Source organism: Xenopus laevis, chromosome 5S, assembly GCF_017654675.1.
Source record: "Xenopus laevis strain J_2021 chromosome 5S, Xenopus_laevis_v10.1, whole genome shotgun sequence".
Classification (NCBI taxonomy): Eukaryota; Metazoa; Chordata; class Amphibia; order Anura; family Pipidae; genus Xenopus; species Xenopus laevis.
The window spans coordinates 13,179,238-13,467,595 of NC_054380.1; the positions used below are offsets into that span (position 1 = coordinate 13,179,238).

General features: G+C 40.8%; 4 protein-coding genes across 10 annotated transcripts; 2 read left to right on the forward strand and 2 right to left on the reverse strand.

Annotated features, from left to right (window-relative positions):
- Window positions 1-8,476: 8,476 nt before the first annotated feature.
- brox.S (BRO1 domain and CAAX motif containing S homeolog) lies at window positions 8,477-39,294 on the reverse strand. Of its 2 annotated transcripts, none has more exons than XM_018264968.2 (13): window positions 39,238-39,294; window positions 26,247-26,381; window positions 25,637-25,743; window positions 25,458-25,554; window positions 23,571-23,666; window positions 22,074-22,146; window positions 18,497-18,602; window positions 15,680-15,769; window positions 15,026-15,111; window positions 14,808-14,889; window positions 13,259-13,409; window positions 11,615-11,774; window positions 8,477-8,697 (listed from the first exon to the last, which is right to left on the reverse strand). In XM_018264968.2, the coding sequence occupies exons 2-13, from the start codon at window positions 26,345-26,347 to the stop codon at window positions 8,611-8,613; spliced, it is 1,236 nt and encodes a 411-aa protein (XP_018120457.1). In that variant the 5' UTR covers window positions 26,348-26,381; window positions 39,238-39,294; the 3' UTR covers window positions 8,477-8,610. The 2 variants fall into 2 exon arrangements, with proteins under 2 accessions (XP_018120457.1, XP_018120456.1); XM_018264967.2 differs by lacking the exon at window positions 39,238-39,294 and adding an exon at window positions 38,917-39,205.
- A 154-nt stretch (window positions 39,295-39,448) lies between these two features.
- On the forward strand, window positions 39,449-65,612 carry aida.S (axin interactor, dorsalization associated S homeolog). Of its 2 annotated transcripts, XM_018264281.2 has the most exons (11): window positions 39,449-39,737; window positions 45,174-45,243; window positions 52,482-52,535; window positions 53,903-53,957; window positions 55,339-55,402; window positions 55,545-55,651; window positions 57,792-57,803; window positions 59,145-59,267; window positions 60,556-60,678; window positions 62,461-62,578; window positions 64,512-65,082. In XM_018264281.2, the coding sequence occupies exons 1-11, from the start codon at window positions 39,631-39,633 to the stop codon at window positions 64,606-64,608; spliced, it is 930 nt and encodes a 309-aa protein (XP_018119770.1). In that variant the 5' UTR covers window positions 39,449-39,630; the 3' UTR covers window positions 64,609-65,082. The 2 variants fall into 2 exon arrangements, with proteins under 2 accessions (XP_018119770.1, XP_041420177.1); XM_041564243.1 differs by lacking the exon at window positions 57,792-57,803 and having other exon boundaries at window positions 64,512-65,612.
- Window positions 65,613-71,585: 5,973 nt separating this feature from the next.
- On the reverse strand, window positions 71,586-129,371 carry LOC108717701 (transport and Golgi organization protein 1 homolog). 2 transcript variants are annotated; one of them, XM_018264969.2, is made up of 29 exons: window positions 129,140-129,371; window positions 125,882-126,015; window positions 122,803-122,889; window positions 117,109-120,607; window positions 113,862-114,113; window positions 112,654-112,784; window positions 100,511-100,642; window positions 96,489-96,510; window positions 95,240-95,328; window positions 95,074-95,151; window positions 93,399-93,509; window positions 92,508-92,579; window positions 91,493-91,597; window positions 90,770-90,892; window positions 89,662-89,776; window positions 89,221-89,276; window positions 87,915-88,005; window positions 86,572-86,710; window positions 85,888-85,989; window positions 85,290-85,350; window positions 83,633-83,668; window positions 82,990-83,057; window positions 82,808-82,905; window positions 81,814-81,951; window positions 81,026-81,094; window positions 79,970-80,037; window positions 79,030-79,101; window positions 74,217-74,373; window positions 71,586-72,765 (listed from the first exon to the last, which is right to left on the reverse strand). In XM_018264969.2, the coding sequence occupies exons 1-29, from the start codon at window positions 129,258-129,260 to the stop codon at window positions 72,035-72,037; spliced, it is 6,957 nt and encodes a 2,318-aa protein (XP_018120458.1). In that variant the 5' UTR covers window positions 129,261-129,371; the 3' UTR covers window positions 71,586-72,034. The 2 variants fall into 2 exon arrangements, with proteins under 2 accessions (XP_018120458.1, XP_018120459.1); XM_018264970.2 differs by lacking the exon at window positions 79,030-79,101.
- Window positions 129,372-154,187: 24,816 nt separating this feature from the next.
- hhipl2.S (HHIP-like 2 S homeolog) lies at window positions 154,188-185,214 on the forward strand. Of its 4 annotated transcripts, none has more exons than XM_018264221.1 (10): window positions 154,188-154,600; window positions 169,377-170,029; window positions 170,503-170,646; window positions 171,644-171,975; window positions 176,133-176,259; window positions 178,667-178,812; window positions 179,812-179,893; window positions 182,425-182,507; window positions 183,078-183,193; window positions 183,260-185,214. In XM_018264221.1, exons 1-10 carry the CDS (start codon window positions 154,223-154,225, stop codon window positions 184,229-184,231), a joined length of 3,033 nt encoding a protein of 1,010 aa, XP_018119710.1. In that variant the 5' UTR covers window positions 154,188-154,222; the 3' UTR covers window positions 184,232-185,214.
- Window positions 185,215-288,358: the final 103,144 nt, after the last annotated feature.

Consider the following 288,358-nt stretch of genomic DNA (forward strand, 5'->3'; position numbering starts at 1 on the left):
AGTGTGCCTACAGGCACACTCATAATCCCTTTCTCCAGTGATTTTACTGGCATGTCTGGGGTTAATCTGCTCACAGAGCTGTGTGCAAAACGATGTGTGATTGGATGATGAGAGAGGAAGAGACAGCTCTCTATATGGTCACTAAGGGTAGGACTACATGGATTTACCATTAGGTAAGTGAATGCATTGTCGCATGGTGTCGCATTGATCCGATGCGACACAACTGTCGAATGCAAACGCTGCACGCTGCATCTGCATCCGACAATCGTGTCGCGTCGGATCAACGCCGCAACTTCATCCGACATTTCCATTACTTACCTTATTTCCGTTGCATGCGATTTGACGCCGGCGTTTTGTTGCAGCACATCAGATCGCGTCGAAAACGTCCATGAGGTCCTACCCTTACTGTCCCCTTATTATTATTGATCAGAATTTCCAAATTTATGGCTGAGTCAGGCTGTGCAGCTTTCTAAGGCTCCATTTATAACGCGGGTAAGATACATAGTGAATAAAGTACCCCCTTTTGTAAAATATAAGGATATTATAAGTTACCGAGGAGTTTCTTGACCATATAAAAGTACGAGGCCGAAGGCCGAGTGTTTTTATACAGGTCATGGAACTCCGAGGTAACTTCTAATATCCTCATATTTTGCAGCAGGGGTGCTTTATTTATTATAATACACAAGTTTCAGTGAGTCATGTGACAGAAATGACATCAGAACTCACCGTTTATAACTGATGACATCAGAACTCACCGTTTATAAGGATATAATTTACAAGATATTCATGGCTTTTGTGTATTATATATTAATATATTTCATGGAAGTAAAAGGTAGCGCAGGTATAATATTGAATAAATATTGCCTTTTTTTTAATGGTGATTTGTCTGTGTAATTACTATTATTCTAGTTCTTAGGGCATATGGGCGGGGGGTTAAGTCCCAACTCTTGCATATATCATTTCAATTGGTCTGTTTGTGGACACCCCAACCCATTTAATCCAATATCATTGCCATTATTGTTTGTTGGTATCTAGACCCCCCTTGAGAAATGTTGTTGTTAATTATAGCGCAGGTTTAACTCCTGTGTTTGCAGAGCTGATAAGAAAGCGGAGATCCGGATAATAAAGATGTAGGAATGCAGTCAGTCTGGACGGGGCGCAGCATCAGGTGCTCTGTGGCTTTTACCATTTCATCACGTGTTCTGCGACTTCACAAATGCAACATAAAAATCACTGCTCATTAATAATCCGAAAACAGCACTGCCGGTTATTGGTGTTTTTTTAAAAAAATAATTGACATTATGTATATGGCATATTCTGCAGAGCTGTACAGAGGGTAAACATCATTCCTATCAGTCCCTGTCCCAGTGGAGCTTACAGTCTAAAGTCCCTGTCACACTCACACTGGGGACAGTTTTATCTGCAACCTGTGCAGCTGCCTGTATGTTTTTGAAATCCATGAAGACAGGGGGGCACAACACACTAAATTGCTTCCCGTGCTGCAGACTTTATCCATTGGTCTGGCCCCTTCCCAAACCAGCCATTCTACATTCATTAAAGCAACAGTGCTCTGGGCGGGAGCAAGGAGAGTTGCACTGAAGGCTTCATTCTGATTGGCTGCAACTGCTGTGACTGACAGTTCTTCCTCTTCATAAGGAAGTGCTAGAGATGTTACCAGACCCCCAGGTAACATCCCCTCAGTCTATATGAGGCTACTGCAGGTGAGGTTACACTCTTTACAGCTGGTTAGATAGAAAATATCACACTGCCAATGTTATGTATTGTAACAGTTGGAATGTTCCAATGGGACTTCTGTCATAGTCATCATCATCATCATCATTTTTTGAAAATGCAGATCTAATGCAGGACCTGCCTCCCGCTGTGCCTTGTTGTGCTTCGATGAGCAGGAGAGAGTTTAGAAACCTGCATTTTAGAGCAAAGGAAGAGGATGAGGATGATGAAGACTATACTGAAGACTATACTGATGCTCTAGATACTGATGCTCTAGTCCTCTAGATCAGTGATCCCCAACCAGTGACTCGTAAGTAACATGCTACTAACCAACCCATTGGATGTTGCTCCCAGTGACCTAAAAGCAGGTGCTTATTTTTTAATTCCTGGCTTGAAGTGAAGTTCTTGTTGCAATAAAACCCAGGCATAATGCCAAATAGAGCCTCCCGTAGGCTGCCAGTCTGCATAGGGCTACTAAATGGCCATAGCAGCACTTATTTTGAACCACCCAGGAACATTGTTCTTTCTTGCGTTGCTCCCTAACTCTTTCCATCTGAATTAGCTCATGGGTACAAAAGGTTGGGGACCCCTGCTCTAGATGATTGTCTTTGTCCATTATCAGGTGCTTCTAAGATATCTTGTAGGGCAGTGGCTTGAGAAGAGTTTGGAGCTCAAGGTGGTCTAAGGTAGGGTTGACTGCCCTGGGTCCTGTTCAACATGGGGCCCCACAGAGTTGTAGATATAGGTAGAATAATGGGGAGACCAGATAAAGCAGAGCAAGATGAAGACCGTAGGGCAGGATGGTGACGTTAACGTTTTATACAAGGGCTGCCCAACCCGTAGCCTATCCACTGCTGTAGAAATACATCTCCCAGTGTCCACTGACAGAAGAATAATGGAGACAAATAAGGAGCACAAAGTCCCTCTTTGTTCATAAGAAACAGCCAATCCTACAAATTGACCGTCATCATGACAGCCGATAAGCCTCCATCCTGAAATGACCTCCACCCAATACTCCGCGCCAACTCAGGATTAGCAGACCCTTGATTTTAGCATCTGCCACTTACAATTAGGCCTTTGGCATTGGCAGGTGTTTTCTTATTGGCCAGAGGGAAGAATTCAGAGAAGCCAATAGTCTGCCTGAAGTGTGGTCTATGTGTCATGTGATTGGTGGGTCTCGGAGTTCATGTGATAGCCATCTTGGAATTGGGCAGGACTCTTCTTTCAGGGAGATGGTGCCATACTCAAAGCTTTGGGTCGGTAGAAGCTGTTTTTCAGCCTGGACATCAGCAATTTCAGGGATATCTTGCCCATCTTCATCGCTGATGTCCTGCAAGGGGAAATAAAGGACCTGGAGGGCTAAACTGGGCAGAACCTACTCATCAGGTCTAGAGACACCAATCAGATCACACAGGGGTCCCTGCAGAAATAAATAACAGCCGACAGACAATGTCTGTGTGAACAGGATTAGTTATCAAAAATGAGAAAGCTCAGCAAGACAAAGTAAAGGAAATTCCCAGCAGATAAAAAAACATGAAAATTCGATACATTTATTAAAGGGGTGGTTACCTTTAAGTTAACTTTTAATTTGTTATAGAATGTCTAATTCTAAGCAACATCTCAGTTGGTCTTTGTTATTTATTTGTTCTAGCTTTTTAATTAATGCTTTTTTCTTACCAGCTTTTAACTGACCCCATCTAAAAAAAAAACAAGTGCCCTGATATCACTCCAACTTGCAGTACAGCAGTAAAGAGTGACTGAAGTTTATCAGAGCACAAGTCACATGACTGGGGGCAGCTGGGAAACAGACAATATGTCTAGCCCCATGTCGTTGTTGGGATTTTTTTTGCTAGTTCTACTTTGAGCAGTAATGTATTTCTTTTTTTTTTATATCCAGAACGCTTGGGACATGGGGTCTTCTGGATAACAGATCTTTTTGTAATTTGGATCTCCATACTTTAATATACTTAGAAAAAAATAAACATGAAGTAAACCCAATTGGTTGATTTTGCTTCCAATATGGAAAAAAAAAAGAGATCTTCTGTAAGGCTACAAATGTATTGTTATTGTTACTTTTTATTGCTCATCTTTCTATCCAGCTCCTCTCCTATTCATATTCCAGTCTCTTATTCAAATCAATGCATGGTTGCTATGGTAATTTAAACCCTAGCAACCAGATTGCTGAAATTGCAAAAACCACAAATAATAAAAAAGTGAAAGCAAATTGCGCCGAACGCAGGTTGGGACGCAGCATGTTGCATTTTTCCTGCGTTCGGCGCTTACATGCGTCTGTGCGAGTACAGCCACATTGAAAAGAATTTAGCGTGTCTACTCCTGCGCTCCCCTGCGGTTGAACGCATAAAACCGGAACGCATGGGAGCGCAGCTTCAAACGCCCATGAGTTACACTTCGTTTGTGCAGCATTTATGCATAATTTGGAGCTGCCATGTTGCTTGCATCACTTGAAGCAGCCTTCTTAGACAGCTACAGAGCAAGATCATTAATGAATAATTCTGAAACCGAAGTTATTTATAGAGCATTCATAGCTGACTTTCCTGAGCTGTAACTCTCCTTATAATTAGATTGGGTGATTTATTCTGGCGGTGCTCCTCTGCTGAGTGACTAGGGCTTAAAGGGATACTGTCATGGAAAAAATTTTTTTTTCCAAATGAACCAGTTAATAGTGCTGTTCCAGCAGAATTCTGCACTGAAATCCATTTCTCAAAAGAGCAAACAGATTTTTTTATATTTAATTTTAAAATCTGACATGGGGCTAGACATTTTGTCAATTTCCCAGCTGCCCCAAGTCATGTGACATGTGCCTGCACTTTAGGAGAGAAATGCTTTCTGGCAGGCTGCTGTTTTTCCTTCTCAATGTAACTGAATGTGTCTCAGTGGGACATGGGTTTTTACTATTCAATGTTGTTCTTCGATCTACCAGGCAGCTGTTATCTTGTGTTAGGGAGCTGTTATCTGGTTACCTTCCCATTGTTCTTTTGTTTGGCTGCTGGGGGGGAGGGAGGGGGTGATATCACTCCAACTTGCAGTACAGCAGTAAAGAGTGATTGAAGTTTATCAGAGCACAAGTCACATGACTTGGGGCAGCTGGGAAATTGACAATATGTCTAGCCCCATGTCAGATTTCAAAATTGAATATAAAAAAATCTGTTTGCTCTTTTGAGAAATGGATTTCAGTGCAGAATTATCCTGGAGCAGCACTATTAACTGATTAATCTTGAAAAAATTTTTTTTTCCCATGACAGTATCCCTTTAACTTCATGGCCCCAGGCAGGAAATCATTCTTTAGACCCCTCCACCCTTGGGGGTGCAGCCATTGTCCCCCTATTCCTGTATAGTTATAGCACTGCATATTGGGGCTCCTTTTCCCATGATGCAATGAGATTATTTGGGGCTGCATGTATGTGTGATCTGCACATAATTACACAAATAAAAACCAATTGCAGAATGTCTCAGAATATCACTTTTTACATCATACTAAAAGTTAATTTAAAGGTGAACAATCCCTTTATCAAGTGAACTGAGAGAAGCTGGATCTACAATTGTCACTGCAGTTGGTCCGTAGCCAAGAGACAATTTAAAGGGGCACAAATACACGAGACAACATGCTGGTATATTAAAGATAGGGTTTAATAGCAACTCATTTAAAAATATACATCACGTTTGTTATAATCTTTCAACAATTTTATATATTGCTGTTATTATGTTATCATCCAGGAGTGTGCCCGGAGAGCTTACAGTCTAGATAACCGTAACATATCTGGCCAATATCATTGTTCAGTGTATATTGTACAGTCCCCAATGCACATTTTATATTCCTTTTCTTATAAATGTAGGGGTTTGGGTTGCTGTGCCCCTTTATCCTGACATTGCATTACATTACACTTGCCAATTGATTGTCTTGGCTAAATCCACAGAAGAGCCAATTGGCTTCTGACCTTACTAGTCACAAAGGGGTTAACCTTCAGGGCAGAGACACAGGGTCAGATTCAGGGAGATTAGTCGCCCGGCAACAAATCTCCTCTTCGTCGGGGCGACTTATCTCCCTGAACTGCCTTCCCATTGGCTAGAATGTAAATCGCCGGCGGGAAGGCACTCGGAGCGCTTTGTTTTCCGAAGTCGCCCAAAGTTTCTTGGTGAGGCAACTTCGGACTTCGGAAAACGAAGCGATCAGAGTGCCTTCCCGCCGGTGATTTACATTCTAGCCGACGGGAAGGCAGATCAGGGAGATTAGTCGCCCCCAAGAAGAGGAGATTTGTTGCCGGGCGACTAATCTCCCCAATACTCCACGTGTGTCTCTGCCCTTATATGGTGCAAAGCTACAGCACGTGACAAATAGCCCATGTTCTTGAATATAAGACAAAGTGGGTTAAGCAAGTCCTCGATGTTCAGTGAAAACATCTACAATGCAACCTGTTATCCAGTATGCTTGGGACCTGTTTTTTTTTTCCAGATAACGGATCTTTCCATAATTTGGATCTTTATGCCTTAAGTCTACTAGAAAATCATTTAAACATGAAATAAACCCAAAAGGCTGGTTTTGCTTTCAATAAGGATTAATTATATCTTAGTTGGGCTCAAGTACAAGCTACTGTTTTATTATTATGGAGCAAAAGGAAATCATTTTTATAAATTAAAGATTAGTTAGATAAAATGGAGTCTATGAGAGACGGCCTGTCCGTAATTCAGAGCTTTCTGGTTAACGGGTTTGCGGAAAATGGATCCCATACCAGTACATTTTAAGTTATGTTTTAAACATACCCCCCCCCCTAAAAAAAACAAACAAAACCCTATTACTTTGACCTTCTGCACCATCTTAGAAACCAGGGGTGCAAATACAGGAATGGGACTGGTTATCCAGACTGCTCAGGACCTGGGTTTTTCCTGGATAAGGGATCTTTCCATAATTTGGCTCACCGTACATTAAATCTACTTACAAGTAATTTTAACATGAAATAAACCAAATAGGGTTGTTTTGCCTCCATCAATTATATCGTAATTGGGAATCAAATACAGTGTACTGTTTTATCATAGAGAAAAAGGAAATCATTTTTAAATATGTGAACTATTTGATGAAAATTGGCTCTATGGAAGATGGCCTTCCCATAATTCAGAGCTTTCTGGATAACAGGTTTCTGGATAACATATCCCATAACCCTACTTCCATAACTCACCTTCCATTAGAAAAATACATAGGGAAATAGCGTTCTCTTCTGCCTTTAACCTCCCATATTCCAGGGTAAAACAGTAAAAATCATGATGAATGTATCAGAGCCATTTAGTAGAATAAGCCAGATTTATTATTATTATTTAGAGCGGCAAAGAGTTAAAAGAGCCTAAACGCAAGAGTAGGTCATGCGAGTACATACGATGGCGCCTAAAATCTAAGACACCTACATACAGAGCAAGAGATATTGAGCGCATTCCGTAGAGAAGTGCTATAAACCTATAAAGCTCTCATTCTGCTGTCTACGGGCACAATACACTGATTTAAAAGGAGCAAATACAATGGCGGGAGTTTGTTTCTGAGAGACTAGGATTGTTGTAAAGCTATGGCATTAAAGGGGAACTATCGCGAAAATTAAAATTTAATATAAGCTTTGTCATACTGAAGTAAGAAACTTTCTAAATACAATCAATTAAACATTCTGCATCGCTTCTGAAATAATCAAGTTTATGTTCACTATCCCTCTCTCAGCATCTGTTTCTCTTCATTTTCTCTTCATGCAGCAGTTGGGTGTCAGATATTCATTGACAGTTAGATCCAATGTATCTTATAGGGGGGCTCCTTTTGCCTAGAAGATGTATTAGATCTCACTCAAATAACTGACTCCAGTACAAACAAAATCTAACAAAATAACTGCCTTTTGCACAAATCCTGCATGTAGAGAGACATGATGTCTGGTGATTTTAATAGAGTGAGCTCTAATACATCTTCTAGGCAAAAGGAGCCCCCCTATAAGATATATTGGATCTAACTGTCAATGAATATCTGACACCCAACTGCTGTATGAAGACATAATGAAGAGAAACAGATGCTGATGGATAGTGAATATAAAATTCATTATTTCAGAAACAGTACATCATTTTTAATTGATTATATTTAGAAAGTTTATTATTTCAGTGAGCTGAAGCGGATATTACATTTTCATTTTCATGATAGTTCCCCTTTAATAAACCAAGGCGTGAGCTTCCATAAGGCTTCTCATTGGATCTGCAAGATATGAAGCAGCCTTTTCCTTGTGCAATCGGCCAACCCAAATATTGCATGTAAATGCATGTAATAGAACCACTGAATGTAGAAGACCTCAATGTGAGGAACAGCTTAAATGAAGTACAATTCTGTGTCACATGGTATATTGGGGACACGCAGCTCTGTATAAGGAACACCCCATATCAATTACCTAAACAATATGTCTCCTTTCCAATCATTCTGTTTGAATGTGTCATTCACAGTTAAATTAAAGGAACAGGTTATAGAAAGTGTTTGTTACGGGGCCTAATCGCATCATATTCTCTTTTAACGTGTCACATGTTAAGACGAAACACACCTCGAGGGGTACCCTATATAAAACTACTATACTGTATATATCTATATGTATATATTTGGAGAGCAGCAACATTGGTTGTCATGAGTAGCAGTGAACTGCAAGGCAGGGGTTAAATCCAAGAAGCCACGTACATATCTGCATGTGGGATTGTATCACGTTTTGCTAAATTGATCCTGTTTTAAACTGGCCGCCCAATTAAAGGAGCAGTATTAAACCTGTGCAAACCGGCGAGAAGTGCAAACTGTGTAGTTAGTGTGTTGCCGTGGAAGGAAGTGTTGTGGGTAACCGGCCGAGAAGGAACCAGTTTCATTCAGGAGATCTGACACCCACTGTCCTTCTGTGGCTTTATATCCGGCTCCTTCATTGGCTTTACCTCCTCTTCTTTCTTGGCTTTAGCCTGAGGGGAGAGCAAAAATGTAATTGTTTATTGGTGGTGGTGGGGGAAATACACAATCTGTATATCTGCCTCTCCAGCGAGTGTTATGGTGTTGGGGGTGTCACGCCAATGATGATAGGCTAAAACAGAATGGCCCCTAAGCCTAAAAGGAACAGCAAGTAATGGAAATATAATGTAGTGTTGTACTGTATTGGTAAAACGGACGGGTTTGCTTCAGAAACACTAATATAGTTTATATAAACAAGCTGCTGTGTAGCCATGGGGGCAGCCATTCAAGCACAGGATACACAGTAGATAACAGATAAGTACTACTATAGTTTATATAAACAAGCTGCTTTGTAGCCATGTGGGCAGCTATTCAAGCACAGGATACACAGTAGATAACAGATAAGTACTACTATAGTTTATATAAACAAGCTGCTGTGTAGCCATGGGGGCAGCCATTCAAGCACAGGATACACAGTAGATAACAGATAAGTACTACTATAGTTTATATAAACAAGCTGCTTTGTAGCCATGTGGGCAGCCATTCAAGCACAGGATACACAGTAGATAACAGATAAGTACTACTATAGTTTATATAAACAAGCTGCTGTGTAGCCATGGGGGCAGCCATTCAAGCACAGGATACACAGTAGATAACAGATAAGTACTACTATAGTTTATATAAACAAGCTGCTGTGTAGCCATGTGGGCAGCCATTCAAGCACAGGATACACAGTAGATAACAGATAAGTACTACTATAGTTTATATAAACAAGCTGCTGTGTAGCCATGGGGGCAGCCATTCAAGCACAGGATACACAGTAGATAACAGATAAGTACTACTATAGTTTATATAAACAAGCTGCTGTGTAGCCATGGGGGCAGCCATTCAAGCACAGGATACACAGTAGATAACAGATAAGTACTACTATAGTTTATATAAACAAGCTGCTGTGTAGCCATGGGGGCAGCCATTCAAGCACAGGATACACAGTAGATAACAGATAAGTACTACTATAGTTTATATAAACAAGCTGCTGTGTAGCCATGTGGGCAGCCATTCAAGCACAGGATACACAGTAGATAACAGATAAGTACTACTATAGTTTATATAAACAAGCTGCTGTGTAGCCATGGGGGCAGCCATTCAAGCACAGGATACACAGTAGATAACAGATAAGTACTACTATAGTTTATATAAACAAGCTGCTGTGTAGCCATGTGGGCAGCCATTCAAGCACAGGATACACAGTAGATAACAGATAAGTACTACTATAGTTTATATAAATAAGCTGCTGTGTAGCCATGGGGGCAACCATTCAAGCACAGGATACACAGTAGATAACAGATAAGTACTACTATAGTTTATATAAACAAGCTGCTGTGTAGCCATGGGGGCAGCCATTCAAGCACAGGATACACAGTAGATAACAGATAAGTACTCCTATAGTTGCTGTGTAGCCAAGTGGGCAGCCATTCAAGCTGGAAAATGGAAAAAAATGCACAGGATACACAGCAGATAACAGATAAGCTCTGTAGTATACAATGGGATTCTTCAGAACTTATCTGATGTCTATTGTGTATCCTGTGCTTGAATGGCTGCCCCCATGGCTACACAGCAGCTTGTTTATATAAACTATAGTAGTACTTATCTGTTATCTACTGTGTATCCTGTGCTTGAATGGCTGCCCCCATGGCTACACAACAGCTAGTTTCTATAAACTATAGTAGTACTTATCTGTTATCTACTGTGTATCCTGTGCTTAAATGGCTGCCCCCATGGCTACACAGCGGCTTGTTTTTATAAACTATAGTTGTGTTTCTGAAGCAAACACACCAGTTTTACCAGTGCAGGGCACCAGTACATTATATAGTGATTCCTTAAAAACACTTTAATTTTTTAACGTTACTGTTCCTTTAATTCATGGGAGTAGTTGCTGGCTGACCTGCAGCTTGCTCCTATTTCACCATATACAGTTCTTACCTACAGGCCAAAGAACCGATCAGGGGTTCAGTATTATTTGACGCTTTATATTTAAGGACAGTTGCCATTTACGGGTAAAAAGCAGACGTATCACTATGGCTACTGACCCCGTAACATGGCAGTGTCCTGAATAACTGAATGAAAATATGAAGCACAATAAGAATATCTACCTTGACAGACAAGCTGCTTTAATGGAATATAAAATGCCAGCGGGTTGTTTGTGTCATTGGGCATCTACTGAATTAGTTGTACCCTCAATTCCAAGCTTTCACCAAGCTTTCACCAGTCCGGGCCTGGAAAGCAGGCCCGGACTGGCAACCTGTGGGTTCTGGCAAATGCCAGAGGAGCTGCTATGAGGTCCCATAGAAAGTCAGTATTTAGTGGGCTGGTGGGGGCTGTTTGGGCCTCTATGTGAGCAGATTGGTCCTCTGTGTACCTGAAATGCCAGGGCCTATTTTAATTCTCAGTCCGGACCTGTTGGGGAGCGATACCAAGCATACCCGCCTTTGGAGCAGGGATTCACTATATGTCCTATGGCTCTTAGGCAGAGTTATTTCCTGACAGGGTCACACTAGGGTTGCCACCCGGCCGGTATTTTACCGGCCTAGCCGGTAAAAGACCTACCAAGGCCAGGGCCGGTATTACAAATTTACCGGTAATGCAGTTGCCGGTAATTTGTAATACCCTTTAAAAAAAGCCCTCGGCCTGCCCCCAATTCACGCAGAACTTACCTTTTTTGCAGTGTTTGCAGACATCGGGACGATGTTGCTCCGCCCCCTTTCGCGGCACGCTGTGTGACCCGCCCACTTTTGCATCGTGACCCTCCCCCTTTTTGTGCCCGCCCCCCACCGGCCAGTAATTTTTTTCAGTAAAGGTGGCAACCCTAGGTCACACAGAAGAATCTTCTTTTCCAACCTGGAGAGAATAAAGTTTAGAGATGGCTCTTACACTATCGTCCTTTGGCCGCTTAGTGAGATCAAACCCTGCGTGTGTTTCTGGGCTCCACTGGGAACTCATTGCAGGGAATTCAAAAGTCACAGGCTCCACCAGACCATAACTAGCCTTCAGTTCCAGCTGCGGGGCCTCTGGGGGAACCTTCTGGAAGTAGCTGCAAAACAGAACCAAATGATATGTACAATCAGATATACACTACCGTGCTCCGTTGTAGTAAGAAAAAAGTGCTACGAATTAAAGTTCTAATAATCCCGTTCTCAAGTCTCAAAAGAAACCACTTATATATGTGATATTGAGACAAAATAAAAGTGGAGATAAGAATGACGCATTTCCCACCAAATTCACAAACCTCTATTTCCACTTTTGTGAATATATCTATTAAACAGACACTTTTCAGATTTTGTCTTTTGTAAGTCATTTTAACAACATTTTTCTTACTACACCTGTCAGTCAGCAATCAAATTGGAATTTTTTAGAGAGGGGGTTTATTGTACGTAGGAAAATTATACTTATATTTATTTTTCAGGATAACCTGGGCTTTCTAAATCTGCCTACATGTTTGTGTAATTCCAATTCTGTAACAAGAAATAAGAGTCTAAATACAAAAAAATGCTATTCTGCATAATATAGGGATTTGTATCTGAAATATGTTTCATTATCTTAGGTCAAGTGTCTGCTGCTAATATTAGAAAAAATGGTTGGGAGGCTTTACTTTTCCTTTAGATAATATTTTCACTCAAATTGCTAATATTGCCTCATTTATTAAGCTAAAACTAGTAAAATAATGCAAGTGAGAGTTAAAAACTTTTACCATATAAAATTGTATTAAATACACTTATTTTGTTTAATCAGTGTTTTACTTGTTTTGTTAATGAGGCTTTTACACCTATAGGGTTAGACACAAACTTGTGCCCTGAATATAAAATGCTGATCCCTATTAATATGATAATAATTCCCCAATGGGGCACCTACAAGAGGTGTGAAATGAAGATTCGTTGAACCAAAGCAGAGCAAGTTTTCTTAGAATTGATCTGACACATGGGGAAGAGCTTTACACTGAGCTTTTCTCCATTTTTAAAATGTCGGGAGAAAATGTTGTTTAAAATTTAGTTTTTGCACCATTTTTATGTCGTTTGAATGATAAATTCATAAAAGTGTCTGTCTTTCTTTCACTAAAAGGGGCAGTCTCCCCTTTAAAAGCCGCATATGCAGGTGGCGGGGGAGGATCTAGTCCAGATTGAAACCAAGGTTTTAAATTTTGATCACAGATAAACAGGTTAGGGACCGCCGTATGGGGTTTACCTTGACGTGGTATGGCAGCTTACCAATTTTATGATCATAACTTTGTAACAAAAAACCCTGTTTTTCTTTTTTTTTTAGACAGGGGATTATTGTATTTAAATGTTTTTTTATATGGCCTTAGGAGTGCACCCACAACCCCCCTCTTGTACCTTATTTGTCATCCCCAAGGAATTTTTTCAAGTCTGTGTGGCTCCCAAACAGTTTTAAATTTGAGTGTGATTTATGGTAAAAAGGTTGGGAGACCCCTGCCCTTGGGGAATACTTATGTAAGTGCGAATGAGTGTGTGCGCAGTGCACAAAATGTTCTACCTGGAGAGGCCCAACCATCATACTTACATAAAGCCATTCTCTCTCAGGCACTTCTCCAGTGTGTTCCTTACTAAGGTCCCCAGCTTTCGGAAGAACACGTGTCCTGATGGTTTGGCTGTGGTGCCGGGTCCCTTTGTCTGACCATAATCTTTGCACAAAGCCTCGGCCTTCCCGTAGACTGCACCAGAATTAAACACAAATAATAGGGTTATGCTATAATTTCATCCATTGCTACACACACTGTACAAGATGCTAAGTAGCTACTGCATTGCAGTGACTAGTTGATAAAAGTGACCAGACTTTACATTGTAATGGATTACTCATCTACCTGCTGAATAGCAATCTAACTCACTCAACAAACATTGCCTAGTTCTCCTTGGTCACACCTTGTTTGTCTAATGTCAGGACACAATGATCAGCTGCACATTTAAACAATACTATTTCTGTCCAGCAGAGGACAATATCTTTCTTATTAGCCCTCCAATGAGATTACTTTGCCAAGAGTTATCACAGCTACTCCCCACTCACTAGAATAAACATATAAATGCAGAAAAAACATAGCTCCATGGCCAAAACAGAATATTTACTAAATAAATGATGTAAACTGGGTCCATTTGCACCAAGCTAATTCATCCAATAAGAAAAAACATCCATGATACAGGTTGCATGACACTTTGGGGGATATTTATTAACAAACTGGTGGTGTTGCCCATAGCAACCAATCAGATCTCTGTTTTTGTTTTCTAACTTGTAGGGGTCAAGTCTAATAAATCTAAAATGTTTGTCTGCAAGGTTAATAGATATGCCCCTATACGTAATGTACATGGATGTGATTCATGTCAATAATCCTCCAGCAACTGTTTAAAGGAGAACTAAAGCCTAACAAAAGAAGTAGGTTAGAAATGTTGTACATTATGTTTTGGGCTTCTGTACCAGCCCAAGGCAACCACAGCCCTTTAGCAGGAAAGATCTGTGTCTCCAAAGATGCCCCAGTAGCTCCCCATCTTCTTTTCTGCTGATTCACTGCACATGCTCTGTGCTGCTGTCACTTACTGAGCTTAGGGACCCACTCACAATATACAGTACACATAGAATAGAAATGTCACAATATAAGGCTGATTAGTAATTAATACACATAATTACTACATGGCAGCACAGAAACCAGTGCAATTAGCATCAGAATTTAATAATCAGCAAACCTGTAGCATTAGCTTATATTACAGGGGAAGCTCATTTTCTGCTGGATAATTAGTGACGACCCCTAAGCTTAGCTTCTCAACAGCCAATCAGAGCCCACTGAGCATGTGAGTGTCACAGACACTTTCCAAGATGGTGACCCCCTGTGACAAGTTTGAAGTTCTGGATCATTGCTGCTATTGACAAGCTGAAACTTTAGCCTCGTGCAATAAGTTCAGTATATAAAATGACATATTTATCCCTATTCATTTTTAGGGTTTAGTTCTCCTTTAAACTGCAGAAGCAGATGTATTAATTTGCCTGGGCTGCACCTGGGAATAGAAATGTTTTTAGTTACCCTTTAACAACATTTATTAGACGACCCACAAGGCTTACTCACATTTCTCAGACTCTTGTAGTGACCTTATTGCTTCCCCACATTTATCGGCGGATAACAAAGTCTGACCATGGTAGCAGTATGACTGGAAAGGAAGAAACAAAGGTTGATATGCTACGGAAAATAACCTGCATTAACTGCATATAAAAAGTGATGATGATCCCATTATTAGCTCAATAATCTGATAATCATAGAACATTGCACTGATAAACACAACTTACATAGGCCATATAAAAGCACATCTTCAGCTGGGTGTAACTCCTCCATTTGCCAATGTAAACTGGATCCAGAGAGGAGAGTGTGTGATCTGAAACAAACATGAAATAGGGACAAGAGCACTTAATTATGTTTGGGTGAGTATAGTTCCTTCCTAAACATAAAGTACGTTCAATTGCACTACAGCTATAATGGCAGGAGCACCCATTTATTAAATAAATTGCACTACAGCTATAATGCAGGCGCACCCATTTAATACATAAATTGCACGTCAGCTATAATGCAGGAGCACCCATTTAATACATAAATTGCACGACAACTATAATGCAGGAGCACCCATTTAATACATAAATTGCACTACAGCTATAATGCAGGAGCACCCATTTAATACATAAATTGCACTACAGCTATAATGCAGGAGCACCCATTTAATACATAAATTGCACTACAGCTATAATGCAGGAGCACCCATTTAATACATAAATTGCACTACAGCTATAATGCAGGAGCACCCATTTAATACATAAATTGCACGACAGCTATAATGCAGGAGCACCCATTTATTAAATAAATTGCACTACAGCTATAATGCAGGAGCACCCATTTATTAAATAAATTGCACTACAGCTATAATGCAGGAGCACCCATTTAATACATACCAACTTTCTGATAGTAATTAGCTGTTTCATAAGCCAGGGCAGCTATCAGGCCAGTGTTGTGCTTCAGCTCAATAGCTCTTGCGATGGTCACTAGAAATGCAATGGAAGAGGATTATTTGAAATAGAAAGAAACAAAACACAGTGGGTTTCCTGGGTAGGCACGGCATAAGCAAAAAGCCCACACCAGTATTTCAGTATCAGTATCCCTACATCAGTACAGGTATGGCATCCGTTATCAGGAAACCCATTAACCAGAAAGCTCCAAATTATGGAATGGCTGTCTCCCATAGAGTCCATTTTATCTGAATCATTCAAATGATTTCCCTTTTCTCTGTAATAATAAAACAGTAGCTTGTACTTGATCCAAACCAGGCCCGGACTGGCAATCTGTGGGTTCTGGCAAATGCCAGAAGGGCTGCTGTAATGTACTATAGAAAGTCACTATTTAGTGGGCTGGTGGAGGACGATTTGAGCCTCTGTGTACTTGGAATGCCAGGGCCTATTTTGACTCCCAGTCCAGACCTGACCCAAACTAAGATATAATTAATCCTTATTGCAAGCAAAACAAGCCTATTGGGTTTATTTAATGTTTATATTATTTTCTAGTAGACTTAAGGTATGAAGATCCAAATTAAAGAAAGATCCATTATATGGAAAAAAAAACAGGTCCAGAGCATTCTGGATAACAGGTCCCATCTTGGAAAGTGTCTGTGACAGTCACATGCTCAGTGGGCTCTGAGAAGCTGTTGAGAAGCTAAGCTTAGGGCTCGTCACTAATTATCCAGCAGAAAATGAGGTTGGTCTGTAATATAAGCTGATGCTACAGGTTTGCTGATTATTAAATTCTGATGCTAATTGCACTGGTTTCTGTGCTGCCATGTAATAATTATGTGTATTAATTACTAATCAGCCTTATATTGTGACATTTCTATTCTATGTGTACTGTATATTGTGAGTGGGTCCCTAAGCTCAGTAAGTGACAGCAGCACAGAGCATGTGCAGTGATTCATTTTTTTGTTCTAGACTCCTTTTGAGATCAAACATTGTGTCAGGGCCCATCGTAGCTCATTACAGGGTTACAGATATAGTGAAAAACTGCCGTGTGAGCCATTCACCGTCATTTTTTTTTCAATTCACTTGGTTTTAGATTGTTCACCAGCAATAAAGACTTTTTTCCCCAATTACTTCTATTTTCTATATGTGACCATTTTTCTAATACTGAAGTATAAAGTTTCATTATTCACCTTCTAAAGCAGCTCTGAGAGGGGGAGGGGGTCGCCGACTACACTAACTAACAACATTTAGTTGATACATTTGTTATCTTTGGCCCTACTGAGCAGAAACCCTCATTAAAGGGTTGTTCACCTTTAAACTAACTTTTAGTATGATGTAGAGAGTGATATTCTGGGACAATTTGCGATTGGTTTTTATTTGGGATTATTTGTGGTTTTTGAGTTATTTAGCTTTTTATTCAGCAGCTCCCCACTTTGCAATTTCAGAAATATTGTTTCTAGGGTCCAAATTACCCTAGCAACCTTGCACTGATTTGAATAAGAGACTGGAATATAAATGTGGGAGGGTCTTAATAGAAGGATGAGTAATAAAAAGTTGCAAGAATAATACATTTGTAGCCTTACAGAGCATTTGTTTTTTAAATGGAGAAAGCATTTGAAAGCTGGAAAGAGTCAGAAATAGAAGGCAAATAATTTAAAAACGATAAAAAAATTAAAAAATGAAGATCAATTGAGAAGGTGCTTAGAATTGGCCATTCTATAACATAATAAAAGTTAACGTAAAGGTTTTAAAGGCAGCTGTTAGAATTGATACAGTAGTTGCTTATATTTGACAGATACTGCTGAGAAATGGATTAACTAATTGTAGCAAATAAATGTAGCAAATCAGTTCAGATTCCACCACTGGATCACTGATTTGCCAGACTGAAACACTAGAGACAGGAACATTAAACTTTAAGCTTACATTTTGGAAAAGCTGTAAAAATATATAAGATGGAAAGCAAATGAAAAAAGTCTTTGTTTATGGTGAACAATCTGAAAACAACTCAACTGAAAAAAGTGTTTGGAAGATGAACGACCCCTTTAAGCCATTCCATTTCGAGCATATTTAGGGCTGCAAAAAGATTTTTAGGCTGGGCTTCCATAGGTGAAGAAATAGGGTAAGATTTGTGGGCAATGCTTAACTGACGTTCAGGTTAAGCCCAACTAAAACCACTGCTCTGGGCCTCCTTGGGGAGCCAGCCCTATCTGGATGCAGTTTTTGGATGATTGGTATTCTGCAATAGCCTTCTGTTTTAACCAAACTGGATTTGAACAATTAGGGGCATATTTATCAAAGGTCCAGTGGCGGAACTACCGGGGGAGCAGGGGGTGCGAGCGGGCCAGGGCCCGCACCCCCTCAGGGCCCCCCAGCTCGCGGGCCACTGAAATGCGGGCCAAAAATCACCTATGGAGGGGGCGGGGGGCCCGGCTCCGTGTCCCGCACCAGGGCTCGCCCCCCTCTAGTTATGTTACTGCAAAGCTCGAATTTATAAAAAACTTCGAATTCAAAAACATCGTATGGAGTTCAAAGTTTTTTGGGGTCGAAGTGGCCCGAATTCGGCCTACTTCGAATCGTACGATTTGAAGTAGCACTACTTAGATCTACTACGATTCAAAGTTTTTTTTACTTCGAATTTCAATCTCCCAAACTCCCCCAATTGCCTCCTTACAGGTTCTAGGGCTTTAAGGTATTCAAGATCATTTGGGTGAGTGCATGGATCTCTGATTATATGGATAATGACACATATCACCAACCACTTACCTTCCTGAGCCTCTGCCTGGCACTGAACTGTATAGGCATCTATTACCCTGGTCTCTAGATCTCTTCCTTTTTCCACAGGAGTGATGAGCTTTGGGATGTGGCTTTCCTGAAACAAAAGACCATAGTGTAAATTGCTGTACCCTCCTATGTGTCATACAGGCATCAGGGTAAACCAGTACAGAGTTATTCTGTCCTACGTAGCATCAGAGCCCATTGTTTATACCACAGGTGAGTCCGTAACCAAGTGCTAGGTCTCACTATGTGGTCTGCAAGAAACTACTACTACTACTACTACTACTACTACTACTACTACTACTACTACTACTACTACTACTACTACTACTACTACTACTACTACTACTACTACTACTACTACTACTACTACTACTACTACTACTACTACTACTACTACTACTACTACTACTACTACTACTACTACTACTACTACTACTACTACTACTACTACTACTACTACTACTACTACTACTACTACTACTACTACTACTACTACTACTACTACTACTACTACTACTACTACTACTACTACTACTACTACTACTACTACTACTACTACTACTACTACTACTACTACTACTACTACTACTACTACTACTACTACTACTACTACTACTACTACTACTACTACTACTACTACTACTACTACTACTACTACTACTACTACTACTACTACTACTACTACTACTACTACTACTACTACTACTACTACTACTACTACTACTACTACTACTACTACTACTACTACTACTACTACTACTACTACTACTACTACTACTACTACTACTACTACTACTACTACTACTACTACTACTACTACTACTACTACTACTACTACTACTACTACTACTACTACTACTACTACTACTACTACTACTACTACTACTACTACTACTACTACTACTACTACTACTACTACTACTACTACTACTACTACTACTACTACTACTACTACTACTACTACTACTACTACTACTACTACTACTACTACTACTACTACTACTACTACTACTACTACTACTACTACTACTACTACTACTACTACTACTACTACTACTACTACTACTACTACTACTACTACTACTACTACTACTACTACTACTACTACTACTACTACTACTACTACTACTACTACTACTACTACTACTACTACTACTACTACTACTACTACTACTACTACTACTACTACTACTACTACTACTACTACTACTACTACTACTACTACTACTACTACTACTACTACTACTACTACTACTACTACTACTACTACTACTACTACTACTACTACTACTACTACTACTACTACTACTACTACTACTACTACTACTACTACTACTACTACTACTACTACTACTACTACTACTACTACTACTACTACTACTACTACTACTACTACTACTACTACTACTACTACTACTACTACTACTACTACTACTACTACTACTACTACTACTACTACTACTACTACTACTACTACTACTACTACTACTACTACTACTACTACTACTACTACTACTACTACTACTACTACTACTACTACTACTACTACTACTACTACTACTACTACTACTACTACTACTACTACTACTACTACTACTACTACTACTACTACTACTACTACTACTACTACTACTACTACTACTACTACTACTACTACTACTACTACTACTACTACTACTACTACTACTACTACTACTACTACTACTACTACTACTACTACTACTACTACTACTACTACTACTACTACTACTACTACTACTACTACTACTACTACTACTACTACTACTACTACTACTACTACTACTACTACTACTACTACTACTACTACTACTACTACTACTACTACTACTACTACTACTACTACTACTACTACTACTACTACTACTACTACTACTACTACTACTACTACTACTACTACTACTACTACTACTACTACTACTACTACTACTACTACTACTACTACTACTACTACTACTACTACTACTACTACTACTACTACTACTACTACTACTACTACTACTACTACTACTACTACTACTACTACTACTACTACTACTACTACTACTACTACTACTACTACTACTACTACTACTACTACTACTACTACTACTACTACTACTACTACTACTACTACTACTACTACTACTACTACTACTACTACTACTACTACTACTACTACTACTACTACTACTACTACTACTACTACTACTACTACTACTACTACTACTACTACTACTACTACTACTACTACTACTACTACTACTACTACTACTACTACTACTACTACTACTACTACTACTACTACTCTACTACTACTACTACTACTACTACTACTACTACTACTACTACTACTACTACTACTACTACTACTACTACTACTACTACTACTACTACTACTACTACTACTACTACTACTACTACTACTACTACTACTACTACTACTACTACTACTACTACTACTACTACTACTACTACTACTACTACTACTACTACTACTACTACTACTACTACTACTACTACTACTACTACTACTACTACTACTACTACTACTACTACTACTACTATACTACTACTACTACTACTACTACTACTACTACTACTACTACTACTACTACTACTACTACTACTACTACTACTATTACTGTTGTTTCCAATAAGGATTAATTAAATCTTTATTTGGATCAAGTACAAGTTACTGTTTTATTAGTAGAGAGAAAAAGGAAATCATTAAAAAAAAAAAAAAATTTGGATTATTTGATTATAATGGAGCAGTGTCGGACCGGCCCACCGGGATACCAGGAAAACTCCAGGTGGGCCCAGGTGTTAGTAGTCCCTCATGCTGCTAAATATTTGGCCTATTTCATGGACATTCTTTATTTCTATGAGAAAAAAAAGACATTATAGATGACAGCGCTATGCAATATGTTGGCGCTATATGAATACATGTTAATAATAAAATAATAATAGTATTATAGTATATAAAGAAAAGAGACTTGGAGAATAGCGGTTGAGCGAGGAGAGAAAGAATAATAGTACTGAGAGTGGGCCCCTAGTCTAAGGTTTTTGGGTGGGCCCCTGGTGTCCCAGTCCGACACTGTAATGGAGTCTATGGGAGATGGTCTCTCCTTAATTTGGAGATTTTTGGATAACGGGTTTCTGGACAATGGATTCCATACCTGTACAAGTTAGAAAATAGCAGTAAAGGTCTGATTGGCTTCTATAGTCGCACTGGTGCAGTTTAGCACCTACGCTAGTAAATCAGACTTTGCTTATAGGATCTCACAGGGGGGACAGGGGCCAGCACATGAACCCAGCGGATCTCTCAAATGAGGAATATATTTACATGGGAGTCTTGCTCAATAGAAGCAAGTTTATGATACATTTGAGGTATGTACTCCCACCACACTTCATGACTTTAGGAAACAGACCAAGTATGTTCTAAAGAGTTTGATTGATCACACACATTTTTGTGTGCTATTTAATACTTCTATATAAACCGTAGGGAGTAAGTAAGGAGCCCAGATGTATTTAGGATGTATACAAAGGAAATGCTGATTGTTACCTTTAAGTGCTGGAATATTCCAGCTGCAACTTTCAGACTTCTATGAACTTCTTTTGCTTCTTCTTCAGTAATGCTACAATATCACATAAACAGACACAGAATAGCAGAGGTCATTAGATCATGGTTATGGTACAACACAACAGAGAAAACCACTGTCACAGTATTTCATTAAAAACAACCAAAAATCTTAACATAGTTAAAGGGGTTGTTCGCCATTAAATTAACTTTTAATATGATGTAGAGAGTGATATTCTGAGATAATTTGCAATTGGTTTTCATTTTTTTATTATTTATGGCTTTTTATTCAGCAGCTCTCCAGTTTGCAGTCTCAGCAATCTGGTTACTAGGGTCCAAATTGCCCTAGCAACCATGCATTGAATTGAATAAAAGACTGGAGTATGAATAGGAGAGGCCTGAACAGAAAGGTGAATAATAAAAAGTACCAATAACAATACATTCCTAGCTTGCAGAGCATTTGCTCTTTAGATGGGGGTCATTGACCCCCATTTGAAAGCTGGAAAGAGTCTGAGGAAGAAGGCAAATAACTAACAAAAAAAAAAACCTAACAAAAATAAATAATGAAGACCAATTGGAATGCTGCTTAGATGGGCCATTCTATAACATACTAAAAAATAACTTATGGGTGAAGCACTGCTTTAAGGCTGCTATATAATAAGTACAACATGTGGGACCACTTATGACAAACTATATGATAATAAACAGCGCCGGATTTCTTCTCCGGCCGCCCCTAGGCCGCGCGGTCCGACCAGGCGGCCGCGCGGTCCGACCAGGCGGCCGCGCGGTCCGACCAGGCGGCCGTGCGGTCCTAGCACCCGCCTTCCCAGCACGCCGGCAAAGAAACGCCGGCGCAGCTGGTGTAGATGAACGGGGACGCGAACGTCCCCATACTGCGGCTGGGCGGCATGCCGCCCCTATTTTTTGCCGCCCTAGGCCCGGGCCTATGCGGCCTTGCTGCAAGTCCGGGCCTAATAATAAATTATACATTTTAAGGATCCAGCAAAAGGGGATGGTGCTAGTCAAATGTGGTTGAAAGCATCTTAGTGTGTATATAATCTATTAATTCATTTTATTGGAACCTTTATGCATCCATTGGTTACACAGCAATAGTTAAGGTAATTTCCTAGGCCCAGGGCAGAGATTTGAAGGCAGGGAGCCTGCAATGCTATATATGTTTATATTTCAAACTTCATTATTCTAGATTCTCTATGCAAGAATGGAAGACATTTGTGGGGTCTGCTGGTGGGTTTATTATTTAACTGTTGTATTTCCCAAACTGTAGTAGGCACATTTTACATAACAGCAGCAGTACTAGCTATAATTGCACCCCAGACACAGCATAAAGTAATTCACCCTAACTTCAGTTGTCACCCTCCAAGTGACCCTAACATTAACTTCAAGCCTAATACTCATAAAAACATGCAATGGTTACAGATTCACAAGTAATAAAAGCATTTAAGGTCGTTGGAATTGACTTACTCTTCCTTTCCAGCCAATCTTGAGGCATATTTTGTATACCAGAGGGCCAAGTTAAATCCCATTGATGCCAGCTCAAACACTGCATCCTGCTGAGCGCTGCAAAAGAAAGCCTTGGTAAATATATAGTTAAATCAGGTTGAAAAAAGACCAAAGTCCATCACATTCAACCCCTCCAAATAAAACCCAGCATCCATACACACACCCACACCAACCCCTCCATACTCTCACATAAACTATATATATATATATATATATTACTAACTGTAGATTTTAGTATCACTTTTGGATATTCTGATTGTGCAAGAAATCATCCAAGCCCTTCTTAAAGGCATTAACTGAATCAGCATCACAACATCACCCGGCAGCACATTCTCCAACCTCACTGTCCTGACTGTGAAGAACCCCCTACGTTGCTTCAAATGAAAGTTCTTTTCTTCTAGTCTAAAGGGGAGGCCTCTGGTACGGTGATCCTCTTTATGGGTAAAAAGATCCCCTGCTATTTGTCTATAATGTCCTCTAATGTACTTGTAAAGTGTAATCATGTCCCCTCGCAAGTGCCTTTTTTCCAGAGAAAACAACCCCAACCTTGATAGTCTCCCCTCATAATTTAACTCTTCCCTCCCTCTAACCAGTTTAGTTGCACTTGGTCTCTGCACTCTCTCCAGCTCATTTATTTATTCTTCCGGCTTCTTCTTCCTTCTCATGGCTGCGCATGCGCAGTAGAGTGAAAAGTCGACTTTAACTAAAAAGCTATTTCGTTGTACTGCGCATGTATCTGCATGGGAAATTTGAAGTAAGAAGAAGAGGATCACTTTGTGGTGCTCGCTGGAAGAACCCTGGGCCAGTGCAGTTTTCTGCTTATAGGAGCACCGGCCCAGGGTTTCAGGTAAGTAAATACAATCACTTGGGGGTGCCTTACATTTGGCACCTCCAAGTGGAAGAAGACCTTCCTTCTCCTTTAAAAGCAAGTCTTTTCTTACCCACCTCAACACCAACACTTCTATCAAACTACAAATGTTTTGTTTTGCAACGATGCTCCTTGCTTACAAGGGGAATATACTGACATGAAATTAATTTATTAAGCAGCATTTTAAAAACATCCAATTTTTGTTCTGTGTTTTACCCTGTGAAAAGCCGAATAGGTTCTTGAATGAGCTGAAATAAAAAATTGTCATTCAGCATATTTACAAACCCGCTAGCTTTTCCTGACTTGGCAGCCCCATTACCCAAGTCAAAGTCTAGATAACTGAAGTCACACATAATAATAACTAAATCTAGTTGTGAAGCCTTTTTAATTGTAAATGTAGCTTGGCTTCATTCTCCTCACTTATACAAGGGGGTTTATATGATATAGAATAAAACACAACAAATAGACCGGCTTGTTGCATTCATATATTGATCTGCAGAATTTAGGGGGCAGATTTATTATGGGTCGAATTGAAAAGTTGAATTTAAATTTTAATATTTTTTTTATGGTCAAAACTCTCACATTTGAATTGTGAATTATCCAAACTCAATTAGAATTTCGAGATTTATCAAACTCTGGCCCTTTGAAAATTCAAATTCGGCTATTTGTCACCTAAAACCTGCTGAGTTCATGTATAAGTCGATGGAAGAGGTCCAGGGACCAATTGGAGATGTTACTAGCCTTCCTGACATTCGAGTTTAGTTGAATTAAATTCGAATTCGATTCGAATTTTCAAGTCGGTAAAATTTGTGCGTTTTAGATATTTGATTTTTATATTAAATAACCCAATTGAATTTCGAATATATTCATATTTATTAGAGTTTAATAAAACTCACATGAATTCGAAATTTGACCTTTGATAAAAGTGCTTCCCAGTGTTTTAGAATAAATAGAGAATTTAGGCAGCATTAAGGACAAACCTGGGAGCGGTCCCCTGCAGTGTGTCTGTCCACTTAAAATTCTGGATATAGCGGAGCTTGTTGTCCTGCGTCCCACCATCCAAGGAATTAATAAAACCTGAAACAATTCCAAACGTTAGCGCTGCTGTGTATAATGGGATGTTCAGCCACAACAAGCTTTTCTATGAGAGCAGAATTACCCAGAAGCAGGGAGAAGTAGGCATCTGTAGCATTTTTCATCATCTCATGGTTGCACGTTACATCCGTAAATAATTCCAGCAGACGTGCTCTTGTGGTCCTTAGATCACTGCATGACATGAAAAGCAAACTGAATTTAATCTATCCATAGTTTAGAAATCTGTGAACCTGCTAAGTATGTTTTCGGTAGGCTTTTTGGCATTCATCACAGACTAGAGTTGGTGTATGGGACCAGTAAAACAATAGCGGTGAACAAATGGTTCATTCAGCAACACACTAATGAAGCTGGATGGTTTTTAATGGAACTTGATGGAACGTGGTACAAACACAAGAGAAGGTCAATTTTCTCCACTTCCCAAAACTACTGAAAATCAGCTCATTATATGATTAAGGGTGCAGTACAGATTTTAACAATCATTTGGGGCAATAAAAAACAAAGACAAATTGACGTGGCTTATGATACAGCATAAGGACAGCATTGAGCAACATTGAGCTTGAGAGGCCACAGAAAGATATTAGTACTTTACAATAAAACAGGATTTCTAGTAATTTATTGAAATTGCTGAAAATTGTTTGTGATTCTTTGCACCAGAGCAGTTATGGCAGTCTCACCTGCATATTTTAGATGCTGCTTGGGTGGAGGCAACCCCATAGAAATTAAAAGAGACTGGAGCGGTGGCCTTTAAAGGGTTGCGATGAAACCAGTGTGTCATTTTGATGGAATATTTTCACTGCCTGTTGGATCTCCTATGATTGAAGAAAGAGATAAAGAGTAAGTATTCGTTCTGACATTCTAGGGCAGATTTATCAAGGGTTGAATGGTAAATTCTAATTCGAATTTTGGAGTTTCAAAATTGACACATTCTGATTTTAATCCTCTTATTTGAATGTGAAATTTATCACACCTCGACCGTGGAAACAGTCCTAATTCGAATATTTGCCACATATTTGCCATATTTGTAAACCTCATGTACAAGTCAATGGCAGAGGTCCGTTGAGCCATTTGGAGATGTTAATAGCCTTCCTGACATTCGAGTTTTTTTATGATTCGAATCTTCGAGTCGGAACCATTTCATCGAATATTAGACATTCAAATTTTTTCTTAAATAACCTCCCAGTCGAATTGTGAATATATTCCAATTAAAAAAATTCACATGAATTCAAAATTAGACCTTTGATAAATGGGCCTCTAAGTGCATTTTCTATTATAGCGGCATATAGTTCACCCTTCATGCACAGGGTGACATTAAATGGACAGAGAGGATAAGTGAAAGGTTTGTATTATGTTACTTATCCCTTTATGTAAAATAAGGCACCAAGTTTGACCAGGTGCTGTAACCAATATGTTTGCATTTAACCAGGCGACTAGTAAATGCTTACCTGTTGATTTGTTGCTATAAGTGATTAGACTAGTAGCAAAGGTTGCACCTTTTATTGCATTTCCCTTGAAGACTCTTACACAGAATGCAGAATACGGCAAATATTAATTTTACACTTGCTCTAAGCAATTCTCGCTGTCCTCACCATTGGAAGACTGAGCTCAGTGGAAAGCTCAGGAACTTACACCATTGAATCCTTTATCTGGGAACCCAATACCCAAAAATCTCTGAATTACGGGAAGGCCATTTGCTATTGGGTCCATTTCAAGCACATAATTCTATTTTTTATGAATGATTGAATTTTTCTCTGTAAAAAGCTCCATGAATCCATACTGTGGCAAAATAATCCTAGTGGGTTAATGCTTAAAGGTTTTTTAGCAGTCTTAAGGATAATGGAACAAAGGGTGTTTTGTCGACAGCGATAAATCTTGGTTACCGCAAGAAAACTTTGTGCTGTGTATGTTTCCCCACCAACGATTTGCATTTTAGATCAGATTTAAGTCATAGTAACATATTAAGTTAGGTTGAAAAAAAGACATGCGTCCATCAAGTTTAACCTTTTAACTTGCCTAACTGCCAGTTGATCCAGAGGAAGGCAAAAAACCCATCTGAAGCCTCTCCAATTTGCCTCAAAGGGGGAAAAATTCCTTCCTGACTCCAAAATGGCAATCGGACTAATCCCTGGATCAACTTGTACTATGAGCTATCTCCCATAACCCTGTATTCCCTCACTTGCTAAACACCATCCAACCCCTTCTTAAAGCTATCTAATGCAGGGGTGTCAAAACTTTTTGCAACGAGGGCCAGATTTTGCGAGGTGAAAATGTGTGGGGGCCGACCATCCAGCCTGACATTCTTTGAACCATTAACATCATTTAACTCATTTAAACAAGGAATCACGTAGCCGTAGCAGTAATATTTGGGCACATTAGTGAAATGATCTGCCATTTGGTCTATACTGCTGCCTGTGTGCTGAAGGTGTTGGTGTTAATGTTACTGCTACGGCTACGTGATTCCTGATTGCACTGTGCTGGGGGGCCCATTATTATTAATTTCATGATGGAGACTGAGGGCCGCTGTAAATTTGAAAATGGGCCGCAATTGGCCCCCGGGCCTGACTTTGGACATGCCTGATCCAATGTCTGAATATTTAGGTGGAACGGGTAACCTTGCGTCAGCTGGAAAGATCTATTTGTAAATAAAAATCAAAAGGACACAAGGGAATTTTTTACACCTGTGGTATCCAAGATTTATCACAGACGACAAACGTCCAGTAAGCCTAAGGCATGGTAATCCAAATTACAAAAAGATTCCTTATCCAGATAATAACAGGTCCCAAGCATTTTATATAATAGATCCTGTACCTGAAATGAATGCAGATTACTCCAAACCTAAATACAGCCCTGACACTCCTATAACAGATGGCACCTCACTTTCTGCTTGATGGTTTCCTACACCCTTTAAACTTAGTTTCTCAGCAGCAGCCCATAGCCCACTGAGCATGTGCAGTGCCGCTGACACACAAAAGTTAGCCTAACAAAATCCAAGATGAGGAGCTGTAGGGGGGAACTTTGAAGGCCTGGATCATTACTGTTACAGGGCTGCTCAACCTCTAGGCTGGTAAAATAAGATCAGCTTATAAAATACAGCATTAATAGCCTTGTTCATTTTTAGGCTTTAATTTTCCTTTAAATATTTCACTGGCAATGCTCAAATGTCATTACTCCTTCATTGACAGTTTCTCACAGTTCCTGTGAGTAGGCAGCAGAGCTCTTGGCTAGAAGGATAAGCAGAAGCCCAATCAAGGAGAAGAGAAAATTTGTATACAGGAGCAGACAATGCATTTACTTTATTCACATTTAATAAAAATGTAAAATACAACAGAATGTAGCAAATCGTACAAAGGCCCCTTGATGGGAACAGGACTCAAACACAAGCCCCTCTCATATCAGTGGAAAAAGAATGCAGCAAACATGAACAGAGTAAATGAGCATTTGTTAGGCTGACTAAAATGAATATAGAAAACTATTATTTTGTTAAGCTTTCCAAGTACAGAGAAGATCGTTCAGAAAATAAAGAAATGTCAAATGGTTTTGTGGCTACACAATTGTTATTTATAAAACTGAAAGTTGATTTATTTTCCCAGTTTAAATGTTAGATTTGAGGCAAAGGTGCTGCCAACTTGTTAAAGATACAAGATGACCCTTACATAACATGGTTTGGAACCGTCAATTTTTTCATGATCTGAAATTAGTGAGGAATATTTAGTCAAATATTTTAATGGGGTGGGGTGATGCTTCTGAATCAGGTAGAAGAACTCTGCCCTCAGCCCACCCGTGAGGTCTCTATGCCCTGTTTTTGCCTTTGGCCTTTATTATTCATTTACAGGTATGGGATCCGTTACCTGGAAACCCAATATCTAGAAAGCTCCGATTTACAGAAGGGGCGTCTCCCATAGACATTATAATCAAATAATCCAAAATGTAAAAAAATATTTCCTTTTTCCCTATAACAACAAAACAGTAATATGTAATGCAAACCAAGATATAATTAATCCTTATTGGAAGAAAAACCAGCCTATTGGGTTTATTTTTTTTTTACATGATTTTCTAGTAGATTTAAGGTATGAAGATCCAAATTATGGAAAATGTAGTTATCCAAAAGACCCCAGGTCCTGAATATTTTGGATAACAGGTCCCATAACTGTAATTGTGGGGTTTGGAGCAGGTAGGGTTGAGTATCAGGCTGGTATCAGGCAGGTAGGGTTGCCACCTTTTCTGAAAAAAAAAAAATATATATATATTTCTTATAAATAATTGGCACAAAGCATTATTTTTTTTTACCAGCCAGGTGGCAACCCTACTAACAGGCAAAAGGACCTGGTGTCCCCAGATGCTGTAGATACATAAAATAACAACAAGGAGTTACATACAAAGTCAAGAGAAATAAATTGGAAACGGTGTGGACATCTGTGAATGTTATAAAACCTCTTTCTAAATTAAAAGAACTCATACTTTGGGTTAAGTGACCCTTTAAACACCACAGATGACATCATTCTATCCTTACTAGAATGCTAGGTTTCACATATCCTCCATGTTGACATAATACATAGCACTGGGCTCCAAAAAGAAAATCTGTGCCCCAAAGTTTTCCCATACATGCTCCCCAAACCAAATGCTCTATTGACCCATCAAATATAATGTTGGCGATATTGGGAGGAGAACTTGGCCGCGTCAGGCACTGACGTGACCAAACCTGAAAAACAGGTTATAAACAAGTGGAAGTTGCCATTACGGATGATTAAGTGTGTATAGGGAGATAAGCAAAGTGCCAAGGGTACCTAGACACGCTACAATGAGCACTAAAGCCGTTTCTTTCCCATAGAGAAGGTTTTAATAAACAATCAATGCTTTATATTAAAATGTCAGCCTGTTATACAATATGTTGGCTCTATATACACACTGACGTCATTGCTGCTCAAATACCTGCATAACAAACCAAGGGGAATAAAAAAGGGTAAACAGTAGTAAGTGTGAAATAAATGGTAACCTTTGCCAGATGTAAAACAGAACTTCCAACTCCCTTTATCAGTTGTGGTTCTGTAAGAATAATGGGAGCTCCATCCTGTTGCTTCCACCTCAATATTCCCATGTATTTTCCTTACCCTGTTCCCACAATCTATGACAGCAAAGTAAATCTGCCTGCCAGTCTGCCTATTGAGCCATGCACAAGGCAAAAACAATGAACCCCCTAGTAAAAATTTGATCAGATACTAATCTTGTCAGGCAGAAAACTTCATGGCCAAGGACTATAAAGTGCCATAATCCATGGCTTACTGGTCTGCATGCCCACCTGTGATCCAAGTATTAGCCCTAAGAACAAACAGAACCAGCTTGATCTTGATCACCAAATCCAAGGAGGCCTACTCGTATGGTGACTTGTCCAACTTACTTACAAGATCAATTTTATAAGGGGATCTTGACTCTTCATTATATTTTTGCCTGCATACCTAGTGACTGCTACAAACTTTGTTATACAAAAATGTGACAATGTCAGATGAAGACAATTACTGACAAGAAACAGCCATGGCAGAAACCCAATTGTGGGTAATGGCCTGCCACAACAACGACTGATCAGTTATTATTATATAAACGCCATATTTGGACCCCACCCACTACTTTAAAGTCATCATTATCCTCTGCATTGTTGGCTAAAACTGGGTGCCATATTGATGCTTCATAGGTGCAGCAGTAGAGGGGAACCACATATTTTCTTAATTAGACCTATATTGTTGTACAGCAGTAGTTAATAGGAAAGACAACCTCCTGATATGAACAGCTTGCTGGTGGCTAAAAAAACAGCTTCTTAGCGAAGGCCACAAGCAGCTTTTAGAGGTACAGACCATGGGCCTCTGTAGATCACTGTCCCTTTAAATGTTTTATTTCATAATTAGCAATGACATAAATGTCATGTGACGACATCTGCTATTTACTAAGGCATTCCTGGGCCCTGGAGTCTTATGATTAGAGTAAATATACAGGAAATCTCAGTTCAAAGTTCACCTTAACGTTATGTTTCAGGCAATGAAATCAAATTGATCTATTTATTGTTTGATAAGTTCCTCCGCTGTGTAACGAAAGATTGCAAAAGCACTTATAATTGTAATTAAGCAGCTCCGGTTACACTGCTAGTTGCACAAACATATACCAATCAGTTGCAGTCAGGGAATGTGTGGCCATGGCCCACACAGAATTTAGGTGGCACAACTCTGTGCTGAACAAACACAGTGGGTAGGATGGCTCTTTTTGCTCTAAGCATGGAGTTTTTAATTATCAGCCCGCAGTCCCGGGTTTGTTACTGAAATGTCCCAACTTTCTCTCTGATCTCCGGCACCGAACAGCCAGAACAAGCCACAAAGTTTCTAACTCAATTGGTTTTTGCCAGAGAGCCCAAAATACATGGCAGGTGCACTTTTGTAACATTTTAAGATAAGCAAAGAAACAATTGTAACAATTTAAGATAAGCAGGTCTCTTGGGGAAACTGTGACTTACAGCTTAAAGGGGTTGTTCACCTTCAAACAAGTAGTTGTTTTCAGATAGATCACCAGAAATAAAGACTTTTTTTTTCTATTTTCTACGGATGCACCGAATCCACTATTAAATTCGGCCGAACACCGAATCCTTCACGAAGGATTTGGCCAAATACCGAACCAAATCCTAATTTGCATATGCAAATTAGGGGTGGGAAGGAAAAACATTTTTTACTTCCTTGTTTTGTGACAAAAAGTCACGCAATTTCCCTCTCCGCCCCCTAATTTGCATATGCATAGGCCGAATCCGAGTCCTGCTGAAAAAGGCAAAATCCTGGCTGAATCCCAAACCGAATCCTGGATTCGGTGCATCCCTACTATTTTCTATGTGTCACCGGTTTTCTTATATTGAAGCGTAAAGTCATTTTTCACCTTCTAAAGCAGCTCTGGGAAGGGGGGGTCGCCGACCCTGTAAACTGTTCTAAATTGATACATTTAGTTGATACATTTCTTATGTCCCTGCTGAGCAGAATCTCTGGGTTTCATTAAAGGTTAGAATTGATACAATAGTTGCTAATACTTCAGAGATGCTACTGAGAAATGGATCAACTAAATGTTGCAAAATTGTAGAAGTTTGAGAGTCTGTACCTGAATTACTGAGCTGCCAGACTGAAACACCAGAGACACGAACATTCAACTTTAAACTTAGATTTTGGAAAAACAGTAAAAAATAAATAATGGGAAGTGATTGAAAAAAGTCTTTATTTCTGGGGAACAATCTAAAAACAACTGAACAGGAAAAAGTGTTCGGACGGTGAACAACCCCTTTGAAGGACAATTCACCTTCATTAGCAAAACTGTAAAAACATATAAAAACCACAGAAATGTGTTCAGACTTTCATACCCTGCCAAATTTTGTAAAATGAACATGGTAATTAGGGGGTGTGGCCCCAAAATGGGCGTGGTCAAAATGTCACCACACTATGTGCAGCAAATCGTTATCCTTCTTTCTGTTTTCAAAATGTTGGGAGGAATGGGTTAAAAAAAAACATGTTCCCTTTAATCTGAGATGTGGGATGGAATTTTATGCTTTAGAGAGGAACACAGAAGGGAATTCACACTCTACACTGAATAAGGCAAAATAAAAGGAAAATTAATGAATCCCAATTAATATTTTTCCTATTAGTAATAATTACTTGCCTTACATTGCAACAGTAAAGATTCAGCTGAGACTGTGAGCCCGAAGGCATAATGATCTCAGTGCATAATAACTGCCTGAATGACTTGCCTGAGTCACCTGTCATGTGACAGCACAAGTATCAGTCATGTGACAGTTGAGTGAAAAAATGTCACCTTCCTGACCACAGGATACCATTTTTGACTTCTTGGGATAAACCCTACCCCAATCAATATGCATGAACATCTGCTTCCATATGATTTTCCACACTGGCATAAATATACCTGTGCTATTTTGCTTTGTTTCTGAAGGTTTAGAAAGCATCTAAACTGCAAGTGTATAGCTTACCCTGCTGCAGGGAGATTAGTAGCTACTACCAGTGCCTGGTTAGAAACAGGTTTCATTGCTTCCTACACAGTCACTATAGAAGTATTTCCCCATAAACATAATTATGGTCATTTCTAGTTGGTTACAAATAGCAGTTACTAATCTCTGGGTGTGACATAAAGCAAAGTGCTTCCTATATACGTTTATTATATCTGCAGTTTGGTATTAGTATCAACACACTACATTAGTACAGTTCTGGGTATTATATTGTGCCAATTGCCTTTCTCTTCTAGTCTAAGCCCCTCGAAGTAACGACTATATGCCACCCGAAATATAACACAACCAATGTGGTGCTATAAATATGGGAGGTCCTCTGCACCCAACACATTATCAATTTATTAAAGGGGAAGGAAACCTAGTCAGCGCAAACCCCCCACCCCCCCTCCCGTTTGTTGCCCACCCTCCCTCCTCCCCCCCTGGCCTACCCGTCCCTCTGGGCAAATGCCCCTAACTTGTTACTTACCCTTCTGCGCAGGTCCAGTCCAGGGAGTTCACCGACGACATCTTCTTCCACGCGATCTTCTTCCTGCTGTGAACGGCGTTTTAGCGCATGCGCAGTAGGATCATTTCGCCAGTACAGATCTACTGCGCATGCGCCAAAAGTCACGCGCAAGCGCAGTAGATCGTACCGGCGAAATGATCCTACTGCGCTTGCGCCGTTCAAAGCAGGAAGAAGATCGCGTGGAAGAAGATGTCGTCGGTGAACTACCTGGACTGGACCTGCGCAGAAGGGTAAGTAACAAGTTAGGGGCATTTGCCCAGCAGGACGGGTAGGCCAGGGGGGAGGAGGGAGGATGGGCAACAAACGGGAGGGGGGGTGGGGGGTTTGCGCCGACTAGGTTTCCTTCCCCTTTAAGGACATTGAAACATTTTGTGCCTTAAGCTACTAAAAATGCCTTACCCTTTAAACAAAACAGGGATTGTTTGTCCATATATTGCAATATATTTAAGCTGAACAACTACGTCAGTCATCGCTGCTATGCCCAGTCCTATAATCGACTTGCATCTGATTCATTAAGAATTCCATTGCTTCATTATACATTTTATAAAGGGACTAAGTTTTACCCGCAACGTACTTGCTGCTTCCAACTGGTGGCCAACTGATGGCCAATAAAAGGGCAACCAAGTTTGGGAGTTTTACTTGGAAAGCAGCAAGTAAGTTTCAGGTAAAACGTAGTCCCAGTGTAAAATGTATAATGAAGCAATAGAATTCTTAATGAATCAGATGAGTGTAGGACTGGCCAGAAAACATTCTCTGTTTTGTTTAAAGGGTAAGGCATTTTTTAGTAGCTTAAGGCAAAAAATGTTTCAATGTCCTTAAAGGGATACTGTCATGGGAAAAAAAATTTTTTCAAAATGAATCAGTTAATAGTGCTGTTCCTGCAGAATTCTGCATTGAAATCCATTTCTCAAAAGAGCAAACAGTTTTTTTTTATATTCAATTTTGAAATCTGACATGGGGCTAGACATTTTGTCAATTTCCCAGCTGCCCCTGGTCATGTGACTTGTGCCTGCACTTTAGGAGAGAAATGCTTTCTGGCAGGCTGCTGTTTTTCCTTTTCAATGTAACTGAATGTGTCTCAGTGGGACATGGGTTTTTACTATTGAGTGTTGTTCTTAGATCTACCAGGCAGCTGTTATCTTGTGTTAGGCAGCTGTTATCTGGTTACCTTCCCATTGTTCTTTTGTTTGGCTGCTGGGGGGGGGAAAAGGGAGGGGTAATATCACTCCAACTTGCAGTACAGCAGTAAACAGTGATTGAAGTTTATCAGAGCACAAGTCACATGACTTGGGGCAGCTGGGAAATTGACAATATGTCTAGCTCCATGTCAGATTTCAAAATTGAATTTAAAAAAAATTTGTTTGCTCTTTTGAGAAATGGATTTCAGTGCAGAATTCTGCTGGAGCAGCACTATTAACTGATTCATTTTTGGAAACATTTTTTTTCCCATGACAGAAATCCCTTTAATATATTGATAATGGGTTGAGTGCAGAGGAGCTCTTGTATTTGTACATTGCACCCCCTCATAATGTTTTTAAAAATTAGTGATGAGCACAACTTTTCCTTGTGTGCTATAAATATGGTGACTGGAAAAGAGCCAGATGCAGATGAAGCTCTAGGGAACATACATGCAGCCTCGGCAGGCATCGATAGTCAGAAAATGCTTCTTATACCAGACACGGGACACTAGTAAAGCAGAGAAGGCTCAATGTGTGGGATGCACAAACCAACATCAGAATAGAATTAATATGTGATGATCATAAAATTAACATAAAATCAGCTGTCCTGTCATGCTTCATGGGATGAATAGAAGGTCAGAGCACTTATCTCAGCACGAGGGCTCACTGCTTGGCACTGCATTCAGATACAGGTTCAGCCCCCACAAGGTCAATATGTGCATAGGTTTTGTATAAAATCCCTATATGTTAGCTAGCTCCCAATGAAAAACCTAAGGATGGTGTATAACTGTCTCCTGATAGATTTATTTTATATATAAGTATATATATTTACTGTCCATTTGTCTGGTTGCAGTAGGGAGTTAGATGGTTCCATTGGGCAGGGGCTGATGTATAACTGCTTTATAGTTGCTTCAAAAAGGAAAAAATGCTCAAGACAAACTCAGGGCCAGTGTGAGAGAATAAGGGCCCCATTGGGGAGCAATGAAAACCAGGGATGGCCAAATTGCAGTCTTACAGCTGATGCTGAAACACAACTGAGGACCTGCAGTTCAACAACAGCTTTAGTGCTGTAGGTTGATCATCCCTGGCAGTGGTGTAACTAAAGCACAGGTTGTTGCCCAGCCAGACAACAGGCCCCAGATCTGTGCAGGCCCTGGTGTATGCCCCCCCCCCCAAAGTTATGCAGCCATTCTATATTAAAACAGTGGCGGAACTACCGGGGGAGCAGGGGGTGCGAGCGGACCAGGACCCGCACCCCTTCAGGGCCCCCCGGCAGCCCGCTCACCACTGAAATCCGGCGTGTGCAGAGGGAGGGCGGGGCCTGGCTGCGCGTCACGCACCAGGGCCTGCCCCCCTCTAGTTACAGCACTGCATTAAAATATGTAAAACAGTTGCCTCCCATGAAAGGAGTTGTTCACCTTTAAATTAACTTTTAGTATGATGTAGAGAGTGATATTCTGAGACAATTTGCAATTGTTTTTTATTACTTGTGGTTTTTGAGTTATTTCGCCTTTTATTCAGAAACTCTCCAGTTTGCAATTTTGGCAAGCTGGTTGCTAGGGTCCAAATTTCCCTAGTAACCATTCTTTGATTTGAATAACAGACTGGAATATGAAAAGGAGAGGGTCTGACTAGAATGGTGAGTAATAATAGCAATAACAGTACATCTGTAGCCTTACAGAGCATTTGTTTTTTTAGATGGGGTCAGTAACCCCCATTTGAAAGCGGAAAGAGTCAGAAGAAGGCAAATAATTCAAAAACTATAAAGAAGAAAGAAATGAAGACCTGTTGAAAAGTTGCTTAGAATTAGTCATTCTAAGCAATTCTGAAATACTAAAAGTTAACTTAAAGGTGAACAACCCCCTTAAAGAGGCTCATGTTATGGTGGGATCTCCTACCATAAATTCACAAATTCATTAAGGTGGGCTATATCGGTCTGATCCAATCGTAGGCCCTAGGGCCCAATGATCGGATTATAATGCAGGCAATATGGGAGGTCGAATCGCAAGACTGCATCAACAAACAGATGCGGTCTGCAATCAGACAAGATTTTTAGCCCTGCCCAATTGACATCTGGCCAACTTCAGCCAGACATTGATCAGAGAAGCCCATTGAAGGGCCCCACACACAGGCCAATAAGCTGCCGACTTGGTCTGTCGACAGCTTTTATCGGCCCCTGTATGGCCACCTTAAAATGCCTCAATTACCCTTTCTATGAAATTCTCATGTATATTATTACTGCCTGTACAGTTACACTGGCCACATACGGCAACCCCAGACCAAATGCCTTGCCTCTGGCATCAGCCTTTGACAGACTTCTCTCCCAATGGGTCTGCATCGGTCCCCAGTATGAAAAAGTGGATAAACAGCACCAGACAGGCAAAACCACATTAGAAAGCCTTTATTACTGCATGGCTTAGATTGACTCTGAACAAAAGTTTCGGGCCGCAAATGCTTTTTTTTGCTCCTAGTATGACCATTGGCCTCAGATCCAAACAATCAGATCACCCCAATTAGATCCACAGCCTGGGTGGGCCTCACCTGTCACTGCCACTACTCCTGTATGTGGGCAGCACAAGTGCCATTTGCTTAGCAGATAATGTGAATATGTAAATATGCTGCACACAATAACACAAACTTCTAACTGAAATATCAAAGCTCTGTTGAGGCTTGTGTAACAAAGGGAAGCGATAAAATCAGGAGTTAAGTTCCCCTTTAATACTCAGGGCAGAGGGGTTGTTAAACACAAAGTGGTGGTGTGTAAGGGCAGGTGGGTAAGGGCAGGAGGGTAAGGGCAGGAGTGTAAGGGCAGATGGGTAAGGGCAGATGGGTAAGGGCAGATGGGTAAGGGCAGGTGGGTATGGGCAGGTGGGTAAGGGCAGGTGGGTAAGGGTAGGAGGTGTGTAAGGGCAGGTGGGTAAGGGTAGGAGGTGTGTAAGGGCAGGTGGGTAAGGGCAGGTGTGTAAGGGCAGGAGGTGTGTAAGGGCAGGTGGGTAAGGGCAGGTGGGTAAGGGCAGGAGTGTAAGGGCAGGAGGGTAAGGGCAGGTGGGTAAGGGCAGGTGGGTATGGGCAGGTGGGTATGGGCAGGTGGGTAAGGGCAGGTGGGTAAGGGTAGGAGGTGTGTAAGGGCAGGTGGGTAAGGGCAGGAGGGTAAGGGCAGGAGTGTAAGGGCAGATGGGTAAGGGCAGATGGGTAAGGGCAGATGGGTAAGGGCAGATGGGTAAGGGCAGGTGGGTATGGGCAGGTGGGTAAGGGCAAGTGGGTAAGGGTAGGAGGTGTGTAAGGGCAGGTGGGTAAGGGCAGGTGGGTAAGGGCAGGAGGTGTGTAAGGGCAGGTGGGTAAGGGCAGGTGGGTAAGGGCAGGAGTGCAAGGGCAGGAGGGTAAGGGCAGGTGGGTAAGGGCAGGAGTGTAAGGGCAGGAGTGTAAGGGCAGGAGGGCAGTTGGACATCGCTGGTTTAAATACTAAGACCATGTAACATCAGTATGTCCTTTGTAGTGTGATTTACCCCTCATCCCCCCACAACAAACACAAGTAGGGGCCCCTGTAATTCTGGGGCCACGGGATCCTAACCATAAACGTAGCCCTGAGGGGCTGGAATGGCAGTAGGTAAGAACTAGACTATACTCACCCCTGGGGCCGAGTTAGCTCAAAGCAGCAGCCAGCTGACTAAACCACTTCGATGCCACAAAATCAGCGCATCCCCTGGACCAAGACAGCCGACTGTCACAAGCTTGCTTCCGGGTTGTGACGCAAATAGACTAGCACGCCCAAAGGCGGAGCAGAACAAAACATTAATTTGCGCATGCGCACGCCAACACACGGAAATCCCGCATTTCCTCTACTAACGCGTCACTAATGGATTGGACTGGAGGATATCTCGCCTTTATTAAACTCCCTCCATCCATTCATCCCCTCGCTGACCCCCGTTTCCCGTAAGATTACGTCATACCATAGGGACAGCCAAGAACACATGCGCGTTCCGCAGCCTGTAAGGGTGAGGCTGTTACCTGGGCAACGACGCCAGTCGGTTGAAATTATATATAAGTAGGCGTGGTTTCTAAAAACACTTCATCCAATCGACGCGAAGCAAAACAAAGCAAAGCTTACATGAAGGCGTGGCGAGGGCTGGATACGAGGCTTGGCACGCAAATGGTAGTAAGGGAAGGGCTGGGCTGTGATGGGCTTGGCCGCGGATGCAGGCGGGTGGGTTTTGGGTGGGAGTCAGGGGATCTGCTGCTATTGGAGCTGAATGGCACGGTGCGGCTGGCAGCGCCTGGGAAAGATGCGGAGCTGAGCTGCCCCTCATCCCTTTCTGCTCTGGGAGGGGTGTCTGCTCTCAGACATGAGTGACATGAACAAGATCCTGCAGAAATGGGGCGCCAGCCTGAGGAAGGGAACTGACTTTGACTCGTGGGGGCAACTGGTGGAGGCCATTGATGAGTATCAGATGTAAGTGGCATGGCTGGCAGACTTACCCTGGGGTCTGGCATCAACTTGGGATCTAGTCAGCTGCTGCAGAAACTCTTGGGAAACAGACTGGCCCAGGACATGGTACTTCTGTATTGTGTCCTAATCTGCTTGTGTGAGGGGCAAATGCCCTTATTGCAAATAATACATTGACAAGCAGAGATGCCTTCATCTTGTACCAACCACAGTGTAGCTAGAGGTAAAGGAACCACTGTGCGACCCCTTAAACTTATGGAATTGTTGGAATAATAATAATTTCCCAAAGGGTAAATCTGGAGCAGGCAGTTGGTTTCAGATAGATCACCAGAAGTGACCACTTTTTCCAACTACTTTCTATTCCTACCGTTTTTCTAATAATGAAGTGTGAATTGTAATTTTTCACATTCTAAAGCAGCTCTATGAGTGGGGGGTCGCTGACCCTGTAAACTGTTCTAAATGGATACATTTAGTTGATACATTTCTTATTTTTGTCCCTGCTGAGCAGAATCTCTGGGTTTCATTACAGGCAGCTGTTAGAATTGATACAATAGTTGCTGATACTCCAGAGATGCTGCTGAGAAATGGATCAACTAAATGTTGCAAAATTGTAACATTTCAGAGTCTGCACCTGAATTACTGAGCTGCCAGACTCAAACACCAGAGACAGGAGCATTCAACTTTAAACTTAGATTTTAGAAAAAAACTGTAAAAAATAAATAATGGAAAGTAATTGAAAAAAAGTCTTTATTTCTGGGGAACAATCTGAAAACAACTGAACTGAAAAAAGTGTTTGGAAGGTCAACACCATAGTCTATGATTAAGTGTTGAAGACACGAAACGCGTAAGGCGTAGGACACAATAAATCTTTACTTTACTTTACTTTGACTATGTGGTGGAAGACTGCTTTCATTTGAGTGCCTGCTCCAGATTTATCCTTTCGGTTGTCTGCTCCCTATGCTGAGGGCTCAGGGCAGTGCACCTGGGCCACTAATGTGGTGAGTAATCATTTTACTGTGTGGAGAACCTCTCTATGTCTCATTAAGATATTTCCCATATACTGAAACTGATCTCAATCAGTTGCCCACTGCCCCCTTCCCCTGGCCAATTACTTCCCACCAGTGAGTGTTATATTGTATGTTTACTATCTGTTGTGAGCAGTAAGTGACAGCAGCACAGAGAATGTGCAGTGAATCAGCAGAAAAGAAGATGGCGAGCTACTGGGGCATCTTCAGGGACACAGATCTTTACTGCTATATATATATATATATATAAATATATATATATAATTTCTAGCATAATCCTTTGAGCTTCAGTTCTCCTTGAAATACCATCTTTTAAACCCTATTTTGGAAATCCTGAAATGCTTTGGAAGGACCCCAAAACCTAAGCCAGACACATTTAGAGAAACATCTAATTCTATGGGGGGAGAACCTAAATGCATGGGGAAATGTTTCAAACTATAATGTTGGGGCCATAGGGGTGACTAAGTTTCCCAGTGGGTCTTTTATATGACTAGTTGAAGAGGCAGCTAGCTTCTTCTCTTTATAGTGTGAGCACAGTGTTTGGTATGGGGACGTGTCTGTAATATGAAAGTGAAAGCTTGGGGTGCTGCATTAGGCTGTTCTTGTCTGTTTGGGTTGAGCAGTTGGCGTTCGAAACTTGCTGCTCCCTCGGGGGAAGGCCTTTACTAATGTCCTTTTGCACATCTCTCTCACCTGTGCTGTGGCTATAAGGGACACCCCAGTCCCCTTTTTGAGACTTTGTTGGGATATTTAAATGCATCAAGTATTTCTCAGGCCTGACCTTACCACAAAACCATTGGCTAATGCCCTAAATACAAACCCTCATTCTTTCCAGGAACATGCATTCTGTTAATTGTACTACGTTAGGCATATCCGACCTGCCCACTAGCCGTGTTGCTGGAGGGCCACATCCCTGAAGTCAAAAGGCCAGAATTGGTTGCCATGGTATGCTGGCAGTTTATTAAAGTAGCTGACTAATTGTCTGTACTGTTAGGGTGAATAAACCTGTGTTTGCTTGCTGTGCATGTAGTTGCGCTGGGAGTTGAAGTTAGAAATTAAGCCAGCAACGGGGACCAGAAACAGCCCACAAATCTCACTGCTGTTTTGCTAACAAGCAACTAAGCCATTTGAGTGACAATGGAGAAGTTACTTTTTTTTGGCTTTCGTTTGGAATGATGTTCACAAAAGGTGAACTTCCCCTTTAATAAAACCCATGCACATGGGCTGAAGCTGAAAAGATATCAGGTCATATATTTAAATTGTAACCACTTAAAAGATCTGTGATATACTGAGCTGCTGGGGAGAAACACAAGTGGGTGGAAAGTGAAACTGATGCCCACACAAAGATAATGAAGTGGATCAGCTGCACTTTGCTTATCACACGCTTGAATGACGTTCAATATTTTTGGAACTGCAACTGAAAGCGCTATTCTAAACTTGTAGCTGGATTTCATATTTGCAGCGCTGCAGTTTAGAGTATTTGTCTCCTTATTTGCCTTTCTATTCTGCCTGTCTCTGACAAGGAACAGAAGCAAAGTTGTGTGTTATGTCCTTGCATAGAACCTGGGGAGGTTAGTGACTAAGTGACTAGTTAAACACTATTTCATATGTAACTTCACCAAATACTGTGTTTCCAAAAGCATATTTAGTAGACTAATGTGGCTTTAGAAGTCCCTGCACTGATACACACGATGGCTGTATTGAAACCTGAGATCACTTTGTACTGTAGTTTCTTTGGAATTGTGGAATTAGAAGGGCCAGGGATCTCTAAGTTTCGCTCATGTATTTTAAGGGATAATGTACCCCCTACTGTAAATTAAAAGGATATTAGAAGTCACTGAGGGGTTCTATGACCATATAAAGGCACAAGGCTGCAGGCTGAGTTATACAGGGATCTCTAAGTTTCACTCATGTATTATAATGGATAATGTACCTCCTACTGTAATTGATAAGGATATTAGAAGTCACTGAGGGGTTCTGTGACCATATAAAGGCACAAGGCTGCAGGCTGAGTTATACAGGGAACTCCGAGTATCACTCGTATTATAAGGGATAATGTACCCCCTACTGTAACTGATAAGGATATTAGAAGTCACTGAGGGGTTCTGTCACCATATAAAGGCACAAGGCTGCAGGCTGAGTTATACAGGGAACTCTGAGTATCCCTCAGGTATTATAAGGGTTAATGTACCCCTACTTTAAATTATAAGGATGTTCGAAGCACATAAGTACAGGTATAGGATCCCTTATCCGGAAACCCGATATCCAGAAAGCTCCGAATTACGGAATGGCCGTCTCCCATAGACTCCATTTTATCCAAATAATCCAAATTTTTTAAAATGATTTCCCTTTTCTCTGTAATAATAAAACAGTAGCTTGTACTTGATCCCAACTAAGATATAATTAATCCTTATTGGAAGCAAAACCAGCCTATTGGGTTTATTTAATGTTTATATGAATTTCTAGTAGACTTAAGGCATGAAGACACAAATTAAGGAAAGATCCGTTATCCGGAAAACCCCAGGTCCCGAGCATTCTGGATAACAGGTCCCATACCTGTATACAATAATGTGACCATATAAAGGCACAGGGCTGAGTTATACAGATCAGGGAACTCACAAGGGGATTTTCAATACCCTTATTTTTTATAACGGGGTAAAGTTTTTGTGTGGGTCATGTGATGCTAGTGTGATAAATAAGCACTGTTTATAAGGCTGCATTTTACAGGTTATTCGTGGCTTTTGCTTGCTATAAACTCTGGGATTTTCCATTGAAAGCACAATCTTCTCAGGCTGAGCAGAAACCCAAACCTCATAGGGATGCCTTGGCTTCTAATATGATGCTGTCTGCACCAAAGCAAATTCTTCTGGAATCTTGTTTGAGGCTGTTTTTATACTTTTTAGTGCTGGAAAGATGAAGTCATTTTTTGTGTCTTCTGTTCATCTCCTTTGCAAGCATAGAAGTATCTGCTGGCGGACACCAGCTTTCCCCCCCACGCATTTCACTCCATGTCATTTTGCAGCGATAAAAGTGGAACCCAGAGAGCAGCAGGATTCCAGCCAAATGCTTTCGATTTCAGGATTGTTATTTGCTCAGCTTCCCACCCAAGCCCTGGCTGTTTTTGGGTGGAGTTTTTAAGCAGGATGTGAATGTAAGGATGGTTTCTGCACACACAGATGGTCCGTTTCGCTTATTACGGGAAATGGCTCGTTACTAAATAAAAGAGCAGAGATTTGTATAGTTCACCTTCTGTGGAATGTACAATCAATGCTGTTCACCATGGAGGAAATCGTTTAAAGGGAATATTACCTCTTGTGACTTCTTTCACAAAACAAATGTTGTAAAGCTCTTCAGTTGGATACTTTTTGGTTTCTTATGTAAACTGGTTCACTCCACTTTTATTAAAGGGGTGTTTCACCTTTACGTTAACCTTTTCTATGTTATACGTTCGATTGCCCTATTCCTAGCTACTTTGCAGTTGGTCTTCATTATCTATTTCCTACGGTTTTATAATTATATGCCATCTTTACGGCTTTTAAATGGGGGTCACTGACTCCGTTAGCCAAAAAAAAAGCTCTATGAGCTTACAATGTTATTAGAATTTTTTTTCTTTACCTTTCTAATCAGCCCCTCTCTTATTCATATTCCAGTCTCTCATTCAAACAACTACCTGGTTGCTAAGGTAAAGACTGTGCAACAAGAAAGCTCCTGAAATTCCTAACCAGAAAAAAGTGAAATAACTGAAAATTGTCTTAGAATGTCAATATCTTTGTCATTTAGGTCAAGTATGGGACCTATTATCCTGTATGCTTGGGACCTGGGGTTTTACGGCTAAGTCCGTAATTTGGAACTTCATGCTTCTGCTAGAAAACCCATGTAAACATTAAATAAACATTAAATAAATACCATCTCTGTCTCTGTCTGTATTTCCCCAAAATAAAAATGCAGCATTACTGTATAGGTATGGGACCTGTTATCCAGAATACTCGGGACCTGGGGTTTCCTGGATAACGGATCATTCTGTCATTTGGATCTTCATACCTTAAGTCTACTAAATCATAGAAACATAAAATAAACCCAATAGACTGGTTTTGCCAATAAGGATTAATTATATCTTTGTTTGGATCAAGTACAAGCTACTCTTTTATTATTATAGAGAAAAGGGAAATCCTCAACATTTGGATTATATGGATAAAATGGAGTCTGTGGGAGACAGCCATTCCGTAATTCGGAGCTTTCTGGATAATGGGTTTCTGGGTAATGGATCCCATACCTGTACCATCTTTTCTGCTTTCATGGGGTGGTAAATGACAGAAGAACTTTTAGAAAGACAGATCTTGCGTATAATATAATATCTAACATTTTTGTTTTTTATGTCATTGAACCTTTTTTTTTTCTTTTTTTGCCTCTTGTACAGATTAGCAAGGCAGCTCCAGAAAGAAGCCCAGTCTCCAGCCAACTCCTCTGACTTTACGGAAGATCAGAAGGTATGTGCTGTCCCTACGGACTATGCCTTACCTTGTGCAATTTTTCATCTCCAATTTGTACCTGTATGTTAGCTACCTGTCCACTTAGACTGTAAGCTCTACGGGGGAGGGACCTCCTTCCCACTACGTCTCTTACCACATAGCACTTAAGCTCTTTGTCCTATGATTCTGTATATATATATATTATGGTAAAAATACACTAACCAATCATCAGTTAGCATTGATCAGTTTATTTCAGGTTAGAAAATAAAAAAAACACATATTTTGATTGGGTGCTGTGGGTAATGCAGTTTCATCAAGCAACTGTTTTGCTTAGCCTCATTTATTCATCACCTTTTGGATAGTTCCGGTCAGTATTAAATGCAAGAAATAAAAAGTAAAGTCCTGCCCTCCCCGTGTGACCAAAATTATTGAATAAAAACAGAGATCTGCCCAAAATATCACTATCCTGTGGGGTAAGTGATGGAATGTCTGCACACATTGGTAAAATACAGCCCACTTGTCCCTGAGCAGCTGCTTCTTTGAGTCATAGTTACATATAGTAACTTAGGTTGAAAAAAGACACGTGTCCATCAAGTTCAACCTTTTAACTCTATTTTAACCAAGACATGGGTTTCCCTCAGTGCCACCCAATAGCAGTGTCAAGCTCAACTCATTGGGGGAGGGGGTAGTAATGTTCTTATCATCCACCTGTCTTGGAGACCTTGCAGATACAGCTATTCTGCTGCAGATTAAAGGAGAACTAAACCCTAAACTTAAAAACCCCTACCCTACATAGACCCCCTCCCCCAGCCTAAGTGTTACCCCAGGCAAATGCCCCTAACATTTTACTTACCCCTCGGTGCAGATTCATGCATCAGAATTCACAGGCGCCATCTTCAGCCGCTTCGAAATCTTCGGAATGAGACCGGCATGTCAGCGCATGCGCAGTTGGAGCAATTTTCTGTTTCGCGACAAGTGCGCATTCGCCGTAACTCATGAAAATTTCTGAAGCGACGGTCTCATTATGCAGTTTACCAAAGCGACTGAAGATGGCGCCCGTTAACTCCAAAGCCTGAATCTGCACCGAGGGGTAAGTAAAACGTTAGGTGTATTTGCCCGGGGTAACACTTAGGCTGGAGGGAGGGGGGGGTCTATGTAGAGTAGGGTAGGGGGTTAGGGTTTTTTTAAGTTTAGGGTTTAGTTCTCCTTTAAGATAAGAGACCTTAGAGAGGCATGAGGAATACAAACATTTTCAGGGCTGAGTTGGAGAAAATAGGGTGCCCTGCGTATTCAGGAGGCTTGGGTTCCTTTATAAGGGTAAAGAATACACAAAATCAAGGCCTGAAACTGTATGAAGGATTCTGGGAGTTGTAGTGCTAGCTCCAGAGTGCTGCATGTTGGACATCCCCTGTGTATACAGCAGCAACATACAATTGTTCTTTCACATAATATGCCCATTGTACTTTTATCTGCTTTTCCCCCTACAAGGCCCCTCAGATGCTGGGAGCCCAGGGTAGATGCTTTCTTTGCCCTACCCAAATAAAGACTCTCTTTTTTAACTTCTGTTGGTGAAGAAAAAAAGAAATAGGTGAGGAGGGGGCCCAGGATTTCCTGCCATGTCCCAAGGGTGGGTGCTCAGTGTTGGTGTATTAATAACTTGGCGTTAGTAGAGTTGTTCATCTAGAGAGTAAACTAAAGAGACAACTGAACATTCTTGTGAGATTATCTCAGCCGGACTCTGGCTCAGGCAGGAAAGAAACATCAAGAAAATTGCTCCTGTGGGGCCAGTGAAAGCCGCTCCGATTGATTTTGTCTGTGGTTCTGATCAAGACTGACACCTGCACATTGGATCCTTCTGCTCTGTGTCCTTTGCTTCTCCCTTGAATTTACAAGGACTAAACTGTGGGTCTGATCAGGCCCCAGAACCTAATAACCATAAAACTCTCGTTTCAGACTCTGATTGAGTTTTTTTTTTTTAATTCTGTCTTGTTGCCAAGATCAGTATCGCCCAGCAACCAGATACAATTTAAATGTCAGTCTAGAGAGATCCAGAATTGAAAGGAATAAAATTGTTAGAAAAAAGGAGCTCAAATTATAGGGGCGGTTCAACTTTGGGGTAACATTTAGAGGCATATTTATTAAAGGTCGAATTTCGAATTCGTGTGCGTTTCTAAAAACTCCCCTAAACTCCCATAAATTCGAAATGTATTAGAAAAATTTAATTTTTTAAACTTGGATGAATGGAATCGACCCAAAAACTCTAATCAAATTTTTAAAATACGAATTGAATTAGATTCAAATTCAATTTAAGTTTTTTCTCCAAAAAAAACTCGAATGTCAGGAAGGCTGCAAACCACTCAAAATTGATCCCTGGATGTTTCCCATTCGGCACGTTTTAGGTGGCGAATAGTCGAATTCCAGTTATTAAAGGGCCAGAGTATAATAAATCTCAAAAATCAAATTCGAATTTTTAAAAAAAACTTGAATTGAATTTGAATTACTCCCTAGTTGAATTTCAAAGTTTTGAAAAATCGAAAATTTTAATTTCAAAATTAGAATTTTCACTTTGACCCTTGATAAATCTGCACTTTAGTATGTTATAGAATGTCCAATTCCTAGCAAATTTGTCTTCATTATTTATATGTTATTCTTGTTGAGTTATTTGCCTTTTTCTTCTGACCCTTTCCAGCTTTGCAATGGAGGTCACTGACCTCATCTATAAAACAAATGCTCTGTAAGGCACCACATTTATCATTATTGCTACTTTTTCTTACTCATCATTCTGTTAAGGCCTCTCCTATTTATGTTCCAGTCTCCTATTTAAATCAGTCCCTGGTTGCTAGGGAAATTTGGATCTAGGTACAAGTATGGGATTCATTATCTGAAAACCTGTTATCCAGAAAGCTCCAAAGGAAAGGTTGTCTCCCATAGACTCCATTTTATGCAAATAATCCAGATTTATAAAAATGATTTACCTTTTCTCTGTAATAATAAAACAGTAGCTTGTATTTGATCCCAACTAAGATATTATTAATCCTTATTGGAAGCAAAACCAGCCTATTGGGTTTATTTAATACTTACATGATATTCAAGTAGATTTAAGGAATAGAAGATCCAAATTAAGGAAAGATACGTTATCCAGAAAGCCCCAGGTCCCGAGCATTCTGGATAACAGATTCCATACCTGTATAGAAGAATTATTATATGATAAGCTGTTCGGCACTACTGGCAGTTCTGACTACATGTCTCCTCCTGCTCTGTCTGACACAGGAAAGAAACAGACGTTATTTCATCTTAAATTCCACCTGGTTATGGAACTTTAGCTTAGATATTCACCTTTTACCTTGTAGTGGAAACAGTATAATGTGTTTAATGGCTGGATTATATTAAAATATCACGCAGAAGTGTGTGGAGCTCTTTGGCAGGCCACGGGCTATAAAAATCCCATTTAGAGCCATATGCAGCCAACATCACTTCAGTTGGACAGCCTAGTCTTAGATCTTCTTGATTCACAATACTTGCTGGCTGTTCCTGCTGAATTGTGCTTAGTGCAGGGGAATACCTATACTGCCAGGGGCGATTCTTGCTATAATGCCGCCTGAGGCGGCCTTCTTTCGCCGCCCCCTTCCCTCCTCCCGGCACTAACCTTTATAGCGCTGGAGAGGGCAGGGGCGGTCCGCGATGATTCGTGCAGAGAGCGCAATAGCGCTCTCTGCGCTAGAAGAGCCGAATTTCCGGTTTGAAAACCGGAAATTCAGCTCTTAGTTACCAGGAGCGGCATTTTTGCCGCCCCAGGCAACCAGGGGGGCGCTGCCGCCTGAGGCGAGTGTCTCAACTCGCCTCATTGGTGGAGCGCCCCTGTATACTGCCATAGTTTTATGGTATCTCTCTGTACAGACTATGAGCAAACTTAGGGGCTGTTCCTGCTGAATTGTGCTTAGTACAGGGGAATACCTATGCTGCCATAGTTTTATGGTATCTCTCTGTACAGACTATGAGCAAACTTAGGGGGCTGTTCCTGCTGAATTGTGCTTAGTACAGGGGAATACCTATACTGCCATAGTTTTATGGTATCTCTCTGTACAGACTATGAGCAAACTTAGGGGGCTGTTCCTGCTGAATTGTGCTTAGTACAGGGGAATACCTATACTGCCATAGTTTTATGGTATCTCTCTGTACAGACAATGAGCAAACTTAGGGGACTGTTCCTGCTGAATTGTGCTTAGTACAGGGAATACCTATGCTGCCATAGTTTTATGGGATCTCTCTGTACAGACTATGAACAAACTTAGGGGGCTGTTCCTGCTGAATTGTGCTTAGTACAGGGTAGGGATGCACCAAACCCACTATTTGGGATTTGGCTGAATCCCCGAATCCTTGGTTAAAGATTTGGCCAAATACTAAACCAAATCCGAATTTGCATATGCAAATTGGGGGCAGGAAAGGTAAAAATGGAAAAAAATCTTCTTTTATGATGAAAAGTCACTTGATTTTGCTACCCGCCACTAATTTACATATGTAAAGTAGGATTCGGTTCGGCCAGGCACAAGGATTCGACCGATCCTGCTGAAAAAGGCAGAAACCGAATCGTGGATTCGGTGCATCCCTGGCTTAGTCTTTCCCTCTGTGGAGCCCAGTGAGCTTTGCCTGGATTTCTCCATATTTAGACAAGCGTGCGGAATTCGCAGTCTCTCCATATATTTGTGTAGGAAATGGGTTAGATTCACTTTTTTTTTTGTTATTCTAAAGTGTGAGGTAAGTGCGACTCACTTCCTCGCTGCCATTTCTCCCATCCCCCCACAATGACTTCAGATTGTTTCTAGAGCCCCTGCACCGTCTGTCCTGCCTGTGAATGGGCGTCTTTCATAAGCTGAACTTAAACACGGAGGGTGATACCAGATCACGTGAGCTGCAGACTTTATGGCTTTCCAGGGATCTGGAGAATTGGAAGAGTTGGAGCACAATGTATATGGAAACTGAAGACGGGTTGGCTCAGCACCAGTAGGTCTTATTCACTCCGTGGAGCCGCCACACCCAACTGTCAGCGAAGAAATGACAGTGAGCCTATGGCTTCCAGGGCTCCGTATGGGAGAGATTCTTCTGCCCATGCTCCATACATATTGCCCATTGCAGTATTTGTGTCCATGAAATCTATTTGGCCTTGGTTCCTGCTGTATCTACTTGAATGTATTCAACCTACTGAGCCCCAGAGACTGCAGAATTGCATAGAACATGCCCATTATGTCTGATGCCCAGTAGTGATTTGAGTAAAAATCTACATTCATTACCAGTTTGTCTATAGCCACTTGTAATTGCAGTTTCTACAGCATTCTTGTTTGTTCTTCTCTCTGCAATGCTGGTCCTGACTCAACACCACAGTGTAGCAGAAGCAACCTGATTGGCAAACCTATAAAGAAGTATGCAAGCTCTTTTTAGGAACTGGAGTCTTGGCTAGAAGAACACTGACTTTGGCTACATTGCTTCATGGGTCAGAACCAACAGTGCAGAAAGAGGTGGACACTGCTATAATACTATGATGTTTTTTGAAGAAATGAATAGGCATTGAAAAACGCTACAAAAAGGTTACCTTTTCTATCATTTAGCAAAAATGAACATTTGGGTGGAGTTCCCCGTTAATTACTGTCAAAGATTTTTGAAGAAGTTACAATCAGTTGGTCTGATTTATTAAAAGTGCTAAGTTTGCCCCAGTCTGGTAACTTAGCAGCCCTAAGACTCTGATTTTTATCTAATTGCTGCCAGTTCCAGATTAAAGGAGAAGGAAACCCAGTCGGTGCAAAAACCCTCCCCCCCGTGTGTTGCCCACCCTCCCCCCTGGCCTACCTGTCCCGCTGGGCAAATGCCCCTAACTTGTTACTTACCCTTCTGTGCAGGTCCAGTCCAGGGAGTTCACAGGCACCATCTTCTTCCACGCGATCTTCTTCCTGCTTTGACCGGCGTTTTGGCGCATGCGCTGTAGGAGCATTTCGCCAGTACGGATCTACTGCGCATGCGCCAAAAGTCACGAAGGTTTCCTATTCGTGACTTTTGGCGCATGCGCAGTAGATCCGTACTGGCGAAATGCTCCTACTGCGCATGCGCCAGTCAAAGCAGGAAGAAGATCGCGTGGTAAAAGATGGCGTCGGTGAACTCCGTAGACTGGACCTGCGCTGAGGGGTAAGTAACAAGTTAGGGGCATTTGCCCGGCGGGACAGATAGGCCAGGGAGGAGGAGGGAGGGGAAGCAACACAGGGGAGGAGGGGAGGGTTTTTGCGCCGACTAGGTTTCCTTCTCCTTTAAAGGGCAACTAAAGTCTAAAATAGAATAATGTTAGAAATGCTGTATTATGTATACTAAATATAAACATGAACTTACTGCACCAGCAGCCTAATAAGACAAATGATTTATGCTTTCAAAGCTGGCGCAGGGGGCTGTCATTTTGTAACTTTGTTAGACATTTCTGCAATATCGAGACTCGCACATGCTCAGTGTGGTCTGGGCTTCAGTTGGGAGGTTAAGCTTAGGAATCGTCATAAATTATCAAAACAGCACAAGTCAAATAATATCTGCCATAGAAGCCAATACAGCAAGACTGATTAATAATCATAATATAGAGACTGCACTGCGTCTCTGGATACAAATCTCTACAGGGAATCCAACAATGCTGCTCGAGTTCTGGGAAGTAAGGTGGGGGGGGCTCCCCCTGCCATTTGAAAGTATGATCATTTACCTGCACAGCAGTAAGGGACCGTCTGACAATTCCTATCCACAGCAGTAAATGAAGGGAGAATTTCACTGCATACAGTCAGATTTATGATAAAAACTGTAGACATCTTTTAATTAAAGTATATTGGAGATAGATTTCTTTTTCATTAAAGAAAGTAAAAATGGGATTTTATATTTTTGCCTTTACATGCCCTTTAAGGGTAAAGACACACAAGGCTACTAGTTGCAGCTACGGCTACAAAAATGCCAGAAAATACCCTGCCGTGGACAATACTGAGAATTGCCTCTTCTAAAACACAAGCAGAGATATCAGTTAATTATAAATATTATCTCTTTTTTTTGTAGTTGTGCTGCTACTAGTAGCTTTGTGTGTCCTCATCCTCATAGTGGAACAAATAGGGCTACAGCCTCAGCCCCCTACAGAGTAATCTGCTGATAATAAAGAGGTGCCCGGGCTGCAGCCAATCACAGCTGCACATACATATCCCCTTATTGTCCTTCCAAATCTAATTTGTCCTTTTTTCCTTCTGCAGAAAACCATTGGAAAGATCGCAACATGCCTAGAACTCCGCAGCGCTGCCCTACAGGTATGTCTTTCTCTCTGCTGTTGTGATTATTGCAATTATCATTAGTTGTCTAGCCCCCCATTTTAACCTTGTCCTGCTCCCCCGTCTGTATCCTCGGTGACTAGTCAAGAAATCATTTACAGTTATTTATATCGAACCAGCGAGTTACACATCGCTTAAAGGGTCAGTAAACATTTAAGTGAATGTAAAACTGATGAGGGAGCTATTCTAAGCACTTTTCTCATTTACAATCATTATGTAATTATTTTTTTATTGCAAAATATTAAGGAATACATGTACTGTTAAAAGGGTGGTTCACCTTTAAGTTAACTTTTAGTATGTTGTAGAATGGCTAATTCCAAGCAACTTTTTAATTGGCCTTTATTTTTTATTTTGTCTAGTTTTTTTTAATTATTAGCCTTTTTCTTCTGACTCTTTCCAGCTTTCAAATGAGGGTCACTGACCCCACATATAAACAAATGCTCTGTAAGGCTATACATGTATTGTTATTGTTACTTTTTATTAAACATCTTTCTATTCAGACCCTCTTCTATTTATATTCCAGCCTCTTATTCAAATCAATGCATGATTGCTAGGGTAATTTGGACCCAGATTGCTCAAATTGCAAACTGAGAGTGGTTGAATAAAAAGCTAAAAAAACACATAATAAAAAAAAACTAAAACCAATTGCAAATTGTCTTAGAATATCACTCTCTACAATACATCATACCAAAAGTTAATTTAAAGGTGAACAAACACTTTAATATAAATGAATATTGTTACAACAGCACCACCTGCTGGTCAGTTTCCCACCAGTCTGACCACCAAGTAGTTAAGAAAGTTGTCAGGAGAAAGAAAGAGGCTGCTCTGATGTTCTTCTGCTTAGAAAATAAAATGAGAAACCTTTCTCACATCTTTCCTAAGTAGAAGAACATCAGAGCAGCCTCTTTCTTTCTCCTGACAACTTTCTTAACTACTTGGTGGTCAGACTGGTGGGAAACTGACCAGCAGGTGGTGCTGTTGTAACAATATTCATTCAAATTAACAGTACATGTATCCTTTAATATATTGGAATAAAAAGAAAAATAATGATTGAATGTACATTGCAAAAGTGCTTAGAATAGCCCCCTCATTAATGTTACATTCATTTATTTTAAAGGTTTACTTATCCTTTAATGTTTGCATGGCCAAATTTAGAAGTAACTGGTTGGCTACTTTTTTTCTGGCTGAGATCAGTGGCTAAACTGCTTGTGCAGGGAGTGGAAGCAGTGCAGCACAGTTACCACTTATACAGGTGAATACACCGGCATTATTACTACTTGTTTGGTTTTATTAACCCTAGAATGTATGCTATGCTGAAACTGACGTTATTATTCTGCATGTGACAGTACACGCAGTCCCAGGAGGGCTTCACGCTGGAGGATGTAAAGAAACTGGAACCAAGTGAGTGTCGCTGTGTTTCCCGTCTATCAGAGCTGAATCGTTACTGAGTTTGGATGTGACTCTCCCTGCGACACACTGAAAGCAGAACAATACAAAATGAGTAGAAAATCCAGAAAACAATATATATCATTTAGAGACCCGGTGATTTTTATGGTATGATAACCACTTTCTATTCATTTGGGCTGGGCCGCCATCAGAAATCACAAGTCCGCATTAGACAAAAATGTCTGGGCCCTGCCCACCAACACTGGCCCCACCCTAGAGACTAGAGATGCACCAAAACCACTATTCTGGATTCGGCTGAACCCCTGAGTCCCTAGCGAAAGATTTGACCGAATACCAAACCAAATCTGAATCCTAATTTGCATATGCAAATTAGGAGTGGGAAGGGGAAAACATTTTTTACTTCCTTGTTTTGTGACAAAAAAGTCACATGATTTCCCTCCCTGACCTGAATTTGCATATGTAAATTAGGATTCGGATTCAAATCGAATCCTGCTGAAAAAAGCCGAATCCCGTACCGACTCCTGGATTCGGTGCATCCCTACTAGAAACCCCACACACCAAAAAGCCACACAAACATGGGTGATAAAAACCCATTGGTGGCCAGGGGCCGCCAGAAAAGTTCAATAAAAATTAACTGGTGACCAGCCCCCCCCCCCCCCCCCGTCTACAAGTTAAAAAAAAAGTTGGTGGTCAGGCCCCCCCCCCCCACAAAGTATAAAAAAAACTTTGCCTACCCCTTACAATTTAAAAAATAAAAAATATTGGTGAGGGGGGGGTGGTCAGAGGCCCCATAGAATTATTATTTTTTTTTTAAATGGTGGCCAGACCATCCCCACACAGGTTAAAAATACAGCTTTGGGACTGCGGCGCTGTCAAGGGGGACCCAGTTAATTGGAAAAATGCAACACAGCCGGGCCCCCCTTTAGGCCCCGGCCCAGTATGACTGCACCCCCAGTGCCCCCCTGATGGCAGCCTTGCATCTAGGCATGGGCATAATGTTTGGCTTGTTAGGGGTAGAGACTGAAGTTAAAATAAAAAAAAAGGTAACGATAGAACTTCGATTTATTTGTGGCTTCAGGGGTCAGTGACCCTAACAACCAATAGCATGTTAAGAGGCAAGATGTAAAGCTAATAACTCCATAATAAGACTTATAAATATATAGACATACCTACCTCTTGGGTTCAAATAGGTTTGTACAGGAACAAAAAAGACTTCCATGTGAGTATTTTGGCAGCCTGTGGCCCTCAAGGTGTTGCTGAAATACAACTTACAACCAGGAAGCCGAGGGTCTAGTGCAGTTGTGCTGAAGGATTTAGTCTTAGCCGTTCACCTTACTGTTTGCTCTGATACTTAACTTTCTCTCTTTTATTTCAGTTTTAAGCTCCATTCTCACCTTCAACAAAGAATTCCCCTTTGATGTACAGCCTGTTCCATTAAGGTAAGTGCATTCAACTCCCATGGTACCTCACTCTTCTTATGGGCATGTGCCCAGCTGGCATGGGGAAGGTCAGTATATGGCATGTGTGTGTCTGGCAGGCCCAGCCTGAATAACCATTACATTCCTCTATTCTTCTCTCTAGGAGGATTTTGGCGCCTGGGGAAGAGGAGAATTTAGAAGTAGAAGAAGAGGAAGAAGATGGCGGGGCCGGAGTTGGGTCTCCTGATTTGTTTCCTGCCCGTGTTCCAGGTGAGAAACAGATTCTTAAAGGAACAGTAACGCCAAAAAATGAAAGTGCTTTGAAGTAATGACAATATAATGTACTGTTGCCCTGTACTGGTAAAACTGGGGTGTTTGGAAACACTATTATAGTTCATATAAACATGCTGTTGTGTAGCCATGGGGGCAGCCATTCAAGCAAAGGATACACAGTAGATAACAGATAAGTACTACTATAGTTTATATAAACAAGCTGCTGTGTAGCCATGGGGGCAGCCATTCAAGCAAAGGATACAGCTTGAATGGCTTCCCCCATGGCTACACAGCAGCTTGTTTATATAAACTATAGTAGTGTTTCTGAAGCAAACACACCAGTTTTACCAGTGCAGGGCAACATTGCATTATATTTTTATTACTTTCAAACACTTTTATTTTTTGATGTTACTCTTCCTTTAATAATGTGGTCTCCCTAGGCCCTTGTGCCATTGAATGATTGGGTCATGTTGCAGTATGGCAGCTCCCTTTCCTAAATAAGATTCCGTATGCAGGCTAATGACTTACTTGACATGTATAGACAAATATATTTATACGTAGTACTTATATTGCTGTAGATTACATGTTGCATTAACACTCCCCATTGCTGAGAGCATGCTCTGCCTATGAGTTATATTCCTAAATACCAGGAAAATGAGGCAATTGAATGGCTGGGGCCCAGCAGACCGTTTCACAGCTGAATTCCTGCCTTGCTTCAATTTGCTCCACCTAACACCATTTTCATGTTTCTATTTAATAAACATTCCGTGGGAAGCAGAGGTCCTGGCTTTTTGGTCCTGGCCCCTATGTGCAGTCAAACTTTGGCTCGGCCCCTCTAGCTCAGAACAACATTGTTCCAGTGATATCCAATAAGCACCCACTTTAATATTCTGCCTATGGCTTCAAACGTGCCAGGCCCCTGTGCCAGCCTTTATGTTACACTGGGTGGCTAGTGGCACAGGCTACTTCAGAAATGATAGGATTGTGAGTGGAACTAAGCTCCAATGGACTGGGGGGGGGGGGGCAGTTTATATCACTGCACTTGCCCTACTGCTTCTATATTCTGCCCCCAAAGCGAATGTCACCCATGCAGTAACCTGGGGCATGAGATACCGCTAGCCAAAACAGGTAAGTAGCCTGGGATACCAGGGGGCTAGGAAGTCATACTGACGCACTCCCGTGACAACATGATATATATTCGCATCCCTTTACATCTTATATCAAATTGCTGTTATATCATTATATGCATGTTGTGTAGATATTTTTTTTTAGGGGTTGGTATTTACTTTTCATTCCCCACTTCCTGCCAGTGACAACTTCCTGAGCAGGAAGTGAATGGTGCTAAGAAATATTGGGTTTAAAGGAGAACTAAACTAAACTAGAACTAAAGAATTAGGCTAGACATGTTGAATATTATGTTTTGTGCTTCTGTACCAGCCCAAGGCAACCACAGCCCTTTAGCAGTAAAGATCTGTGTCTCCAAAGATGCCCCAGTAGCTCCCCATCTTCTTTTCTGCTGATTCACTGCACATGTTCTGTGCTGCTGTCACTTACTGAGCTTAGGGACCCACTCACAATATACAGTACACATAGAATAGAAATGTCACAATATAAGGCTGATTAGTAATTAATACAGATAATTACTACATGGCAGCACAGAAACCAGTGCAATTAGCATCAGAATTTAATAATCAGCAAACCTGTAGCATCAGCTTATATTACAGCCAGGGAAGCTCATTTTCTGCTGGATAATTAGTGACGACCCCTAAGCTTAGCTTCTCAACAGCCAATCAGAGCCCACTGAGCATGTGAGTGTCACAGACACTTTCCAAGATGGTGACCCCCTGTGACAAGTTTGAAGTCCTGGATCATTGCTGCTATTGACAAGCTCAAACTTAAGCCTCGTGCAATAAGTTCACTATATAAAAGAGGACATTTTTAGCCACATTCATTTTTAGGGTTTAGTTCTGCTTTAAATCGTATGTATCCTGTTAATGTTACAGCATGTTCCTCTCACCCGATGTTCTTGTTTGCCTTGAAATAAGTTCTCACTAATGGCTTCATGTCCCTTTTTCTCTGACTCCCTGCATGGCTTCATCTTTCGCTCACTCCGCTCATCACTGCCCTTTCATCCCAGGAGCCATTCAAGGTACAAACTTAAAGATGGTTTTTATTTTGTTGTTATATTTTGTTTCAGTCACAGACCTTCCTGGCACTGCCCACACATTCCTCGTTCTGCTGGTTGCTTACCAGCCTGGTGACACTCTGCACTGTGCATTGTAGGATGCCAACCGATCTCCATCTTGTGGGTGGGCAGCCAGCAGCTTGGTTGCTCCCTGACCTCCCAAAGTCTTTGTTAGGGGTATTGTGTAGGGTATTACATGGGAGAACAAGGCCTGTGGGATTTACCTTAAAGGGGAACTATTGCGAAAATTAAAATTCAATACAAGCGTCATCATACTGAAATAAGAAACTTTCTAAATACAATCAATAGAAAATTCTGCATTGTTTCTGAAATAATCAAGTTTATCTTCACTATCCCTCTCTCGGCATCTGTTTCTCCTCATTCTGTCTTCATGCAGCAGTTGGGTGTCAGATATTCATTGACAGTTAGATCCAATATATCTTATAGGGGGGCTCCTTTCCTAGCAGATGTATTAGAGCTCACTCAAATAACTGATTCCAGTACAAATAATAAAATAACTGCCTTTTGCACAAATCCTGCATGTAGAGAGACATGATATCTGGTGATTTTAATAGAGTGAGCTCTAATACATCTTCTAGGCAAAAGGAGCCCCCCTATTGGATCTAACTCAATGAATATCTGACACCCAACTGCTGCACGAAGAGAGAATGAAAAGAAACAGATGCTCAGAGAGAGTGAAGATAAACTTGATTATTTCAGAAACAGTACAGAATATTTAAATGATTATATTTAGAAAACTTCTTATTTCAGTATGCTGAAGCTTATATTAAGCTTTCATTTTCGCGATATTTCCCCTTTAACCACGTGATTCCTTATGGGAAGTGATCTTGGATGCTATTTTTAGGGATGCACGATATCCACTTTTTGGGATTCGGCCGAATCCCCGAATCCTTTGTGAAAGTTTCGGCCGAATACTGAACCAAATCTGAATAATAATTTGCATGTGCATATTTGCATATGCAAATTAGAGGTGGGAAAGGAAAAAGTGTCAACAATTTTTTCACTTCCTTTTTTGTGTGATGAAAAGTCACGTGATTTCCCTCCCTGCCCCTAATTTACATATGCAAATTAGGATTCGGATTTGGTTCGGCCAGATACAAGGATTCGTCCGAATCCGAATCCTGTTGAAAAAGACTGAATCCTGGATTCGGTGCATCCCTAGTTATTTTGCTCACCCCCCAGAGCTACTAAGTGCCCCCGAATTGCTGTTTTATAGAACCTTGCCCCAGAAACCAGTCCGTTATTTGCTGTACTAACTAGTGACTCATAAGCTTTATTTCCTAGGTACGCTCTTACCCAGACTGCCATCTGAACCCGGAATGACGTTACTAACAATTAAAATTGAGAAGATTGGCTTGAAAGATGCGGGACAATGTATTGATCCTTACATTACTGTTAGTGTAAAGGGTAAATATTTATATGGTTATTATTATGTTGTGATCTAGCTGAGATGTTTTAGTGGCAAAAAACTATAAATATGTTGTGGTTCCCACATTAAAAAAAAACAGTGTCTGTCCACTAGAGCCTGCATATATGGCTGAGATTCTAGCTATCTGTATAACAGAGCATTCTGTCCCAGCAGCTGCACAGATCCTATCAGATCCCCATTGTAAGCAGCAGCCCTGCCCTGCTTTATGGCAGCTGAGATTCTAGCTATCTCTATAATAGAGCATTCTGTCCCAGTGGCTGCACAGATCCTATCTGATCCCCATTGTAAGCAGCAGTCCTGTCCTGCTTTATGGCTGAGATTCTAGCTATCTGTATAACAGAGCATTCTGTCCCAGTGGCTGCACAGATCCTATCTGATCCCCATTGTAAGCAGAATTCTTGCCCTGCTTTATGGCTGAGATTCTAGCTAACAATGAATGAAAAGCTGATACCTTTTTATGCAACAAACGGGGTGATCCCAAGCTTTATTCCACGGTGCTCTTGACCGTTCAACTGATCAAATGTTTCGGGACTGCATGGCCCTTCATCTGATTTATGGCTGAGATTCTAGCTATCTGTATAGCAGAGCATTCTGTCCCAGTGGCTGCACAGATCATATCTGATCCCCATTGTAAGCAACAGTCCTGTCCTGCTTTATGGCAGCTGAGATTCTAGCTATCTGTATAACAGAGCATTCTGTCCCAGTGGCTGCACAGATCCTATCTGATCCCCATTGTAAGCAGCAGTCCTGTCCTGCTTTATGGCAGCTGAGATTCTAGCTATCTGTATAACAGAACATTCTGTCCCAGTGGCTGCACAGATCCTATCTGATCCCCATTGTAAGCAGCAGTCCTGTCCTGCTTTCTGACCCCTTTCCAGCCCCCTTTCCCTTTATGTTAATTGGAGAGAAGCTAATGGGAAAGTTCCAGTCTGGACACTAATCCCAGGTCTCTGCATTACTGGGGAGCTTTTATTTCTTTGCAAGACCTGAGCTTCCATTTTCTGGGAATGGGATTAGAGCCCAAGGTCAGCAGATGCTTTTCTAAGATTCCCCCACAATGCAGTCATTTGGCAACAGATTGCTGTTCGGAAACATGTGGCAGCACTAACAGACATGCCTGGTGCACTTAATTACGGCTGCCCAAATCACAGGTTTCCTTGTGCTGAACTGCAACTCCCAGCAGCCTCAACAGGCAAAGAAGTGTTGGGAAGTATCCAGGTTGTATGAGAACTCTGCTGCAACCTCATTTCACTGATATTCTCACAGATTTAAATGGAATCGACTTGACTCCAGTACAAGACACCCCCATGGCCGTGAGGAAAGAAGATACTTATGTCCATTTTAATGTTGAAATTGAAATCCAGAAACACGTGGAAAAACTTACAAAAGGTGAGAATTACCTAGAAATTTGAACGCAAAAGCTGGCTCAGTGAAATCACGACTATACAGAACTGCCTTTGTTTATCCCTTTTTATTTAATTCTTTTGTTTCAGGAGTCAGAACCAGGAGTGTAGAGAAAATAAACAGCCAGATAGATACTACTTTCATTATGCAAAATAACAGTTCTTAGGTGGCGTTCCCCTTTAAACCCTAATACTGATCTTCCCTAATTGATATCATCCCTTGCTTGTTGTCTAAGCGCTTCAAGTCATTGTGTTGATTGGTGGAATGTTTCTTTCACTTGGCTGAAGTCGAGTTTCACCTAGGGCCCACGATCGGATCAGCCCGATATCGCTCACTTCCCAACTAAGATATAATTAATCCTTATTGGAAGCAAAACCAGCCTATTGGGTTTATTTCATGTTTACATGATTTTCTAGTAGACTCAAGGTATGAAAAGCCAAACTACGGAAAGATCCGTTATCTGGAAGACCCCAGGTCTTGAGCATTCTGCATAACAGGTCCCATACCTGTACTTATATAAGGGGCATTTATATACACATATTTACATAGTTCCAGTGGCGTAACTAGACCCCTAAGGGCCCTGGTACAGAAATTTACAACTGCCTCCCCCCTAAAGGGATTGTTCACCTAGGTATGATATAGAGAGTGATATTCAAAACCCCCCCCACTCTCTCAAACCCCCCTGCACACTCTCAACCCCCCACCTTCTCAAACCCCCCACTCTCTCAAATCATGTGCTCACAGGTTAGAGGGAACATTGCTTATATTTTATTTTAGGCTGTGGCCCTTCAATCAATGTGCTTCCATAAGACTACTTAAAGGGGATGTAAAGTGTAAAATAGAATAAGGCTAGAAATGCTGCATTTGGTATACTAAACATAAACACAAACTTACTGCACCACAAGCCTAATCAAACAAATAATTTATGCTTTCAAAGTTGGCCACAGGGGGTGACTATCTTGTAACTTTGTTATACATCTTTGCAAGACCAAGACTGTGCACATGCTCAGTGTGGTCTGGGCTGCTTAGGGATCATCATAAATTATCAAAACAGCACAAGTCAAATAATATCTGCCAGAAGCCGATACAGCAAGACTGATTAATAATCAGAATATACAGACTGCACTGGGTCCTGTGTTGTCATGTAATCTAATGTGGATTTTATTGTTTAATACAAACTTTCTCCAACTCTGCAGAACCAGTGGCTGCAGCAAAATAATCCCCCAAACAGAATCCCAGTTTAGCTGTTTAAATCTGGCTCCATGATCTTTGTCCCTGCAGCTGGAGTTGGAAACAGTAAAGGGGATGTAAAGGCAAAAATAAAATCCAATACAAATCTCTACACAGTCGCCGACTGCTCTACAGGGAAATAAACAAAGCTGCTTGAGTTCTGCATGGCTGGGAAGTAAGGTGGGGGCTCCCCCTGCTGTTCATAAGTATGATTGTTTCCCTGCTCAGCAGTTAGGGACCGTCTGACAATTCCTATCCACAGCAGTAAATGAAGGGAGAATTTCACTACATACAGTCAGGTTTCTTGTGAAAACAATACATATTTTTTAATTAAATTATATTGGAGATGGGTTTCTTTTTCATTGAAGAAAGTAAAAATGGGATTTTATTTTTTTGCCTTTACATGTCCTTTAAGGCAAGAATCATCCGAATCATTCAATGTCAGGATGATGAGTGGAAGGGAGCCCAGATGTTGATGGATTGTATTGATTTCTGTCTGTTCCATATTTGTGACATCAATCCCTTTGCTTTTCTCAGGGGCAGCTATTTTCTTTGAATTCAAGCACTACAAACCGAAGAAACGCTTCACCAGCACCAAGTGTTTTGCTTTCATGGAAATGGATGAGATTAAGTCGGGGCAGATTGTAATAGAACTGTAAGTGGGACAGCAAAGCCGCTCATTGAGCTTTTATTGTACTGGGGAACGTCACACGTGCACTCACTTGCCCTTTATTCACATCCAGTACTTGTGACCTGTATAGTAAATATCATCCCCAGGTGCTGGTGTTACCCCTTTCTTCATTATTGGAATATGCTGAGACCAGGGTTGCAGTGGTGTCCAGTCATTAGGGAGCCAAATATAGCCGTGACTGGTGGGCATTCTATTATAATAGACAATATATGTTTTTACTAGCCCCCTCTCGGTGTTGCTGCTTCTTTCTGCCAGTGCCAGTTCCATTTTACATGACTCTATTCCTCTGGAGCTTTCGGGCATAATATACAAGAAGGCAACAATAACACTGGCTGGGATGTTTCTTCTCTTTTATTTGTAATCATTTGCACTTTGGCTATTTATTTTGCATGGGGAGCTTTGTAACCAGTACAGACCAGGCCCTTTCCATGCTCGACTACATGTGAAATAATCACTTTGAGTTTTTCTCACATAGTATTAGGGGCCCAGGCATAACGAGTAAAGCTTATCTTAAAGGCACAGAAGACCAAAAAACTGAAAGTGTTTGTTTGAAAGTAATGAAAATATAATGAACTGTTGCCCTGCACTGGTAAAACTGGTGTGTTTGTTTTAGAAACACTACTATAGTTTATATAAACAAGCTGCTGTGTAGCCATGGGGGCAGCCATTCAAGCACAGGATACACAGTAGATAACAGATAAGTACTACTATAGTTTATATAAACAAGCTGCTGTGTAGCCATGGGGGCAGCCATTCAAGCACAGGATACACAGTAGATAACAGATAAGTACTACTATAGTTTATATAAAAAGCTGCTGTGTAGCCATGGGGGCAGTCATTCAAGCACAGGATACACAGTAGATAACAGATAAGTACTACTATAGTTTATATAAACAAGCTGCTGTGTAGCCATGGGGGCAGTCATTCAAGCACAGGATACACAGTAGATAACAGATAAGTACTACTATAGTTTATATAAACAAGCTGCTGTGTAGCCATGGGGGCAGCCATTCAAGCACAGGATACACAGTAGATAACAGATAAGTACTACTATAGTTTATATAAACAAGCTGCTGTGTAGCCATGGGGGCAGCCATTCAAGCACAGGATACACAGTAGATAACAGATAAGTACTACTATAGTTTATACAAACAAGCTGCTGTGTAGCCATGGGGCAGCCATTCAAGCACAGGATACACAGTAGATAACAGATAAGTACTACTATAGTTTATATAAACAAGCTGCTGTGTAGAGAAACAGTATATTATATTGTCATTCCTTTGAAACACATTAAATTTTTAGTGTTACTGTTCCTTTAACAGGCTCAAGGTTCCTAAATAGGCAAAACCTTCTAAACAAGACTCTCACAACCCTTTAGCAGTAAAGATCTGTCTCCAAAGATGCCCCAGTAGCTCCCCATCTTCTTTTCTGCTGATTCACTGCACATTCTCTGTGCTGCCGTCACAAAATTTCTGTTCGCACGCCCCTCAACTTCTCACCAGCAGCCCAGAGCACACTGAGCATGTGCAGTGCCACTGACTCACAAAAGAGCCAAGATGGAGAGCTGCTGGGGCAATTATAAACATCTGGGGGCTCATTTAAAAACACTGGGCAAATTTGCCCCTGGGCAGTAACCCATGGCAACCAATCAAATGTGTATTTATTGTTTAACCAGCAGCCAATTACTGATTGGTTGCTATGAGTTACTGCCCATGGGCTAATCTGCCCAGTGTTAATAAATGAGCCCCCTGGATGATAACTGTTTTTGGGCTGTTGCAGTAAATTCAGGAGATAAAATACAGCATTTCAAGCTAGAATTTTTTTAATTTGAGAAGTTTATGGCGAAAATAAATGTGATCTCCTCCATAATAACCATTTCCCTCTTGTCTTCGTGCAGCTACAAGAAACCAACTGACTTTAAAAGGAAGAGACTACAGTTATTGACAAAGAAGCCGCTCTACCTGCACCTGCTTCAGACTCTGCTCAAGGACTGACCATGTCTCTGTGTCTTCCTCCAATGACTCCTTTGTTACTGCAATACCCACGGGCAGCAGGCGGGGGAGTCACGTCTCCAGATAAAACCATCAGGATATGGAACATTTACATTCAATTACTTTTCTTTTTTTTTTTTAAATAAATATGTTGCCCGTATCCCTACGTCGGAAAGTAGCAGAATCTAATTGTGGCCTGGGTCCGACCAACAAGCAATAATAGACTGATACATCCCGACTTTGTCTGCCGCCCTCTGTACATGACCCATTAGTGTTAAAGGACTCTGGTGACTGGCTCACTCTTGTATATTATAACACGTATGATTTGTGTATATAACACGTATGGTTTATGTGCCTACAGCAAACGCATGCTTCCCACGAGGACATGAATCATATCGGAGATCAATTGTGTATTTACCCAGAACCCCATTTAATTCCAGCGCATGGAACCCCCCCCCCCCCCCGTATTAGACTTTACAATGAAAACCACTGGGCTTTTTATAGGCAGAAAACTATTTTATAAAGATCGAATTGAATCCCTTTTAATCATATCTGTGTAATGTTATCCTGTCCCTCCCCAATCCCAATTCCTTAGCTCCTCAATGATTTGTTCTTCCACAGCTCATTCTAATGTATATTTTATATTTCATCTTCCATCGCTGCATTCGGTTTACTGGTAAAGCTGAATGTCTGGGCAAGTAATGATTTCATATTTATCAATTCTGATGTTTCCAATGAGTCTCCAACACATGATAATCATTCCCAGGGGATGGGATCCGTTATCTGGAAACCCATTATCCAGAAAGCTCCGAATTACGGAAAGGCCGTCTCCCATAGACTCCATTTTATCCAAATAATCCACGTTTTAGAAAATGATTTCCTTTTTCTCTGTAATAATAAAACAGTAGCTTGTACTTGATCCCAACTAAGATATAATTAATCCTTATTGGAAGCAAAACCAGCCTATTGGCTTTATTTAATGTTTACTTGATTTTCTAGTAGGCTTTTAAAAAAAAAAAAAAAAAAAAAAAAATGAAACTTTGTAATCGCTAAGTCTTTATTAAAGGAGAAGGAAACCCTGTAGAAAAAAACCTGTACCCCCCCACCCCACATAGACCCCCCTCCCTCCTCCCCCCAGGCTAACTGCTCCCCGGGTCCTCGGGATTGGGAGATCGGTATGTCGGCGCATGCGCGGTTAGGGCAATTTGCCGGTTTCAACAACTGCGCATGCACCGAAATTGACGGAGATTGCTGATCTCCCAGTTTACCGAGGACCCGGAAGATGGATACAGGGAAGTCCGCTGCCAGAATCTGCGATGAGGGGCATTTCCCCTGGGGGCAGTTAGCCTGGAGAGAGGGGGTCTACGTGGGGTACAGGGTTTTCGTCTCCTTTAACAAATTGCTTACCGAAACTCCGCTTGCATCCTCTTCAGAAAAGGCGATCCATTGTGCGGCGCTTGATTTCTCCTCCCTGCCTTCCTTATAGGAGATAGCCAGGGAGGAGAAATCGAGTGCCGCACAATGGACCGTCTCCCTGACGCCTTTTCTGAAGAGGTGACTTAATGACTTAGCAATTTCAAAGTTTAATTTGTCTTTGTTGTTTTTTTTTTTTTTGTATAGTAACTAATTTTTTTTAAAAAAAAAAAATGATGTTACTGGTCCTTTAAGGTATGAAGATCCAAATGACAGAATTCCGTTATCTGGAAAACTCCAGGTCCCGAGCATTCTGGATAACAGGTCCCATATCTGTACAGTGTCAGACTGGGATCCACCAGAGAACCTGACACGAGTCAGTGCCAGATTGTATAGGTTAGTGATGTGTGGGTCAGGCTTTTTCCGACCTGCACCCGCCCGCGCCCAACATCCGGGTTCCTTTTGTAAACCCGCCCCAACAATGACATCAAAAAAGGGGTTGGACAAGAGGCGCAGCTATAAAAGTTCAAGTCGGAAGCCAGAATTTGAAAGTTCGCTCAAGCTCAACCTGCACCCGCCCGAAATCCGGAAAGGGGGGTGCGAGGCCGGCCTGAACCCGTCCGTCCTGTGAGTAGCAGGCCGGCCCTCACATCCCTAATATACAGTATGGTGTTTAGATAGACCCATGCTGAAAATAAGGATGGGCTGATGGGAAATCTCCTACGCCCACAGGGATATTCTCTGACTTCCCATTGGCTCAGATCAGAAGTGATCTATGGCACAACCATATATTCTGTAACCAGTTGCCACAACCTTCCACAAATCTGGCATTCAAATCCTACTATCCATTGTACCTGAAATAAATAGTACTACCCCCCCCCTCACACTACACATCATCCAATAGAAGAAGCAGTTGAACTGTTTTTTTTTTTTTGTTTGTTTGTTTGTTTGCCCCCCCCCCCCGAGAACAATTGAGATTAAAACCTCCCATCAGTTTGAGCAGAAGGTGATCCGGTCATTAAAATCCTTCCCGTCCATTCGGAAGGACTATTCCATTGTTACATCAAAAGCCGCTTCCATGTAAACTTTGTTAAAAATAAATTGTTTTTGTTAGATAAAAATGATCTGTTTTTTGTCTTTCCTTTACTAAATGTATCGCACTGCTGGTGCTTATCTGCGCCATAATCTTGTAAGGAAAAAGCTATACATGTAGATAGGACCCAAGATTATTATGGGAAGTTATTGCCTTCCTATTCCATTTGCCTTTAGTTTTTTGGCGAATTAAAATGAACATCAATATTCATTTTTTTACATATTTTAAAAAAAAAATTCTTCCATTCTTAGCAGGGTCGACCTGGTTCAGTATTTGTACAGGTAGGGATCGGTTATCCAGAAAGCTCCAAAGTACAGGATGGCCATCTCCCATAGACTCCATTTTAATCATTCAATTTTGTTTTTAATTATTTCCTTTTTCTCTGTAATAGTAAAATAGTACCTTCTACTTGATCCCAATGAAGATATAATTAATCCTTATTGGAAGCAAAATAATCCTATTGGGTTTTAATTAATGCTTAAAGGTCATGTAAAGTCTAAAATAGAATAAGGCTAGAAATGCTGTATTTTGTATACTAAATATAAACATGAACTTACTGCACCACAAGCCTAATCAAACAAATAATTTATGCTTTCAAAGTTGGCCACAGTGGGTCACCATCTTGTAACTTTGTTATACATCTTTGCAAGACTAAGACTGTGCACATGCTCAGTGTGGTCTGGGCTGCTTAGGGATCGTCATAAACAAAGCTGCTTGAGTTCTGCATGGCTGGGAAGTAAGGCGGGGGCTCCCCCTGCTGTTCATAAGTATGATTGTTTCCCTGCTCAGCAGTTAGGGACCGTCTGACAATTCCTATCCACAGCAGTAAATGAAGGGAGAATTTCACTGCATACAGTCAGCTTTCTTATAAAAACGATACACATTTTTTAATTGAAGTATACTGGAGATAGGTTTCTTTTTCATTAAAGAAAGTAAAAATGGGATTTTATTTTTTTGCCCTTTAAATTATTTTTTTAAAAGACATAAGAGGTCTTTCTGTAATTTGGTTCTCCATGCCTTATCTAGAAAACCCCAGGTCCCAAGCATTGTGGATAACAGGTCTGAAACCCGCCCAGGTCTTAAATACCAGCCGGGTGGCAATCCTAGTGGCACTGCACATGCTCAGTGGGCTCTGGGGAGAAGCTAAGCTTAGGGGGTGTGGGAAATCATCAAGCAGAAAGTGAAGTTTATCTACCATTGACGCTGATTCTTCTATGCTGCCATGTAATGTGAATCTGAATTCATTGCTTATCAGTATTTTTTTTTTATTAGAGGAAAAGTTAACTCTTACGCCAAAAAATAAATACTCAGACTTTACAGTCACACAAGGTATCGGTTAATTATAATAAAGAAAGGAAAAAGCGAATTGCGAAACGTGCGTCAGGGCAACTGACGGTCTCCTTGCTTTTAACTTTGAACCATCGGATGGTGGGGTGGGATTGAAACAAAAATTTCTTTTAATATTCTCAGACTCTTTCACTGATCTATTTTCTTTCTAAGGACTGTGGGGTTTGCGGTTTTACAGGTTTAGATAGCCTCTCTCAAACAGTTAGAAAAGGTACTTTTGAGACCGCAGCCTTAAGGTCCCCATAGACGCGACGATTCTTCTTGCCGAACGACCGATTTTAGGGAAGCCCGACCGATCCTTCGAAATTATCGTGCGGTTAGTGGTATTCGAACGATCGTACATCTTACGATTTTTCGTCCGACATCTGTCGGGAAATTGATCGACCAGGTCAAAAAATCTTTGTCGGTCCCAGTGCAATCTCTCTATGTTTGCAGGGCCAAGCAGGCAGCTCCCCTTTGTTTTCCTGGTAAATTGGTCTTTTTAGTTGATGGTAGATTCGTACGATCGTACGATCGTTCTGAGAAGATCGTGGTCTCACGATCAGGATCTGATCTTTTAAAAATCTCAACATCTATGGCCAGCTTTACAGGTCCTGTCGTTCTACATCTTTGTGGTGCTCCTAGGGACTTAGAAAAATTATAACTAGAATCTTGGGAGCAACTCCACCCTCTATACAATTTCACCTTTCTCAATTTTAACCAGAGATCGATAACCAGGGGTTTTTTAATTGTGACCATAAGGATTAACTCTCAGATTTTAATCAAATTATGCACTAATCACTAAATGGAATGGTGAACTAATCGACTGCACATGGCACTTTATTAAATAGAGCATATAAAAATTAATCAACTTTGAACTAATTGCACAGGTCACTTTATATTTATGAATTATAATTGTTAACCCTTATTGGTTAAATTGGTTAAGAATATTGAGAGTGAATTGACTCTTTTTGAATGAACTTGAATCCTCACAAGACAAACGGCACCTTTAATTATAAGTGATTTAATAGGGAGCAGCGAACTCCCAATCTTTAGTTCAACTGGCTATTGACCGTGTGGGTTAAATTGGAATAAAATAACGGACAATACCAAGTGTAAAGGTTCTTGTTAGAACCAATTGTTCAAAGGTGTTTGAAGGTGAATACGGCATATGAATTGTCATATTCTGCAGAGAAGAGTCAGTTTCACCAGACTTTAAACAATAAGCAACCTTGTAACGTGTTAATCTGGTGTTATCAGTTCATTCCAAAGATTGTCAACATAGTTTCTGTTTGGGTTATTGTAACAACTAAGGTTTCTTTAAATTGCATAACAAACTGAAACTAATCGTGGAGAGAGGTGGGTGAAATACAGAGGTGTAGTGTTGATACAGTTACCAAACAAGGTTCCTTTTTTCCTTTCTTGCTTATCAGTATTGTGAATGTTCCTTCTATTAAACTGCATCATTCTCCTTGCACTGACTAATCTGCAGCTCCTCCTAGTGGTCACTTTCTGTATAGCAAAACCATAATGAGATCCAATATTGAGATGCACTTACTCAACTAAAAAGCATTTTAACATTCATCTAATCATTGTCCCAGTATGTTGGAATATATTCCAGTAGTACAGGCACCCAGAAACTTGCTTCCCCATCAGCTATGCCTTTGATAGGAGACTCTTCTGAAGTCCGAGTCCTTTGCTGAAAATATCGATTTCCTCTAACTGAAAAATTCAGTGAATACTAAACTGAATCCAAACCCTAATTTGCATATGTAAATTAGGGGTGGGAAGGGGAAAACATTTTTACTTCCTTGTATTGTGACAAAAAGTCACGCAATTTCCCTCCTCACCCCTAATTTGTAGGGATGCACCGAATCCACTATTTGGGATTCGGCCGAATCCCTGAATCCTTGGTGAAAGATTTGGCCGAATACCGAACCAAATCCAAATTTGCATAATTTTCGCAATATTTCCCCTTTAACCACGTGATTCCAAGACATTGAGATATACGGGAAGTGATCTTGGATCTTATTTTTAGGGATGCACGATATCCACCTTTGGGATTCGGCCGAATCCCCGAATCCTTTGTGAAAGATTCGGCTGAATACTGAAACAAATCTGAATCCTAATTTGAATATGCAAATTAGGGGCAGGAAAGTAAAAAGTGTCAACAATTTTTTCGCTTCCTTCTTTTGTGATGAAAAGTCACGTCATTTCCCTACCCGCCCCTAAGTTACATATGCAAATTAGGATTCGGATTTGGTTCGGCCAGGCATTCGGATCCGGCCGAACCAGAATCCTGCTGAAAAAGGCCAAATCCTGGATTCAGTGCATCCCTAATAAGCATAGATGATTATTGTGTTTTTAACTGCACATCCTCCCTTAGGTACTGAAAAGAGTTTATGTAGAGATGCTGAGCTCTGTATAAACAGCCCTCTCCCGTTTCCCAGCTGCAGCCTGTATAGGGCTTCTCTGTGCATTAGTAAATTTATTTATTTCATTCTTCTCCTCCCATAGTTGCTAGGAGGAGCCACAGGAAGTTGGAAAGTAAAATTGTGTATTACTTAATTAAAGGGGACCCGTCACCCAGCATAATTATTCAAAATCCTATTTTATCACATTAGTCAAGCAAAATTAACTTTAATTACACTGTATAAATGATTTAAATCTTCTTTCCTTCAGTCTGGGAATTCATAATTATAGCAGCAGGCAGGAGCCATTTTGTGGACACTATTATCAAGACAAGCCTTGTATCATCTCAGAATCCTGTTTATTTACCAGAATGGGGGACACGATGTCCATCCCCATGCACTGACTCCACAATTTAATGGTAAAGAGAATGGGGGAATATGTGGAGAGCAGTGCCTTCTAAGAAGAGCTAAATGGAAAGTAAATGTAATTGTCTGCCCCGCCTCTAGGCCTAAGACATAGAGGAGTGGCAGACAATATTTGATTGACAGCTGAGGTTTTTAAAAGAGTTTACAACAGCTATGCATGCTTTAATAAAAAATAGAAATTGGATTTCATGTTAAATTTGAAAAGGACTTTTATTATACAGATTTTTGTGTCTGGGTGACAGGTCCACTTTAATGCTGTTATTAAAGGGTAAGTGAACCAGCTGGACAAACGATAAAACAGGAATCAGAAAGAAGTTTTCCTAGTCTTTATTATTAGAATTATTCTCTGATTTACAGGTTGTGTGCGCTTCTGGTATTCCCAACCAGACATTAAATACAATTCTTTATTCTATGTAAACCAGTGGTCTAGGCTTCAGCTGAGCGTGGAAAAGCCGTCGCAAATAATGTCATTATAAAATGTATTTCCACAGGAAATGTTGACATTCATTTCTTTAAGACAAATAATGGTTATCTCTGGTACATTACAGGGAGGGGGGGGGGACAGGCGTGCTTGTATTGCAAAATCCATAATAATTAAAAATCCCCCCAAAAAACAAAGAGCATAAAATATTTATTGCAACTATTGGACGAGTGAAATAATAAATTGGGGGTTTGTGTAAACCAGTAACGCTGTACCCAATAGGAAACTACTGAAAGTACTTTTTTCCCCCACCTAGCATCGGTTTCCATAGCAACCTTTTCAGGGTTTGGGTTCTGGAGGGAGTTCGCGGTTTGTCTGTACGGGTGGTCTCTGTGCAGGAGGGAGAACACGCTGATCAGGCAGTGATGGGCCTACAGGGAAGGATCCAGGATGAGGTCCTGGAGGAAAGTCACGACCTTGAATAAAGTCTCTTGCTCCAGATGGTGGACGAGGGGGCAGGACTCCTTGAGGTGGGGGGCCATGTTGAAATTCTCTAGCACCAGGAGGGACAAAATCTCTTGCTCCTGGAGGAGGGGGCCCTGGTAAAAACTCTCTTGAACCAGGATGAGGAGGTCCTCCTATAAATTCTCTTGTCCCTGGAGGGGGTAGACCAGGTGGGAACTCCCTTGCTCCTGGGGGTGGCATTCCTGGGGTCATTTCTCTAACTCCTGGAGGCAGTGGTCCTGGTGGGAAGTCTCTCGCCCCTAGAGGAGGATTTCCAGGTGGGTAGTCCCTTACTAGAGGAGGTCCAGGTGGGAAGTCCCTTACTAGAGGAGGACCTGGTGGGAAGTCTCGTCCTCCTGGAGGGAAATCCCGAGGACCAGGGGCCCCAGGTGGGAAGTCCCTTAGTCCTGGAGGTAGCATGGCATAATCTCTAGGACCAGGAGGCGGCATAGGACCAGGGGGATAATCCCTAGGGCCAAGGGGTCCACGGATAAAACTTCTTGGATCTGAAGGCATTATACCAGGTGGTAACAATGGTCTTGGTGGGAGGTCTCTCATTCCAGGCACTGAAAAAAACAGATTATTACCATGACATTACATGAGAACTTTAACTAAAATTCCTATAGTATAGTGTTGATCATATCCTTAAAGGGATTCTGCCATGATTTTTATGGTGTCGTTTTTATTTCTAAATGACACTGTTTACACTGCAAATAATTCACTCTACAATATAACATTTCATTCCTGAACCAGCAAGTGTATTTTATTTAGTTGTAATATTGGTGTGTAGGTGCATCTCAGGTCATTTTGCCTGGTCTTGTGCTTTCAGAAAGAGTCAGCACTTTAGGATGGAACTGCTTTCTGGCAGGCTGTTGTTTAGGAGAAACAACAGCCTGCCAGAAAGCAGTTCCATCCTAAAGTGCTGGCTCTTTCTGAAAGCACATGACCAGGCAAAATGACCTGAGATGCACCTACACACCAATATTCTCAATGAAACTGGATATGTCGCAGTGGGACATGGATTTTTACTATTGAGTGTTGTTCTTAGATCTACCAGGCAGCTGTTATCTTGTGTTAGGGAGCTGTTATCTGGTTACCTTCCCATTGTTCTGTTGTTAGGCTGCTGGGGGGGGGAGGGAGGGGGTGATATCACTCCAACTTGCAGTACAGCAGTTAAGAGTGACTGAAGTTATCAGAGCACAAGTCACATGATTGGGGGCAGCTGGGAAACTGACAACATGTCAGATTTCAAAATTAAATTAAAAAAATCTGCTCTTTTGAGAAACGGATTTCAGTAGAGAATTCTGCTGGAGCAGCACTATTAACTGATGCAACATGTTTCCCATGACAGTATCCCTTTAACTAGGAACAAATGGATATAAACATTAACCTTTTTAATTCAAATAGTTGTATGGCTAAAGGGGTGGATAGATTGCTTAGATAGGTGCCTGGAGCCCTCATAAATGCTTGATGGAATGCCGGTCTGGAATTTTAGGGAGAGCCACAACCAATTCCCGCTGCATATTATCACCTTCCATTGAAAAGAACAGGAAGTATTCTGTCTCTCAGGAACTCTCACTACGACATTCCCATATGATCCAGAGATGCAGGAAGAGAACGGCAGTTTTCAGAGCAATGTGGCAGTTATGCTACAGGCCTTCAACCAAAGGCACAAGAATCTCCTTTGACATGAGACTGGGGGTATATTTGGCTCGGGCGCTGAACTGAACAAAGTTGCCAAAAAAGGATAAAGCGACATGTTTATGTCACTTGGAAAACTCAGAATATGGAAAGCTTTACCTTCCCTCCATCTGGAAAGAACAGTTTCATAAAAAAACTAATGTAATGACCACAGCAAAGTGTGGCGGCCCAGATCCATTAGCCCAAAGCAAACCGTGAGTGAATCTAGGAAAGGCTTCTAGTTGACTGGCTGCTATGGGCTTGAACTTTGCAGATGCCATTTCTTATACTAGCCCACAGAAAGCTCTTCAGAACCTATGTAGCATTATGGTCCTACTTTGTGGAGGAAGCAGAGGTCGAGGTCCAAATGGTCCTCTTGGAGGAAATGGACCAATCATCCGTAAGGGAGGCTGTGACATCACACCGGCGGGTGCAGGAGAATTCATGACTGGTGTTCCAGGAAATGAGGGTGGACCTTTAGCTCCAAGGAGGACCTGTCCACAGTAAAGAGCATTAACACGAGAAGAATCTGTTGTTTCAACACAACTGCATAAAGCGGCCCCAGTGGAACTGCTTAATTCAACATCAGAACTGCTGATATCCAGCACATTTATTACACTTATCTAGTCGATCAAATCGTTAAGAGAGATTGCCATGAACTTCATGCATCCAGATAGTATCGCTAGAACTGGGACTAAACCACCCTCCAGGAGGGGTGTAGCCTCCTTGGAATAGTTGTACTCCCCCCAGGACAGCTGTCAATACAATGGTTCCATTAGTGTCATTTCCTCCCAGCAGGTGGATTCAACCATTCCAATACCTGTGTCCTGTGGGTAGAGTTCCCTTTTAAAAGTTTTTCAGGCCCTTCCTATTGGGCTCATGTTGAACCAAGGAACAGTATAGTCAAAAATGAAATTGTTTTAAAGTAATACAAATATAATGCAGTGTTGCCCTGCACTGGTAAAACTGATTTGTTTGCTTCAGAAACACTACTATAGTTCATATAAACAAGCTGCTGTGTAGCCATGGGGGCAGCCATTCAAGCACAGGATACACAGTAGATAACAGATAAGTACTACTATAGTTTATATAAACAAGCTGCTGTGAAGCCATGGGGGCAGCCATTCAAGCACAGGATACAAAGTAGATAACAGATAAGTACTACTATAGTTTATATAAACAAGCTGCTGTGTAGCCATGGGGGCAGCCATTCAAGCACAGGATACACAGTAGATAACAGATAAGTACTACTATAGTTTATATAAACAAGCTGCTGTGTAGCCATGGGGGCAGCCATTCAAGCACAGGATACAAAGTAGATAACAGATAAGTACTACTATAGTTTATATAAACAAGCTGCTGTGTAGCCATGGGGGCAGCCATTCAAGCACAGGATACACAGTAGATAACAGATAAGTACTACTATAGTTTATATAAACAAGCTGCTGTGTAGCAATGGGGGCAGCCATTCAAGCACAGGATACGCAGTAGATAACAGATAAGTACTAATATAGTTTATATAAACAAGCTGCTGTGTAGCAAAGGGTACAGCCATTCAAAGGAGAAAAGGCTCAGGTTACACAGCAGATAAGCTCTGTAATATTGTGTTTAATCTACCTCTTTTTATTATTATATCACCAGTATGATCATACTGGTGATATAATAATAAAAAGAGGGGCCTAGCCACTACTGCAGATAATAGTGTTTGTGCGGATCCGTATATCTACTGCTATAGGTAAGCTCTGTAGAACATAATGGTGTTATATGTTATCCATTATTTAACCTGTGCCATATAGACTTTTTTCAATTTCAGCCATTGCTACACAGCAGCTTGTTTATATAAACTATAGTAGTGTTTCTGAAGCAAACACAGCAGTTTTACCAGTGCAGGGCAACAGTACATGATATTCTCATAACTTTATTACACTTTCATTTTTTGGTGTTAATGTTCCTGTAAATGCACTTTTCAGAGGCTGATTACGCTAACAAATGGGATTCAAGCATTTTTGGGTACATTAAAGAAATCCCAAGTGCAAATTAAGGATTTGACCATAAAAAAGCCTTAGGATAAAAAAATAAATAAGAAACCTCAGCCTGCACCAATTTTCTTTTTATTTGGATTCTATATTTCCCTTTAATCATATTTGTATGTTTAATGTATTATAAAAAGAAAAAGCTTTGTTTCTAATATGCATTTCTGTGTTCTAGCTATAAATGATATTCTATATAATTATATTCTATAAACAGACAAAAATAGGGTACAAAGACAGACATTACGATTTTGGTCAATCCCTCCATGTGTACAACTACCTGTACTGTACACTGGTCTACACAATAACCCCATATCAACCAGGAACTAATCAGATGCTGGCTTTTAGTGTAGCTAACTTCTGATTGGTCCAACATGTTAAAGGATTAGTTAGTGCAAGGAATAAATGTACTTGACATGTGGAATATCTGCATATCCAAAAAGATCACATAATAAACCCATGCTGCTTAGTTAAAGGGGTGGTTCACCCTAAAGTTAGCTTTTAGTATGTTATAGAACAGTCAGTTCTAAGCATCTTTTCAATTGGTCTGCTTTTTTTTTCATATCATTTTTTAAAATTATTTGCCTTGTTCTTCTGACTCTGTCCAGCTTTCAAATGGGGATCACTGACCCCATCTAAAAAACAAAACGCTGTATAGAAGGAATGCACCGAATCCAGAATTCGGTTCGGGATTCCGCCAGAATTTGGATTCCGCCAAATCCTTCTGCCCGGCCAAACTGAATTCGAAAACCCATATGCAAATTAGGGGTGGGGAGGGAAATCATGTGACTTTTTGTCACAAAACAAGGAAGTAATAAATGTTTTCCCCTTCCCACCCCTAATTTGCATATGCAAATTAGGATTCAGATTCGCTTGATTTTGGGGTTCGGCCAAATCCAAAATAGTGGTAAACAAGGAAGTAATAAATAGTGGAATAGTAACAAATAGTTGAAAACAAGGAAGTAATAAATGTTTCCCCCTTCCCATCCCTAATTTGCATATGCAAATTAGGATTCAGATTCGGTTGATTCGGGGGTTAGGCCGAAATCCAAAATAGTGGATTCGGTGCATGTAGCTCAAAAGTGAACAACCCCTTTAAGTCCCCAACCCATGCTGGTAACATTTAAAATAAAACTACAGCCATGCTAAATACAAGGTTGTCATAAGCTTCAATAGATTTGAAATATCCCTTGTAGCTTTTTGCTAGTTGGGGAAGGAAATTGCTCTAAACACTTCACTGCTTGTAGGAGGGTAAAATACTTTTCCCAAGCAGCTGTATGATCCCATTACTCTCACATTTACCTTTTTTTATATTCTCACAGTTTTTATTCAATAAATTGCTACCCAGCAACCCAAAGAAAGGCAAACACCAAGCAACCCCATGCTGTCAGCACCTTATGAGATACCAGTAAGAGCAGACACAAACTCAGATTTGGGGGGAGATTAGTTGCCCAGTGACAAAGCGTCTCTTCTTCGGGGCGACTAGTCTCCCCGAATCACCGACGGGATGGCAAACATTGCGCTTCGTTTTCCGAAGTCGCCTCATGAGGCAACTTCGGAAAATGAAGAGCTCCGAGTGCCATCCCGCCGGCGATTATAATTCTTACCGGCGGGAGGGCAGTTCAGGGAGATTAGTCGCCCAGAGGAAGAGGAGATTAACCTAAATAAAGATTCAATTTCATGTTCTGATCAGGTGACACTCTGTTGGAATCACTATTTGCACTGGTAGCCTTTCAGTATCATGTTTGGAGAGTTATTGGTTTCAGGACCGAATATCTGGAAAACAGCTGGGGGATTTGTGATCCTACAGCACTGGCAGCCTTTTATCTACGAGCAGCAATTCAGCAGCCAATCTGTTAGGCTTCAATACGCATTAAAAATCAGGGATGCACCGGATATTTTGGATTTGGTCAAACCCCCGAATCCTTTCCGAAAGATTCGGCCGAATACCGAACCAAATCCTAATTTGCATATGCAAATTAGGGGTGGGAAGGGGAAAACATTTTTTACTTCCTTGTTTTGTGACAAAAAGTCAGGCGATTTTCCTCCCATGCATATGCAAATTAGGATTCGGTTCGGCTGGGCAGAAAGATTCGGAAAAAAGAAAGAATCCTGCTGAAAAAGGCCGAATTCTGGATTTGGTGCATCTCTAGCAGAAATACAAAATTCATACATTCACCCCTTTAAATTAAAAAGCTGAATTTATTATGACATATTAAAATCCATTAGACCCCACAATAAAGCCTGTAATGGGTTTTAATATGTCATAATAAATTCAGCTTTTTAATTTAAAGGGGTGCTTCACCTTTACCTTAGAATTGCAAATTCAAAGCAACTTTTCAATTGGTCTTCATTTATTTTTTATAGGTTTTTTTTTTTAATTATTTGCCTTTTTCTTCTGACTTTTTCCAGCATTCAAATGGGGGTCACTGACCCCATCTAAAAAAACAAATGCTCTGTAAGGCTACAAACGTATTGTTAGTTCTACTTTTTATTACTCACGATTCTATTTGGGGTCTCTCCTATTCATATTCCAGTCTCCTATTCAGATAAAGGCATGGTTGCTAAAGAAATTTGGACCTTAGCAACCAGATTGCTAAAATTGCAAACTGGGGAGCTGCTGAATAAAAAGCAAATTAACTTAAAAAATACAAAGAATAAAAAAATGAAAACCAATTGCAAATGGTCTTAGAATATCACTCTCTACATTTTACTAAAATTTAATCTAAAGGTGAACAACCCCTTTAAATGAGTTTTTGAATTTTGTATTTCTATATTTGCCTCTTTTGGCCACTAGAGGTCTCTCATGCATTGATCTATATATACACAATAGGCGTGCTGATCAGCTGAACTTTGTTTGATTTTCAATACCCAGCAGCCCTGTAGATACCAGAGGACAGCAAAAGCTGGACAGCCACCAGGTGATATATAAAGCATGGACATCCTCCTCATGGCCCTGCAGCTTTGGCAAATCCACCCACCCAGCATCCTCAGCCAACTATAATGAGTAAAGACGGAGACATTTTATGGGGAAGTGCATGCAAGTCAGTTAGCAGCTCACTCTTTCCACCTGAAGTGTTATGTGACACCCAGCTCAATCCACTGCTGCGGTTTACTTACTGACTCCACTTCGTCGGGTGGGGGAAAGCTAGCAGCCACACTTGGGGCCTCAGGCTCATGAGGTGGATTTGGCTTTTGTTTTTACAAGAAAAAATCAGTAAGAAAGTCATGTACACAAAATGCCACAGTAAATGCTAAGTAAAAATGGAGTTGAATGAGCCTCTTAAAGGAACAGGTCAGTGTAAATATAAAAACTGGGTAAATAGATAGGCTGTGCAAAATAAAAAATGTATCTAATATAGTTAGTCATCCAAAAATGTAATGTATAAAGACTGGAGTGACTGGATGTCTAACATAATAGCCAGAACACTACTTCCTGCTTTTCAGCTCTCTAACTCCGAGTTAATCAGTGACTTTAAGAGGGGCCATATGGGACATATCTGTTTAGTAAATTTGCAATTGATCCTCAGCATTCAGTTCAGATTCAAAAGCAACAGTTATGACCCACGTGCCCCCCTCAAGTCTCTGATTGGTTACTGCCTGTTAACCAATCAGTGGAAACCAAGAGAGCAGTGTTATGGCTATGATGTTAGTCACTGATGAAGGGCCATGCGGTCCCGAAATGTTTGATCTTTTGAACAGTGTGGAGAGCACCATGGAATAAAGTTTGGGATCACCCCGTTTGATGCATAAAAAGGTATCGGCTACTTTCATTGTTGGATTTATTGCTGGCGTGTGGCTAGGCCAGTGCCAATACCTGCATCCCCTTCTGCCTCTCGTTATTGCATGGCTATGATGTTAGACATTCAGTCACTCCAGCCTTTATACATTACATATTTGGCTAATTAACTATATTAGAAACATTTTTAACATCTATTAACTTAATTTTCACTAATTTTACACTAAACAATTACTTTAAATTACAGGGCTAAAATCCACAGGGTTCCATTAATATCCTAATATACTAAAGCAAAGGGACCTCTTTTTATTTGGAACATACCATGCCATCCACGGTCATCGAGGGAGAGGATGTTCTTGGGCCCATGGAAGCTGAATGGCTAAGTTCCACTGCAAGACAGAATATAAAGTGGGACACATATCCATACACTGTGAAAACTGTTCCATTATAATAAATTTGGTTTCACATTTAAAGCACAGATACTACTGCAACATCGTCTTTTCCGTTGCAAATAAATCAGCATTTTGCTGCAGCCTACACAAGCCACCCCGGCATTCTTGAAGATGATCAAAATTTGGGACATTGGGTACGAAGTAGTTGGCTGAAACCTCAGCCTGTTTCCTGTTACACTGGAACTAACCAATGTAAAGAATGGTTTCCTTCTATTAATTATTAGTATATACCAGTTTTTGAATGAAAATATACTTCAAGGTGTCTCCTTGCTTCTATTGGCTACAACTTTGTAAGTCAAGTAAACAGTACAGATATACCGAAGACAGTAAAACGTAAATGCCTATATCCTATAATGTGCCAATAACAAAGAGAAGTGGAGAAGTAAGCACTAACTTCTAACAGACAAATATCCCTTCTCAGCCTTACAGCATTTCTTGAATAACAGTTATATATTGGGATGCACCAAATCCACTATTTAGGATCCCCAAATCCTTGGTGAAAGATTCTGCTGAATACCGAACCAAATCCGAATTTGCATATGCAAATTAGGGGCAGAAAAGGCAAAAGTGGAAAAAATTCTTCTTTTGTGACGAAGTCACTTGCTTTCCCTTCCCGCCCCTAATTTACATATGCAAATTAGGATTCGGTTTGGCCAGGAACAAGGATTCGGTCAAAACCGAATCCTGCTGAAAAAGTCCGAATCCTGGCTGAATCCCAAAACTAATCCCTAGTTATAAATTAACTTGTCGGTGCTATATAAATAAACGCTGATGTTGATATTAAAGTGTGAAGCCTAAGGTAACTCTCCTAATTAAGTCTGGACCTAATCCAACCCCTATGTTCCTCTCAATCTAAATATGATATCTTTGAAAGATGTAACTGCACCAGAAGAAACCTGTCTGCAATTATTAGAGAGCTACCCACCTGGTGCAGAGATTCTCCCAGACATATCAGCTTGGGAACGCCTTGGTCCATGTGGAATGTCCATGGAACCTTTATGTTAGAGAGAGATATAATTATTACCATGGAGTATATAGTTTAATGCTAAGTAACAACATATTATATGACATTATGAAAATACTGTGGTGATTTATCTAGTGTTAAGTATGCTGCCGGCTGCAGCCAATCTGATAGGCCGTACAAGTGAATCAGCTGATACTTTCACAAGTATGTGGGAAAAACAAAGAACCAAGTTTTGCATTGCAGCAAGTTTGTGCTCCAGACTAGACATATGAGAAAGGTTGCACACTGCAGCTGATCCCATGGCAGAATTATGACCCCAGGTTAGAGCCCTGCAGTGGGTCGCGTACCCGCGGTTACCCCCAAAAAAGCGGGTGCCCTGTAGAATGAGGGAAAGATTTTCAGGCGCCGGTATACCCGCGGGTCTGCAGGTTGCGGGCCTCATCTAAATTTCTTATCTTATGTAATATTTTCAATATTTTACTCCTTTTTAAGTTTTACAAAACGTCTTTCTGTCCCGCCCTCTTTTGATGATGTCTCTTCCAGTTTGCAGCACCGTCACTTCCTGTTTGATGGTGGTCGGCGGGTTGTGGAAAAGGCAGTTGCGGGTCCGGGTTGGGTAGCGGATCAAAGTGGGTAAATATGCGGGTTGGGTCTTAGAAATTGGTCCGCGCAGGACTCTACCCCAGGCCCTTACTGCAACAGCATTCACTGGAGTGGAGATATGGTGTGTGCAACAGAATGCTACTTACCAAAGTCACCTTTAGGATCCTCAGATCTACTGAGGTTGGCAGATGACGACCTTCCAGATACATCCATCATTAGAGGAGGTGAAGGATTTCCCCCACTTACAGGGGAAGGTCCAAACGAGCCATCTCTGCTCAGATTACCTTAATTTAACGGAAAAAGAAAATTGTTAGGGGTCAATATAGTGGGCATTAAATTAAAAATAAAGTAACAGAAAAATGTCAGATCCATTTCCAGATAAGTACAGGTCCACATGACTATATGTGCAAGTTACAATAATAGGGAATGGCTATGGGCTAATCACACACTCACATCCAGGCTGACAGAGAGACAAAGGCAAGCTGGAAACAGCCAAAAAAATAATGGGGTTGATATTGTGCTGTTACAGGGGTTGTTCACCTTCCAAAGATTTTTTTTCTCATTATTCACCAGAAATTAAGACTTATTTTCAATTGCTTTCCTTTTTAAAAAAAAAAAAAAAAAAAATGCTTTCCCAAAATTCAAATTTAACATTTCTGCATCGGTGGTGTTTCAGTCTGGCAGCTCAGTGATCCAGGAGCAGACTCTAAACTGTTACTATTTGCTCTATTAGTTGATACATTTCTCAGCAGTATCTGTGGAATATTAGTAACTATTGTATCAATTCTAACAGCTGCAGTAATGAAACTCAGGGATTTTGGTCAGCAGGGACAAAGATAAGAAATGTATCAAATAAATATCAATTTAGAACAGTTACAGAATCAGTGCCCCCCCCCCAGAGCTGCTTCAGTAAGATATAAGGTGAAAAAATAAAACAAATGTCATTATTAGAAAAATGGTCACACATATAAAATAGGAAGCAATTGAAAATAATCTTTAATTTATGGTGAACTATCTGAAAACAACTGAAAAAAAAGTGTGTAATGTGAACATACCCTATAATGCTTATTCAGTGTTTTGGATAACCATGTTGTGATTATATATTTATAAATCTTTAACCCTATGATTTACACTTATTACCTCTCTTTACTGGTTGCTGGTGCTCAGGCCGTCCTGGCATCGGTTTCACAATGGCAGTTCTCTGGAGCTCTGCAATTCTTTGGTTGACTTCAATTAATCTGAAAAAGCATTATAAATTGATATATGTACTCTGTTGCCATGTAGGATCTACAATAATCTTACTCTTCTATATGTTCTCTTACTTCTGCCTCAGGTTTGCACACTCTCGTTTCTCTTCTGCCAAAGTTCTCTCAGCTGACCGAGCAGTGAGCTGCAACACGCAGGGATAGAAGGGGGAAAAAAGTGAATGCGATCGCAATTACTCATCATAATCACTTGCAATACAACAAACTGCACTGAAACAAAAGCATTTAATCATTGACGATATCTTTCTCTGGATTAACATTAACGGTCACTGGAACAACCATGAGTAAAAGTTCCTTGATGGCTGACAAAAAACTGCTGTGTCTGAAATCACTTCTCAGTGCAGCTACATCCAAAAAAAAAAAAGTACACATTTTTAGGCAATAATTGCACACGTGATGTCACGTGATGGTTGTGGCCCTTACTAGGTAGAATGACTAAAACTACAGATCTCACTGCATTTACATGATTATATGTTTGCGGTTACTCAACAGAGAACATTCTAAGCCCCGACTGTCGACCTACTAAACATTCTAATGCTCTCACTGGCTCTCTAACCTAGGCCACTTCAAATTTGTGGGGACAGAGCAAGCTAATATTGATCAAATTTCAGTGAAAATACATACAAAGATAAAATAAATACTCTTTAGAAATGTTTTTTCTACTTAATTATATAAAGGTGGAGATAGATAATACACTCACCCAATTTTCATGTGCTTTCTTTTCATGACTCACAATCTGAAAAACAGTAAACCGATTTTAACGCAACTGTTACAGTAAAAGGGGCGTTTATTTTCTCTAGAATATGGAATATCTGTTATCTACTGTGTATCCTGTGCTTGAATGGCTGCCCCCATGGCTACACAGCATCTTGTTTATACAAACTATAGTAGTACTTATCTGTTATCTACTGTGTATCCTGTGCTTGAATGGCTGCCCCCATGGCTACACAGCATCTTGTTTATATAAACTATAGTAGTACTTATCTGTTATCTACTGTGTATCCTGTGCTTGAATAGCTGCCCCCATGGCTACACAGCAGCTTGTTTATATAAACTATAGTAGTACTTATCTGTTATCTACTGTGTATCCTGTGCTTGAATGGCTGCCCCCATGGCTACACAGCCGCTTGTTTATATAAACTATAGTAGTACGTATCTGTTATCTACTATGTATCCTGTGCTTGAATGGCTTATCTTAGTTTGGATCATATATAAGGTACTGTTTTATTATTACAGAGAGAAAGGTAATAATTTTTAAAATATTGGATTAAATGGAGTCTATGGGAGATGGGAACAAAGCAGGATCCCGCACACCCAACAGATAACAGCAATATGCCTGGTGCTCACTGGCAGAAGTTCGGCAGCGCCACAACAGAGTACAGCAAAGGAATTCCAACGGCACACAGGACTGTGAGAAATCTTCAAAAAATTTTGAAGATTTCTCACAGTCCTGTGTGCCGTTGGAATTCCTTTGCTGTCTATGGGAGATGGCCTTTCCTTAACTTGGAGCTTTCTTGATATGGGATTTCCGGATAATGGATCCCATACCTGCAATAAGGGACACAGACAACTATCAGGGCACAATCAGTGGTCCTTTGGACCAATTTCTCCAATCTAGCAACAGCCCTAGAGGTTAAAGGGGAAAGTTTTCCTTTAGATTCATTTTGGCATTATAAGTGGTAGAACCTGTTACTTTTACAAAGTTCTAAAGTGTCAAAACACAGGACTGAAATGTGTCTGGTTACAAGCTTTGTTCTTAAGCAATTTAAACATTTAGTTGTATATTAGGATCATTTGCAACTAGAAGTCAATTTTGAAGAATTGTAGAATTATTTAATGGCTCTAAACTGGTTGCTTGGCTAATTCCACCAAGCGAAATTGGAAAATGGTTTGGTGATGGCAGTAACATAAAAAAGTGAATGTGTTTTTAAGTAATGAATAAATAATGTACTGTTGTCCTGCACTGGTAAAACTGGTGTGTTTGCTTCAGAAACACAACTATAGTTTCTGTAAACAAACTGCTGTGTAGCTATGGGGCAGCCATTCAAGCGCAGGACACATAGCAGATATCAGATAAGCATGGAAGAATCCCATTGTATACTTTAGAGCTTATCCGTTATCTGCTGTGCCTTTTCTCCTTTTTCAGCTTTGAATGGCTGATCCCATGGCTACATAGCAGCTTGTTTATATAAGCTAAAGTATAGTTTCTGATGCAAACCCATACCTTTTACCAGTACGGAACAACTGTACATTTTATTTTATTTACTCTAAGATGCCTTCATTTTTTGGTGTTACTGTTTCTTTAAGTAATAAAACAGGTAAACCACAAATAGAGAGACACAGGAGCCGACATCTACCTGATTTTTAAAGGACCTTTCTGTTTTCTGTAGTTCTTCATCCATTTCTTGAATTCGTTGCCTACAAAATCAAATACAATTGGTCAATTGTGAAATGACGCAGATTGCTCGTGTTTGTTCTTCCCCACTTTGATTAGTGGCTCACATTAATCCCAAATTTTCACTTTCACATCAGTAATGATTTAGATACTTAAGTATCACAATTTATACCTTAAAGGAGAACCAAAGCTTAACTGAAGAAGTAGCTCAAAAATGCTGTACATTATGTTTTATGCTTTTTTACCACCCCAAGCCAACATAGCCCTTTAGCAGTAAAGATCTGTGTCTCCAAACGTGTGACTGTAGTTCCCCATCTTCTTTTATGCTGATTCACTGCACATGCTCTGTGCTGCTGTCAGATACGGAGTTTAGGGACCAACACACAATATAAAGTACACATAGAATCATTACTACTATAGGGATGCTGAACCTCTAGGCTGGTTTAATAACTTCAGTATATATAGCATATGGCATTTCTAGTTCTTTAGTTCTCCTTTAATCACAATTTCAAAATGTACCCCTTGATCACAGTTTCAAGACATAAGCAAAAAATAATTACTTGTAGATTTTGACTTCTTCAGTAGCCTCAATGGCCTTTTCGTCAGCAAAAGTCAGCCTTTGCTCTTTGTCCTGGCGCTCAAACTCCTCCTGCGTAAGTTTCCTAGAAGCAAAAACAAGTTTTGTCTCCTATTTAATAGAATATATTGAGATATGCACAGTGAAAGTGCAGATGTTTCCAAAATTATGCAGTAGTAGATGGGGCTTGCACCATGTACTAAATCAGAGTTAGATTTAGGTTCCTTTTTTAGGGTAGATTTCTAAGGGACTAAAGAATATACTCACACAATAATCAAATTATTGTATACGGGCTTACCCTGCTTTCCACCCATGTATCTCTAATGCGCCTCCCATGTTTTTATGTGCTCTGAAGAAGGGTTTGCACATTCTATAATTTTATATCAAAATTATTTTCATGTTTCTTCACTAGAGATGACCTGTAGCAGTGTCAATGCCTTTAAACAGAGCACCATGAGCTGCCTGTCTTTATATCTTGTATGCAGGTTGCCGGCTCTCACTTCTGTGCTTCTATGTTCCCCCATTCCAGGCTATCACTCTCAAACTCTACTAAGGATCCCAAGTGGTTTTATGGGTGAACGGGGTTCCATGGTACCATATGCAAAAAGGTGCATATATTTTCGTCTCTTCCCACCACATGCCGTGACTGCCCCTTGCCCATAATTACTTTTGAAGAGCCATCTCCTTCTGCTGGTACAATTCAGTGAGGATTTCAACTTTCTGACGCAGAGTTCTGCATTCGTTGTCCAGGCGTGTCTTGTCTGACTGCACAGAACTGCTGTCATGCTCAAGTAGCTTAATTTGTTCTATATAAGAGAGACACATATACATTTACAACTACAGCTTTGATTGGTTACACCTATAAAGTGAGAAAATCAAAACAACCAGCCAAATTGTGTTTTATATTATTGCGACAGCAATTTTGATATTTGGTGGAATAAGAAATTATACCGTTTGGTGCTCTTCACTAAGGGTGTCAATCTATTGCTAAAGATTAATTGATAAGTTTCCCTGTATCCGAAAATCAAGGGGAATGCACTCATGAGTTTTGCCAGTTAGAGGCTCTGCATGGAATCTCTCTTCATTTATGCCTTTCTACACCGTACAACAAACTATTCTACGGTTATAATCTTTTTTTTTTTGCTGGTAACTGGCACAAGAGTCACAGCCACAGTTGGGCAAACAGACACAAGTATCAGCTCATTTCCCAAGGTTAACAAACAAGAAGACCATTGCCCAGCTTGGCCACCCACATTATGGGCCAATTAGATTTTAACGTGGGCCTAAGCAGTCATCGCTAGAGCACTGCATTAACTAAAAGATGAGGCCTTAAACCAAAAGGATTGTCTTTTACAGGTGTGTTTGTGGGATCTGTGAGTGCCTGCTGTTTTCTTCTTTGGTTGGATAACTCCAACTCGAGCTGTAGGTCTGGGGCATGAGCACCCAGGCCCCACACATTACTGGTGAGATAATAACCTTTTTAGGTTTTTACATTGGGACTTTCTCTCTAAGTATAAGGAAAGATAGTACAGTATATACTCGAGTATAAGCAATCCCGAGTATAAGCCGAGGTACCTAATTTTACCTCCAAAAACTGGGAAAGCTTATTGACTCGATTATAAGCCGAGGGTGAGAAATGCAGCAGCTTCTGGCAAGTTTCAATCAAAACAATTGAGGGTTTCTGCTCCCATTGGAGGTGCCGGCGTCTCGTTCTTGGATGCCGGCGACCATTCTTGGAGACTATTCTTGGCCGCTGGCGACTATTCTTGGACGCCGGCGACCGTTTTTGCGCTTGACCCGAGTATAAGCCGAGGTAGAGTTTTTCAGCATATTTTGGGGGCTGAAAAACTCGGTTTATACTCGAGTATATACTGTAATAACAATTCAATTAACTTTACTTGTTCACTCAATATTTTGTCACAGACCGAATCAATATTTGGTCTATTACAGGTTTGTTGATTTCAAGATGGACACAGCAGCCAGTAGTACAGATGCCTAGTAGATGTCTACCTTCAAGTTCATGTCGTGCAGAAACCTCATCTGCTAATTTTCTTTTGTAGAGGTCTGTTTCTTCCTCAATTATTGATAATGTGGTTTTTACCTAAACAAGGGAGATCAGGAAACGCGTTATAAAAAGTTAATGAGTGGCAGAAAAGAAAGGGAAGCTAGTGTAATCAACCAGCCACTGGAGGCACTTAACAGTCAGATTCCCTGATTCTCTGGAATCCAGAAGCATCATATGCCTGATGTTGGGAAATGCAGGTGGATTTGCAGCAATACTTAATGGAACAGTTCAGTGTAAAAATAAAACTGGGGAATTAAGTTAGCCAAAATCCTAATCCTGAAGTGAATGGATGTCTAACATAATGGCAAAAACACTTCTTCCTCAGCAACGTGAAAGGGGCCGGATGAGACATAACTGCTCAGTTACTTTTGAACCTTATGACACAGGTCAGATTCAAAAGCAAACTAACTAAACTGTTATATCCCATACTGACTGGTAGCAGGTTAGATAGCTGCATGAGAAATACGTTTTCTGGCTATTATGTTAGACATCCAGTCACTCCAGCCTTTATACATTACAGTTTTGGGTAAATAAATATATTAGAAACATTTTTTATTTTGCACAGCCTATTTTACAGTTTAATTTTTACACTGAGCAGTTCCTGTAATTCTCCAGAGCAACAGGAGTCATGTTGCAGTTGTCTAGGTACTTCAAATGGCTGCATATAAACAGCAACATTTGACTAACTCAAGCCCAGGGAGAAGGCTGCAAAGGGCAGGGATCATAGGTTCATCCCAGACCACCTTGACAGTCACACCACCTTCTCGATTTAACAATTACATGTAAACATCATAATTGTCTGTGCAGCAGACAATTGAATTTTGATCATTGCTTTTTGATTACAGAATTCCCATTCCTTAATGTATTACAAATAGTAACACCAAAAAATGAAAGCGTTTTAAAGGAAAGACAATATAATGTACTATTGCTGTACTGGCAATACTGGTGCATTTGATTCAGAAAAACAATTATAGTTTATATAAACAAGCTGCTGTGTAGCCATGGGGGCAGCCATTCAAGCATAGGATACACAGTAGATAACAGATAAGTACTACTATAGTTTATATAAACAAGCTGCTGTGTAGCCATGGGGGCAGCCATTCAAGCATAGGATACACAGTAGATAACAGATAAGTACTACTATAGTTTATATAAACAAGCTGCTGTGTAGCCATGGGGGCAGCCATTCAAGCACAGGATACACAGTAGATAACAGATAAGTACTACTATAAAGTACAATCTCATACTTACCCTTGAGACATCCATCATCTGCTTAATCTGTGCTTTCATTTTCTCCTTCTGCTTCTCTAGAATGAAACATTACAATAAGCACAGATTAGCTGCATAGATTCTGTTTGCTCTGAATCTATAACACTCATTTCCTTCCTTGTGAAAGTACTTGTTAAAATCCTCAAACAAAAATAGTTCAAACAAAAAATCCACAGGTAAATAAGCGGCATGGCGCACATGAAAGAAAAAACAGAAACGTAAAATCACTTTGGATTTTTAACATCCCTTATCCCATCATTGTTCATTGGTGAAGGGCCAAGTCTGCAAAATAGTAAGTTCTGACCAAATTAAGTTTGTTACAGCAAAAACATGATAATGAAACACTAACCCAACAGCTTTTACATCAACGATAGTATGCAGCAGAAACGCTATGAAACTTGCAAGAAAACAAAAATTGGTTACCTGGAACCTCTCCATTTGCTAAATCCGCATCCCCTGGCTGCTGCCGGCTACCATCTTCTACCATTGTTGAGTCCTCTTCAAGATGTTTTAGTTGCATGATGCAGTTGGTCAAAACCTATGGATCAGATATTTGTGAAAATAAATTAAAGGTAGATTGTTGGGCCAATAATATTAGTTGTAATAGCATCATTCAACCCTATCAGGGGCACCATCTTATCATACCATTGCACCGTAGTAAATGACAGGGCCTCTGTTTCTAAAATGGATTTGCCTTAAAAGAAAACTACCCCCCAAACAGGTCTCTATAAAAATATATTGCATAAAACAGCTCATAAGTAAAACCCTGCTTCATGTAAATAAACCATTTTCATAATAATATACTTTTTAGTAGTATGTGGGTAATACAAATGAAAAATTGCAATTTTAAAAAATAAGGGAAGCCCCCTGGGATCCTAGGGTTCACGGTACACACAAACAAACCAAACATGTTAGGTCACATAAGCCAATTAACAGACAGAGTTCTGTCTTTTGCTTCCACACTTCTTCCTGTTAGAATTAAAGCTGCAGTATTTCTGGTCAGGTGATCTCTGAGGCAGCACACTGACCATCACAAAATGGTGGCTCAAGGCAAGAGATGTAAAAAGGCAATATTTACTTAAATATATATTCCAGTTTGATAAGATTCTTTAATATGCCACTTAATTTGATATAAGCGATCTGTTGCTTTAGTATTAATTTTGGGGGTATAGGTTTCCTTTAAGAAAATATATAAAGCAGAATAAATATATTTATCTTCCATAAGCATCATTTTTCATAGGGTTTTGTTAAGTTTTTGCAGTTTCAGCCTTTGCCCAAGCAGCTATTTTCTCACTACTGGCTAGCAACAAGCCTAATGATTTCTCACTAGACAACTACTTTTTTATAATTCTATATAAGGCCAATGGCCGTTCTGTGGTAACCTTGGCTGCTAATTTTGAGTCTTCTTAATAACAAAATTTCAATACACAGAATCCAGTCATTTCTTAATTACAGAATCTTAATGTCTCCTAAAGTAGGGAAAAAATACTTTTCAGGTAATGAATGATGCTTCTATACACAAATAGCCTACCTCAATCTCATTTTCTTTGTAGGCCAGGGATTCCTCCAGATCTTTGTGAGACTTCTGCTGTAGCTCTATCTGCTCATTGAGTTCTCTCTGTCTTTCACTCCACCCTTCAGCTTCTTTCAGCAGCTAAACAGGTTGGACATAACCGAATAAACAATAATTTTAGCGGAAATTGATGAACAAAGGCAAAATATGCCCCTTGGTCAACACTCAAATAGTCTTTTGCAGTGTATGGTTGACTGCACACTGGGCTGATTCTTGGCCAACATATAAGAGCAAGCTGAGAACCCCCCCTCCCTGCTCATATCTGCTGTCTTCTGTGTCTGTACCTGTCTGTACCACTGTGCTGACCTGGGTAAAGACAAACAGAGCAGATTTCAGTACCAAAATCTCATGTCAAATGTTTTTGCACTCTGTGTGTCTTCACTTGGACAAACACAGAAGTTTTGGGTGCAGCCCTCTTTTCCTCTTGGTATCAATTATCCGTTGTTTTTCTTTTTATGCAATCTGTATTTTCATTGTATACACCCATTTACTGTGCTGTGGAATATATTAGCAAATAAAAAAACTGCATATATGAGAGCAGATATTCTTATGCCCCGTAATAAAACAATTACATTTTATGATCGCCTGTTACCATCAACAACAGGTGAATGTAAATCCACTTAGTTGTATATGCTTGTGGAGAAACATCCAGACTTCTATAGATATATTTACATCACATACCTGCTCCTTCGTCTCTTTGAGTCTGGAGTTCTCATCCTTTAAACCCCGCAGTTCATTTCGCACTTTTGCCTCTTTCAGTTTTACTTCATTCAGAGTTACCTGAAGCTACAAAACAAGAATATATATATAGCTTTTAAAGAACTTCCTATTTTCTTGAGTATCCATCAGTCTTCATGATCACTAATAGTCACTTACTTTGTCAAGAAAGTAATGTAAATGTTATGTTAACTGCTATTCTCATTAAAGGGATACTGTCATGGGAAAAAAAATAATTTTCAAAATGAATCAGTTAATAGTGCTGCTCCAGCAGAATTCTGCACTGAAATCCATTTCTCAAAAGAGCAAACCGATTTTTTTATATTCAATTTTGAAATCTGACATGGGGCTAGACATATTGTCAATTTCCCAGCTGCCCCAAGTAATATAACATGTGCTCTGATAAACTTCAATCACTCTTTACTGCTGTACTGCAAGTTGGAGTGATATCACCCCCTCCCTTCCCCCCCCCCCCAGCAAGATAACAGCTGCCTGGTAGATCTAAGAACAACACTCAATAGTAAAAACCCCATGTCTCACTGAGACACATTCAGTTACATTGAGAAGGAAAAACAGCAGCCTGCCAGAAAGCATTTCTCTCCTAAAGTGCAGACACAAGTCACATGACCAGGGGCAGCTGGGAAATTGACAAAATGTCTAGCCCCATGTCAGATTTCAAAATTGAATATAAAAAAATCTGTTTGCTCTTTTGAGAAATGGATTTCAGTGCAGAATTCTGCTGGAGTAGCACTATTAGCTGATGCCTTTTGAAAAAAACTTGTTTTCCGATGACAGGATCCCTTTAAGGTTTGGCGTATCAAGCAAGTTATCTAATTCAAGGTGGCATGTTAAATATCACACTTCAACTTACCAACCCTTCCATCACCCTATTCAGACCCTGGCTTACTTAGGGCAATGGGAGATGCAGCCAAAGACTAGTCTGTGACATACATGATAACATCTAGTGAAGGAATCTCACCTCTGACAGTTCAACTGTGTGTTCCAAAAGATTATCTTGAAGTTTCTCTATGGATTTCTGACCCTCACTGATCTGCCGTGAAGATTTTTAATGAAGAAATTACATTAAAAAAAATAAAATTCACATACATGAAACATGAAACATAACAAATTAAACAATAAAAAGCAGACTTTTCTAATAGAGCTAATAAGTTACAGAAGGCAACATATAGATGATTTTAAGATTATCTCTAGGGCTGGGGTACTACTTTCCATAGATGGAAGCTCTGTGCAGTTTAAAGGGGTTGTTCACCTTCTAAACACGTTTTTCAATTCAGTTGTTTTTAGATTGTTCCTTAGAAATAAAGACTTTTTTCAATTAATTTACATTATTTTTTTTTGTGTGTTTTTCCAAAATCTAAGTTTAAAGTTGAATGTTTGTCTCTGGTGTTTGAGTCTGGCAGCTCAATAATTCAGGTGCAATTTTGCAACATTTAGTTGATACATTTTTCAGCAGTATCTCTGGAGTATTAGCAACTATTGTATCAATTCTAACAGCTGCCTGTAATGAAACTCAGAGATTCTGCTCAGCAGGGACAAAGATATACAAGATGGAAAGCAATTCAAAAAAAGTACTTGCTTATGGCGAACAATCTGAAAACAACTGAACTGAAAAAAGTGTTTAGAAGGTGAACATCCCCTTTAAATAGATGAATGGAAATGAACACAAGATCTGCTGCTTTATGGTCTATGGAGAATACCTCAGCGATGACAATGTAGCAGATCCCTGCTAAAATAAATGAAAAAAGCAGAAAAGCAATTATTAGGCCGTCTATTATATATTTACTGCAAAATAAACAGCTTAGGATATATTTTCCCTTAATATTAAAGTCTGTTGTCATTCTTCTCTCACCAGTTCCTGTTTCGTCTTGCTCTGCTCTTTCTGAGAGTCTAGTTCGTTCATTAGGTTCCTCATTTTTGAATCTAAACTTTTGCTGGAGTCCTTTAGCTCCTTAATGGTGGCCTGTAAAAGCAAGGATGATTAGAAAATCAATGTAAATAATATTTCAAGGTGCTAAACAGAGAGGCACATTGCATTCATTGAAAGCCTAGGATTATCGATCACTAGTGAAATCCTAGAGTCTGTTGTCAAGTTCAGAATTGCCCAAACATGCATGTATTAAACCGGGAGGCAATTTTATATTCTATGCTTGTAGTCAAAAAGGATTCCAATTTATAATGCCATATTTTTGATGCAAGTTACTAATTCTGCAATGTTATACATGTAGAAAATGTCTAATAATCCCAAGCAGAACATGAAAACACTGTGCAATATGCTACATAAACAATCCAGAGCTACTTAAAGGGTAACCATCACGAAAATGACAATTTAATATAAACCTCCTCATACAGAAATAAGAAACTTCCTAAATATAATCAATTAATTATTCTGCATTGTTTCTGAAATAATCAAGTTTATCTTCACTATCCCTCTCTCAGCATCTGTTTCTCTTTTGCCTACAAGATGTAGTAGAAATCACCAGACATCATGTCTCTCTACATGAAGGATTTGTGCAAAAGGCAGTTATTTTGTTAGATTTTGTTTGTACTGGAATCAGTTATTTGCATGAGCTCTAATTCATCTGCTAGGAAAGGAAGCCCTCCCCCCATAAGATACTTTGGATCTAACTGTCAATGACTAACTGTAAATGACTATCTGACACCCAACTGCATCAAGGCAGAATGAGGAGAAACAGATGCTGAGAGAGGAATAGTGAACATAAACTTGATTATTTTAGAAATAAACGATGCAGAATATTTAATATTTAGAAAGTTTCTTATTTCATTATGCTGAAGCTTACATTAAAGGAGAATTCAACCTGTAATAAAAAAAAAAAAAAAACCCTCCCCTACCCTGAGTAGAACCCCTTCCATCCTCCCTGGCCCCCCGGGCAAATGACCCTAATTTTTTACTCCCCTCCTCTGTGCAGATTGTGGCCTCAGAGTTCACGGCAGCCATCTTCTTTCTTCAGAAGTTTCGGCGCATGCGCAGTTGTAGATTTCCGGTCCCGAACGACTGCGCATGCTTGGAAAGTCACGAAAATTACCATAAAATTTTCGGAAATTTTCATGACTTTCGGCGCATGTTGTTCAGGGCCGGTAATTTCCTCCAACGGCGCATGCGCCGAAAATGCCTTCAAGACATGAAGATTACCAGAGAAGAAGATGGCTGCCGTGAACTCGGAGGGCAAAATCTGCATGGAGGGGGGGGGGGAGTAAAAAATTAGGGCCATTTGCCCCAGGGGGGGGTCTATTACAGTCTGAATTTTCATTTCAATAGTTTCCCTTTAAGGAAAATCCCAGTCATATGCAGAACCAAAAAAAGCAAACAGTTTGCACTATACAACGTGTCTTTTCCCCCTCCACAAGTTCTTAATTTCCTACCAAACATGTATCTCTCTCTAAGTGCACCTAAGCAGCATGCACATAAACCATGAAGTGGTGTAAACGGTGATGTACTCCAACCCCAAGTAAAAGAGCCCGTTGCCTAGATGAAGAGGACAAGTTGCTCACTTGAAATGATTTACCTTGAGAGCTGCAGTTTCAGAAAGCAGGTTGGTGCTCTTCTTCTGTGTAGTGGACTCAGACTCTTTGGCTTCCTTTATCTGTGTGCAAGAACCATACGTAGTCATTTAGACAAAAAGAATGGACACGGACACATAATGAAAGCTCTGACAACGGTCTAGAGATTACCTTTAGTTCATATTCAGATATTTTTTCGAAGGCCTCGCTTTTTTCCTTCACCAGATTTGCGATCTTCTCTGCCAGCTGCTTGTCATTTACTGAAAGGGATAAATATACATAGCTCAGCCTATGCGTGTTTCTTTTCAAACTTCTTCAGCAGGTACTAGAGAATAACCTTCAGATCTGAGGCTTGGTGTTTCTAATTCCGTTTTTATTAATTTACCCAATAAACATTCAGTAATATATAAGTGCGTGGGCAGGGCCAGTGTCAGGGGGCACGGGGGGGGAAGTCCCGAAGAGCCAAAGTTAAAGTCCCGAAGCTGTGAAAGACTAAAAGCCATGAAAAAACCCGAAATATAAGTCCCGATGCTGGGAAAAGAGCCAAAGTCACGAAAGGAGCCAAACTTGATGTCCTGAAGTCGCTAAACAGACCAGAAGTCAAGAAAGGAGCCAAAAAAAGCCATGAAAAGACCCAAAGTCACGATGGGAAGCCAAGGTTGAAATCCTGAAGCCACCAGTTCAGTTCTACTGAACACCAATGTGTGTTTTTTTTAATTTTATTAAACCCCTGGCCACCAATGTATTATTTTAATACTCTATAGTCCCCTGCCACCAATGTTTTTTAAAAAAAATATTTTCTTTTTTAACTTGTAAGGGGGGGGGCCCCGGCGACTGTTTTTTTAAAAACTTTTATGGGGCCCGGCGCCAAAGTTTTTTTAAACTTGTAGGGATGCCCTGGTCAATAATTTTTTTTTTTTTTTAACTTGTAGGGGGGCCCCGAACTGCAATTTTTTTTTTAGACAAAATCTTTTACGGGGCGAACTGGTGTCACAGTTTTTTTTTTAACTTATAAGGGGGCCCTGACCATCAATGGCTTTTTAGAACTTGTGTGTGTGGGGGGTTTTACCTGTGGGTAATTTAACTGTGGTGTAGAGTGGGTGGAATCTGGGTTGGACGGGGCCCCGTGATTTCTAATGGCGGCCCTGGGCGTGGGGTTATTTACTTCCATATATCTACCTATTCCTATATGCTGTCTTTCAAATACCATTCTACCTGCCTATGCAAAATAATAATCCAATTCAGTAACGTTTAAACCAGGATTTCCTGAGCTGTAGGAGTACCAATATTTTAGCCAGGAGGAAAAGCAATACCAGATACAGAACAATAACTCATCAGTATCATGCCCCTTTAAATATAATATAATGTGGGAGATTACATACAGCAGTTACATGCACATAAAATATTCTAAGATGGTTACCTTGATAAACTCTACTTTTGACCTAAAACAAACAAAAACAAATGTCAGGGACATAACAATTACAAAAAAGGAAAAAAAGACGGTCAAGTACCTTCATTATGCAGTGCCTTATCTGTACAGTAAATATCAGCCTATCTGACGTGGCTGAGCCAGTGGAGCATTTCACCTGAAGGCTTTAACACGTAGTAATGTTAAACTTTATGTACACAAAGGTTGAGTTTGTTTCTCCATTCCAGGTCTCTGGCCATAAAAGGGCAAGATTTCAGCACTTTGATAATTGAAAATTGTTGTGAGGTTTAAGGGACTGGATACAAAGTATCTTTCTTAGCACAAAGTTCCTGCCTGTGCTGATAATTCAAATTACAAAGGGGTGGTTATGTTATAGAATGGCCAATTCTAAGTAACTTTTAATTTTGTTTTCATTTTTTTTTTTTATATAGTTTTATAGTTATTTGTCTTTTTCTTCTGACTCTTTGCAGCTTTCAAATGGGTGTCGCTGACTCCCTTTCAAAAAACAAATGCTCTGTAAGGCTACACATGTATTGTTATGGTTACTTTTTATTACTGATCCTGCTGTTTAGGCCCTCTCCTATTCAAATCAATGTATGGTTGCTAGGGTAATTTGGACCCTAGTTACCAGATTGCTTAAGACGCAAATTGAACAGCGGCTGAATAAAAAGCTAAGTAACTCAAAAACCTTCAATAATAAATTGCAAATTGTCTCAGAATATCACAATCTACTAAAAGTTATCTCAAAGGTGAACAACCCCTTTAAGCCACACAAATGATCACTGATGGAATGGAAATTGGGGTGGTCACCTGCCTGATCCAGTTGTTCGGGAGACTGACAAATAAGTGTATCAGAGCCTGTATTGGCCAAACTGACTACCCTATAATATATTATACTATAGGGACAAACCATTTATTCCTATGATCACTTAATAGATAAGGACAGGTTCCGATTCTTGAAATAATGTAGTAGAAGTCGGCTCCCAACCAGCCAAGTTTTCAATTCCTACAATGCCATAAATACAAATTCACGGAGATGTCAGCTAGTGTCTGCTGTGTTGTTTTAAGTTGATTTTAAAAGTCTTAACCAGCAGTGCAGTTAACAGCAAGGAAGAGACACTGGGGCTCATTTATCAACACTGGGCAAATTTGCCCATGGGCAGTTACCTATAGCAACCAATCAGTGATTAGCTTTTTGAAGCCAGCTGCAAGTAGAACAACGAATGCAGCAATTTGATTGGTTGCCATGGGTTACTGCCCATGTGCAAATTTGCCCAGTGTTGATAAATGACCCCCACTGTTTCAAATAACTTTAAAAACAGACAATTTCTGATGTATGTCTTTTAAGTCATAACCAGCAGTGCAGAGAATACCAAGGAAGATACACTGTTTCAGTAGCAGACACATTTTACAAATAACTTTAAAAAAAACAGACAATATCTGATGTATGACTGCTTAATATATGGAAAGCGAAAAGGAAATGTAAGTTGTGTGTTTACATCCAATATTTCATACTTTTGTAAAAACGTCCAGCTACAGTTACAGTGTAAATATTCATCCAAGAAGTGCATCACCCATAAAACTGAAGCTTCAGTTATAAAAAAAAAAGTATCCCAGTAGTTATGTGGGGAATTGGGATATAATGGTTTAATCTCTAAACATGGTGTGTAAAAGAAGCAGCTATATGTATAAATATAGGGAAAGCACCGTTGTGTTGTGATTTAAACAAGGTCCTTAATTGAGCCAATAAATGAGGCCTAGTTACAAAACCTATAAATAAATATCTAACCCTCTTGCTGGCTGCCCCATTGCTTCCCTGTTGAAATAGGAGTACTCATGTGCTTTATGGCAGAATGTCAAAGAGTTATCAGAATCTCACTGATTACTAATGGCAGAAAGGACAACACTACAAATATCAGTTTGCTGGGATAGCCTACCAGTTAGGAGAAGTAAGTGATACCCCTGTAGCATAGGACCATTTTGCATATGCTGTAAGCCAGTGGTCCCCAACCAGTAGCTCGTGAGCAACATGTTGCTCTCCAACCCCTTGGATGTTGCTCTCAGTGGTCTCAAAGCAGGTGCTTATTTTTGAATTCCAGACTTGGCGGTAAGTTTTGGTTGTATAAAAAACAGGTGCACTGTCAAACAAAGCCTCAATGTAGGTGGACAATCCACATAAGGGCTACTAAATGGCCAATCAGAGCCCTTATTTGGCACCCCAAGAACATTTTTCATGCTAGTGTTGCTCCCCAACTCCTTTTACTTCTGAATGTTGCTCACGGGTTCAAAAGGTTGGGGATCCCTGCTGTAAGCTATCATTGGCCAATAGATCACAAGGGGGGTTTAGCGTATACATTACAGGTATGGGATCCATTACCCAGAAACCCGTTATCCAAAAAACTCCATTACGCAAAGGCCATCTCCCACAGACTTCAAGCATTCTGGATAACAGGTTCCATACCTGTTATCAAGAATGTTCAGAACCTGGGGCTTTCCAGATAACAGATCTTTCTGAAATGTGGATCTTCATACCTTAAAGAAGAACCAAACCCTTAATTATAAAAAAAAAACCTACCCTTTCATCCAAATAATCAATTTTAAAAAAAAAAATGATTTCCCTTTTCTCTGTAATAATAAAACCGTACCTTTTACTTTATCCCAACTAATATATAATTAATCCTTATTGGCAGCAAAACCAGCCTTATTTAATGTTTACATGATTTTCTTTTAGACTTAAAGGAGAATCAAACTCTTTTTTATAAAAACCTCTACTCTACATAGACCACCCTCCCTGCTCCCCCCCCCCAGCCCCCCTGGTAAATGCTCATACCTCTTTTCTTAACCCTCAGTGCAGATTCTGTGCAGCGGAGTTCATGGGCACCATCTTCTTCTCTTCCGTAATCATCGGGAAGAGCGCGGAGTATCGGCGCATGCACAGTTGGAGCAATCTTCCGGTTTGCGACAACTGTGCATGCGCTGAAAGTGACAGAAATTTCCAAATCGCCGGAAGAAGAACCGAAGAGAAGAAGATGGTGCCCGTGATCTCCTCTGCACAGAATCTGCACTGAGGGGTAAGGGCATTTACCAGGGATAACACCTAGGCTGGGGGAGAGCAGGGATGGAGGCCGGATTTTAAAATTAAGGGTTTGGTTCTCCTTTAAGTCTACTAGAAAATCATGAAAACATTAAATAAACCCAATAGGCTGGTTTTGCTGCCAATAAGGATGAATTATATCTTAGTTGGGATCAAGTACAAGCTACTGTTTTATTATTACACATAAAAGGGAAATCATTTTAAAAAAATTGGATTATTTGGATAAAAGGGAGTCTACGGGAGTAGTCCATTCTGTAATCCGGAGCTTTCTGAATAAGGGGTTTCCAGATAACAGATCCCCGACCTGTACAAAGTGCTTAACCATAGTTACATCTCAGGAAACAATGGTCAGTCTTAAACAGGCGAAGCTATTAGCCTTTGTGGTCACAGCTAATATCTGCTTCTACCTGTGTAGCAGCACTGACTTCAGGAGCTCCTGGCCATTCCATTCATTACCTAAAAAAAATGTGCTTTACAGCCAAGCTCCCTAAGAAATCGAACAGCGTAGGTGTTCCTAAAGGCAGCAATTTAAGCTATGCTGTTACAAAACAGCTTGCTTCTTGCCTGCAATATGTATGTATTTATACACAGTGCATAGGAGGAAGATGTTCCCGCTTACAATCCAACTGCCAGGAAAATATTGTGTGTGCCTGCCAGCAAATGAAAACATGTCTCTGCGCCAGTGTTTATATTTATAGGGATGACTATATCGCTTCAATTTAAAACCTGCAGCTGTGGGTACATCCTGAAAAGGCACCCATACAACACTTGGAAGTATAGAGGCAAAATACTTGAGAAACCCTATTTAAATCAAAGCAAATAATATTGTTTGATAAGATTAACTGCGAGGTTCCTGTAGCATAATATATTCACGTCACAGCTTAAATGTGCTACACATACAAAAATAAACTATACTCACTGATAGGCAGGTTCTCCAGAACAAAATGATAACAGTTATCAGTCCAACGAAGCCTGTAACAATCACTGCTTCCCATTGCAGTCCGTGGAAATCAGGGCCGGGTCGGATATCTTCGGGCAGTGCTGAAATAAGCTGAAATAAAAAAATCAGCAATGAACTTACAAATACCCCATAGGCAATTAAAATCTCCAGGCACAAAACATACATATTCAATGTGTCTCCAACATTAAAGGAAAACTATACCCCCAAAATGAATACTTGAGCAACAGATAGTTTATATCATATTAAGTGACATATTAAAGAATCTTACCAAACGAATATATTTTCAAGTAAATCTTGCCCTTTTACATCTCTTGCCTTGAACTACCATTTTGTGATGGTCTGTGTGCTGCCTCAGAGATCACCTGACCAGAAATACTACAACTCTAACAGGAAGAAGTGTTGAAACAAAAGATAGAATTCTGTCTGTTGATTGGCTCATGTGACCTAACAAGTATAGTTTCTTTGGTATGTCTCTGTGCACCGTGAATCGTACGATCTCAGGGGGTGGCCCTTATTTTTTAAAATGGCAATTTTCTAGTTATGTTTACCCAATGGCACATACTACTAAAAAGTACATTATTATGAAAATGGTTTATTTACATCAGGAAGCAGGGTTTTACATACTAGTTGTTTTATGCAATATCTTTTTACAGAGACCTACATTGTTTGAGGGGTATAGTTTTCCTTTAACAGAATACGACCATCCCATCATATTAAACTCATTTAGTTCTGAGCAGTTTTCGACTAGTTAAAGGGAGGGGGGTTTAGTTTAAGATTTCTGAAGGTGAGCAAACTTTTTTTATGATATTCAGTTGTCTTTAAATTATGTATTCTATAATAATGGTGGTTTGGTTTTCTACTTACAACCTTCTTTGGTTTTCTTGCTTACTTATCTCTACTGCTTAACAATTATAGGGACATGAGACATATAGACTGGCACAATTAACCTTTCCATAGTATGCACATAACAAAGATGTCAATAAAAGTAAAAACAAATGCATTTATTTAAAACTGTGGAATATAATCCCATTAAATAGAATCTGGATTCCTGGCAGCACATTACAGAGCTGTTCTGCTCAGATTTGCCATTTAATCCTGCACTGCGGGAGAGGTAGGGTTGGAAGGCCATACATAACACTGTATGCCTATATACCACAGTGATGACTATGGCTGCATATCATCAACCAGTGACCTATCACTGACAGCTGCCAGGCATTATTTTCTAACCCTGAAAGCTGAAAGTGGCACACAGGGGTGTACAATGAAAATACTGAGAGCAGAAGGCACAAGAAAGCCACAAGTCATTATTAAATGAGAACTAAAGCTTAACTAAAGAAGTAGTCTAGAAATGTACATTATGTTTTAGGTTTCTGTACCATCCAAAGCAAACATAGCCCTTTAGCAGTGAAGATCTGTGTCTCCAAAGATGCCCCAGTAGCTCCCCATCTACTTTTCCGCTGATTCACTGCACATGCTCTGTGCAGCCGTCACTTACTGAGTTTAGGGACCCACTCACAATATACAGTACACATAGAATAGAACTGTCACAATATAAGGTTGATTAGTAACTAATACAGATAATTACAACATGGCAATACAGAAACCAGTGCAATTAGCATCAGAATTTAATAATCAGCCCTGTAGCATCAGATTATATTACAGACCAACCTCATTTTCTCCTGGATAATTAGTGACGAGCCCTAAACTTAGCTTCTCAACAGCTTCTCAGAGCCCACTGAGCATGTGAGTGTCACAGACACTTTCCAAGATGGAGACCCCCTGTGACAAATGTCCCAAGTAAGCATTTTGGCCAATCGGTGGAAGTGTTCAATTTCGGATTAAAGCACAGGAACAACTGTTGTACTCACCAAACCCCCTCTACAGGATTAAAATTAAAAAAAGGGGGCACCCACAACACAAAAGGAAGGGGAAGCACTTCCATAGAAATCTATTTTTTGGAGCACTGGGCGATTCCCTTGTTACGTAAACATACATACATTTTTAGCCATATTCATTTTTAAGGGTTAGTTCTCCTTTAAATTATTCATAAGCAAATATTTAGTGTATCTCTGTGAATAACTATTTTTACACTAAGATAAATTATGGTCAGTTACTGCTAGTTATCTAGCCCTACAACTTTTCACTACAACCTTGTATGTGAAGGTCATTTAAAGACAAAGGACAACACAAAGCGTACACGTTTAAAAAGCAAGAACCTGTATATAAAAATAATTATGTATGTTCAAGGATGCTTGGTCATGAAATTATCAATGTCTTTATATAGCACAATTATCTTGCATCCGCATCATTTGCTGCAAAAGGAAACAAGCAAAGAGGTGAATGCTGTCACAACAAGACTCACAATCTAATTATGAAACTAAGCTCTATTAGTTGGCTTCATAATCTACTTTTGTCACCTGATGTCCCACTTGCAGCCCTTGCTCATTTAGTTAAAGGAATTGTTCAGAAATATAAACTGGGTAAATAGATAGCCCATGCAAAAAAAAAAAAAGTTTCTAATTTAGTTAGCCAAAAATATAATGTATAAAGACTCGAAGGCAGTAACCAATCAGTGACTTGAGGGGGGGGGCACATGTGTCATAACCGTTGTGTTTAAATTTAAGCTGAATGCTGAGGATCAGTTGCAAACTCACTGAACCGTTATGTCCCATGTGGCCCCCCTTTTGACTAACTCAAGAGTTAGAGAGCTGAAAAACAGGAATTAGTGTTCTGGCTATTATGTTACACATCCAGTCACTCCAGCCTTTATACATTACATTTTTGGCTAACTAACTATATTAGAAACATTTTTTATTTTGCACAGCCTATTTACCCAGTTATTTTTACGCTGAACTGTTCCTTTAAGAAGTGACCAACAGCGGTAGGAGTTTAGGGGGCAGGATAGCAGAACCCCAAGGTGATTGGCTATTTGTAAACAGACTAACAAGCAAGACAGCCTAATTGTCTCAGGTCATTTGTACATGAGCAAACATAGCTGGGAAGATGTTGCTCTCAGTTGACACTCACTGGTTCTAGTCCCTGAGGGGGCTACTGATCTCACTGTATTTGCTTTGAAATATTTACGGGAAAATTAGAATAATAATGTTTTAAAGGAAAACTTTACAAGGAAAGGTCTGCATGATTAAAGGAAAAGCATACAGTACATAGTAATAAGAAATGTATATTTTAAAGTTAGTTAATGTTACTACTACTGATAGAAGTATCTGGTGGATGTTTCTATTTGTTGCAGCAGTGAGGACGAGCTATGCAGCAATGTAGCAGAAGCCAGGCAAAGCACCAGTTACATTATTGGGGGAACTGCAGTCCTGGCTGGAAAGGAGCTGACTTCTACTACACTGTTTCACGTGTCACTTAGTTTGAAATAATTTATTGTCTGCCTTTGCAACTGTGGAAGATTTCTCGGTCCGTCTTGTCTGGAACATGGATCATTGACAGAACTTTAGATATTCTTTAAAAGTTGGATTTGGAAGTTGGCACATCCAGAAAAGGAAGAAACACAATACTGCAATATATACTGAATCTATGGTTATCTCATCATCTTTGAGAAATATATTTATATGAAGTGAATTTAAAAAGCTTTGCCGACTACTGTATTTTGACTGTTTTTGTGGTTTTGGTTTTCTAGTTGTGGTTAGAAACCTCTCAGTGACAAATAGCTGTAGAAGGACACACCTGTTTGACGGTGTTGAAATCCTAACGGTTTAAATCGGTACAAGCAGTTGTAGGATGTAAAGATCAAAGCCACATAAAGTGACACAGTATACAGTAATTACACACTGCCTTGGGTGGGAGTAAAACTGAAATTGCTTAAGTCTAAATTGCATGAATAAGATAAGAGGGCAGGAAATACTATTATAATCTAAATATGCTGTATGAGTGGCAAAGGCTACTTTGCATGTTTTATGCAGAATATTTGCAAATATTGTCCTGCTAACAGAGGTATAAACTGCAGAGCTCTTCCCAACACCCTAATTAGCCATGGGCAGCAAACAATAAATTAATGTGTAATTTGGCTTGTAATTATGTCTCTCAAATTGTCACACACCGTGCAGATGTCTGTCTAGCTTAGATACTGACCTGAAGAAGCCTGGAGATAAACAGAGAATAAAAGATGGGCAGAGAGTTCTCAATCTCTGTGTCTGCTCCTACACCCAGTGTTGGGGATGAGGAAGTGGTCAGGTCCTCCTGATTCATTAAATCCATGGTAGGCTTGGGTATGCAGCTAACTCTGGAGACATCAGCCCATGAAGGTCTTTCCAAAGATCAATACAGGGAGATTATAATATTGTAATGTCTGATATGGACAGCCATACTCACAAGTACACCAAATAACCAGCAGCCAATATGCACACACACAGCAAGTGAAAACACAAACGCCAGCAGCATATAAAACTTTCCCAATGCTCACATCTCTCTCTACTACAGCAATTATAGGTCTAATTTTCCCTCTTCACCTTTGAGTTACTTTTTAGTACAATGTAGAGAGTGACATTCTGAGAAAATTTGCAATTGGCTTTCATTTTTTATTATTTGTGGTTTTTGAGTTTATGTTTTTATTCAGCAGCTCTTCAATTGGCAATTTCTGCAATTTGGTCGCCAGGGTCTAAATTACCCTAGCAACTATGAACTGATTTGAATAAGAGACTGGAATAGGGATAGTAGAGGCCTCAATAGAAAGAGGAGCAATAACAATAAATGTGTAACCTTACAGAGCATTTGTTTTTAAATGGGGTCAGTGTATACCAATTTGAAAGCTGGGAAGAGTCTGAAGAAGAGGGCAAATATTAAAAAACAAAACAACAATAAAAAAATAAATAATGAAGACCAATTGAAAAGTTGCTTAGAGTGTGTAATTCTTTACTTTTAAAAGTTTACTTAAAGGTGAACCATCCCTTTAAGGATGAATCCAGTTACACTGTGTGGCTGCCCCCCCCCCCCCATCCACCAAGTAATGGAACATAATAAGCATGTGTCGGTATAATCCAAACTAAGATTCCAATTATTTTAAACAAAAAGGTACAGGAATACAGATAAACACACACACAGGTACCCCACCCCGTAACATTCAGTTTATCTTTCCCTTTTCTTGAACAGTCTGAAACCTTGATCACACAATAAACTAGCATCTGCACTCTTGCCCCAGTGAAAAACAATACACAGACAGACTAACAAGACCCACATATAGTGATACATACAGCTCTCTCCGTAACGGTCATCTACCCAACAGCTGATACACACGCCTGCCTCTGTGAAAGAGATACACATAGGAGCAGATTGATTGAAGTGTGAAATTGGAGCTCACCACAGAAAAACCTCAACCCACTTTGTATTCATTATCAATGAGTGAAAGTTACAGATCGACATTTGATAAATACATTTCTAAAAATTCCATAGGAATGAACAAAAGTGGGTGAATTTATTTTGTAGTGAGCTCTAATTTCACACTTTGATTAATCTGTCCCATGCCATCTCCCCTACCAATGATACACACACACCTGCCTCCCACACACACAAACTGGCAATACATACATAGCTACTAGCACCTCCCCTACTGATACATACACTTGCCTTAACACATACACACACTGCACCACAACTCTGTGCAGCACACAGCTATATTTACACTGCCCTCCTGTGACAGGTACATACTCACACAAGCTGCCAGCTCATTATACACTTACATGCACACTTCCAGCTCATCCCATTATACAGTTATACACCGTACCTTGCCAGCGCATCCCTTTATATTATATACGCACACACACACACACTGCCAGGTTATTCCATTATATACACACACACACACACACACACAAGACTGCCAGTGAACTCAGTTATACACACTGCCAGCTCTCTCCATGATCTCTCTCCATGATATACATACAAACTGCCAGCTCTCTCCATGATATACACACAAAATGACAGCTCTCTCCATGATATACACACAAAATGACAGCTCTCTCCATGATATACACACAAAATGACAGCTCTCTCCATGATATATACAAACACACTACCATCTATCTCCAGTCTACACACACACACAGGCAGCTCTCTCCCTTCTACTCTCAGATTATCCCATCATATATGCGCACACACACACACACACTGTCAGCTCATCCCACTGTCCACAAACAAAACTGCCAGCTCATCCCATTATACAGAAAATTGCCAGCTCATCCCATTATAGACAGACAGACAGACACACACACAATTGTACACAGTCAGCGAACCCCATTCCATACACACTGCCAACCCACGCTCGCACACAGCTCACCTTCACTACCTCTTCCCTCAGCTGTACTGAACTTCGCCTCCTGCCACAACAACACGTCACCACAGTGTAACCTCTCCTCCAACCGGACACGTCACATCCCAGCGCCACCCGGAAGCGAAGCGGAAGTGCCTCCTCCGCTGGTGCAGAAACCGCAAGGACCCGGGTAAAGGGGAAGTGAACCCGGTCACTGTTAATTCATATTAAAAGCGGTTGTGCCGCGTGATCGGCGTTCTGTGGACGGGAAGTTATTGCGATTGGAGCTACTGAGCAGGTGCTTAGCTAATAGCATGCTGCCGCGTGATCTCGCACCACTTTCCTCCTCCCACTGCAGAACAAGCTACACAGCAACCCTTTTCCATGAACTCCAGCTCCCAGCATTCTCCTCAGCATCCCTCAGTGTATAAAGAGCATTCCAGTTAAAGAGTAACTCCAACAAAGAACAGTTTTTACAAGAAGATATAGAATTCTATGCAACTTTCGAATATTCTTTCATTAAGCATTGGTTTTAAAGTCACATGCAATTGCAGCCAGGGTCGCAACTAGGGGTAGGCAGAGAAGGCACGTGCCTAGGACGCAAAGCTGGGAGGGCGCCAGGCACGTACCTCCTCTGTCGCCTACCCCAAGTCCGGTTCCCTTCTCTTGCCGACTTTTCTCGCTTTGTGCGCATGCGCACGCCAGAACAAATGCGCGCATGCGCACTATACAGGCGCCGCGAGTGCCGGGCCTGCCCAGCATAGCCCGGCACTGATTGCAGCTGAAAGCAGTATTGGTTTCTCCTTCCTGTTCTGTGGTCCTGACTTGATAAAATGTCAGATCTTCACGTCTGTTAATTAAGGGGCTACAGTTTTTTTTTTCTTTAACAAAAGAAAATGTTCAAACTTTCCATTGTACAATAAACATATTTTAGGGGTTCACATTGAGCTTGTAAAAGCAACAACTTTTTGAAAGCTGTATTTATTGTCTGCACAGTCGGTTCTGGCTTCTGAAACGACGTTGCAGACAATAAATACAGCTTTCAAAAGTTATTGCTTTTACAAGCTCAATATGAACCCCTAAAATAGGTTTATTGTAAAATGGAACGTTTGAATATTTTTTGTTAAAGAAAAAAAAACAGTTTTGGGCTGGAGTTGACCACCAACCTGTAGCCATCCAGCTTTTCATCAGCTACAACTTCACAAACAATTCCCAGCAATCCCACTACCTACTCTCTCACTGTATTTTCCACGGAGGCCAAAAGCCACTAACAGAAATCCGCTGCCTGATTTCCGCCTACCATGGGCAGCAGCCTGTCTATTTTGCATTCAGAAATATTGAATAGGAAGCGGTCTGAACAGACTACAGATCAAAATGCGGAGATTTGAACTTCTTCCACGATATCCACAGGGTCTGTTCGTGCTGCTTCAAATTCAGTATTTCTGCATGAGGAACAGAGAGGTTGCTACTGCCTGCAGTAGGGCGGAAATCAATTAGTGTTTTTTGGCTCTGGTGTGGCCCAAGCCTTAAAGGAGAACTAAAGCCTAACTGAAGAAGTAGCTACAAATGTTGTACATTACATTTTGGGCATCTGTACCAGCCCAAGGCAACCACAGCCCTTTAGCAGTAAAGATCTGTGTTTCCAAAGATGCCCAAGTAGCTCCCCATCTTCTTTTCTGCTGATTCACTGCACATGCTCTGTGCTGCTGTCACTTACTGAGCTTAGGGACCCACTCACAATATACAGTACACATAGAATAGAAATGTCACAATATAAGGCTGATTAGTAATTAATACAGATAATTACCATGTGGCAGCACAGAAACCAGTGCAATTAGCATCAGAATTTAATAATCAGCCCTGTAGCATCAGCTTATATTACAGACCAACCTAATTTTCTGCTGGATAATTAGTGACGAGCCCTAAGCTTAGCTTCTCAACAGCCAATCAGAGCCCACTGAGCATGTGAGTGTCACAGACACTTTCCAAGATGGTGACCCCCTGTGACAAGTTTGAAGTCCTGGATCATTGCTGCTATTGACAAGCTGAAACTCTAGGCTGGTGCAATACGTTCAGTATATAAAATATGCCATTTTAGCCATATTCATTTTTAGGATTTAGTTCTCCTTTAACAAGATTAGGCACAAGTCACTAGAACAACAAAAGAGCTTGGCATTGGGTAATGCCATTTGATTTGCAAAGGATCAGTTACATATCTATTTATTTTGGGCTGTTTAAGTCTAAATAAAGAGCTGACTCAGAAACACAGAGTTCCACTTCTCCAGCCAAATTAGCGGATGTGTCTAAAGGGCAACAATGCCACTAGGAATTAGGTTTCTTGCACTGGCTGCAGAAACAAGGGAAGTGCTTTGGCAGTGATTGCTGCTCAGCTTTGAGCCTTCAGGCTGGGAAATGAATACGGTTACAACAACTATTTGAATTTTCCTTGCACGCAGAGCTTCCCCTAGATATTTACCAAATGTGCAAGCTTGTGTAATGCTGCTTTTCTTGCCAGTATATTATTGATTTCTTCACACTGGCAGAGCAAGCTGGGAACTGCTCAATGCCTCACTGGTACCACAGGTACCATTTTTGCCGCTTTCCAGGTCAAGGGACAAGTAGGTTTCAGAAACAGTACAGGGAAACAAACTCAGCTAATTCCCTGCAGTCCCCAGGTTACTGCTATGTCTTTGTAACATCACTGATATGTAAGAGTGGGAGGACATCTCAAAAAACGGAACACATGACAGGATTGGTTATGCTCATGAGCCTCTAAACATAATATAGGCACCAAATTCAGGGATACGTAGTCCTGCAAGATATAAACAGGTCAGTGCCCCACTGGGCAAATAAATGCAGGCTAAGAATCTGCTGATCCACTGGCTCTCCTGTGTCTGCACCAAGAGGCACTGTATTTGCCTGCATGCAGACACAGCAGATTTTAGCACAGATAGGCATCAAAACATGCATTTTTGTGCTGAAATCGGCTTTGTGTCAACTCCCAGGCTGCTGCCGTGCCTCAGTGAAAACCCAGGAGCAATCGGAGGTCACCTACTGCTTGATTCTCAGTGTGGCACTGGCCTTAAGATTTTTCAAGCGCCCCCCCTGGTTGCCAATGGGAGCAAAGATGCCGCGCCTGGTAACTAAGAGCCGAATTTCTGTTTTTCAACCCAGAAATTCAGCTCTTCTAGTGCAGAGAGCGGACCCCCTCCAGGGCGATGTGGACCGCCCGACCCCCTCCAGCTAAATATCCTGTGCAGGATTCAGTATTTTACCAGTTAAAAAACTCAACATTTGTTGCACAATTTTGACTTATAACCTATAATTTAAAACAGTTTATTTGTTTGCATAATGCCCTCCATTGATAGGCCTTGCTCTTGGCACCACCAGCTTCTCTATGCTTTCTGGCAGTTGTGAGTTATATGCATACTTCAGGTCCTGAATCCTCCATTGCCAAAAGAGCACCCAAATTTTACCATAAAGTCTGCATTCACCTTCCAGAGCTTTTGCCTTCCATACAGTGAATGACAGAGAAGTTCATAAAGCTTTATGTTTCTGTTCTGTGTCTGTACACACACTGAATGAATGAAAAAAGGGACACCTAGGTCTTAACTCACGAACATACAGCTCAATGGAAAGGGGGCGTTAGACTAAATTTTACAAGGGCTATTTTGGCAAGAGATGGTCTCTCTCTAGGACAGTGGCAAACTGGGATTCTGGACCAAGATGCCACCACGATCCACCTCAACGAGCAGCAACTGGCAAAAAGGCAGTTTATAGATTATCAATGCTTTCCCTGTGCGCATCACCCGGTGAGTGCAATGGCCCACAGGGCCAAACCTAAATTCTAACATTACTTCACCATTACAGCTTTTCATTTTGTAGATTGAAGAGACACCGTTCCCCTCACCTTGCGATATGTGGCAATCACTTCTCTGACAGCACATAACCAAGATCCGTATGTGAGTAAAATAAAAAGTGCATATTTCAATTTATAGAGGGTAATACACCATATATTGTATTCTATTATTTAGGCATTCGGAAATCCAATGATTATCAGCGCACTGAATCTTTGAAACATAGACTGGGATTCTGCAGCAGGACAAACAGACAGGCAGAAAAGCTGTGTGAGCATGGCCACTGCACTCCACTGTATCTGCATCCTGATCCACCCTCTAAATGCAATTAGCCTGTACTAAAGTCTCTGTTACTATTCTGTACAGCACATGGTCATGCCTACATTAATATATGGGCAAAACAGGCATTCACTGGGCTGGCGGGACACTTTTTGGCTGCCCAGGCTACCTCCCCGTCTGATCGAAATGGAGGGGGGGGGTTAAGGAGGACAGCGGGGGATTTGATGGGTCAGAAGGCCTGCGGGGATTCGAGGCTGATGGAGGGCCTGATGTAGCAGACTCGGTGGGCCCAGTCACCCCCCAGTCTGATGCTGGGCATCTATGTATTGGTGTTGTAAACATTACATTACTGAGCTAGATGCTAGGGGCTTGTAGTTTGGCACCATCTGGATTATGATTTAATTAAAGGCAATACATAATGTCATTATATAATACTGTTCTAAGGGCCCTGCACACGAAAGACCATAATCTAGAGATTTACTGGTATTTAAGGATTAAAGGTGTGTCCCTAAACTAAATAGTAGAGAAACCTGTTCTCTATAAGTATTTATAACCTGGACACCAATGGTACATCAAAAAAGAAACAGCTAATGGGGCAGCAGGTGGGACTTCTTTAAAAAAAGAATGCTCAGCTAAAATAGGTAGAAGCAGTGAATTCAATCTCCAAAGGCTTGGGCTTAGTGATTGACAGCTCTAAGCAACCAAATAGTGGACTTCTAAACTCTTATGGCTCATGAGAAGATTGTTCTTTTGGCATATACACTACCAAAAGCTACTACGTGAAGTAATAACAGTTATTCCACTATTTGATCACCCCAAACAGCCGTATGTGACCTATGTGGTTTTTAGACATCTTCAGTAAAGAAGGTTTAGCCAAACAACACAGGTCAGTGTAGCGGGGATCTCCCCTGCACGTTTATTTCGTCAAATGATGTAACGTTTCGGGGGCGTGCCCCTTCATCAGACATGATGTCTGATGAATGTCTGATGAATGTCTGATGTCTCTGGATACAAATCTCTACAGGGAATCCAACAATGCTGCTCGAGTTCTGGGAAGTAAGGTGGGGGGGGGCTCCCCCTGCCATTTGAAAGTATGATCGTTTACCTGCTCAGCAGTTGGGGACCATCTGACAATTCCTATCAACAGCAGTAAAAGAAGGGGGAATTGCACTGCATACAGTCAGGTTTATGATAAAAACTGTAGACATCTTTTAATTAAAGTATATTGGAGACAGATTTCTTTTTCATTAAAGAAAGTAAAAATGGGATTTTATATTTTTGCCTTTACATGCCCTTTAAGGCCATATTACCCAAGAACAACAAAAATGTCCAATCATTGGCCCTCCAGCTGTTGCTGGTGGCAAATTCCCAGCATTCCTTGAAAGACTGAAATCATGCAGACTGGACTTCCCACTATTTTGTATGAACTGTTGTCAAAATTATACATTGGTTACTTTTACCTGAAATAAGTGCATAATATAGTGTAAAGTACTGTAGTTATTGGCACTTTTATGCTCATGAAGAAAATGATTTCCTAATGTCCATATTTACCCCCACCTCCAAACACATCTGGGAGTTGTAGTTCAGGAACAGCTGGTGAGCCACAGGACCACACTTCTAAAATAACATAACTCTTTTACCCGGAATAACTGCAGGGAATATACAAACTATGTGCAAGAGCTAAAACGACTTACCGATTCTGTGAAAGGGCCAAGTGTTTGCTTGGTAGTGTTGAGTAAACTGGTTAGCAATTGGATGGCTTCTGGAAATGTGACCTTCTCTGTGATAAAATCATTCCTCTTGACATCCACTCCAGCAGTCATTTCTGAATAAAAAGAAGGAATCAGCTTAGCATATTATTTGTATAAATAATTTTGATGTTGAATGTTATATACTTAATTTATATCCAAACAAGCTCCATGGGTAGGATTACATTCTTAGTTGTTTTCATATATAAAACAAAATGTTCACTTAGGGGGTTATTTATTAAAGTCCGAATACGAAAAACTCGAAAAATGTGATCTATTTTTATATATATATAGAACACCGATTTTATCGAGTTTTTTCAATTATAAATAAGGTCAATTATAATAAGGTTAGGTTTTTATAAAAAAAAAAAAAAAAAATCTAATTTAGATAAATAATCCCCTTAGATTTAGGGGGTTATTTATCAAAGTCCGAATTTATCTTAATATTTTCTGCTACAAACTCTGATCAAATCCGCTTGGGTATTTTATGCTTATTTAATATTACATTTTCCCAAAAATTTTCTTTGCAGTAAAAAAAAAAATCAAGATTTTCGGATTATTTCATCCGATTTTCACCCGAAAATTTTGCGGTATTGAACGAAATCCAGCGCACATCAAAAAATCATAGGGACTTCTCCCATTGACTTATATGTAACCTCAACAGGTCTGAGATGCCGAATTTTCAGATTCGGACTTTTCCATCCTCAGGGTTTAATAAATTCCGAAAAATTCGTGATTTTTTAAAAGTCTGATTTTATATAAAAAAAAATCACGAATTTTACTAAACGGAGTTTAGTAAATAACCCCCTATCTGTATATATTATTCACAGACATATTTTATTCTTCTTCCCTTTAGCAGACATTAATATTGGAGGGGTATGCTTTTATTTACATGGATAAAAAAAAAAACAACCCTAAAATCATGGGCTTTCCCTTGCTTTATTTATTGAAGAATAATAAAGACAGAGGGCATAAATATAGGGTAATGCTTAGTTGTTGTCATCATTCTACCCATAACAGACTGCTCAAAGACAATTGCTGAATGGTTTATCCGGACTGCTGCACAGGACCAACTTTGGCCAGTGATAGTAAATGAACCACAATAACTTCCTTCCTCCTACACTCTGAGCCAAAAGAATGGTAAGGCAAGTTACCTTGCTCAGGTTCATTTTCATTTAGGATTGTTTCCTCCGGTATGGCATCAGTGGGATGTGCATGTGGTGGGGAGGCCTCAGAGGGTTTTACATCATGCTCTGAAAGGGATAGGGGTTCCATGTTCTTCTCAGTATGCGATTCCATCTCAGAAGCCCCTTTTTTATCCTCTATGTGCTGCTCAGCAACATCTTCCTCTTTGTCTGAATCTATACGTTTTTCTTTCTCTTGGGTTTCCTCATTAGGTGGCTCATCTACAGAAAATTGCACACATGAATATAATTAGAGAAGTTGCAGTAATTTTGGTATATCCATTTTAAATTAAAGGGGTGGTTCACTTTTGAGTTAAAGGTATACTGTCATTGGAAAAAATTTTTTTTTCAAAATGAATTAGTTAATAGTGCTGCTCCAGCAGAATTCTTCACTGAAATCCATTTCTCAAAAGAGCAAACAGATTTTTTTATATTCAATTTTGAAATCTGACATGGGGCTAGACATATTGTCAATTTCCCAGCTGCCCCAAGTCATGTGACTTGTACTCTGATAAACTTCAATCACTCTTTACTGCTGTACTGCAAGTTGGAGTGAAATCACCCCCCTCCCCTTCCCCCCAGCAGCCAAACAAAAGAACAATGGGAAGGTAACCAGATAACAGCTCCCTAACACAAGATAACAGCTGCCTGGTAGATCTAAGAACAACACTCAATAGTAAAAACCCATGTCCCACTGAGACACATTCAGTTACATTGAGAAGGAAAAACAGCAGCCTGCCAGAAAGCATTTCTCTCCTAAAGTGCAGGCACAAGTCACATGACCAGGGGCAGCTGGGAAATTGATAAAATGTCTAGCCCCATGTCAAGATTGAATATAAAAAAACTTGTTTGCTCTCTTGAGAAATGGATTTCAGTGCAGAATTCTGCTGGAGCAGCACTATTAACTGATTCATTTTGAAAAAAAATGGTTTTCCCCAGGACAGTATCCCTTTAACTTTTAGTAATGTTATAGCGTGTCCAATTCTAAATAAGTTTACAATTGGTCTTTAGTGATGGGCAATTTAATTTGCCAGGTGCGAATTTCCGCATTTCATCGCCGGCGAATAAATTCACAAAAATTATTCGGACGCCCATTGACTTCAATGCGTTTCACAAATTTTCCGCAGTTTTGCAAATTTCGCTGTAAATTCTCGCATTTTTCAGTGAACCAAAACGGGACAAATTCGCCCATCACTATTGGTCTTCATATTTATTTTTTTTAATAATTTGCCTTTTTCTTCTGACTCTTTTCACATTTAAAATCAGGGTCACTGACCCATCTAAAAAACAAATGTTCTGTAAAGGACACAAATGTATTGTTATTGCAACTTTGTATTACTCATCTTTCTATTTGGGCTCTCGCCTATTCATATTCCAGTCTCTTATACAAATGAGTGCATGGTTGCTGGGATAATTTGAATTGCAGCAACCAGCCCAGAGTAAATTGCAAACTGGAGAGCTGCCAAATAAAAAGCTATAAGAATTCAAAAACCACAAATAATAAAAGAAACAAAAACCAATTGCAGGTTGTCTCAGAATATCAGTCTCTATATCTTACTAAACGTTAACTCAAAGGTGAACAAACCCTCTAAAGGCAATAAGAAGGTTCCAAGATGGACTTATAGGTAGGGGATTCACCAAGAGTTAAAGGGCTAGTGATGTATAGAAGATGCTCTAATGCAAAATAGTATATTTGCTGCTGTAGCTTTTAACATGCAGTCTACATAAAACTGGTCTTACTTGTGCATGAATTACAGGACTGGGTGTTCAACTGTAAAATATACACAGTAGAACTGGATAAGCCTTAAAGTTGTCCAACTCTATTACAGTATAACTGGATTCTATTGGAGAATAGAGGCCTCACAGGGCTTATCATTACATGTACTAGTGCACAGAATGCAAATAGGTTAGTAGTGATTGATCCAGTGTGCTAATTTACTTTTTCCCTCTAAGATTAAATTGGAAGCTTATGTATAAAGGAGAACTAAACCCTAAACATAAACATGGTTAAAAATGACATATTTCACATATTGAACCTATTGCACCAGAATCTCAGTTTCAACATTTCAATAGCAGCAATGATCTAGGACTTCAAACTTATCACAGGGGGTCGCCATCTTAATAATAAGCAGCCTTATATTGTGACATTTCTATGCTGTATATACAGTATATTGTATGTCGGTCCCTAAGCTCAGTAAAGGTGGCCATAGACTTCAAGATCCGCTCGTTTGGCGACATCGCCAAACGAGAGGATCTTTCCCCGATATGCCACTAAACTGCGTGGCTATATCGGGGGTAATTCGAACGTTCGGCCGTATGGCCGAACGATCGAATTACGATACGCCAAGCGGCTCCAACGGGTGGGTCGGTCGGGTAAAAATCCAACCTTCACGATCGATATCATGGCCAGATATCGATCGGGAAGACCCATCGGAAGCCCCCATACACGGGCAGATAAGCTGTCAAATCGGTCCAAACGACCGATATCGGCAGCTTTATCTGCCGTGTATGGCCACCTTTAGTGACAGCAGCACAGAGCATGTGCAGTGAATCAGCAGAAAAGAAGATGGGGAGCTACTGGGGCATCTTTGGAGACACAGATCTTCCCTGCTAATGGGCTGTGGTTGCCTTGGGGCTGGTACAGAAGACCAGAACATAATGTACAACATTTCTAGCTACTTCTTTAGTTAGGCTTTAGTTCTCCTAAAATTACTGAGCTACATAGTGCTGACTTATTTGCTTTTAAGCCTCCTTTCATGCCTCCAAGTTGAAACCAATTTTCTACTTCTACAAAAACAAAAATACAGACTACGTAATTAAAGGGCATTATTCGGAAGCAATGTGTTTTACAGAGGTTTCGTGGCATGAGTAAAGTAATGGTACCGCTAGGGGCCTATTTATCAAGCTATGTAAAACGGAAGAAAAACATCACCGGCGATGTTGCCCATAGCAACCAATCAGATCTTTGCTTTTGTTTCCTAACTTGTAGGTGAATGTTGAAATCTAATTGCTGATTGGTTGCTGTGGGCAATATCACCCATGAATCCCCCCCCAATGTTTTACACAGCATGATAATATGACCCCTAGTGTCCCCAATACATTTTTTTCAGGTGTTATTTCTTTGTAAAGACATAAATTATTTTATCATTTTGTATAATTCTTTGTCTATTATTTTCAAAATGCAATGGATCAAATGGAGTGAGGTAGGAGAAGGTACCTTTTTCCTCCAAGGGCGAAGCTTGCTCTTTTACTTGTACTCCAGGTGCAAGCTGAGTGCTATCACTGTAGGCTGAATGTTTCTCTCTCAACTTATATGCAATTTCTTGGATATCATCCAGTACAGCTGCTTCTTTGTCAAGCATATCCTCTTCTGCGGCAGCAATGTCTTCATTGCCTACTTCCCTCTGGTCCAAGATGGACTCAACAAACTCAAGAATATATGTTTCTGATGACTCCAAGATTTCATCCAAAGCTTTGTCAATATAGTCTTGTCTTATATGATCTTTTCTTGCTAGCTTCAGTTCAGATTCCATGTCATGAAACATGGCTTCCACCCTTAATATATTTTCAGGACCAAGGTATTTTATGAATTCATTTATGTGTTCATCATCTAAATATGATCTTATGATCACCAAGTCTCTAATTTCATCTGTGTAAGACGTTAAGTCATCATCTTCATCATCACTGGAGTGCACTTCAGGGACTGTTTTGTTGCCCTCCTGTATAAGATCCATCTGGCTGGTTTTATCTGCTTCAATTCTGCCTTCGTTACTTTCCTGGGGATTATCAGGGCTACCAGAAGTTTCCTCCACTTTCTCATTAATGGGATCTTTTGTTTCTTCTTTATTTTCTCCCATATTCTGCTGAGAAAATACGGCACTCACAGCATTTTCATCTTCCATCTGATTTTCTTCATTTGGGTCTTCATCATAATCTTCTTGTTCATCGGTAGTATCAGGCTCAGAACCATTAAGGCTATTATTTTGAGTTGTACGTCCTTTCAAATTTGGTTCAATCTTTTCGGAATCAATTTTATCGGAAAGTGCATCTTTAGACAATCTTGTATCTAGTTCTGGACTGTTCAGCGCATTTACTTTGGATTCTTCTGTATCTTTGCTAAGGATTTCAGATTCTTTTATAGAATGTTCAAATGGAGGTGGACTTGGGGGTTTGTGAGCTTCTTCTTCTTCTACAGGATCTACAACTTCTTCAGTACTACTTTTCTCCTGGTGAGTAGATTTTATTCCTTCAGGCATGTTTGGTAGTTCACTTGATAAAATATCTTCTTCTATTACGTCTTGGTCTACAGAATCTGATTCTGCAAGTGCTGATTCCTCAACAGCACTGCTTTTATTCTCTTCAGTAGTTTTTTGACTGGTTGGTGACTGGTCTACTACTCTGTTGCCTACAGTATTTTCTGTTGTCTGTGGCAATAAGTTTTCTGTGTTTTCCAGTGGTTTATCATCTTGTACTACAGCTGTGTCAGAAGAATCTGCTTTGTTCTTAATTTCTTCTGGGTCTTTGTTCTCTCCTTCCTCTGCAGCAGAGTGCTCTAAGGCTGCACTCTCCATTGGTAGTGCCTTGCCAACAGCTGGGTCTACAGGTTTGCCACTTTGAAGATCAAGGTCTGGTTGACCATCTTCAGTTTCTCCTCCTTTTCTGGAGTCATCAGATACTGCTGGTTCTTCTCCTGTGGATGTAAGTTTGTCTTCTTGAAGACTGGAGTCTAATGTATCGTCTTTCGTCAGGTCATCTTCTGCTTCACCAACTGCATCTTTATTGGAGTCTTCTAATGCTGCAGGTTGTTTCTCTTTAGACGTAAGATTGTCATCTTGAAGATCGGGATCTAATGTACCCTCTTTTTGAAGATCATCTTCTGCTTTTTCACCTGCTTCTTTTGTGGAGGTATCCAATGCTGTTGGTTCTTTCTCTGTAGATGCAATTTTGCCATCTTGAAGATCTTTGTCTAGTTTATCAATTTTTCTTAGATTATCTTCCACTTCTTCTTTATTGGTGTCTTCTGATGCTGCTGGTTGCTTGCCATCTTGAAGATCTGGGTCTAGTATATCCTCTTTCCTCTGACCATCTTCCATTTCTCCACCATCATCTTTTTTGAAGTCTTCTGATACTGTTGGATCTTTCTCTGTAAATGCAAGTTTGCCATCTTGAAGGTGGGGGTCTAATGTACCCTCTTTTTTCAGACCATTTACAGTTTCTCCACCTTCTTTAATGGAGTCATGCAATACTGCTGGTTCATTCTCTGTAGATGCAAGATCTAGTATACCAGCATTTATCTTACTATCTTCTGTTCCTTTAACTTCTTCCTTTTTGGATTCATCCAATAAGGCTGGGTTTTCTTCTGTAGATGTATGTTTGATTACTACTTGATTTATTTCCACTGCAGATTCATGCTCAACATCAGACTTTTCTGTATTTGTATGTATTAACTGCTGTTCATCTAGTGTCTCGACTTCTTTAGTTCCAGTTTTTGTTACTGTAATTTGTCCATTTATTAACAATTCAGGCTCATCATTTGTTTTTGGGAAAGGAGGAGAAGCAGCAGCATCATCATCATAAGACTCATTGATCAAATTGCCAGAAGAGTTCTTTGGGGTTTCCAGTAATGTGTCAATATCAGACCCTGCTTGGGACTGTTCTAGTTTTTCCAAATTCTCTATGTGCAAAAATGTATTTTCCTTGTCAGTAGAGTGCTCTTTATGCAGAGTTTGAGTTTTCTCCATGCCAAGCAAAAATTTTGTTTTTTCTTCTGAGACATTTATATCAACCTCTTTATCTTCTTCTTCCTCAGTTTCTTCTTCAGAGTTCGTTTCATCAAAGTTTGTGACTTCTTTTGTTATTTCACCACCAGTAACTATGGCAAAGATTGTGTCACCCCAAGAAGTCACTAACTTATCTTCTTGCTTTACTGGTGTTGCTTGTCCCATACTTCCTTCTGTAGTCTTAACCTCATCTCTAGGGAATGGATCTTGTTGATGGTCAAGGGATGATTCATTTTGCAGTGACGCAGTTTTGTCCATATCCATTCTCTCCACATTTAACTTTTCGTAGGATAACCTAGACGGCTCATTTAATTGTTCATCTTTTCCTTCTTCTACACCATCGATTTTTTTATTCTCTTCTGTGTCTTCATCTGTGAATGTGTATTCTTTTGTTGCATGTCTTGTATCCTCAGCACCAGTAACTACAGTGCCAGGTAATGCACCTATTTGGGTTTTCAAATTCTGAATGGCATCTTTATCAGTAACTGAATAGGCATTAATGTCTTCATTAGACCCAGCAGATCCTCCCTGAGATATGCTGCCATGTTCAGCATTTTCACCTGGCACTTGTGATTTGTCTAAAAGCAATTCTTTGGAATCATTTGCAAAGTTGCCTCCCTGAGAATCTTCTAATTTACTATTTATACCTTCCTCCTTATTTGTCTTCTGATTATCTTCTTTATTGTCTGAGCTTGGGGGGATTTTAGTTTGATAGGGTCTATCATCATCATCTTCCCCAGTACTTGCATTTTCAATTTGAGAAGATTTTTCAATGCCCTCTGACTCACCATCAGGTGGATCCCCTGGTTTTGTTTCTTTTTCTAAATTGTTTCCCTCCTTGAATTCTGTGCTTTGTTTTGGTTTATTTAAAAGTTCATCAACATTATAATTGTCAAAATCATCTGTTCCACTCTCGAAACATACAAAATCCGTGTCCTAGAAAGAAAATTAAAATAGTTATGCATTTATTGTGTTCATTTTCAAGTACAGGTACTGGTATTTGGCTACTTCCTATAATAAAACTTTGTTTCAAAACATCAAAGAATATACCAAAATATCTTATTGTGTACAGTAGAAGTGCAATATGGAAAGTCAAAGTGATTTTGTACAGTATTTGTTTTACAACACTGTCTATGGTTCATAGAACAAAAAAAATCTTTAGGAGAACATATAAACATAATTTTCAATTTTTATAAAACAAACCGTTAAATATGTAGGCCAAGTATAACTATAGAGTTTTTAAAATACTCATAAAGGACTTCTTATGAAGTAATGTTTTTGAAGACTGCTATAGGGGATGTCTAATGCACTTTGAAAGTAAAAGTTAAAATTTTGAAAGAAGAAATGTCACCCCAGGAAATCCAGTCTTGGATTTTTAAAAAAGTGTCAGTATCTCTTTAATATCTGAACCAGCAATTTTCAACGTAATTTAGGTAAATAGAATTCCATGCAGCTGTACTTATCAATCAATGAGCTAAAATTAATACAATTAAATAAATCATTTTTTTCATAAACTTATTTTCAAAGGTTGCTAATCATATATAAATACTTATTACTATACAATTTCATTAACATGTCCACTGCTCATGGGTCATTATTTTAAGGACAACATTTAGGTATGTCTATTTATCATGCTGGGTAAAATGTGGAGAGAAACATTACCAGTGATGTTGCTCATAGCACTCAATCATATCTTTACTTTTGTTTCCTAAAGGTGGCCATACACGGGCCGATAAAAACTGCCGACAGACAGAGTTGGCAGCTTATTGGTCCGTGTATGGGGCCCTCCGACAGGCTTCCCAGATCTATATATGGCTGAAAGTCGTTTAGGCACGGGAATGGACCGTATCTGTTCGTTGATGCGGTCCCGCGACCAGACACCCATACTCCTGCATTGTGATCCAATCGTTGGGCCCTAGGGCCCACGATCGGATCAGACCAATATTGTCCACCTCAAGGTTGGCATATCGGTTAAGAGATCTGCTCGTTTGGAAACACAGCAATACGAGCGATCTCTCTGTGTATGGCCACCTTAACTGTTCAAATCTAATTGCTGATAAGTTACTATGGGCAACATCACAGTAATGTTTCTCTCTCCACATTTTGCACAGCACGATAAATAGGCCCTTTAATGTATGCAGGATTCCTACACAATAACACATATTCCTATACAGGAATGGGATCTGTTATCTGGAAACCCAATAACCGAATAACAAGAAGACCATCTACCCTAGACTTCATTTTATCCAAATAATCCAAATTTTAAAAAATTATTTCCTTTTTATCTGTAATAATAAAACCGTACCTTGTATAAAAACCAGGTGTACTGCCAAACAGAGCCTCCTGTAGGCTGCCGGTCCACATAGGGGCTACCAATAGCCCATATTTGGCAAACCCAGGATCTGTTTTCTTGCTTATGTTGCTCTCCAACTTTTTTTTACATTTGAATGTGGCTCATGTGTAAAAAAAATCGTTGGGGATCCCTGCTATAGATGTAGCATTAAAAAATAATTGGCTTATAACATAAAGCATTGAACACCACAGCATCCCTTCAGATGTGGAGTGCGTTGGTGAAAGCAATACATTTTACCAAAGACAGTACCATTTTAATAAAGCGACAAGCGTTATTTGCAGGCTTTTTTTATTTATTAAAAGGCATTTCATCTGGAATCTTTTTAATGAAGCACGCACCAGAGTTGACAGCCCCTTCATTGTAATCACCTGGAAGAGCTTTGTGGTAACCTAATTTAGTAATTTATCTGCTAAATTGGCATTTGATCCAGCGTGACACACCTGGGGATCATGTCCACTCTAGTAAGTACATGCCACTTCTTCACTGCCAGCCTCACTATACTGAAGTTCAACTGCTTGAGGTTCACAAATTTCTTGGGTCAGCAGGGGGTTCACCAATGAGATCTTTGCCCTAGGGCCCCCCTGGTACATTAAACGAGTCCTGACCATAGGAACATGCAAAATCACATCTGTGTTTCTAAACCCAGACAGGTAGCTGCATCTAAATTTACATAGGTACCTAAATTATCATGTTAACGAAATGCTATGACCAAGATATTAAAGAATAGTTTTATGCAATTAATATAATTTTTTTTTTTTTTACAGGGAACCAGACTTACATCTGCTGGTAATTCAATTTCATCTGTTTTGAAAACTTGTTTTATATCCAGGAGATCCTTTGGGAAATATCCAAAATTATTGCCAACCTGGAGATGAAAGCATAAAAAAAAGCAACAATCAGTCTCTCTTGAGTAGAATTTGCCACCAATTAAATATACCATTTTATAATGTTCTGAACACCCGGATGATCACTGGCATTTCTCTGGCTGTGGTGCGATTAGCCTAAACCTATAAACTATATAAATGTATAAGATTAGAACCTCTAATGTGACATTAAGGTTAGTGTAAGAATTAAAATAGAGATTGCAAGCTGTTATAAGCAGGACCCTCCCCTATTGTAGCTGTAATATGTATCTGTGCAGCAGTTCTGATGAAATATTAGTATATGTAAACTCTTATGTCCTGTATTTGTTTACCATAGACTAATGTCACATGCAGCTCTTTTTCTGCAAGCAGAGAAATGCACACAGAGAAGCAGCGTTGCATTTAGTGCATGGATAAGCACTGCACTGGGCTGTGTGCCCACATGGAGTGGATTTTGTCGGGGAGATGTGAAGGTATTCATTTTCTTGCTGAAACCTGGTCTTGCACACAGATCAATGCAGTGCTTATCCATACAATTAATGCAAGGAGCAGGTGGGTTAGGATCCACTCATCAAGTCTGGACTGGGCTTAAATATAGGCCCTGGTATTTCAAGTACACAGAAGTCCAAAAATCCCCCTGCCAGCCCAATAAATAGTGCGTGTCTATGGAATCTTAGAGCAGCCTTCTTGCATTTGCCAGAACCCACAGATTGCCAGTCTGGGTCTGCCACTTGCATATTTCCCAACTTTCCCATTTTTCACAGGACAGTCCCGATTTTTTGACAGTTCAACTTGCAGTCCCTGATTGTTACTGAAATGTCCAGACTTTCTATTTGATCTCCTACACCGAACAGCCAGAAAAAATGAATTGACTTTTTGCAGAGAGCCCTGAATACGTGGCAGGTGCACTTAGAAACATTTGTAACAATTTAAGATAAGCAAAGAAACACTTGTAACTATTTAAGATAAGCACGTTTCTTGGGACTCACAGCTTAAAGGTGGAGGAGGAGAAGGAGAAGAAGCTCTCCATGGGATGTGGCACATGAGTTTTATACCCTAATGCAAAATTTATATTTTCTTTAAGACTACTCATTCAGTATAAAGTATAAAATAAAAGCAAAACCAGATCCTCATAGCAAACATGTCATTCTTACAGGAACTCTGTGTTTATCTGCTTAAAAAGGAAACTGTTTCCTGCTTTAAGTATTCAGACTGTATCACCATCCTAATAATGCTATCATGCTGGGTAAAATGTGGAGAGAAACATTACCAGTGATGTTGCTCATTGCACTCAATCATATCTTTACTTTTGTTTCCTAAAGGTGGCCATACCATATAAAAAATGAATTGACTTTTTGCAGAGAGCTCTGAATACGTGGCAGGTGCACTTAGAAACATTTGTAACAATTTAAGATAAGCAAAGAAACACTTGTAACTATTTAAGATAAGCACGTTTCTTGGGACTCACAGCTTAAAGGTGGAGGAGGAGAAGGAGAAGAAGCTCTCCATGGGATGTGGCACATGAGTTTTATACCCTAATGCAAAATTTATATTTTCTTTAAGACTACTCATTCAGTATAAAGTATAAAATAAAAGCAAAACCAGATCCTCATAGCAAACATGTCATTCTTACAGGAACTCTGTGTTTATCTGCTTAAAAAGGAAACTCTTTCCTGCTTTAAGTATTCAGACTGTATCACCATCCTAATAATAGCTAAACAGGTCACCAACCCAGACCATTCAGAGTAAGCTATGTTGTTGCATAATTACAGCAGCCAATCCCTCATATTGCCCCCAATCTGTACCTGTGCCAGCAGCAGCCAAAAAATCCACAATATTGCCCCCAAATATATACTTGTGCCAGCAGGAGCCAAAAATCCTTCATATTGCACCTAATTATGTACCTGTGCCAGCAGCAGCCAAAAATCCATCATATTGCCAAGAGGGAGGTGCTTCTGCCCACAGTACAAATCATGGCAAAAGGGGGTTGGAACAAGTGGGTTATAAAATTGAAAAACTATTAAAGGCCAAGCAAACCAAGGTTTAAAAAAAAAAAGAAAAAAAATCCCCTTAAAAGTGCATCCCCCCTCCCCCATGATTGCACCCTAGGCAGGCGCCTACTCTGCCTGCCCCTAGTTCTGGCCCTGCTCACATGCTCTCTATATAGGTTATAAAAGTTGCAGTGTATCAGTTGGCAGGCTGGCCATGCAGGGAAAAGTGCCATGCTGGTACATAAACCGTGCCACTGTCGTTATATCAGTATGTACGGCCAATTTAAAGGAATTCTGTCATGATTCTTAGGATGTCGTTTTTATTTCTAAACTACACTGTTTACATTGCAAATAATTTACTCTACAATATAAAATTTAATTCCTGAACCAGCAAGTGTATTTGTTTTAGTTGTAATATTGGTGTGTAGGTGCATCTCAGGTAATTTTGCCTGGTCATGTGCTTTTAGAAAGAGCCAGTACTTTAGGATGGAACTGCTTTCTCGCAGGCTGTTGTTTCTCCTACTCAAGGTAACTGAATGTGTCACAGTGGGACCTGGATTTTACTATTGAGTGTTGTTCTTAGATCTACCAGGCAGCAGTTATTTTGTGTTAGGGAGCTGCTATCTGGTTACCTTCCCATTGTTCTGTTGTTAGGCTGCTGGTGGGGGAAGGGAGGGGGTGATATCGCTATAACTTGCAGTACAGCCATAAAGAGTGACTGAAGTTTATCACAGCACATGACCGGGGGCAGCTGGGAAACTGACAAGGTGTCTATCCCCGTGTCAGATTTAAAAATTAAAAAAATGTGTTTGCTCTTTTGAGAAATGGGTCTCAGGGCAGAATTCTGCTGTATCAGTACTATTAACTGATGCCTTTTGAAAAAAATATTTTTCCCATAGCAGTATCCCTTTAAGATATTTACAGGACTTTAGATTTAAACTAGGCATGTACATATCAATGATTCACTCTCTGGACAAATCGTAATAGGAAAAGTGCGACTTACTTTCCCCGCCCAAAGGCTTGTTGATCTTCCTGCCAATTTGTGGTACACATATATTGCTTCGTCCTTTTTAAAGTTCACAAAACGGCAGTCTGGTCCTGTGAAATCGTCTAAGGCTTTCCCCTTGCACATCAGCTCTGAATATAGGAGAAAATATAAAAATGGTATTAATACAATGGAAAATACTACTACAACTTCCTACATGACCCGTCATACTATTCCAGGAGTTATTTGTCTTTTTGATTATTTCACAGAGCCAGGGGGCCCCAGGCATTGCAGGAATGCTATAACTATGTTGAAGTCCTAAAGCAGCTGGAGGGCTGCAGGATAGATATCACTTACAATTCTGAAATGTTAAAACAACTTAAAGGAACAGTAACACCAAAAAATGAAATTCTTTTAAAGTAATGAAAATATAATATACTGTTGCCCTGCACTGGTAAAATGCATGTATTTGCTTCAGAAACACTACAATCGTTTATATAAACAAGCTATAATGTAGCCATGGGGGCAGCCATATGTCCTATGCACTTTGATATTTTTTTTACTCACAGGGCCTCATTGATCATAGTAGCCCTACCCAGGCCTGGACTGGCAAATGCCAGAGGGGGCTGTAACATGCCACACTGTGGAGTGGGCTAGTGGGGGACTGGTTGAGCCTCTGTGCACTTGAAATGTCAGGGCCTATTTTGAGTCCGAGTTCAGACCTGGCCGTACCCCAACACAGTTATTTATTTTTGTTACATGTGATATTGAGTTATATGTTATTTTGTGTCTCTAAATACAAAACATACATCCCTATCCTTGTATTTCTTGTATATGGGGAACAATATATGTATATATATTGTATGGCACAGGTTTGTGGTTTCAGCACTACTTTAATATCCAGAATTTAGCACTTAGTCTATAGCAAGGCTACACATATAGGGCACCAAAGAAAATATCTAGGGCAGCAAAAATGTGTGCATGCTAAATCTCTCCCTAATTTATTGTCACTAGGAGTTGTCGTATATCTTGGGCATTATCCTAAAAATCACCCTGCCACTGTTTCGTCCACCTCTAGGGTAGTAGCCCCTTAGTTTGCTAATCACTGCACTATAGAAAAATGTATATACAGCATCACCAGAAATGTGTTTCTCTGATATAAGACAAACAGCAGAAGTGAGGAAACTACATGCTACTGTCCCCACAGTAAGATCTTTCTGGGGCGTCCCACCTGCAAAATCTTAAAGGGTTGTTCACCTTTGAGTAACCTTTTAGTATGCCGTAGAGAGTGATATTCTGAGATAATTTGCAATTGGCTTTCATTTTTTTTATTATTTATTATTATTTCTACTCAGCACCTCTCCAGTCTGCAATTTCAGTAATCTGGTTGCTATGGTCCAAACTACCCTAACAACCATGAACTGATTTGAAAAAAGAGACTGGAATATGAATAGGAGAGGCCTGAATAGAAAGATGAGGAATAAAAAGTAGCAATAACAATACATTTGTAGCCTTACAGAACATTTGAACGCCATTGGAACGCTGGGTAGAGTCAGAAGAAGACGGCAAATAATTCAAAAACTAGACTAAATCAATAGTGAAGACCAATTAAAAAGTTGATTAGAACTGGGCATTCTATAACATACTAAATGTGAACTTAAAAGCAAACCAACCCTTTAAGAAAGATAATGGGGTATATTTATCAAAGAGCGAAGTTAGAGATCGCCAACGCCCTCTATAATGAAATTCCGCCACTCTCCATTTCTATGGGATTTTTAAAAGAGTATTTATCAATGGGTGAAAGTTCATCCTTTGATAAATACGCCCATAGAAATGAATGGAGAGTGGCGGAATTTCACTTGTCTGTGGTCTGTGGCGATCTCTAACTTCACTCTTTGATAAATATACCCCAATAGGTTTTGCACACATACAAACAGACCCCTGGTCCCCTGTAATACTGGGCCTCCTTCCACAGCAGTCCTCACTGGCAGCATATTTACACTAAAAAACAGCAGAGTTGCTTGCAACATACCGTGTCTACCACCTCTATAATGCATCATTTACCCCAAATTCAAAACATGGGTAAAACATAAACAAGTACCGGCATGGGATTCGTTATCTGGTAACCTATTATCGGAAAACCTGTTATCCAGAAGCGGCTCCATTTTATCCAGACTCCATTTTATCCAAATAATCCAAATTTTTAAAACAGATTTCTTTTTTCTCTGTAGTAATAAAACAGTCACTTGTACTTGATCCCAACTAAGATATAATTAATCCTTATTATAAGCAACCCCAGCCTAGTGGGTTTATTTAATATTTACATGATTTTTTATTAGATTTAAGGTATGAAGATCCAAATTACAGAAAGATCTGTTATCCAGAAAACCCCAGGTCCCATACCTGTACATAAATAAGTATAGGGAACACAAAAAGTCTGAAAACCTATGAAAAATTGTTTTCAATGCGTTCAGTTTGGACATTGACTTGGTCTATAGATAACAACAGGCCAATTTAGACAAGCAGCAGCTGTTAATCCTTATGTTACATCTGCCTTTAGAATGAAAAGGACTGGGGTAAAAAGGATCATTGAGGTACAAAAGACGACTCGGGATCATTTATAAACACTGGGCAAATTTGCTCCTGGGCAGTAACACATGGCAACCAATCAGGTGATTGCATTCAGTGCTCACCCTGCAGCTGACTGAAAAAGGCAAATCACTGATTGGTTGCTATGGGTTACTGCCAGATGCAAATTTGCCCAGTGTTTATAAATATGCCTCTGTTTGACTCCAGTGCACCTAAAATTGACCAGCCCAATGTTAGCTTGCCAGGGAGAGTAATGACGCTGTAAACTTGTTAGCTCTTGGGCAATAAGGACCGGTTGGATTAGCCAATGATACAAGATGTAAACAAAGGCAGCTGGCCTATAAACAGGGATTTAATTCCATGGTTTCTTGTGATTGTGTCAATAACAAGATATACAGAGATATAAGAGTGAGCAGGGCAACCATGTAGCAGAGTGACACTGTATGAATGATAAAGGGGAAGGGAATTGGAAAGAGATACAGTGAGGAGAGGGGAAAGTGATGAGAGTACTACTGTAATACGGAAAGCATTTTAGGACATACAGTATGCAGTGTCCTAAGGCAGCATAGTTGAGCGCATACAGGAAAGTGATTTATCCTGAGGATGTCCTAAAATGCTTTCCGTACTACTAGCCCCTCACTCACTGCTCCCCCCAGTTAGTGAAAGGCACAAGCCAAGGATACTCACTGCTGCACTCCTCGTCTGCGCAGCGCTTCAGCTCGGAGAACCTGCGCTCCAGAGTGTGGCTGCTGTGCGCCATGTGTAGAACAAGAGCCAGCAGGGAAATGTGGATCCTGGCCGCAGCCATGTCTGAAGGGTGGCAGTGTCCTGAGGCTGCTGGGGGGAGGGAACATGAGCAGAGACAGGCAGACACGTCAGCAAGAGACCGCACAGTGAGGATACGGGGGAGGAGACTGCAAGGAAAAGACGGGGGAGGGGAGATGGGAATTTGTTACTCCCTGACTGCTGAACTAAAAGTCTCTGACTGTGGGAGAGGCAGTTGTGTTTTGCTAGGAGCTGATCAGCTGTTAGGAAAAACTCAGGTTACAGTAGTTGTGAAGGGAGAGGTCACTCAAGGGGCTCCTGAAAGGAACAGGCTAAGGTCCAAATTCACACAGTCAGGCTTTTCTGGGGAATGGGAAGGACTTAGCTGCTGCTGCACAGCTTGGATGGGGCTTGAAATGAATACACATATATATAACTGGCATGACCAGGGGTGTAGAAGCAAACCCTGCGGCTGCAGGGGGGCTGGAGAGTAGGGTTGAAACCTTTTCCGGAAAAAAATACCGGCCTACCTATATATTTATCTTTTTTGCCTATAAATAGCATTGGGATCAACCATCCTTTTTTCCGGCCAGGTGGCAACCCTAGTGGAGACACTCATTATTGAGCCATCTCAACATATACTGGTAAAACAGAACAACCGCTGGATATGTTGGGGGGCCCTAATTTGCTGTGAGGCCCAATAAGAACTAGTTACTCCGCCACTGATAGTGACATAGGATCATTATGGGGAATAGAAGGAAAAACATCCTCATTTTAGATTTATAGATATATTTAACATATTTTTTTGGACAGTAGCGTTTACAATCAGCTCATTTGTATAGAAATGTTAATATCAGAACAAGTATTATGGGGGGGCAGCTATTGGGGAGAAGCATCCCTATGGGGACCCTTTAGTATTGTTCGGTATCTCACAAAGTAGCCAAATCAGAAGCATAACTGTACAATGTCGGACTGGGGGGCCCTGGGCCCACTGGGGCTGCTGCCCCAGGGCCCCCATCCGAACCCCCCTGCAGTGCCGGTGTGTGTAGTGCATCTGCTCGCGGTGACACATATGCGTGCATCGCCGCGTCTTTGCACATGCGTGCGGCGCCATAGTTGTGCACGCACACAGTTTTCTTCTGCGACCTCCGACAAAGGGGGTCGCGGCATTAAGAGCCACATGTGGGTGCAGACCTGGGCCCGGTGTGGCCCACGAGTGCCGGGGGCCCACCGGGTCTTTCCCCGGTGCCCCGCTGGCCCAGTCCAACCCTGTAACTATAAAGCAATTGGACCCAGCAATTGGGGGGGGGGCAGTAGTACTCTGATATGCAATTTCATAAAATGTCTTATTCCCAAAGTTTAACGGGGCTATACAATGATATTTTTCTTTTCTACCCAAATGTTACTTGTTAGGGTCCTAGAATCCACTACGGTGAATACCGGGTGAATACCTAACCAAATCAGAATCCTAATTTGCATATGCAAATTAGGGGTGGGAAGGGGAAAACATTTTTTACTTCCTTGTTTTGTGACAAAAACTCACGTGATTTCCCCTTTGTTAGGGTTTGGGTTCGGCCGGGCAGAGGGATTCGGCCGAATCTGAATCCTGCTGAACAAGGCTGAATCCTGGCCAATCCTGGATTCAGTGCATCCCTACTTGTGAGCGCTGCCCGTGACCACAATTTTTTTTTTTAACTTGTAGGGGGAGACCTGACCAGCAATGGGTTTTTAGTGCCCATGTTTGTGTGGCGGTGTGTGGGGTCTAGGGTGGGGCCTATGGCGGTGGGCAGGGCCCAGGGGCTACAGAATTGTTTGTCCCACAGGCTCCGTGATTTCTGATGGTGGCCCTGCATATATAGGTTAATAAAAGAGGTGTATGCCCATACCGTTCCTGACTAAATGGTTCCGACCGGTGCAGGCCCTGACCACTAGCTGAATCCTCTTCTCTGTTTACGTCCAGTCTCTTGTGAGGGACTGCAGGAACAACATACCTCCCAACTGTCCCTTTTTCGGAGGGACAGTCCCTCTTTTGACAGCTCAACCCGCAGTCCCTCATTTGTACTGGAAAGTTCCTCTTTTCTCTGCACTGAACAGTCTCAGCTTTTAGCAGAGAGCCCAGAACAGCTAACAGGTGCAAATAAGATACTTTGCAACAATTTTGAGACACAAAAACACGGTTTAGATAAGGAGAAATATTTTCAAACTTTCATAACCTGCCAAATTTTGTAAAACAAACATGGTAATTAGGGGGTGTGGCCACAGAAAGGGGTGTAGTCAAAAAAATTGCTGCGCTACGTGCGGAAATTTTTTTTTTGTCCCTCTTTTTACTTCCAAAATGTTGGGAGGTATGGGAACAAGTGAAGCTGGGAGTGCTGGACAGACTGCAGTGAGGATATGAGAGGACTAGAAGAGATGACATGATGCACCTGCAGGAGAGAGGGCTGATGGCCTGAGGGGCTGAAGTAAGGTCCCATAGACAGTCACTATTTAATGGGCTAGTGTAGGACTATTTGGGCCTCTGTGTACTTGGAATGCCAGTGCCTATTTTGACTCCCATTCCAGACCTGGTTCTGTTCTGGAAGACCTTCCTCTAATCCAATGGTCAGTGAGTGAAGCTGATACCTACCATTGCAGAGGGTAGTATTAGGAATTAGTAGACCAGGAAATTCCAAATGTAAATTGTACTGCAAATCAGAATTTTGCAATAATAAAAATTAGCAGTGGCTGGTTGTCTGATATAGGTTACCAAGTAAGGAAAGTCATTACATAACGTTTGCCTCTTGAGAGAGAACAAAGCAGGTTGAAATTTGCAGCTTCTCACAGCAGAATAATAATAATACATCCTCTTAGTAACAGGATGTTTGTTCAAAAAAATCCTGTCTCCATGTCTGAAATAAATGAACAGGTGTGGCACCCCATGTTTTAATTTAATGGGTTTAATGACATTGTTTGCTATTTGCTGTTAGTCTTAGTGTAATATCACCCCACCACCTTATGTTTTTCTTTAAAGGAACGGGATGGTTTACGTCACTTCAGGCAAGTTTTACCCTGAATGTAATAAAACAATGGAAGAGATAGGATCTGTGCAGCCACTGGGACAGAATCCACTGTTATACAGATAGCTAGAATCTCAGCCATAAAGCAGGACAGGACTGCTGCTTACAATGGGGATCAGATAGGATCGGTGCAGGCACTGGGACAAAATGCTCTGTTATACAGAAATCCAAAATCTTGAGTTCTGTTTCTGGAGTGCACTTAATGCTCAACTGCTGAGGCAAAAAAAAAAAAAAGGACACATTTACAGATGGTCGGTCCAGCTGGAATCCAACTGAGCTCTGCGGCATTAAAAGGTTGTTAGAAACATTCTGTAGCATGTGAAGTGGTTGGAATACAACATTTATAGAGGCTTTATTTATCTTAATAAGTTACATAGTTACATAGTTAAGTTGGGTAGAAAAAAAGACCAAAGTCCATCAAGTTCAATCCCTCCAAATGAAACCCAGCGCACTTACTCACAGTCTACCCTCATAATATAAGTCTACCCTCCCAATAACCAATTTAGTTGCACGTCTCTCCAGCTCATTAATATCCCTCTTAAAGTGGACCCGTCACCCAGACATAAAAATCTGTATAATAAAAGTCCTTTTCAAATTAAATATGAAATCCAATTTCTTTTTTTTATTAAAGCGTTCATAGCTGTTGTAAACTCATTTAAAAATATCAGCTGTCAATCAAATATTGCCTGCCCCTCCTAGCAATTACTTTCACTTTCCATTAGGCACTTCCTAGGTGTCACTACTCTCCCTACATTCCCCCCATTCTCTTAACCATTTAATTGTGTAGCCAGAACATGGGGATGGACATCAGGTCCCCCATTCTGGTGCACAAACAAGATTCTGAGATGATACAAGACTTGTCTTAATAACAGTGTCCACAAAATGGCTCCTGCCTGCTTGTTATAATTATGAGTTCCCAGACTGATGGAAACAAGATTCAAATAATTTATACAGTGTAATTAAAGTTCATTTTGCTTGACTAATGTGATAAAATAGGACATGAAATAATTTTTTTGGGTGACGTGTCCCCTTTAAGGACTGGAGTCCAAAACTGCACTGCTTACTCCAGATGAGGCCTCACCAGGGACCTATAAAGAGGCATAATTATGTTTTCATCCCTTTTTTTTATCAAGACAGAACATTATTTGCTTTAGAAGCCACATAATGACACTGCCCATAATTACACAGCTTATTATCAAAGACCCCTATCTCCTTCTCCGTTAAGGGGACACCCGACACACTGCCATTTAGTGTATAACTTTATATTATTTTTGCCAAAGTGCATAACCTTACATTTATCAACATTTAACCACATTTTCCAGTTTGTGCCCAGTTTTACAATTCAGTCAAATCATTCTGGCAGAATCCTGCATGGAACCTATAGTTCTGCACAATTTTGTATCTTTAGCAAAAATAGAAACAGTACTTTCAATGCCCTCCTCCAGGTCATTAATAAACAAATTGAAAAACAAAGGACCAAGTACAGAGCCCTGTGGTACTCCACTAACAACACTGGTCCAATTATACAATTTCCATTTACCACCATTCTTTGTAATCTACCTTAAATGCAGGTACAAATACTATGCTCCAGGCCAACATTCCTTAATTTAACCATTAACCTTCTGTGTGACACTGAATCAAATGCTGTAGCAAAGTCCAAGTAGATCACATCCCCTGCCATTGCAGGGTCATGGTTTCTGCTCACCTCCTCATAAAAGGCAATTCAATAATTTTGGCACAAACTCATAGGGGCAAATTCACTAAAGCGCGAAGCGCCGAACGCTAGCGTTAATTCGCTAGCGTTGGCCATTTTCGCTACTGCGCAAATTCACTAACAAACGCTGGCGTAGTTTCGCTAGTGTTACTTCACAACCTTACGCCAGGCGAATCTTCGCTAGCGACGAAACTACGCAAATTCACTAACTTGCGCAGTGTAGCGAACGCTACCTTTTACGCTACATGACGGGTGATAGGCTGAAAAAGATCGAAAATTTTTTGGGGCTCCCCTTCCTCCCCCCTACATTTCCTGACTCATGGCAACTTACCTAGACAGTGGGCACATGTGTAGGGCAAAATAAAATTTTTATTGGCTGATTTGATGGTTTTCTAGGCATTTGTAGTGCAGATACGTGTTCCTCCATTGAAATTTGAATTTCGCGCCGTATGCAAATTAGCCTTCGCTAGCTCAACTTCGCTTTATATAGCGAAACAACGCTAGCGCAACTCCGCAACCTTTCGCTACCCCTGTGCGCAACTTCGCATTTTAGTGAATTTGCATAGCGCTGGCGAAAATTCACCTGGTGAAGTGCGGCGAAGTGCGGCGAAGTTGCGCCTGGCGCAGCTTCGATTCTTAGTGAATTTGCCCCATAGTATTATGATTTGCAATTAAGTTAAGTATCGTATCCCTTAATACCCCTTCAAATAGCTATGACCTCAAATGACCATTGAAGTGAAACTAACCGGACTATTGTTTTGAGGCTGAGAAGGGGATCCTTTTTTGAATAGTGGCACCACATTAGCAATTGAGGAGCTCTGCTTCAGAACCACATCGTTATTTGGGTTTGTGTCTGTTGCCCCCCCCCAGCTTTAAAGGAACAGTAAAACCAACAAAGCAAAGTGTATTAAATGTATTAAAATATAAAGCACCGTTGGCTTGCACTGGTAAAACTGGTTTGTTTGCTTCAGCAACTCTACTATAGTCTACTATTTGTCTTGTGCTTAAATGGCTGCCCCCATGGCTACATGCAGCTTGTTAATATAAACTATAACAGTCTTTCTGAAGCAAACGTCCCAGTTTTACCAGTGCAGGGCAACACTATATTATTTATTCTTTACTTAAAAACATTTTCATTTTTGATGTTACAGCTCCTTTAAAGTCTTCTGAAGAACAAAGGTAAAGATGGAACAGATGCTGAGAGACTAGGAGATTTTCAGGTTCCTCTGCTGGACAGTCTGGGACATGTGGTTAGGCCTTCTTTGTAATGGAGCATTACTGAATTTGTCTTATGTAGTATTGGGGGGGGGGTGATTCTTCTTTGATATGGAATTGTGTGATATTGATATTGAAGGATTTATGTCCATGAACCAGCAGAGGGCAGTGTTCCCCATTGCACAGCCTACGCCTGCAGATCTGTTTCAGTTTAGCTGCTCTTCCTGTGCATTCAGCGCATGTGATAAAGAAGAAAACGACTAAATGTATACGTACGTGCAGCCATAAGGTCCTAAGCAATTCAATGTGTCCTTTAAACGTAATGGGTGCTTGTGAAACAGATTCCACAGATTTCATATGTGTCTGAAGGATTATATAAGGCATTTCTCCACACCAGTAAATCAGGGTCAGCACAGCAGCAAATGATGGGATCTGTAGAGAATTGGCTAATTTATACTCCTCATTGTTGCTTTTTTTTTGGTAAACTTTAATGTTTATATAAGTTGTTTGAGTCCCTTAAATGCATCTTTGCTAATCTCTGTAGACTAAATGTGACTATTAGAACCTGTAGGAGAATCTAGGAATACTTACTTATTTATTAATTAGTATTTCTTTCTTTCCAGGATTTGCTCTCTAGGGTTGCATCTCACAAACTCATGCTGGAATTCTGTGTCCTCCTGAAGCAATCTGCTAAGAGAGTCATGTTCCTGTCTTTGCATGCAGGGTTGGACTGGGCCGGTGGGACACCGGGAAAAAACCCGGTGGGCCCCCAGCTCTTATGGGACCTGCCAGCCCAGTTTCCGCACCCACATCTGCGATAGGAAGGCTTCTTAATACTGGAAAAACATTGTGCGCAGGTGCATGAGCACACAGACGGTGCCCCAGCACATAAATACAAACGTAGTGCTCCAGCACAGCACAGGGGGGGCGGAAGGGTGCTCTGAAGCAGTAGCCCCGGAGGCCCTGGCCCCCCATTCCTGTTTGCATGTGAAACTATGATATAACTTGCCATCTCAGAGACCTGTCTTAGAGGCCCTGTAAGAACCATGTATTCTGTATAACCACACAGAAGCACAAGGGATTCAGCATGGGTACTGCCTGGGGTTGCCACCTGGCTGGTATTTTACTGGCCTGGCCGGTAAAAATGATGCTTGAAACAGCAAGAATATAGCTAGGCCGGTATTTTTTTAAGAAAAGGTGGCAACCCTAGTACTATCACATCCATGTACATTACTGCTGGATCTTCCAGCTAATCCCTCCAAGCCTTTCCTGGGGTATAAACTGATCCCCAGTTACCCAGGATGCTATTGACTGATCCGACCTCTTACCAGCCCGGGACTTACATCTAATTCCCAAGTAAAAAAAGATCCCACACTCAGGGATATTTCTGCTACAGTCCGTTCCCACACTGCTGCCCATAGCATGCAGAAATATGGATATGTGGAAGCAGGCACATTCATGAACTCTGAAGTGTTTATTATATGCACAACATTTTTCAGGCATATTTCGCTGAACTGAACTGCCTGCTCTACTGTACTATTGCTCCATTTCAGCTACATGTTTTCTGAATGTGATATGACTCATCTACCTGTCAGGTTTAAAGGAGAACAAAAGCTTAACTAAAGAAGTAGGTAGGAATGTTATACATTATGTTTTGCACATCTGTACCAGCCCAGGGGTGACCCCCTGTGACAAGTTTGAAGTCCTGGATCATTGCTGCTATTGAGAAACTGAAAGTTAAGGTTGGTGCAATAAGTTTTGTATATAGAATATGGCATTTTTAGCCGTATTCATTTATAGGGTTTAGTTCTCCTTTAATAACTTTTGCTGCAAACTGATTATATTGTGCCCCTCCTTCATTTGATCTTCATCCCCATATGCTTTACCAATTAAACTAGTCCTGTGTTAAATACTTATCCCATCTATGCTTCTGACAGATCTGCCTGTGTTGCATGGATGCCACTGACTGGTTGCTCACCAGAGTGTCACTGATTCCCACGTGCTGTGGATACCCTAATAACAGATATTCCCACAAACCCCGATGCCACTGCAATTATCCCTTGTGCTGCTCTTTGAATTTTCAAAAACAAAAGGCTATAAATGGACAAAAATATGCAATTCTACCACTAAAAGTGCATCTGAAGTGCCACAATTGTTACCTATTGCATTAATTTTTCATAGACTTGCCAAAAAAAAAACGTCCTCCTTATCACCATTATTTTTTACTGGCAAGGTAAAAACCATCATATAGACCTAGTAACGTCAATTCTTCAATTCGTCAACTTCAAAATCCAAATTCCAGAAATCAGATGTGAATGGTGTGTGTGTGGGGAGGTCCTTGTGGGGGCCTTGTCTTGTAGTTCACACGAGATCTGAAACCCATATGCTTACATTTCCATTGTAAAGAAAAATATCTGAAATCTAAGCCCCCATTGTGAATTTTTTTGTCCATCCAGATTTATAAGGTGGAAACTACTGTATTTTTAAGTCTTCCCAATCTGCACTTTTCAGTATTTTTTTGCATTTATACAAATGCAGAGGTAAAACAGTATAACTGTAGGGTTTCCCACAAGCTGAGACAACATTCTGACTTGCATGCTCAATAGCACCAGGGGGCTGCAGTGATGTCTTGCACCTAATAGGCCTACACTCTGCACCTTGCACTGCCAATTCCACTGGGCATTTACTCTGTACATGGGCTGTAAAGGGGAAAATGTTGCCTTTGCGCCAACGGGGTTGGTAAATCCCTAGTTTGCATACTGACTGTTTTCTTGGGATTGTTAATAACTTGCATAGGAAACTGGGTTACATTGCTTACATCATGGGTGCCCTAGAAGTTATACTTAATATATAGTTGAATTAAACCAGTGAGCATGCAATTGCATTGGATCATCTCTGGCCAATCGGCCATGTAATCGCTGCTGAGAAAAAGTCCAAATCAAAAAATAGGAGCAGGAAACTGATGGCCTGGAAAAGGTGCCAGTTTGTAATGTTGGCTGAGTTATAATATATCTGAGAGTCAGCTGATGGTAATTTAAAGGGTGAAAATGAAAATTTAACATAAGCTTCATCATACTGAAGTAAGAAACTTTCTAAATACAATGAATTAAAAATTCTGTACTGTTTCTGAAGTAATCAAGTTTATATTCACTATTCCTCTCTCAGCATTTGTTTCTCTTCATTCTGTCTTCATGCAGCAGTTGGGTGTCAGATGAATGATCCAACAAATCTTATAGGGGGGCTTTCTTTCCTAGCAGATGAATAAGAGCTCACTCAAATAACTGATTCCATTACAAACAAATCCAACAGAATAACTGCCTTTTGCACAAATTCTGCATGTAGAGAGACAGGATTTCTGGTGAATTTAGTAGAGTGAGCTCTAATACATCTTTTAGGCAAAAGGAGCCCCCCTATAAGATATATTGGATCATTCATCTGACTTCCAACTCCTGCATGTAGAGAGAATGAAGAGAAATAGATGCTGAGAGAGGAATAGTGAATATTTCAGAAACAGTGCAGAATTTTTAAGTAGTTGAATTTAGAAAGTTTCTTATTTCAGTATGGGGAAGCTTATTTTACATTTTCATTTTCGCGATAGTTCCCCTTTAAATTCTGTAACATCCTGAGTGCTATGTTCAATCCCATAGTCCTTTTAATGTTTGTATTGGAATGTTGGGTTGTAGCCCGTGATAGTGAAAATCGATTTGTCCATTGACTGCCTGTGTTTTTCTTGATCTCAGAGTCAGAAGAGCATCACCAGCTCGCACTGCAAATCATGTTCAATCTCCTGGATTATTCCAGTTGGGGTTAGAGTGTGGAAGCTTGGGGGAAAATAGGAAAGCAGCTCAAGAGAAGATGGAAAAGGTAGATGGACTGATGTAAGAAAGAAAAAAAAACTACAATATCAACATCCTTCAGTAGATCAGATTTACACATTGTATAAAGTGTACGAGCAGCTTTTTGACAAAGAAGTCTTCTAGTAAATCTGATATTTTTACTTACTATTTGTGTCATTTCTTCTCAAGGAATCCCAAGTTGTGGATTGAGGATCAGTGGAGATGGAGACAGGACTGGTGGCATGTATACCATTTCGCTAAGTTCCACGCAGGAAAAGAATGTAAACAAAAGCCCCAAACTGGCCATGAAGTAAGTTTTGGCTGCTGGGATTTTATTAGGCCCAGGTAACTTGCCACAATTCATATTGGCTCTATAACTGGAGACAATTATATTGGGGCCAGTTGTGTAAGGGCCACTATAACCTTATAATACACAAAAACCATGAATATCTTGTAAATTATATCCTTATAAACGGTGACTACTAGGGATGCACCGAATCCAGGATTCAGTTCAGGATTCGGCCTTTTTCAGCAGGATTCAGATACGGCCGAATACTTCTGCTTGGCCGAACCGAATCCAAATCCTAATTTGCATATGCAAATTACTGGCGGGAAGGGAAATCACGTGACTTTTTGTCACAAAACAAGGAAGTAAAAAACATTTTCCCCTTCCCAACCCGAATTAGGGTTCGGATTCGGTATTCGGCCGAATCTTTGCGAAGGATTCGGGGGTTTGGCCGAATCCAAAATAGTGGATTCAGTGCATCCCTAGTGAGTTCTGATGTCATCAGTTATAAACTGTGAGTTCTGATGTCATTTCTGTCACACGACTCACTGAAACTTGTGTATTATAATAAATAAAGTACCCCCAGTTGCAAAATATGAGGATATTAGAAGTTACCTCGGAGTTCCATGACCTGTATAAAAACACTCGGCCATCGGCCTTGTGTTTTTATATGGTCATGAAACTCCTCTGTAACCTATAATATCCTTATAATTGACAAGAGGGGGTACTTTATTCACTATATAATACAGAAAAGCCATGAATATCCTGTAAATGATATCCTTATAAATGGCTCTTAATGATGTCATCAGTTCTAAACCGAGCTTAGTGATGTCATTTTTTGTCACATGACTCACTAATACATGTGTATTTTAATAAATAAAGTAACCCTTGCTCGAAAATATGAGGATATTAGAAGAAACCTCGGAGTTCCATGACCTGTATTTAAGCACTCGCCTCATGCTTGATCATGGAACTGCTTGGTGACTTATAATATCCTTGTATTTTTAAATAGGCGGTACTTTATTCACTAAAGATTTTTCCAGTTAATTCTGTTAAAATACACGATTTATCCTGCGGCCTGCCATAGTTTTATGGGATCTCTCTGTACAGGCTGTACAGGCAAACTTAGGGGGCTGTTCCTGATGAATTGTGCTTAGTACAGGGCATTCCAGTGCTGGTATATTTTATGGTATTTCACTGTACAGAATGTGAATTTAGAGAGCTCTACCTGCAGAATTGTGTTTAATAAAGGGGAATATCTATGATGACATAGACTTAGGTTATCTCGTTATCTTGGTTCCATGATATAAGCAAACTCCTGCAGAATTGTGATTAGTTTCATTTACCTTCCAAATAGTTTGGCAACAAATTGTTGGTCACTACTAGGCTAGGATGTGTTCTAGCCAAACTGAGATTTACTGGCAGTTAAAGGGCATGTAAAGGCAAAAATATAAAATCCCATTTTTACTTTCTTTAATGAAAAAGAAATCTATCTCCAATATACTTTAATTAAAAGATGTCTACAGTTTTTATCATAAACCTGACTGTATGCAGTGCAATTCCCCCTTCTTTTACTGCTGTTGATAGGAATTGTTAGATGGTCCCCAACTGCTGTGCAGGTAAACGATCATACTTTCAAATGGCAGGTGGAGCCCCCCCCACCTTACTTCCCAGAACTCGAGCAGCATTGTTGGATTCCCTGTAGAGATTTGTATCCAGAGACGCAGTGCAGTCTCTATATTATGGTTATTAATCAGTCTTGCTGTATTTGCTTCTATGGCAGATATTATTTGACTTGTGCTGTTTTGATAATTTATGACGATCCCTAAGCTTAACCTCCCAACTGAAGCCCAGACCACACTGAGCATGTGCGAGTCTTGATATTGCAGAAATGTCTAACAAAGTTACAAGATGACAGCCCCCTGCGCCAACTTTGAAAGCATAAATCATTTGTCTTATTAGGCTGCTGGTGCAGTAAGTTCATGTTTATATTTAGTATACATAATACAGCATTTCTAACATTATTCTATTTTAGACTTTAGTTGCCCTTTAAGGCAAGACTAGCCGCAATGGAACAATGGTGTGGTACCAGGTTAAAAAAGCTTAGGAGATAAAATGCTTCAAATCAATTTGGCAGGTTGGGCTATTGTTGCTCTAAAATGCAGAATATCTGATCAACAATCTCTATAACTGCCAATTCCCTCTAGGTACCCATGGGTGTGGGCACGAATACTTAAAAAACAAAAAACAAGCTTTAAAATTTGTCATCAATATTTTGGTCCATTTTTACCCTATGATGCCTGGCAGCCTTGGCAAATGTTTTCTCTGCCCAGCCTCTGTGTTTCCCATTTAAAAAAGTTAGTAAAGAAGTACCAAGAAGCAACTTTTTACTACCAGTAATTGTGTTTATAGCCGCATTGTGCAATTCACTCACATGCCTGATCTTAATTATGTCTTAAACTAGTCCATAAAAATGAAGTGTTATATGTCTGCCCACTGACTCTGTAACCAGTTATTTTCTCTTCGGATTTCCAAGTAACATATGAATTAAAAGGGGTTTATCCATTAAAGAAATCACTTTGTGTTGATTATAGGCTGTGAATATTATAAGATGTTTGTTGCCTTGGAAAAAAGACCAAGATGAAAAAGGTGAGAGCAATGAAGAAGTTTCTGAAGAAACACAGCTGTTCATTTCTGGGATGAAGGAGCAAGCGCCAGGTTGTATTCTGTACTGTATGTGCTGCTTCTTAGTGGAAGAGCATTTGGAAGCACTCACATGGAGGAATTCGGGTTTCCTGCCTGCAGGGTATATAAGCCATTCAAACCTTCAAAACTGTATGAGCTTATTTCATGCTGCAGAGGGAAAATGATTCATTGTACAGGTTTAGTGTCACCCCCCCCCCACACACACACACGCACACAAGTAATTCACTTGAAATTACCTTGCAAACGTATTCAAACCCAATTCTATCATTTCACAGAATAACAAATTATGTGGAGAAGTTTTGTTCTTTTGACGTCGCTTTATACAATTAAAATATGGTTCTAGCAGTTTTCAATCCCCACACTTACATATTTGGTAGACACATTTTAGCTGCAGCAATAAGATACCCTTAAGACTCTTGGGGTAAGTAGGTAGCAGCTTTGCACACTGGTCTTGAGTGTTTTTTGCCCATTTTTGCAGGCAGAGTGGCACGGATCCTAAATTAGGTTGAGATCAGGGCTTTGTCTGGTCATTGTAGGACTCGTCTTTTTATTTGAGCCGCTCCAGACTTAGTTTGCCTTGTGTTTGGGATCGTTGTCCGACTGACTGATGCACTTCTGCCCCAGCTTCTAGCAAGCCACAAGAGGTTCTATCTCAGTAACTGTGTATTTTGCATCAGAAAATGTTCATTCACTTTTAGTAAGATGCCGAGGCACTCCATGATGCTACCTATACCATATGTCAATCTAGTTATGGTATTTGAGGTTTGATGCTTTTCTGGTGGCAGAGTTTGTTTTCCAGTAAAGGGCAGGATTTTGATGATGTTTCCAGTGAGCCGTTTGTTTTGTTAAGATGTTGAAGGTTCTGTTAAGCTTTGTTACCAAATATTGGCTGGCTAAGTCAGCCTCTTCTCAAATAGAGATGAAAAAGGAGTGAGTGAGTACACATGGCAATTAGTACTGAGGTTTTAATAATTTTCCAAAATTTAGATATTAGGGAGCACCAACCATCAGTTACAGGAAAAAATGGTGTGCAGAGTCAGATAATGTATATTAAATCAAAAATAAAGGAGAAAAAGAGCTGACCCATGTGACTGCACCATCCCATCCACAGCATCCAAATTGCTAATGTGCAAATAAAACGTAACTTTTAATAAGAAAATATGTTAAAAATGTTAATATATAACTGTCCCAGTATTCACACTTAAAAATTAGGCTAACCACGGAGTACTGATTGACCAGGGCAAAAAGTGAGTTGGTGTTAGGCGCACTTTTTAGCTATTGGCTAGGCAGGACTACTGATAGGGACCTTTAAAGGACAAGGAAAGTCTAAAATAGAATAAGGCTAGAAATGCTGTATTTTGTATACTAAACATAAACATGAACTTACTGCACCACAAGCCTAATCAAACAAATGATTTATGCTTTCAAAGTTGGCCACAGGGGGTCACCATCTTGTAACTTTGTTAAACATCTTTGCAAGACCAAGACTGTGCACATGCTCAGTGTGGTCTGGGCTGCTCAGGGATCATCATAAATGATCAAAACAGGACAAGCTTTAGTTCTGCATGGCTGGTAAGTAAGGTGGGGGCTCCCCCTGCTGTTCATAAGTATGATTGTTTCCCTGCAGAGCAGTTAGGGACCGTCTGACAATTCCTATCCACAGCAGTAAATGAAGGGAGAATTTCACTGCATACAGTCAGGTTTCTTGTAAAAACGGTACATATTTTTTAATTAAAGTATATTGGAGATAGGTTTCTTTTTCATTAAAGAAAGTAAAAATGGGATTTTATTTTTTTGCCTTTACATGCCCTTTAAGGGCTTAATTCAACGGACCGGGTTGGAACCAGCTGTGGGTGAAGGGGTTGGTGGCGTCTCATGATTCAACTATCAGCTTCAATAGCAACAACCTACCATACTTCAGGCACACTGATTAGTTGTGCGACCTTAACTTAAGAAGTGCAACTTTGTTACGGGCATTGGTTGATGGTGCCGAGGACACCACTTGATGGGAGGGTTCTCTGAGTGGGTGAAGGGGTTGGCACGGGGTATTTAATTGTGACCAAGTTTGCCCTGCTACTCTAGGAGTAAGGTCTTAAAGGGGAAGTTATTGGAAGGGGTTGGCACGTGGAGTGGAATCCCCTAATGGTTGTGTGTTTTGTCCGGTATTGGGACACTTTGCATTTGCTATATGCTGCATGCGGTTGGTAATATACAACCACCACGCAATTAATCAGTACTGACCCCAAACACCAACTCACTTTTTGCCCTGGTCAATCAGTACTCCGTGGTTAGCCTAATTTTTAAGTGTGAATACTGGACAGTTATATATTAAAATTTTTAACATATTTTCTTATTAAAAGTTAAGTTTTATTTGCACATTAGCAATTTGGATGCTGTGGATGGGATGATGCAGTCACATGGGTCAGCTCTTTTTCTCCTTTATTTTTGATTTAATTATTTTCCATAATCGTTTCCAAAGCTTTTTGTTTGATGCTGTAGGAACCAGTTTGTGCCCTCCTGGGCTTGGCCAGCGATGGGGGGGGGGATTGGGTGGTGCGTTAGGGTAAGAATTGTGGAGAATGGGCGTTTGCTCTCCTAAATGACTTGAAACCCAACTTTAAGGTCATTTATGGAGGGAAACATATACATTTGCAACACTAGATATTCATGGTACTATGACAGAATCACTTTTACACCAATATTTTCCTATGTCTATACTAATTTCATGAGTTCCGGGGGCCCTGATCAAAGGGTGCTATGGACATGACTTCAAGTTAGAATTGAGAGAGTATGACAACTAGTGCCCTATAAGCTGAATGGCATCAGTCATCATCATCATGGCATGGAGAACATTGGCTCTTCCTACAGTTACAATGTTTATACTGGACAGGACACTTTAATTGCTGTGGCTAAAGACCAATTTCCTATGGAAATGCATATATACTGCTGGATCAGCACCTTGCAATCATTTAAATGTGTATTTTATTTCAAATACAGCATAAACAGAAACATTAACTATTGCTGTGTGGGTGTATTATTGACTGTAAAAGTGATGTAAGTGCACACACTTGCTCTCTGTAGGGTAAAGCCTCCATATAATGAGTGCATTCTAAACTATAGGGTGATTGTTCTATTGTCTAGAAGGGCTTGATTTAAACTCTCATCCATCTTGTCTCACTGAACTATATAACAGTAATTTATTGCAAGCTTGCTCTAGTCAATACAACACATAGCCTTGCTTTCTTGTACTGCAACTAAATTCACAGTAAGGCTTACAGGGGCCCACAAAACATTACTGTTATAGAAATGATTCTGTTACCTTCCGAAAAATGTCATAACAGGAAGGACTGGAAGACTTCAAGAGCCTCTAGCCACATTTTTGGCCAAAACATGTAAGCTCACATGCCACGTCAAAGCCTCTAGTTTAAAGTGCCTACTATTAAACCCCTAGCAGCTATGTGCATTATGTTTGGCGTGGTAAAACTGTTCATTTACAAATTGAGCTGAAACTGTAGGAGCAGATTCATTCACTGAGCTCCCAGCAATGTTTTTAAAACTTCACAGCAGTCTCAATCATGCTTTGCTATGAATTCACATCTTGCCATTAGTAGGCTTTGTTGTGTGTTCATCCTGGAGGTCTAATAATGGTTTGTTGATGATGATACCCATTTGGAACAACTCACTGATCAATTTACATTCCAAATATGAGTAACATGGACAGGTCTCTGTGATTTTTAGGGTACAAAATCTGCCATGTTTCCTGAGCTTTGGCTTCAAGGGGCCTCATCACTCCCAAACTTTATGAATCAAATCCAGTGGATAAAATGGAAAAAGCCTAACGAATCAAGGAGGCCATACCTTGAAGTATCTGCTTGTTTGCCAAACAAGCAGATCTTTCAATGTATGGCCATCTTAATTACAGTGCCGTGTTTATATAAGGGAATGGAGAAAATCTCTCATCTTCAATCTCATCATCTCAATCTTCACCAAGTATCAAGGATGGATGTGCTGGAAGCCTGGAGCACAAGGGGTTTTCCCCTTCCATGAGGTTACTGATTGTTTGGGCCCAGGTAACAGACTATTGGACTGATGATGGACTGACTGATGAGCAGGAGTGATTACCCTTTGGGTTCCCCACAATATGTTCTACTATTTGCAGACTCTATTCTAGAAATTAATGTATTTGGTGCACATTTGTTTTTTTACTAGGGTTCAAGAAGAATGACCTAATGACCTTGTAGCACCAAGGCAGTTATTAGACTAAAAGATGAATAAAAGGATATGCAAAAAAAAATAGCCCAAGAATGAAATGGACCACAGATTGCAAATTGTTTTAGAATATCAACTTCTACTTTACTGATAATTCATAGGCGAATTTTACCTTTAAAATCTGCATTTCTTTAGGAAAGAGAAAGGCACTAAGGTGAATAATAAACCATCTTGAATTTCCTTCCTGATATTACAGCACTGACCATAAAATCCTGGAATACTTGTCCTTAGGTTGCCGGGCACATTAACGCTGGGGTTTTATGCTTTCTTTTTTATTTTATGCAGTAAAATTTCTATCCTGGACATGAATTGAGATTTTTCAGATTTTACTGGAGAGTGCAGCTGCCGTATGCTCGGCTCTAACAAGTGTACTAATATTGACACGTGCTGTGTAGGTTCAGAAATGCGACACCAGATGTTGGCATGCAGCCTCCAGTCCTGCACCATAGTAGGTGACTTATGAACAAATATTATCAGTGCACGAAGGAGCAGGGCCAGATTTACATAACGGGCACCCCTAGGCCTGCTGGCATTAGTCGCCCCTGTCCCCTCCATTTTATTCGCTCAAAATTTAAACCATCGGGAACGAAGCAATGGGGATTGGCGCATGGACCAACCAATGTAGGTGTGGTTGGGCAGCATGCCTCCCCGGGCCTTGGTGGCCTTTCCACAAATCGGGGTCTGTGAAGGAGCCACAGATGATTAAATTAAGGATCGTTACGCAGAGTGTCCATTTGGTTTTGCCTCGTTCACGCTCTCTTGCAGAATTCTTACAGTAACAATCAGTCCATGCAGGTTTTCCGTGGAAGCTGTAACTTTCCAGAACTTGCTGTCTTTGAAATTTTACTGGACTATGTGCACAATATTTACTGTACTTCGGGTACAAAGTAGTAGGCATAAATTAAGTTGGCTTGTAGCCACAGGCCATGAGACATGACACAGGGCTTTTAAAATAGCGGCACACATGCCAACTGGGGTTACAGAAAGACACACACATCACAGCAAACCCTATAAGACATTTATCTTGAGGCTCTAAATAGAAAGCTTTTACTACCTACATGGGCAAATAATTCATATCTTTAAAATGGAACAATATGGATGGATAGAAAGTACAAAGTCTCCTTACTATATTACCTCCCTTCCTATCCCTTTCCCCCAACTCTCCCATTCCTCTCCCCTTTTTTCCTCTCCTCCTTCCCCCCAATAACAAGAAATAAGACATGGAAATGACGGATACGGGATGATTCTTTATTGATGTTTATACATACAAATTTATGTATCGTTTTGTTATGTACTCCCTTTGATAATAACTTGGAAAAAAAGAAAGTACAAAACCCTATGAATTAATTTTGGGTTATAGTTGGACAAGAAGGCAGTGGTAATGTTTCATATTACCCATGTCCAACCTGATGTAGAGATCACTGCAGCTCCCACTACAGCAACCACTGTGAATACTTGTTATACCTGTGATTATATGTGGCTCCTACTGAAATCAATTCAAACCACCAGCGAAGAAAATGCCATGTATAGTGTCCACTTCACCCCTAGTTGGTTTGTTCTTTAAACAGTTTGTTCACCTTTAAGTTAACTGAATATTATAAAATATATTATTCTTAGCATTTTTTGAATTCTTCATTATTTTTTTTAAAGACATTATGCCTTCCTCTTCTGCCTCTTTCCTGGTTTGAACTGGGGGTCACTGACCCCGTCAGCCATTTATAACTCTGTGAGGCTACAATTGCATTGTTATTATTCGTTCTTTTAATTATCTTTTTATTCAGGCCTCTCCTATTCCCCTCCCAGTATTTTACTGATACCACTGCCTGATTACTAGGCTAAATTTGACCCTAGCAATGAAATAGCTGCTGAAAATCCTGGAGGTCTGCTGAATTAAAAATGATAATTGGAAAGTACTAAAGATAAAAAAAGAAGAGCAGCTGCAAATTGTCTTAGATATTGTCTTAGAAGCTGAAGCCAATATCCCTTTAAGTACTACTCCTAGAACTAGTAGTGGCCCTCGAAAATAATAGGGGCCACTTGGGGGAAAAAATCTAGATAACAACAAAAAGGAAATATATCATTGAATAAACCGTTAGATGTTTTGAATAGCTGGACAGTTGCAGGTTGGCCAATCCTTTTAATATATTTCTGTTATGAAGTCTAGGATGACAGTTCCAGGCCCATTGCGCGAAGGTTTTTTTATGTTAGGTATACAATGCCCGCACCAGGAGTCTGCCAAAGAAATGTGCAGCAGCCCAAAAATGTTAATGAATAAATCACACCCCAATAAAGAATCCAGCAATCTCATAAAATGATAAGCAAGTACAGCCAGTAACAAATGCCCAAAGCCTTATTCTGTATCCTCGCCGACAGTGACACGTGGCCTTGCTTGTGCCTCGGAGAAGCTATAACTAAAGTTTCTAACTTCTCGGGAATATTGAGAGCAGGATGGGTTAGCGGCCTTCTAAAGACGTCTTGTCAGTGGCCAAACAACAGGGGGAGCAGCAGCTGTGTCATATGGGTGCCCAGAGCAAAGGCAGCTTGGTAGGGACCTCTGGGTGAAAGATGAGGGGTTGTGGTTTACTACCGTGTGGTAGAGTAGGGCATCCATGAGTCTCATTTAGATTCAAAAATACTGGTAATGAATACATTTTGCAAGTTTGATCCAGTTCTAATAACTTAAAGGAACCAAACAATTACAATATGTACTGATCTACTGGTTGACAGCAAATCTCTGATTGGTTTCCATGGACTTCTAGACTTGGAGCAGGCTATGTGCCTACAAATACATTTGCCCTATACAAGAAAACTAAAGGTGCAGTAGATTTCCAATATTATTGGCATGGGGGTGCTGGGATTTATCATTCAAAAACAGCTGGATAGCAGAACATCCCTGATTTATGTGTATTGTTGTATACATGTCTATCGTGTGAAAAACACCCATGAATATAGCTGAACGTATTCTTTCATTTCCAACAGGAATAGAGTCAGATCATGGTGATTGGCACATTTTAAACTCAACTGCCGTGTTTTTTGTGGTTGAGCCAACTAGAAGATTCCTGTCGGTTGTGCCTTGGAGGCATAAGCAAGAAGATGGGAGACAGCTGCTCCCAATAAATTGGTTACATCTCTAAGCTCAAAATAAACAATCAGCATAGTTGTACCCACTCGGCCAAGGGTATACACTTGTGCGCAGGTGCGCACGTGCTTTACGTTTTCCCTACGTCACTTTTCACTGATTGGTTCACTTACAGTATATGTATATGATTGGATCACAGGCATGGTTGCCTTGAGAAAGGTTCCTGATGGGACCAAAACGTCACATTGGCTGTACATGCACCTTCTAATACACTCATTTTGCAAAAAATCTTGGTGTTTCTGGTCTTCGTTTACTATATTTGAAACTTTTTACCGTGCATCCGGGGATCACTTGGAAGCGGAATGCTGCTCTTCCCAAAATATGTATATATATACATACATACACAAGGGTGCCTAAAAGGTAGTTTGGGATCCAAGAGTAGATCTTCAGTAGAGCTTGAGCACATCTGTCTCCAAACAGCACCAGATTCCTTCTTATTAGGTAGATTTCCCAAGTACTATGAGACATTTTCCATGAAACTGGAGCAGAACCCTTACAATCCTATAGTGGTGATAGATTGTGATGTCAGACAGTAATGTCTGTGGCCCTGGCCTAGAGGAGGAAAAGGATGAGGTCTTAGGGATGCATAGAAAATATTCACTTGAGCTGGTGTAGAACATTAAGAATGTAAGTAATATTCCATGTTGCCTCCAAATGGATAGTAAGACATACCTTACAACATTTAGATATCATTAAGTAGGACACTCCCTTAATCTACCCAGCCATGCCTATTCATACTCAAATCTGTCCTAAAAAACTAAAATTTAATGAAAAGTTCTGTACCATTTCTGAAATAAACTAGATAGTCCTAAATACTCCCCCAGCACCCGTCTGCAGGAGTTGGAGTCAGATTTTGATTGACAGGTCCAGGGCCGCCACCAAAAATCATGGGACCCAGTTTGACAAAATTATAAAAGAAAATCATTGTTGGTTTGGGCCCCCTACAAGTTAAAAGAAAATCATCGGTGTTCAGCCCCCCCCATGTTAAAAAAAAATCATTAGTGATCAGGGCCCTTATAAGTTAAAAGAAAACCACTGGTGGTCAGCTCCCCCCAAAAGTTAAAAAAACATTTGGTTTGGTATTCGGCCGAATCTTTCGCAAAGGATTCGGGAGTTCGAATCCAAAATAGTGGATTCGGTGCATCCCTATTATTTACAAAGTTTCTTACAAAGTCTCATCATTTTAGCAGTGCTTCCCCTTTACAATTTTTTTTGGTGAGAGCCTTTTTAAAAATCCTGCTGCTCAAAGATACCTGTCTATACTTTAAATGGCACATGCACAGATTGTCCAGTGTTGGAATGAACAGGACAGTTAGTTTTTATGGGTTTTTTTTGTGATTGACTTATACCCTTTTTCTATTGGATATGGGCGACAGTGCCTGATGTTTCATAGATCAGGTCAATGCATTTGCTACATCAGGGTTGGCACACGCTGCTGCATTTATAGTGATTGCATTACATTTAAAGACTCTTCATTTTTTTCATTAAGGGAAATCATTTGGGCCGACCAGGCTTCCAGTGGTTATGCCATAAAACATTTATATGGCTTGTGGTTTTTTTTATATAATACCTGGCACCCAGATGCTGCTAATTTCGAGAAAACATGGGAAACATTGATCTAACAGTACTTTTTCCGGTATATAAGTGGCCAGCCTACTGTGCTGGTGTACAAGTGCGAAGCATTAACAAACTACAGAGGGAAAGAGAGGAACATGATTATCTAAAAAAGGTATTGTTCAATAAAACTAATTTTAAAAAATGCTGAAATGGTAAATTCATTTGAAGATCAGGTGTGCACCATCTATTGTGATTCTTTTGATGTCCCTAGGAATCAGCAGCTATTCAGCTTCAAATAAAAGTCTGTTTTACCTATTAAATAGATGATATCACAAGTGCTGGACTTTACACACAGGGGATTAATAGAATATATAAAATTTAACAATAATTGCATAACGTATTCTTTGCAAATTGGCTAAATCATCAGTTTTCTAAGGAGATGGTATGTTGCAAGGACTCACATGACATGGATCAAAAGAGAAGAGGGTTCCATGCCAATGTAGGACAGCCAGGCCACCATCTAAAAGGGGGTGTATAACATACAGTATATATGGAGTAGAGGTTTTGGAGATCGGGCATTTCTGATGCACAGTCTATGCTTAAAAAATCTAATAACTCCAAAAAGGAATGGAAAAATTAGGGTGGCCTGCAAGGGAATGTTCTTTACAAGTACATTAGAGGATAATTTATACAGATAGAGAAGGGTCTGTTTTCACAGAGAAAGATCAAACAACAACAGGCCCCTCTTTAGGCTTGAGAAATTGAAGTATAGGTACTCTATGGGGGTTATTTACTAAACTCAGATTTGGTCGGACTTTAAAAAGGGGAAAACTATTTTTTCATAGGAAAAAAAACCCTCAAATTTTTAGTGATTTATTAAACCCTATTGGTGTTAAAAGTCCGAATAAAAAAGTTCTCCATTTCAACCCTGCCGAGGTCATGTAGAAGCCAATAGCAGATGTCCCGTTTATATTTGGAAGATATCATGATCTGCATTGGGTTTTGTACAATAATCTGATTAATTTGTGGTTTTCAGGGTAGAATCCGAAAATAATTGCAGTTTTTAGGTATAAAATAGAAAAAAATTATTGTACGATTCACATTTTTTCATGAGTCTTTTCCTACATAGAAATTTTTAAAGTAAATTTATTGATAAATATGGTTAAAATGTGCGTGGGAGTTTGGCCAAAAAGGTTTTAAGAAAATAGTAATGCATTTTTCGAATTTAAAGGAGAAGGGAAGGTTATCAGAATGCCCTATATAAATACACCAGTAAACCCTCAAAGTAGTACTGCTCTGAGTCCTCGATCAAAACAAACTCCTCATTTTTTTCCTTCCTTCTGTATCAGACTTTCTGTTTCCATCTTAAACCTCCAGGGCTAGGGCTTGAGCATGCTCAGTTTGCCCCTATCCCTCTACCTCCTCCCCTCCCTGCTGTAATCTGAGCCCAGAGCTATGAGTGAGCAGGGAGACTCAGGCAATAAGTGTTGTCACACCAAGCTAATATGGCAGCTGCTATCCTAAACAAACAGAGAGAGCGTCTAGAGCTGTTTACTAAGGTATGGTGAAGCATTCTGCAGAATAAATGTAGTGTTATAGCTTGCACTATTCTGGCTAAACATTGGCAATAAACTGCTTCAGTAGTTTTCTTTCTCCTTTAAGTATATATATATATATATATATATATATATATATATATATATATATATATATATATATATACACATATATATAGTCCAAATTCTGGTGCACACCAAACAAGCGCAGCTGCCTAGGTGCTGGTTATAATAAATCAATTATAGAGCAAAAATACCGCACTCACAGGACTTTTTGAAGGTGCAAAATCAAAAAAATTATGTTTATTTCAACGTTTCGGCTATTCTGATGACGGCTTAAGTGAATAGCCGAAACGTTGAAATAAACATAATTTTTTTGATTTTGCACCTTCAAAAAGTCCTGTGAGTGCGTTTTTTTTGCTCTATTTCTCTCCTATTCATATTCCAGTTTCTTATTTCAAATCTGATTTTTGAATTTGACTTTAATCTGCAAACTGATTAAGATGCTGAATAAAAAGCGAAATAACTTGAAAACCGCAAATAATAAAATAGGTCCCCAACCTATTTTACCCATGAGCCACATCCAAATGTAAAAATAGTTGGGGAGCAACACAAGCATGAAAACAGTTCTTGGGGATGGCAAATAAGGACTGTGATTGGTTATTTGGTAATACAGGTATGGGACCTGTTATCCAGAATGCTCAGGGCCTGGTGTTTTCCGGATAACGGATCTTCCCTTAATTTGGATCTTAATACCTTGTCTACAAGAAAATCAGTTAAACATTAAATATATGCAATAGGCTGGTTTTGTTATAATAATGATCTGTTTTAATATTATGGAGAAAAAGTAAATCATTTTTAAAAATTTGGATTATTTAGATGAAATGGAGTCTATGGGAGATGGGCATTCTGTAATTCTGAGCTTTCTGGATAATGGGTTTCCTGATAACAGATCCCATACCTGTACTGGTAGCCTACGGGAGACTCTGTTTGGTAGAACACCTGGTTTTATGTAACTAAAACTAAAACCTCCAAGCCTGGAATTCAAAAATTAGAACCTGATTTGAGGTGTTGGAGAGCAACATATTGCTCGCAAGACACTGGTTGGTGATCACTGCTCTACATCATGCTAAAAGTTAATTTAAAGGTTAACAACCTAGATATAATAATATCTAATAAGTAGATATAATAATGTGTTTGTTAGTGTTTGTTATAGCACTTATGAGACTTATAATTTCAGCCCCAGAATCACAAAGCCCTTAAACTGGTTCTTCTTATGAATAAATCATATGTTGCCTTTAATTTTTCAGCCAAATAAATTAAGGTTGCGCAGACAATCACAGTGTATCATACAGACTGGTATCAAGTCAAAGGGGGTGAGGGATTTAATTGACCCCTCAAGTACAGTGATTTGCTATGAGGCTAGGGAAAAGCATTTGGGAAGCAGCATTAGTGAGCATAGGTTCAATACACGTAGCCTGTGTTCCAGCTTACTTCCCTGCAGAAAAGATGCGAGAACAAGAGGATAAACAAATAACATTGACATGGAAAGAAGTAGAAAATAGAAAACACTTAAGAGCAAAAAGAAATATTAAAGACAGGGGCTGCATAAGGTATATGGGTGGGAGGGGTGAGAATGGCTGGAATAAGACCAGAGCTGAGCAAACATTAATGTTAGGAAACATTTGCAGAGGATGGGAGCACAGGAGCTTGGAGATGCCTAAACCACCTCCTAACTCAGAGAGGGTCAGTGTCAGATTCCCAGGCTGCCGTACAGGAATGCACATGATCTCTGTGTCTCTCCGGCTTGTTTTCTGCTCATTCATCTTTAAGGCAGGTGTTCTCCTGGGTCACCCACAATGTCTCGACTACGGACCCCCTTTTAAGCCTCTCGTGCACTTGGAGTTTTGCTCTGAGTATGAGACCTTTGGTTGCTGTGACCAGGACAGGGACAATGTCATAGCCGAGAAGTACTGGTCCATCATGGACTATTTTGACCTCAACAACTATCACATTTGTGGGGGATACATTAAAGATATCTTGTGCCAGGTAAATCTCTTGGAATTCATGTATTAATTTTATATTGTGATCTTATTTCTAATCATGTTTTGTAAAACCAAAACTGACAATGGTTTGGTCTCAGCTTAGTCCTTTGTTGAACTTGGGTACCATGTTTCATATATATCTTTTTGTCATAGTCCTTGTTTGTTATTGAAGTTGCCCTTTGTTACTTTATACTCCCTATTAGGTTGGGGGCATTATTTAATATAATTGTACTGTAAAGAGAAACTAAGATGTGCTGCCATTGTTAGTCTACTGGTTATTGGAGTTCAATTGGGGGATGGTGGCATTAGAGATCTCCCCTTGTTTATTATCAATTGGAGGCCTAGATCCAGCTCTAGACATTGTATCAATGAACTCAGATTTTCTCTAGTGTTTCCCCAACCAGCAAATCACTGGAGAACTTCTCCCTGCAATGCTCTGCATCAATAGAACTGAAAGAGATAGTGAGCAGATGAAGCGGTGCTGATGGGAATTCAAATTCTAAAATTCCCACCTCCCATGCCCACCATGAGTATCCTGTAAATGATACACTTAGAAATGGTTCTAATGATGTCATTAATTATAATCGGGGCCTAATGATGTAATTTGTGTCACATGACTCAATTAAATTTGTGTATTATAAAAAATGAGAAGGATATTAGAAATCCCCATGACCTGTTCCAGGACCTTTAAGGCAGACGGGGAGATTTGTTGCCCATGACTATTTATGACTGCGAGTGAAAATCTCCCGAAAATGCCGCTCCATTTGAAATAATTCAAATCGCTGGTGCTATCATCAATATATTGTTAAGTCGCCCCGAAATTGCCTCTGGTCATAGCACCAGCGATTTCAATTATTTTGAATGGAGAAGCATTTTTGAGAGATTTGTTATTCACTATATAATAGACACTATCTACTCAGTTAATTGTCTGGTTTATTTTAATCAATAGCTATGTAAGTAGAACAGTCCAAAACTCATGTTTTCAACTGTATCCTTTATGCACTAACAGGGTAACAGTGTCATTACTGTCTTCTATAAAATTTCCACTGGCTTCTTGTTTTAATCTATACTTGCATACTGTCTAAAACAATATGGCAGCTCTTTCCCATATGTATAAATACAAATATACAGAGAAGGAATGTTCTGGGCACGCAATAAACTATACCCTCATACTGTACTGTCCAAGGGAAGCAATATGGCAGCTCTCCTGCTTATGTATACATATGCAGGAAAAGTATTGTTTTTGGGTAAACCATACGCTATTAGCTCATACTGTATTGTTTAAGTGAAATAATAACAAGAAACCTTTCTCCCGTATGTGTTAATACCAATATATACATAGAAGGAATGTTCTGGGCACATAATAAGCTATACCCTCATACTGTACTGTCTAAGAGAAACAATATGGCACCCCCTACCCATATGTATAAATACAAATATACAGAGAAGGAATGTTCTGGGCACACAATAAGCTATACCCTCATACTGTACTGTCTACGGGAATCAATATGGCACCCCCTACCCATATGTATAAATACAGATATACAGAGAAGGAATGTTCTGGGCACACAATAAGCTATACCCTCATACTGTACTGTCTAAGAGAAACAATATGGCACCCCCTACCCATATGTATAAATACAAATATACAGAGAAGGAATGTTCTGGGCACACAATAAGCTATACCCTCATACTGTACTGTCTAAGGGAATCAATATGGCACCCCCTACCCATATGTATAAATACAGATATACAGAGAAGGAATGTTCTGGGCGCACAATAAGCTATACCCTCATACTGTACTGTCTAAGGGAATCAATATGGCACCTCCTCCTCCCATATGTATAAATACAAATATGCAGAGAAGGAATGTTCTGGGCACACAATAAGCTATACCCTCATACTATCCAGGGTAACTGTAATTATTGGTGTAACAGACCTTTCAACTACACAGAGGGTCCCATGGAAGTATCTGGTTGATGTGACTCGTAAGTATTTACAGTATATCTTTATGAAAAGTTTCTTATTCATAATGTGAGAGAGAGCCCTTAAATTCTCAGGCTGTGGGTCCCAGTAACTTTTAGTGACGTCACTATACAGTATGTTAAAAGATAAAGAACACTGGTGCCCAATAAATTCCACGTACAGTATAGAGTTTTATGCAGAAGCATATTCTAGCGCAGGGGTCAAGCTGTGTGCAAATTGTCTGTCCTCCCTGGCTTTGCAGAACCAGATGTAGGATCATATGGATCTCATACAGGCAATGCTGCCATCTTTAACTGCTGACAGCAAACTTCTGAGAGTAAAAGTTGGGACGTGAGTGGAAAATAGAAATAAAAACACAACATACATTCACAGCAGTTGTGTGTGCGGCTTCTAGGCTTAAAGGTTATATGGCATGGAAAAAAGATAAGGCTGAAGGATTTATTGTACATTTATGAGCCAAAGCAAATACAGGTATGGGACCTGTTATCCAGAAAGCTCGGGACCTGGGGGTTTCCGGATAATGGATCTTTCTGTGATTTGGATCTTCATTCCTTAAGTCTACTAGAAAATCAAATAAACGTTAAAGAAACCCAACAGGTTGGTTTTTCCTCCAATAAGGATTAGTTATGTCTTAGTTTGGATCTACTGCTTTATTATAACAGAGAAAATCATTTTTAAAAATGCTAATTATTTGATTATAATGGATTCTTTGAGAGGCGGCATTTCCGTAATTTGGAGCTTTCAGGATAACTGGGTTTCCGGATAATGTATCACATACCTGTATTGTATTAAGACTCCGCTGATGCAGGCAATATGGTAGTTCCCATTCACATGTAAGTAAGTACATTTTCAAACAAAACCAGTAAGTTTATACAGTACTGGCTATGTAAGAGAATCTACAGTAAACATGAATTTTATAGGTATATGTAAGAATGCAGTGCCAGCTCAAGGGCAAGACACCCATAGGCCCCAAGATTTACTTGCCCCTGTCTGACTAATTTGGTAATTACCTATTGTCTGTAATGATCTTACTGCCATGTTGTGGTTGAATATGTTCATAACCCATTTCTTCAGTGATGTGCCATTTTAAGTTAATGTGCTTACAATCTATTTTTGTTGTGATCTTACTGGTATGTCTGGAGTTAATATTCTCACTATCCATTGCAGTGATCTTGCTGGCATGATTGGGGTTAATGTGCTCATATTCCATTTTTCCCAGTGACCTTACCATGTTTGGGGTCAATGTAGTGTTTATTCATACTTTGCAGTTAAACATGTGTATTGTATTATTTGAAAGCTTCAAAAGTCCATGTATTCTGCTGAGATGGCCTCTAGAATCAGGCCCTGGGTAGGGATGTAGCGAACGTCGGAAAAAAAGTTCGCGAACATATTCGCGAACTTGCGCAAAAATGCGAGCGGTTCGCGAACGGTTCGCGAACCCCATAGACTTCAATGGGAAGGCGAACTTTAACATCTAGAAAAGACATTTCTGGCCAGAAAAATGATTTTAAAGTTGTTTAAAGGGTGCAACGACCTGGACAGTGGCATGCCAGAGGGGGATCAAGGGCAAAAATGTATCTGAAAAATCTGCCTGTGTGTGCTTGGAAGAGATAGTGTAGGGGGAGAGCTGTTAGTGATTTCAGGGACAGATGATAGTAAGCTTGCTGGCTAGTAATCTGCTTGATACTGCTCTGTATTGGAGGGACAGAAGTCTGCAGGGATTTGAGGGACATTTTAGCTTAGGTAGCTTTGCTGGCTAGTAATCTACTGTTCTCTTTAAACAACTGCCATACGTTGACCTTGTAGGCATTGTTTGCCCAGTTTTTTTGGACGCAGCCACTGAAGCACAGTTGCCAGAAAAAATATGCCATATAAATGCTGAAAATAGTAATTTTTCGCCATACGTTGACCTTGTAGACATTGTTTGCCCAGTTTTTTTGGACGCAGCCACTGAAGCACAGTTGCCAGAAAAATTATGCCATATAAATGCTGAAAATATAAATTTTTTTGGTTGCAGCCACTGAAGCACAGAGGCCAGAAAAATTATGCCATATAAATGCAGAAAATATGCATTTTTTTGGTCGCAGCCACTGAAGCACAGTTGCCAGAATAATTATGCCATATAAATGCTGAAAATATAAATTTTTTTGGTTGCAGCCACTGAAGCACAGAGGCCAGAAAAATTATGCCATATAAATGCAGAAAATATGCATTTTTTTGGTCGCAGCCACTGAAGCACAGTTGCCAGAAAAAATATGCCATATAAATGCTGAAAATAGTCATTTTTTGCCATATACGTTGAGTCAACGTATGGCAAAAAATTACTATTTTCAGCATTTATATGGCATATTTTTTCTGGCCTCTGTGCTTCAGTGGCTGCGGCCAAAAAAACTGGGCAAACAATGCCTACAAGGTCAACGTCGTTGACCTTGTAGGCATTGTTTGCCCAGTTTTTTTGGCCGCAGCCACTGAAGCACAGAGGCCAGAAAAAATATGCCATATAAATGCTGAAAATAGTAATTTTTTTGGTCGCAGCCACTGAAGCACAGTTGCCAGAAAAATTATGCCATATAAATGCTGAAAATATAAATTTTTTTGGTTGCAGCCACTGAAGCACAGAGGCCAGAAAAATTATGCCATATAAATGCTGAAAATATAAATTTTTTTGGTTGCAGCCACTGAAGCACAGAGGCCAGAAAAATTATGCCATATAAATGCAGAAAATATGCATTTTTTTGGTCGCAGCCACTGAAGCACAGTTGCCAGAAAAATTATGCCATATAAATGCAGAAAATATGCATTTTTTTGGACGCAGCCACTGAAGCACAGTTGCCAGAAAAAATATGCCATATAAATGCTGAAAATAGTCATTTTTTGCCATACGTTGACCTTGTAGACATTGTTTGCCCAGTTTTTTTGGTTGCAGCCACTGAAGCACAGAGGCCAGAAAAAATTAAACCAGTAGGGTTTGCACCCTAGTTTGTAACGGTGGCGGAGGGAGGAGGAGGACGCTAAAGGACAGCTGTGTGTGGAGTCATGAGGCTTGAAGAGAAGGACAGCTGCATAGAAGTCAGAACAAGTCTTCCGGCGTGCAGTAACCCTCCGAGATCCACCCCTCATTCATTTTAATAAAGGTCAGGTAATCGACACTTTTGTGACCTAGGCGAGTTCTCTTCTCAGTTACAATCCCTCCTGCTGCACTGAAGGTCCTTTCTGAGAGCACACTTGAGGCTGGGCAAGACAAGAGGTTCATGGCAAATTGTGACAGCTCTGGCCACAGATCAAGCCTGCGCACCCAGTAGTCCAGGGGTTCATCGCTCCTCAGAGTGTCGATATCTGCAGTTAATGCCAGGTAGTCCGCTACCTGCCGGTCGAGGCGTTCTTTGAGGGTGGATCCAGAAGGGTTGTGGCGCTGCCTTGGACAGAAAAACATTTGCATGTCTGACGTTACAGACTGGCCAAAGGGCTTTGTCCTTGCAGGTGTGCTCGTGGCAGGATTACTGGCACCTCTGCCCCTGGAATGTTGATGAGTTCCTGAAGTGACATCACCCTTAAAAGCATTGTACAACATGTTTTGCAGGCTGGTTTGTAAATGCCGCATCTTTTCGGACTTGTGGTATGTTGGTAACATTTCTGACACTTTATGCTTGTACCGAGGGTCTAGTAGCGTTGCGACCCAGTACAGGTCCTTCTCCTTAAGCCTCTTGATACGGGGGTCCTTCAACAGGCATGACAGCATGAAAGACCCCATTCTCACAAGGTTGGATGCAGAGCTATCCATCTCCGCTTCCTCATTATCAAGGACTGCATCATCCACGGTCTCCTCCCCCCAGCCACGTACAAGACCAGGGGTCCCCAAAAGGTCACCACTAGCCCCCTGGGAAGCCTGCTCCTGTTGGTCCTCCTCCTCCTCCTCCACAAAGCCACCTTCCTCCTCTGACTCCACTTCTGGCACCTCTCCCTGCGTTGCAGCAGGTGCCTGGGTTCGTTCTGGTGATTCCGACCAGAAATCGTGCGCTTCCAGCTCCTCGTCACGCTGGTCTACAGCCTCATCTGTCACTCGTCGCACGGCACGCTCCAGGAAGAAAGCGAAGGGTATTAGGTCGCTGATGGTGCCTTCGGTGCGACTGACCATATTTGTCACCTCTTCAAAAGGTCGCATGAGCCTGCAGGCATCGCGCATAAGCACCCAGTAACGGGGGAAAAAAATCCCCAGCTGTGCAGATCCAGTCCTACCACCCAGTTCAAAAAGGTACTCGTTGACGGCCCTTTGTTGTTGCAGCAGACGTTCCAACATAAGGAGCGTTGAATTCCAGCGAGTCTGGCTGTCAGAAATCAAACGCCTGACTGGCATGTTGTAGCGCTGCTGAATGTCAGCAAGGCGTGCCATGGCTGTGTAGGAACGTCTGAAATGGGCCGACACCTTTCTGGACTGGGTGAGAACGTCCTGGAATCCTGGGTACTTGGAGACAAAACGTTGGACTATTAAATTTAACACATGTGCCATGCAGGGCACATGTGTTAAATTGCCTAGTCTCAACGCTGCCAACAGATTGCTTCCATTGTCACACACCACTTTTCCGATCTGCAGTTGGTGTGGGGTCAGCCACCGATCGGCCTGTGACTGCAGAGATGACAGGAGTACAGATCCGGTATGGTTTTTGCTTTCCAGGCACGTCATCCCCAAGACAGCGTGACAACGGCGTACCTGGCACGTCGAATAGCCTAGGGGGAGCTGGGGGTGCACAGGTGTGGAGGAGGAGAAGGAGGACCCAGCAGCAGAGTAAGAAGAAGAAGAAGACGAGGTAGAGAGCGATGGAGGAGTAGAGGTGGTGGCAGAACCGCGTGCAATCCGTGGCGGTGACACCAACTCCACTGTTGTTGTTGAGCTACCCATTCCCTGCTTCCCAGCCATTACCAAGTTCACCCAGTGGGCAGTGTAGGTGACATACCTGCCCTGACCATGCTTGGAGGACCATGCGTCAGTAGTCATATGGACCTTTGGCCCAACACTAAGTGACAGAGATGCGGTAACTTGGCTCTGCACATGTTGGTACAGGTGTGGTATTCCCTTTTTAGAAAAAAAATTGCGGCTGGGTACCTTCCACTGCGGTGTCCCAATTGCTACAAATTTGCGGAAGGCCTCAGAGTCCACCAGCTGGTATGGTAAAAGCTGGCGGGCTAAGAGTGCAGACAAGCCAGCTGTCAGACGCCGGGCAAGGGGTGACAGTCAGACATTGGCTTCTTACGCTCAAACATGGCCTTCACAGAAACTTGGCTGGTGGCAGATGACTGGGAATGGGAACAGGTGGTCAAGGTGGAAGGCGGAGTGGAGGGTGGTTCAGACGGGTCAAGGAGAGCAGAGGTAGAGCAGTAAGATGCTGGACCAGAAGGAGTGTGGCTTTTAGTTTGCCTGTTGCCTTTGAGGTGTTGCTCCCAAAGTGCTTTGTGCTTGCCGCTCATGTGCCTTCGCATAGAAGTTGTACCTATGTGGCTGTTGGGCTTACCAAGGCTCAGTTTCTGACTGCACTCATTGCAAATTACAATGCTTTTGTCAGAGGCACACACATTAAAAAAATCCCACACTGCTGACTTTTTGGAAGTGTGCGATCTGGCGGTAACAGTAGAAGTTGGCGGAGTTGGCGGTATTGGCGGCAATGGCGGGTGCGTTGGCCGGCTGAACACAGGTGCCGATACATGTTGTTGCCCTGCTGATCCCTGCGGGCTGTCCTCCCTGCTTCTTCTAAGTCTTATTCTCCTACTGCCTCTCTGACTCTCCGTCTCTCCATCTGAACTACCCTCCTCTTGCTCTCTTCTACTAGGCACCCACAAAACATCAATCTCCTCATCATCATTCTCCTCAGATGCATCAATTTCTTCTGACACATCACAGAAGGAAGCAGCAGCGGGGACCTCCTCCTCATCACTCATTATGTCCATCTCTATCGTGTTCTCTGCCAGAATTAAATCTGGTGTAAGGTCCTCATCTCCTTCATCTTCTTCTGGCAATAATGGTTGCGCATTACTCAGTTCAAGAAACTCATTGGAAAATAACTCCTCTGACCCCAGTGAAGAAGGGGCACCGGTGGTGGAGGAAGTGTTACGTGGGGTGGCCATAGCAGTGGAGGATGAGGAGGATGTTGTGGTAAAGTTAGAAACGGTAGAGGATGGGGTGTGCTGTGTAAGCCAGTCAACTACCTCTTCAGCATTTTGGGAGTTCAGGGTCATTGGCTTTTTAAAACTGGGCAATTTGCTAGGGCCACAGGATTGCATAGCAGCACGGCCCCTAGCACGGCCTCTGCGTGGCGGCCTGCCTTTGCCTGGCATTATTTTTAAAAAAACAACAACAACAACAAAAACTCAGTTGGTTTTTCTGGAAACGATAATACACACAGCTAGATGGCGGGTTGAAGAAAACACTGTGCAAATAATGCCTACAAAGTCAACGTATACACTACTACAGCGGTGGATACGGATTACGTAAAATATATGAATGCTGCTTGAAAAAAAGTAACTCAAGTGGTTTTTCTAGAGACGATAATATTATCAATATTTAGACAAAATGTGAACAAGGTCACACAGCTCGATGGCGGGTTGAAGAAAACAGTGTGCAAATAATGCCTACAAGGTCAACGTATACACTACTACAGCGGTGGATACGGATTACGTAAAATATATGAATGCTGCTTGAAAAAAGTGACTCCGGTGTTTTTTCTGGAGACGGTAATATTATGGATATTTAGACAGAATGGGAACAAGGTCACACAGCTCGATGGCGGGTTGAAGAAAACAGTGTGCAAATAATGCCTACAAGGCCAACGTATACACTACTACAGCGGTGGATACGGATTACGTAAAATATATGAATGCTGCTTGAAAAAAGTGACTCCGGTGTTTTTTCTGGAGACGGTAATATTATGGATATTTAGACAGAATGGGAACAAGGTCACACAGCTCGATGGCGGGTTGAAGAAAACAGTGTGCAAATAATGCCTACAAGGTCAACGTATACACTACTACAGCGGTGGATACGGATTACGTAAAATATATGAATGCTGCTTGAAAAAAAGTAACTCAAGTGGTTTTTCTAGAGACGATAATATTATCAATATTTAGACAAAATGTGAACAAGGTCACACAGCTCGATGGCGGGTTGAAGAAAACAGTGTGCAAATAATGCCTACAAGGTCAACGTATACACTACTACAGCGGTGGATACGGATTACGTAAAATATATGAATGCTGCTTGAAAAAAAGTAACTCAAGTGGTTTTTCTAGAGACGATAATATTATCAATATTTAGACAAAATGTGAACAAGCTCACACAGCTCGATGGCGGGTTGAAGAAAACACTGTGCAAATAATGCCTACAAGGCCAACGTATACACTACTACAGCGGTGGATACGGATTACGTAAAATATATGAATGCTGCTTGAAAAAAGTGACTCCGGTGTTTTTTCTGGAGACGGTAATATTATGGATATTTAGACAGAATGGGAACAAGGTCACACAGCTCGATGGCGGGTTGAAGAAAACAGTGTGCAAATAATGCCTACAAGGCCAACGTATACACTACTACAGCGGTGGATACGGATTACGTAAAATATATGAATGCTGCTTGAAAAAAGTGACTCCGGTGTTTTTTCTGGAGACGGTAATATTATGGATATTTAGACAGAATGGGAACAAGGTCACACAGCTCGATGGCGGGTTGAAGAAAACAGTGTGCAAATAATGCCTACAAGGTCAACGTATACACTACTACAGCGGTGGATACGGATTACGTAAAATATATGAATGCTGCTTGAAAAAAAGTAACTCAAGTGGTTTTTCTAGAGACGATAATATTATCAATATTTAGACAAAATGTGAACAAGCTCACACAGCTCGATGGCGGGTTGAAGAAAACAGTGTGCAAATAATGCCTACAAGGTCAACGTATACACTACTACAGCGGTGGATACGGATTACGTAAAATATATGAATGCTGCTTGAAAAAAAGTAACTCAAGTGGTTTTTCTAGAGACGATAATATTATCAATATTTAGACAAAATGTGAACAAGCTCACACAGCTCGATGGCGGGTTGAAGAAAACACTGTGCAAATAATGCCTACAAGGCCAACGTATACACTACTACAGCGGTGGATACGGATTACGTAAAATATATGAATGCTGCTTGAAAAAAGTGACTCCGGTGTTTTTTCTGGAGACGGTAATATTATGGATATTTAGACAGAATGGGAACAAGGTCACACAGCTCGATGGCGGGTTGAAGAAAACAGTGTGCAAATAATGCCTACAAGGCCAACGTATACACTACTACAGCGGTGGATACGGATTACGTAAAATATATGAATGCTGCTTGAAAAAAGTGACTCCGGTGTTTTTTCTGGAGACGGTAATATTATGGATATTTAGACAGAATGGGAACAAGGTCACACAGCTCGATGGCGGGTTGAAGAAAACAGTGTGCAAATAATGCCTACAAGGCCAACGTATACACTACTACAGCGGTGGATACGGATTACGTAAAATATATGAATGCTGCTTGAAAAAAGTGACTCCGGTGTTTTTTCTGGAGACGGTAATATTATGGATATTTAGACAGAATGGGAACAAGGTCACACAGCTCGATGGCGGGTTGAAGAAAACAGTGTGCAAATAATGCCTACAAGGCCAACGTATACACTACTACAGCGGTGGATACGGATTACGTAAAATATATTATGGCTGCTTGAAAAAAGTGACTCCGGTGTTTTTTCTGGAGACGGTAATATTATGGATATTTAGACAGAATGTGAACAAGGTCACACAGCTCGATGGCGGGTTGAAGAAAACAGTGTGCAAATAATGCCTACAGGGCAAATAATGCCTAAAAGGTCAACTTATACACTACTACAGCGGTAGTAAAATAAAAAAAAGTAAAATAAAAAAAAATGAATATTAAAAAAAAAAAATTAAAGTTGGTGCTGCTGAACTACTAGGAGCAGCAGATTAGCACACCAGTCCCACTCCCCAACACTGCTAGACTAATAGCACTGGGCTCTTATAGTAGTAGTAGTAGTAGTAGTAGTAAAACAACAAAAAAATAAATAAAAGCAGTCCTTACAAGGACTACTGTTATTGCAGCAGTCAGCAGATGAGATCAGAAGCAGGACAGCTGCCCACTGCAGCTACATACAGAGCACTGCAGTAGAAGGTAGATTACTAGCCAGCAAAGCTACCTAAGCTTAAATGTCCCTCAAACCCCTGCAGACTTCTGTCCCTCCAATAACAGAGCAGTATCAAAACGATTACTAGCCAGCAAACTTTCAACTGTCCCTGAAATCACTAACAGGCAGCAGCTCTCTCCCTACACTATCTCTTCAGCACACACAGGCAGAGTGAAAAAACGCTGCAGGGCTTCGGTTTTTATAGGGAAGGGGAGTGGTCCAGGGGAGAGCTTCCTGATTGGCTGCCATGTACCTGCTGGTCTGGGGTGAGAGGGCAAAAAAAAGCGCCAACAATGGCGAACCCAAAATGGCGAACGTCGCGCGACGTTCGCGAACTTCCGGCGAGCGCGAACACCCGATGTTCGCGCGAACAAGTTCGCCGGCGAACAGTTCGCGACATCTCTAGCCCTGGGGTGGGAGGCTCCAGTGCAGAGAGTGGCCTGCAGAACAAGGTTATAGTGAAGTCTATATTTAGGAAGGGATCCAATTAATGAAGACCCGTCAATGAGATTTATGTAACCAAACACTTTTATCTTAAATCATGGGATTAAAAGGGGTTCTTTACCTTTAAATCAACTTTAAGTATTATGCAGACTGCTGTTCTGGTTTTTGAATTATTTAGCTTTTTGTGCAATAGCTCTCTAGTTAGGAGATTTGGCAACTGGTTCCTAGGCTCAAAATTACCCTAACAACCAGGGAGTGGTTTGAAAGAGAGACATGAATATAAATAGTAGTGATGGGCGAATTTGTGACGTTTCGCGAAACGCGAAAATTGGGAAATTTCACAAAACGGCGAAAAGTTTGCGAAACGGCGCCGGCGTCTCGTTTTTGAGGTTTTTTTTCGACGCCGACAAAAATCTTTTTTGATGCCGGCGAATTTTTTCGGCGAATTTTCGCGGGTGTTTTGCGAATTTATTCGTTGGCAGCGAATCGCGCAAATTTGCGCCTGCCGAATAAATTCGCCCATCACTAATAAATAGGGGTCAGCCTAAATAGAAACATAAGTAATAAAAAAATAACAATACCAATTAAATTGTAGTATTACAGAGCAATAGGTTTTTTGGCTGCTGAGGTCAGTGAAGATGAAGACAACGCAAATAAAAACAAAGGATACAATCTATAAATAAAAAAAAGCTGCTAATGCCATCTATAACATACTTAGGGGGTCATATACTAAACTCTGAATGCAAAAATCACAAAAAAAAATTGTGATTTTTTAGTATAAAATTGGACTTTTAAAAAATCAAGAATTTATAGGAATTTATTATACCCAGGAATGGAGGATGGAAAAAGTCAGAATCAGAATAGTCGAGGTTGCAAATAAGTCAATGGGAGAAGTCCCAATGATTTTTGATGTGCGCTGGGTTTCGGGAAAAAAGCCTGCAAAATCTTGAAATTCTGATTTTTTTTCCCCGCAAACCACATTTTTGAGAAAAACTAATAATAAATAAGAGGAAAAAACCTGTGTGGGTGTAATCAGAGTTTTTGGCAGAACATATTGAGATAAATTCAGACTTTGTTAAAGGTGAGCTACCCCTTTAAAGGAACAGCAACACCAAAAAATTAAAGTGTTTTAACATAATTAGAATCTGATCACTTGGGGTTACCCATGGGCATAAACTGTGTCCATGGCCTATAGTGGATCCCTGCTAATCTGATTTTCCAGTCTTGTCTTAGGAGAGGCTTGTGGAGCATTTTTGGAACTGAAAACAAAGAGGATAAAGCACGCATATTTGAAGTACTAAAAGGGGTCACTTGCCTACTGCCTTTGTTTGGCAGTGCTGTATTCAACAGGATTAGGTGGCTCATTATAGGTCCTATGGCAAGCAATAAGGATATGGCTGACCTGTGCCACCTTATGCTGCGCACCTTGTGCCATTTTCACGAGCAAAAGTGCTCCGAGCATGAACGTCGCACTTGTGCAGGAATAGGATTATTTTTTCTAACTTAATATTCTTCCAACAATAGTGAGTTGATCAAAATGAACAGCATTCATTCATACATGACTTGTAAAGTAATACTGAAAATCAAAGGGAAAGCGGCTAGAACTTCAATTATGGAAACAAAATATAAAATGGGAAAAAATATAAAATTACACTTTGTCCGTCAGAACAAGCAGCCTATGTGCTTAACGTGCCTTTGACTTTAAGGCTTTAATGTTAATCAAGGCCCCATATTTTTAGCTTCTATATCTGCAGAGGGGCCTGGAGTTACGGCTCATGTTACTCATGATTTTAAATCTGGCTCCGTTTGGCTGTTCGGTGGCACAGGGGTGGGTGCACCTGTACATGAACCATGCGGCTCCTTTAATAATTTCACGGATGCCTTTAAAGCCGTTATTTAAAAGGTCACTTTGGAACCTTGATGTTGACTGTACTGAAGATTGCTATTAAAAAGAATATATCCTTATAAAGTACTTTATGTGGCTGTTTATGCAAAATTCCAGAAAGGAGAAAAAGAAGCCCATTAAACTGCATTCCCAGAGAAAGTTTTTTATTGGGATTTTATTGGAGTGGATTCTGCATACGTGAGCCCTTTGTGAGCATGGGGTAGGCTGGCTCAGCACAAATGACTTGCACATATTGCCATTCTAGGTTACATACACAAATCATTAAACCCCCCACCAAAACTCTGGATCCAGAATAAGATAAATTGCACTTAACCAGGCCAAAATGCCTTGGATTCCTTCACTGCATCAATGTAAGCACCTGCATTGCTCGGCTAAAGTGTCTGCACTTTTTACGTAATTGCACGTTTGAATTCTCTCTGTACCCCTGGAGCTGGTTGGCTCAGTATCAAATGTTTTAGCAATATCTATAAAATACACTATATGGTCAAAATGATGGTCATTTCTTTATTGGATTTTGCTACATCCACCATTGGACGCATTTTGTCATACAACATTCTTGAAATTTCCACGATTCCCGCCTCATCTTAACAATTTGGGGAAGGCTCTTTCTTGTTTCAGCGCTATGATATCCTCCATATTCCCCATGACTGCTCTAAACAGAGCCTTGACTTCAACCCAAGTGAGTACCTGTGACATAAACTGGAATGCCTAATCCCCAACATCAGTGCCCAACCTCTTACATACTGTGTGAATGGAAGCTAAACCCACCAATGTTCTTCCAAAGCCTTCCCAGTAGAGGGGCGAGGGGGGGGGGGTTCAGGGTATTTTAACTGGAATCTCAACTGTGAGCCAGTGCCCAACCTCACTAATGTTCTTGTAGCTTGATGAAAGGAAATCCCAGCAATAATGTTCCAAATCTAGTAAGAGCAGAGGTTGTTATAAAGAGCAACTTCAGAGCTGATGTGATTGTTCTGTCCAAGGAATATTCAGCTAACATAGGTTTGTCAGCCAAGAATGGAAAACATGAATTTTGCAACCTGTAAGATTAATATCTAAACAAACTCCATTTAGGTATTGAGCAAGGAGGACACTATGTTGGCCCATACACTGGCCAATATGCTGCTGAGCTGGTATCCAGTATCTGACCTGATCACAAACACAATGACATTTGGGCAAATATAGTAATCATTGTCTTTGTTTTATATTATGATTCTTCTTTCTGCCCCCAGGAATGTTCTCCCTATGCAGCCCATTTATATGATGCTGAGGATCCTCATACTCCACTGAGGGTCATACCTGGTCTCTGCTTTAACTATTGCTCAGAGTTCCACTTAAAATGCCAGAATTCCATCACTCTTCTTACTGAAGACAAACAAATCCGAGAGTCCTGTGACAAGGGCCGGGACCTGTTCTGCAGTTTATTGAATCTACCAGATGAAGACTACTGCTTCCCCAACGTTCTGCATAATACAGAACTCAACAACAATCTTGGCTCTGTGGTTGAGGATCCAGAAGGCTGCATCAAGCTGTGCCTGATTGAGGTAGCTAATGGGCTGAGAAACCCAGTCCTGATGCTTCACGCCAACGATGGAACTCATCGTATGTTTGTGGCTGAGCAGATTGGCTTTGTGTGGGTCTATCTACCTGATGGTAGTCGATTATACGAACCTTTTTTAAACCTGCGGAGAACAGTCCTTGCCACTCCCTGGCTTGGAGACGAAAGGGGATTCCTTGGAATGGCTTTCCACCCCAAATATCAAAACAATAGGAAATTTTATGTGTACTACTCGATCATGGATGAATACAGAAATGAGAAAATCAGAATTAGCGAGTTCCAAGTTGAAGAGCACGACATAAACAAGGCAGATCCATATTCAGAGAGGTAAGGGAAGAGGTAAAAGAATATTATCATGATCACAATTAAAGCAAATCAGATTTCTCTACTTTATTTTGGAAGAAAAAACAGAAATTGTATATAACCAATTTTTGTCTTTAAATGTATTTAGAATTTTCAAAATTTCTGGGAAAATGCTTTTGGATAGCACTGAATCAGAATTTTGACACATGTGTTTGATCTAATGACTCTCACTTCTAATGTCTGTTATGTTTTAAAGGGGAAGTGTAGCTGATTTTTTAAAGTTCTGTAGCAATTTAAAAACATTTTATTTGATCAGGACTCCGTAACATTGAGCTGCCCAGCACCAGCTTTAAGGGGACATTTTGATAAGGGTAATAATTATTAGTGCATTTTATCTCTAAATCTTGGCCATCCCTTGCTGAACTCTCCTCATTGCAATCAGTATGAAATTGCCTTCCTTGTTGAGCATGATACTGAGTGCCAAATCTCCATTACAGGCGTATATTGGAGATAGAAGAACCAGCTGCTAATCACAATGGGGGACAGATACTTTTTGGCAAGGATGGATATTTGTACATATTCACAGGAGACGGTGGGAAGGCTGGAGATCCATTTGGAAGGTTTGGGAATGCTCAAAACAAGTAAGTCAGTGCTATAGTGCTCCGGTGCTCCAGTATAGTATTACCCTGTACTAAGTTGCGAACAGTACAGAACAGTATGTTCCTAGTCTATTTACAGAGATATAAACTATTCCAGCATATATGTAGGTCCCTTTACTAGGCATATTTTAGCAGGAACAACCTAAATTTGATAGATGGATACCATAAAAAGTATGCTGGCATAGGTATTACCCTGTACTGAGACCAATTTTCGAGACACAGCTCCTAAGTTTGTGCAGAGAGATGTGTGTAAGTGCAATTTAGCAGGGAAATTGATTATTTCGATTTTGTATAAATCTATAGGCACAGGCCTCTACAAGCGTATATTGTACACACAGGCATAGGCTTATTCACTTATTTACATAGTGTCAGACACATCTTGTTCATTCTGACACTAAATCCTAAATACACCATCAAACCAACTTCTTTGTGCATATTTTACAGTGTTCTAGATTCTCCCATAATCCCACATCTTTGTGCACACACTCCTAGATTGTACCACAATCTTGCAACTTGTTCATATCTACAAAGAAACCCAGTTAACCCATCCAACGAACAACTTTGTGCATATAAGCACAGACTTCTAGACAACCCTACAATGCTACATCTTTGAGCATATAGGCTCAGAACCCTAAATGCCCCCCTAAAAAACTACATCTTTGTGTAAAAAGGAACAGACCTCAATCTAACAGTTCTACATTTTTAAACACATAGACCACTGGATGCCACTTTAAACCTACAATTTTGTGCATAAAGGCATAGACTATTAAACCAACAGTCCTACATTTTTGAGGCTATAGACATTGACCCTTAGATAATCCAATAGCCAAAGTCACCTTGATACTGGTGACATAATGAAGCCTACCGGCACACCATTGCATTCTGGTAGCAAATGGAAGGAAATTAAGTAAATAATAGACTTTCTGTGTTTAAGTGGGTGCTGCTTTTTTAACGTTTCAGTTCTTCATTCTCTTTCCAGGAGTGTCCTGCTGGGTAAGGTCCTACGAATAGATGTTGATGGCAGAAGAGCAAATGGAAAACCTTATGGTATCCCATCGGATAATCCATTTCTGTCTGAGCGTGGTGCAGCCCCAGAGGTCTATGCATATGGAGTCAGAAATATGTGGCGTTGTTCTGTTGATCAGGGAGACCCTGTCACAGGAAGAGGAAAAGGGAGAATTTTCTGTGGGGACGTTGGACAGAACAGGTTTGAAGAAGTTGATATTATCGTTAAAGGAGGCAATTATGGATGGAGAGCCAAGGAAGGCTTTGAGTGCTTTGACCTTAAGCTTTGCCAGAACTCATCGCTTGGTAAGAACTTTAGTTCTTATTAAATAGGCCAATCTGCATGGTGACTCTGTTTATATTTCACATATGTGTAGAATTAAGATAAAAAGAAAGAAAAGAAACTTTTATGCCATTATGCATATTCTGTTTTGCACTGCTTTTAGTCTGACAACTATTATGGTATTACTGATTCAACTGTTACTACAGTTTGCTCATAGGGGCATATTTATGAAAAAGTGAAATAATAGTTCAGTATATTTTGGCAAGGTTAAATCCTGTTGCTCAGTATTAATGTCTACACCATTTTTATAAAACTATTATCACTGTTACTATAGGCACCATCTCTCCCTACTAGACCTGCTATCCCACAGTCACACACAGTTACACTCCCTTCACAGAGACTATTATCCACTGTTACTATAGGCACCATCTCTCCCTACTATACCTGTTATCCCACAGTCACACTCCCTTCCCAGAGACTATTATCCACTGTTACTATAGGCACCATCTCTCCCTACTATACCTGCTATCCCACAGTCACACTCCCTTCCCAGAGACTATTATCCACTGTTACTATAGGCACCATCTCTCCCTACTATACCTGCTATCCCACACTCACAGTCCCTTCCCAGAGACTATTATCCACTGTTACTATAGGCACCATCTCTCCCTACTATACCTACTATCCCACAGTCACACTCCCTTCCCAGAGACTATTATCCATTGTTACTATAGGCACCATCTCTCCCTACTATACCTGCTATCCCACAGTCACACTTCCTTCCCAGAGACTATTATCCCACTGTTACTATAGGCACCATCTCTCCCTACTATACCTGCTATCCCACAGTCACACTCCCTTCCCAGAGACTATTATCCACTGTTACTATAGGCACCATCTCTCCCTACTATACCTGCTATCCCACAGTCACACTCCCTTCCCAGAGACTATTATCCACTGTTACTATAGACACCATCTCTCCCTACTATACCTGCTATCCCACAGTCACACTCCCTTCCCAGAGACTATTATCCACTGTTAGGCTAAGGCCACACTAGGCGATAGCGCCGCGATTTGACTCGCGGCGACTTTTCGCCGCGACTTTTAAGCCGCAATCGCTGGGGAAACTTTTGCGCTGGCGTCTATGGGGAATCGCGGAAATCGCCAGCGTAAAAACACACGCGGCGATCTTTTTTCTATTGTCGCTCGAAATCGCCTAGCGAGGCAATTTCGAGCGACAGTAGAGAAAAGATCGCCGCGTGTGTTTTTACGCTGGCGATTTTTCGCGATTCCCCATAGACGCCAGCGCAATAGTTTCCCCAGCGATTGCGGCTTAAAAGTCGCGGCGAGTGTGCTATCCCACACTCACAGTCCCTTCCCAGAGACTATTATCCCACTGTTACTATAGGCACCATCTCTCCCTACTATACCTACTATCCCACAGTCACACTCCCTTCCCAGAGACTATTATCCATTGTTACTATAGGCACCATCTCTCCTTACTATACCTGCTATCCCACAGTCACACTCCCTTCCCAGAGACTATTATCCCACTGTTACTATAGGCACCATCTCTCCCTACTATACCTGCTATCCCACAGTCACACTCCCTTCCCAGAGACTATTATCCCACTGTTACTATAGACACCATCTCTCCCTACTATACCTGCTATCCCACAGTCACACTCCCTTCCCAGAGACTATTATCCACTGTTACTATAGGCACCATCTCTCCCTACTATACCTGCTATCCCACAGTCACACTCCCTTCCCAGAGACTATTATCCACTGTTACTATAGACACCATCTCTCCCTACTATACCTGCTATCCCACAGTCACACTCCCTTCCCAGAGACTATTATCCACTGTTACTATAGGCACCATCTCTCCCTACTATACCTGCTATCCCACAGTCACACTCCCTTCCCAGAGACTATTATCCACTGTTACTATAGACACCATCTCTCCCTACTATACCTGCTATCCCACAGTCACACTCCCTTCCCAGAGACTATTATCCACTGTTACTATAGGCACCATCTCTCCCTACTATACCTGCTATCCCACAGTCACACTCCCTTCCCAGAGACTATTATCCACTGTTACTATAGGCACCATCTCTCCCTACTATACCTGCTATCCCACAGTCACACTCCCTTCCCAGAGACTATTATCCACTGTTACTATAGGCACCATCTCTCCCTACTATACCTGCTATCCCCCAGTCACACTCCCTTCCCAGAGACTATTATCCCACTGTTACTATAGGCACCATCTCTCCCTACTATACCTACTATCCCACAGTCACACTCCCTTCCCAGAGACTATTATCCATTGTTACTATAGGCACCATCTCTCCCTACTATACCTGCTATCCCACAGTCACACTCCCTTCCCAGAGACTATTATCCCACTGTTACTATAGGCACCATCTCTCCCTACTATACCTACTATCCCACAGTCACACTCCCTTCCCAGAGACTATTATCCATTGTTACTATAGGCACCATCTCTCCCTACTATACCTGCTATCCCACAGTCACACTCCCTTCCCAGAGACTATTATCCCACTGTTACTATAGGCACCATCTCTCCCTACTATACCTGCCTATCCCACAGTCACACTCCCTTCCCAGAGACTATTATCCACTGTTACTATAGACACCATCTCTCCCTACTATACCTGCTATCCCACAGTCACACTCCCTTCCCAGAGACTATTATCCACTGTTACTATAGACACCATCTCTCCCTACTATACCTGCTATCCCACAGTCACACTCCCTTCCCAGAGACTATTATCCACTGTTACTATAGGCACCATCTCTCCCTACTATACCTGCTATCCCACAGTCACACTCCCTTCCCAGAGACTATTATCCACTGTTACTATAGGCACCATCTCTCCCTACTATACCTGCTATCCCCCAGTCACACTCCCTTCCCAGAGACTATTATCCCACTGTTACTATAGACACCATCTCTCCCTACTATACCTGCTATCCCACAGCCACAGTTTACTCCCTTACCCTCACTGATAATATAATCACTGCTGTGCTACCTGCACAGGTAAGAGGTGAATGTTTGGACTGTTAAGAAGGTTTCCCACACTCTTCTAACCTGCATCTACTGTTCTGTGTGGCCCCATTATATGCACATCACCAGGCTGCATGCTCCGAAAAACATCTCTGCATTGGTTTATTTACAAAGGCATAAGTATTGAGGAAGATAAATACAGACATTATGCCAGTGCCGCATCTCTTGCCAAGGCTGGTGTTTATAATATCAGTGAACTAACAGGGCCCTTTTGTAATGACGTTGCCAACAGGCCAATATTCTCAAACAAATGACGTGTGACAGAGAAACCCAACATGGTGGCGCTCCTCCAGACTGAAAGTAGAGAAGAATGAAATAGAGTAGACCCCAGTTTCACCCTCTGGCACTCTCGTGGCTTGACACTGGTTGGATGCCAGAGCTCATGCAATTAATATGGTTTCTATAACACAGGGCTTTTTAAAATACCAAGCAATAAATAATATTGAATGATTTGAAAGTTACATTATGTGTGCAACTGCTGTATATTAAAAAAAAGGCATTAACAGTAATCATCACAGGGACTATAAATACAGCTCATGATGAATCTCAGGCTTTAAAGGGACAGGGGGGCACATGGCCAGTAATAATTGGAAAGTGCCATCTTGGTGCCAGGATAGAGCACAACTGCTGCATTCACATGTTGCCTCTTTATGCCCCGATATGTTTCACAAAATAAGACTTCATTTACAACTTTTTAAATTTCTTGTCACTTGTGCCATTGTATGTACCGGTGGAGACTATGGGGTATATTTATCAAAGAGTGAAGTTAATAGTGAAGTTCCGCCGCTAGAGTGAAATTCCGCCACTCTCCATTCATTTCTATGGGATTTTTATAGACGTATTTATCAAAGGGTGAACTTTCACTTTCACCCATTGATAAATACGCCTTTCAAAATCCCATAGAAATTAATTGAGAGCTGCGGAATTTCACTCTAGTGGCGGAACTTCACTCTTTGATAAATTTACCCCTATGTATGTATGTGGGGGAGGGGTGTATGTTGCACCCTTGAGAGAATGATTGCTAAATATTAACTTTTAACATGATACAACACAGTAACAATATGTGAATTCCGCCTTTACCAGATGACATCTTGCCAATATTTGCCTATGGCCACCAGGTTGGAAAATCCGTCACTGGTGGATACGTTTACCGAGGCTGCGAATCCCCAAATCTGAATGGTGTCTACATATTTGGAGATTTTATGAATGGGTAAGAACTCGAGCAATGTGATGTCTTAGTGCACAGAAATAACAAAAAATTGGGAGATATGGAGGACAAACCTCATACCTCAAGCTCCAAGTCAGAGCACCTTTCCCATAACTGTGTAAGATGGGCAAAGATGTTTTAATGTGGAAAAGTGCAGTATATGAGAATGTAATTGTGAAATGCCTGTTATGTGTGCATGAGGGATTTTGAATGTCGAAAATTGTAATGTTTGGAAAATTGACCTTTAAGAATTTGTCCACAAGATGGCAGTAGGGTCCTGTTAATTGTATAGTAATGTCATTTTTACCCCGGCCACTAGGGGTGGGGGAAAAAGTATAAATAGGGGCAAGAAACAAGGGAAGTTGCAGTTCGGCGGGCATGGTCCAGTGAAGAACACCTGCTGGAGAAGACAAGCCCAGCCCTGAAGTTAAGCGGTAGGTTCAGCCAGAGTAAGGAGAGCAATGTACTAGTGTGCACTAGGTGTACAAGCTAGATAGGAAAAGGTAGCAAGGGCAGTTAAGAGCCCCAACCAGGAGATAAGTGGAACTAGCCTTCCGGTATCTACTCTACCAGTCAGGGACACAACGATAGTGAACAGGATAGTTAAAGGAAAGGGCTATGGGACCGTGACCATCATGAAATTCCTTACTTGAGTAGCAAGGGGACGCCACTGAGGAGCGTCGGGTTGCTGAGGGCATGTGGGGATATAGAGATCCCATTGGGGGTGGTGGATCGATAGTGGCCCATTGGTATTAAGAGGTAATACCGAACAAGATACTGTGAGTAAGTGACAGCTAGGCTTCTGGATAATATTGGCCATGTACTAGAATGACCTGGATATTCGGTTATTTCTGTTTAAATGGAATTGCATATTGAAGTTGGAAAAGAAACAGAACTTTATTTTTAGAAGTGGTCGACTCCTGCCATAGTACACTACGGGCGACCTGCCTACAACTGTACAAAACTACCCTATGTAAAGCCATAAGAGTAAAAGCAGAAGACTTAGTGAGTATGTAGAAAACAGATATGACAGGGCTCTGCTTTGGAACTCAACCTATTCTGATTATTAATCCGTCTTGCTGTATCAGCTTCTGGCAGGTATTATTTGACTTGTGCTGTTTTAATAATTTATGACGATCCCTAAGCAGCCCAGACCACACTGAGCATGTGCACAGTCTTAGTCTTGCAAAGATGTTTAACAAAATTACAAGATGGTGACCCCCTGTGACCAACTTCGAAAGCATAAATCATGTGTTTGATTAGGCTTGTGGTTCAGTAAGTTCATGTTCATGTTTAGTATACAAAATACAGCATTTCTAGCCATTTTCTATTTTATACTTTACTTCCGAGTTAAAGCCAACCCAATTTTAAGATATGAAAAAATGCCAGCATTTTTTTTTTATCATATTAATAACTTTTCGGCATACAGGATATGATGTCACTGACATAAAATTGTGGAGGATGTAGCTTCATCTTATCAGTTTGCCAGGTCTAAGCTGGAAAAGGAAACTCTAGTGAAAGGGGTAACGTAATGGAATCTTTGCACTTTTTGCGGAGTGACGATCGTTCGCATGAGCGAAAATTTCCCTAGCGATAGGGCACGAAGCTGCACTAGCGATAGTCTCTTTCGATAGTGAATTGTCCTCTACGCCTGTTAGTAAATTCACAATGTCCCTGCGGATGGGATTTCTGCCGGATTTTCATTAGCGGCTGCCATTTCGCTTTTTAGTAAATCTGCCACAAAGGCATTTGGTTCCACTCAAGGGAGACCACAGACAGAAATGAGGGGTTTCTCTTCCAAAAGGGCCTTGTATTAGATTGCCAGTTGTCCCGTTCCCAAAACCATCCTGCTGACCCTTTAGGCTACTCACTAGCTTGGTTGGCACTAGTTGGCTCACCCTCCCCTATAACATTAGCTGGAAAACTGAGAGGATTCCCCAGGGATCTTATTAGCTAACAAGAGGTTAGGGATTCATTTTTAATTGATTGCAGTTCCCTGTAGGTCTGACTTTTATAATTCTTCTTGCAGAAACGTGGAAGAGAAACTGGTAATATACTGACACCTACTGTTAGTAACCAAATGACTGAAGAATTACCTAAAATTACACAATTATTTAAAACAGCACAATTGTATAGTTTTGAGACATGTACAATACTGGTGACTCCAATAGTTGTTAGATAGAGGATTTATATGCTAAGGAACCACCAGCGTATAAAAAAGAACCCTGTTTTGCTTGCTGAGCTTACCATCTAACTTCATTTTTGATGTCCATTAAAAAGTAACCTAATTTACTTTGAATAAGAAACTAGGGGCATACCAACATACAATGCCAATTGAGTGAACTATGTTGGTCTAAGACATTGCCGACCAAAGATGACATTTGAACGTTTCATTTTCCTCCATTTTTAGACGGCTTATGGCACTGCAAGAAGACGGGGTCACAGGTACCTGGAAAAAGCAAGATATCTGTATGGGTGACTCTACTATCTGTGCCTTCCCAAGACTAATCAACAAGTACAGCAAATTCATCATCTCATTTGCAGAGGATGAAGCAGGTACAGTTATACATGTAGCGGTGACTGTGTGGCACTAGAATGGATCTTATTTGTTGTGTGTTTTTGGACTGATATGATACACCCCACTCAAGGATTTCCCCTCAGGGGAGCTTCACACACTTTAGAGAAATGCTCTCTTACTTGCCCCTTATTTGTGTTGTATTATTACATGATTAACATTGCCTTTTTTTTTACCAGATTGAAACATTTGCTTTGAATGACTTAGCAGTGAGTAGGCAAATAAAGTAAAAAGAGTAGACATACAGGGGCACTTTTACTAAGGGTCGGATATCGAGGGTTAATTAACCCTCAAATTCGACCCTTGAAGTAAAATCCTTCGACTTTGAATATCGAGTCAGAAATGTAAAACTTTTGCAGGCCTAGGCCAACCTGTATCCTTCTGGAATAATAGAACCTAGACAGGCCTTGAACATCCTAACCAATCAGAGTATTAGAACCTTGACAGACCAACCCAGTCATTCAGGAATTAGAACCTTCTCAAAGCAGACTTAGACCAACCTAGCCAGTATATTAGAACCTTCACAGACCTTGACCAGCTTAGCCAATAAGAATATTAGAACCTAGACCAACTTCGTCCATCAGAATACTTAAAAATTCACAGACCTAGACTAACCTGTATCATTTCAGAATTTTTAGAACCTTCACAGACCTATACCAGCTCTTGTTAGCTCTAGTAAATCAGGATATTAGAACCAACCCTAGCATATTAAAATAACAGAACCTTTGCAAACCTATACCAGCTCTAGCTAATCCAAATATAAGAACATCTACAGACCTAGACCAACCTGCATCCAGCCAGAATATTAGAACCTTCAAAGACCTAGACCAATTTTAGAACCTTTACAGACCTAGACCTGCCTATGGTCAGTATATTAGAATGTTCACATTTTACATACTAACACCAATAGGTACAGCAGCAAGATAAATGTGCCTCTGTATGGAACTAACCATATTTACCCAACTTATGCTCTTATGCAGGGGAACTGCTCTTTCTGTCTACATCTCAGGCAAGCGCATATTCTCCCCAGGGGTCGATTTATAAACTTGTGGATCCTTCAAGGTGAGCAGATAGGCCTGGATATTACTCAATGTGTTTGTCAGATGTGGGACTCTCAGTGACTTCTAATACTTCAGGATCAGAATAAGAAGGGCATGCTGCTTGACAATCATGTATTATGTGTTTTTGTCCCTCTCACATGTGGCCACATACTTATTGTATTGCTGAGGCTCCACTAAAATGTTATAATTTGGCATGTTAGGGTACCTCTCAGCTGGCTGAAAAACACTAGTGAAAAATATGTCCTATGTGCCAAGAGCCTACTTGTCCTAATAGTGTCACCTGGAAAAAGTTGAAAATCTCATGAAAATCAACAGTAATGCAAAATCCCATAAAATTGCAATGTGCTTAGATGGAAGGCTTATTGTAATATTTATTGGTACCGGATATTTGTTCCCATTGCTCAGAGAATGCTTATTTTTATGATGGGGAGAGTGTTATATTTAAATGAAGTTCAGGTATAATATTGGGCTGATCTAGGGGCACATTTACTAAGGGTCGAATATCGAGGGTAAATTAACACTCGATATTCAACCATGAAAATAAAATCATTCGACTCCGAATATCGAAGTCGAAGGATTTACCGCAAATACTTTGATTGATCGATCGAAGGAAAAACGATTAAATCCTTCGAATCAAACGATTCAAAGGATTTTAATTCATCGATCTAAGGATTTCAAACTTATGGGGAAGGTCCCCATAGGCTAACATTGAAGCTCGGTAGGTTTTAAGTGGCGAATGGTCGAATAGTCGAACGATTTTTAGTTCGAATCGTTCGAATCGAAGTCGTAGTCAAAGGTCGTAGTAGCCTATTCGATGGTCGAAGTACCCAAAAAAAACCTTCGAAATTCGAAGTTTTTTTTTATTCGAATCCTTAACTCGAGCTTAGTAAATGTGCCCCCTAATGTTCCAAAAAACATATATAACGAAAAAAAATGAAGACCAACTACAAATTGTCTTAGAATGCCACTGTCTATATCAAATGAAAGGGCAAAGTCCAAAATAGAGTATAAAGAACTGTGCCTTTCCCATGAATACAGCATTGACTGAGTGGTGGGTGGGCTGTGGGCTTGGGGTTGGTCATTTGCCATGACCATGCTGAGCAAGGTAAGTAATAATAACAACACTTAGGGGCAAATTCATCAAGGGTTGAATATCGAGGGGTAATTAACCCTCGATATTTGACTGGGAATGAAAATCCTTCGACTTCGAATATCGAAGTCGAAGGATTGAACGATTAAATCCTTTGAATCGAACGATTCAAAGGATTTTAATCCAAACATCGAACGATTATCCTTCGACCAAAAAAACTTAGCCAAGCCTATGGGGACCTTCCCCATAGGCTAACATTGGGTTCGGTAGCTTTAAGTGGCAAACTAGGGGGTCGAAGTTTTTTCTTAAAGAGACAGTACTTCGACTTATCGAATGGTCTAATAGTCCAACGATTTTTAGTTCGAATCCTTTGATTCGAAGTCGTAGACGAAGGTCGAAGTAGCCCATTCGATGGTCGAAATAGCCAAAAAAACACTTCGAAATTCAAAGTTTTTCTTCTTCTATTGCTTCACTCGAAGTTAATGAATTGGCCCCTTAGACAATTAGTGAGGTAGTGCAAAGGCTGCAGCTTTTTTTATTTGCACAGACACTAAATACACTCCCAGTTAAAGTCCCAATTAAGATTTTATTGAATAAAAACTTGAATTATTATTCTTATAAAATCAGCAGGCTGCTCTACCATATGTATCAACACAATATCTGCCATGAACCAGAAATTAAATTCAAGCTGGACAACCAACATTTTTTTCCTTAATGCTGGGTGGGACAAACGTAGAGTGCCCTTGCTCCACTGGCTCGGTGTGGAAAGAGGGTAAGCAGTTTTAACCCCCTAGGTTGCCTTGCTACAGCTGAACCACCAATGAAGAGGCAATACGATCCCTGCCTAAACCTGCTCGCACCAACCCCATAGGGTCTCAGGGGAGTAATAACTCTCTGCTCCCTACTGGTGTTAAGTACAGGGCTCTGGGAGTGCAGGCAATCCCATTGTAGCACTTGTGTTTATGGGATTAGCAAATTTAAAATATAAAATAATAATAATAAAAAAAAAATAAAGCATTGAAAGGAAAAGTAAATCCTATAAACAAAGTAATGTAAGATTGCTCAGAGTGCTGTTGCAGTTTACAAGCAGTCTTTGCAAATTTCAGGATATAAGCAACTGCTAATATAAAGAACCTGAAAGTACAGCGCCATCTGCTGTTTGAGTGGGCTGGCTACAGGCAGCTGAAAATTAATTTAGTGAGCAAACTCTTGTGATATTGCTCTGCTATGAAAATGAAGTTAGTGAGCAGAGGAGAGACCCCTCGTGTTTCTAAGCAGATGAAAGAGACAATATTTTACCATTTTAAATGCATATGAATCTTCTAGAATGTCTAGATTCCTATTATTAACGGTAATGGACAGTATATTTTGCTACAATATAGTCAGCTTTTGAACTGAACCATTAATATTGTTTTCCTCTGTTTTCTATTGGGCACCCCCAGGAGAGCGGCTCCAGGAAAGTGTAAATACAAACCGGTTCCTGTGAAAACCAGGAGCAAACTGGTTCCTTTTATTCCAAAAGAAAGTAAGTTCCATGTGAATTCCCCCTGCCAATTCTTTAAAAAACCATTGTATTTCTGGGCGATAATCAAGGGCAGGAGGCTACATGATCTGTCTCCCATTGCTGCTGTTGGTCTCCCCATAGATATAAATGGGAACTACAGGTGAAACCGTGCAATTAATTATCGCCTGAAAGTGCTGTGGTGCACAATTTGGGATGATCGGTGCAAATGTAAAGTTATGAAAATGCTAAAAAGAGAACTCCAACCCAGATTTTATATTTGTATAATGAAAGTCTAATTCTATGCAACATTCTGATATATAGTCAATAAATGTTCAGGGGTTTAATAGTTATTTATAGCTATTTATATACAGTATGTAGTTTGACATCAGAATTTGTCCATTTCTGCACTGGTGGTGATGTAGCAAGAGTTGGCTGCCCTGCAACCTAGACACCCATTCCCATCATGACTTGCATGCTTCTTCTCTGGCTTCTGATACACTGGTTCGAGAGTCACAATGGTGTAACAATGGTTTGCTTTATTTTTTATTGCATTCATTCATTTAAATGTATTTTCCTTTTTAACTATTCCAGAGACTGTTCTTGAAATTGTCAACGAGAGTGTTAAACCTACCAAGGCACCTCGTAAAAAGACACCAACCAAATTCCCCACTAAAGTACCACCTACACCAACCAAATTTCCCACCAAAGTACCACCTACACCAACCCAATTCCCCACTAAAGTACCACCTATACCAACCAAAGTCCCCACTAAAGTACCACCTACACCAACCCAATTCCCCACTAAAGTACCACCTATACCAACCAAAGTCCCCTCTAAAGTGCCACCTACACCAACCCAATTCCCCACTAAAGTACCACCTACACCAACCAAGGTCTCCACTAAAGTACTATCTACACCAACAATAGCTCATACTAAAGTATCACCTACATCAACCAAGTTACCATCTAAAGCACCATCTACACAAACAATGGTCCCTACTAAAGTACATCCTACACCAACCAAGTTACCCACTAAAGTACCACCTATAACCACCAAGGTTTCCAATAAAGTACTTCTTACATCACCAAAGTTGCCCACTAAAGTACCACCTACACCAACCAAGTTACCCACTAATGCACCACCCACATCAATTTTACTATCACCAACGCCAATTAAATTACCTACAAAAATATCACTCACACTTACTAGTGTGCCCATTAAGAATCAACTTACATCAGCCAAGTTACTTACTACAACACTTCCCATATCAACCAAACGGGCCACGAAAATACCATCCACATCAACAAATGTGCCATCTAACACTTCATGCATTCTAACCCATGTTCAACCCAAAATGCTACCTACAGAAACCAGAGTGCCTAATAAAATGCCACCCAAACCAACCAGGATACCAACCATGTCAATGTATATTACAAAGAAGCCTCCACTAAAGAAAAACTCTGCAAAGAAAGTCACTGACAAACGACCCACTAAGAGTCCGAAGACTACCAAACCTCCAAAGCCCCCCAAATCCAAAACTTCTGTTGTCAATCAACCCAAAAAGAAAGAGACTAAAACTGGGGTAAATAACAAAACAAAGAATTTGCCACCCAAAGCAAAAGAACCCAAAAAGGAGAAGAAGACTATCAAAGTTAAGCAGCCTGTGTCACATTACTTCCCGCCACAAAAGCCTAAGAAACAGAAAATAAAGAAAATGCAGAAAGAAGGAAATGAGAAAAGCTAGAATGATCTAGAACACAGACATTTGGAGTAGCACGCACAAAGCAGCAATGGCTGTAACCTGGAAGGATTCTTTGATACTTCACATTTGGACCAACACTGTGGATTTTGCAGACAGAATTCAATACTTTCTGCTCAGGTCATTTGGGAACTCTTTTTCAGTTTTTTACTGTCCAAATTGTGACTGTTTAAGGCTCTGGTTGATGATTTACTTGTTGCTCTCAGGTGTTTTAAATGTCCTTGCCTGACTGACATTGTTTCCCATTCAGTTCAACGGGTGCCACACTCAATATGGCAGCGGCATTATGAGATAGGGACTGGTAGGCAACATTTGCCTGGGAGATCATTGAATGGTCCTTGGCTAACATTGTTCCTTTCCTACACAGAATGGGAAGTGATGTCAGGTCAGAAAACGACATTTACCACAATGGGTCTCACTGAGAGCACCACAATGCTCACCATAGGGTAAATTACAATGACCTTGGCGCAAGTGCACTAAGGGGCAAAAAATTAGCCCCTTATTTCTCATTCAGGAATTCCAGGTCTTGCTGTGCTCTGTCTCTGTACGTGCAGCTTTGCGTTGGAGTCAGATCATATACATTGGTGTGTGCTCCTTTACAATGCCTTACAACTACCTGTCTTTCAAACTGATTTTGACACAAAGCTGCATGTAGAGAGACATATTGCTGAGAGGAGGTGTTGATTACTTGACTATTTCAGAAACGGCATAGCATTTTTAACTTACAACATTTCTTTCTCTAAATTTTCTTATAGAACTGTAGATCACTCAGCTCCTTTGCCCTTCCCAAATCCTTTGCCCTTCCCAAATACGTGACCTACAGTATACTCTTAGGGCAGAACTACACAGACAACTTCTATGTGTTTTCAGCGGATCCGACGCACTGCGCCAAAACCCAGGTGTCAAATTGTCATCTGACATGCGGTATCTGCATCTGATAGTCATGTCGAATAAACGATGCGACAAGATCTGACATTTGTATTTCTTATCTCATTTTCCGTTGCATTCGACCTGACGACTGCGTTTTCGCGCAGCAACGTATCCGCCCAGGGTCGGACTGGGGGGCCCGGGGCCCACCGGGACTCCAGTCCAGGGCCCCCCTACAGGCCCCCGTCCCCCTGCTGCAACGCGCCGTGCGGCGCCCTTCAGTGTGCATGCGCACACGGTGGCACCCTCTGTGTGTACGCGCGCACGGCGCTGCGTCTGCACGCATGCGCACACTGCGCATCGACGAAGATTTTTTTTTTTATTTCAAAAAACAAGATATCTGTTGAGGGGGCCTGGCCCGGCGGGGGCCCACGAGGGTCGGGGCCCACCGGGTTTTTTCCCGGTGTCCCGCCGGGCCAGTCCGACACTGTATCCGCCGGAAATGCTTATTAGTCGTCCTTGTAGTTCTACCCTAAAAGGGGATCTCAACCGGAAAAAAAATTAATTGATATAAACTTATAAGTGATTCTCTGAGCACTTTTCCTATTTGTAATGGTTTCTGAAGATAATAACTGTTTTAGTACAGGTATGGCATCCATTATCCCGAAACCCATTATCCAGAAAGCTCCGAAGTATGGAAAGGCAGACTCCCATAGACTTCATTATAATCAAATAAGCTTTTTCTCTGTAATCATAAAACAGTACCTTGTACTTGATCCAAACTAATATATAATTAATTCTTATTGGAAGCAAAACCAGCTTATTAGGCTTAGTTGTTTACATGATTTTCTAGTAGACTTAAAGCAACAGTTCAGCGCAAATCTAAAAACTGGGTAAATAGATAGGCTGTGCAAAATAGAAAATGTTTCTAATATAGTTAGTTAGCCAAAAATGTAATGTATAAAGGCTGGAGTGAACAGAGAACCAATTTAATGGCCAGAACACTACTTCCTGCTTTTCAGCTCTCTAACTCTGAGTTAGTCAGCAACTTTAAGGGAGGATATTGAGGTTTGCAATTGACCCTCAGCATTCAGTTCAGATTCAATAGCAACAGTTATGACCCATGTGCCCCCCCTTAAGTCACTGATTGGTTACTGCCTGGTAAATAATCAGTGGAAACCAAGAGAGCTGCAAAGCAAATAGCGTTCTGGCTATTATGTTAGACATCCAGTCACTCCAGCCTTTATACATTACATTTTTGGCTAACTAACTATACTGAAAACATTTTTACCCACTTTTTATTTTTACACTGAACAATTCTTTTAAAATATATGTTATCTGGAAAACCCCAGGTCCCAAGCATTCTGGATATCAGGTCCCATACCTGTGCTACGTGTGTTTTCAGCTCAACAGCTCATTTTGAAGACCCAGCGACCCTAACTGGCTGAGATGAACTACATAAATGCACTGCCTGTATTCGGGTAACCCCAAAAGCCTGGTATTAGCAGTCTTATAATGCAAATATCTATACAAATAAAAATTAAACATATATTGCAAAAGTCGTCAGGGAAGAACCCGCGTAAGTTTACATCAATTTATCTTTTGGTTTTAGAGCCCTTAAAACCTTTTGTTGAGGGTTCAGTGGGCCTTCAGTTCTACTTGAAAATAATTCTACTTTTGTTTGGCATTCGATTACTTTCTTATTTAACCGATTTTTGCACCAGTATCCCCTACCCGTTTACCCTAGTGCCTCTCAACAGCCACTTGTGTTTTCCTATCAGGGTTTACAGCCAATTCTTTCTCCCTGTCCAGTGATATCACAGAGTATCTGGGTTATTTCTAAGGAGGGCCGGGTCAGTTAGTGGACAATCAAACCAAGTCAGTACGGTAATAAAAAAACATGTTTTTTTCTAATTGCATAGTGTCCTGTTCCTTTCTCATAAGAGACAAAATAGAAGACTTTGGCTCACGTGGAATGTGCTTGGGCGGCTGCTGACTGACATTTAGGGGCCGATTCACTAAGGGTCGAATATCGAGGGTTAATTAACCCTCGATATTCGACTAGGAATTAAAATCCTTCGACTTCGAATATCGAAGTTGAAGGATTTAGCGCAGATAGTTCGATCAAACGATCGAAGGATAATTCCTTCGATCGAACGATTAAATCCTTCAAATCGAACGATTCGAAGGATTTAAATCCAACGATCGAAGGAATATCCTTCGATCAAAAAAAGTTAGCCAAGCCTATGGGGACCTTCGAAGTTTTTTACCTTCGAATCCTTCACTCGAAGTTAGTGAATCGGCCCCTTAATGACTCTGCCAGGAGTCACATGCTGCCAATAACAGCCACATGGAGTTTTACAAACCCAAACTGTCAGGTTGCCGACAGTCAAGGCAGGAGACAGTCAGTAATCTTGAGAGAAAGGTATTTATTCCCACGGATGGAATTTGCTGCTGCAAACCAACCCACAAATAATGAGCTCTGCTATTGTTAGCAACTCTAGGAGCTGTGAATCATTCTGGGACTGGTGCTGGCAGTATCCCTGCTGCTAGTTTAACAGTTAGGGGCAGATTTATCAAAGGTCGAGGTGAATTTTCGAATTCAAAAAATGCAAATTTCAAGCTATTTTTTGTGTATTTAGTCTAGGGAATAGTCCAAATTAGATTCGACTATCGAAATTTATTACTGTCTCTTTAAAAATTTGACTTCGACCATTCGCCATCTAAAACCTGCCGAATTTCAGTTTTAGCCTATGGGGGACCTCCTAGAACCTATTTGGAGTCAATTGGTGGACTTTGAAAAATTTTGTTTTGGGAAAAACTTTGATTCACATTTGATCAAATGCCCAATTACTTTGATTCGTACAATTAGAATTTGGCCGAATACTGACTTATTCTATCGAAAACGGACCTATTCAGCCAAAAAAAACCTTTGACAATTTCGGTTGGTCTTTTTTTTTTTTTTTTTTTTTACATATTCTTTATTTGGTTTTCTTTTTTTCAGAAAGATAAGGCAAAGACAATATACAGAAAGAAGAATGAAAAAACAAAATAATAATAAAATAAAGTCGGTAGGGTGTAACCCTTGACTGCGTTCACATGACAATTATACAATTAATGCACTGCGTTGTACATAATACTTGATGTGTTCTCTTGAACAATAAAAGTGGTATACATTTACTTTCCTTTATTCAGTTGTGTCAAGGGTTTCGGTTGGTCTTTTTTATTTCAAATTTCAAATTTTTTTAAAATTCGAAATTCGACCGTTGATAAATATGCCCATAAATAATGTTGTTGCGAATATGTGTCCATCTGTCTGGCTTCATAAATATTTCTGGTGTGATTTGAACAGTATTTGTATACCTCCCAACTGTCCCGTTGTTCGCGGGACAGTCACAATTTTGACAGCTCAGCCCACGGTCCAGGATTGTTACTAAAATGTTCTGACTTTCTCTTTGATCTCTTGCACTGAGCTGCCAGAAAAAGATACAAAGTTTCTAAAACTGAATTGACTTTTGGCAGAGAGACCAGAATATGTGGCAGGTGCACTTATATACTTTTGTAACTATTTAAGATAAGCAAATAAACAATTGTAGCAATTTAGGATAAGCAGGTCTCTTGAGGAAACAGTGACTTGCAGCTTAAAGGAGAACTAAACCTTCCTTTAGGCAAAAGTCCCTGCTGGGCCCCTCCTCCCAAGCACAGTGCTAAAGAAGATTAAGTGTCTCCTCTAGGAATACTAACCCGCACCTTCAGAAGAGCGTAGCAGAGTTCATGGACGCCATCTTCGTCACAGGGCATTCCTTTTTAGATGAGGTCAGTGACCCCCTGTTTGAAAGCTGGAAAGATTCAGCAGAAGAACGCAAATAAAAAAAAACAATAAAAAATAAATAATGAAGACCAATTGAAATGTTGCTTGGAATTGGCCATTCTATAACATACTAACAGTTAAATTAAGGTGAACCACCTCATTAAGTGGCTGCTCTGCTGAGCAGATAAATGAAAGAATTAGCATAAAGAACAGTGAACTGTAGACTCTGCAGAACTGTGATGTTTTATTCTGGCTTTCCAACGCAGCTCAGCAAATATATCTTTGTGAAATCAGAATCCTGAGCTGCTTCCTCGCTAGGAATACAGCACATTTATTAATTCCTTTGTCAGCCACATAAAAGGATAATGTGAAGCTGGGAAAAATGCTTTCCCAAAGAAGTCACAGCACAGTTTCTCTGCAGATAAAACAGAAAATGAGAATTGTTCACAATTCTATTACTCTGCCCTCTCTGATTATTTTCTTAAAGGGCCAGTAACACCAGAAAATGAATATGTCCTATGGACAATGTTGGTTACACAGTGACACACGAACAAGCAAATGATTGGCCAGTATGGCAACTCACATTGAAGCCAATAGGCCATGGGTCGCTCCGCCTGCAATGAATTCATTGTATATATAGATACAACTGAATAATGGGCAACAACAAGACAGTGATCTAAAGGATCTGCTGTGGTTGGTCACAAGGATATAAGAACATACCTTATTTAGCCTTTAAAAATAGACCCATGTGTTGAGCAGTAGTTTAGCAAACAATATGAATACAGCAGTGGTTGGTTATACAGCCTATCAGAACTGAATGCAGTGCTTTATTAGTACACTAGGTGGCAGCCTTGACATGCATTTAAAAATGTGCCGCTATTCAACTTTGAATTCTGATTTTTTTTTGTTTCAAAAATACCGTGTAGATGCACGGATTGAAAGGGTGAAGAGTATTTGAGATTTTACATGGGTGTCTCCGTGATCTGGATGCAGCTGAACAGTTGCAAAGGCAGACAGGTGTATAAGGCAGTGATAGCAGTAATTCCTTTATGCCCCCTGCTGGTAGGGTTGCCATCTGGCTGGTAGAATACTAGCCAAGGCTGTGGTCAGTATTACAAATTTACTGGTAATGCACTTGCTGATAAATTTGTGATTCAGACCCAATTCTCCGATCCCCTCTCCCTGGTGATTGCATGACTCCACCCCATTTACTCCATGACCCGTCCCTTCTATAATGTACATCATGGTCTTGCCCGCCCCTACCCCGACTGGTATTATGGTTGACAAAAGGTAGAAACCCTACATGCAGGGAGGAGGGGGAGCTGCTATTCGTCTAAATTGGCTGAGGCTTCCTGACTTTGGTGCCTCCAGACATTACTAAGGGGCAGATTAATCAAAGGTCAAAGTGAAAATTCGAATTAAAAAAATTTAAATTTCAAGCTATTTTTTGTGTATTTCAACTAGGAAATAGTCCACATTCGATTTGAATATGAAAAAAATTCATAAACTCGAATATTGAAATTTATCATGTACTGTCTCTTTAAAAATTAGACTTCCGCCATCGCCGTCTATTTGGGGTCAATTGGTGGATTTTTATTTGGAAAAACTTTGATTCGTATAATACGGACTACGGACTATTCACCCACAAAAAATTTTTTCGATTTTTTTTAAATACATTTTGGTTGGTCTTTTTGAATTTGAATTTCATTTACATTCGAAATTGGACCCTTGATAAATCTGCCCTTTATTGCTTTCCATGTTGAATGTTTGCAATTTTTATTACATCCCCCCTATAAATGTCCAAAAAACTCAAAGAGAAATTCATATGTATTTGCAAAAATGAGGTTTAGTCTTACAGGTTATATTATATATATCCAGGTATGGAACCGGATATCCAGATTATCCAGATTTTCCGGGGTTCTCTGGATAAGGGGATCTTTCCATAATTTGGATCTCCATATATTTAGGGTGTTATTTATGTCAGAATGCTAAAAACTCAAAAAATTCTATTTTTTTTTACTATAAAATCCAAATTTTTAGTGGGAAAAAACTCACATTTTTCGAGATTTACTATACCACGAGGCTGCAAAAAGTTTGAATCCGAAAAATACTCCATCTTCAACCTGTTGAGGTCCTTTAGAAGTCTATGGCAAAGGCTCTATTTGCAATTTTAAGAAATTATTGTCTGAAAAGGGTTTCATATGATAAATCGAACATTTTGGGCTTTTCCACCGATTTCACAAAAAATTCAGACTTTTTGGGCATCAAATCAGAAAAATTCAGCTTTTTCGTGCGACAATCCGAATAAGTTGCGGTTTTCGTTCAACAAACCACAAAAATTGCAGATTGTTTGAGTTTTTTTAACGATAAACAAGGGCAAATCGTCAGATTTTTTTTATTTAAAAAATCTGAAAAATTCCGATTTTGAAAAATAACTCCTAAAAATCATTTAAACATTAATTCAAGCCAAAAGGCTTTTGTCTCCAATAAGAATTAATTATATCTAAGTTACAAGGTACTGTAAAAAAAAAAAAAGTATATGATTTTTAAAAAATGTAAATGATTTGATTAAAACCGAGTCTATGGGAGATGGTCTTTTGTATAATGGGTTTCTGATAACAGATCCCATACCTGTGTATATTGTATGTAAAATAACATGCCATTATGCAGAGTGAGCACAGGCTGAAGCTTATTTCCATGTTGGTGTGTTCCCCTCCGTAACTACAGGTATGGGAACTCTTATCTAAACCTGGGGTTTTCCATATAAGGGATATTTCCGTAATTTGGATCTCCATACCTTAAATCTACTAGTATTATGTGGCCTAGAGTAACTCCCCATCATTAATTGGTTGACCTCACTCCTGGCTTAGTAGAGTAATTTGGACCCTAGCAACCAGATTGCTGAAACTGCAAACTGGAGAGCTGCTGAATAAAAAGCTAAATAACGGAAAAGCCCCAAATAATAAAAAGTAAAAACCAATTGTAAATTGTCTCTGAATATCACTCTCTACATCATTGTATTCCAAGTGATGTATCCAGTTGTACTGAAAGCCACTTAAGCTGCCCATTGACGCAAAGATAAAGTCGCACAAAAATAATGTTGTATGATTTTCGGATCATGTAAGGATTGTCCCAACATTTTTTTGTGCCATCGGGTGGTCATTTAGTCAATTGGACAGGTTAGAAGATTGCCTGAAGTCGCCCGAAGTTGCCTCACGAGGAAATGTTGGGAAACTTTGGAAACCGAAGTGCTCCTACTGCCTATTTAGATTCTAGCCAGTGGGAAGGCTTTTCGGGGGGATTAGTCAACCGAAGAAGAGGCGATTTGTCGCAGGGCGACTAAATCTCCCCGAATCTTTACGTGTGTCTCTGCCCTTAAGGAGAGGTAGGTAATAATATAAATTCCAGTCCAAAGATAAGCTCTATGCATAATGAGCTGCTCTGTATCTCAAACATTTGAGGTGAGGAAAGGGTTTGTTTATGCAGAGATCATTATCTCCATCTCAACAAGCTACCCTGTGTATGGCGGGCAGAGTTTAAGGAAAACATTTTTAATGAACGATTTGTGCTTGCAATTAAAGGATCTACAGTACTTATACAGCACATGTCTGATTTATTGTGCTTATGCTGAGAAAAGGTGAATATATACTGCCTTTTATTGATTTACTTCTGCCTTGTGGATCTACACCTATAGATATGAACACCAAAGATGAATGTAGGAAAAACAAGTATCAATTTGTTTTGTGTTGATGTTTCCTCCCACAGGTACAGACCCACAGGGCAACATGAATCAATTAACCCTAAAGTTGCACAGAGCAGAAAATTCTATTACATATTCTATTATGTGGTACAGACCTTTGAAGCAGATGTTTATTTCCTAAGCAGCGAATAAAAGAGCAGTTGCCTCATTTGATACTTTCTAGCCAACATTGCCAAATCACCACTGTTTACTGTAATTTTTTTTTATATTTTGGGCATAAGAAGGAGATATAAATAAAAGGGAAATGGAGCCAACCCCTTGCCCAGAAAAAATATCTTCTGTAACTGAGAGGTTGTCACATCTGTGCCATCTCCAGTATAATTTATGGACTTGTTTGTCATCAAAGGAAAAATTAGCTGATTACAGACCTTTTATTCTGCCTCATGGTTTCTAGGGTCAGAGACCCCAGCAAGTAGATGGTTATGGGACTGCCACTATGTGGTGTATTTAGGTGAGGGCACAAAAGTAAAGAAACATTTGGAATGGAGGAAAATAGTTTACATAGAGGCTCTTTCCTATTTTGGAGCACATTTACCTAGGGTCGAATATCGAGGGTTAATTAACCCTCGATATTGGACCGTCGAAGTAAAATCCTTCGACTTCGAATATCGTGGAAGGATTTACCGCTATTCCTACGATCGAAGGATCGAAGGAATAATTGTTCGATCGAACTATTAAATCCTTCGAATCGAATGTTTCGAAGGATTTTAATCCATGGATCGAAGGATATTCCTTCGATCAGAAAATTGTTAGGAAGCCTATGGGGACCTTTCCCATAGGCTAACATTGGCCTCGGTAGGTTTTAGGGGGCGAACCAGGGGGTCGAATAGGAGAAAAGGTAAATTACAGGGGATTAGGGGCAGGCCGAGGGCTCTTTTTGAAGGGTATTACAAATTTACCAGCAGCTACATTGCCGGTAAATTTGTAATACCGGCCCCGGCCTTGGCAGTTGTTTTACCGGCTAGGCCGGTAAAATACCGGCCAGGTGGCAACCCTACCCCCACAACATCCTCCGGGCCCCAAGCTGCAAAGTTCCCTCTGCACCATCCCCCCTCCCACCCCCTGGCACGCTCGTGCACACCTTTTGGCTTCAGAGAGAGAAGGAGACGAAGTGCAGGGAGCGGGTCTGGGCCGACGGGGCCCATTGGGATTTTTCCTGGTGTCCTGCCAGCCCAGTCCGACCCTGCGCAAGGGCTCTGGCTAGATAATGGAGGAGGGCAAGATCCTAAGTTTATTTTCCCTAGAAGTGTGGCATGATTGAGTGGTCTGACAGTGAGGCCATCAATAAATGGTAAATGTTTTGGGTAAAGGATTGAACTTGATGTAATCGTCTCTTATCGTCACCCCACCTTGCGCCTCCCTTAAGACACTTCTTAATTCATTATCTTCTTGAAATGACTTATCCACCTCTATATGTCTCTGGCCATTCTGACTCGTGACTTTCAGTCGCTTCATTGCTTCGATGTTAAACCTCAGTATTTCGCCTCACTACACAGGGGACTGTTTCTTTTTTAAAAGATTTTATTTTTTGAGTTTTCATAATAAACACAAAACAACATGACAAGTTATAGAACCTTAGAGAGGAAAGAGAAACAGAGGAAAGGAAAGAGAAAGATTCTCAAGGGCCACAAGAGGTGGTGTCAAGTGAATTATACATCGAGGGGACTGTTTCTTTTGAAGAAACTGATGGTTCATTTCTGCTTCGACGTGCATTTTATTTCTCCTCTGACAGCTTCAAGGCTCAATGCAAATCAAAATAATTTCTTCATTTTTATTCATTTCCATTCTGACTGTGGAACGCAGTACAAAGCACAAACATTTCATTTGCCGAGTGCTGCAGGAGCCGCGGGCACTTGTCTCTGACAGTCAAGTACTTTGCTTCTATAATTCCTCTTCCTCTGTGCACTTCCCCTTCATTCTGTTTCCTTTGCTCCAGTAAAGACATCTGTGGTATTATGGCCACTAGGCGGGCATGATTGCTGCACGGAGGCAAATTTCTTCTGACACATCATTTTATGCTAAAAGAATTTTAATGACATAGCCTTTTCTGTAAATATGCGGATTTATGAAATAAATGAGCATAATGATGATTGCTGTTCCAATACTAATGTATGCACATTAATGGAGGTGGAACAGCGCTTACATCTGCTGCAAACGCTCGGTTATGTTGAATTAATGAAGAGATTTAACCATATTTTGGGCGGGAGGTGGATTTGGAAGAACTTAGGGGCATTATATAAATATTCACATTATCTCTCAAGCAGATGTTTATGCATTGCCAACCAAGCAGAAAACATGTTTTTTTTCAAAAACCCATCAGTTAATAGTGCTGCTCCAGCAAAATTCTGCACTGAAATCCAAACAGATTTTTTTATATTCAATTTTGAAATGGGGCTAGACATATTGTGAGTTACCCAGCTGCCCCCAGTCACGTGACTTGTGCTCTGATAAACTTCAGTCACTCTTTACTGCTGTACTGCAAGTTGTAGTGATAACACCCCCTCCCTCCCGCCCCCAGCAGCCTAACAACAGAACAATGGTAAGGTAATGAGATAGCAGCTCCCTAACATAAGATAACAGCTGCCTGGTAGATCTAGGAACAGCACTCAATAGTAAAAGCCAAGTCCCACTGAAACTGATTCAGTTACATTAAATAGGAGAAATAACAGCCTTCCAGAAAGTAGTTCCATCCTAAAGTGCAGGCACACGTCACATGACTCGGGCAGCTGGGAAACTGACAAAATGTCTAGCCCCATGTCAGATTTCAAAATTGAATATAAAAAAATCTGTTTGTTCTTTTGAGAAATGGATTTCAGTGCAGAATTCTGCTGGAGCAGCACTATTAACTGATGTGTTTTGGAAAAAAACATGTTTTCCCATGACAAAATATTTATTTGTGTTGAAAACAATAACCAGAGCGACTGCGAAGCAAGGCCTAATTTACAATGGGGCACAAGCACAAGCGAAATGTCATATTTGTCATATAATGTAGCTCTCCACCCCTGTGTTATTGCCGGCCTCTCTTGCTTTTTGTAACAAAGAGTGAATACAATGCTGGACTGTTAGGAGGCATGCATAACTACTGCGACAACCTAACCGTTACCTGATATATGACCATACCTTAAATAAACCACACTGAGACGAAACTTCCTTTAAGTGGGTGAGGGTCGGCCACAGCTTTTATTTGAACAGATTATTAATCAATACCGTAAACAGAAAAACTTGCCATTAAATTACCAACCATTAATTTCCAAATGCCAGCCACCGCAGCCGCGGTGGGCATGTAGGTCATCCCAAATACCGCCAGTATAACTAAAATGGCAAAGACACATTTGTACCCCGCTGTGACAAAACATATATCCATACAGAAAAGAACAGTGAAATACAAAGCGAGAAATGCATGGAAGTAGTGAATAGGAGTAGACATAACCCAGTTGTCTATTTTTTTTTTTTTTTTTTTTTTTAACATTTATTTATTTATTTAAGTTTATTTGTTGTTGTTGTTTATTTATTTATTTATTTATTTATTTATTTTTTTTTTTGAGAAAACACAAAACATACAAAAAACTTGCCCAAGAAAAACACTGCTGACATGAACATGGGAGGGTGGGTGGGCAGCTCCACCAGCGTTCCAGGATCCTGAGGGAAAAGGAAGTAGGTAAGGGATTCCTTGGTTATATAGCTGCCCTCCCCTTCTGCTCCCCACCAATGCTCTTTAACCTGCCCCTCAAAGACCAATCCCTTTGCCTTTCCATCCCCCCTCCCAGTCAATGGCACCCTCGCTACACCCTTTGGTGCCTTCCAGACTGTTAGGAGGCATGCATAACTACTGCGACAACCTAACCGTTACCTGATATATGACCATACCTTAAATAAACCACACTGAGACGAAACTTCCTTTAAGTGGGTGAGGGTCGGCCACAGCTTTTATTTGAACAGATTATTAATCAATACCGTAAACAGAAAAACTTGCCATTAAATTACCAACCATTAATTTCCAAATGCCAGCCACCGCAGCCGCGGTGGGCATGTAGGTCATCCCAAATACCGCCAGTATAACTAAAATGGCAAAGACACATTTGTACCCCGCCACGGAGGAGTTCCTGTAAACCTACACGGAGCTCCGACCCCCACCCAAACGCAACAGAGCAGCCCCTATACCATCCTGCAAACCAGAAAGAAAAATGTCGAGCCCGATATCATTGAGGTGCACACCGTCACGCAACATGAGGCCCTGATCGAGACCCTCCAACAGACGGTGCCGAACCACAATGCCTCCCCTGTCACGAACAAAACGAGAAACCCTGGAATTAAGAAGGCGCCGGGCCCGTTCTATCGCATGCGGGTCCCTCGCACCCCTCCAGCATAACCTGGGGACAATTTCCGACCAAACTAATACAAATTCCGAGAAAAAAGCTGGAAACCTGCCTATATCCGACCTCATGAGGGCTAAAAGCTCCGCCACACTGACACGGCCGAGGTCATTGCCGCCTGCGTGGATAACCAAAATGACTGGGGGGGAAGTAACCCTGCTGATTGCCACCACTTCCGGTAACACCTGCAACCACCGCAAACCTCCAATACCGCGCCATTGAAATTGAAGCCCCGTAAAACCCAAGGATTCACTTCCGGGGCGAAAAGAAGCTCTGTGTTCCGCCCGACGAATATAGGAGTGGCCAACCATCCAAACAGTCGCATGAGGGTGCCCTGGAAGAAATTAAAGCGTTATTAAATCTGGCCGTATGTAAGTAGTAAAACACGCTGATTTCCAGCGACCAATCTTTTTAATGTGTTCATCCTTGAGGCCACAAAGACTCGCTTCCGTTGCTGCCCCAATGCGGAACGAGTGAGTTCCAAATTCTGCAGGATTAAAACCAAGCTGACACAAGCAACGTTTAAACATGGCAGCAAACTGAAAGCGGGTCAACGGGGAACCATCAAGGTGTGAAAGAAAACGGTCACCCAAGGATCTAATTGTGGAAAATTGTGACACCAGGGTGCATGGGCAGGCAGGGCCCGCTATCGCCGTCAATGGGATCCAACACCCTTTACCCATAACGTCAGTCTTAGAGCGCCGTATGCCCAAAAGAATGGAACCCGACTTGCCAATCACATCACCGGATAACAGGCCCCCCGGCTTTGACTTGCTTTGCGGGACCAGTTCACTAACTCGCAATGCTGCAAAGAAAGCTAATGCAAAAGCAGTTCTGAAAAGAGCTACTTCATAACTGGATTTACACACTGTGGGCAATATAGCTAAAAGTTGGCACAGGAGTGCAAACGACACTGGTCTTCTGGAGTCTTTAGTGACCGAAGTCCTGGCCCAACCTTTCATGGCTTGCAATATGGGAAAACGTTTCGTAACATCTTCAACCCCCATGAGTTTAAACAAGAAAGCCAAACCCGTAAATCGCTTTCTTGCAACTGCCACCGAGAGGCCACGCCCCCGAAGCTGCAAAAGGTAATCGACAGCAACCTGAAAACAGTTGACGGGTGACCATACGGCGTCAACCGGGAACAGAGAGAACCACTCAGCCCAAGCCTTACCGTGCGCCGCCCACGTGGCTGGAGCCACCGAAGTTCGGACCATGTTCATAAGCTGCGCTCCACTATCTCCCACAAGGTAGTTGGGCATTCCTGTCCGCGGGACTCTGCCTCTGGGACTAAATCCCGGAATTTCTGCCACTGTGAACGAGAGAGAGCATCAGCAGCTGCATTGGAAACCCCTGGAACATGCTTGGCCCGAAACCAAATGTTGTGCGTCAAGCAAAGCAGGACCAGGTGGCGCAACAGAGCTAAAACAGGCAAAGAAGAAGACGTCAAGTTGTTAATTGCGAATACAACACTTAAATTATCTGTCCAAAAACAAACTTTTTTATTAGACATGAGTGCGCCCCAGATTTCCACGGCCACCACAATAGGGAAAATCTCAAGTAAAGTCAAATTCTTGCAAAGCCCGGCTTCAGCCCAATACTCAGGCCAAGCACCGAAACACCACTGATTGCCAAGGATGGCCCCAAAACCTATAGAGCCGGCCGCATCCGTAAACAGGGATAAGTCGCTATTACCAATTTCGAGGCTCATCCAACACGACCTACCATTAAAGACCTGTAAGAACTGTTTCCACACCTCTAGATCTTCCTTCAACTGCCGAGTGATCCTGATAAAATGGTGGGGGGATTTCGCTCCCTTCGTAGCCAGCGACAAACGACGGGAAAAAACCCTACCCATGGGCATTATTCTGCAAGCAAAAACCAGAAGACCTAACAATGATTGGAGCTGCTTCAGGGTAACTTTGGAGGCCCCGTGTACTAACTCGACTAACGCTAGCAACTTAACCATCTTATCGCTCGGAAGACGGAATTCCATCTGAATGGTGTCAATCTCAATGCCGAGGAAAGTCAAAACTACGGTAGGACCTTCTGTTTTTTCCTCTGCGAGAGGGACACCAAACTGCTGAGCAACAAAACGAAAGGTGGCTAGCAGGCCTGTACATCTACTGCTGTTTGCTGGGCCCACAAACAAGAAATCATCTAGGTAGTGGGTTAAAGAATGAGAGCCTGACTCGGTACTGACAACCCACTCTATGAAGGAACTGAAAACCTCAAAGTAGAAACAGGAGATTGAACAACCCATAGGCAGGCACATGTCATAGTAGAAATAACCATCAAAGAAACAACCCAAGAGATGAAAACAATCTTTGTGGACGGGCAGCAGCCGAAACGCAGATTCGATGTCAGCTTTAGCCAAAAGTGCACCGTGACCTGCCTTACGAACCAATGCAATCGCACGATCAAAAGGGGCATAAGATACTGAAGCATCCTCCTTGCTAATGCCATCATTGACGGATTCGCCTTTAGGATATGATAGGTGGTGAATTAAACGAAATTTACCGGGCTCCTTTTTGGGTACCACACCTAAAGGGGAAACCCTCAAGTTGGGAAAAGGTAACAATGCAAAGGGGCCCGCAATCCTGCCCAAATCCACTTCCTTCCTTAACTTGTCGGCAACCACGACGTGGTGCTCTGCCGCTGACTTGAGGTTGGTGGAAAACAAAGGTTTGAATTTCAACTGAAAGGGGATGAAAAAACCAAAAAGAAAACCGCATCTAAGCAGGGCGGCTTCCCGCTTCTTGGGGTACTGATCTAACCAAGGTGACATTGCTAACACGTTCACTGGGGTTCTCTGTTCTACCTGGGATTTGAGGTGCTGCCAGGGTCTTGCCCTTTTTAAAACACCGGAGGGCCGAGTGGGCTCCCCCACAAATGGAGCACTCATGCTTGAATTTACACGTTCCGAAAAATCTGCAATGGCCCTCATTGAACAACCAGCAAACTCCCGGCCGTCTGGGGGCCGCAGAGCTGGCCTGTGAGTGCCCAGCGGCCCCCGACAGAAAGGGAGGGGGACGCTGGGCCATCATAAGCCGAATCCACACATCCGTAGCTTTCATGTCCCAACCCAGGTCTGGATGAAGAGCAAGTTTCCTCCTAAATTCCTCTTCATACCTCCACCAGGCTGAACCCCCGTGCACTTTGTAAGCCCCATAAATAAGATCCTGGTAAACAAAAAGTTGAGAGCACTTTTCGGGATGTTTTTGACCAATAACCCCAGCAAGCACCGAAAAGGCTTGTAGCCAATTTCCAAAAGTTTTAGCTACTCTAGGCTTCCTGTCCTCGCTTTTTTCAAAACGCCGTTCCTTATCGACCGTCACTTGATCAGGCGAGACCAGGGACCAAATATCAATGTACTCATTATTCCAAATTTTTTCCCTGGTCTCCGCTGACAAATGAGAGCCCAGCGGGCTAACCCCGCAAAAATAGACATCTTTGTATGTACCGGCCGATGGGGGTTCAGTATGTGGAGTAGGATTATTGGCAACTAACTTGTCCAAAATTTGTTTAAGTGCAACAAGAACTTCGCTATTAGGTTCACCAGTACCCACCCATGCCCCTGTACAGTCATACCCACCAGATCTTGAGGGCAGAGGTGTAGTGGCAGCATGACTCCTTTGATGAGAGGTGTTGTCATCCCGGCACAAATTGTGAAGCCGGTGGGAACTCCGATGTCGTCTGCGACGTTTGTTCCCCTGCCGCTCCTCTGAGCTCCCAGTTGAGGAAGAGGAGGGGGAGCATGACCTTGGCGATACCCAGGCCGAAGAACAGGAGGGTACAGGGGATTGGACCCGTGGACCTCGTCTACCCCTGGTATCCCTAAGGGGGGATTCAACTATGTTCTGATATCTAGCAGAGGAGCTACGGCGAATACGCCTGTCAGCTCCCCGAGACGTGGAAACATGCCTAGCTACCGTGGCACCAGAATGGGGGGGGGTATGAGTAGTGGCTAACAAATCAGCATTGTGGTGGAGAGACCGCTGATCCTGCGAAAAGCCCCCTAAAGCAGAGTCAGAACAATCTGAATTAAGGGGTGGAGAACTATCCTCAGAGGAAAAAAGTGGGGGACTAGGTGACTGTACCCCAGACAAAACACTTTTATTGTGTACCCCAGTGTGCTTAGATGTTACTGCAGGAACTGGGGGAGACTTTGCTGCAGAATGCTGCAGTCTTAGAGCAGAAGCAGAAACAGGGGAAGGAGGGGAGGTGCGCGCTTCAGAGGAAGCAGCAGGAGTCAGTCTCACAGACTGAATAGTGGCTGTGGGAGGAGGAGCACGCCCTGCTGCGCGTGCAGCAGCGCGCGCTCTAGTGACAGGGGGCCTAGCAGAGCTGGCGGTAGCCAGCGCAGGGGGAGCAGCAGGAGACGGGCGGGCGGCGGAAGTAGCGGTCGTTTTACGAGCCGCATTCCGGATCCGCCGCCTAGGAGGGCTGGGGCTAAGCCGTGACGGGGGGCGGGAGCGCCTGGATAAACCCGCAGCTGTGCCGCGCGCAGCAGTCCTGCTGCGCACAGACGGAGTTGCGGCTGGAGGGGAAATCAGCTCAGCTAAAAGCTGATTTACCCAACCTGAACCCTGCTGCCTAAGCCTTTCCCTCACCTGAGCCTCTAATGCATCAGCCATTGTGGAGAACCAGACACCCTGATGGAAGCAGCTCCACCAGCGTTCCAGGATCCTGAGGGAAAAGGAAGTAGGTAAGGGATTCCTTGGTTATATAGCTGCCCTCCCCTTCTGCTCCCCACCAATGCTCTTTAACCTGCCCCTCAAAGACCAATCCCTTTGCCTTTCCATCCCTCCTCCCAGTCAATGGCACCCTCGCTACACCCTTTGGTGCCTTCCAGGAGCAAGAGTTACCATAACAGTTCATGAAACAGTGGTCCAGGCCTAAGAATTATATGACACAGAGGCCCCAGCATTTCATGACACTGTGGCTCCCAGCATTGCATTTCACAGTGGCCCAGGAACCCAACAATATATGAGACAGTGGCCCCAAAAATATGACACTGGCTCCAGCATTTGATTACGCAGTGACAGCATCAGACATTGGGGCCCACCAGGGCTGTGACCACAAGGGCTCTCCTCCTGACGTCTGCTCTCCCTCCCTCTCATATCATATCACATCACGTACCACAACCATTTTCCTCCTCCTTCCTTTTTAACTTTTAGGGGGCAGCTGGGCTGGAGAACCCAGGGCTGCCAGGACCTATGAGGATCAGTCCCTACTGGGTTTTCTCTCCAGTTCCCACCAGCCCAACCTAACCCTGCAGTGGCATAACTAGAGTGCGCCGGGCCCCCCTGCAAAAAATTCTTCAGAGGGGCCCGGCACACTGCGATTCCCATCTTCCCTTCCACTTCCTGTCCCACCTCTGCCCCGCCCACATCTCATCTCTGCCCAACCCACTCCCAACTCTGCCCACTCCCGACTCTGCCCACTTTTTATTAGCTATAGAGGAAACAGACCCCACAGTCCGGGCCCCCCTGCAACTGCAGGGTCTGCTTCCTCTATAGTTACACCACTGCAACCCTGCACAGTGACCACTTTAATATATGACACACTGGCCCCAACATTTTTTGGACAAAGCAGCATCAGTATTTCTTTGTACAGTATCCGCAGTAATATAGTGTCCCCAGGGCAATTTTGCCCTAGCATTTTACTATACAGGTTTGGGATCCATTTTCCTGAAACCCATTATACAGAAAACGCCAACTTACGGAAGGGTCGTCTCCCATAGACTCCATTTTATCCAAATATTCCAAATTTTCTCTGAAATAATTAAACAGTACTTGTACTTGATCCAAACTAAGATATAATTCATCCTTATTAAGCTTCCATCTGTGCCATTTTGATGCTGCATGTATAAAATCTTCAACCAATATGGCAGCTCCTTCTCATAAATATAACTATAAATACAATTATACAGAAAAAGAATGTCTTATATTATATATAATCTATGCCCTGCTACCATTCAGTGTATATCAAGGAATATGAACAGATAAGTACAACGTATATACAGGAAATAGCTGTGAGACTAACCAAACAGAACTGCTGTTCTGACACCCTGGAGCTAAATGTACATTGGAATTTGTATAACAGTGACAGCGCTCTCCCTTTTTCTTTCACCGTGTCAGCCCTGCAACTGTCTGCTCCTCCTGTCTCCTGGCAGCATTTAAAGGAATCATTCATTCCACCAAGTGAAATGTTTGTTAGGATTGAATACTGGCTCAGTCAGCACTTCCCCTGCAGAGAAAATCCATATTTTATGCAAACGCACGGCGCTCTGTGCTGTTCGGATTTGCAGATGGCATCATCTCTGTTCCTAATCTTCAAAAGGATTTGCTACATGCTAAAATTAAAAAAAAAAAGAGGAAAAAAAAAAAAAAGAAAAGCAATTTCGCCAGCATTGCCCCTCACTTATCAGCGGCACAACTGCAGTGACACAGGGCGAGTGACGGAGTGTCAGGGAAAATAAACTTGGATTTAATTTCCTCTTAAACAGATTCACTAATGGAAGGATTAGGGCACAGAAGTTTAAGTGCTGTATAATATAGAGCAACATTCATTTACTCAAGTTGTGTCCATTTCCAACAAAAATAGAAGCAAAAACATGTTTATTCCCCCAAATTCCACATCAATTTGGTTCAAGGAAAAATGATAAATAATGCATCCTAGCCTGACAGTGCTATACAGCTGCTGAAAGGACCACCCTAAATTGTCTTGTCAAATTGTAGTTAGTAATGGGGAAAAACGATGTTGGCATTGTTTTATGGCACTGTAAGCAGCAGTCCTGTCCTGCTTTATGGCTAAGATTCTATCTATCTGTATAACAGAGTATTCTGTCCCAGTGGCTGCACAGATCCTATCTGATCCCCATTGTAAGCAGCAGTCCTGCCCTGCTTTATGGCTGAGATTCTATCTGTATAACAGAGCAGTCTCAGTGGCTGCACAGATCTTACCTGATCCTAATTTGGAAATCTGGACAGGAAAATTTCAGCCAGAAAATCCTTCCAAACACCTGGCTGAATTAAAGAGAGGTGCCAACCTTCAAGGTAGGATTTTTTTTGCCTTCACTTACTTATGGGGGCCTGTGGATAGCGGCTCTGGTCTAATCAGATTAAAAAAATGTAGATTGTGGATCCAGATGCAGGTTGGATCAAGTTCATCCAATTAGACCCACACAAGTATCTACGGGTGTTGGCGTATGCATTTTTGAAACGCACACTAAACCCCTTAACTAGTGATAAACAGTACATTCAGCACCTTTTTATTATTTCTTACCTAGCTCAGTGCCAGACATAAATAAAGTGCTGTGTCTAACACTGCAAATACCTGTGTTTGCAGAAATTAAAGCAGCAGAGGCATTATAACAGTAAAACTGGTCTCTGTCCCGATATGTTAGGTACCTACTATATTTCTGCAGGGATATGAGAGCAGAGCAGGCAGTAGCCAAGCCCACCAGAGCTGCTGCATCAGGCCCGTAACCCCCACTGCACCCGTTTCCCCCCACTAATGTGCACTGTATCTCTTCACATGGTCACTATCGGGGCGAGAGAGTCAGGGAGTCGCTTAGGCACAGTGGGAGCAAGTCTGGGCCAGTGAAGCCCATCAGGTTTTTTCCCTGGTGTTTTTTTAATCCTGGCAGTAACCCTTCCAAACGTTCCCCTTGTGTCTGTCCTTGTGTATAAGGCACCGACTGTATCTAGTGCTTCCAACCATTTATATATCTATAGTCCTATCAATCCATGTCTGTCTTGGGCCACTAAGATGAGCAAATAAGTGGAAATATTGTTACAGAGAGAAGGAAATTGATTGCACTTATAGAACAAGCAGTTATTTTCAGATTCTCCATCTCACTTTACTTCCACGTCTCTAATGGTGGGGCACAGATGCTTCTGAATCCTTAGTAAGTTAAAGATGCAGAGAATGCCCTACAGGTAATGAGTTCCATTCAAGCTCTGCAGGCACAGGACGGAGCCAGGGGGGCACTGAGCGTAATGGATTGGACATGAATGAAATGCCGACATGCTTGGGATGTGTCCCTGCTGTACCTACAGTACATGGGAAAATAATGACTCCACTCCATAAGCAATGGAGTCAATGCCCTCTTATCGTAATCATTTTCAGTCAATTTCAGATTAGTAAAGGCAGGCCTGGACTGGCAATCTGTGGGTTCTGGCAAATGCCAGAGGGGCTGCTATAAGGTGCCATAGAAAGTCAGTATTTAGTGGGCTGGTGGGGGCTGATTGGGCCTCTATGTACCTGAAATGCCAGGGCCTATTTTAATTCTCAGTCTGGACCTGATTAAAGGGGTGGTTCACCTTTAAAGGAAGAGTAACACCAAAAAATTAAAGTGTTTTAAAGTAATGAGAATATAATGTAGTGTTGCTCTGCACTGGTAAAACTGTTGCTGCTGTGTAGCAATGGTGGAAATTGAAAAAAGGCTATATGGCACAGGTTAAATAGTGGATAACAGATAACATTATGTTCTACAGAGCTTATCTGCTGTGTAACCTGAGCCTTTTCTCCTTTGAATGGCTGCCCCCATTGTTACACAGCAGCAGTGGTGGTACTACCGGGGGAGCAGGGGGTGTGAGTGGGCCTGGGCCAGCACCCCCTCAGGGCCCCCTGTCATCTCGCGCGCCACTGAAATCCGGGCCGAAAAACACGTACGGAGGGGGGGGCCGGCTGTGCGTCCCGCACCTGGGCCAGCCCCCCTCTAGTTACGTTACTGCACAGCAGCTTATTTATATAAACAATAATAGTGTTTCTGAAGCAAACACAGCAGTTTTACGAGTATAGGGCAACACTGCTTTATTTTTTTATTACTTTAAATTTTTTGATGTTACTGGTCCTTTAAGTTAACTTTTAGTATGTTATAGAAAGGCCAATTCTAAGCAACCTTTCATTTGGTCTTCATTATTTTTTTATTTTTTTTTACAGTTTTTTATTTTTTATTTTTTTGACTGGGGGAAACTGACAAAATGTCTAGCCCCATGTCAGATTTCAAAATTGAATATAAAAAAAATCTGTTTGATCTTTTGAGAAATGGATTTCAGTGCAGAATTCTGCTGGAGCAGCACTATTAACTGATTCATTTTGAAAAAAACACGACAGTATCCCTTTACAAAAAAAGACATTTTTATTCCTGGCGCTACACTGGAACTTGATTTCTTAATCCTCCCAGATAAAACACTGCGCCATTATTGCCGCTTGCGCATACACAGCAATATATTTATGTAAATTGAATCAAATTCTCCATATGGTCATTAAAATAAAGCAATTCCACAATACAAAGAACATCACCGCACATAATTATAAAGTCAACAAAGCTTAATGTATTCTGCGCTACCTTCCCTCTGTGGAAATACGACGCACTGCATATCCGTCGAGGTTTTTTTTAATTGAAATAATTATTACCTGGGAAAGGAGGCTTCAGCACAAACACATATTCCTTTGTTACTGCTTAATAGTATTTTCCTGATAAGAAAGATTTCTCCCACTTGCTTGTTGGAGTCTCTGGGATGGAACAAGAGCATTCGAATCGAACGATCGAAGCATTCGATCGAATCCTTTTCATTCGATCGAATGCTTACAATCGTTCGAACGAATGGAAATCGTTAGATTTTTAGCGGTCGAAGGAATTCGAATGGTCGAATGGTCGAACGATTTGTATTCGAATCGAACGCGAACTCAAAATGCGAACGTCACGCGACGTTCGCGAACATTCGGCGGACGCGAACGGTCGAAGTTCGCGCGAACAAGTTCGCCGGCGAGCAGTTCGCTACATCCCTACTAAATCTGCCAAACTGTAAGCAAAATTACATTTACATTATACCCTTAGACTGTTTCCTTGAAACATGCTTTATTACTAGTGATGGGCGAATTTGCGCCGTTACGCTTCGCTGAAAAATTAGAAAATTTCCCGTGAAATTTGCGAAACGGCGAAAAATTCACTAAATGTCGCCGACGTCCGTTGTTTTTGGGTGCGGTGATTCTTTTTTTTTTTTGATGCCGGTGAATTTTTACCAGCAAATTTTCGCAGCCTTTTCACAAATTTATTCGCCAGCTGCGAATTGCGCAAATTTGCAGCGAATTCGCGCCTGGCGAATAAATTCACCCATCACTATTTATTACAGGGGGAATATCAGTGCTGGGATTTCTATATGGTATCTTGTATACAGGGGCTGATCCTGCTGAATTGTGCTTAGTGAAGGAGACTACCTACGCTGCAATATGCTCAGTGCTACAGAACATATGTCTGATCACAGGACACGCCCTCTTCTGACTTCTTGTTAAAGGGATACTGTCATGGGAAAACATGTTTTTGTCAAAACGCAATAATTCTGCACTGAAATCCGTTTCTCAAAAGAGCAAATAGCAGTTGAACACGAGGAGAACTACAGAAATAATGTCAGAATCTGACATTGACAAGAGAACTAAAATCACTAAGATTTGGGAGCTCGGGTCTCCATGTCCACCCACACCCCCCAGGACGCGTAATGAAAGAGGCCACTTAGTTGATTAGGACCTAGCAAAAATTGTGTTTTGTGACATTCAACATGTAACCCCTAATATTTGTCCTTGTAACAGGTACCTTGTACTCATTTTACTTTTTCTTTTCTCTGTTTATTTTTGTATATATTTTAAAAACACACTTGAATTAAAAAAAAAAAAAGAAAATAGATTTTTTTATATTTAATTTTGAAATCTGACATGGGGCTAGACATATTGTCAGTTTCCCAGGTGTCCTCAGTCATGTAACTTATGCTCTGATAAACTGCAGTCACTCTTTACTGCTGTACTGCAAGTTGGAGTGATATCACCACCCCCCCCTAGCAGCCTAACAATTGAACAATGGAAAGGTAACCAGATATACTGCCTGATCTGGCCACCCAATCCCCAAATAATGGGCTTTTCTTAGGATATTATAACACAATAGGTTGGCTATACAAATACAGAATTTTGAAGCTCAGCCAGCCTGAGACAATGGTAGTTTTGGCAAGGTTGAAGCAGAGCCAATATCACTTTTATAAACTAGGAGTAACAAAATACAAAGATTTCCATTAGACAAAATCAAAGGCAAACTAACAATACAGACATATAATGCTGCAAACTAGTGTAGGGGACTGATACATAGATTCCTCATTTATAGAAAGGAGGCTATTACTGGGAGTCCTTAAATTTAGCAATTTGATGAATCTTTGGCCACTATTCTTGTATTACACCTCCGCCTTAGGTTGCATATATAATCCAAAAAAGTGAGTGTACAAGGATAAGGCATTACAGCAGAGATTAACTGCTCAAAAGTGTTTAATTGCCATTCAAAATGTTTCAAAGCTTTGGGGCTTGGCTCGAAACATGTTGTGTGGCAATTAAACACTTGTTATCCTTGAACACTCACTTTTTTGGATAAATTCCTAATTTATATTGCATTCCCCTAAAGTTTGGCCGCTGAAGGGCCTCTTAGTTTACAGGAGTTAAGCTTCTCTTCCTGGGTCACAGCATGACCTCTAGCTTTGCCAAGTTTGGCCTCTAGGTGACATTATGTAAAACATATAAGCTGAGCATACATGTGCTCGGGGTCTATTTTGCCAGTCCACTTACCTGAGCAGGCAGAAAGGGTTGCACTTGGAACCTAGACAAGGTCAGGTCTAGCTAGTGATAGGCTACTCATGTTAATAGGTCACTGTAGGACCTGCAGGGATTTATACTGACCAACTGATGTTTCTGTAGAAGTTTCCATACTGGAAGTATTTCCACTACCAATCATAAATGAGCCCTTGATATCACTAGGTCAGGCTGCATTCATTATCATTAGTCATATGCATTAATGTAGTTTCAAGGGGGGTGGACAACCTGAAGAAGGATTCTGTTTGTTGAATGTGGATAAGGAAAAACTAACATTAAGAGGGTTATTTACTAAATTCCGCATGGCAAAAAAATTGTGTTTTTTTAGCATAAAATTAGAATTTTTAGTGGAAAAATAAATCACAAATTATTCAGAATTTATTAAACCCAGAGGATGGAAAAGTCCGAATTTGACAATCCAGCATCTCAGACCTGTCAAGGTTGCTTATAAGTCAATTGGGGAAGTCCCAATGATTTTTTGATGTGCGCTTGGTTTCGGGTAATAACCCAGAGTTTTCAGGCATAAAACATAAGAATTCAGAGTTTTTGGGTGAAAAATTCGAACAAATCGTGAAAATCATTCCTGCAAAGCAACATTTTGAGAAAGTGTAATAAGAGTAAAAAACCAGAGTGGATTTGATCGGAGTTTGCAGCAGAAAATGTTGAAATATTTTCAACTCAATGTAAAATGTAACTATGTAACTATGTAACTATGTATACTCTATAGAAGACAATATAGTGGCACTCACAAATTAATATACAAATGCGAACTTCAAGCTACAATAAGATTCAATTTTTTTTATTTGACTGTCTGCCTGCAAGAACAAGAATAATATGAAAGAAACCATAAGGGAACACTTGATGGCATGGAATGGTTTTTAAGACTGGTTTCATTGCTGAAGGGTTCACTGTCCCACTTGCTTCTGTCCCATGCCTCTTCGTATGTCTGGAATGTACAATTTGTTCAGCTTTGCTCATTTATAATTTCTATGGTGAATCTAAGAACACCCTGTATCTCCTGCATGATAAAATGATGTAGATGAAGATAGTGACAGGCAATTTCCCTGCCACCATGTCCTGTTTCAGCAGAGCAATTCATATTCACTGATGCCGGATCCGATATGGTTCAAGACATTCACTTTATCTTTCCAGCGCATTTAGGATGTAAATTTCATGCATAGAAAATTACTTCATGTCTTTAAATAGTGGAAGTTCTCAAAATGGATTCATCATTGATCAAAAGAAGCAGTTTTAAGGACTGGTTTTCAGGTTGACTGCGGTTGGACCCATTCCCATGACTGACCATCAGACCCGTCTGCAGAGACTTTGCACAACTGACGTTTAGACGGGCTTGTCTAAATGCAGACTTGAGAATCACATTTGACTCCGAATAGGAGACAAGGGATGGGAGTCAATAAGGACCCTTGGCCTGATTTCAACCAGATTAAAAATACTGCTCTAAAAAGGCTTTAAAGGTATACTTACATCCTACATAAAAAAATAAACCCCGTTTCACCTCTAAGACCCAGATAACATGTATGTACAAGAACTATCAATCATGTCCTTCTGGATGAAATACTGTGGCTTCTTGTCCTAAGCTTGGCCTGGTTATGTCTCTGTTTACTTTTTGATAGTGACCTCTCCTATTTACACCTGAACTAGTGGCCTTATTTTTCATTTCTCTTTTTTAAAGATTATTTATTGAAGCCTGAGCAAGTGCTTAAAGTCACCCAAAAAGTGCAAATACATGAATACAGCACATGTACAAAAAAGGTGGCCAATAAACAATAATAGTCCCGAAAGCTCTTGATACCTAGCCAAGAGCCACTGGATGATAGAGCTTTCTTCAGACCCACCTTTTAGTGAAGGTTAGGGTGGATCCCTTTATCCCCGACCAAAAGGCCTGCAGGGGCAAGGGTCTTCAAACCCCTTTCACTCTTTCCTGTATTCAGATCCCTCAGACAAAAGGCTTCCAAGGGAAGAAGAAATTAATGACCTCCAAAGAGGTCTGACTACTTGTGCATCTTCTGCGGGACCATGTTTCAGGGGGAAGGAGCCTAATGGCCACACATTACCCTTTAGATCTATGCATGTCCATAAAGAGTCTATTGCATGGACCCTATAGAGCAAAAAAGATTTTAAAAATGTGTCAGGCAACAAGACATGAAGAATAATAAATAAATAGCATAAAACCAATAAAAGGTGGCCATTTACCACTCCAGCATCAGACAGAGTAAAAAATCTCTAATACACCCAAGGACAAAAGGCTGGGTTAAGTGCTGTGCTCATGGCCTGGTCTTGGGCTAGTGCAAGTGGGTATAAATGGTGGGGAAGGGGGCATTTAAACAAATGGTAGTGGTGGTTGTGTGGAACAATACAGTTTGTACTTGAGGGGACTGGACCATCGGGGTGCAGTATTCTTAGACAAGAGAAGTCTAAGCCATAATTGTATGGACCTCAAGTTCTATAGCCAAATATTTCAATAGGAAACTACATGTTTAATTGAGTATAGTAGAGCCAGGCAGCTGCTTGGCAACAGTGCAAGTTTTAATGCATAAGATCATTACAAAGACGCAATGGCAAGTGACACGGCTTTCATCATCACACAAGGAGGCATGACATAATGATCCACATAACATCTGCGCGGCCAGGCTCCTACAGTAATTCCCAAGGTAAGCCAAGAAAGCCAGCAAATGAAACATCCCCCTTACATTACCATAAATGTTCAGTTCCACTTACTCTCATGAAAAAAAAAGCTGCAATATAACTCAAAGGGTTTGCCAAAAAAAGCTCAGGACATATAAGCAGATCGTTTATTGTATAACGCTAGGAACTAGATGAACACATTAGCAGTAATGTAACAGGAAAGCTCTAGGGTTAATTAACAGAATGATTAATAGCTTGGCTACAGTAACAGATGCCATTGGCGGTCCCGGTGCATTTGTCATTTCTCCGGCTCCGATTAGCATTAAGCTCTGCATCTCATTCACTCAACATATTAAAGCTCCAATTGTGCGGAAGTCTAGAAAGCCAATGTGATGGAAAGACTAGTCCTGCGCCCATGCACTCTCTCTTTAATAAAGATATGTGCTTCATAAGTAATGTGGAAAGCGATTGTGGTTACATAACACTGCCTTTCTACGTCAGGCTTATATAATATGTGAACAGGTGGTTACCTAGCTGAATCGTTTGCAAGCACAGACACACTCAGGCGAAAACCTCTAATTTCTATTAAAAATTAATTTGTAGAGCATGACAAGAGCAGTCAACTGGACTCAAAATGCAGAGACACATTGCACTCTGGATGCTCTTTTTGTGGCCTCATTCATACTGGCAATTCTGTAAGACACCTTCAGTAACTGGATAATTAAAGGATTATGTAAAACTGATCTTAAAAAATACATGCAGTGCTTTAGTCTGTCGCTCCATTGCTACCCTGATAGGAAAGAAGAATGTCAATGCTTTCCTGCAGCCCCAAGCAAAGGAAGGAGAGGTTAATGCATTCCTTTAACCCCAAGCAGAGAAAAGAGAGTCTAATGCCTTTCTGGATCCTCAAGCAGAGAAGAAGGCTAATGGCTTTCTCTAGCCCCAAGCAGGCTAATGACTTTCTAGAGATCCAGGGCTGATAACTTCATAAGCAGAGAAGAGTCCCAAGCAGAGAAGTAAGATGCTAATGAGTTCCTGTAGCCCCAAGCAGAGGAGAAGAGGCTAATGACTTTCTAGAGCTCCAAGCAGAGGAGAAGAGGCGAATGAGTTCCTGTAGCCCCAAGCTGAGGAGAAGAGGTTAATGACATTCTAGGGCTCTAAACAGAGAAAGAAAGAACTGATGATTTCATAGAGTCTCAAGCAGGAAAAGAAGAGGCTAATCAGTTACTATAGCCCCCAAGCAGAGTAGAAAAGGCTAATAACTTTCTAGAACCCCAAGCAGAGAAAGAAGAGGCTAATGATTTCCTGCAGCTCAAAACAAGGGAAGAAGAGGCTAGTGCATTCCTGTAGCCCCAAGCAGAGGAAGGAGAGGCCAATAATTTTCTGTAGTCCTAAGAAAGAAGAGGCTAATGGATTTCTGTTGGATCTCTGTAGCAGAAATAGTAGAGGCCTTCCTGTAGCATCAAGCAGAGGAAGAAGAGGTTAAAGAATTCCTGCAACCCCAAGCAGAGGAAAAAGAGGTGAATTAATTTCTAGAACCCCAAGCAGAGGAAAAAGAGGGTAATTGCTTTCTAGTGCCTCTAGCAGAAAAATAAAAGACAGATAACATCATAGCAGAGAAAGAAGAGGCTAAATCCTCCCTGCAGTCCCAAACAGAGAAAGTCTTTCTGCCTGTTTGCAACGGTCTCTGTCCATGTGAGCGGTCCCACAGATTTAGAACTTTATCTGTTGGCAATGGAAAACCTATAACTAGAACTAAAATAACCAAAAAATATGGGGATTGCTGTAATCGTTACATTTTTCTCCATCAATCATTTTTCTCCATCAATCTCTGGCACAACTTTGCATTTTGAATGACTTTAATCTTAACTGGATACAATATGGCATAGCTGTCTCAACTGATGCAGCTCACTCCAGTTATGGAGACCTGGCCCTTCTCAATTGCCTGGGCCCACTATTCTATCATTTCAACCTTGGACCAATCGAATCCAAGGTATATGGGTTGGCAATGTTCCTCGTCTGCAGGTCACAGAGTTTTGTATGAGAATAATAATGCGGCTGTTATTTTCTAAATGGCCATTCCCTATTTCTATGACAACAAAGTGGCTAAACAGGTGGAATAATAGATTATAGTATGTAAAGGAAAGAGACTAGAATAATAGAGGTTGACTGCGGAGAGGTAGAAAATAGTACTGAGGGTGGGCCCCTGGTCTAAAAACATTTGGTGGGCCCCATGTCTAAGGTTTTTTGGTGGGTTCATGGTGTCCCAGTCCGACACTGAATGCGGTGTACAAAACATAGATGAAAATGAATCTGAAGATGTCTTTAACTCATTCCACAATCCAGTTCTGCACTGAAACCTAGGGAATTTAAATATAGCTTCCCTGGCAAGACTACAGTTCAAGAGAGATAATTGTACATGAATAATCCACCATTAACTTTCCCATTAGAGAAAAGAGAGAAAGTTTTGAATTTCTGGAATGTGTCTTTTTTTTCAGCCATAACCACTAGGTTGCCTGTTGCTCTTGCAAAACGCAGTATAAAACACATTTATTACTAAGTCATTTCACCTCTTCCCATATTCCAATTAGCCTTCGGTATTAGCGTTTCCTGCAATTTTCCTCTCCAGCAAAACTGTTTGAAAGCAATAACCCATATATTCAGTCCAGCAAAAAATCCTTACTCAGAGGAGCAAAGTGAAATGAAAACTATTAATCTTTACATCTCCTGGTCACTGATCTGGATCGTGTTTGGTAAGCACCCTGGTATCAAAATGTTCATTAAAGGGTAAGTATCTGTGTGTGCGCCCAGCTTGGAAGCAATGGAGGGCATATATTGATGCAATTCATTAAAGGAGTGTTTTACCTTTAAGTTATATTTTGATATATGTTTTTTAATTATTTGTCTTTTCCTTCGGATCCTTTCCAGCTTTCAAATGGGGTCACTGACCCCTTCTAAAAAAAAATGTTCTGTACGACTTCAAATGTATTACTCATCTTTCTATTCAGACCTCTCCTATTCATATTCCAATCTATCATTCAAATCAATGCATGGTTACTAGGGTAATTTGGACCCTAACAACCAGACTGCTGAAATTACAAACTGAGAGCTGCTGAATAAAAAGCTTAATAACTCAAAAACCTCAAATAATAAAAAATGAAAAACAATTGCATATTGTCTCAGAATATCACTCTCTATATCATAGTAAAATTTAACTAGAAGGTGAACAACCCCTTTAATGTGTCCATTCTGATCCCTCTGATGATGCACAACTTCACCTATTGAAACTAGGGATGCACCAAATCCAGGATTTGGCCAGGATTCGGCCTTTTTCAGCAGGATTCAGCCGAATCCTTCTGCCTGGCTGAAATTAATTCTAATTTGCATATGAAAGTTAGGGGCAGGGAGGGAAATCGCATGACTTTTTGTCACAAAACAAGGAAGTAAAAAATATTTTCCCCTTCCCACCTCATGTGCAAATTAGGATTTGGTTTGGTATTTGCCTGAATCTTTTGCGAAGGATTCGGGGGTTTGGCCGGATCCAAAATAGTGGATTCGGTGCATCCCTAATTTAAACCACATAGGGTTGCATCAATAGATGCTAAAGACTTGAGCCCAGTGAATCGGATGCAATCGGCCAATCAGAGCAGTTGAAATCTGTCTGTGACTAACAGCATGAGTGCGTTCTTTGTTGCTGGAGATATTGATGTTGGGTTGAGGAACTCACAATGAGATTGTTAAATATACAGAAAAGTAAAAAAGATCTATAATAGCAATGGTCCCCTTTTCAAACAAGCTCAGTAGATAGTTTGTTGGACTATATATTTATTTTTGTCACTTTTTCCCAACTTTTTGTACAACAATAAAGTAAAATGTCAGCGTTTGTCTAGTAATTCAGCTCCCCTGTCCCCCTACAAGGCCCAAATGATTTTTTTTTATGGTAATCTTTTTGTACTTTGTAGTATTTAACTAGTATGTTTTAATTTTGCACTTGTATAACTATGTATGTGACACATAAAGAATCTTATCTTAACATAGGCACAAAGCTCAGCCTCCTTTCTATATCTTTATGTAAATGTGTTGTACAGTCCATCTGATTTTTATGTTTGTAATAAAATATTTAAAAGTCTTCAAGAGATCTCTGTGCAAGAATTGAAAACCTTTTTCATTGTCTATATCTTTATCATTACAGTATCCTGCCCGTTTTGCTATTTTTTGTGCGATACAATTTGGCAGGGGGCGACGTGCAGATTCAGCTGTCTGGGCACCACCTTATCTGAAGGGTTATACTTGGTTGCAAGGCATGTTATCATCTTGTAATTGAAATTCTAATTAGCGGCTAGAATGTAAAATAACTGGAGAAGGCTGTGTTAGACATATAATAGGATAATGCCCAAGAAACACACAGCAATCCAAGTGCAATAAAATATATAATTAATTCTCTGTAATTATTGTAAATCTTAGGATGTTTCCCTTTGTTGTATTTATATGTTTATATGCAGAAACATATTTGTCATTTATATTATCAATCCTAACCCATAAGCAAGCTAAAGCTCTATTTGTTTTTATCTTCATTTAAAAACGGTCTTTCTCTTCTAAATGATGAATGAAATTGCATTGATAAATATATAGTGTATAAAGTAGCCCCTACTGTAAATGATAAGGATATTAGAAGTCACTGAGGGGTTCTGTGACCATATAAAGGCACAAGGCTGCAGGCTGAGTTATATAGGGAACTCTGAGTATCACTCGTGTATTATAAGGGATAATATACCCCCTACTGTAAATGATAAGGATATTAGAAGTCACTGAGGGGTTCTGTGACCATATAAAGACACAAGGCTGCAGGCTGAGTTATACAGGGAACTCTGAGTATCACTCATGTATTATAAGGGATAATATACCCCCTACTGTAAATGATAGGGATATTAGAAGTCACTGAGGGTGTCTGTGACCATATAAAGGCACAAGGCTGCAGGCTGAGTTATACAGGGAACTCTGAGTATCACTCATGTATTATAAGGGATAATGTACCCCCTACTGTAAATGATAGGGATATTAGAAGTCACTGAGGGTGTCTGTGACCATATAAAGGCACAAGGCAGCAGGCTCAGTTGTACTGGGAACTCTGAGTATCACTAGTTTATTATAAGGGATAATGTACACCCTAATGTAAAAATGATAAGGATATTACAAATCACTAAGGAGTCCCAAGATTATATAAAGCCACAAGGCTGCAGGTCAAGTAATTTTATATAGATAATGAAACACTAAGACTTCTATGATACCTCTTAGTATTTCTACGAGATAAGTTAACAAATATGAGGGTAGATGTAATGAAATATGCCTTGATACTGTAAATACTGTTCCAACATATCAACTTTCTTCAAGCCAAGAATCAATATCCCACAATGTCCCTTGTTTTGTGATTAACACAGGATAATTATAGAAATGTGCAGGGCAATGTGAGTCCTAAATGAATGGGAGTCTACACTTGAAACAATGTTTGTATGTTACACACAGTTAGTATCAGCAGTGCAGTGAATAGCAAAGACAAATACTTCTTTCAGTAGCAATTACATTTACAAGTCTGGAATCAAAATATATTGGAAAGTTGATCCAGTTCAGCTGTTGGATGCCTTTTGAAATCCTTGTGCATCCCCGGTGTGAGGACAGGTCTTGCTTGTGTACCTGCCACTTGGGAGCAGCTACCAAATCCAAAAGTAAAGGTACCTTGGGGCAGGTAGCGCTACTTGGGGACATAAGAGCTTTTGGGGAAGGGAATTGAACTTAACTGTGTTAATCTCTGCATTTATCCACCCAGAGTGGAGTGTGGAACTTTGGCATTGAAAGACTGTGCCAGGGTTTGATAATCAAGTTAATTGTGTTAATAAAATAGTTAATTATGTGGATTATATTTACAGTTATTGCATTCAATTTTATATACATTTAAATTGGATTACTGCAAACTGTGTGTTTTATTTTCCTAGTGGAATTCCCCTGAGGTGTGATCCTCAGGGTTTACTAGGTAGAGGCATGGTGCTGTAAATCCCAGTTCCTAGTAGCTTTCATATGGTAAGAGAGCTAAGGGCCCTGGATTGCAAGGGTTTAATTGCTATTTAAAAAGACAGTAACCAAATTAGGGCTATATTAACATAAAATAATCAAATACCAGAAATATTTCTCAGATTATATATACGTTATGTGGGACACACAACCATCACAGCTACGCACTGATATTGTTTCCCTTTCTCCTATTTCCAATGCCTTTCATATTTATTAAACCCACTGTTAAATGTAATTGAATATGATTCAACAGAAAGAAAATGATTGCAGAATATTTTTATTTTCCTCTAACAAATCCAATCTTCATAGAACACAATCAGCACAAAAAAGAGCAAAATCATTAGTTTTCCCCCAGAATGTGTTTATTATAAAGAACTGACACTGAGATCAGATTATCAGCACCCCTGCAATCATTACCTTGCTCATAATTTGATTTCAACATGCTGACAGGTTACTTTTTCTGTTTGTGGCGCCTTTCTCAGTCAAAGAATTCTAAGGTTTATTTTTTTTTTAAATAAATTGAATATTTCTCATTAAAGGGAAACTAGCATTGTTAATTACCTCTACTAAAGGGTAAGGTTCTAAGGAATAGTTTAGTCAAACTTGTTAAATCAGTCTTATTACTGTAGGGGTCATTAACAACCACAAGTGCAGTGTACAAAGTGCACACTGGAGTGTAGGATGTATTCAGATTAGGCTCTTGGTGTGATTATTTGGTCTTCTAGGCCTAGTGTAGTGTGGTCAGTGTTGGACTGGCCCAATGGGATACCAGGAAAACTCCCGGTGGGCCCAGATGTCAGTGGGCCCTCCTGCTTGTAATCATTTGGCTTATTTCATGGTCATTATACATTCCTATAAAAACAAAGAGGCTAAATAGATGGATTAATAGTTTAGTTTGGATTATGTAAAGAAAAGAGTCTAGGAGAATAGAGGTTGAGTGAGGAGAGGAAGAATAATAGTACCGTGGGCCCTTGGTCTAAAGTTTTTGGGTGGGCCCCTGGTGTCCCAGGTTGACACTGTGTGGGGGCCCCTGAGGTAGCAGTCCCAGTGGGCCCAGGACCCCCAGTCAAACACTGAGTGTGGTGATGGTAGATCCAGGGTTCCCCAGCATCAATTTAGGTTGCACACAGACACACAGGGGGGAATTCAAAAAAGTGTCGGTAAAATAAGTAACCCAGAAGTGGCTGGTCGACAAATTTGTAAAATGTCGTACGAACGGCAAATTCACAAAGGCAGATGTTACCATCTCTGAATGTCTCGTAAGTCTGTCAATTTTCTAAAATGTCGTATATCTTTTCATCGTACAAACGACATTTACCAAGACTTTTTAAAAGACAATTTGACTGACATTTTCATTTTGGAGAGCCTAAAGTGTCTGAAAAATAAGTTTACGAGTAATTCATAAAAATGTCGGGAAAAGTGGCGCCGAAAAGCCACGCCCACTTTTAACGACACTAATTCAAAAGTGTCGTACATGTCGGAAAATTGGCGGAGAAATGCTCTGTGAATTTGTCGGCTGTTGCTACGACACTTTCTACGACATTTTAAAGACATTTTTTCGTTCCCGACACTTTTGTGAATTCCCCCCACAGAGTTCAAACTTTAATGTCTAAATGAAACCTGCCTAACTGTTAACTGAACTAAAGGAAAGCAATTAACCCCATCTGAAGCCTCTCCAATATGTCTAAGAGGGGATAATGCCTCCCTGACCCAAATAGAACAAGCAGACCAGTCCCCTGCCCATCAAACTGCTTTCTGACATTTTGAAATGTATCAGCCAGTACAACCACTTCATACAGAGAATTCCTCAACTTCCCAGTTCACTATAAAATTAGTGATGATAAGCTTTATAAGTGATGAATTATCCAAACAGAAGGTTAGGCTCAGGGCTGGATTTTAAACAAGTGCGTCCCTAAACCACTCGCATGCCCCAGCCTCCACACCACCCTGCTTGCACACTAACCCCCCCCTCGCATGCGAACACCTGACTCACCCACAACCCCCCACCCCACTCTCACACCTCTTACCTTCTTTGCTGCTGCAGTTTCCACGATTGCTGGGGACTGGGCCCCAGTTCAGATGCGGTCAGTGGGCGGCATGCCACCCCCAATAATTTTCTGCTCTAGGCCTGGCCTTAGTGGCTTCCCATGGTCTGACTGGGCCAGCGGGACAGAAGGAAAAAACCTGGTGGGCCCCGGTCCTCATGGGCCCCTGCCAGCCCAGACCTGCTCACCTGATTAGTGCTGCGCATGCACGCATTGTGACGCTGTTCATATGTGTGCAGGTCATACCACTGTTCACGCATGAGCATTACGCAACGCCATTCGCGAGTACAAGCGGGGACATAGTTTAAAAGTTGGGACGGGCCCTGGGTGCTGCCAGGAGGGCCCTTTGGGTTGCAGTTCCGGTAGGCCCCCACTGCTCCAGTCTGGCCCTGGGCCTGCCCACAAATCTCGGCCTGTCTAGGCTTAGCATGTTTCCAGGGATGCTTCCATCTGCAAATGAACTATCCATAGGCTCCCTTACACTTTGACTTCCCAGGTAAGTCAAGCTGGAAGGTAAGTGCTAAGGAGAGAAGGGATTAATATCTTTAGATGTAAACTGAAAGCACTAAGTTTTTATCAGCAGGGTCGGACTGGGCTGGCAGGACACTGGGAAAAAACCCGGTGGGCTCCAGCCTCGTGGGCCCCTCAGGCCCAGACCCGCACCCTGCAGCCGGCAGCTCCTGGCCTCCTCAGTCTATTTGTTAAATGCTCTACCTTGCAGTATTATAGTATTATTTATATATGAAAAGGGGAAAAAGCTTAATGGGTTTGGTCAGTTTTCCCTTAAAGAAACATCAAAAAAATGTATCAATAAATTAAAATGACACCCTCCAAATAATACCCCTGTCCTACTGCATGTTACATATTTATCTTATGTTTGGCAAAATAAAAAACCTAGCAAAGCACGTCTCCATGCTCTGCAATCCATGCTCTGCAATGCTCCTCCTCACAGAACTTCCTGCTGTAACCTGGAAGTCAGTTCAATTGTGGTGCAGTGCAGTTCATGGAGCAGAGGCCCGCTGAACGAAGGGCTGAGGAATTTACTAGTTGCGGCAGCGTATGACACGTATGTACCCTGTGCACCATTCCAAATTCTAGCAATCATTGTGTGGGGGATTACTTAATTTAGCAAGGTAAACAAGCTACACTGACCTAAATTTGTAGAGTAGAGCAGTAGACCTCAGGGCCACCATGTTCAGACGCGTCCGTATCTTTGTGAAGGTTGAGCTGACATTTCAGCCATTGGAACATGCGCAGTTGGATTCGAAGAGCTCCAAAAATTACCAAAAAGAAAGAAGAGGACGAAGATACTGAGGCCTATGAACACGGTGCCCCATTGGGGGTGGGACTGATATAAATGACTGACTTCACTTGCATATTGTATAAATAAAAGATAAAAAATAATCATATAATTGAATTAGAGTATGATAGTTTTTTAACATTTTATTATCCCCCTTTTGTGTTTCAAAAGTTCATCTGTAGATCCAATCAGCTACTTGTCTGCAGATCATTGATAAACCTATAATGGCAAAAGGGAAACCATAAATGAAAACCATTGATGTCTAATATTGTGTCCATACTTGAGACTGCTCATTGCCTTGTTTACATTGGAAACTAGAGAACAGATGGTAGATAAATTATTTATGTTCCTTTTACAGATGTATGTTGCATAGCAATCTGTCTGCAATGGGTCCTATACTAAATTAGCTGAGCCTTTTAGTAACAAGGGATGCCTTTAGATATTGTCAAAAACATCGGGAATAAGATAACCGAACATAATCCATTGTAATGGAAACTGGGGAAGGATATCCATAGAATCATTCTCCTAACAGTTTTCTTTTATGAGTTGTTTGCTGGCCTGTAACTAAATCTTTGTTTGTCGTCATTAAGGCAAACAGCAGAATAGTTGCCGGTGTCTAGACTGAAGCCTTTACCACTTAGAGTTAAATTATCCAAATGGAAATCCACGGTAAACTACTGTATGGAACCCAAGAGGCAATTAACTAGGTTTTTTTCCATACTTACAGAACAGGACAGTCACAGGTGAAGCAATAATAAGGGTAAATTGAACAAGTCTACAGCCATGTAAAATAATGCCAGCAGAGGTCAGGGAAACAAAAACGATTGCTTTCATGACTTCAGTTAAGACCCACCATCTGTAATGTCCTGCTTATTACAAATATGGATATGCACTTTTAAGAAAATGGCCTAATTCTTGCCTTTTATACATTTTTGAAAATCCTCTGTCTTTGTCTGTCACCTGGTTTGAATTCTTCCAGAACCATTACCTTGGTCTTAACTTGATGCACAGAATGACTTTCACTTGACCATGACCTTGTCTTCTACCATCTACCATTTTGCACTGCTTTGAGATGCTAAAAGGTATCAATGAATCTCCAGTCTTTCTCATTCTTTTGATACCTTTAATAAAACCAATTTAACCAATATATTACAGAGTAGGGAAAGTGTAAAGCAGTCACTTAACTGTTGAGATGATCTAAACCGTGACATGTACTGTATTTATCCAAGCAAAAGAGAGGGGAGATGTCACATATATGAACATAACTCTTACAGGAAGAATCCAGCGTTTACAATACACATTGAAAAACTTATATCTAGTAAACCATAGATCATCATAGTCAAATACGTATTATAGTTGATGTTGTGATTCTTCACTGCATTATGTTGATTAGGGATGCACTAATCCCATACTTGATGGATTTAAAGAATCTTCAATATAAGATTTGGCCAAATGCTGAATTAAATAAAGCTGAACCAGAAGCAGAGCAAAATTCCCACCCTTAATTTCAGACGTTGCCTTCAGTTGACCAAAACATAAAAGTCACATGACTTTAAGGTTTTGGATTCAGTTGTTGTAACACTAATACCCATTTGTAATGAAAGGCACAGGTTTGTATAGGTGCAGTAATCCATATCACCCAACAAGATATTTGCTCTTAAGTAGTTGACCATAAATGCTACCTGCTGATTGGTTTGACTAGATCAATATTAAACTCAGTACTTTTTATTGTATCAGTCCATAAGAATTCAACCACCGCTGAACAAATCCTTTCAAGAATTTGGTGCATCCCTTCCCTAATTTAATTCTATGTGTCCAAGTATAATTCCCCAAAGTGAGTTCTAAAAAGATTTGTTTGCTGGACCTGTAACTATATACAGTGCCCTAAGGGCAATCACCAAACCTCTAGACTTGCCTTGTCTGTGGTCACTGGGCTCAAAGCTCCAGGAGTACCCCAATTTATAGTGAAGCCTCAAAATCAAAAGTCAGGGCAATTTAGACCATGCACTGGACAACCCCATGTCCACCTAGTTTCCACCTGAAGTTCTACAGCATTTTATGTAGGGGTAAAGAACTCGAAAATCAAAGCCAAGACCAAGACCATCATTAAATAGACATTGACCTACCTTTCTACAGAACAATCTGCTAAAATACAACAATATGGGGATAGGTGGGTGCACTCACAGGCTAATAATTATTTGCTAGAGGTTTCACAATCCTCTGGTGTTGCTGATAGGTCCAAGATTTAGCTTGACATTGCTTTGCTCATTGTATAGTTGCTTGTAAATAGTTCTTTATCTCTGACATGTTGGCAGGAACACGTCTCTAAATGTCACAGCAGTATTTACACAACAAAGTAAAAAATATGTTTATATAGATCATATCAGGAGACGATAACAGTTGACTGTTGGGCTGACCTGACAGCTGATTATTTCAATGATTTATGTAACAAGAAAGGACACACCGGACCCAGGATTCATTTCAGATTCCGTCTTTGAATTCAGCCTCGCCAAATCGGAACGTTATGTTATGTGTTCTACGGGTCAGGAACTCTGAGTTATTAAACCATCCCTTAAGTCTCAGTTTTATTGAATAACTGATTCTGCACAAGAGTGCAGGCTTCAGGTGTTAAGAAAAGATGCTCTTTCCTTTATTTGTACAGTCACAGTCCATCTCTTTGTCTGGCTACATGTATTGCAATACAGATTCCTTGTGATTCTTGTTTCTATTGCTTTTCAGTGTTTTATGTCTCATTATAAGTGCTCAGTAGGCTGTATTTCCCGTATATCATCAATGCAATTACTATTATATTAAGGTTCCTTGGCTGGAATTAGGCCACCTGTTTATCTGGCAGCCTTGGGTAAAAGAAAAAGGAAAATGTACCTGACCCGTGCTCTCCTATAATAACGCAGCTGCTCTGTAGTCCAGAAGAAGTTATACATAAGGCTACAGAATTAAACATCTACATTATAAAACTTGATACTGAAATTTAGAGTACTGTAATGTATACCATACCTGTGTTAAATTTTTTTAAATTATTATAGGAAATGAAATTCAAAGGGTCCTGTTCCCCTTTAAATTAGCTTTTAGTATGACGTAGAGCAGGGGTCCCCAACCTTTTTTACCCATAAGCCACATTCAAATGTAAAAAGAGTTAGGGAGCAACACAAGCATGAAAAAGTCCCTCGGGGTGCCAAATAAGGGCTATAATTGGTTATTTGGTAGCTTCTACAGTATGTGTACTGGCAACTTACAGGAGGCTCTACTTGGCACTATACTTAATTTGTATGCAATTAAAACTTGCTTCCAAGCCTGGAATTCAAAAATAAGCTCCTGCTTTGAGGCCACTGGGGGTGGGGTTGGAGAGCATCATGTTGCTCACGAGCTACTGGTTGGGGATCACTGATGTAGAGAGTGATGTTCTGAGACAATCTGCAAATGCAATATGGACTCAATCACCATGAATCTTGCCCACAATGCAACAGGTTATTATAGTGCCAATATGGTTGCCGAGGGAAGTTGCATCTGATTCAACTGTGGCAGTGACGCTGTTGCGCTTGAAGGAGAAATAATTCCCCCAATAAGTAAAGCCCCTACATACTATACTAGGTAGTCCCCCCTTCCCTGCATAGTTAGTTGCCCCTGAAATTGCACCTAAGAGTTTCTCACGTATTGATGCAGAGTAAGCGCAGGGGAGCTCATGATCCTTTCGGATGTCTGGTCTTCTGTAAGTTAACGCTGTACTGGCGCATGCACAGTTAAAGCAGTCTTCTGGTTCGTAGCAACTGTGCATTCGCCAAAAGTTGCTGAAAGGAAAGCCGAAGATCTGAAGAAGACTGAGATCCAGAAGATGGCACCCATTAGCTCCGCTGCGCTTACTCTGCACCTATACGTGAGCAAACTGTTAGGGGCAATTTCAGGGGTAACAAACTATTTGGGGGGAAGGGAAGCAGGGAGGGGGGACTACCTAGGGTAGTAGTTAGAGGATTTTGTTATTGAGTTAGTTGTCCTTTAAAGGGATACTGTCATGGGAAAATATGTTTTTTTCAAAACGCATCAGTTAATAGTGCTGCTCCAGCAGAATTCTGCACTGAAATCCATTTCTCAAAAGAGCAAACAGATTATTTTATATTCAATTCTGAAATCTGCTGGAGCAGCACTATTAACTGATGCGTTAAAAAAACATGTTTTCCCATGACAGTATCCCTTTAATGTAAAATGATGCAAAAAGTCGGCTTGGCATCATTTCCGGTGTATGTGCAACCGTGCTGCTGAGGCAACTGATGTAGAGTGTTGTAGGAAACCTGGAGCTACAGGTTTCGGAGGTCAATTAGGAGGTGCGGTGGCTTCAGAGTTTCCACAGCGGCCTGCGACTACAGGAGAAATAGCCCCCATTTCAGAACAGAAGGCACAACTATATGGAAGTGTATGTGGAATGTTTTTTTTTTTACCAAGGGCAACTTTATTTTAGGCTTTAATGTTCCTTTAAAAAGTGCATTTAAAATATTGTGGTACCATTTTTTTATCTTACTTGTCCATAAAAAAGTTAATTTAATTACTGACGTCTTGTCACACGGAAACTCTTCCCTATTCAAACAAGTTTTCATATGGATGGAACCACAGGATGAATTTTATGGGCTGACTTCTTCCTCGCAGCTCTCTGATTAATCACATCCCTAAACACTACACCAGTGACCTATAGTCTCAGTGCTGCGGATGTGAAGGAATGGCACTTTCCACATTTCCAAAGTTTATTTCTAGTTGGATTCATCCGGGAGCGCATCTCAGAAGACTTTGGCACTGGTCGACAGCCGTGTGCCAGGGCCCATATTAATTACACAGCAAACGACTTGCAGAGCCAGAGATACAATGCTATTAGTATATTATTGCCTTTTGTGGAATTAGGCCCCATATATTTGCATTACACCTCATGATGAGATTTAGCTGCCTTTCAGAGAGCCTCAATTAAATTGGATGCGGAGAGAAATTGCATAAAGGAACATTTTAATTATGAATGTTGTCTCTTCAGAGCAGCCTCCAAGCAAAAGACTCGCTACATAGCAAGTGCATTAAAGGTGATTTTACATTTCATCCTTCTCTCTTGTTTATCTTTACTCAACTTCAGCTGAATGCATTTGTTTAAGGAGCAGAAAAAATTCAATTATTCAGCCTTGAAGGAAAAGTAAACCTTTAAAATAAGTGAATGTAAAATTAATGAGAGTGCTATTCTAAGCATTTTTGTATTTGACATTATTTATTTTCTTCTTATTCCAAGATATTAAAGGATAAATGTGCTGTTAATATGAATGCATTTTGTTATGACAGCACCACCTGCTGGTCAGTTTCTGACCAGTCTGACCAGCAAGTAGTCAAGGAAGTTGTCAGGAGAAAGAAAGAGGCTGCTCTGATGTTCTTCTGCTTAGGAACGATTTGAGAAAAGTATCTAATTGTTTTCATAAGCAGAAGAACATCAGAACTTCCTTGACTGTAACCTTTATAATGAGTGATAGAGTTCCCTGTATAACTAAGCCTTGTGCCCCTCAGTGACTTCTAATATCCTTATAATTTACAGTAGGGGGTATATTATCCCTTATAATACATAAGTGATACTCAGAGTTCCCTGTATAACTCAGCCTGCAGCCTTGTGCCTTTATATGGTCACAGAACAACCCCTCAGTGACTTCTAATATCCTTATCATTTACAGTAGGGGGTACATTATCCCTTATAATACATGAGTGATACTCAGAGTTCCCTGTATAACTCAGCCTGCAGCCTTGTGTCTTTATATGGTCACAGAACAACCCCTCAGTGACTTCTAATATCCTTATAATTTACAGTAGGGGGTACATTATCCCTTATAATACAGGAGTGATACTCAGAGTTCCCTGTATAACTCAGCCTGCAGCCTTGTGCCTTTATATGGTCACAGGACCCTCAGTGACTTCTAATATCCTTATCATTTATCTGTGATTTTAAGGCCTTCTCACAAATCCAATCTGTTCCCTGCATCTGCTGATCTGTCCTGTCCTATATTATTACACCCCTGGCGGGGGACTTTTAATTTTCACTGCAGTGGTTAATATGGAATAGATGTTCAGGCACCATAAGGATTATATGATTTGCAGATAAAATCTGTATAACGGCACAAACACACCTCTGTTGTAGCTAATAATACTGACAAGATACAAACTGCAATTTGATATGTTTCCCTACTGGCACCTTGGGGAATATTACGCTCTGCTCCACTGCATTGAGGTCAGAATTATTATACAATAAAATGATCGCCGGGGGGAAACAGCCGGTTTGCTCAACATGCCAGATTTATATCCCCCGAGCAAGAGAGTTCCACGTGAGGCAGCAGTATCAGCAGGAGAAATTCTGTTGGGGAAGCTCCCAGCAACTGTTACACGGCTTTTATTCAGGATTTGTAGCATTTTATGTGGCTTTTTAAGCCATTCACTTTAACCTGCTCAAATAGCCAGCGCCATTGAGTTAGATAGATGATCGATACAGTAGATGAAAATAGACAGAGAGAGGTAGATAGATGACAGACAAATACTGTAGAAACCCTAAAGTTTAGATTGTTTTACTCATAGTTTCACCTCTAATTGGACACCTTAGTGGTCCTTTGATGCACCCTAGGCAGCTCTTTCCTGGGGTTATCAGTATTTTGATCTGGTTCAAGGTTTGCCCAGGAGGTGGCAGTGTCATTTTATATAAAAGGGAGAGCACCCATGAGCTCAGTATTGACAAGCTAATTTTTTTTGCCAAGTTTCCCCGCATAAAATGACGCCCATAGACTGAAAAATGTTGCTGCGAGATCGCCCATAGGAGCATATTTATTAAAGAGTGAAGTTAGAGATCGGCAAAATCAGCTAGAGTAAAATTCCGCCACTGTTTCTATGGGATTTTGAAAGTCATATTTATTAAAGAGTGAATTTTCACTTTCAACCGTTGATAATTTATTAATGATAAATATTCTTTTAAAAATCTCATAGATATGAATGGACAGAGGGGAGAGGCGGAATTTCACTCTAGTGTGGCGATCTCTAACTTCACTCTTTGATAAAGACTTCAAAAGCATTTCGGCGAATTTTACCGTTTCGCAAACTTTCAGTGAAGCGAAACAGGTCAGATTTCCACATCACTAGTACTCAGGGCTCTTTCCCTGGGTTAGACCTTGTGGGGAGTCGGGTACAAGATTGGGTTTTAGCAGGTGACTTGTCCAAGGTAGGGGCAGTTCTATTTAGTGATAAAAGTGTGTTATAGTCGATATCAGGGCTGCCATTAGAAATCACTGGGCCACGTACAACAAAATTTTCCCCTACCCACCTAGGGTTGCCACACGGCCGGTATTTTACCGGCCTAGCCGGTAAAACACCTGCCAAGGCTGGGGCCGGTATTACAAATTTACCGGCAATGTAGTTGCCAGTAATTTGTAATACCCTTAAAAAAAAGCCATTGGCCCGCCCCCAATTCACTCAGAACTTACCATTTTTTTTTCAGGCTTCTGGCCATTGCGCATGTTGCTCCGCCCCCTTTTGCATCACTGTGCGTGGCTCCACCCCGTCACTTTTGTTGCCGCCCCCCACTGGTCGGTAAAATTTTGCAGAAAATATGGCAACCCTAGTTCCATAACCCAACCCCCATACCCCACCCAAGATCCCACCCACAGTTAAAAGACCACACTGACATCTAAAAAAACGGCAAACCCACCAACATACAAGTTATAAAAGATGGTCAGGGTCCCCCATAAAAGTTTTTTTTAAAAATCATTGGTGGTCAGGGCCCCCCATAAGTTAAAAAAAGATTGAGGCCCCAGAGAATATTTAAAAAAAAAAACATTGTTGGCAGGGACTGTAGATTATTAAAATAATACATTGGCGGCTATGGCTTTAAAAAAATAAAAAAACACACATTGGTGTTCCGTAGAACTGACTCGTGGCTTCAGGACTTCAAGTTTGGCTCCTTTTGTGACTTCGGGTCGTTCCGTGGCTTTGTGACTTCGGGACTTTGAAGGGGGCCGTCTGTTTAAAAAACTGCAGCACAGCCAGGCCCCCCTTTAGGCCCAGGCCCGGTACACTTGTACCCCCTGTGCCCACCTGATGGTGGCCCTGGTCGCTCTAGGAGTGAAAGTTAGTGTCAGTTTAGTTAGTGAGTGGCTATTTGCTCCAACAAGGAGAGTAGTTGGGGTTAGTACCCTTGTAGTGATCAAGCTGCCAGACAGGGACACGGGCGGGTGAGCTCAGAAGCAGGGAAAGTACCAAGGAGCAAGATATCCCTTAGTGCTGGGGAAGATTCACAGGATGTACTGTACCCCCCCCCCAAGAGGACCAATCTGAATTTACCTCAAAGTGTGAAGGTTTTCCCCTTGTGCTGAATGTATCTGAAGATTCTACTGCCTGACTCATGTGAACTAGATTGCTGTTTATGTTCAATAAACAAGTTCATTGTTCAAAGAAACAACTGGACTGCAGTTATTCCCATCTGCTGTTTCAGATCTGATTCCTCTATAGTTGAAAATGATACTCTCCTTCCCAGCCGCTCTCTTACTGTAAGGGGCCCGAAGGTCAGCCAGAGGTAGCGGACCAAGGAGGAAGCGCAGTCCAACCAGATCGAGGTATCCAAGGGGTTAAGAGAAAGGCGAAGTCAGGTCCAGGCAAAAGGTCGGTACAGGCGGCATAGGTTCAATACAAGGTTAAACAGGCAAGGTCAAGATCAGGATCAATAGCAGATGTAATATAGCGCACCCAGGAACACACTATGTGGAACCTATTGTAGGGCAAAGTCAGCAGTGCTTCAGCGTCTTTTATAGGTCTCCTTTGGTGCCAAAAATGGACGCAGTGACCTCATGACGCTGGCGTCCTCACGCTGGTGTTTCGACGCTGGGGTCAAATCTGACATTGACGATTCGGCGCTGGCGACCAATCCGACGCCGGCGACGTGTCTGACACTGGTGTGATGTCACAGAGCTGCGCCCAGGAGGAACCGCATGGGAGACGCCGCCATCTAGGGACACCAGGTAAGTCTTCCTTACACCTACCTGTGAGCCAGTAAGGGGAAGAAGGTGGCCGGGAGACTCTAGTTACGCCACTGAACAAGAGAGAAAGAGACAGATAATAGATAGATGGCAGATATATAAAAATGGAGGGCAAGAGAGATAGAGAGAGATGATAGATAAAATAGACAGAGAGAGAAAGAGAGAGAGCAAGAGAGAGATAGATGATACTGTAGATAGAAAACTGAAAACAGAGAGAGCAGAAGAAAAAGAGAGAAAGCTAAAATACATACAGACAGATAGCTAAATAAAGAGAGGACTGGACTGTGCCGAAAAAAAAAAACGGTCCCGGTTTCATGGCCCCGCTGGTCCAGACCTGCTGACTGCTGCTCTTCCGACCTCCATCCCTAGTCTTGGTCGCTGCCCCATGCACCTTCCCTGGCAATGGTTGCTGCCCAACCTCCCTCCCTGGCCACAGTCCCTGGCAGAGTGAAGGAAAAGGTACTTGTGTTGTGCTTGGGGGGGCCAGAGGGGGCTTTGCAGCTGGGGAGCCAAGGGGTGATGTGGGGGGCCCTGAGGCCAGTCCAACTCTGTATAGATAGATAGATAGACGTTTAGACTGATAGATAATGAAGTTTTAATAATATGCAAAATTGTATAATAAGGAAGTCAGTCTGACTTGTGGCAGCACAACAAGCCAAAACCCCCAAAAGCTCTTTACATTGTCCTGTGTTTGCGACATTAGGAAACCCCTTCTCCTCTTGCTCAGCTTCAGAGAAAAGTGAGAAAAAACAAAAACATTGTTAGCAAAATGCTCAATGACTGGAAAAAAATCACTGATATTTTCCTATTTGTAGAAAACATTTTTTTACACTAACATTAATGGCATTTCGTAATTTAAAGTTTTCATGTAAAGCTCATTGTGACATCGATGCCTATTTGACTTCCAAGGGTTTTCCGACTCAGTAGCAGATACACGAGAGGAAACAACTCTGGCTCATTTGCTAAATGTCACATTTGCTTCCTTTTTAGGGGAGGTCGAGCATTAATGATAACGTTTCTATATTTGCTGATAGAGGATAAAGAAAGGGCCCCCGGCATTAGAGTGTGATCTGAGCAAGTCGTGAGTCATTCCCCTCCTACTCATTTCACCTTTAATGGAGCTCAGCAGAGCCTTGTATTTGGTCTGGTTATACCGAGCTCTTACAACATGGTATCACACAAAGATCATTTTGAATAAGGAGAGCCCAGTGACTAAAACTCATCCCTGTGTGACATTTAGAACTGATGACTCTATTCTGGTTACAGGACTTAGGTTCTATAGTTCTCTGCACTCCTGCTCCCTAATAAGGAGATCATGGCTTCTTATGCTTATGGCTTGGATCGGCTTCTGAGACATTCTCATGTAAAGGCAAAAAAATAAAATCCCAATTTTACTTTCTTTAATTAAAAAGTATATACTTTAATTAAAAAATGTGTACCGTTTTAATAAGAAACCTGACTGTATGCAGTGAAATTCTCCCTTCATTTACTGCTGTGGATAGGAATTGTCAGACGGTCCCTAACTGCTGAGCAGGGAAACAATCATACTTATGAACAGCAGGGGGAGCCCCCCGCTTTACTTCCCAGCCATGCAGAACTCAAGCAGCTTTGTTTATGATGATCCCTAAGCAGCCCAGACCACACTGAGCATGTGCACAGTCTTAGTCTTGCAAAGATGTATAACAAAGTTACAAGATGGTGACCCCCTGTGGCCAACTTTGAAAGCATAAATTATTTGTTTGATTAGGTTTGTGGTGCAGTAAGTTCATGTTTATATTTAGTATACAAAATACAGCATTTCTAGCCTTGTTCTATTTTAGACTTTAAATGCCCTTTAAAATAGCAACTTTAGTCATGGTGGGAACTTAGGGGGTAGCAGGAGGAGAAGCCCATGCAAGTGGAGCACTAAGGCACATAGGAACACAGTTTATTCAAAAAAGCAGTTTGGCCAGGCTGCACTCAGCACCTGATGGTGGATTGGCAGGTGTTATTACAGGGCATCTGATTTGCAACTAATAAGTACAGGCAGGGACAGACTGGAGCATTGGGGGCCCACCGGGGCTGCAAAGTGAAGGGCCCTCTTGGCAGTCCCCGGGGGCCTCCTCCCGACCTCCAAGCTTACACGAAAGTCGTGGTGCAACAGCTGATCAGGGGAGCAGGTCGGGGCTGGCGGTGGCCCATGAGGCCCAGTTCCACCCTGAGTACAGGTATGGGACCTGTTAATCCAGAATGCTCGGGACCTGGTGTTTTCCGGATAAGTAGTCTTTCTATTTGGATCTCCATACCTTAAATCTAGTAAATAATCATTTACATATGAATTAAACCCAACAGGATTGTTATGGCTCCAATGAAGATTAATCATATCAGGATGAAGTGTAAGATATTGTTTTATTATTACAGAGAAAAGGGAAATCAATTTTAAAAAATTTAATTATTTGTTAAAATGAAGGCTTTGGCAGACAGCCTTCCCATAATTCGTTTAATTTCAGGACAACGTATTTCCGGATAACTGACCCCATATCTGTACAGGGATCCATTGTGGTCTCTGCCCACAATTTCACTGACAGGTAGAGAGCAGGTGGGGTTTGCCTACATGAAGGACTGTTTTAAGGCCATAGTGGGCCCTGGGCAAAGAGACAGATAATAGGTACAATTATAAATGTATTGAAACCATGCCCATTTTTGGCCACACCCCTAAACACAAAACCTATTTTACTACAACACAACCCAGATAAGCAAGTATAATTACTATACAAAACTAATAAGGAGGATATTAACCCCCCGACGTGCCAATTTAATCTCTAAGTAAAACGAATAATCTGCATATTAACCCCAGACATGCCAGCATAACTACCACAGAAAATAAATCAGCATAATTACCCCAAACTTGCTAGTACAATTACTCAGATAATCAGCATATTAACCCCAGCTGTGCCAGTACAGTCGCTGCATAAATGGTTAATAAGCACTCCATCAATCCGACTGCCAGTAAGATCACTGAAAACTGTCCAGTGAGCACTCCATTAACTCCACACATGCCAGTAAGATCAATGGGTAGATCGAAATCATTAACTTACACTTGCACAAGCAGAATACCAATAGCAAAGTTTTCTTTTTTTCCTTGTGGCCCCACAGCTGTCTGTCTGCCTGTCTGCCAGGGTTGGACTGGGGGGCCCAGGGCCCACCGGGACTGCTGTCCAGGGCCCCCCTCCGGACTGAGCGGCGTGACGCACATGCGCGAACGACGCTGCGTGGTGCAGCAAATAGTTTTTTTGTAGGGCCAGGAGATTTTTTTGTAGGGCCAGGGGAGAGAGAGTCTGGCCCAGCGGGTGCCCATTAGGGCCCACCAGGTTTTTTCCTGGTGTCCCGCCGGGCCAGTCCGACCCTGCTGTCTTCTGAGTACATTGAGAAAATCCAAGATGGCTGTATGTTCCACAGTGGAATGCATGGACCTTTGCAAAAGACATTGGGGGTAAGGAGGGCAGCGGGAGGCAAATAAAAAAAAAAACCTTCTGACACAGTGGGCCCCATAAAATCAGTGGGCCATGGGGAGATGCCCAGTTGGCTTTATGGTTAAATCGGCCCTGCCTACAGACCTCCCTCGCTCACCATTCATGAAAGTAGTGCTGCATAACGTTGGCAGTACTGTATTTATTGGGCACAAGCAGGCCTATTAGAGTGCAGAGAACTCCTGCAATTTAGAATAATGCAGTACTGAACATAAGTACACATACTAAATCTGGGGAAACGTAGGGGGAAAAAACGACTCAAAAATTCATTCCAGAAAAAGGGAATTATTTAAACATGGGCACATCATAAATCCATCTCTCTGCCAGATACTATATATACTGTTTTCTTATCTAGCATAGTTTTCACATTGCTCTTTGGGTTTCATGTTGATGTTTCTCTGCTCTCACACACACACAGTGTTATCAGATGAGCGAATGGCAGGCAGAGGGTGCCAGTCAGTGCTAGCATTAACCCCAGCACAATAGCCGCAGAGCCCATGGACAGCAATTTAATGTTCTGACACAGCCTGATTGGTATCCACTAGTGTTTCACCTTCATCAGCGTCTCCAAAATCTGAGCCTATTATGGCTTTAATGTCTGCATTGTGGCGAGAGAGGGCATCACACGGTGACATCAGCTGCTGAGTCACATACTGGCACAGAAAAGTCATGTTAGACTAGGTCACTGAAATAACATGTTTTTGGGTCACACACTGATAATGAACATTTTCTGAGCTGGAGATATAATTATATCCTTGCATTTGCTTTATGGCAAGATAGAGGAGTTTGGCTTTTTACTTTTAACTCATGACTCAAATGTTATTCCCCAAAAGCACCTGCAAAGCTGACAGTTCGGCTGCTCACAGGGGTGACTTATGCCGGCTGTCAGCTGAATGTCTAATTGCCATAATCAGGTGCAAATGTCATATTTATAATCTAATCCCTCTGACTCATCCACATCTAACAGCCTAAATGAGTTTAGTGTTTCTCTATAAGGTGAACTGGAGAGGCTGAAATGCACATAGTTATGCCTGCAATGTCCAATGACCCAATAACCATAGCAAGTAAAAATGCTTTGAACTAACCCAAAATTATGGACTGGTGTGGGCTATTTAATACCATTTTCATTATTAGGAGCATGCCTGTATATCACTGACTGGGCAAATAAGCAAGAATAAATAAACACAAAGCAAACAAATAACAAATATCTCTTTATCTACACAATAAGATAAGAATAAAGGTGATCTAAAGCATTAGCCCATTCTAAACCATTGTGACCAACATTGGACATTTAGGGACACTATCAGGGTGGGCAGGTAGTAGTACAAATGATAAAAAACGAATTTGGGATTGAAGTTCCCCCAAAATCCAGCAACTTCTTAATATTGAAATTACTTAATATTTTACTTAATATTGAAACTACTACACTAATTCCCTAGTTGAAACTCACTCCTTGTGAGTATATAAAACCACCGGAAAGCAACAATCCGAATTTGTGTTGCTAACCTCACTATCCCTTAGTTACGGACCCACCCCTGTCTGTTCTCTTTTCTTCCTGTTTAAAATAAGGGTGAAAAAGCTATAATTGAACACACATGGTGAATAAGTTAATTTAATACACAAGTGTATGTTCTTTTTGCATCACAGTAAAAAAGTGTTTTAGTAAGGTTTGGAGGACACTGTGGGTGTATTTTACTTAACATTGAAATTACTACACTATATAAATTTTCTGTTATCTCCCCCCTCCTCTCTGAGGGATACAGCAACATCGTTTATTTCTGTGAGAACTACCAATAGCCAATCACAGCCCTTATTTGGCAGGAACTTTATTCATGCTTGTGTTGCTCCCCAACTCTTTTACAGTTGAAGGTGGCTCACAGGTTTAAAAGGTTGTGGACCCCAAGTTACTGTACATCACATTAACTATAACTCCCAGATGGTATCATGGCACCACTCAATCTTAAGGTTGATCTGGAGACTGTATGACTATTCCCAGTTTGAAAAAAAAATTCAATATATCAACAATAAATCCAGGGTTGGTGGGCCTAATATTTAGATCAATGAAGCTTTTTGTGCAGGATTTTTGTTAAAGGAGAACTAAACCATAAAAATGAACATGGCTAAAAATGGCATACTTATTGCAACCAGCCTAAAGTGTCTGCTTCACGATAGCAGCAATGATCCAGGACTTCAAACTTGTCACAGGGGGTCACCATCTTGGAAAGTGTCTGTGACACTCACATGCTCCGTGGGCTCTGAGCAGCTGTTGAGAAGCTAAGCTTAGGGCTCGTCACTAATTATCTAGCAGAAAATGAGGTTGGTCGGTAATATAAGCTGATGCTACAGGGCTGATTATTAAATTCTGATGATAATTGCACTGGTTTCTGTGCTGCCATGTAGTAATTATCTGTATTTATTACTAATCAGCCTTATATTGTGACATTTCTATTCTATGTTTACTGTATATTGTGAGTGGGTGCCTAAGCTCAGTAAGTGACAGCAGCACAGAGCATGTGCAGTGAATCAGCAGAAAAGAAGATGGGGAGCTACTGGGGCATCTTTGGAGACACAGATCTTTACTGCTAAAGGGCTGTGGTTGCCTTGCGCTGGTACAGAAGCACAAAACTTAATGTACAACATTTCTAGCTACTTTTTTAGTTTAACTTTCCTTGTCCTTTAAGACTTGGACTCTGTAATACAGTTAAACTTCATGGAAATGTTTGATTGTCAATTCATTTGACTGTATTACCTTCCCTTCCCCTCTGCTTTCACAACCCTGATATTTTTTGAACATATAAAGAATATATAGATATCGCCGTGAACTGGTGAAATTAAAGTCGGAACTATCAATCAGAAATTGTAACTTACATCACATGTCATATCTTCAGGAATTGATATGGGAACTGGCTTGGGTTTTTCCTGGGAAATCACAGCATGAGCGTAAGCAAACCGGAAAATATTCTACATATTCATTTTTTTCATTGTCTTTGGAATTGTGCCAAGCAAGGAATTGAAAAATTGGCACCAAAAAATAACATCCTCATAATAAATGTTGGGAAATTATGAACTCATCATACCATTGTATGATAATACTGTATATTTTCATAACTATAGGGATCAATTCCCTAGTGCTACAGCAATAAGGGGCACACAAGTGCCAAGTAGTTGGCCTTTTTACTGTGGGCTGGGCGGGGTCTGGGGTGGAGCCTGAAAGGGTGGGGCAGAAAATGTTGTCTGACTGTAAGAACTGAAATTTGTTGATTTTGATGATTATTTCCTATTTAGAAAACATTACCAGAAATATTGTAACGTTCATGAAACCTTTACCAATTCTTCTCCCAATTCGTCTCACTTCTTCCTTATAAAAAAAACCGTATTATATGCTTCAAACATGCAATTTTTGAAATGGCTTCACAACCTCCATCCTAGCAAAATGCCATCATGATTGATTAGTTATTAATGTTGCCAGTGGGTGCAAAGATTTTACAGGAAAAATCTCTTAAGAATAGCATTGTATAATTTCCAGAACAATGTACAATACATGACACGCTTGGGAGGATGAAGGGTTGGATTGATCTGCCATAGTACTAGAACCCTTTCTATAGATCTATATTAAAGTGATTACATGTAGCACTGCTTACGTATAATTCTTGTGAGATTGGGATCACTGGCAGGCCCTAGGACTTACTGGGAAGAAAAAGAACCAGTAGTCAGATTAACTGAGGTCAACAGTGATGGGTGAATCTGACCTGTTTCGCCAAAAACGGTATTTAAGTCTATGGGTGGGTAAAAAAGCTCCAACCTGTCTCTTCCACCACAATTGAGGGACTGCCTTGTGCTTGCTGGTTCTTATAGACCTTGTGCAAAATTACTTTTAGAAGGAGCCCTAGGGGGCATGCTTTCAAGTTGAAGGTCTAGTCAAACACCTTGAGATACAACTAAAGATTAAAACAACTAGACATCGACCAAGCAGGTGGGTTGCGTTGTATGGCGGAAGCTTGATGTGATTCTTATTACTTATGCAAATAGTGCAATTATTTATACCTATGTAATTGACCTAAGTAGAACCTCAAGAAATTTGTCTTCAAGTCTCTTAAGCTTTCGCAAGTTCATTTGGTTGTAAGAAGAGCCATCCTTAACTTTCTTCTTCTACATCTTCTCTCTTCCATATATTGACCCCAAAATAGGATCAATCAAACAATGCAAAGTCCCAAACAGAGAAACAGACTTGGCTCATTGGGAATTTGTAGTGCTGGGTAGATTTTTATAAAAGAAGAAATGAAATGTAGTAACAGTGATGCATTATTAAACCCAGATGCTTCATCTTAACTTCAAGTCTGTTGTACCTTCATAATCTCAAGGTGAACAACTCTTTACTTTAGCATGAATTATTCACCTTCATTCTCCAGGAGTCCTCTGTCAACAAAACACTTCCATTTGAGAATTCATTCACAATTTAAAACACCATGTTCACAGCTGCCCAGTGCCCAATCAGAACAATATTCAGCTGGAATGAAAGGCAAGAGTGAGTTATGCTGGGCTTGGACTGTCTTTGTTAACAGAGGAAATGTGCCAAATGCAACTTCAGACTTCCTTCAGGTTATGATAACTATAACGAGGTTGAGTGAGGAAAGGAGGAATAGTAGTTTGGAAAGTGGGCCCACGGGTTAAAGTTTTCTGGTGGGCCCACGATCTGAGGTTTTCTGGTGGGCCCATGGTCTAAGGTTTTCTGGTGGGCCCAAGGTCTGAGGTTTTCTGGTGGGCCCATGGTCTGAGGTTTTCTGGTGGGTCCATGGTCTGAGGTTTTCTGGTGGGCCCAAGGTCTGAGATTTTTTGGTGGGCCCATGGTCTGAGGTTTTCTGGAGGGCCAATGGTCTGAGGTTTTATGGTGGGCCCACGGTCTGAGGTTTTCTGGAGGACCCACGATCTGAGGTTTTATGGTGGGCTCATGGTCTGAGGTTCTCTGGTGGGCCCCTGGCATCCCAGTCCGATACTGAGATTAGGTGATTCTTCACAGTGATGGCAGTGAGGTTGGGGAATGCACTGCCAGGTGATGTGATGGCAAATTCTAGAGGGGCTTGGATGAAGCATATCATAGGCTACTGGGATACTAAAATCTACAAATAGTATAGATATTGCCATATATAGTTTATGTGAGTGTATGGAAGGGTCAGTATTAATGTGTGTGTGTAATGGGGGTCATTTGAAGGTGTTAATTTGGTGGTCTTTTTTCAACCCCAAATTAACAATGTAACTATCTATTTCATATACATGTATTTGTACAGTGCAGTTAAGGCTAACACTGGAAACCAACAATAAATTTGGCAGATAAAACCTGAATATCCGTGGCCCTAATAATTTCTTGAATCAAAATGCATCTGTTTGTATTACTTCCTTCAGTGCAGTGGAGTTTTGTGAAATACAGTCCAGAGTGCAAAGCAGGCGCTGGGGGCCAGATCAGATTAGCTTCAAAGCATTGGCCCCTTTGCTTATAATATGATTACTTAGTATTCACTTCTGTCTGGGAAGTAGGACAGTAATAAAAAGCAGAGACAGCAAAGATAAATAAACTGGCTGAAATATTTCACCCAAAGCGATAAATTCCACAAATCAATTTGTAAATTGCCTGCGGGTACTGATGATGGAAATTACAATTTACAAGTCATAGAAGACGAAATCATTAATTATGGGGCTGAAGGGAGAAACATGAACCAGATTCGAATAATATGCTGTATTATATAATCATTCTGTCACTGGTAAAAAAAAAACCCTCAATGTTATTCTACATCTCTGAAGTTCAATAGAACGTGGCACAACATGCCCAAATATGAACCTTTTTTGGGATAATTTTACAAATTGTGTAGCCCAGTTGGAATAAGATTAGTTATCACATTAGTACAGTGCAGAGATACTGCTCCTTACTGCCCATGGCCTTGGAGTATCTGTAAAGGTTTGTTGTATATGGTGCACACCAGATGCATCAACAAAGTCAGTTCCATGCGTTAATGTCAATTAAAAGCATTTTGACTAGTGTGGCATCCGTTATTTGGAACCCCATTATACAGAAAGCTAATCCTTATTGGAAGCAAAACCAGCCTATTGGGTTTATTTAATGTTTACATTATTTTCTAGAAGACTTCAGGTATGACGATCCAAATAACAGAAAGATCCATTATCCGGAAAACTCCAGGCCCCAAGCATTCTGGATAACAGGTTCCATATCTGTACACTACAAGTGTACAGTGCAGAGATATCGTTTTTTCCTAGCTATGGTCTTGAACTATTTCCCAAGCAGACTATATAGGTATCAATTAAATCAGCTCAGCTGAGTCTCATTTACTGCATTATACTCAACAACGCTTTCTTTAGTTCAGGACTTTTAAGGCTGATTATCTTGAGAATTAACTTGGGGGCTCCCAATTTGCTAATTGCAGGGACCAATATCACTCTCATTTGCAAAGCCTGCATTCTCCGTGTGCTCACAAATACTGTGCGTAATAGGAAGTACGTTTGCAAATAACTTTAAAACCATTCAAATTATTTAATGAATGTATATTGGAAAGTTGTTTACGGCTGTATTTTGTTTTATTATTCAAAGTAAATTTGGGTGGCAGACAGAAAAAATCAGAGGCTAGATAGGAAGGATTTGGGAGTGGTGGTGGAGGGATGTGTAATAAATTTACCTGACCCTGGTGGCCTGGCGGGGACGCCCTCCGCGTCGATCACGGGGACGCCCACAACGGTGATTTCGGCACGCTAATGCGCGATGTGCCTTGCCCTCATGCTGCTAAACAAAGAGGCTAAATAGATGGATTATCGTATGTAAAGAAAAGAGACTAGGAGAATAGAGTGAGGAGAAGAATAGTAGTGAAAGTGGGCCCCTGGTCTAAGGTTTTCTGGTGGGACCCTGGTGTCCCAATCCGACACTGCTTGTATGTGCGCTTTCGTGATTGACTCGCTTCGGCGTCATGACATCATCGCACTATTGGCATTTAATTTGAAAATGCAAAGGGCTCTATTTGCATTGTAATCATAGCCCAACCTAAAGTTCCTGGGTGCGATTCTTCTGTGTATTCCGTATAGTTACTGAACCTGCCTGTCCCTAGTTCACGTCCTGTCTGCTGCCTGTCCTGATTATTGCCCGTTTTGACAACTCCTTTGGATTCTGATTTTGTACTGCAATTTAACCCGGCCTGTGACCCTGACTATTCCTACGTCTCCTGCATTTGTACAATATTGACTATTACTGAACCGGCCTGGCTTTTGAGTACGTTCCTTGTTTCCCATTCTACAACACCACGATTGGTTCCCTTGCTCGTTTAGAACCCTCCTTGGTTCTCCCACAATAAGACCTGGCGGCATCTGAGTAGTGGAGGGCTCCAGGCAGCTGCTACAGGCCGAAGAGTGGCCGTGACTGGCAGCTTGGGGTTTGTTCTTGGTTTGGGATACCCTGCGTTACATGATGTCTGTGACCCTCCAGATCTAGGGCTACAAGTACTCCCTGGACATCGATGATGTTTATTAACATCACCTCTTTACCCTACAACCAGCCTTGCTGAAAAATATCAAATCTTTTTTTCCGTATTTTGGCAATATGTTGATTGAGAAGGAGAAAAAAAAAAAAGTCACGAGTTTTCTCAATATACACCATTATACGTATCTTAGGGCGAATGTTATTTTCTTAACGTGTGACTCCGGGCTGCTGGGTTATTGCTCTTTCACATGCAGTGACATAACAGGGAAAGGTCCCCACATCTACAGTATAAACCTGACAGATAACATATGTAATGTAATTATAAGTCGTCCCTCATGGGTATGTGTTTGTAGGGAATTCTGACATGTAATCATGGCTTCTCAGAACACGAGAGTAGAATTGTCAGGGAGCGATAATGTGCAACCTTGGTGAAACTCTGTCTGTTTTTTGCAAAGAAACCTATGTAAAATCTATGGCCCTAAGCTCCCCTAAAACTAGGGGGCACCATCTTCCGTAACAGCCTTGGGCAGCACGAGCTATAAAGTTGCCCTTGTAAATAGTAAAAGCCACAGTCCACAACAAAGTAGTGTACTTGTAGCAAAAGACTTTAAGACTGTTTCATTGAGTGTGTCATCAAACAGGTTCTTTTGCTACAAGTACACTACTGTGTTTTGGACTTGTGCTTTTACTTTTTCCAAGGTGGTGATCCTGGTTTGCACCTTGTTACTCACTTTAGTGATTATTGCTATGAGGTGCATTTAGCTCTCTTTTTTCTTTATATAAGGTAGCCCTGATTCTTGTATGAAAATAGTGCCACAATGTTAATACAATTCCCACTGACAACTTTCAAGGGTAGTTTGATGGAAAAACAGCCATACCTCCCAACATTTTGGAAATAGAAAGAGGGGCAAAAAGATTTGCTGTGCCGGGCACAGCAAAATGTTCAGCCATGCCCATTTTGTGGCCACACTCCCTAATTTACATGTTCAATTCACAAAATTTGGCAGGTTATGAAAGTTTGAACACATTTCTGTGGTTTTTCTGTGTTATTACAGTTTTGCTAATGAAGGTGAATTGCCCTTTAAAGGAGAAGCAAACTCTAAAGTTAAAAGACCCCAATTAGGGATGGACGAATTTGACCCGTTTGCCGCCGGCGAAATGTCTCAGACGCCCATTAAAGTCTATGCAGCATCAAAAAATTTTTGTCACGCGGCAAAATTGTTTTTTTTTTTTGTTTTTTTTTTTGTTTTTTGCAGCATTGTCCCTTTTTTTTTTTTTTTTTTTATTATTTATTTTAACAATTTTTCAAATACATTACAATACCACAAACATAAATAGATAAACAAATAAGGGAAAAAGGAAAAGACAGAAAAGAATAGAGTAGAATAAAGTAAGAGTATAGAGAAATATCTAGGGGCAAAATTGTTTTGACGCGCGTCTTTTTTGATGTGCGCCGCCATACAATAATTTTTTCGGCAAAATGAGGCAAAAAATTCGCCCATACCTAACCCCAACCCCTCCTCCCCCCAGCCTAGCTGCTACCCCAGGCAAATGCCCCTAACTCTTTACTTACCCCTTGGTGCAGATTCCATCCAGCTGAGTTTACGGGCACCATCCTCAGCCGCTTTGGTAACCTTCGGGTCTTCTCCCGGCACTTTGGCAATTTCTGTGAGTTTCGCCGCATGTGCAGTTGTTGCAATACAGGATATTGCTCCAACTGCGCATGTGCCAAATTACAGAAGAGAAGAATGTGGTGCCCGTGAAGTCCGCTGGATGAAATCTTCACCAAGGGGTAAGTAAAGAGTTAGGGGCATTTGCCCGGGTAGCAGCTAGGCTGGGGGGGGGGGTCTAAGTAGGGTAGGGGAGTATCGGTTTTTTAACTTTAGGGTTTGCTTCTCCTTTAAATTGCAAGTCACAGTTTCCACAAGAGACTTGCATATCTTAAATTGTTACAATAGTTTCTTTGCTTATCTTAAATTGTTACAAATGTATCTAAGTGCACCTGCCACGCATGCTGGGCTCTCTGCCAAAAGCCAATTAAGTTAGAAACTTTTTTTCTGGTTTGAAGTGCAGGAGATCAGAGAGAAAGTCAGGACATTTCAGTAACACTCCGGGACTGCAGGTTGAGTTGTCAAAATTGGGACTGTCCCGCAAAAAAAACGGGACAGTTGGGCAGTATGAACAGCAACACTCCGTAAATCCTTAAATGTGCCTTAGGCTTGTTTAGAAACCCAAATCATGAAAAGGGCACTAAATGAGATGGAGTTGGGATTATTTCTACCCCCAAACCACATTTTTTTTGTTCAGTACTCAACTTACTCAAGTATTTTTATAGATTTACTTATAGATCCCCCCTAATGTTCTGTTGTCACAATTAACTTTTCCAAGGACATGCATTAGACAGCACATAAACATTTCTCTTCCATATAATAGAATTTTGCCATTGCATGAGGGAATCCAGTATTTATTATTGGCAGGCTTGGATGGGCTAAAGACCTTTTCTCCCCTTGACGTTTAAGATACAGACTCTGCAGAGTGACAGCTCTGATGTTTTACCTCTGGTCCGTCTCAGATTGAAAAGGTCAGAAAAGGTTTGTCCATATGAAACAAAAGTTCATGTTCAGATTGCTGTTCTTCAACAGAGGAACATGTTCACTAAAGCATTGACATGAAAAACAAGGCTCCTGCAGATCCTACAAAGAGGCTTATTTGTCATTTCTGCATTCCATATCCAATCTTTAATTATAACAGGTCCGTGTGTTCCCAACTCCCATTTACAGCATTTTGTGAGGTTGTTTTTGCATATGACTTGTATGGTTTATAGGTAAATTCTTGTTTTTAATGTTTGTTGCAATTAAAGAAAGGAAAACTATTTATAGTGTATTTAATTTTTAGCCCCTACTTTCAGCTACAGATGGCAAGATTCATCATTCAGATTTATTCATTAGTCTTAGACATCAGACACCAGTTTAGAAGATACTGTATGTCCCGCTCTGCTCAGAACCAGAATTCACTAAACCTGATAGCAAGGAAAATTTAGATATATTTGTAAAATTTTATTTTTTATAGTTTTTCTTTCGATCTGACTTTTTAAAGTAGTAAATTAGTGAAATTTGTGGATGGGAATTAGGTCAAGTTAGTTTCTGGGAAAATATGAGACAAAAATTAGTTTTAGTAAATAACCCCCTAAAGGGGGGGATGTAATATGTTTTGGTAGAGCAAAAAATTAACGTTATCGACCATGTTTGTGCAATTTTTGACTGATTAACGACTTCCTCTCGACTTCCTTAACGACTTCCTCAGGGGGCGCTATCTTCTTCTCTTTGGTAATCTTCGGGAAGTAAAACTGGCCATTGATGTTGAGATTTTTAAAAGATCAGATCCTGATCGTGAGACCACGATCTTCTCAGAACGATCGTACGAATTTACCATCAACTAAAAAGACCAATTTGCCAGGAAAACAAAGGGGAGCTGCCTGCTTGGCCCTGCAAACATAGATAGATTGCACTGGGACCGACAAAGATTTTGTGACCTGGCCGATCAATTTCCTGACAGATGTCAGCAGAAAAATCGTAAGATGTACGATCGTTTGAATCCCACTAACCGCACGATAATTTCAAAGGATTGGTCGGGCTTCCCTAAAATTAGTCGTTCGGCAAGAAGAATCGTCGCGTCTATGGGGACCTTAAGTGTCGTATCTGCGCATGAACAGTTGGATCAATCTTCTGTCTCGATAACTGTGCATGCGCTGAAATCCACGGAAATTACCGAAGCACTGGGGGAAGACCCAACGATTACCGAAGCGGCTGAAAATGGCGCCTGTAAACTCCGCTGGACAGAAACTGCACCGAGGGGTAAGTAAAGAGTTAGGGGCATTTACTCGGGGTAGCGCAATATTTGAAGGATTAAAGACCTGAACAACTTCCTCTCAAAGTTTGCGACCATATTACTTTTGCGAACGTTGGCAGTGTATGTAATTAAATTTTGCTATCGCAAACCATTTTTTTGCAGAGCAAGTGTTAAAGGTTTGCAATGCACAATTAAAGGGATACTGTCATGGGAAAAAACATTTTTTTCAAAACGCATCAGTTAATAGTGCTGCTCCAGCAGAATTCTGCACTGAAATCCATTTCTCAAAAGAGCAAACAGATTTTTTATATTCAATTTTGAAATCTGACATGGGGCTAGACATTTTGTCAATTTCCCAGCTGCCCCTGGTCATGTGACTTGTGCCTGCACTTTAGGAGAGAAATGCTTTCTGGCAGGCTGCTGTTTTTCCTTCTCAATGTAACTGAATGTGTCTCAGTGGGACATGGGTTTTTACTATTGAGTGTTGTTCTTAGATCTACCAGGCAGCTGTTATCTTGTGTTAGGGAGCTGCTATCTGGTTACCTTCCCATTGTTCTTTTGTTTGGCTGCTGGGGGGGGGGAAGGGAGGGGGGTGATATCACTCCAACTTGCAGTACAGCAGTAAAGAGTGATTGAAGTTTATCAGAGCACAAGTCACATGACTGGGGGCAGCTGGGAAATTGACAATAGGTCTAGCCCAATGTCAGATTTCAAAATTTAATATAAAAAAATCTGTTTGCTCTTTTGAGAAATGGATTTCAGTTCAGAATTCTGCTGGAGCAGCACTATTAACTGATTTATTTTGAAAAATTTTTTTTTTCCCATGACAGTATCCCTTTAAGATTCGCAATGCAATAAAAGCCTAACGAAGAATATTACATTGCAACAGGCAAATGTTAATTCGCTAAATTTTACTCTTCCTGAATTTTATTACATTTCCCTCCAAGTGTCCAAACACCCAAAAGTTCCATCCATTGCCCTCTATTAATATTTCATGGAAGCCCCAGCAACTGGAATGCTACGCCCTGTGACACTGAAAACCCACAGAGCACTTGTAATAGACTCTAATGCATTCATAAACCCTTTTACCACTTATAGAAATTCTACAAAAAGAGAGTAACGGGTAAGTTGTGTTCCCTGGGCATCAGCCACCAACAATGCCTGTACAATGCTATAAGAAAATGTCAGACAAGTAATGCTGTGTCAGTATATCCATTATGTGATATAAATACCTGGATGTATAAATAACATGTGGTAGTTTAAGGGAATAGCCATTTGCTGTTTGTGATTATATATATTTGTGTATAGGCTTTTCCCTCTGGTTTAATCGAACAGAAGAATTGATTTATTCACATATCTATTATTTATATGGAAAAATGATTTTGTTGTTCATTGTTGCTTGCACATTGTCAGCACTGGAGCCTACAGGATGATAAAAGGGTTATTTAACCCTCGGGACCATATATTATATTAAAGATCAATTATTCTGCTAAGCAAACGTACATGGATAACATAATGGTAAGATATCGGGAAACTCAAGGTGCCCTCATATATACTGTTGTGTGGACTTTAAATAACTTCTGCTAGCGATAAAATATTAAATATGTGAACCTAGTAGATAATATTGTTTTTAAGACGATCATTAATCAGCTTACAACCTCCTTCACACCGTTGAGGAGAAGAACATCTGAACAAATACGAGTCGACTTTAGTAAAATGAATAATGAATAACTTGCACAAATGGGAATGTGCAAAGTAATGTTCTAAGCCAGGTTCTGGTACAAGACCAAGCAACATCATTCTTCTCCCACTGTAGCACTAAAATATATTCTGATATTACCACCAGTAGTCATTATAGTTCACTTATCTACTTGGCTTCCATTACCATCCTTTATCATGACTGTCCTCCTATTCTCTAGACAACAAATGTCATTGTAATATTTCTTCTGGGCCTACGGTGGGTAGGGCTGGGCCAAGCCGACTGGGTGCCCTAGGCAACCTGTTCAGCTAACCCCGCCCCATTTTTGCGCGCACCATAACTTAGGCGCAAAAAGGGAAAGCAGAGGGGCAGTTTGGGGCAGGGGAGGGACGGACGGACAGGGAAGGGAGGGATGGACAGGGGAGGGAGGGACAGAGGAGGGATGAAAAGGGGAGGGAAGGAGGGATGGAAAGGGGAGGGAGGAATGAAAAAGGGAGGGAGGAAAGGTCAGACAGAGGAGGGAGGAAGGGACAGAGCAGGGAGGGTCAGAGGAGGGACGGACACGGAGGGAGACAGACAGGGAAGGGATGGACAGAGGAGGGAGGGGTGGAGGAGGGAGGAAGGGTTGGACAGAGGAGGGAGGAAGGAGGGACAGACAGAGTAGAGAGGGATGGAGGGATAGAGGAGTGAGCAACAGAGAGTAGTGATGGGCGAATTTGCGCCATTTTGCTTCGCCGAAACGGTGAAAAATTCGCGAAACGGCACCGGCGCCTCGTTTTTGATGCCGGCAGCCATTTTCTTGATGCCCATTTTTGACGCCGGCGCCCGGTTTTTTTTTTAAATTTTTTTTTGACGCCGGCAAATTTTTGCCGCGAATTTTCGAGGGCGTTTCGCGAATTTATTTGCTGGTGGCGAATAGCGCAAATTCGCCACGAATTCACACCTGGCGAATAAATTTGCCCATCACTAACAGAGAGGGTAGGCGAGACCTGCAGAGAGGAGCGAATTCACACTAGGGGTAGGCAGAAGAATCTTGAACAGGCACCTGCCCAGCGCTCCCAGTCTGTTGCGCCCTAGTCAGGTGCCTCTTCTGCCTTCCCCTAGATCCAGCCCTGACAGTGGCATTGGACCATGTACTTTTTAAAAGTTGGGTCTTCTAAGGGCCGGATTTACATAGTGGGCGCCCCTAGGCCCACTGCCGTTCATTTCCCCTGACCCCTTCCCTTTATTTGTGCAAATTTTCATCATCTGGACCAGAGCAATGGGGATTGGCTCATTGAAAATTTAAAAAATAATTGTATCTCCAGCGCATCCTCAGTGTTTTGAACCAATATGGGTGTGGTTGGCAGCATGCCGCCCCCTATAATCCTGCCACCCTAGGCCCGGGCCTAGGTGGCCTTTCCACAAATCCGGGCCTGGGTCTTCTACTCACAGTGTCACATTCTCTCCCACAAGCTATGCAGGAAATTGATGGGAAGATGGACAGAAAGGAGTAAAAAGAAGAGTACCAAGAAAGGAGAAAATGTAAAAGGTAAAAGAAGAGAAAGGAGGAGGGGAATGGAAGAACCAATTACATTAGGACAGGGGAAAAGAGAAGGGAGTGACATGGATATGACTTGAGGAAATACAAGGAGCATCAAGAGATCAACTAATCAGATAAAACAAAAAGAGGCCGGGGCAGAGGAGGTATATAGAAGGAATATTGTCAGGTTATAATACAATATAATTGGATATGACATAGTATTTATCATGATGTTGTGTATTGTGCCTTCTTACTGACTCCCAAAAACCTATTTCAGGTCAACAAGAGTAAGTCATCTTAGACTCAATCCAATGATCAATCAATACAACTAGAATTACGGTAACTAACGTGGGATTGATTTAGTGTATAATTTGATTGACAAATAAGAGGTGACTCTGAAGCTGAGATGCCTTAATCTCTAAAGCAGCCAATTATCCGATGACAGGCTAAAGCATATAATTTAATTCCAAATTAAATTAATGTTAAATTAATGTTCTCTATATGAATGGCCATTTAGGACAATTGTCTTGTGGCAAATCATACAACCAGTTTTACTTGTCACTTTCCCAACTAGCAAATAAACATAATGTATTTATGGAGAAATTAGCATGCAAAGAATACATCAATTGCCATATAGGTTATGAAGCACAAATCAATTCGAACGGGGAATAGGGTAGGGGCTATTGAAGGTAACTTTTTATTGGCTAATTTCTTGATTTATGAATAAACAAAGCAAATGTCATCACAAATACTTCAAACCTAAACACGGGCAGAAATTCAGAAACAGAAAATGGATTGATACAACTGAAAGTGAGTGAAGTAGAAGCCAAATGATACAAAGTGTACTCTGCTGTTTAGCTTCCATGTATCATCATAGTCCCTTCTAGTTACCCTTAATTAAGGCAGCCCTGTGCCTTAGGGCAGAGACACACGCTGCTGTTTCGGGAGATTAGTCGCCCAGCGACAAATTGATTCTTCTTTGGGCGACTAATCTTCCCGATCTGCCTTCCCGCTGGCACTCGGATCGATTCGGCTTTCCGTAGTCTACCGAAGTTTCCTCGTGAGGCAACTTCGGAAAATGAAGCATTTCGAGTGCCATCCCTCCTTCAATTTATATTCTAGCCTGTGGGAAGGCAGTCCAGGGAGATTAGTCACCTGAAGAAGAAGTGATTTGTCGCTGGGCGGCTAATCTCCCGAAATAGCAGCGCGTGTCTCTGCCCTTAAAATGGCTGAATGCAGAGATACAGGGGGCCATATAAAGTTTGGCCAACTTTCCGTTCCATCAAGCCAGCAACAAATGATTCTTGGTATGTGTATGGCCAGCTTGAATGTGATTATTGAGTTTATAAGGAACTCAATACTGCATTTAATATGCCACCACTTAAAGCTGTTAATACCTCAATAAATTATATAATAGATAAGAAAGCTGTAACTAATATAACTGCAGGACAAACATTTGCCCCATCTAGTAACCCATAGCAACCAACTGACAGGTAGAATTTTTTGGTCTACAGTTAAAAGCAAATATCTAGTTCATCAATTTGGATGAACAGACCTGGTAATGGTTATGTGATTGGCGAATTTGCGCCGTTTTGCTTCGCGTGCGTGAAATTTGCGAAATGGTGCAAAATTCGCGAAGCAGCGCTGGCGTCTCGTTTTTGCCGCTGGCGCCCGTTTTTTGACGCCAGCAAATTTTTGCGGGCGTTTCGCGAATTTATTCGCTGGCGGCAAATTGTGCAAATTCGCCGCGAATTCACGCCTGGCGAATAAATTCGCCCATCACTAGTAATGGTCATTAGACCTAGGTCTAAACCTACTCAGCCTAAACCTCTTAGTATAGAACAAATAAATAGTAATAAAACAAAAAGTAAATAGATGTTTCCTTTAGCAAATTACAAAGAGAAAATTAATTCTGGAGCTGCAGATTTTCTTTGCTTTTCTTACTGATGATCTCTAAGAACAACAAGAACATAAACTAAAGTCCCAAATCCTCAAAGGTTTTTATGTGTTTGTGACTATAGAATGACCCCAAAGTCATGTTAAAGACATAAATAAACTAGATATAAAATTCCAAATATTTATCAATTAAAACACAATTGGTTACAGTTAAAATTAATAGTAAAATACTAGTTAATTCCCTAACTATCTGTATAACAATGTGCCTAAATCCTAAATGTCTGTTTTTATGAATAATTGCTCCATTATTGTATAACATACTAATATACATTATGCTTAAGATATGAGTATTTTACTATTAACTGGAACCAATTGTGTTTTAATCTCAATAAAGTGTATTTTTATTGATAAAGAATTATTTGGAATTTTATTTCAGAGTGCTATTATCTAGTTTAATTTGTATTAATACTTAGGGGCACATTTACAAAGCTCGAGTGAAGGATTCGAATTAAAAAAACTTCGAATTTCGAAGTGTTTTTTGGGCTACTTCGACCATCGAATGGGCTACTTCGACCTTCGACTACGACTACGAATCGAACGATTCGAACTAAAAATCGTTCAACTATTCGACCATTCGATAATCGAAGTACTGTCTCTTTAAGAAAAACTTCGACCCCCTACTTCGGCAGCTAAAAGCTACCGAAGTCAATGTTAGCCTATGGGGAAGGTCCCCATAGGCTTGCCTGAGTTTTTTTGATCGAAGGATATTCCTTCGATCGTTGGATTAAAATCCTTCGATCGTTCGATCGTAGGATTTGCGCTAAATCGTTCGACTTCGATATTCGAAGTCGAACGATTTTAGTTCCTAGTCGAATATCGAGGGTTAATTAACCCTCGATATTCGACCCTTAGTAAATCTGCCCCTTAATGTTTTACCCTGATTCAGTTGGTAATTAATTGTCCACCTTTCACTTCACCAGAAATGTATTTGCCTGCTGGTTTGCACATATTTATTTATTTTTCAACTGTTGAGAGCAGATTGGTGTTGCACAAATAATAGCAAATAAAAATATATAGTTGTACTGGACACGTGACGGAGGCCTCTATATCCACAGTTTTGTCATTTTAGAGGTTTTTGAAACCACAACTAAACTCATTTATTACATTTATTAATAAATGATAAGATTCATGAAAAAAATCAGAACTGAAAAATGGGTAAAGTCACAGAAAGTAGTTTTCTCGACTTTTTCGAGTTTTTTTTGTCATTTTATAGGTTTTTGAAACCACGACTAAACTCATTTTTTAAATGTATTAATAAATAATAGCATGTATTAAAAATCAGAACTGAAAAATGGGAAAAATCGCAGAAAGTAGTTTTCCACAACTTTTTCGAGTTGTCACAAAATAACTACGAAAGTCAGCGGCAAGAACACCTGAAAACCTCTAAAACCACAAATCAAAGAAAGATCTTCCAGTTGTCAAAGGCAAATCTACCATTGACTTCTATGTGATTTCAACAGATTTTCGCCGGAGTATTTTCGTATTCGTAATTGTCACCATTTTGTCACATAATAAATCCTGAAAAAGTTGCACTTTTATCCCTCAACTTTTTCCGATTTTTGACGTCATAAAGCCTGATCTGAAAAAGTTGCGGCTCAATAAATTGGCCCTCTAGGGTTAAGTAGTGACAGTTGAGAAACTTGTTACTGTTTATGGTAGGGGGTCCTCAACCTTTTTTTACCCGTGAGCCACATTTAAATGTAAAAAGGGTTGGGGAGCAACACAAGCATGAAAAATGTCCCATGGGCTGCCAAATAAGGGCTGTGATTGGCCATTTGGTAGCCCCTATGTGGACTGGCAGCCTACAGGAGTCTCTTCTTGACAGTACATCTGTTTTTTATGCAATTAAAACTTGCCTCCAAGTCTGGAATTCAAAAATAAGCTCCTGCTTTGAGGCCACTGGGAGCAACATCCAAGGGGTTGGAGAGTCAAATATTATTCCTAAGCCACTGGTTAGGGGATCACTGGTTTATGACATCTTTATGTTTAAGTTATGACCAAAACTAAGGGGTGTCTTTCTTCTAAAGTATAGAATACCTATGTGGGCATAGAGAATAAGCTTATTTTTTTGTCTCATACTGCAGCATGGTGTCAATATTTGCTTACCTGCCACCTTTTTAAGAAATATTACGGACCCAGAAAATATGTTGGCCTCCAATGTAGGGCCTGATCCAAAAAGTGTTAAAGCCTATCCCCTAATTATTCCCCCTTTTTCGACAGTATCTCTATTTGTTATTGCCCCAGAACTTGTAAGAACCAAGGGGAGTACAGTTGCACAGTGGTTAGCATTTAACAGTTTTGGGGTTCTGCCCTTCTTTCTATAAGCAGAATCTTTCTACTCTGTTTCTTTTTCTGGGTTTTCCAACAGTCTGAAAGCATATACTTAGCTTAAGTGGCTCTTGGTGACATGGGATCTATAATATCTGTAATATAGAAATTAGATTGTAAGCTCAGCTGGGCAGTGAATGATGTACATGGGCAAATAACTGTGCTGTTAATTATTTAGGTCCTATATAAAAAAAGGATAGAAATGCTACTATGCAACTCATTGACTCAACAAACTTCTCATTGCCCCCAACCCTATATTATTACCTTCCTCTCCACCCCAAAGAAAGTATTTGTGGATATGTCCAAGTGTTTTAATCCCCTGCTTTTTATCCAGTCTTAGCTGCTCATATAGATTATCTCTCAATGTACCGCTGTTCTTATTTTTCATTTATTTTCCAGTTCAACTTAATGCCACCCCCACTTTTATAGATAATGTGTTAAACCTTCCAGCTACTATAAACATCCGAAGGACAACAAACTCCTAATGACAGATCTGAGAATAATTACCGGGATGGGAATGAGTGGTGCCGGAGTGATGCTCATTAAACCTGCTCCCTGTTTATAAAGGCACAAGGCGCCGCCCATGAAAGTCATTATTTTCTATTTTCTCATGACAGGCAAACCCATTAAATCCTCACAATTAATCTGGCGTTATGCGTGTGATAGTTTAAATGCCTGTTTCCAGCTTGTGCTTTTCACTTGAATAAAATGGAACATAAATCCAAAAAGGTGGGATCAAGGCTACTGCTAGTTGGATCTGGGAATCCAGTCAGCTATATTTATATACTGAGATATGGCATTGTGCACAAAACAAACTTTCTACTGAAAACCTTCAAAACTCAAATCAGTTTGATATTTAAGGGGTCATTTACAAACACAGGAGCAACATTTATAGTGCAATTTTGGATGCAGAGCACCATGTTTTTTACCCATAATACATTGGTTTTCCTGCCTATAATTTGAGCATAATTACGCCCGACTCTCATTTGCATCCACTTCACGTAAGCCTAATGCAAAAACTGGGCTTCTATTTGACACAAATTGGGTGCAATGAACTCATATTGATTCAAGTACCTTATTGCATTGCATCAATGTGCACTCTCCGTTGCATGAGTTTTAGAGCAGCAGCAGTTAATGTTTGCAGGCCCAGATTTACCAGCCAGTTTTCCCTTGGAAGATGCATCTGCCCCTAAGACTCCCGGGCACTCGCTTCTACTCCCACCTCTGCTCATTTGCGTATTGGGGACATTGCACGCAGGAGATATAGGCAGCAAAGCAGACTCTCATTGGAATCCCAGCACTTTTTGAATGATGACGATAAGGTTGAAGAGTTTGAAGAGTTTGATTTACTATGATATAATAAATATTATCCGGATATAATGATCAGGAATCAGATTGGGTCTTTCGATGTAAAAGTGCACAAGTCACTTTCTTATCTTGCTTATGTTTTTTCCTCCCATCCACTACCCCCATGCACCTCTCTCCCCGCAGAGTCCGCTATTTAAAAAAGTGTCCCTTTATGTCACACCAACCTCTTGATGCAAGGTAGAGCAGTGGAACTCATGGGCGCCATCTTTGGATACCTTTGCTGAAGGACTGCCGACACTGAGCTTTTTCGTGCCTTTCGAAGTTGGAGTTGGTTTGGTAGTCACACCTACTGCACAAAGGGTGGGATTGAGGGGAGAAGGCATTTTAGTAATGCTAGGCACTTCTGGAAGCCAAGGGTTAAGGTTAATTATAGAGATATTTGGGGCAAACAATTATTTCAAAAAATTAAAGAAATTGCCAATAATTGTACCATTATTAATCAAAAGAAAAGGTATCCAAAAATAATAATGAATAAAGGGAGAGAATACTCACAGTTCACCCCAGTCCACGGGCGCAACGATCCAAAACAGATAAAGTTGTGAGTTCTCTCCATGTAGAAGTCAATGAGAGAAGCCCCGAAGATGATGAATATGGGTTTCATCCAATAATCCGAAGATTTCATGTTTTTCAAGTGTCAAATACAAAAAAATGGTAGTCTTTGTCGACAAGTCCGAAAAAGTCACGGTATTCGGATTTTTTTCACAATTTTATTGAGAAATTTTCGGGAAAATGAATTGATAAACAAGGGGGAAAAAAAACCTGTGCGGATTTGGTCGGAGTAGCTTTCAGAAAATAGTGAGATATTTCCGGATTTTTATAAATAACCCCCTAGAAGTTGCATCTGCTTTACTTGCACCGATGTGACGATCACAATGGCATGGGCCTTTTTTCATGAATTTTTCATGAAGTTGCACCAAAATTCGTAGTGGGGCACAGCTTTCAGACAGCATTAGAGAGTAAGGGGCACATTTACAAAGCTCGAGTGAAGGATTCAAATTAAAAAAACTTCGAATTTCGAAGTGTTTTTTTGGCTACTTCGACCATCGAATGGGCTACTTCGACCTTCGACTACTACTTCGACTTCGAATCGAACGATTCGAACTAAAAATCGTTCGACTATTCGACCATTCGATAATCGAAGTACTGTCTCTTTAAGAAAAACTTCGACCCCCTACTTCGGCAGCTAAAAGCTACCGAAGTCAATGTTAGCCTATGGGGAAGGTCCCCATAGGCTTGCCTGTGTTTTTTTTGATCGAAGGATATTCCTTCGATCGTTGTATTAAAATCCTTCGAATCGTTCGATTCGAAGGATTTAATCGTTCGATCGAACGAATAATCCTTCGATCGTACGATCGTAGGATTAGCGCTAAATCGTTCGACTTCGATATTCGAAGTCGAACGATTTTAGTTCCTAGTCGAATATCGAGGGTTAATTAACCCTCGATATTCGGCCCTTAGTAAATCTGCCCCTAAATGTTTTTGTGCAAAGTCTGCTGTATCTGTGATTTGGAATAACCTCACCCCCCCCACCCCATATCCTGTCCCCAAATGCATAAATTCAATTCACGGACTGAAGTGTAATTAAACTTCATTTCAGCTCTGCCTATCAGTAATTAGCAGCTCGTTAGCCTTGTTGTATGGGATCAGTCGGATTTAAGAATTGTGAACGGCTCGTGCTGAGATAAGCGGATGCCAGAGCGTCTGTTTCCTTCCCTCGGATTCATTAGACGTTTTTGAAGGCGTAATAAACAAAATGACAGGAAATAAAACCGCAGATATATTTTTGGGGAAAGAAGCATTTATTTTTTTCAAAAGTACACTTTTTTTCTGAGCGCAGATGAACTTAATTCATCTTCGATATAATCAATAATAATATTTTAGACAGTTTGCAGTATTTGTAATAGTGGTTTTGGAAATGTTTAACTTTTCGTTCTGACACGCTCCAGATTTCTGGTTTAACTTCATATCCGGTTGCTAGGGATCCACCTACCCCAGCAACCGAGCAAGAGTTTGAATTACAGAGCCGTTGGGCATCCTTGTAACCAATCATAGCAAAACTGGGGACAAAATATAGGGTGATGCAATACAATTTACTGGGGTTCATTTACTATGACCCCAGATCCAAGTGCTAGAGCAGTGATCCCCAACCAGTAGCTTGTGAGCTCTCCAACCCCTTCGATGTTGCTCCCAGTGGTTTCAGACCAAGGGCTTATTTTTGAATTTACTGATTTGAAGGCAAGTTTCTGTTGCATAAAAACCACAGGTACTGCCAAGCAGAGCCTCATGTAGGTTGGCAGTCCACATAGGGGCTAACTCACGCTGTGGCGTTGACCAGGGGCTGTAAATACCATTGTGCCATCGCTCGGCCAAACCCACATTTTGGAGTTAACCAGCTGCTATAAACGATAAAAACGATAAAAAGCCAATATTTGTACACAAAGAAAAAAGAGAAAAATTGGCAGCTCACGGTTTGTATTTAAAAATAATTTCTACAAAACATGAAGCGTTAGTTCACACTTTGGCCAAAATATGTAAGCTCACGTGCCACGTCAAGGCCCCTCATCCTACACTATTTATGAGCATTTCGTGAGCTGACATATTTTGTTTTTAATATCTTCATTTCCCTTGCGCCACGTGATGCTGCATTTAGCTAAAGAAATGCTACACTGAATCTCACCAGAACGAGATGAAACTGGCGTCCCAACAAAGCGGCCATGTTTTTATCCCGCTGCGTGCAAATATCAAACCTATTAAAACCCCAGTGGCCACAAGTCGTTCAGTGTAACAGGTGCTTTTAGTGAGCCACTAATTCATAGCAAGCTGCTCTGCTGAATAAATTGTACATTACGGGGAAGGAAAGGGATTTAGTGCTCGGGATTCCTAATGTGTGGGTAAGTGGCTGGTTTGTAAGGAAACAAAATGAATATGTTTTAATGCCATAAAACACTTCTGCCAGCTCGGCTTATACTGTATGTGGGCTATTAAACATAAAGACGCACATTAAATCCACAACCCCCGGCCAGCAATTCTATATATTTTTATAAGATGTCGGAATCGGCTGTTATCTGCTGAACCTCTCTGGAAATCATTTTCTATAGCTCAAAAGGGAGAAAGTTTAAATAAATGAATGAAATAAACCCATTTCTTATTGTGTTATACAGTATAATAATATATATATATATTTGTGTTACACTTTAGTTCTTGGAAATATAAACAATCATTTATTATTTTCCTTTTACATTTGCCTAATTGGAAAATTAGGTATTCCCCTGTACTAAGCACAATTCAGCGGGAACAGCCCCCTAAGTTTGCTCATAGTCTGTACAGAGAGATCCCATAAAACTATGGCACCATAGGTATTCCCCTGTACTAAGCACAATTCAGCAGGAACAGCCCCCTAAGTTTGCTCATAGTCTGTACAGAGAGATACCATAAAGCTACAGCTTTATGGCCGAATTTATTCGGCAGGCATGGATTCACTGCGAATGTTTTTGTGAAACTGCTGAAAAAAATTTGCAGTGGAAAAATTTGCTGCGACAAAATTTTTTTGTTGTGCATCAAAATTTTTGCGGGCATAAAAATTGTTGCATGTCAAAATTATTCAGACTTTAATGCATTTGGACAAGTCACACAGAAAAATTGTCACTTGTGTCAAAAGTGTTGTGTAAAATTTATTTTGATACCCATTGACTTCAATGCATTTCGCAAATTTTTCGCTGTTTCACAAATTATTTCTGGAGTTTCGCAAATTTTTCAGCTAAGCGAAACGGGACAGATTCGCCAATCGCTATTGGCGAATTCACCTGTACCAAGCACTATTCCACTGGAGAAACACCTTTCACTGCTTGTGTTGCTGCCAAATGAAGTGATCATGACTGAGCAAAATATAGTGAATAAAGTACCCCCTCTTGTAAATTATAAGGATATTATAAGTTACCGAGGAGTTTCATGATCATATAAAAGCACGAGGCCGAGGCTGAAGGGTTTTTATACAATAAATAATATGAGTAGAATGAAAAATCCATAGTTTTTGCCATGGTAATGCTACTCACTCCCTCCCCTGGAGAGATAAAGGATAAAATAAGGTTAATGGTCAATCCTCGGAGTGTACAGTATATAGTGAATAAAGTACCCCCTCTTATAAAATATAAGGATATTATAAGTCACCGAGGAGTTTCATGACCATTTAAAAACACGAGGCCGAAGACCGAGTCATGGAACTCCGAGGTAACTTCTAATATCCTCATATTTTGCAACTGGGGGTACTTTATTTATTATAATTCAGTGAGTCATGTGACAGAAATGACATCACTACTCATCGTTTATAACTGATGACATCACTAGTCACCGTTTACAAGGATATAATTTACAAGATATTCATGGCTTTTGTGTATTACATCTACTTTATTATACTCCATTATAATACATAAGAACATTAAGAAGACAGGAAAATGTGTCCTTATAATTGTCAATCTCTGATACACTCACTTTCAAGGCCAAGACATTGCTGCAAAAAAAACAAGCATTTACTGATTGTTGAGACTTCATTAGATATATTGGACAGTGCAGAGAAATTGGCTTCCAGGACATGGAGCCTAAACCATTCTCTTCTACTCTAGTGCTTGTTCCAACTATGTCATATCTACTGCTAACCCCCAACCAATACTCTTTCTGTTGACATATATAATACTGCTCTGATGGCCTACTATATGCCCAAAACAGAGAATAGGGCTGCTGTACCACTTCTCTAGGGTAACAATCCTGCTTATGATTAAATCACCCCACTCTTCTACTGTCAAGACACTTCAGTGTGTTCCACATTCCCTTGTGCAGCTCACCTATACCTGTTGCAGGGCCTTACTGTACTGTAAATGTCTAAGTGTCTGTCTTTGAATATAAACGAGAAGAATGGTGACCAAGAAGGTATCTGTATGCAGGCTGTATTGGAACTTTAATGTCTGAATGCAGTATTAAGAACCACTGGACCCTTCTAGTATAACCTATACATTATAACACAGAAACTCTTACTAGAACCCTAAGCTCACTTTAAAGGAAATAAAGAAAGAAAGATCTATAAAAGAACACCCTGCCCACCTCTCAGAAAGCTTCAGAACCTTAATTCACCCGTTGATGTATTTTCTCTCTCAACTTTCAAAGGCTCCAAGAGAAAATCTACAGGCTCATGTGAATTCAGCAACTTCAAACTGAGAGGATTTAAGTGGGATCACTTACTCTTTTCCCTAGTGGCTCTCTGGGCCTTCGTTTTGTCCGTAGATGATTGGATCAACAAGCGATGTTCTTGCAGTTCCCTCTCAGACTTCAAAACGCCTGAGAAAGAGCAAATTAAAAATACACTGTGTGCCAGGAACAAGTTAATAGTCTCTGCCAAGAAAATGGAATTTACATAAAATCAAACAGAAAACGTATATTCTTTGTAGAGCTTCTGATAGAAGCCACTGCATTTCCATTAAAAAAAACCATAAAGCATTATTTACAAGTGTAGCCTGGGCTAATATATATACTGTATACTGTACATATACCCAGCCTTTTGAACCCATGAGCAACATTCAGAAGTAAAAGGAGTTGGTGAGTAAAACAAGCATGAAAAATGTTCCTGGGGTGCCAAATAAGGGCTGTGATTTGCGATTTGGTAGCCCCTATGTGGATTGTCAACCTACATTGAGACTCTGTTTGGCAGTTTTTATGAAACCAAAACTTGCCTCCAAAGCTGGAATTCAAAAATAAACACCTGCTTTGAGGCCACTGGGAGCAACATACAAGGAGTTGGTGAGTAACATGATGCTCACGAGCTACTGGTTGGGGATCACAGGACTAGATGAACCAGGTGGTTCTTCTCTTCCTGCCCAATGAAAGTTTATATTCATCTCCACCTTAGTAAATGAGCTGCACGGATTAACGTCGGTTTCTAAACTCCATTTATTTGCTTTCATTTCCATTAGAGCTCCTTTAGGGGCAGGGGTTTAATTGCCTTGCGGATTAGCCGAGGTCTCTGGATATGGAGGATTTGAGCGAGGAATAAACGTTTGTGTCAGGGAGCGGCCTCTATCAGCCAGGCTGCATCTGCTGAACTTCCGACCACCTGCACAGTGAGTCAGAATTCATATGCTTTGGAATTTAATGAATTGTGTGAGATTCCAGAATGCATTGTCCATTTGCTTTTATATTCAGGTCATTTATTGGCTTGTGAGGGAGACTTGGAATATGCTCAGAGCAGCGTCCCACCCAGAGAAGAACAGATGTAATCTCAAATTCAAGATGTGAATATCCTGATAACTGTGACCCAAGTGAAAATGTCCTCTAGACTCTAGAGTACTTCATTACCAACCACTGGCCTGCTCAGAGGAGCAAAATTGCCTTGTTTATAGCAGGCTCCTGCTCCTCTGAGCCTGCCAGGAATTCATGCGCTTTCATGTGGACACCAAGGTGCCCCCACTTACATGTTTGAGGTTCAATCTATACAGTAAATTGGTCCTTTAACCAGTATAAAGCACATATGCGCTTGCACTGACTATCAGCCTAACCTTGCTCTTATCCTCAGCCCCAACACAAGTGCCACAGGGCTAAAATTACAGAAGATACATCTAAGGTCAGATTCCTTATAGTCATCATGTTAGCAGGAAGAGTGGGAAGAGCACTCACAGGATAGACTAAGGTTTAGTGAACTAGTTAAGCAGCTGTCAGCATTTTGATGCCACTGCATAAACCTTTCTTTGACCCCGAGGAACGTCCACCTGTTGGTATTGAAATATTAACCAGGGTTAGTAACCTTAAGTCAAAACAGAAACACATTAAAGCAAAACTCTCATCACATTATTCAGTAGCCGTATTGTATTCCATTATACATCGCCTATAATTGCATTATTTCACTTCTGTTTCATGACAGTTCTAGCTTGCATGAGATTTACCATGTGCATATGTTCTGGCTAGGGTTGCCACCTTTTCTAGAAAAAATTACCGGCCTTCCTATGTTTTTATGGTTTTTCACTACACTTAACCGGCCAGGTGGCAACCCTAGTTCTGGCATGAGCTAAACTTCTACAGTATATTAAGCAGTCACTCATATGGAAAAATTGGTGTAACTCACCCTGCTATAGTTACCGGGGTACCCCGGGCACAAATAAGAACTCACCCCAAATCTCCCCCTAACTGACCTTCAGACTGGGCCCTCTTAGCTCATAAGAAGGTTACAGATATACAGTATAGAAACATTGGGGTAACAGTCACCCTGCTATAGTTCCAGGGGTACCCAGAGCACAAATAAGCCATCTCCCCAAATCTCCCCCTAACTGGCCTTCAGGCTGGCCCCCCTTAGCTCATAACAAGGTAACAGATATATAGAAACATTGGGGTAACAGTCACCCTGATATAGTTCCAGGGGTACCCAGGGGACAAATAAGCACTCACCCCAAATCTTCCCCTAACTGACCTTCAGGCTGGGCCCCCTTAGCTCAAAAAAAGGTTACAGATATATAGAAATATTGGGGTAACAGTCACCCTGCTATAGTTCCAGGGGTACCCAGGGCACAAATAAGCACTCACCCCAAATCTCCCCCTAACTGGCCTTCAGGCTGGCCCCCCTTAGCTCATAACAAGGTAACAGATATATAGAAACATTGGGGTTACAGTCACCCTACTATAGTTCCAGGGGTACCCAGGGGACAAATAAGCACTCACCCCAAATCTCCCCCTAACTGGCCTTCAGGCTGGGCCCCCTTAGCTCATAACAAGGTTACACATATATAGAAAAATTAGGGTAACAGTCACCCTGTGACTGGCAGAGGTATGCTATGTCTGGTAGTAGCCTAAGAGTAGTGTTTAGAATTTTGGGAGATTTCATTGAGCTACATTCAGAGTTACACAGGTTAACCATTCCCTAAATAATACATTGCCTCCTGCAGAAATTCAGAAAGGTCTTCAGATTGTGGCTAAATCTGAGCAGACAAAGTGGAAATACAGTAAAACAACGTATGAAGATAAAAGTCGGGAAAAATATCTTTTTTATCAGCAGTTGAACCAAAGGCACGTCTTAGAAAAGGAGAAAGGTCTGTAAGAAATAATGGATTAGGCATTTGAAGTGAAAAAAAAATGCACAATATACGGATAAAATTGTAATTTGTTGCAAATGCACAGAGGAGATTGTGAAGGGGATGAATATATTTCACAAAATATCATACAGAAATATAAGAGAATATGTTTGAACTGTTGAATCTCTGTATACAATATGGACAGTTCTGAGACTTAAAGGTTTTATTTATATACTGTTGTTGTTTAAGTGTTGTGTTATCTTTATTGTGACACTGCACAAAGTACCAGCATATGCTCACACAAATCTCCTATTCTGATTAAAATGCAGTCATTTTTATTTATTGGGGGCAGGGATGTTCTTGTCTAGACAGAAGCTGACAGTAAATTGTGCAACTGGGTTTTTATTATCTTCATGCTTCCACCATAGACACTTTCAGGTCTGAGTCTAACCTTATAGGAACACTAACACCAAAAATTAAAGTGTTTTAAAGTTATGAAAATATCATGTACTGGTGCCCTGCTTTGGTAAAACTGGTCTGTTTGTTACAGAAACACTGCTGAGTGACTAGGGCGTAACTTTATGGCCCCAAGCAGGAAATCATTTTTTAAACCCTTCCACCCTTGGGGGCGCAGCCCATGACCCCCTATTTCCGCTATATTTATAGTATTGCACATTGTGGATAATTTTCCAATGACGCAGTGAGATTATTTGAGGCTACATGTATGGAAATGTATGTGTGATCCGAACATAATTAGCATGGATACTGTAGACACCTGGAATTATGCTTAAAGGAACAGTAACACCAACAATGAAAGTATTTGCTATGTATTTCCTTCTGTGACGCAATCAAAATGCACACAACTGCACTTCAATGCGACTCTGAGCATGCCCTTGTCGAAATCGAGTCACTTTAGATGTTCGGCATCAAAATGACTTCTGTGCGTGATTCTTTAGACATAATTATGCTGTATCTATTCATGTAGGCCTCTGTGAGAACCTTCAAAGTGGTGGGAGCTTCAGGATCTCCAGCGTCAATAGAAGCACTAAGTCATAATTCACAACAGGGGGCAGGACAGATGCAGCAGCAGAACTATGCAACGTGCAAAGAGAGTTTTTTGATGCAAGTGAATGGTATCAATTCCGGGAATGGCTGCGTAACCACAAATGGGGTTGCAATTCATTAACAAGTCCTACTGTCATTTTATTCTTCTTCTTAGTTGTAGTGATTCTAAAAGAGTTGTTTTATTCTAAATAAATAATATTAGTAGAATGAAAAATCCATAGTTTTTGCCATGGTAATGCCACTCACTCCCTCCCCTGGCAGAGATAAAGGATAAAATAAGGTTAATGGTCAATCCTCGGAGTGTACAGTATATTGTGAATAAAGTACCCCCTCTTATAAAATATAAGGATATTATAAGTCACCGAGGAGTTTCATGACCATATAAAAACACGAGGCCGAAGACCGAGTCATGGAACTCCTCGGTAACTTCTAATATCCTCCTATTTTGCAACTGGGGGTACTTTATTTATTATAATACACACGTTTCAGTGAGTCATGTGACAGAAATGACATCAGAACTCACCGTTTATAACTGATGACATCAGAACTCACCGTTTATAAGGATATAATTTACAAGATATCCATGGCTTTTGTGTATTATAATAGTATATTGAGCTTAAGTTGCAAATGTCAAAAAGTAACCTACAGCGCTTTAAATTGTGTCTGAGAGTTTTCCTCCCATTTAGACTGTAAGCCCCACGGAGTAGGGTCCTCAATCTTTTTGTCTCCTTGACACTGAGCACTTAATCTGTATTTTAATTATATTTCATATATATGTGAATTGTATTACTTATAATGCACTTATTGTTACTTATTAATACAGTGAACCCTTGTTTGTTGCTACTAATTAATTGTTTTGCTCTACAGTGCTTTGCCCTCAATCAGCGCTATACAAATAAAAATCTATATTCATACATACATACAAGTGCCCCTTTTCGTGTCAAATGTTCTCAGTATAGCAATACACCTTAGTACCTAGATTTATGCTACAATATATATAATGTATCTGTAGCAAATTGACCTCCTGCCCTGACAGTTTTTATAAAAAGGTCATTGCATAAATCATATATCAGACATTGTCTGTGTCTAGTCTGAGGGTATTATACGAGTTTGTCATCTTGAATTCGAGACTGAACAAATATCACAACCATGAGTCAAAACCTACGAATGGAAATAGACAAAAACCACATTGTTGTTTCTGAAGAAAAAGCCTGTATGAGAAATTTTATATATCTTTGGGCTTATAAAAACATATATACTGTATTATGGGGGGAATGAAATAATGGGCAAATATTGCTTCAAATCTGCTAATTTAGAGCAAACAGTCACTAACTACTTGCTGATTGGTTGCTACAGGTAATTAGAGGGACATGGAAGCCTTCTAGATCCCCTTGTTTGGTGATGTCGCCAAATGAGTGGATCTCTCCTCGATATGCCCACATTGAGGTGGGCAATATCAGGCTGATCCGATCGTGGGCCCTAGGGCGGGAACACATCAATGAACAGATGCGGCCATGATCCGACCGGATTTTTTTACCCTGCCCGATCAGCATCTGCCGACCCTTGGCCAGATATCGATCGGGGACGCTCGTTCTGTGGCCAATAAGCTGCCAACGGTCTGTCGGCAGCTTTTATTGGCCCGTGTATGGGGGTCTTTAGGGTGTACTTGAAGGCAAGAAAGTTTTAATACAATAACATTTTGTGTCAGACAATATCTATGTTTATATACAGTAAGTAATATGGCATTTTATCGGAAAACCACCGGCCAAATAAAAGAAATCATAGTAATTTAAAAATTAATGCTGTTGCCAAGCATTTTATAAAATTCATTTTATTATACAATTTTTTTCTATTTTACAATTGTTAAAGGAAAAATTCTGCTCATGGAAATAAATGGGCTCAACATAAAATAAAACCCAATTGTAATAAAAGAAAATACACCCTGATCTTAACCCTTGATTACAAATAAATTAGCCCTCAAGTGTATATTCTAGCAGAAATTCTGGAATTTTTGCCTTTAATACCACAGAAAACGAATAAAGGTATGGGATCCATTATCTGGAACCTGTTATCCGGAAAGCTCTGAATTACTGAAAGGATGTCTCCCATAGACTCCATTTTATCCAAATAATCCGAATTTTTTAAAAATATTTCCTTTTTCTCTGTAATAATAAAACAGTATCTTGTACTTGATCCCAACTAAGATATACTTAATCAGTATTGGCACCAGAACCAGCCTATTGGATTTATTTAAAGTTTATATTATTTTCTAGCAAACTTAAGGTATAAAGATCCCAATTACAGAAAGATAGGTCCTGAGCATTCAGAATAACAGGTCCCATACTTGTATAAAAATATCCTCTTTCCTTTAAATAAATATATTATTGACACCATTGACTTTATCTTAAACTTTCTCTGAATATTAATTTGATTACCACTATAAAGTACGATGTATATTCTATTTACAAGAGAAAAGGAAAGGAAGCAAACTTGGCAGAACAACCTGGGCCATTACCTATTCTCTAACCTTGTGACTACAATCAATTTGATGGGTTCATTCTTTATTTAGAACTTAATGTTCTGCCAAAAGTGCATTGGAAAGTCAACAGGTAGTCACACAATGGCTGTACTTTGATCCTGTCATGAATGTTTGCGTTCATCATCAGCTTAATAGCATGATACCTCTTACATTCAAATTGTAGATCAAAACTGAATGTAGAACTGAATGATTACAGTGACATCATAAAATAGGGCTGCAGCCAAGTTATCTAATTCAATGTATGTCTTGGCAAGCATATAAAACAATGACAGCACTGAATGGAAGGAGCTTGTAACACACCACAATGTGAGATACAGTTACAAAACAGGATAAAAATATGCATTTAACCTGGATATAATGACAGCTTGTGGCTCTGAAGCTTCTTTTGGGTTGGCACTAGGCAGGAACGTTTGTGATGGACACTAGACTGGAAAGTTGCCAGTCCCTTTAGACAGTGTATAGACTCTTCAACAGGCAACAAACCCCATGCACCGTGTAATAGCTTCTAAATATGCAATAGGTTTCATCCGGAAATCACAAAAAGTTAAAAGAAATCACCAAAAGTTAAAGGAACTCAAGTACGACATGTTTCAGCTACATCAGCCGTCCTCATGAACTCAAGCACTACATATATGCACCTGAGGAAGGCTGATGTAGTGAAACATATTGTGCTTGAGTTTCTGCAATAAACACTGTGATGAAGTCTTAAGCAACTGTTCACTCCAGGTAAATTTATTTTGTATATTTGCAATTTTGTACAACGTTGCTGTAAGTTTACCTGGTGGTTTTCTGGGGCAGCGTCGGGGACGCCTGTCAATGCCATTGCAGGGACGTCCTCGGTTTTTTACTTCGCGCCAAAACCTATTTAAACCCAGGTCAGTAAGGTATCAGTGCTCATTGTAGGTCTATGTTTCATAGTATCTGGGTGCGCTTCTGTTCTGATTCCTTCTGCCTGTCTTTGCCTGTATTCTGACCTTGAGAACTCTGCCTGGACCGACCCTTGCCTGTATACCGACTTTGCCTGAACTCTGCCTGGACTGACCACCGCCTGATTTAGACCACACATCTGTTGAAGCTGCCATTGAACTTTACGGTGTTTTCTCTAAGTTCCAAATCCGCTACAATTGGCCCCTTCCTTTGCTTAGAACTTTTGTCCAGTTCCTCTGATATTAAGTCCTGGTGGCATCTGAATAGCTGAGGGCTCCTCCCGAAGCCAAAGGCGGCTGCTATAGGCAGAAGTGTGAGCCTTGACTTTGACAGGGAACTTGACTTTAGTTTTGAGTTTAGGCTGCCAATCATGAAATTGCACAGATGAATGCAGCAGGCTTTGGCAAGGGCAGCAATCCTGTTTGACTGAATTAGTGTATTTCTCAACATTCCTAGTTCTCTGTCCATCTTCCATAGCAACAAACTAGTTACATGCTTTACCTTACTAAATGCCCATCAAACAATGCCAGAAGACCTATTGATAGAAATCTGCACGAGTTTAGTGAGACCTGCACTAGCCTAATCAATAAAAAAAACAAAAAGCTTCAATAAGTTAATTAGTTATTTCTATTATTATTATTATTATGCATGACCTCCAGAAAGGTTGGTCCAGCATGTGAGCTGGCTAGAATCTAAATCGCTGGTAGGATGGCACTTGGAGCGCTTTGTTTTCCTAAATTGGCAGAAGTTGCCTCACAAGGCGACTTTGGAAAATGAATAGCTCCAAGTGCCATCCCGCTGGCGATTTAGATTCTAGTCGGCGGAAAGGCTTTTCGGGGAGATTAGTCACCTGAAGAAGAGGCGATTTGTCGCCGGGCTACTAAATCTCCCCGAATCTTGGCGTGTGTCTCTGCCCTAAAACAGTAAGATGAGCCATTGCCACAGTCAAAAAAATATTGAAGAAATAAAGCAAATGAAAAGTATATATGTAGTTTCTAATATTTGTCTTATGAAAGCAAATAAAGGTATACTACACCATAAACATGAAGGAACATGTTAAAATGTGAAAACCTTTGTTTTACTTGCATCAGATTAAAAACAGATTAAAAACCCCAAATTATTTACATGAAACAGTAGACAGTTTCTGGAGGAATTCCTTGAATTTAATTAAGAAAAAATCTCTCACAGTTCTGTATGACTAAACAAATCTTATATCCTCAAAAACAAAGTAGTCTTACATGGGTTCATCAGAAATACAGGTCCCATAGACCTCAGGCTATCTGAAATTGGACCCACCTGGGTTTCTTGAAAACAGAGTGGAGTAATAGTGGAATATGGACAAGTGGCCTTGGATAAACTCAGGTGTCTCTAGCTCTAAATCAGCCAAGGTCATACAATATTAGGCGAACCAGCATTGTAGCACGTTTTATATCAGGTTATGGGCTATGGCCAGTGCTATACACCAATTACACTTGATTGTACATTGATAAGAAGATGCTGAATATAAAAACTGAGATACATATTGATTTTTAAGTAAATTGAGAGCCAGAGTTTTGCATTTTATATCATCCAGGTTGAAAAAACGAGTCCAGGCAAATCCAAGTAATGATAATTCTTTAAGCAAACCTCCCAACAGTCTAGTTTTCCATGGTACCGCTCCAATTTAGGGGACCCCAAACAGATTGATGGGAAATGGGCAGCGTTTGGGAATGACCAGCGTGTAACTGGGCATGACTAAGGCTGACTAGAGGCCTGTCAATATTGTCCCATTTTTGAGGACACAAATATTATGAGGTATGCCATTGTTTTAGGGGGGAGTTCATTTTCTAGAGAACAATATGGATGGAATTATACCCTTTCCTAGTGTATCATTGTGGGTTAAGGAGGGCCAGTAAAAGGGATTCAGCATTCCAATGATAATAACAGATACCAACCCTAATGTCGGTTTTCCAGTGGAGTGAAAAGCCTCTTGCATAGGAAATCAGCACTGGGCACCTGTCTTATAGCAGTATGTCACTGCAGGAGCTGCAACAGGGAGAGCTTTAATGGCTAAAAAAAGTAAAATATAACAATTGTGCACAGTTTTACGGTATTGCACTTTATTAATACTAAGGGTATATGGAAGACAGCAGTGCCAAGAGCAGGGAGGGGGAGGCTCAGAAGCATTCATTTGACCAGTACATATAAGTATGAATAATCTTTAATAATAATGCTTTGTGTCATTTTCCATGTTTAATATGTTTCCTTAATTAAGGTGGTTGATGGCAATAATCCAACAGATTCAGCAACCTGGGGGATAGGTTAGACCATAAAAGACTTTGATTTGGGGTCTTGGAAGTTCTAGTTGAAAGATGAATAGAACTAAAGTCATTTAAATATAGAATTCTACAGAAATGAGGTACAATAACTCATTTGGAGATGAGTCAGAGCGAGATTTTATACTTTAATGTCTGAGCCAACCCTTTCATTTGTTGCTGCCACTACTGGGAAGTTCAGGCTTAGGCAAGATCTCCCGGCGTACGTTGTAGGCGTTGAAGGTATTATGTAGCTTTTTAAGTCTCATAATAAAACTGCCAGTTATTAAAGAGAACTGAGTAAGCTACAAATGTAGAAATGCAGCTGCAATGAAATACTCTGCTCGGAAATGAAGCCATCCAAGTTCAATGGCAAGAACAAAAGTACTCAATGGAATGGGGGATTAATAGGATATCCTTCCTGTTTAGCTTTATCATCCCTTTTCCTTTTAGATTTTTGTTGGGAGAAAAGTTGACCCTGATAAGGGGACACAAGGCATGAAGCATTGAGAGGAAAAAACAAAGGATCCAGGTTCAGGAAAGGAATACTAAGCCTAAAATACAAGTTGCATTTTATATAAATGGGAGCAAATTCTATAATCACATATAGATTTCCAGAGGTTTTCATAACTATATTATAACAATATTGATCTAAGATAAGGCACATCAGACTTTCATGCAACTGAGCTAATGAGGACACTGCAATGAGCTGAACTTCCAGGAATAAATATAAATATATTTTTTCATATACAGACATACTTGATTATACAGATTGAAAAGAAGCTATATTGCTCATAAGACAACACATTTAGGCTCAAACTGTAATGTAGCCCCTCTCTTCTATTGTAACGTGATTTCTTCCATAGTGGGTGGTGCTCAGATTTTCTGAAATACAAATGGACTTCAAGTCCAATCGATCCATCACTTCCCAATGGAATGTGGTATAGGAGGGGCTGGATTACTCTGTGAGCTATGGACCCTGCAACACAGACATATAATCATGGTTTACATTCAGTATGTATGTCTATTTAAATTTATGTCTGTAAGTTCATATAGTGTTTGTATGGACCCATAGGGTTAAGTTCCCCTATGGTCTGAAAATCCCACATGGTTGGAAATCCCTTGCTGTGGCCATCTAAGAGTTGGGCCTAAATTGGATCTGGGAGGGGGAGTAAATCCTTTGTCCCATGTGCAGTGAGCCCTGGCACTCTAGATAGTGCTGTGAGCTGTGCCCTGAATATTAGGTGCTCAGCTTGGATAGCTTGGATATTCCAAAACAGGCTCACACACTTGATAGATATGTTATCGCCTAGCCTGTTTAGGGGGGAGAGATACCCATAGAAAATTCAGGGCTACTAAAGACAGTTGGCAATTACAAATGCTGTAGCCACATGAAATGTGTGGACACATGAAAGTATCTATGAGCTTTAATCACCAGTGACAGATAAGACATTTGAAATAAAAAGTTATGTGAACTGTAACACTCCATTTATGATCTATTTGATCACTCGTTTGAAGTGTAACAAGCAATATGTAGGCTGTATGAGCAGAAAATTAAAAGAAAGGGTGAGAGAACATTTGAGTCAAATTAGGAATCCACGAGAAGCAGAAAGGAGTAATGTAACCAGACACTTTACACCATGTAATGGGGGGGATATTGCTTATTTCTCTGTTCAAGGGATAGAAAGAGTAAGGTTAGGAAGTAGAGGAGGTGATTCCATAAGGCTTTTGGCAAAGAGGGAGGTATTCTAGATTTTCCATTTCCTACCATTAAGATTAAGTTATGAATTTGATGTCACATGTTATATTTAAACATCAGTAGGGCCAGCCTTGCTAAGGAGGATTAAGACACATTTGAAAATTGGGATATATCCATAATAGTGATGGGGTCCGTTTAGGAGATGTGATGCCTATTGCTCTTAAATAATTCATCGGTGGTTGGTTTTTAACTTATTTACATTTGACTGAATCTTTATGCTTACTATATATTTTTTGGATTGCTTATCATTTCTAGTGTCTTGAAATTGATGAAATGTTGGTGTATGTTATCATGAATATTATAGACGAGCTAGTACCATATATATGTATACAGATTATAGGGAATAGTACTAGAACAACACCCCGTAAAGGCATCACTTTACAATATACGATATAAGGAGGTTAGGTCAATCCCACTGGTTTTAAACTAGAAATAATGGGATCATCCTGGTTTTAAATTCTGTGACTGATGTGATACTGCCAAAGACACCAATGACTAAGTACCGGAGGGTATGAAACACATAAGGTGGGCCATTGTTGGGGTATGTACTATTTTTATATATGTTAACTTAATAAAAATTATATATTCTTTAAAATTAGTAGTTCATGGAATTTCTTTAGTTAAATGAACATTTGACAATGCTCTGGGAACTGGGGTAAAATCCTGGAACTTCATTGCCCTCTGCAAATTCCAGAAATTCCAGAAATTCTGAAAAACATGGCAAATTGTACCCATTTATTGCACTTTGCACCATGCACTTACTCCTCTTGATTTAAATTTTTTTTGGTATGTTTGTCTTTCCCAAAAGCCTCTGTCACGTACAGCTCCCTAAATACAGAACAAGTGCTAACCTTCCTGTTCATGGCTCAATCTTCCGCCTATAGCAGCTGTCTTTGCCCTCGGGAGGAGCCCTCAGCTACTCAGATGCCACCAGGTCTTAACTTGAGAGGAACAAAGCAGATGTTCTGAACGAGGGGCATGTGCGTTTCCAAGGTTTTGGATGGAAGGCAACAGTTCAGGGAATAGGCGAAAAGCGTAGTCAGGCAGGACGGGGTTGGTACAGTCGGAGATCAAGCAGGGTCAGAGAGGCAGTGGTCGATACAGGCGGAGTTCAAGCCAGGTCAATAAGGCCAGGGTCGGTATAGGCAGCATTCAAAGAATATTCAGGCAAGCAAGGATCGAAACTTGAATCGAACAGACAGAAAATCACACCCAGAAACTAAGCAAGTTAGACTTAACAACAGGCAATGATTACCAACCAAAAGCCCCTTTAAATATTCGCGCCAAAACTCAATGACGTCATGACGCTCTCGATGCAACAGAGAGAGGAGGATCACTGCGACGGGCATCTCTGCCGGCCCACTAGAACACAAGGGTCCTCACACAGACTAATTATGGTTCTATTTACAGTGACTTTTATCCCTGATGGAATAAATTTAAAACTTTGAACCATGTTACTCACTAACCCCCTAAAAATAGCCTTCCAAGCTTCTGCCTCCCATAACAGTATTGTGACACCAGGAGCATTCGCATTCCCTTTTTACGAATAAGGAATGACTGTGATTTGCATCATAGCTAAATTCGCAAGATTTGGAGACATTAATCAGGAGACATTTTCCAGTGAAATTCTTGGGAAACAATATGGATGATTAAGAAACGCAGGATAGAAAGAGTTTACTGCATATACGTGTTATTAACTGAGGGAGATTCCAAGCTCATTACACATGTATATATTCATACGAGAGCTGTTATCCAGAATGCTTGGGACCTGGGGTGTTCCAGATAATGGATCTTTCTGTTATTTAGATCTTCCCACCTTAAGTCTACTAGAAAATCATGTACACATTAAATAAACCCAATAGGCTGGTTTTGCTTCCAAAAAGGATTAATTACATTTTAGTTGGGATCAAGTACAAGCTACTTTTTTTATTATTACAGAGAAAAAGGAAATCTTTTTTAAAAACATGGATTATTTGGATAAAATGGGAGACGGCCATTCTGTAATTCAGGGCTTTCTGGATAACAGGTTTCCGGATAACAGATCCCATACCTGTATTAGAAAGATGTTGAAGTGTTTAATAAAGGGCTGCACTCCTGTGAGTAAATGTTCTAACAAAAGGGCAATGTATAGTAATGGAGGGAGGACGAAGTTCATGACTTGAATTGTTAGTTATAATAAAAAAAAACCTTATCAAATACCATGGGGATGGGCGAATTTGACCTGTTTCGTTTCACCAAAAATTCGCCGCCAGCGAAATGTCGCCGACGCCCATTAAAGTCTATGGGCGTCAAAAAAATTTTGTCGCGCGTCTTTTAATATTGACACACGACGCCATACAACTCTATGGGCGTCATTTTTTTTGGCGAAACAAGCCGAAAAAATTCGCCCATCCCTATGATGGTATTAATCTTTTCCCTAATAACAGCTAAGGAAGAAGGAGAACCCGGAGAACTGCAGTGATATAGAATGTACAAATAATATAGAAAGCAGCCATTAAAAGCAAGAGTGCAGGTAGCAATTCCAATTGTAATAATTGCATTACAATTAGGGGCCGATTCACTAACTTCGAGTGAAGGATTCGAAGTTTAAAAACTTCGAATTTCGAAGTTTTTTTTGGGCTACTTCGTCCATCGAATGGGCTACGTCGACCTATGACTACGACTTCGAATCGAAGGATTCGAACTAAAAATCGTTTGACTATTTGACCATTCGATAGTCGAAGTACTGTCTCTTTAAAAAAAACTTCGACCCCCTAGTTCGCCATCTAAAAGCTACCGAAGTCAATGTTAGCCTATGGGGAAGGTCCCCATAGGCTTGGCTAACTTTTTTTGATCGAAGGATATTCCTTCGATCGTTGGATTTAAATCCTTCAAATCGTTCGATTCGAAGGATTTAATCGTTCGATCGAAGGAATTATCGTTCGATCGTTCGATCGAACTATCTGCGCTAAATCCTTCGACTTCGATATTCAAAGTCGAAGGATTTTAATTCCTAGTCGAATATCGAGGGTTAATTAACCTTTGATATTCGACCCTTAGTGAATCGGCCCCCTAATTTATCGGGGAGTGTGAAATTTTATGGCAAATTTTGCAGGGCCGTCCCTTTTCACTGAATTCTATAAATGCTTTTATATCAATGACTCATGTCATAAATTACTGAAAGCTTTGTGTGCGCCTTGTGGATACATTTCCTTATTATTTATACGTAGAAGCTTTTTTTGGAACAGGGGTGGATTATAAATTCTGCAGCAGTCAGCACTCACAGACAGATATTGAACGTATAGAATGCCCGGGGCCATTGTGATGGTGCAGTGCAAGACAAACGCATGGTGAGTGATTCAGAACGGGATAATATCTGAGATGGTTCCTATGATTTATTATCTGCCTCGGGCTTTTCCTTTCAAAGTGATGACAGTCTGGAGATTCAGGACAGCATGGAACTCAGTTCTATAAAGTAGATCATTACTAGTGTTCTAAATAAATAGTCAGTTAATTTAGGCCCAGGTTAAATAAATTGTAGGTCCAATATGCCCAAATGTGCATGTAAACTCACAACTGGCAGTGAATAGAATGGTTTGTTGTTCAGTTGTGTCTGTTGATGAGTATATGGAGTACCCCGTTTTCACGTGGGCTTGGCCTTAATGGATTTTATAGCTTAAATTGAAGATCCGCCCACAGGTAAGTGAAATAATATTTTGCCACATTCACAATAATACATTTTCTATATTTGCATCATGGTGTGATTTTTTTTTTTACTTAGGATCCTAGGGCAACATTACCATAGCCACGTCAAACATGCAACGGTCAAGAAGAGCCTCCTCACCTCTCAAGCTTGAGCCAAGCAGGCCTCAAACATCACCTCCATATGTTGCAGATTTAGTAAAGGGCGAAGTGGCTATCACTAGCGAAAATTTGCCAGAAATCCAATTCGCCAGTTAACTTACAGGCGTAGAGGACAATTCACTAGCAAAAGAGTACATCAGTAACAAAGTTTTGCAGCCTTTCGCCAGGCTAATCTTCGCTCAGGCAAACAATCATTACTCCGCAAATTCACTAAAATGCAATTTTCCATTACGTTACCCCTTTCGCCAGAATTTCCTTCCCCAGCGTAGACCTGGCGAACTGATAAGATGAAGCTACACCCTCCTCAATCTTATGTCAGTGACATCATATCCTGTATGTTGAAAAGTTATAAAATGATAAAAAAGGCTGGTGTTTTTTCACATTTTAAGTGGGATTGTGTTTAAAAGTTGTGACTGTTAAAAAATGTTGTTTTAACATTTTTTTAAACCATTTGAGGGGCATGTGTAGGACATTAGAGGATCTCTTTTGTCTTTATTTTGCTTCCTTGGACATTTTATTGGCCAAACAATTTCAAACAATTTTCCCAACATTAACAGTAATTAAGACATATATATGACCTATATGAACCCGCCCTATTCAAATTGATCTAAGCGTAAGAGTACTAACGAAGTTTCGCTAGGCAGAAATGAACATTAGTGAAGGTTCGCTATGAAATGCCTGCACTGACGAATTTACGCTAGAAAAACATCGCCAGTGGTCGGCTGCAGAGACACAACTATGCATTTTAGTAAAATTGGCGTAGTTGTAATGAATTAGCGCCTGACGAGGTGGCCTACCTCTACCTATCTCCACCTAGAGCTGCATTCATATCACGTGAGACATAGCTATGTTACCTACAGTACCTACATACAGATCTATAAATGTAACTCATAATTATTATATATTTTTAATATTTTAAAATGTTTTGCATTTTAGGGTCTACTTTTGATGATGGCAGAATTACCAACTACAATTTAATTTTCCAGGAGTTTTGGGATCACAGGCTGTGCAAGCAAAAGGATAACATATTATAAGGGAGCCCATGAGGGTCATTTACAATGTAGAAGACTTGTAGAAGAATGAATGTTGGTCTGCTGGTCTCTGTGTGCCACAGCAGAGTGCATAGACCTGAGTTTGTCCTATAAAATACATTACTACCTGCATTCGGCAGCACTGTATTCATGAATAGTGGGTAGGGGGAGCAGGCCGGTGGTGCTCAGCATCTACTGGCAGATTCTTCATGGTGATCACAAATGATCTTGCTCACAGATGGCGCACAGTTACCATTCTCATAACTGCAAGACAGGGCACAAGTATATTTACAGAATTGGATTAGAAATGGCCTTCATGACATATTGTACCTGCCAAACTTCTTTTGTAACTGTTTGCAACAACACAGTGATACAAGCTTAGCTCTACATGAATAAAATCATCATTTTCTAGGGATGAACTTCCAAACTTGTTTTAGGGCCAAGAAAACCAAATCTTTTATAACGTGTGTCTTGCTAACTTGATCTATTTATTTCGTGACACTCTAATGTAAAGAATCTGTTGGACTCTTGGACTGGCTGGTGGATATAACAGAATATGCAAAGGCATCATCCTATGCAAAGGCAGCTGCTTGGATAACTCTGGTCTTTGGTATCAAGCTGAGGCCACTTCTTTTTGTTGCTGCTTTTATAAATGCTGCTTTAAAAAGTTTAGTTCAAAAGCTGTACCCTGTAGTCCTACAATACCTGAAGAGCTGAAAGTCACCCATCCTTGGCCTAAGGACAGAAGGTGCTGACAAAAAAACCCAGACTAGACTTTCCTGCTTTGAGTCACTGGGTAAAGTCTAATGAGCTCGCTGATGAGTCACGTGTTTCCCACAGCCTGGTGCCTCCAAGTGAAGGATCTTTGACGGGATATATTTATCAAATTGCAAGAAAGGGAGATTTTCCACTTGCTACATTTTTCCAATTCGATATTTCAGATGGTATTAAAGCCTGAACTAAAATGTGCATTATTAGCCAACAAAATTCTGTAGCAATCTACTATGTTTTTTATTGTCACGTGCAAGGATGTTATCATAAGGAGTAATGTAATGAAAGTCTATAGGGATTATCCACTAATACCTCCCTCAGCATCTGCTTTATGTTCCATAAATGAGGCCTTGAAAGTTTGCACCAGGTCTCATAACCCACAGTGACTAGTAGAGTGTTCTAGTCTATACGCTTCAGGTAGCTGTAGAGGAAATCGCACACCCACGACAGACGTCCAATATAGTGGTACCTGGTGCCCGGTGATAAAGGAATCGGCAAACCTCTCAAATGGATACGAAAAAGCACACCGGCACACAGGATTTGAAGCTGCAGGGCAAGCCCTTGCAATTTTTTAATGCAGTGCAGGTGCAACGTTTCGGGGTCACGCCCCTTTGTCAAGCATGCTTGACAAAGGGGCGTGACCCCGAAACGTTGCACCTGCACTGCATTAAAAAATTGCAAGGGCTTGCCCTGCAGCTTCAAATCCTGTGTGCCGGTGTGCTTTTTCGTATCTAGTCTATACGCTTACCTGTATATTTTCCTCTGTGGAAACCCATTGGGTGCGGACAACATTGGGCTGCTGCTTCCTTGCTCTTCTAACTGTGATCCATGGACAGCTAAGGGGTCAAAGTGTATTTGCCATTCAAAAAAAATCCTGCCAATTGGACCCAAGCCTGCATTCTTCTCAGTTGAATTTGAATTCTTAAAGGGACAGTTTTTTAAAACTCCCTAGTCGAATTACACTGAAATAAACTCGAAATTCGAATTTAAAAATGTAAATTTTCAATTCGACCCATGATAAATCTGCCCCTAAAGTCACGTGCCATAATCATGACTGGGTCGTGTACCCGTGGAGTACCCACAAATCTATTGGGTTTCGGGTAGAAAGTTCAGCTGTGAGTCGGTTGCTGACCCCGAGTATAGTCAGAAGCCTGGTACAGGTAAGGGACCTGGTATCCAGAATGCTAAGGGCCTGAAGTTTTCCAGATAACGAATCTTTCCGTAAGTTGGATCTTCATACCTTACGTCTACTAGAAAATCCTGTTAACATTAAGTAAACCCAATAAGTTGGATTTGCTTCCAATAAGGATGAATTATATCTCTTTTGGGATCAAGTACAAGCTACTGTTTTATTATTACAGAGAAAAAGAAAATCCTTTTTAAAAATCTAGATTTATTTATTATAATGGAGTCTATGGGAGACGGCTTTTCCATAGTTCTGGATAACGGGTTTCCCGATAACAGATCCCATTCTTGGGTCCAATAATGCAAATATCACTACAAATCAGCACTCAATTAATTTTTTGGCTTTAGATTTCCTTTCTAATATAATCCTTAATATGCCACTTTATGCCCCCCTCAGCATCCCTCAAGAGAGTGAGGGGTCACAATACTGTTCTGCATATAATAATATAATATTTTTCTCTAACGCTCTCATTTACACAAGGTATTTATTTAAGCAATTACATGTCTGAAACCCGCACCCTCCGAAATTCACTTGCACTTGACTTGCACCTTTTATTTTGCGCAAGTCCGACACTTGGGCACTCTTCTTTTCCTTGTGGCTAATACATTACACGCGGTGGCATTTCAACATGAATAGGAGGGTTTTTGGCTTCGCTGCCATCTAAATATTGATTCTGTGGGTGAGGTTTGTGTATTTTCTTTCTCTTGCGGCTAAATACAGATGATGTCATATATAAATAACGCATCCTTCATCATCCCCAAGCAGCTGACATACCCTGTAGGACATACAAGCCACATGGCTCTCATCATCATCATCAGAAATAGCTGCAGTTTAAGCTGCACTAGACACTCACCCTCTATACACTCACAGGGCCTCGTACTATTAACTTGCGATATATTTGGTAGAAATGCGGAAAAGTCACATATAAACTGCACCCGTAATCCTTCTGAAAAGCAAGAAGGGAAATCTGATTCCCGGACCCAGATGTTAAGGATTCAAGCACGGGAATTATATTTTATTTAGGGAAAGGGATTGGTGAAACTATTTGTGTGTCTGTATTAGCAGATTATATCATTCATTTATCATTCCTTATTTTATATTTAACGTTAATACCTTTTCATCAATTATATTTGTGGAGTTTACAGTCTAAGGTCAGGTGAGGGGTCTCAGCGGAAAACACTTCTGCTCTTCATTGCTGGGGTCCTGTTTGTTCTCCCCATATCTGCATGGGTTTCTGCCCTAGCAAGTTAATTGGCTCATGATAAAATTCACCCTAGTATGTGTGACCTTAGATTGTAAACTGCATTGGGACAGTGAATGATGTATAAGCACAGCTGGTACAAATAACCTTTTATAATAAGGTCCTTATAACATACACAAACTAGGGTCAACTTACTTAAAGGGCATGTAAAGTCTACAATAGAATAAGGCTAGAAATGCTGTATTTTGTATACACATATATAAACATGAACTTACTGCACCACAAGCCTAATCAAATAAATAATTTATGCTTTCAAAGTTGGCTACAGGGGGTCACCATCTTGTAACTTTGTTAAACATCTTTGCAAGACTAAGACTGTGCACATGCTCAGTGTGGTCTGGGCTGCTTAGGGATCGTCATAAACAAAGCTGCTTGAGTTCTGCATGGCTGGGAAGTAAGACGGGGGCTCCCCCTGCTGTTCATAAGTATGATTGTTTCCCTGCTCAGCAGTTAGGGACCATCTGACAATTCCTATCCACAGCAGTAAATGAAGGGAGAATTTCACTGCATACAGTCAGGTTTCTTATAAAAACGGTACACATTTTTTAATTAAAGTATATTGGAGATAGGTTTCTTTTTCATTAAAGAAAGTAAAAATGGAATTTTATTTTTTTTCCTTTACATGCCCTTTAAAGGGGTTGTTCACCTTCCAAATACTTTTTTTTCAGATTGTTCACCAGAAATAAAGACTTTTTACATTTGCTTTCTATTTTTTATTGTTTTTCCAAAATTGAAGTTTAAAGTTCCTGTCTCTAGTGTTTCAGTCTGGCAGCTCAGTGATCCAGGTGCAGATTCTGAACTGTTACAATTTGCTCCATTAGTTGATCCATTTCTCAGTAGCATCTCTGGAATATTAGCAACTATTGTATCAATTCTAACAGCTGCCTTTAATGACACTCAGGGATTCTGCTCAGCAGGGACAAAGATAAGAAATGCATTAACAATATGTATCAATTTAGAACAGTTAAAGAGTTGGCGACCCCCCTCCCAGAGCTGCTTTAGAAGGTGAAAAATAAAACTTTACAATTCAGTATTAGAAAAACAGTCACAAATAGAAAGTGATTGCAAAAAGTCTTTATTTCTGGTGAACTATCTGAAACCAAGTGAACTGGAAAAAGTGTTTGAAGGTGAACAACCCCTTTAAAACTGGGCCACGTTCTTGATCTGCCTAATTATGTCCACTTTTTGGAAAGCTTTGCTTGAGCTCTAGTAACTCAGACAGAGCACCGGTTACATTTGACCCTCTCTCCACAGGATGGGCCTTTGCTACTTGAAGGGGTGTTGTGCAACCAGGGTCGGACTGGGCCGGCGAGACACCAGGAAAAAACACGGTGGGCACCCGGCTCTTTTGGGCCCAGATCCGCACCCACATCTGCGATATGAAGGCTTCTTAATGCTGCGGTAGGCACATAGCCCCCCAGTCCAACCCTGTGTGCAACAGGCTTTATTCTCTTAAAGTGCAAGGGTTTTGATACTCACAATCCTCTGAGGTTTATCACATACATGTCAGGTAACATCACAGCATTTCAGAGGCAGCACCTTGTGGCATCCCTGTGGAGATAACTTACCACATGGATAGATACACCCTCAGGATCTCTATACCGTGACCTGGATCAGGGAAATCACTAAACCTAAATTCCTATTAGGCTGTGATCCCTACACTACAGGCCAGTCTTGCCTGAGGGGAGAACGACCCCCTTGATAACCCTCCTAGTTGGAGCACAGGCTGCTCTTTATCACTAGTTCTATCTGCCTCACTTTCCTAGAAAGTGCTTTACAGAGAATTACCCTGTCCTGACTACTCCTCATTTATGGGGTCCCTGTATCCCTGAAGTCACCAAAGCCTACCCTTTACTGGGGCCTAAGCTCCAGGCTAATAAGCAAAAGTAGATACATGGGCTTTCGCCCAGCAACCAGAGAACAAGGAAGTGTAGGCATTTAAAGCCATAGGGGAGCCATAGGGGTGTGTTTTATGGATCTCTACACATTTTACCAGTGTGCTGATTTAAAGCAAGCACCTGTGTTTTTTTACTATAGTTTCTAATGATTAACATTTGTACCTATCACTGCTTTCTTTTCAAGCTCTTTTTCCTCCCTAAGGACCCCTAGTAGGGTTGCCACCTACCTGGGATCAGTATTACAAATTTATCTGCATGCTTCACCCACTTATGCCACAGCTATGCCCCTTTGCATCTCTGATCCGCCTCCTTTACATCATGACCCTGCCCCCTCATCAGCTGCTATTAACATGGAGGAAATGTGCCAACCGTAGGCCTTTGTAATGCTGAGGGCCAAAGATGCCATCCTGTTCTGCCCTAAAACTGGCTCTAGCGCCAAGCAAGAGACTGCTGCAGTGCCATGGAATTTAAAGAGTGCTAAACTGGTTCCTTCACAATCCTTAAAGGGATTCCATCATGATTTTTATGGTGTTGTTTTATTTCTAAATTACACTGTTTACACTGCAAATAATTCACTCGACCATGTCAAATTTCATTCCTGAACGAGCAAGTGTATTTTTTTAGTTGTAATATTGGTGTGTAGGTGAATTTCAGGTCATTTTGCCTGGTCATGTGCTTTCAGAAAGAGCCAGCACTTTCATTTAACTGAAGGTGTTACAGTGGGACATGGATTTTTACTATTGAGTGCGGTTCTTATATCTACCAGGGAATTGGTATCTGGTTACCTTCCCATTTTTCTGTGCTGCTGGGAAAGAAGGGAGGGGGTGATATCACTCCAACTTGGAGTGGAGCATTAAAGAGTGACTGAAGTTTGTCAGAGCACAAGTCACATGACTGGGGCAGCTGGGAAACCGACAATATGTCTAGCCCCATGCCAGATTTAAAAATTAAATATAAAAAAAAATCAGTTTGCTCTTTTGAAAAAATGGATTTCAGTGCAGAAGAAGTCTGCTGAAACAGCACTATTAACTGATGCATTTTGAAAAAAACAAGTTTTCCCATGCAGGTATCCCTTTAAATTGGTCAATCAAAACAAAAATAGAATTGTGCTAAAAAAATAAAAACTGGCAGCTGCCACACAGAAAAGAGAAAGTTAATATCTGGTGCATATATAATGCATATTAGATTATAGAGCTGCAACAGTCCCACTTGTATGTACTATTATTAACTGCAATGCATGACAAGAGATAATATATATGGTTATTGCTTTAATAGCTTTATTGCTCCCGGCTAATGAACATCAGGTTCACTTGTTTTTCTCTTGCCAGTCACTTGATAAAGCTGTTAATTGCTCTAAAATTGTTTATTCCCCCCCCCCAAAAATGTAAAAGATTACAGACACATAAATAGTGCCTTTTTCACATTGCAATTTAATATGTTTACAGCAAGACAATGAGATTTGATATACTGTATTTGTATAAGCAGAGTGGTTATGTTTTATCCAAGCTTTTTCTCCCACTCCTAGAGCCATATGTGCCATATGTGTTGGGAGAAAACTACTGAATATACAAAAGTAAGAACCATGTTTTGTTTTTTGCAAGTAAGTGAGTAGGGGACAGACTCAGGAGGAGGACATGCAGCCCCCCTACCCAGCAGAAACGCAACTAGAGGGGGGCGGGCCCTGGCGCAGGACGCGCAGCCGGGCCCCCCGTCCCCTTCCGTACACCCGGAACTGGCCGGGAATATGCACCGCAAAGCTGCGTGCGGACTGCAGGGGGGCCCTGAGGGGGTGCGGGCCATGGCCCGCTCGCACTCCCTGCTCCCCAGGTAGTTCCGCCACTGCTACCCAGGTACAACACTGAGTACAACTCTTGTGTAATTGCTTAATTTCTGTAGCAATGTTTATACCGAGAGTGGATTTCTGTTGGGAAAATACAACCGTAACACAAGGCATTAAGATTAATTGTACAATTTAGCTGAGCGGCTAAGCGCCAGGGATAGAACGCACGCACACAACTGAAAGAATTATTATAAATAAATACATTTGTTTTAAATCTAAAGGAAAAAGACCATATAGATAATTGATAGATAAAGTACATAGGCCAAGCTGACTGGGCCCCCTAGGCAACCTGGTCGGCAACCTCCCCCCCAGCACGTGTGCTGTAATGGGGCAGTGACAGAGGGGAGGGGAAGCAGCAGAGGGGAGGAACAGAGTGGGGAGGGGAAGCTGCAGAGGGGAGGGGCAAAGTGGGGAGGGGAAGTGACAGAGGGGAGGGACAGAGTGGGGAGGAATGCTGCAGAGGGGAGGGACAGAGTGGGGAGGGGAAGCTGCAGAGGGGAGGGACAGAGTGGGGAAGGGAAATGGCAGAGGGGAGGGACAGAGTGGGGAGGGAGAACAGGTACCTGCACAGTGCCCCCCCATTGTTGAGCCCTAGGCAGGTGCCTCTTCTGCCTATGCCTAGTTCCGGCCCTGGTATATAGACAGTTCTTTACTATAAGGCCCATATATTTGCCTTACTCTCCAATTTAACTATCTACTTTTAAAATGCATGGTCCCATGTGACTCCCTGTTGCTTTAGCTTGTCAGCCAGCATAAAATGGTACAGCACAGGAACTGACCCTCTCTTTACACTGAAAGGCATATGAAAGGCATTGGGCAGAGGCAAAACGACAGAGGAAGCGGACCCTACGGCTGCAGGAGGGCCCAGGAGGTTTATGGGCCCCATAAGGCCCTTATTCATATACAACTTCAATAAATATTGGTAAAACAAGTAAAAAAAAAATGTTTGCACCGATCCCCGGTCCAAAAAAGGTTGGGGACTGCTGTTTTATAGTATGAATGGTTCAGTGGTTTTAGCTCATAGAATATTTAGGTTCAATGTGAGTTGGTTGAGGATCCTCAGCCTGGCTTGACTATTACATATGGCTGCATGCTTTGCAATGGGCATCTTCAGACTGAACTTTTAAAGCTGGTCATACATGTGCCAAATAAATGTACATGTATGTTAGGCGGACAATCCTGACCAATATTTTTGTACTATAGATATCAGTCCATTTGTTGATTGGGCAGGTGTGCATCTAATCCATGTCTCCCAGTGCACTAGAAAATGATCAGAAGCAGAGGAGTTCAACAGAAGCCATAGCTCCTCATCACTTCTTGCAGGTCAGGCTGTTGACATAGATGTATGGGCCAAGGGAACTAGGATCATACTGTGTGTATGGTCACTTGTATGGTGTCCCCCCATTTGGCCCAAGGCTGCTGATAGATGTAAAAAATTTGGTCCATTCAAGTGCATTATAGGAGTATCTGGCTATGCTCACTAAGACAGATGTTTTATGGGATTTGGCATCCCAGGATCCACTGGGATGAACTGCGTTGGGGACAAAGGGGTTTTATATCATGAGGTTTGATGTGGGTAACATTGGGGAGGAGAGTACAGAATGCAGAGGTTCTTATGAACTGAGCTGGGGTTCATGTGTATAAATTGAAGAGTGTTGTACAGTAGTGCAGGCCAGCCTGATACCCGCGGGACCCGCGTTCCTCTTCGCGGGTGGCGGGTGGATCCGGGTTGAGTTCTTCTCCTGCTCTCCCCTCCCGCCACCTTGCACTGCCGGCTTCCGACTTCTTCTTTTATCCGACTTCTATTACCTACTCGCCCCACTCCTTTTGTGACATCATCAACGGGGCAGGCGGCACGGGTCAAAAAAAGGAAGCTGGTAGGTGTGTGTGGGCTGGCGAGGGTGGAGGGAGGGCGACCTTCAGGCGCGTGCGGGTCGGGAAAAATTGACACACACATCACTATTGTACAGGTTTGGGACCTGCTATCCAGGATGCTCGGGACCCGGGGCTTAATGGATAACGGATCTTTCCATAATTAGGATCTCCAGACCAAGAGTCTACTAGAAAATCATGTAAACATTATTTAAACCCAATAAGCTGGTTTTGCTTCCAATATGGATTAATTATATCTTAGTTTGGATCAAGTACAAGCTACTGTTTTATTATTACAGAGAAAAAGGAAATCATTTCAACAAATTTGGATTTGGATAAAATGGAGTCTATGGGAGATGGCCTTTCCGTAATTTGGAGCACTCTGGATAACGGGTTTCCGGTTAACGTATCCCATACCTGTACTGTTTTTTTCTAGGGATGCACCATATCCCAGATTTGCTTCAGGATTTGGATGAATCCAGAGCCTGACGGTACTGATTCTGGGTTTTCCCGCCCCCTGCTTTTTTTTGGTGCACATGAAGGGTTTTTTATTCTGCTCAGTATTCAACTGAATCTGTACCCCTGGATTTGGGGATTCATATGAACACTTAAAAAAAGCAGAAAAAGCTTCATTAGTTTTTTTTTAAAATATGTATCATTTCAATGCACAGAATTACATAAACATCCCTTATCCAGAAAACCCCAAGTCCCAAGCATTCTGGATAACAGACCCACACCTGTGACCTGTGAGAAAGTGCGACTTTCTCATAATGGAGTGTATACAGTATGCGAGAGAAACTGTATTCGACTCATTCACCCCATAATAAAAGTTGCATTTTCTGCATTTTTGCCTGTTTGCCTCCATTTGCCGGAAGGGTTTGAAGCATTACATTTGAATGCGAGCTCTGACTTTATCATTACTGACACCACATTAGGCTTTGTCTGAGCCACAGTGCGGAAGACGTGCGAGAATTTTATATTACATCTGGGGGTTTCTTCAAGCGATAGAAGTTGCGTTTTTCATCATGTATTTATAGATGTTAAAAGCCACTTCCCTCTTTCAAATGTCAAGCGAGAATAAGTAGGTTACTAGACACGGAGTGCAGCACAGCACTCATCTCTGGCACGAGATTCTCATCTGTCTGCTCTGGGAAAACTCATTTGCTTATCTCATAACCCAATTCTGAGTCATTTAGGCTTAGAGAAAGTTTCATTATACGGTCTCAACGAGGAGTCTTCCTACACATACATCGGGTGGCTTCTGAAAATGGCATTAATTGTTGTACTGGGAGGAATTAAGACAAAAAAAAGAGCAGAAGTGGGTCAGAGAGAGGTGGGACGCTACAGAGACACAACATGTCATTACTGTCATTGTGCAAAAGGTTAAGTAAGGATACAGAGTGATGGGAGGCTGCTCATTTATACCCTAAATTATTAACAATGTTTTAAGATTTTATTTTTCCACCCTGGATTCTCAAGCACTTGTCAAAACATCAACCATGACTTATGCAGTGACTTCACACACAGGGCCGGATTTACACAGTGGACACCCATGGCCCACTGTTGTTTGTCACCCTGTCCCCTCCCTTTTATTAGCTCAAATTTTCACATCGGGACCAGAGCAATAGGGATTGGCACATAGGAGATTTAAAAAAAACCCCAAAAACTATCATTTCTCCTGCTCACCCCCAGTGTTGGACCTCCAAAGGACACCGGTGGGGATTTGTTGAGTAGAAAGAGGTGTTGGGGGAAAAGAGGGAGAGATGGGATTGGGATGATTGGAAGAGATCGGGAGGCGGAAAAATTTACCAGCAGGTATAATGCTTGTGGTGAGATACAGGCCAGGTAGCAACCATAATAGCATGGTATTAACAGTCAGTAACTATTCATGCTTTGCTGTTCCATCAGAAATCTATACAAATGGAATGTTCGCAGCCACAGGCCACAAAGTGACACATAGCATGTGGACCAAAAGGGTTGATTCCCCTCACAGTTCTGTCACCTATGCCCATGTGGAAAGGTGGATTCTTTAATTTTCTGTGACCAGACTATGTTCATGGCTCATATAAAGTGTCATGGAGCACTTGGCCCTTCCTAAACAAGGCACACAGCCAGCCTGGCAGGGTAGAAGTCAGCTTTATTCCTGGATAGAACAGGAGGTGGATCTTCCAGGGTCTGAGAAGAAGGTGGGCCTGGGTACAAGAATCCAAAAAAATCAAGCTAAGGTAGTAGGGGCATCATGAATGAGGGTAGCCTAGTAAGAGGCCAACTATTTAAGAGCAGTCTTGTGTTCCACCAAGTAGAAGAAGTAGAGATAATATTTCTCCAAGGCAATAACCGACCCCTTGATGCCACATCTCCGCCCCAACATCACAGCCCTCCCTCCCAACTTGACATCCTCATCATCATCTGCTGGTTTGTCTGTTGTTACAGGTGGCCACACAAACAATACCTTTTCTCCAGAAACGTCCAGTGAGGGCTCAACTGTGAGCAAGAATTGTGGTGTAACAATGCTGCACTGTAAAGCAGCAACCAATATTTTTTGATTGGCGGCTAGATCTAGTGAAAATTTTTGCCTACCTGCCTTTCCGCCCGACCCCTAATCAATACAGTTCTTCCGAAGACTGGTACCACTGTATTCATCATTTAATAAAGATATAAATAAAGAAGCAATCTCTGGAGGTGCTGTGGATCCTTCTGATGAAGTTATTTCATGAGAATTGTAAAAAGCTTTGTCAATCTGCTACCTGGGTTGCGTTGTTCCCCAGAGATTCACTAGCAGACAGACTAGCAGACAGAGTATGGAAATTATTAAGGTTTGAGGAATATAATATTCTTCTGTATGTGCTGTTATCTAACATTTTGCCTTTTTCATATTGCTGCCACTCACTGCCGTGCCTTTGTTTTCCTACAGCGGATACAAGATGAATGACTGGGTTGCATCTCAGAAAAATACAAGTCCGTAATCCCTAATGGTTTGATTGTCAACATGCCCCTCTCATGCCATTTCTATTGTGTTCTGGGACATATGGGGGCAGATTCACTAAAGGACGAAGTGGCTAACGCTAGCGACAACTCACCAGCATTACCATCCTATTCACTAACAGGCGCAGGTCAATTTGCTAACAAAAGAGACTGTCGCTAGCATTCGTTAGCACTCTACCTTGGCGAAAGGTGGTTACGCAGCAAATTCAGTAAAGTGCGGATTTTACTGAACCTTTCCTCTTTCGCCAGATTTGACTTCGCCACCTCAAACCAGACGAAGTGCTTAAAAGCAGCTAGATCTTCCTCAATCTTCTGTCAATCCTCAATCCTGTGTGCCGAAAAATGCATTAAGTTAAAAAAAATGCTGGCGACTTTTCCTTTTTTTTAAGCGGAATTGCCTGCAAAAGTCCTGACTTAACCTTTTTTGGGTAAGCGGTTTTCTCCAGACATTTCATAACATATGGAACATTTATTTTACAGTGGGCTCATGTGTAGGGCATTATATTAACTCTCTTGTCTTTATTAAGGTTCCCTGGACATTTGTAATAAAAAGTGGTGACTTCAAGCATTTGCACCAACATTTATAATAAAGACCTTCATACAACTTTAAATTACCTGCCCTATGCAAATTGAACTAAGCACAAGATCACTAGTGAATTTAAACTAGGCACAAATGAATGCTAGCGCATCTTTGCTATGAAATGCTCGCACTGCCGAAGTAACGCTAGTGAAAAGTTGCCAGCGTTTGGTGCCCAGGATGAAACTTCGCATATTAGTGAATTGGCGTAGTCATAGCGCATTTGTGCCTGACGAAGTGGTGCGAGGTGTGAGAAGCTGACGTTGGCGAAAATTTTCACATTTTCAAGTTTGCACCATTCAAAATAGACACATAACCACATTGGTTACCATGTGGGAATGCAAGAGTGTGTTTGTATCAAATACCTGAATGAGATGCCTCTATTTTAGAGCACCTGCTTTGAGGTTGTGTTGTAAATGATCCCATTAAAGTGACAAGAGCAGCCCTAAAGGTAAGGAGCCTCCATTGTGAGTCTAGCAACGCCCAGTTAGCAGGGGTCTCTATACAGGTATGGGACCTATTATGCAGAAAGCTCGGCCCCTCTTTTCAGATTTCCATAATTTGGATCTTTGTACCTTAAGTCTACTAGAAAATCATGTAAAAATTAAATAAAACCCAATAAGCTGGTTTTACTTCCATATAATAAATCCGGCAGACACAAATTTGCAGCAAATTTAGTAAAGTAAATTAATTTGAAACTGCGCCGGCAAAAAATCTGCTGCGTCCGCTGCATTGACGGCCATTGACTTTAATGCATTTGGACCAAATAATCACATATACAAAAATTGGCGCCCACTGACTTCAATGCGTTTCGCGAATTTTTCGGCACAGATTCTCCCGTCCCGTTTGTTTGGATCAAGTATAAGGTACTGTTTTCTTATAACAGAGAAAAAGGAAATTATTTTTAAGAAATTGGATTATTTGAATAAAATGGAGTCTATGTTAAACAGCCTTTTCGTGATTTG

Excerpts from the sequence above, each read along its gene's own strand:
- brox.S (XM_018264968.2), bottom strand. The coding sequence starts at position 26,347 with ATGACACACTGGTTTCATCGCAACCCTTTAAAGGCCACCGCTCCAGTC. Across the intron at positions 25,744-26,246 it reads GCAGCATCTAAAATATGCAG|TGATCTAAGGACCACAAGAG; the intron begins GTGAGACTGCCA and ends CATGTCATGCAG. Across the intron at positions 23,667-25,457 it reads CTGCAGGGGACCGCTCCCAG|CGCTCAGCAGGATGCAGTGT; the intron begins GTTTGTCCTTAA and ends TTTCTTTTGCAG.
- aida.S (XM_018264281.2), top strand. The coding sequence starts at position 39,631 with ATGAGTGACATGAACAAGATCCTGCAGAAATGGGGCGCCAGCCTGAGG. Across the intron at positions 39,738-45,173 it reads GCCATTGATGAGTATCAGAT|ATTAGCAAGGCAGCTCCAGA; the intron begins GTAAGTGGCATG and ends CCTCTTGTACAG. Across the intron at positions 52,536-53,902 it reads TCCGCAGCGCTGCCCTACAG|TACACGCAGTCCCAGGAGGG; the intron begins GTATGTCTTTCT and ends TGCATGTGACAG.
- LOC108717701 (XM_018264969.2), bottom strand. The coding sequence starts at position 129,260 with ATGGCTGCGGCCAGGATCCACATTTCCCTGCTGGCTCTTGTTCTACAC. Across the intron at positions 89,277-89,661 it reads AGCAAATGGAGAGGTTCCAG|AGAAGCAGAAGGAGAAAATG; the intron begins GTAACCAATTTT and ends GTTTCATTCTAG. Across the intron at positions 74,374-79,029 it reads CACCCGACGAAGTGGAGTCA|GTCCTCCTTGGAGCTAAAGG; the intron begins GTAAGTAAACCG and ends TACTGTGGACAG.
- hhipl2.S (XM_041563889.1), top strand. The coding sequence starts at position 154,223 with ATGTTAGGAAACATTTGCAGAGGATGGGAGCACAGGAGCTTGGAGATG. Across the intron at positions 170,030-170,502 it reads GCAGATCCATATTCAGAGAG|GCGTATATTGGAGATAGAAG; the intron begins GTAAGGGAAGAG and ends TCTCCATTACAG. Across the intron at positions 182,508-183,077 it reads TCCTTTTATTCCAAAAGAAA|AGACTGTTCTTGAAATTGTC; the intron begins GTAAGTTCCATG and ends TAACTATTCCAG.